This window comes from Canis lupus, chromosome 34 (genome assembly GCF_011100685.1).
Source record: "Canis lupus familiaris isolate Mischka breed German Shepherd chromosome 34, alternate assembly UU_Cfam_GSD_1.0, whole genome shotgun sequence".
Classification (NCBI taxonomy): domain Eukaryota; kingdom Metazoa; phylum Chordata; class Mammalia; order Carnivora; family Canidae; genus Canis; species Canis lupus.
In genome coordinates, this window is record NC_049255.1 from 37,238,080 (window position 1) to 37,526,437 (window position 288,358).

At 38.0% G+C, this 288,358-nt stretch overlaps 2 protein-coding genes across 10 annotated transcripts; both read right to left on the bottom strand.

The window, feature by feature from the left end:
* Positions 1 to 6,378: 6,378 nt before the first annotated feature.
* On the bottom strand, positions 6,379 to 242,590 carry SPATA16 (spermatogenesis associated 16). Of its 9 annotated transcripts, none has more exons than XM_038583920.1 (12): positions 242,406 to 242,590; positions 217,768 to 218,404; positions 166,764 to 166,909; positions 136,174 to 136,263; positions 104,594 to 104,678; positions 82,330 to 82,477; positions 64,987 to 65,133; positions 63,839 to 63,951; positions 57,862 to 58,026; positions 54,794 to 54,877; positions 11,816 to 11,853; positions 6,379 to 6,724 (listed from the first exon to the last, which is right to left on the bottom strand). In XM_038583920.1, exons 1-12 carry the CDS (start codon positions 242,426 to 242,428, stop codon positions 6,499 to 6,501), a joined length of 1,902 nt encoding a protein of 633 aa, XP_038439848.1. In that variant the 5' UTR covers positions 242,429 to 242,590; the 3' UTR covers positions 6,379 to 6,498. The 9 variants fall into 9 exon arrangements, with proteins under 9 accessions (XP_038439848.1, XP_038439847.1, XP_038439849.1 ...); XM_038583919.1 differs by having other exon boundaries at positions 11,816 to 11,856; XM_038583923.1 differs by lacking the exon at positions 6,379 to 6,724 and adding an exon at positions 10,597 to 11,162 and having other exon boundaries at positions 242,406 to 242,589.
* Positions 37,309 to 39,100, bottom strand: LOC100856782 (T-complex protein 1 subunit eta). Its single transcript, XM_038583928.1, is given in 2 exon segments — positions 37,309 to 37,923; positions 37,925 to 39,100. Coding segments are annotated over 2 exon segments (1,632 nt in total). The 5' UTR covers positions 39,086 to 39,100; the 3' UTR covers positions 37,309 to 37,452.
* Positions 242,591 to 288,358: the final 45,768 nt, after the last annotated feature.

The window sequence follows — 288,358 nt, forward strand, 5'->3', positions numbered from 1 at the left end:
GGATTTTAAAATCTCCTGCAGACACAGGCTGTCGCTACAAAAGCACAGAGCTGGACCCAATTGCCTCACGACCATGGAATATTCTCGGAACTTCTGTGACGACCCTTGCTCTTCCAGTTGGGGTCTGCTGTTGGGTGGTCAAAGCAGAAAAAGCAGGCCTGTCGAAATCTTACTTCTAATTTCAGCTTCCAAATTTTTCTTACTTCATTGGTTGATTGTTCTATTGATTTAGTCATTTATTCACCAGGAGTGGCAAATAGTTTCGGGTGTAAAATATTTCACTAGGGTCTAGAAAGACCCTCAAATAAATCATGGTTTCCAGTCTAAAAGAGTTATATACTGATAATGGGGATGATGGCAGGCCAGTCAAAATAACAACAGCAGGTACTGAGGACGTCTCACGTGCCAGGCACTGAGCTAATTCCACTACGTGCCAAGATTCTGTGAAACAAGGTATTATGGTTTGTGTTTTGTGGATCCAGAAACTGGAGCAGAAAGAGGGGAGGTAACTTCCTCAACCCAGAGCTAGTGAGAAAAAGGATGAGACTGAAAAACTGTAGGAAAGTCAGGGGGGTGGGGGTGGGGACTCCCGAGGGAGGAAGGAGCTTGCTCTGGCCTGGAAGTTCACAACAAGAGACATGAGCTCAAGGCTTCAATGACGTGTGGCCTGGGCCTTGAGGGCGGGCAGAGACTGGTGGGCAGAAAATGGGCGCCCTAGTGGAGGATGACGGGGTGCAGGCTGTGTGTTGCTTGCGGCTGCCCGGCCTCCGTTATGTGTTCCTCTGGACTCACTCTTGGGAGACGGTCTTCTCCCACTGGATAAAGTTTGCAATATTGCCCATCGCGGTGGCCCGCTTCTCTCGAGCCAAAGCCAGTTCTACTGAGCACCCTCCCGGGCTGGGGTCAAAGCAAAAGCAGAGCCGCAAACAAAGCAGCTCAGGAGGCGGGAGTGCACCTCCGCACCTTGGCTGTGTGCTGCAGAGATTGTCCAGCAGGTCCTGCCTCCGGGCCGCCCTCTCCCCGAGGAGCTCCGGTTCCTGCACTTTCCGGGCCTTGCTCCTCCGGTTCTGTGAGCTTCCCTACATCTTCCCAGCACGTTTCTTTGCTCCTGCGGTAGCCCGCGCGGGCTCGGGTGGTTTGCAGCAAGGGATTCAACAGGGGTGACAGTAAAGGCCTGTGTGGGATGCAGCGCAGGTCGCCTGGAAGCCAGTGGAGAGACGCGTCTGCACGGGCGCCGGGAGCCAGGTTAAGGGGGAGGAACTTCACCGGGTGAAAAGTGGGCAGTTTCGGGAGCTTCTGGGCGGGGATGATGTGACTGTGTCTGCCCTTAGAGGCTCCTGGGCAGCGGCCCGTGGGCCACCCGATTGGGAGGACGGCACCCCCGAGCCGGTGTGCTCCGCTCGGAAACTACCTGGTCCGGGCCGGGTCACAGAGGCCTGGCCTCCCGGTGTGGACGTGCCAATGACAGGGGTGCACCGAGGAGTTGCAAAAGGGAAAACATTGAGCAATAAAAGGTGCATTTCTGGGTATTCATAAGAGGTGGGCTCGCGGCCAGTTCCCACAAAGGGGGCAGCTCGGACCCCGCACCCAACACCTGCGAGACCCTGCAGGCGCCCGGCCCCTGGGTGGGGGTGCTAGAGGCAGCCCCCCTCCCCCCGGGGCTAACCAGCTTGGTAGGGACTGAACTGGGGAGCCGAGCACCTGATTCTTAATTTGGGCTCAGGTCACGCTGTCAGGTGGGGAGTGGGCCCCGGGACGGCTCTGCACCCGGAGCAGAGCCCTCGGCCTTCTCCCTCTGCCCTCCCCTGGGCCTCCCTCCCTCTGTACCCGCCCCCCATGTGCTCTCGCTCTCTCTCCCCCCTCCCTCCCTTGAGCACCTCTGGGGACTTGATACGCCTGGTGAGGAGCGATTTGAAGGGGGTGGAGTGAATATGAGGGCCAGGGGCAGGTGTGGGGGGGGTGCTTATGTGACCCTGGGTGGTGGGGCCTTGGGGCCACGCGTCCCTCCTCCGTCTGTACAACGAGGCGCCCAGTGGTGCCGGAACCTGTTACAGCCACGGCTGAGCTTTGCCCCGAGCAGAGGATGGACCCCGACCACCAGCCCTCCTGGGCCCCTGCCCCCCTGGTTCCCTGACCACCAGGCCCCCCTGTCCCCTGCCCCCTGGGCCCCTACCCCCCTACCCCTGCTCCCCTGCACCCCTAACCCCTGGTCCCCTGCACCCCTACCCCCTGCCCCCTGGTCCCCTGGTCCCCTGCACCACTTCCCCCTGCTCCCCTACCCCCTGCCCCCTGGTCCCCTGGTCCCCTGCCCCCCGACTCCCTGCCCCCCTACCCCCTGGCCCTGGTCCCCTGCACCCCTTCCCCCTGCTCCCCTGCACTGCTTCCCCCTGCTCCCCTGCCCCCCTACCCCCTGGCCCTGGTCCCCTGGTCCCCTGCACCGCTTACCCCTGCTCCCCTATCCCCTGCCCCCTGGTCCACTGGTCCCCTGCACCCCTTCCCCCTGCTCCCCTGCACTGCTTCCCCCTGCTCCCCTGCCCCCTGGTCCCCTGGTCCCCTGTCCCCCTACCCCCTGCCCCCCCTATGCCCCAGTTCCCCCTGTGCCCCGGGCCCCCGGGGCCCTGCCCCCCTTTCCTCCTCCCCCTGCGCCCCCCCCTCGCCCGCCAGCACCCCTGGTGGGCCGCCTCCTGGAGGCCTGCTGTGGGGGTGGGAGAGCAGCGCGGCCTGGCCCGTGGGGTCACTGCCCCTGGCTCCCTAGGGCTCCTGAGGCTCCCGGCGGGGGGCGGCCTCCGGCGTCCGCCGCTGGGAGGTCCTCCAGGTGTGCAGGCCCAGGGCCGCCCAGGGCCACCGCGGTGTCAACAATAGGTGTGCTTGTGTCCCCGTAGCTCTTTTTTTAGAGAAACAGGCAGTGGCTGGGTTTAGGCGACCCGCTTGGACAGGCCCTGCCCCGGTGGGATGGCCCCAGGGCCTAGAAAGTGCTACTTTGAGCTCCAATCTGCCTCTTTCTGCCTTTTCTAAAAGATTTATTTATGGAGATTCCCAGGGGCTCAGGGGTTGAGGGTCTGCCTTGGGCTCAGGTCCTGACCCCAGGGTCCCGGGATCGAGTCCCCCATCGAGCTCCCCCCAGGGAGCCTGCTTCTCCCTCTGCCTGGGTCTCTGCCTCTGTGTGTGTGTCTCTCATGAATAAATACATAAAATCTTTTTTTTAAGTCTATTTATTTTAGGGACAGATTGTGTGTGTGAGTAGGGGGCCAAAAGTATTTGGCCCCAACTTTGCCTCTTGTCTGTCAATTATTCATGGCCCATCAGCCCCCCCCAAGGTGGTCAGTGACCGGCTCACTCATCTGTCCCCGTGGCCCCGCTTAGCCCCGGCGCAGCCGCTGAGGACAAGGAAATGAGAACAGAATCCCTGCCCTGCAGCCACTAAGGCCTCGTGGGAGAAGGTGACAAGTAGATGGATGGAGAGAGCCGGTGGAGACAGTCCCGAGGTCTGCAGGGCGCTGCCCCCCAGGCGGAGGGTGGGGGGAGGGAGGACCCCCAGGGGCTGCGCCTCAGGTGAGGTTTAAGGAGCTGGTCAGGTGCAATGAGCCGGCGTCCTGGGCCCGCAGGGGTGAAGGGGTGCAAGTGGGAGGTGCTGGGGAGCTGCGAGTGTGCCACGACTGGGGTGCCTGCACCCGTGTGTGTGTGTGAGTGTGAGGGGGCGAGGACAGAGGCCGGGCTGGGGCTGGGGGCTGGGGGGTAGAGGCTCACCTGCAGCCCGGCTCAGCCCAGGGAAGCCCCCCGCCCCCCCCCCCCCGCCCCCCACCACTGCTGAAAATGTTTGGCCAAGCGTTCTCTGAATTGGCACAAAACGTTCTATTTCACGAGCAGGACGTCCTGGCCCTCCGGCCCCAGCCTGGGTTTGAAACCCTGTAAGTCGAGGCACCTGCACAGGACCTGGCCTTCGCATCCAGCGCGGACATGTGCAGCGTCATGTGTCATGTGTCGGGTCATGTGTCGGGTTTTCAGTTTGCTTCTGGAGTGTTCGGAAGGGCCGCCTCCTGTCCGGGTCCGAGAACCAAGGGTAGGGGCCTTCCCGGAGATCCCCGGAGGGCCGAGGCCTGCAGCGCCCCTGGGGCCAAGCCCTGCCAACTGTGGCTGCGAACACGCGACCCAGACACACCAGTTTTCCTGACAGAGTCTGATATCCTCAGAATGGCCTCACTGGGGACTCTGACCGCCCCCCCCACCCCCACTGCTAAACCTTTTATTTGATCCATGGAAGTAGCATCGACACCCCGAGTCCCGTCAGTCTCAGGTGCAGGACCTCGTGATTGCACCTCCCTGTCCTGCAGGCTCCCTCGCAGGTGCAAGTGCAGCTGCCACCTGTCTCCCTCCCACCCGATTCCCACGCCACTGGCTACCTTGCCCGCAGGGTAGCTTTTATCCTTGGGACTCTGCCATTTCGTAAGTGGAAGCCTCCCTCTCCCCTTCCCCCATTTGTCCCCCTGCACCTTCCTCCCCTCTGGTGATCATCGCTTTGTTCTCCATGCATATGGCTCTGTTCCTGCTTTTTTGTTTGTTCATTCTTTGGTTTTGTTTTGCTTTTGTTTTTGTTTTTTAAGATTCCATGTATAAGTGAAATAAATCAGCTAGTATTTTCTTTTTCTGACTTATTTCACTTAGCATAAAACCCTCTAGGCCCATCCATGTCGTTATGAAAGGCAGGATCTCATTCTTTTTGATGGCCGAGTAATATTCCATTGTGTATATACCACATCTTCTTCATCCGTTCACCTGTCGGTGGACATTTATGTTGTTGCTTCCATATCTTGGCTATCCTAAATAACGCTTTACTTCTACTTTGATTATTTGGGGATTACTACCAGCGCAGAGTGGTACAGGGAAGGGAGGCTCACAGAGAGTCTCTTAGTATAGACCTACGGCGCTCAACACCAGAGCCCCCAGATACCCATGGCTACTCGGCACTGGCCGCAGGGCAAGTCCAGGCTGATACGTGCTGTCAGTGGAAAATACATACTGGATGTCGAAGACTTAGTCTTAAAAAAAAAAAAAAAGGTAAAATATCTTGCTATGACTTTAAAATCATATGTTTATCCTTTGGATAGATTAGATTAAATAAAATATTAGATTAGATAAAATATATTATTAAAACGAATTTCATTCTTTCTTAGCTTTTTAAATGTGACTATAGAATTGTTTTTTAATTGCATATGTGGCCCACATATGTGTGACTCCCATTATATTCTTAGTGGGCAGCACTGGTATGGAGAACAGGTCCTGCTCAGACAAAGAGTTGGGACACCCTTCCCTCTTGGGGGCTCTTCAGGATACTGTCCTGTTATGGGACCACGTGTTTTCGTTTTGTCTTTAGAAAACATGGTCCCCGACCCACACTTTCTTGCTGGGGCAGTAACCGGCTCCTGGAGGCACGGTCTGTCCTGCAGCCGGTTCCTTCACAGGGTGACCCTTGTGACCCTTGTGACTCCTGCAACTAAACCTCATCTCTGTTTGTAACCAGAGGAACGTCGCTGCAAACCCTCTGCCCTGGAAGGTGCCGTTGTCACGGACTTTAGGGAAGGGGGAGAGGACGCAAGGGAGGCAGATTTCCTGGACTTGGCTACAGGGTGCGCAGGCAGGGCCGCATTCTCTGGGGGCGCCTTCTCGGGCCTCAGCCGTGCCCCCCTGCGTCCTCCTCTGGGGTGACCTCCCATCCCTCAGTACAGCTCAGTCACCTCCGGCCAGCTCGAGGCTCCCCCAGCACCCAAGTTACAGGCGTGAGGAGCAAACAGGCCCTGTAGCTGGCCTGCGTGGGTTTCTGTCCCCCGAGGGCGGTGGGGGCCCGGGCCCGGCCCTGCCATGCTGCCAGCTGACTTGACTTGCTGTGTGACAAGGGCTCTGATGGGTTCCCAAAGTGAGCCACCCACGGGGGGGAGAGGGGGGCGTCCCAACCAAGCTCCGACAAATCTACATGCAGATCAGGAGCCAGGGGGTGCATTCATTTGCATTTATATGATGACCACGATTAGCATAACAACCAGGAGAGGCCTGTGAGTACCAGCCGGCCTTCCTGAGACTGCCCAACCCTTCCTGGGGCAGAGCCCAGGGTTTCAGCTCCTGGCCAGGCCAGGCCAGGTATTCACCCTAAGCCACCTGCGGGTAAGGCCACCCCGGGGGCAGTTGGAACCCAAGAGATGAGGCTAGGAGTGCACTTCCATAAACCCAGGTCAGCTGCGGGCCTGCTGCCAGTGTCTTATGCTCCATATGTTTCCTATGCTATAAAAGGCCCGGCCATCAAGCTGGGCCGAGAGTGAAAATAAATAAATAAATAAATAAATAAATAAATAAATAAAAAAAAAAAAAAAAAAAACACAGAGAAGAGAAAGTGAATGTTCCCTTTTAAATTTAGAAAGTACTGGATTTTCCCGTCATCCTTGCATTTACCCAGCTGTAGGATTTGAATAACACCTGAAAAATGTCACCTCACCCAAGGCTTCCTTTTTACATTTTTCTTGCGTTGGTGCAGCAGTAGTTTTCCAGATGGCCAGGTAGACAGGCACAGTAGCACAGGCAGGTGCTCACCGCGCTGGCTCCACTTCCCGCCGTGGCAGCTAGTAGCCGGGCTAGAGCCCCGAGCTCGGCACCACCCGGTTCTAGGGCTTTTGCATTTGTTTCTCTGCAGAGGAGCTTCGCTATCTTCACACTGCTTTTTGTGAATGGTGAATTTCTAGAATAACAGAAAATGCTGGTTGTTACACAGGTCCTTAGCAACTTTTTGCAAGTTCCATTAGTACAAAGAAAAACAGATCGAGCTGGAAAAAGTCCCCACTTAGGAATAAGGGGCATTCTGCGGCAGCAGGGCCCTGTAGGGCAGGGAGGCCTAGAAATTTCCCCAAGGTTTATTGACATATAAACTACATCGGCCCAGGAAAGCATTAGGAGAGGAATGCCATTTTAAAACAATTCGGGAAGAGCCTTGCTTTGTGCCATTTCTTATGAGTAGAGGCTGGGAACCTGGAACAAGGTATCAGAATTTAATAGTCGAGCTAGTTTATGAAAAGCACTAGGCAGCAGGCTTTTTGTGTTAACCTTTTTAATATTCTGGGAGTTAATTGTCCAGACCATCTCACCTTTCCGGGTTAATGAGGTAGCTAACGGGCCACAATGGGAAATGACTGTCCAATCAAATTATGACAATCAAAAAAAAGAAGAAGCAGAAGAAAAAGAAAAAAAAAACAAACAAACGGGAAAGTCTGAAGTTACATAGGCTTTTATTGTCTTTCAAAGAATGTACAGCAGCATTACCATTCCGATGTCTCCCTGTGATGGATTGCAAAAAGAATCAGAAAAGGCACAACATGAATCTGCTCTCAGGACAATGATTGTAATCAAAATAGGAAATGGTACAAATGCAAGCCATTCTCCTTGCAGTTTAAAGATTATAAATCCCTTATTCATCTGTTATGAGCCAGGGCCTACTTGTGATTTTTATAGTTCTTTACACGCTCAGAATTTTAAAACTGTAACGTAAAGGGGCTACAGCTGTTCTCCTTCCGATTTGGATGTTTAATCCCCGCTTGGAGCGTGGCCCCCTGGCCCCCCCCGCCCCCGCCCATCTGCGGTGGGAGCTGGCTGCCAAGGCCTCGGGGGAGAGAAGCAGCTCCTCGTGGTCTCTTCTCCCCCAGGTGATGAAAACACAGCACCTACTCTTCCAAGGGGCCCTGGGAAAGTGTCGGAGCACTTGCCAAGGGTTTTGCTCTTTTTTGGGGGGTGGGGTGGGGGCAGAATTGAAAGTTCTTAAGATCATTATGCAACTGAAAATGGAAGCTGAGATATGCAGTTGGTTGGGACCCAGAAGACCAGGGTCCTTTGTCTTCCATGTGCCTCTTTCTAGGAGGGTGACCTTGGTTCTCTTTGGTTTTCTCATCCGGGGAATAACTACTCTACCTACTGCAAGGGGCTGTGTTGAAGATCAAAAGAGCTGAAGTGTGTGAAATTGCTTTGGAAACTAGGACCAGCTTTTCACCCGTTAAAATGGTGTTTGGAGACCAGTTCCAGGGTGTGTGTGTGTGTGTGTGTGTGTGTGTGTGTCCTCACGCACGGGGATTCCTCACAACAAACAGTGCTCTCGAAAGGGGCTGGATGTCTTACAGGGGAAGTCAGTTCTGACACTACCTCCCCAGGGATAGGATCAGATCCTCCGGGTCGAGGGGCCAGTCCTACAACACTGCCCTCCTCCCCGCCCTCCAGACGTCGGCCCCCAGCTCAGGTTTGTTACCTGCACTTCTAACCAACTGACTGTAAATCATCGGGTCTCAAGACCCCCTCTCAGGGGTGATTAAGTTGCTAGAGAGGCTAGATCTCAGAGAAATATTTTAATTCTTGAGTTACTGGTTCATTATAAAGGGACAGGATTCGGGAACAGCCAGACAGAGGACACGTGTCTGGCAAGGCCTGGGCCAAAGGGCACAGAGCTGCCTGCCACGCCTTCTTTAGGAACACCACTCTCCCCACATCTCCAGGTGCTTCTCAGCCTGGAAGCTCTCTGAATCCCATCCTTTTGGATTTTCGGGAGACTTTATTACCTAGGCACGGCTGATTACACGATTGGCCGTTGGCCATTGATTCCACTTGTAGGCCTTCCCATCCCCCCCACCGGGCAGGGGGTGGGACTGTAAGTTCCAACCCTCAGATCCCAGACTTGCCTCCCTGGGCCACCAGCCTCCATCCTTAGGTGCTCTGCGAAAGTCACCTCCTTAACATAGCAAGTGACACCTTTATCTCCTTTGGAGCTTAGGAAATTCCCGGGCTTGTGGGAGCTGTGAGCCAGGAACCGTGTCCAGGCTGAGGTCGCCTCCTTCCCTGCAGCTGGGCCTTCCCCGCACAGCCCGCACACCCCCACCCCGTGTGCTTTTACAAGCCATGCAGAACCTCTTACTTCCCACGGTCACTGCTGAGCAAGAGCCCAATACCCTTCACCATGGCACCCTTAAGTTGGGTGTCCTGACACTCCCACATTCGGGGAACGCATTGATTTTGTGGCTATTCTTCTGGTTTTGCATTTTCTAATTTCAATCATTTTTGATTCCTGTCATTCCTGATTTCTGCGGAGGGAAAAGTAGTGGTAAGCCTGCCTTTTACCAGGTGGTCTTGTGATTTTAAAGAATCTCCACACATTAAAATTCCATTTTTATGTAATATCATTTTAATAGAAATGCTCATTTTATGGAAGGAAAATGACGGATAAAAATTTGAATGCTTCTTAGGAGCCTCTTATCCCCTTTTTATGGTATTTTGATGTGGCTTAATTCATTAATAAAGGGGGATGAGTTGGAACTGTGGCATGTTTTATCTCCTATCGTTATTCAACAAAAGAGAATATTTTTTTCCATAAAAATTTTAGAGCAAATTTCCAGTTTTCTGAAAAATACATTTTTTTAAAAACAAAATGACCTTGGACACAGTTCAAAAGTGGAATTTTACGGCCACTCTTGCAATTCATCTACTCCCATAACAGTGCCAGGGAGGTAAGATCTATTATTATTATTTCTACTTTGCAGATGGGGTGAGTGACATTCACAGAAACAATGTGGGTTGTCCTTGATCACAGCGCAGCAACTCCAGCTCTAGGAACTAGGCTGAGAACCAAGGGCCTTAAATTCTGAACTCAACTGCCAAACACCACCCCCCTTCTCTTTTCTGGCCCCTAATTTTCTTCTTTTCTAGAACTATTTTTGGAGGAATTCACTCCGTCCTGGACACTTTAAAGGACCACGGACTAGCTGCCCTGATTTTTGAAGATGGTACCTAGGGACCAAAAAAGGATGTCCTTTCCTCCAAGAGTAATGTAACGGAGAAAAATAACGTTGCATGCGATTCGGTCTCATAGGAGGTGATGTGGCCAGAGTTGAGCTCGGGCTGTGAAAGAGGCGCTCTGTAAATGCCAGGAAGTGTGCTAGAGTCTTCCCGGAGTCGAGGAGGGAGGGGTGAGTGGATGAAGGTTCTAAGGTGCGAGCAGCATTTGGGGCTGAGGCCTGGAAGGCCGAGTAGAGAGAAGGGAAGGGCCCGTGGCCCAGCGGGAGCAGGGCAAGGCGGGCAGAGATGGCCAGGGGCAGGTGCCCAGCGGGTCCCAGAGGTGGGCCAGCCCGGCAATCAGGACAGGTGCTGCGGTCCCAGGGCCTCCCAAGTGGCCGGGGCTCCCCTGGAGAAACGGGGAGCTGCTGTCGGCGGAGAGAGCAGCGCAGCCCCTGTGGGATCCATCCGGAGGGGTGCTCTGGCCACGACGTGGAAGAGGGACTGGAGTGAGGACAAGCCGGAGGGTGGGCCCGTCAGGAGTAATAACAGAAAGAGGGCAGAAAGGAGACGAGGGAGTGGGGGGGGGGACATTTGAGATTTTGAGATTAAAAACAACACCCCACACACTGAGTTGTAAAGTATAAGGGGGAAGGCGTGTATCCATTTCACAAAAATGTAGAATTCTGGTGAAACACAAACATAGTTCGTTTAAAATTGTGATTATTTGGGACACAACTCATTAAATTCCTCAAATAATTGGTTTTTCCATGCGGAACACTTACAGGCAAGGCAAATGACAAGAAATCAAATTGAAAGCAATTTTATTTTTAAGGAGGGAATTCTTACTTTTTTGTTCTGGGACCATTTTATATCAGTTCAATTTCTCACATCTTCTGAGTCCCATTGCCGCCCCTTCCCGTCCTGCATTCAGCCCCACGTGGGGCCGGCCGAGGCCCTCCTTCTAGAAACTCCTTCGGGGCAGGGACTGTTTCCCACTCCTCTAGCTCTCAGAGGAGGGTGCCGGATTTACAGTCTTCACTACATCACCCCCCGTCTTTGTAGTTAAGACCCATGACCGACTTAAGGCCCTCAGTACCCTTTTGAGGACCATTATCGCTGTGTCACAGATGAGGAGCCCGAGACCTGGGTCACAGAGTGAGAAAGCTGATGCTTTTTATGTTATTTCACATGTCGGTCTTAGTGTCTATTCTAGGTCCTGGCGTATCGTTGGATACTCTCGGTAGATGCTTCAGTAGCATTTAAGCGGAGGGAGACTTTCCCATCGATCAGCCCCTGTCCTGCCGGCCACTGGATGGACAGTCCCTGGACACTCCCTGGAGCCTGTGGATCGGACGTGCTTCAGCTTTATTCTGGCTGAAATGCAGCATCGGGTGTTAGTACAGGATTTTTGCTTTAATGCCACTTATGTTTTTATGGGATAATGTGACTCAGGAGACCGACACCGGTCACAAATGTAACCAGTATGCCCTTGGCTTCTCCTGTGTTCATTACACACGAGTCACATTTACAATGAGATCACAAGCGTCCTTTGAGTATCTATCTACCTTCCTAATAGGAGGAAGGTCAGTCTTTCCCCAGATCTTTCTCTCCAGGTATTCCCAGGAACCCCTGTTGTGCAAGGTAGGTCCCTTCGTGGTCACCACTCTATAGTCCTTTGGGTTACAAAGGCTTTATTAGGGGAACTTTAAGCAAGGTTCAGCAAGGTGTGCCTTCTGGGCTGAACCTTCCAGGAGCAGGACCTGCTTCCTCCCAGATCCCTCATCTTACAGGGCAAGTGCAGGGGAGGAAAACTTTCTTCCTCTTCCCTTCTGGGTTCTTTGACTAGTCCGATAATTCAACCGACATAAGATGGATTAAGCAGAGACAGATTTAATTTTATGCCTACGAGAGCACCAAAGAAATGACCAACATGGACAGCTTTTATACCCGTTAGACAGAAAAACAATAAATTTGTGAAGAATTGACAAAACAAAGTGGGGACTTGGGGTCCATGGTCACTTACAGCCAGAATTGGATGGCCAGGTTCCTGAGCAGTCCGTCCTGCTGGGAAGAGGGGAGAACGATCAGTTCCAGCTGACTTATTATCCAGGCTGGTGCTGATCAATAGAAACACGATGCAAACCATATATACAAGTATGAGTGTTTTACTAATAACAGTAAAAAAAAGGAAACCAAAATGTGTTTACTTTTTAAAAGAATTTTTTAAACTTTATTTAAATTCAATTTGCCAACATACAGTACTCATACATACAACACCCAGTGCTCATCTCATCGTGTGCCCTCCTTGATGCCCATCACCTGGTTACCCTACCCAACCCTCCCACCCCCCACCCGCTGACTTCCCCTTCTGGGAAACAAAAATGTGAAATGCATTTTAACAATATGTTTTTTCTTGTTTTTTTTTTTTTTTTTTAAGATTTTTATTTATTTATTCATGAGAGACAGAGATAGAGGCAGAGACACAGGCAGAGAGAGAAGCAGGCTTCATGCAGGGAGCCCAATGTGGGACTGGATCCTGGGACCCCAAGATCACACCCTGGGCCCAAGGTGGCGCTAAACCGCTGAGCCATCCGGGCTGCCCAATATATTTTCTTTAAATCACCATATCCAAAATATCATTAGTGAGATATTTAACATTTTTTTAATACTAAGTCTTTGAAGTCATCAGGTGTGTGTTTTACACTTATAGAATTTTTCAATTTGGACACTAAATTTTCTTTGGAAATGTTTGATCTGTATTTAGATTTCATAAAATTTACAGTTAAAAGGTAGATTTTCATCCCCAAATTGTTCCAAATAAATACTTTGAAGTATTTCAAATACTTCAATACTTTCAATACCCGGATGAAGTGCCAATTTTTAAATTTAACTTAAAAAATTTTTTTAAAAAAATAAAGTTTAAATTAGAATTAGTTCTTTGGTTGTGCTAGGTACATTTCAGGGGCTCAGTAGTCCTACTTGGCCAGTAGCTACTGTATTGGATACAGAGCAAGCTGCTCAGGTCAGCTTTGGGCAATCCCAGGTATGTATAATGTTAACATTACCTGGGACCCAGAAGGTCTTAACAGTAGTCTAATAATAAAACTCAAAGAAGCAATATATCAAGTTCCAACTCCAAGTTCGAACCCCAGTTTTGCTCCTTTGTGTCAATAAGGACATTACCTCACCTTCTGGACCTTGGATTTCTCATCTGTGGAAGAAGATAATATTTCTGGCCTCAGCTCTATAGTAAGGCCTAAATAGGACAATGACTTCACCTTCCTGAAATCTCATTAAGAATGGAAAGATTTATCATCTCCCTTTGTAAAAGATCTAGAATTTGAACACAGATCTTCCAAAATCTAAGCCTATTTTGTTTTCCTTGTTATGATTACCACCACCATCAGTTAGCTTGAATCGAGTGGTCGCTATGAGAGGTACTGTTCTTAGGGCTACGCCTTTGATAGCTGCACTACACCAATTCTCCCTTTCTGGTTTCGAGAAAGTAGGGCCTGGCATAGCTCTTCGTATCTATAAACCTATTGTACAAGGCTTAGAGAAAAGGCGGGCTTGTTATCACTATCAGGGATGCGGTCTGCCCATTTCTCATGAAATATTTGCCTATTTCCCTATACACTTACTTAAAAAGAAAGTCGAAGTCTTGATTACTCATGCATGTTTGTCCCACACATTGCCTCGGACTCATAGAAGATCACAACAACAGAACATAAGCAAGAGTTAATTTTCATGCTCCCGTGCCATTTATTAAATGATGTGTGTGGAGAGTGATTTTGAGTTCTAATTATTTCATGTAGTCTGTTTCTGGTTTCTTTTCACTAAGGTACAAGCAGGATATGCTTACATTTATAAATTTTGGGGATGCTCTTTGGGTCTGTTTTCTGATTTTTTTTTTTAAAGATTTTATTTATTTATTCATGAGAGACACAGAGAGAGAGACAGAGAGAGAGAGAGAGGCAAAGGGAGAAGCAGGCTCCACGGTCTCCAGGATCACACCCTGGACCGAAGGTGGCACTAAACCTCTGAGCCACCTGGGCTGCCCTGTTTTCTGATTTTTTTTTTTCTTCCTTTGATGACTTATCAAAAATAGGAATCTGCCCCTACGTGTCATTCTAGGCCATTCTGTCCTGACAATCTGCTGCTCATCAAGGCTGCACCAGAGTCCTTTGTATCCCTGTCCGGGAGCCTAGGGCACTGCTGAGTGGATCAGGCAACTTGTGAAATATCTGATTGAACTTGGACCCCATCACACCATCTCCATCAATCAGGCCACTATAAATTAAAGCTTTGCTCTCCTAGTGGTCTTTCAACTTTCAGTACATTTTGATTTAAGGGACTTTGGTCTCTGATCATCTCGTACTTTATGAGGTGGCATTCTGCACGTGCAGGGAAAGAATGACACAAAACACTCGGAGAAGACAAGTACGAGGAGGAACACAAGCAAGTAAATAGGGACAATCCCCACGTGGTATCATGTTCTTTATACAGGCAGGTGAGACAGAATTGGTGCTGTGTAGTAGTTACTTCAGTGACCTTCTGAACTGTACGTCTAAGGGATGTGTGGTAGGGGTAGTTATAAAAAATTTTATGCCACAAAGAATTCTGTAAAAAAAAAATGCTGTCATAGGCCTCTGTCTATGGAACAGCAATGACTGTGATGCAAATATCAGAATATATGATTATTTTCTTGTAAACAGGCAAATAAAAGCTGATAGGAGTTGGCCTTTCTCTGCAGAATAATATTGAATAATAAGTTTTTTGAGGATTTTTTTCTTATTATCAAGAAACATATACTTACTGTATAATATTAAGGAAAAGATAATAAAATCACCCATAACTACTTCCATTAAAGATAACCATTCTTAAAATATTTTGTATTTCTTTCTAGTCTTTTATATGTATGTATTTTATAGCCTAGCTATAATTGCGCTGTATGTAGTTTTATATCTTGCTTTTTTTTAACATTATAAAATTTTTATGTTATTAGGTGAAGCATTGGATAGAATGTCATAAATCATTTAGTCTATTACCTATGTTGAAAAATTTTGGTTGAGTTCATTTTATTTTTCTACTTAAAATAACCCTGTGATGAATATCGTTGAATTTCTATCTTTTAGTATGTATTTTATTATTCTTTCAGTATAGTTTCCTAAAAGTGGAATTATTGGGGTAAAGGTTATAAATATTTTTAGAGCTCATATCGACAGATTGCTTTCTAGATGGGTTTTTAATTTATCCAGTGTTCTATTCTATCAGAAGCCTATACTAGTGCCTGACAAGACAGGTTTTTTAAACAGGTGTATTAGCATGTCGATACCAAGGTGCAGGTGGTTCTCTTCAGAGGAGTCACCTTGGAAAGCTATACTTATTTAAATGTAGTTGCTTCTGTACATGCCATTACTTCAGAGAGGCCCATGATTTAGACGTAGAAGAGTGTCACCAATTTGGGTTCTGAGTAATTTTTGGCTGTTTTCAAAAACTGCATGATCTGTTCTCAAAGAATAAAGACTTGTGACTGTCAAAGACATACAAAAGTATGAATTACCAGCAAATGGCCTTTGCTACTTGCTTTTCCTTCTTCAAGGACCCTGCTCCTGCTGAAAGCCGCTGTGACCATCAGAGCAACGCCATAGAAAGTCTGGAGGTGAGGAGACGGACACTGTGGTGTGTGCTGTCCACAGCCTCTTCCCCTAGCAGTGTCTAAGTAACTGTGGTCACTTGGCTCCATTCGATTCAGAGAACAAATTAAGACCTGAATGTGGGGGATTAGCATAGTGTCTTCATGACAAGGTGATTTTACTGGAAGAAACAATTTGATTTTTCTACGGAATGTGGTTTTTAAAAAAATTTCATTTATCTATCTATCTATTTATTTATGAGAGGCAGAGAGAGAGAGAGAGAGAGAGGCAGAGACGTAGGCAGAGGGAGAAGCAGGCTCCATGTAGGGAGCCTGATGTGGGACTTGATCCTAGGACCCCAGGATCCTGCCCAGGGCCAAAGGCAGGCACTACCACTGGGCCACTCAGGGATCCCCTATGAATGTATTTTAATGGATTTTACTTGATGAGAGAGAGCAAGAAAGAGAGGAGAGTGGGGGCGGGGAGAGAGAGAGAGAGATACAAGGGCCAGAGAGGAAGCAAGTGAGTCAAAATTTTATTTTATTTTTTATTTTTATTTTTTTTTTTGAGTCAAAATTTTAATAACTGGGGAAATCTATGTGAAGAGCATATCAGCTATGTTTTACTATTCTTGCCACTTCTCTATAGGTTTGAAATTGAAAAGATGAGAAAACATCTGTAAGGGAAGAAAAATAATTTTCTTCTACCATTCTATGTTCCTGGCCAAGATCCCCCTGTATAAAAAGACACAGTAATGGGAGAAAAAAAAATTAATTATGTATGTATGCACGAATAGAGGCCCCTCAAAGATAGGAGACTCAAAGAACTGACCAGAGCGGGCAGCTTTTGTACTTCTTAGACTCGAGAAACAATAGGATTGTGTAGAATTGACAAGCCAGAGGGGTTTGGGCTTGGGGTAGCAAATGGTCAAGAATTAACGAGGTTTATCAATTCGGGGGAGCTAACTTCCCTATCTCTGGTGATAAGGACGTCTTCTATCCTCCTGGTACAGGGAGATTTGTTTCCTGATTTCAGGGGCACAGAGGAAGTTTAGAATATTCTTCTTGCACTGGCTGTTTCTTAAGTCTCTTTATTCAAATAATATGCCAATGTGGTATGTTTTAGGGTGACAAATTCTGAACCCCTACATATACAAACGACACCAAAATGCCCTCAAGAATGGTCCAGAAATGACTGAGAATGATTAAGGGCCTGGCATCGAGGCAGATGTGGATCAGAACATACACGATTTTCACATGATCATGGGTAGTCCCCTTTGGAATTCTTCCTTTGGGTGTGGGACTTGTGTACTTGACCTATTTCTTACCCCCATGGCAACCTCCAAATACACTGTATGGATGGAATTTATCATCTTAATATAGACAAGTTGGGAAGAATCTGTTTAGTCATTTTGAAAGACAAGTTGCCCCTTAGCACTAGAGACCAGCAGAGCTCTGCTCCTCATCCAGATGCTCCTCAAGTAGTGGGAGATAAAGGAAACTGAGATTATTGAAGCATTTAGGGGGTGGACTAGCTATACAATTAATAATATTTCAATTGATCTGATCATCAAATGTATATCACTTCTCCTTTTTGGATAGTATGTCTTTTTTTGTTGTTTCACTTCATGTCTTTGGAATGTTACAGAATAAAATCCAGTATCCCTTCAAGAAAATGTCAGAGATAGAACATACAATTTTTGGTTCTTTTGGTCCATAAACCTCTGCAAGGAATGATCATACTAGGAGATATTAATTTGAACCAAAACTTAAGAGTAGCCACATCAATAAATCCTTGTTTCAGGTTAACTTTGAGGTGACAAGAAAATATCTTCCAATAGGGTAAAGGAACAATTCTTGGATTTTAATGTGCATATAAAACATATAGAGACTTTTTTTTTTTTTTTTTGAGAGAAAATGTGCATGTGGGGGTAGGGGGAGGAACAGAGGGAGAGGGAGGGAGAGAATCTTAAGAGGCTCCCTGCTTGGCACAGAGCCCAACAAGGGCTTCATCTCACCACCCTGAGATCATGACCTGAGCCGAAATCAAGAGTCAGACACTTAACCAACTGAGCCACCCAAGGCACTCCTACCCAGGGATCTTCTTAAAAACACAGATTCAGATTCAGTTGATCTGGCGAGGAGCTTAAAATTCTGCATTTCTCACAAATTCCCAGGTGATGCTGAGACTGCTGGTCCATGAATCACATTTCAAATAGCAAGCTGAGGACAAAACAAGTCTTTGGAATCAAGCAAGACATGAACCTCTTTGGGCCTTGGTTTCCCCAGTTGTAAAATGGAGGAAATGCATATATGAAATTCTGGTGAGGCTGAAATGAAATAGAAGCATTTTGCAAGTGCTTTGTAAACTTTGCTTTCTCTTTATTATTATTATTGCTATTGTTTTTTACTAATACCATATTGCTTTACAAGTCCTTCCTCCGCAAAGAACTTAAAAAGAAAGAAGGGATGGGGCCTGAGTGGCTTAGTCAGTCAAGCATCTGACTCTTGGTTTCAACTCAGGTCATGATCTCAGGGTTGTGAGATCAAGAGCTACTTCGGCTCCACGGTGGGTGCGGAACCTGCTTAAGATTCTCTTTCTCCCTCTCCCTCTGCCTCATACTCCACCTCTTCAAAAACAAAAGAGAGAGAGAAAAAAAAAGAAGGGCTGGAGGCCAGGTGCAGTAAATTATGCTGCATTGTTGCTATTCAAGGCTCTTGATACTAACGTAGAAACTGGAGACCACCAGCAAAATTCATTCCTATGGACAATGCTGTGGAACCTGTTAAAATTCTAAAGGTTTGATACCTTGATACCTTATTGAAAACTATGAAGATTGATTCTCTTTTTCCAGAAGTTTCTTTTGAAAGCTTTGAATTTCCATTATATATCATCCTTCCTAAGACTGACTAGAACTTCTTTCCCGAACCAAGCGCCAGCCAAACCAAGCACCTAACCAAGCACCGGCCCAAATAACCAATGGACATTTAGCATTGGATGTGGGGAAAGTGATTAAGCAGTGAAGCTGTAATCTAGTAATCGCAGTTATATTATTTTCAAATATAATCTTCAGGTACTGTGGAATGAGAGAATTTTAATCTTCAAAAAACTAAGATAAAGCAATTGATCACTTATTGAATATTAATACATTTTCCAGAGAAAAACATCTGAGTAAACAAACAGACAGTGCTAAGATTCTATCTCCACTAAAAACAGTTACAGGACATAGAAATCTTTTTGGAAAATAAAATTTTAACACTAAAGTCAAAATGCAAAACTAACAAGCTTCGTTTCCTAGAAGCTTGTTATGAGAATTTTTTTAAAAGATTTATTCATGAGAGACAGAGAGAGAGAGAGAGAGGCAAAGACACAGGCAGAGGGAGAAGCAGGCTCCCTGAGGGGAGCCTGATGTGGGACTCGATCCCAGGACCCTGGGGTCATACCCTGAGCCGAAGGCAGATGCTCAGCCACTGAGCCACCCAGATGTCCCAAGATTTTTTTTTTTTTTAATGGGAAATTCTAACAATAGTGAGAAGTGATAAGAGCAGAGGAGGTCAGAGGGAGTCTGAGCCATTTACCTTAGACTCCCGCATTTGGCTAGACCCAAGGTGCTATAGAAAGAAATTGTTTTCTAGTACTTATGAGGATAGAACTGAGGTGCCACGCCAGTGTGAGTTTAAATCGAAAAGGAGTTTTCTTAAACTCCACGGTCTTTAAATGCCTACAATTACATTAGCAACTAGCTTGAGGTAAGGCGATAGCCGTGATGGAATTCTCTGGAGTGGGGTAGAAAAGAAGGGACTACTTTGATCAAGGTAAGATGGTCCCTGGGAAAACCAAAGTCCTATTTTATTTCAGAATTTAAAAATATTTATACCTTGTGTAATTATGAGCACAGAAATCTAATATATATTTAAGATTAAATTATTAATTGATGCCTTTACAACCTACAGTATAATGAAAACTTCAGCACTGAATATTTTATTCTCTTTTTTTCCTTTTCATGTTTTTATCAGTGTTCTCTGAGATCCTGGCCATTTTCCCCCAGATTTTATTTTTTTTTAAAAAAATCTGATTTCCTGTTTATTTTACTCTGTGTCTGAGTTCTTCCTTCTTACCCTATCTTCAAATCCCCTTGTTGGTGTCAGCAGAGGTATTGAGTGATGGCTTTTGACTCACGGCCTTGTCACATATGTGTGTTTGTGTTGAGTGGTACATTTAAGGAGAGGGGAATATAAAGGGTAGAGATTTTAGGGGAAAAAATAGAGATTTTAATGAGACAGCTCAACTATCATATCGGTTGTACCACATATGACTTATCTCCATAAGGGCTGAGAAAGTATATTATGAGTTGTATAATTTTTAAATTTGCATGTCTATTGTTTGTCCCTATCTATCCACGGCGTGTGAATAACTCTTGATGGTACGCATGAATATGCATGACTATTATAAGCAGACTTGGGGAAACCTGGTAAAGGTTAGTAGAGTTTGAAAGAACAAAGCAGGTGAAAGAGGCAGCGCTGGTTATTTTATGAGCTGTTGAGCTACGTTAAGTCAAATTTGAACAGGAGTCAAGTCAAACTTGTTGAGAACATTTATTGCTGCCAGTCAAGATGAGTGAAGTGTGCAAGCCCTTTGTAACACGGAGCCCAGGGCCGTGCGCCCTGGGCCTTGGGCCAGAGGCCTTTGCTCCTGGATTGTCACCTGAGGCTGCGGGTGGCCACTGCCCCTTCCTCTGGGACCTCGGGGTGGCAGCCCGGCCCCCAGGGACTAGCTTGGCTGCACTGTCTGAAGCCGCTTCAGTTTTGTTTTTTGCCTTCGAGCAGTTCTCAGTTTTTTAGTTTTTAAGAAACTGTCCTCTAATTGGTATAGGAAGTCCTCAATTCGTCCAACCTAGGAGAAATAAACAGATTGGACAAGGGTTGCTGCTGTTTTTCCAGGCTTTGTGGAATTGGGAAAATGGTGAGGTATTTAAAATTACAAGGCGTTGGACAGGTCCGTGTTGGGACGGAATTGGCAGAGATGGAAACGAGTGAACATAAAAGCCTCCCTCCTTTGGGGTTTCCGTTTCAGGGTCCCTTATTTTAGGAACTCGAGGCAGGCCTGCCGAGCCCGCTTCACCGCCGGGCCCGCTGTGCCGGGTAGTAAGTGCGGGAATAGCATCACCCGCCGACTTCAATGGTCAGTAAAACCAGGGGTTTCAAACAGAAGTAAATAGTGAAAAAGGATGCCTTTGGAAACAAACAAAGCCAGAGTTTCTGGCATTTGGGAGAAAAATGAACATTACACATTGTCTTAGCAAAGAACCATTTCTCCTTTAAATCAAGACAAAATTTTGGGGAAATACATTTTCTTAAAAAATGCCACACCCCAGGGAATGAGATAAAGTAATGACATGCACAACAATCATTCTTAAAAATAAACTATTAGTCTTTCTGCAAAGAAAACTTACAATTATTCAGTGACGGTTGGTTGAATGTGTTGTACTATTTGTCACTATTTTATTCTACTAAAGAACTAGAGCAGCTTGCGTACGTATATGCTGAGTTGGGCTCTCATGAAGAGTCTGTAGGCACAATAATTCTACTCAGCCCTGACTCCCAGCACCTGCATATTGTATTAGCCTAAAGTCACTGACTGAAGAGCCCATTGTCATAAAGTTAGCTCAAAGCTAGAGCACTTATTATTCAAGGTACACGAACATATCATCCACTTAAGATAAAAGCACTTAAACTCTAATTTTCCAATTTTGAGTTCTACTTTTAAATCACTTGATTTATCATTCGGGGTAATATCCAAAAGATAATTCAGATTGTCAAAAAGAGAATAATAAATGGTAGCACTCATCTATATGTTATGCTCGGGTCTTTTATCACACCAGGTGATGTAAATTGTCCATTGGTTTCCTTAAGAAAATAAGGTAATTTATTTGTGGGAAAACAATTCTTTTTGAAAACCTAAAATTACTTCAGGTAAATTTCTCCCCAAACACACTGTTGTTTATGATGTCTGATCATTGCAGCAATCATCAAAACAATCTGACAGGATATTTTTGAGGGGGGCTGTCATGAAACCAGTGGATTATTCTATGTACTCGGTACATCGGTACTATCCAACCTGCACCAAAATCATAAGTAAAAAATTAACACAGAGCACAATCAGAACAAACACAATGGATGGCACTTTACCGTTACTTCAGTAGCTGAGTTGATGACTCACTCATGTTTTTGCACTGGAAATGTATCATTTAAATCAAAGCTCTTTACAATTAGAATGTTTGCAATTAGTCCAAATACCATTCAAAATTACAATCTTAACGTTACCAAAAAAAAAGCTTCTTTCAATGTTAATTGGTTTAAAATATCCATTAGGTGGCTGCTGTCTTTGTTCCTCTTTAAATTGTATTTGTTAAGAGCCGAGTTGACTAACTGGGTTGCCTTTCATTAAAAAAGACAAAGAAGAGGGGCACCTGGGTGGCTCAGCAGTTGAGCATCTGCCTTCAGCTTAGGTCATGATCTAAATTATTATTATTATATTATTATTATTATAAATTTATTATTTTTTATAAATAAATACTTTTTTAAAAAGACAAAGAAGAAACATAGGATGCCTGGTTGGAACCGAGAGTACTTGCTAAATGGAGCTGGAGTACACTACCTGCTTGTCTTACCCCGGCCTAGGTGTTTACCGCCTCCCTGGTCGGTTCACATGCTGTCCTTTCAACCTGTTCTCCTAACGGTACTGGAATGATTGATTGATAGATAGATTTCATTTATTTATTTATTCATGAGAGACACAGAGAGAGGCAGAGACACAGGCAGAGGGAGAAGCAGGCTCCCTGTGGGGAGCCCAATATGGGACTCGATCCGGGGACCCCGGGATCACAACCTGAACCAAAGGCAGATGCTCAACCATTGAGCCACCCAGGTGCCCTGGAATGAACTTTTTAAAATGTAAATCTGGTCACATTTTTTTCCTCGCTGAAAATACCTAAATGGATTCCCAAGCCCTTCACATGGCCTGCACGGCTCTGAGTGGTCTGGTTTCTCTTGTATCTCTGATCCTGTCTCCTATCACTCATTTGCCTCAGTGTGTAGCACATCTGTCTTATCAGAGCACAGCAGGGCCGTGTTCTCTGTACCCTGGGTCTTCCTAATGACATGCCATGCGACGGAGTACTCCTTCAGGAACCCTTAGATTTCCCCTGAATTTCAGGTTCAACACCAGTGCCTCAGGGACATCTTCCTTGACAATCCAGACCACACTGGGTTTCTCAGTAACATATATGTTCCCATAGCAGCCCATTTATCTCTTTGCAAATTGTAAATTTTTTTTCTTACCTAATTGTTTATAATGATTTATTTAATATCTGTCTTTCCATCTGGGTTTTAAGGTCTATAAGGCAGGAACTAGGTCAATGTCATCCACCATTCCCCAGCATCTAGGATACCGTAGTCCCTCAGTAATCCTCCTCTCTGGTAATAGAGCTGAAGACCTCAGAAACCAACTTGTTTTTCCACATTCCCAGGGATGCCTGGTATGCAACGTATCAGGAAGGCTTTCTTTTCTCTTACAAATTAAATAATTACCACTTTCATTTGCCATCATCCTATTGTCATCATTCAGCTTTGAGAGTCTCCAGGCAAGGTACTTACAAGGTGTAACCTCTGTACTCCAAGTGGACTGAGGTAGAAAGGGCACTGGATAAAGAGAGTCAGGAGTGTTGAGTTCTGCTTGTGGCCCCAGATAACTTTGATCTGTGACCCCAAAAAAGTCACTTGGCCTTTCTGGGCTTAGCTTAATTGACCTTTGGTGAAGAAAGGGTTTGCCTGGATAATTTCCAAGGACACACCAAGCCAAAAAAATTCCATGACTTGTACTCACATTAGATCTAAGTTAGTCCAATCTTACATGAGTCCTCACATTTCTCAAATCAGAGGTTATTCCCTTAGATTATACCATTAGGTGAATGACACACTATGCAGTAAAGTAAGTCCATTTTAGCTTCTATACTTTCTGAAGTGTAGGAGAGCTGCAACATGTTTTTAGTAAAGCTGGTTCTTTATTTTCTTTTTTTAAGTCAAGGAAAGAAAAATGCTAGTTGAAGAGAAAAATAGATTCATATAACTAAGAAGAACAGATTGCGAACGATAGAAATTTCTATAAAGCCCTTAGGGAAATAAAACACAAAGAAATATGTAAGCATGTAAGGAAGGGAAATGAGCCAGTTTTTGGAGCAGAGGACTTATTAGAGTTTTTCTTTTCAGCACAGAATCTACTTGCTTAACTATATCAGATAGTCTAGCTGGTCATTCTGGGTCTAATTTTCCCATTTGCAAAATGGGCAGATGGCATTTTTTTATGCATCTATGTGCCAATGCTGACTTGGCTTTTCAGAACTATGGACATCAGAACAAATGAGCTTGCAGAGAATTTTGGGATGTGAGAGGACCAAGGGGACTGAAGGTCTCAGCGAGAGGCCAGATTCTCACCTATCGTATGGCTATCATTCATAGTCCACATCAAAGATTAAGGAAGTTATTATCAACTAGTTTCTCAGGACCTTTAAATCTTATACACAAAAATCTGTCAGTCGCGATTTAGTGTAGATTCAAGAAGTTCAGAATGAAGTTCAGAACTGTGGAACTCTAAAAGAGAAGGCAGCCTGAGAAGTAGTAATAGGAGATCTCAAAATTAAGACTTTAACAGTACGAAAACAAATAATGCCAACGAGTTAGAAATGTGGAGGTAACTAAACAGACCAGCTTATATGACAGGAAAATTTCTAATCAGCTTAGATTTCAAAGGGAGCACATTTGTTGTTTCATACAAAGATTTATTGACCATTTACTGTACTTGGCACCATGATAGGGTGATAAGCAAAAATATCAGATATTTGTTTATGAGGAACTGATATTCACGTAGGAGAGGTTTAATGAAAACATGGTTGCAGTAAAGCATAACTGTCTATATTAGAATAATATACAAAAAGTTCTATTGGCAAAAATGTCAGAACAGTGAATTCTATTTGAAGGAATGTGGACATGCATTGCTAGACATAGGAGGTGGCTCTTTGCCAGAACAGGAAGTGCATTCCAGAGGAAGGCCATCCATAAGAGCAGAGTTGTGAAAGAACGTGGGCTACTTGATAGGGGCAAGTTTCTTAGGGCATAGATGTGATCAAGGAACTGGGAGTAGAGATACATACAGCAGGAAATATTGATTGGGGTCAGCTTATAAAAAGTGGAAAAGTGTTTAACCACTTTTAAACTTTTAAAAGTGTGGTTAGTAAGTAAATCTGGTACCATTATGTGGAATGGAATGCAGCCAGGGAAACTAGAGGCAGGTGAATCAATCAGGGGACCAGTGTACTAGGATATGAAGGATGTTACGAGGGCCTGAATCAAGAACTTAAAAGATATTTAGGAAGTAGACTATAGACTTGATGAAAATTTCTGTGTTGGGACAAGAAGGCAGGCAAGATTAGGAATGACTGTAAGTTTCTAACTTGAGATAATGATGATTTTTAATGAGATAAGAAATACAATGAGATGAACAGTTTTAGGGAAAAGAAATGAGTTTGATTAGTGCCAAATATGAAAAAAATAGAAAAAAAGGTCACATAATCAGAAGTTAATTAAAACTGGATGTATAATAAAAGGCAGAATGAAACAAAACTCCAAATTAAAAAAAAACAAAAACAAAAACAAAAACAAAACAACAACCCACCATTTTGAAGCCTACCACATGAAAAGCATTTCGGCAGTGAAAAAGTGCTGAAGAAAAACAAAAATGATGCTTTCAGTTATTCAGAGTAAAAAAGTGATGATCACAGAGACATAGTACTGAAGTCAGATATATCTGGTTGGGAATTCCAGCACTTTCTTAGAAGTTGTGTGACTTTGTGCAATTTTATTTAACTTCTTAAAAACCTAAGTTTCTTTTTCTATCAATTGCTTCACAGGGTCCAGTAAGATTAAATTAAACAATTTATGTGAAGTATGCGTAAGTCTGAATCACTATTATTTAATAGTAGCAGTAATACTTGAATCTGGAAATGTATGCGCAGTAAACAGGAAAAGACAAACCATAACTAAATGAAAAAATACAAAAGTGAGGTAAAATAAAAAGATAAAACATCATTAATAGACACTACGTTTTTGGCCTCTACTCTGGGAGGGATGGTGCCTCAGTAACTCAGCTAATTGTAGTTGCCATATGTTAAAGGCTTGTGAGTAGGTAGGAATTTCAAAATTCCACTATATAAGAGACAGAATTAGGAGGGGGCAGAGAGAGGAGAGAAGAGTTTCTGACGGCACATATTAGTTGCGAGTTCAGTATGAATCAACAGTATTCTCTGGGTGCTGCCCTAGAAACTAAGCAGGATCACAGAGAACAATGTGTCTATCTCATGGAAGCAAGCGAGTGTTCACTGATGGATGAATGAAGAAAATGTCTTACACACACACATACACACAGAGGAATATTATTCAGCCAGAAAAAGAAATAAATCTTGTCATTTGCAACAGCAGGAATGGAACTTGAAGGCATTGTGTTAAGTGGAATAAGTCAGAGAAAGACAACCAAGCTCATAGATACGGAGAACAGGCGGGTGATTGTCAGACGTGCAGGGGTGTGGGGGAGGGGGACAAGGTAGGTGAAGGTGGTCAAAAGGTACAAACTTCCAGTGATGAAATAAGTCATGGGGATGTGCTGTACGGCATGGCATGGTGGCTACAGGACTAGAGTTGATGATATGGTACTGTATATTTGAAAATTGATAAGAGATTCCATCTTAGAAGTTCTCACAGGAAAAACTTGTAACTACGTGTGGCAATGGATGTTAACTGGACTTAGTGTGGTATATATGAATATAATATATAATATTATAATATATAATAATATATAATAATAATATATAATATACTTGGCAGTATATATGAATATAATTATGTTGTACACCTGAAACTAATATAATATGTCCATTATATCTCAATAAAAATATGAAAAAAAAGCCCTTTCAGTAAAATGTGTCTGTCTCAAAGGAGACAAAGAATTTTATCCCTTCTCTGCTCGTGTCATACCACATCTGGGCTATCATGTTTGGTTCTGGGTATGCCAAGGGTCTGACTCCAAACTGTATGAAGAAAGCTGAAGGATCTGGAGGTCTTTAATATGAAGAAGGGATCGTAAGAGGAGTCTGTGGTGTTGAAGTATATCAAGGTTGTTATGGGGGAAGGGGTGATGGGTTTCTTTTGTGTTGGCTAATCCAGGAAAAGCGTGCTATCCACAAGTAGGGAGTGAGTTTGTTTCTCAAGTCTTCCACTAGTCATGCAGACTTCACTACTGACCTTTAATTTTTCTCATCTCTAGTATAAATAACAAATTAATAGTGATGATCACAGCCTACTTGACAGGGTTTTTGTGAGGATTAAATGGTTTGATGTTTGTGAAATGCTCTTGATAAATGGTGTAGCCATCCATGAAGATTCAAATAGCAGTACATTGTGTAGTGCCTGGTGGCTTCATAGTTTCATAGTAAGTACTTAATAAATAGTTGTTGAGTCAATGAATAACAGAATGAGTCATCAAATGGGTGACAAAGTAGATATTGGGTATAACTGTTTTTTCACAAGTGTATAAAAATGAAAGGAAATTTAGGATGAGGTATGGCAACCCCCACCACAGAGATTGGAAATCAAACATTAGGTGACTCTTGGAGAGCATGAAATATTTGTGAGTCATGTGTGAGCTGGATGTTGGATTTGATAAAATTTTAAAATCCCTTCCAATTGATCTGGATTCATTCAACAGAAATGGGCTCCATGGAAGGAGGGCAGATTGCAATTTGGCCGTACCGCATGAAGGAGCATTATGGAAATGACAGGGATTCAACAACTTTTACTGTTGTAGTTTTTTATATACTGAGAGGTACTGAACTGGTTGATATAAACACTCATAGATACTGGGATTCTTGAGTCTCCCCTGTATCCCATTTATAAGATTATCATCTCTAAAAAGGCCTATATTTTCTTCTCTAGATGTATCAGAATTGTATCTTGCATGCACAGGGCCCCTTTTATGGATTAGCTTAACAGCAGAAGGTAGTTCACAGTGCGCTCATTTCCTTTTCATCTTATAACTGCACAAGATTATGCACTGGCACTAAGTTTTTTTTTAAGTTAATGATTTTATATATATGTTTTAGCATATCAAGACTTACGATTTTCTACTGGATTTCAGGATAAAATGCAACATTTTCATAGGTAAAAATAATATGTTTTCCCACACACAACTACTCATAATCACTTTAAATATAGGCCATGCTAAAAGGTACTTGAGTACTTACTCCAATAATCTTTTACTTTAAATTGGTTTGTATCTTCTGTATAGGTGGAAAGTATAGGGATGCCCTTGGGTCAGGTGATACTCTGTTCATTTAAGAGCTTTCATGTGAAGGAGGATTGCTATGAACTCTCCATCATTTTGTGCTGCTGACTGTGACTTCATTTGCACAGAAATCCAACCTATTCTCATGTGGTAATTGAAGGCATAGTGAAAGCAACATCACTGCCTTCCATTTATTGTGTGAGAGCTGGCCATGAGACCAAAGGCATTGCTGAGAAAGAAACGGAATTTTAGGGTAGTAGTTAGAAGGAAAGAAATGACAAGAAGTTCAATATCTGCAAAGCAAGTGAGAGATAATAACAATAAGGGACTATACAAAAGGAGTCGCCCAGTAGAGCTGTGAAAGGGGAGCTGTTCAGATGTGGTGGAGGGGAATGAGAAGTGCTGTGAAGATCTATCTGGGTGGCCCTTTTCCTTCCAAAGTCCATTAAAATCAAACACTACTGGGTTGAGTTGTGTTCTCTCAAAATTCATTTGTTGAAGACTTAACGTTCAATACGTCAGAATGTAACCTTATTTACAGAGGTAGCCAAGCTAAAATGAAGTCATTAGGGTGGGCTCTAGTCCAAATGATTGGTGTTCTAATAAAAAGGGGAAATTTGGGTAGGCACACAGGGAGTGCCATGTGTGGACAAAGGCAGAGATTTGGGTGATATTCCTATAAGCCAAAGAAGATAAAAATTGCCAACAAACCACTGGAAGCCAGAGAGGCATGTAACTGATGAGAACTCGTGGTTCTCAGAAGGAACCAACCCCGTGGACACTTTGATCTTGGAGCTTCCAGCCTCCAGAACTACAAGATGATCAGTTAGTGAATGGAAGCCATAAAGTGAATGGAAGCTCAATGAAGTTCGAATTTTCCCCTCAAATGTGGCTGATGCTTTCTAAAATCCACTTTTCGTGCTGGTTCATGTTAAGCCTGCCCAGTTTAGGTACTGTGGGAACCGAGGTGGCATCTTCCCAATGATGGCAGCAAAAAGAAGTTGACCTCAAACATGAAAGCGTGGATAAATTACCCTGGGAAGACTTGAACTGGGACTTCCTATTGGATTTCATGTAGCCTGGATCACGGAGACGGGATTAGGTATGTTTATAGTGGTTTGTTTGCATATGCTCATGCCTTAGAAATTTGGCTTCTCAAAGGATTTTTTAGTAAAGCTTTTAAAGATGACTAATAAGAAAAAATGTAGATGAAATAAGAATCACATTCTTCAGGAATAAATATCATGTTTATATGACTATGATGGTGGTTACAGAATGAGAATGTGTTTCTAGAGATTAGCAGTATGGACCCCAATCCTCTCGGCAATACAGACATTTCACTTCACCACGGTGGATTTGATAACAGTTTCTTTGCTCTGTTCCATTCAGTTTCCAGACCAAATGCTTTTAAATATTTATCATCCAAAATGGTTTGAATTTTAATTCTTATTAGAATGACAATTGTTTTCAAACAGGCTTGAAATTAATTTCTAAAATAAACTTAGTTTCTGAAACCAAGTTGTTTCTGTTATTCATAATATATCAGTTTCCTTTAGCTTTTGGCCTGCATTCAAGCAGACAAACGAGCCCCACATTTTTCCTTTCTCATTTAAGTGAATTCGGTATTTTATTCACTGTGTTAATCATAGGAGTCCAACATGAAAATATGAGGTGCCTACCCCTGAGAAGCTACAAAATGTGCAAAAACAACTTCCTGCTAAACTGTATTGCCAGCTCTTGATCGAAAACTCTCCTAACGATAATATTTTTTGTTACATTTAGCATAGAGTTAAAGAACAATTACAAAACCTTGCTATGACTTTGTCGGGGAAACCATTTATCATGTTTTTTTTTTAAAAGTTTTTTTTTCGACATCTAATGGCATAATTTATCTGAGGATTTAAATATGTATTTTTAAAACTTTTATTTTGGGATAAGTATGGATTCACATGCATCAGTGAGAAGCAATACAAGAAGGATCTATGTACTCTCCGTTTGCCAGAATGGTAACAGCCTGCACAACCGTAGACTACAGCCAGGATATTGACACTGATACGGTCAAGAAGGGAACAGCTCCATTACCCCAAAGACCTCACGTGTTGCTCTTTTCCAGCTGCACCCATCTTTCTTTAGTTTCCTCATCCCCGAAGCCCTGACAACCACAAATCTATTGTCCATTTGTACGATTTTGTCATTTTAAGAAGGTTGTGTACATGGAAACATGCAGTGGATAGTTTCTGGAGGGTTATTCAGGTTGTTGTATCAATAGCTTGTCCCTTTCCACGGCTCAGCAGTATTCCGTGTACCACAGTTTGTTTAATGATTCACCCCTTGAAGGGTGTGAATCTAGATTATTTCCAGATTATTTCTGATCTGGGGGCTTTCATGAATTAAATTGCCATAAACAGTTATGTACAGGTATTTGTGTGGCCATAAGACTTCGTTTCTCTGGAACAAATGACCAGGAGTATAAATTGTTAGGTCATGTGGTAGATGGCTATTTAGTTTTATAAAAAAACTGTCAGGGGCCCCTGAGTGGCTTGGTCAGTTGAGCATCCAGTTCTTGATTTCAGCTCAGGTCATGATCTCATGGGCGGTGAGACTGAGCTCTGCATCTGGCTCCATGCTGGGTGTGGACTCTGCTTAAGATTTTCTCTCTCCCTCTCCCTCTGCTCCTTCCCTCCCCCCATGCTCTTTCTCTCTGTAAAAACAAACAAACAAACAAACCCACCCCTCCTCAAAACAACTGTGGCTGAATCATTTTATATTCCCACTGGCAACACATGAGGGATTCTCACCAGCATTTATTGTTGCCGCTATTTTTTATTTTAGCTATTTGATGGGTGTGCAGTGATTTATCTCATTGTGGTTTTAATTTGTTTCCTTAGGGGCCAGTGATGTTCAATATCTTTTAATCTGTTTACTTGCCATTCTCTTTGGTGAAATGTCTGTTCATATCTTTTGTCCACCTTCAAATTGGTTTAACTGCATTTTTTACTGTTGATTTTTCAAAGTTTTCATATCATCTCAATATTAGTCCTTTGTGGGTTTGTTGTCTGCAAATATTTTTTTCTTGCCTTGTAACTTGTCTTTTCATCCTTTGCAACAGAATCTTTTACAAAGCAAAAGTTTTTAATTTTGAAGTCTAATTTGTCAATTTAGACTTTTATGGATCATGCTTTTGGTATCAAGTTTAAAAATTATTTGCAAAGACTAAAATCCCAGAGATTTTCATCTATCTTTTTCTAAAAGTTTTATACTTTTGTATTTTACAGTTTTAGCCAGCTTTTGAATAAAGAGTGATACTTAAGTCAGGATTTTGTGTGTGTGTGTGTGTGTGTGTATGTGTGTGTATGCCTACGTGTGTCCAAAGGCTCCAGCACCCTTTGTTGAAGAGGCTATCTTTCCTTCATTAAATTACTTTTGGCTTCTTTATAAAACATCATTTGAACATATTTATCTGGGTTTATTTCTGAGACCACAAAGTCTTGATTGTTGTAGGTAATAAAGTCTAATAAAGTCTTGAAGTTAAGTAGACTAATCCCTCCCCTTTCATTCTTTTTAAAAGGGTTTTAGCTATTCTGTATTCTTTGTCTTTCCATATACATTTTAGAATGGTCTTGTTTTCATGTATGAAAAATCTTCCTGGAATTTTAATAGCAATTGCATTAAGCCTGTATATCAATTTTGAGAGACTGGTATCCATAATACGCTGAATCTTCAAATTTATGAACACGGTATATCCCACCATTTATATAGATCTTTGATTTCTTTCCTTATTGTTTTGTAGTTTTTTTTTTTTTTTAATTTTTATTTATTTATGATAGTCACACAGAGAGAAAGAGAGAGAGGCAGAGACACAGGCAGAGGGAGAAGCAGGCTCCACGCACCAGGAGCCCGATGTGGGATTCGATCCCGGGTCTCCAGGATCGCGCCCTGGGCCAAAGGCAGGCGCCAAACCGCTGCGCCACCCAGGGATCCCTGTTTTGTAGTTTTTAGCATTCAAGTTCTGTACATGTGTTGTCAGATTCATTAACAAGGCATTTTATTTTTTTTTTTGGAACAATTATAAATGGTATCTGTATTTTAAATTTCAGTGTCCTTGATCACTGCTAGTATACAGTAATATAATTGAGTTTTGCACATTTATCTTGTGCCTTGCAACCTTGCTGAATTCAATACTACTACCACTTACTATTATTATTATTTCTATTATCATCATCATTTTGTAGATTCCTTGGGATTTTTTTTATGTAGACAATCATGCCATCTGCAAATAGGAGAAGTTCTGTTTCTTCTTTACTGATCTCTATGCCTTTAATTTTTCCCTTTTCTTGCCTCTTGGCAGTGGTTAGAATTTCCAATATAAGGTCAAATAAGAGTGGTAAAAGGTGACACCCTTGCCTTGTTTCTGATCTTGGGGAAAATGACTTCAGTCTTTGAGTATTAAGTATAATGTTAGCTGCTGTTTAACAAGCTGAGGAGGTTCTTCTCTATCCCTAATTTTCTTTTTTTTTTTTCTATCCCTAATTTTCTAAGAGTTTTTGTCGTGAATAGGTGTTAAATTTTGTTGACTGCTTTTTCTGCATCAATTGATAAGATCATGTGATTTTTCTTTTGTATCCTGTTAATTTGGAAGATTACATTGAATTTCAAATATGCAGGCTTGCATCTCTGGAATGAACTCTCTTGGTGATGGTTTATAATTCTTTTTACATATTGCTGAATTCTATTTGTTAAGATTTTAAGGATTTTTGCATCTATATTCATAAGGGACATTAATTTGCATTTTTCAGTACTGTTTTTGTCTTGTTTGTTATCAAGATAATACTAACTTTATAATATGAATTGGAGAGTGTTTCTTCCTCTTGTATTCTTTGAAAGAGATTGTATAGAATTTACAATCAAATCAGCTGGGCTTGGAGATTACTCTTTTGGGAGTTTTAAACTATGAATTAAATTTTCTTAATAGTTATAGGATGACTAAAATTATTTCATGTTGGGTGAGTTGTACTGGTTTGTGTCTTTTGAGGAATTAATACATTTCACCTAAGTGTCAAATTTATACGTGTAGAGTTGATCATAATATCCCCTTTTATCCTTTTGATATCTGCAGGATCTATAGTGATATCCCATTCCATTCCTGATATTGGTGATTTGTGTCTTCTCTGTTTTTCTTCATTAGTCTTATTGGAGCTTTGCAGATTTTATTTATCTGTTCAAAGAACCAGTGCTTTGTTTAATTGACTTTCTCTATTTTTTTTCTGTTTTTATTTTCATCAATTTTTAGTTTGCTTTTTATTATTTCCTTCTTTGCATTTGCTTTGGGTTTATGTTGCTTTTTTTTTTAATGTTCTTGAGATAAGACTTCAATAATTCACTTGATATTTTTTCTATTATACTATATACATTTAATGTTACACACTTAACTTTTAGTGCCACTTTGGCTGTGTCCACCAAATTTTGGTATGTTGTATTTTCATTTTCACTCAGTTCACTGTAGTTTTTAATTTTCCTTGAGATTTCTTTTTCATCCACGGATTATCCAAATATTTAGAGATGTTCTTGTTATCTTTCTGATGTTGGTTCCATTGAAGTTAGTTGAAGAAAACATTGCTTATGATTTCAGTTTTAAAAAAATTGTGGAGGCTTGTTTATGGCCCACGATATAGTTTATAATCCATGGGCACTTGAAAAGAATGTGTATTCTGCTGTTGTTGGATAGATGTTCTATAAATGTGGGTTAGGTACTCTTGGTTGATGGTATTATGGAGTTCTATATATATTTGCTGACTTTTTAAATTAGTTGCTCTTTCAATTATCAAGGGAGAGCAGTTAAAATCCCCAACTATAACTGCAGACTTGCCTATTTTTCCTTTAAGTCCTATAAATTTATGTTTCACATCTTTTGCAGCCCTGTTTGGTACATATACATTGGTATGTCTTCGTGGTGGATTGATTTTTTTTAAATCATTATATAATATTTCTCTCTGTCTCCAGTAATTTTCTCTCCTTTGCAGCCCCTCTGGCATTAATATAGCCACTACTGCCTTCTTTATATTAACGTCTGTGTGATTTCCATCCTTTGATTTTTAGCCTGCCTATGTCATTATATTTGATGAGTTTGTAAACAGCATATTGTTGAATCATGGTTCTAAATTCATTTTGCCAATCTCTGTCCTTCAATAAGTGTATCTAGACCATTTACATTTAATATAATTATTGCTATGTAAAGGCTTCATCATTTTATTTTTTTTCTTTTTGTTCTCTCTTTGTTTTTTTTGTTTTTTAACCTTCCCAGGGATACTGAGACATTTTTTAGAATTCCATTTTAATTTGTCTAGTGTTTTTGGCACATCATTTTATTTCATTTTATTTTTTTAAAGATTTTATCTATTCATGAAAGACAGGGGGGGGAGAGAGAGAGAAAGAGAGAGAGAGAGGCAAAGACACAGGCAGAGGGAGAAGCAGGCTCCATGCAGGGAGCCTGACATGGGACTTGATCCTGGGTCTCTGGGATCACACCCCGGGCCGAAGGTGGCATTAAACCACTGAGCCACCTGGGTTGCCCCATGGCACATTATTTTGTATAGAAATTTTAGTAGTTGCTCTAGGTATTAATATATATTTCAATATATAATATAAAATTATATAAATATCTGTATATATAGATACACTTCAATTGAGCATAAAATGCAGGCACCAGTAGACAAAATTTTCAGTTTGCTTTTTTCTTCACTTTATGTTCAATTGGAGATGCCTTACTTTCCTTAATATGTCTTTATCTTCCCCCATGTATAATTTGCTCTACATATATTCCTTCATTTAAATATTTGCTCTGCATATATTTAGGAAGTTATTAATTATTGATTTAATTCCCTTAATAGACAGGCCTATTCAGATTATCTATTTCTTCTTCAGTGAGTTTTGGCAGATTATGTCTTTCAAGGAATTGGAATTATTTCATCTAGGTTATCAAATTTGTGGGCATAGCATTTGTTCACAGTATTCTCTTTTAATTTCCATGGGATCTATTAGTGATGTTCCCTCTTTAATTTCTGATTATTAGTAATCTGTGTCTTCTGGTTTTGTTTTGTTTTTCCTTGGTTAGGTTGGCTAGAGGCTTATTGATTTTATTGATCTCAGAGAACCAGTTTTGGTTTAGTTGATTTTCCCAATGGATTTCCTGTTTTCACTTTTATTGATTTCAGCTCTAATTCTTAATATTTATATTATTATGCTTACTTTGGACTTAATTTGTTCTTTTTTCCTAGTTTCTTACAATGAAAGTAAGATGATTGATTTTAGATCTTTTCCAATGTTTACATTCAAATGCTACAAATCTCCCTCTCAGCACTACTTTCACTATGTCACATGAATTTGGTCAGTTGTGTTTTTATTTTCATTTGGTTTAAAATATTTTTAAATTTCTCTTGAGATTTCTTATTTGACCCATATATATTATATAGATGTATATTGTTTAACCTCTATGTATTTTGAGATTCTCTAGTTATTTTTTTGTTATTGATTCTAATCTAATTCCATCATGGCCTGAGAGCAGACACTGAATGATTTCTATTATTTTAAATTTTAAGGTGGGTTTTATGGCCTAGAATGTGTGTGTGTGTGTATACATATGTATATATACATATACATATATATATGCTTATATAAATATAAATAAAATGAATGAGAGCAATGATACAGATATGAAAAATAAGATTATTTTTTATAAGGTACTCACACTACTTGTGTAGTGTTGTAGTGGTATCCATTTGAAAGTGGACGTGGATTCGTTGTAACTATATTATATATATTCGTTGTAAATATATATTATACAATATATATATATTGTAAACTCTAGGACAACCAGTAAAAAAAAGTAAAAAAGAAAAAGAGAGAGAGAAATATAACTGATATACTAAGAAAGGAAAGAAAGTAGAATCATATAAAATACCCAATTAAAACCACAAAAGGCAGAAAAAGACTGGAAGATTGCTGCATGCAGTTTAACAAAAAAACACAAGAGAAACTGAAATAGAGAAGTATGCTGTTCATAAGTCCTGGAGGAAGTACATAGCATGCCTCAACGACCACATGGGGAAGTCGAGGCAGGGTACAGAGAGAGAGAGACAGAGAGATAAGAACCAGGGCACATATCTTTATTAGGGCCCACTGGTGTTTTTTAGAATGGGTAATTTCTATTTTCCTATCTTCATTTTACTGATTCTTTCCTCTGTCCCCTTCCTTCTGTCATTGAGACCCTCCACTAAGTTTTTAAGTTTTTATTTTACTTCCAGTATAGTTATGATTCAGTGCTACATTAGTTGCAGGTGTAGTGATTCGACACTTCCATATATCACCCAGTGCTCCACAATACAAGTGCACTCCTTAATCCCCATAACCTATTTCCCCCATCCCACCCCGCCACCTCCCCTTTGGTAGCCATTAGTTTGTTCTCTATAGTTAAGAGTCTGTTTCTTGGCCGTCTCTCTCTCTCCCCAGCCCCTACCTTTGCTTGTTTGTTTTGCTCCTTAAATTTCACATAGGCATGAAATCATAGGTATTAGTCTTTCTCTAACTTATTTCACTTAACAACATACTCTCTAGCTCCATGCATGTCATTGGAAATGGCAAAATTTCATTCTTTATTTTTTTTAAGATTTCATTCTTTTTATGGCTGAATAATATTCCACTGTGTGTGTGTGCGCACGCGTGTGCATGCTTGTGTGTACATACATATACATATCCTCTCCTTTGTCCAATTATCACTTGATGAACATTTGGGCTGCCTCCATAGTTTGGCTATTATAAATAATGCTGCAATGAATATCAGGGTACATGTATCCCTTTGAATTAGTGCTTTTGTGTTTTCTAGGTAACAGTAGTGCTATTCCTGGATTGTAGGATAGTTCTGTTTTTTAATTTTTGGAGGAAACTCCATACTATTTTTCACAGTGGCTGCACCAGTTTGGATTCCCACCAACAGTGCACAAGTGTTCTTTTTTCTCCACTTCCTTGCCAGCACTTGTTTCTTGTGTTTTTTATCTTAGCCATTCTGATAGGTATGAGGTGATAGCTCACTGGAGTTCTAATTTGCATTTCCCTGATGATGAGTGACATTAAGCATCTTTTCATGTGTCTGTTGGTCCGTTGGCCATGTAGATGCCTTCTTTGGAGAAATGTCTGTTTATGTCTTCTGCTCATTTTAAATTGGATTATTTGCTTTTTGGGTATTGAGTTGTATCAGTTCTTTATATATTTTGGATACTAACCCTTTATCAGATAAGTCCCTGGCAAATATCTTTTCCCATTTAGTAGGTTGCCTTTTAGTTTTGTTGATTGTTTCCTTTGCTGCACAGAGGATTTTATGTATGTAGTCCCAATAATTTATCTTTGATTTTATTTCCCTTCCCTCAGGAGACTTATTTTATTTTATTTTATTTTATTTTTATTTTATTTTATTTTATTTTATTTTATTTTATTTTATGTCTTTAAGTTTATTTAAATAACCTCCAGTGAGAGCTGAGCAGGCCAATTACTACCCCTTCCTCATAATACCCATTAACCAAGACAGAGTAAGCATACCCTGCAGCCAGCCTGCCAGCCACTCTTGTGAGGGACAAGGTGCCTCTCAGTGTGGGCGGCCCCGGCCCCGTCCCCGGCCCGCAGCTGGGGGAGCGTCTACTGTTGAGCAAGGGTTTTTGATGGTCTTATCCACTGACACGATAAGGCAGGCGGCCTCAGAGGCTGCAGTCAGGGCATTGATGTGCACCATGGCTGGCTCCCACACAAACGTCTCAAAGTTGTCAGCAATGTCCTCATTGTTGACGTCCACTCCATACCACATGCCCCCCTGGGCATGCCGAGCCCGCAGCTTGTTGAGGATGTTTGTGGCATCAAAGCCAGCATTGTCACACAGCTGACGTGGGATAATTTCCAAGGCCTTGGCATATGCCCCGATCAACAGCTGCTGTTTTCCTGGAATGGTCCTTGAGTAATCCCGCAGATACTTGGAAAGCTCCATCTCAATGGCCCCGCCACCAGCTACCACTGAATCATTCTTGATGGCCCTCCTGACGATCATGATGGCGTCATGCAGAGACCAGCTCTGTCTCCTCCATAAACTGCTCAGCACCACCACGAAGGATGATAGTGCAGGTCTTGGCCTTGGGGCAGCCAGTGAAGAAATTGTACCTCTCGCCTCCAATCTGCGTCTCTTCAAAGACCTGGCAGCGGCCTAGCACATCAGCTGACAGAGCATTCACACTGGTTTGGATGGAGCCTCCGCAGGCCATCATTGTCCTCTTCAGATCCTCCTCCGGCACCCGGCCAGCACAGAACATGTCCCTGTCGGCAAAGTACTGGGTGGCCACATCCCCAATGGGGAGTTTGGACAAGACGACTTTGGCTCCAGAATGATGGATCCTCTCTAACTTGTCATAGAGAATGTTCCACTCAGCATCAACAATTGCCTGATAATCCTCCACGGTGTGGACTCTGATTTCAGCATTATCTTTCTCAGCTTTCAGCTCAAGCTCAACATTTAAAAGGGCAATCATTGGATTGTTGTACTTTTTGGGTTGCATTTCAAACCCAGCATAAGAGAAAGTCTTCTTGAATGCAACGCCAGCTACCAGCTGGGACTCCTCTAGAGCACCACCTTGCACCTTCTTGATTCCAATCATTTTAAGCTGCAACAACTCATCGAGCATTATCACTGCATCCACCACCATCTTAGCGAAGAAGGCTTTCTGCTGGGAAATCAGCTTAGAGCTCAGGGCGGTCATGGCACACTTCTCCAGCAGCTTCCTCTGTTCCACTTTATCTTCCTTCTTCACGGTCACAGCGATCTCTTTGATCTTGTTAACTGCCAACTGGGTGGCAGTGCGGAAAGCTCGGATGATGATCTGTGGGTGCAAACCTTCTTCCACATAGGGTTTCACCTGCTTCAGAAACTCTGCAGCCAGCAGGGTCACTGAGGTGGTACCATCACCGACCTCAGCGTCTTGGGATTTAGCAATGTCCACTAGAGTCTTTGCTGCTGGATGGACAACATCAAGGAGTTTCAGAATTGTGGCCCCATCATTAGAAATTGTTGCTTTGCCTCGGCCATCTACAATCAGCTTGTCCATGCCACGAGGGCCTAGGGTGGTTCTTACAGCCTCTGCAATCACCTGGCAGGCACTGATGTTACTTACAAGCTGGGGGATGCCCTGGGAGCTATCGGTCCCCTCTTTTAACAGGATAACTGGTGTGGGCATCATTTTGGAAGCTTATTCGGTGGCCCGCTACTCCTCCAGTCTCCGCGTCCGGGCGGCCTGGCAACCCCACCAGGAGACATATTTTAGAAATATGTTGCTATGGCCAATGGTCAGAGAGATTCCTGCCTGTGCTCTCTTCTAGGATTTTTATGGTTTCGGGTTTCACATTTAGGTCTTTAATACATTTTGTTTATTTTTGCATATGGTGTAAGGAAAGTGGCCATTTTTCATTCTTTTTCATGTATCTGTCCAGTTTTCTCAATACCATTTGTTGAAGAGATGGTCTTATTCTCACTGGATAGTCTTTCCTGCTTTGCCAAAGTTTAATTGATTATATAAATATGTGTTTATTTTGGGTTTTCCATTCTGTTCTATTGAGTTATGTGTCTATTTTTCTGCCAGTACCATACTGTTTTGATCACTACAGCTTTGTAATATAACTTGAAGCCCAAAATTGTGATGTCTCCACCTTTGCTTTTCTTTTTCAAAATTGCTTTGGCTATTTGGCACCTTTTGTAGTTCCATTTAAATTTTAGGCTTGTTTGTTCTAAGCTCTGTGAAAAATGTTCTTGGCATTTTGATAGGGATTGCATTAAATGTGTAGTTTGGTTTGAATAGTATAGACTTATTAACAATATTTGTTCTTCCGATCCATGAGCATGGAATGTCTTTCCATTTCTTTGTATCCTCTTCAATTTCTTTCATCAATGTTTCATAGTTCTCAGAATACAGAATATAGTTCTCACTTCTTTGGTTAGGTTTATTCCTAGGTATCTTATTATTTTTGGTGCAATTGTAAATGGGGTTTTTTCTTAATTTCTCTTTCTGTTCTTTATTATTAGTGTATAGAAATGTAACAGATTTCTGTACATTTATTTTGTATCCTGTAACTTTACTGAATTCATTTGTCAGTTCTAATAGTTTTTTGGTAGAGGCTTTAGGGTTTTTCACATATAGCATCATGTCATCTGCAAATAGTGGCAGTTTTACTTCTTCCTTACCAGTTTGGATGCCTTTTATTTCTTTTAGTTGTCTTTTTGTTGCTGTGGCTCAGACTTCCAGTACTATGTTGAATAAAAGTGGTGAAGAGTGGACATCTTTGTCTTGTTCCTGATATTAGGGGGAAAGCTCTCAGTTTTTCCCCATTAAGGATGATGGTAGCTGTGAATTTTTCATATATGGCCTTTATTATGTTGAGGTGTGTTCCCTCTAAACCTACTTCTTTCTTTTTTGAGGGGGGGGGGGAAGAAAGAGAGAGCATAAGTCGGGAGGGGGAGGGGAAGGGTGGAGGGAGAGAGAATCTTAAGCAGGCTTCGTGGTCTGCACGGAGCTGGATGCATGATCTGATATCATGACCTGAACCAAAACTGAGAGTCAGATGCTAAACCCAGGTGCCCCTAAACTTACTTTGTTGAGAGCTGTTATCATTAGTGGATGTTATACTTTGTCAAATACTTTTGTACATCTATTGAAATGATCAAATAATTTTTATTCTTTTTCTTATTGATGTGATATATCAAGTTGATTTGTGAATATTGCACCACCCTTGTATTCCAAGAATAAATCCCACTTGATTGTAGTGAATGATTTTTTAAAAATGTATTGTTGTATTCAGTTTGCTAGTGTTTTGTTGAGGATTTTTGCTTCTATATTCATCAGAGATAATGGCTTGTATTTGTGTGTGTGTGTGTGTGTGTGTGTGTGTGTGAGGTGCCTTTATCTGATTTTGGTATCAGGGTGATACTGGCTTCATAGAATGAAGTTTGTTCTATTTTTTGAAATAGTTTGAGAAGAATAGGTAGTAGTTCTTCCTTAAATATTTGGTAGAGGGCAGCCCGGGTGGCCCAGAGGTTTGGCGCTGCCTTCGGCTCGGGGTGTAATCCTGGAGACCCAGGATAGGGTCCCGCATTGGGCTCCCTGCATGGAGCCTGCTTCTCTCCCTCTCCCTCTGCCTGTGTCTCTGCCTCTCTCTCTCTCTCTCTCTGTCTGTCATGAATAAATAAATAAAAGCTTTAAGAAAATAAAAAAAATATTCGGTAGAATTTCCCTTGAAGCGGTCTGGTCCTAGATTTTGTTGTGAGTTTTTGGACTACTGATTCAATCTCTTTGCTGGTAATTGTTCTGTTCAAATTTTCTATTTCTACCTGCTTCAGTTTGGTAGGATATATATTTCTAGGAATTTATCCATTTCTTCTAGTTTATCTAATTTGTTGGCATATCGTTTTTCATAATATTCTCTTAAAATAATTTGTATTTCTGTGGTGTTGGTTGTTATTTCTCTTCTTTCGTTTATGATTTTATTTATTTGAGTCGTTTATTTTTTTTTTCTTGATGAGTCTGGCTAGAGGTTTATTGATTTTGTTGATCTTTTCAAAGAACCAGCTCCTGGTTTCATTGTTCTCTTGTTTTTTTTTAGTTTCTCTACCATTTATTTCTGTTCTAATCTTTGTTATTTCCTTCCTTCTCCTGGTTTTGGGTTTTGTCATTCTTTTTCTAGCTCATTTAGGTGTAATGTTAGGTAGTTTGAGATTATTCTTATTTGTTGAGGTAGGCCAATATTACTATATGCTTCCCTCTTAGAACCACTTTTGCTATATCCCAAAGGTGTTGGATCATTGTGTTTTCATTTTCATTTGTTTCCATGTACTTTTTGATTTCTTTGATTGATCCATTCATTGTTTGGTAGCATTTATTAGTAGCATATTATTGAATCTCCATGTATTTGTGGTCTTTCCAGGTTTTTTTCTTGTGGTTGACTTCTAGTTTCATAGCATTATGGTCAGAAAAGGTGCAGAGTAGGACTTCATTTTTAATTTGTTGAAGTTTGTTTTGTGGCCTAATATTGATCTATTCTGGAGAATGTCCCATGTACACTTGAAAAGAATGTGTGTATTCTGCTGTTGTAGGATGGAATGTTCTGAATTTATCTGTTAAATCCATCTGGTCTAGTCTGTCATTCAAAGTCACTGTTTTCTTGTTGATTTTCTGTTTGGATGATCTGTCCATTGTTGTACGTGGAGTCTTTAAAGTCCCTTACTATTATTGTATTACTATCAAGTAGTTTCTTTATGTTTGTTATTAACTGTTTTATATATTTGGGTGCTCCCATTTTGGATGTATAAATATTTACAATTGTTATATCTTCTTGTTGGAATGTCTCCATTATTATTATACAGTCATAGTAATTTGTCTCTTTTCAAATATTAGTTTTAAAGTCTATTTTGTCTGATATAAGTATTGCTACTCTGGCTTTCCTTTGACATCCATTTGCATGATAAATGTTTCTCCATCCCCTCACTTTCAATCTGCAGGTGTCTTTAGGTCTGAAATGAATCTCATGTAGGCAGCATGCAGATGGGTCTTTTTTAAATCCACTCTGTCACCTTATGTCTTTTGATTGGAGTGATTATTCCATTTACATTCGAACTAATTATTGATAGATTCATATTTATTGCCATTCTGTTACTTGTTTTGTGGGTTGTTTTTGTTTTTCTGTGATTATTTCTTCTCTCTCTCTTTCATGGTTTGTTGGTTTTCTTTAGTGATGTACTTGGATTCTTATTTTTGCATATCTATTACTGTTTTTTGATTTGTGGTTACCATTCGATGTATATATAACATTGTCTGCATATAGCAGTCCATATTAAGCTAATTGTCACTTAATTTTAAACTCATTCTTTACTTCTCTCCCCTCCACATTTCAGATATTTGGTATCATATTTTACATCCACTGAGGTTTTTTTTTTTAATTCCAGTTTTTATTTCAGTATTTTTCAGTTCTAAAATTTTTATTTGGTTCTTTTTATATCTTCTATTATCTGCTGAACCTTTCTATGTCTTTGTGGAGACTCATTTTTTTTCATTTGTTTTAAAGTGTTTGTAATTGCTCATTAAAATTTCTTATGATGGCTGCTTTAAAATCTTTGTTAGAAAAAAAATAAAAAAATAAAAAAATAAAATCTTTGTTAGATAATTCTAATATCTCTATCATTTCTGTGTTAGAATTTTTTGATCATCTTTCTTCATTCAGTTTGAGACCTTTTTGGGTCCTGGTATGATGAGTGATTTTTATTTGAAATCTGGACATTTTGGGCATTATGACATGAGATTCTGGATCTTATTTAAACCTTTTTATTTAGCTAGATTTTCCTGACACTGCTCTGGCAGAGTATGGAAAGGGCACTGCCTTGTTACGGGTTGGTTTGGAAATTCAGGTTCCCCATTCAGCCTTTATTGACTCCTCATTATTTCTGGGTGAGGATGAGCATTCACGTTCCTCACAAGGTTTTCATTGATACCTCCCTAGCAGGAAGGGGCAGCGATACCTTATTAGTGCTTGTCATGTGGCCTCCACTGACATCATGTTGAAGAGGCAGGCTCATAATTGTTGGTACATGTCAAAAATCCTGACTCTCTGCCAGGCCTCCTCTGATACCACACCAACAGGGGGAAGGAAGGGAAGTGGTGCCTTACTACCCAGTGGAGATGAAATCCAGGTTCCATATCTGGTCTTTTCTGCCACTACTCTGTTAGAGTGGGAAGACTGGGACAACTTGCTATAGCCTAGTGAGGGCAGGAGTCTAACTACTTACCTGGCTGTTGCTGACATGTGTGAGTATTGGATCACCATGTTTTTTTCTGTGATGTTTGGCTGGAGTAGAATGATTATTGTGTAAGGATTTTCCATTTTACTAGGTTTCCTCTTTCCCTGTCCTTTGGCTTTTGTTGGGGCTGTTTTGTCGACACGTTAGTGTTTCTGGGTTACTAGCTTCTTTGCAAAGAGTGTAGGATGTATGAGAAAATAAAAATCTATCATGTCATTCCTCAAGTCTTCATGTCTCTTGGTGGTCAGTCCTTTTCATTCCACTTTCCAGAGTCTTGTATTTGTTTTACATATAATGTTCAGGATCTTTAGTTGTTCTTACTGGTAGGAATAGGGGAAAGCATATCTACCCCACATTCCTGAAGTGGAAGTCTTCTATCATGTGTTTTGTTTTTTTTTTTTTTTTTTTTTTAAATAAGCTTTGACCCCTGTACTTCAGGGAGATGTACTATAATTTCTTAAATCAGTTTTTCTGGTTGCTTTTAAGTATCTATGTTAATATGATTTTGTGAATCACTGTGAAGCTGGAGGGGTCTTCTCTGCATAGGAGGTCTTGTAAAGGTAAAAGAGTCTCAGATTCCTTTTAATTCAATAAGAAAAGGGCCTAACTTTATCTTGTTTTTTGGTTAGGATCTCAAACATAAGTCTATATTCATTCTTTCACCAGCCATCTCATGCTCCTCTCCAGAATCTTTCTCAAGCAGAAAATCATTTTTAGCAAAGTACACACAAGTTTCACACATACCCAGTTTTGATGATATTAAGAGATATGGGTGTGTTTATGCTTATGGCATTTGTATGTGTTTTAGATTCTAATAGTCTTGTCCCCTCCTCCACATGCACCATTTTAAGAAAGGCATAATCACAATGAGAAATGGCCCATACCTTCCTTTAGGGCTGCATATAAAGGCACTTTCATTTCTGCCCTCTCCAAAAGATGAAAGGTATAATGAGTACACTGTAAATGATTGAATGAGCTACAAGTCAATTGCTCTGAACTCTGTATTAATCCCACTTTCCATACAGAATGGAAGATGTCCTATGGTTCATTTAACTACCAAGTGGTATAAGCTGTTATTGTGTTATTCTCCAGAATTATAAAGGATTGCAAAACTTAATGTATAAAATACATGCAATAAAATGCTGGGCTGCCAAGCAAAGACGACACCTTTGGTAATTTAAGGAGAGTAACTTTAGAATGAACTGCAAACTCACTCTTCAGTTGAAAATAGAATTGAGATATACACTCCCCTCCCTTGCCCCAGATATTTCACTGAACTTCTGAAAGATATATTTTGAAAAGTTTTTATAGACATTAAAAAAACTATAAGCATTTCCAATTTCTGTCTTAGTTACCTTCCTATATATTAGCTCACTAGTGGGACAGGCAGGGAAGGATCCCAGAAGTGAAGGAGTAAAAACTATGCTGTCCAGTTCCAGGCGTAAGGCTTCTGGGCTCTGAGGATAAGGCTTGGAGGGGTCATGGCAATCTGTGTTTCTCAAATTGTGTCATTATTGACAGCCTGCCTTTCAGTTAACTCACCAGAAAGTGACCCTCAGGTTGACAAGAAGTACGCTATAGGAATGGCCAGACTTCCAAGCTGTTTCCTTGAAGTTCTAATGTTGCAGGAGGAGGGAAAATGGTGAGCTATCAAAGCCAACATAAATGCAATGTCTATATGATGAGGGAAGACAGTGAGAGCAGATGATCCAGGAGACAGTGGGTGTGCCAAGTTTTGGATTTGGTCAGGCAACTGCCATATAGCTGGCTAGATATGTCCTCGGCTGGGCCAGTCAGCTGTGATCTAGAGAAGGATGGAGAATGCCTGTGAGAGCCTCTGATGCTCCTACCCCTGTCACTGCTGAAAAGTAGGCTCAAGGGTTGTCTCACTGGCTGTCCTACAGGATCTGAACTTGGGTCAGGCAATATTCTTTGTGCCATGGACTTTTAGTAGCTGCAGTTGGTTCTAGCTAATGATTAGGAACAAAGCCTTTGATCCACCCAAACAAATCTGACTCAAAACTAAAAGCTGTCACTACTAACTTAGGCTTATTTCCTTGTTAATTCTACAAAGCTCTTTTTCTCATCTCTCAAAGGAGAAATAATGACATCAACCTCACAGGGTTGTTGCAATGATTAAATGTGATAACCCGATGATGAAGTGCTTGGCACATATTAAAAGATCAATAGTAATCACTGATAATATTTGCCATCACCACGGTATTAATTAACTTAATTGTTTATCTGAAATACATTTTTCTATAGCCTGCTTTAATTGGGATAGTTATTCAAAAGCAAACTTCAAAGAGATTAACATAGTCTGATCATTTGTTGAGTAACATAGTATTTTATTAGGTATGGGAGCACAATGGCAGTTAGCTTTGTCTGCCCCTTGATAAACTCCCGGTTAAATCTGGCAAATCTCCTGGATACATACTCCCTAGATGAGGGCCTTGCTAGGATTTGACTCCTGCACAGAAATGCTTCTGCTGCAGAAATTTCTTGCCAAATCATAAAAGTTTTAGAATATTTTCTAACTGACAAAGTCCATAAAAGAGGTATTCCCAGTTTTGGAGGGAAGGCCAAGCACAGGTGGGAAATAAATGATTAGGCAATACAGTTGTTGAAAATGTTTAACAAATTAACAACACACTTTTTTTCCTTTAAGTCAGAGGAGAAAGATGTTGTTTGGTTTAAATGGTAACTGCAGTTTGTCACTTAGATTTGAAGGATCACATGGTAGTTGGGGAAAATGACTAGGACCAGGGCTTTTGGCCTTCCCCCCTCTTTAAGCTGGACTTGGCTTTGTTGAGTGCAACATTAGAGGATGAAATGCTCCCTCCAGGTCCAAATGCCCCTGGGGCTCGGCTTCTGACCACAATCAGGAGGTTCAAGGCGGGGGTGGGGTGGGGGGGTGGGGGGGTTGGGGGGTAGGGAGGGGAAGGTGGGGGTGGGGGGCTACTCCACTACTGCTGCTGTCTGGACACCAACTGACACAGACTCATTTATTCTGGGAACTTCAAAGATTTATCCCAGGCACCTGGCCTCTTCTGCCCCTTGAACCTTGCCTGTCTCTCCTTGTCCCCAGAGTCTGTCCCCGTCCTTCCCCCCAGCGTGGTCAGCATCAAGAGCATTTAGGTTTCTCCCCACGATCTGCGTTATGCCACGGACAGAACTGCTTAGCAGTGCTTGGAGTACACACTGTAAAGGAATTTGGGGATATGCTAATGAGGAAGCCCATAAGCAGAAGCGGAGAAGATTCACAACCAAATTGCAATAAATCTGCAGAGACTCCTTAAAGAACAAGACACACAGGAAAAGCCTGATTGCTAGGAAAACTGCTTTGCAAATGAGTGGTACGGTTGCTGAATCTTTGAAAAGACAGCGGTACTTTCAGAGAGACACAACTGCATGCCCTAACCACGCATCAGTCAGCCCGCACGACTGGCCGACGAAGGATCGTGCCGCGTGTGCAATCTCTCTCAGCAGAGTTTCTGGAGGGGTTCAGGTCTGAATGCTGATGTGGAAAGTAAATAAAATGTTCCAATTTGCTCTTCTCTCTTCCTCCTCAACCAACTGCCCCTGGCCCATCTCCCAGATTTGTAGTCTCCCCTGCTTGCTCTGCCTACATCAACAGCCTTGAACGGAGCAGAGTTGCTAAGTGACATACAATCCTATCCCATTTTCATCTCAAAAGACCAGATTAGTATGTCAATGAATATCATGTCTGTATGATGACAGATAGGACTTATAAGTTGAGATTTTTGAGATAAAAAAGAACATAAAACGCGAAATAATGCGCAGGGTCCTATGGATGGATGGTTTACAGATATCGACCTATATACTGTGTTAGTTGAATTCACAGAAGGTTGTGATGTAGCACATTATAATATTTGATGAAATTTTAAAGTAGTATTTCTTTTCATGAAAATTCACAGGACCGGGATTACATGGTAGAGTATTTCCCTCATTACTTTTAAAATAACAAAATTTCATTTCTCCTCATTTAGTCTCAAGTCAGTGATCCAGAGGCATATCGGAATAAGACAATATGCTGTATCAGATTAAATTCTGATCTTCTCAATGTGAAATTTAGACTTTGTGAGGGAAGAACAAATAACTTTTCCTCTGAGTTGCAGACAGAGTGCTGCTTAACTGTTTCTCTTAACTGATTCTGTGGTGGGAAGAAATAGGAATGTTCCAACTTAACAGTTGGCACATTTTTTTTTAAAGACTCCTTTTTCTAAAGACTTCTTTTTCTATTTATCTTCAGGCCTAGTTCATAAAGCTTTGATGGGCTTCAGGATTCAACGCTAGGTAACGTGAAATCATAGACTCTGAAGGTGGTAAGGATATAAACACATTATGTTTTTTAGAAGGTTGTGACTTGCCCAAGGTCTCATGAGTGGGGGCTCAATTAATGGTCAAGGATTTGACAGATTTAGGTTCTGTACTCCTCCTGGTTTTATTTATTTATTTATTTTTCCCTTTTTTTTTTTTTTCCTCCTGGTTTTAGATGAAAGACTAAGGAACAGAGGATGAGGATCCTATACAGGTGGGTGATAGAGGTAGGCTAAACCAGAAGTTCCTTAGTGACTCCTTAGGCCCAGCTTGAAAGAAGTGTACTTTGAGAACTGAAGACAATCAAACTGTGCTAGTTTATGGTCGAATATCACTTTAGTTGGAAGTCACCGTAACTCCCCATTTGGCCTCACACCTGAATGCTCAGCTAGACATAAGACGGTGCTGGTCAGTCAGGCTCTTTCAGATAGCACAACGCTTAGGCTTCTATCAGGAAAGAGCTTAGGCTCCAGGGTCAGACCACATCCTGGCTCCATCACTTACTGGCTGCGTGACTTTATGTAAACTGTTGAACTTCTCTCTTTAAAAAAGTATACATTTTATCTAATTTGAGGATTAGTGAGTTGGTCTATATAAAGGGAATATAGGAGAGTGTTGGCACGTATTAAGGGCTTAGTTAATGTTGACTCTTATTCCTTCATTTTGATGGTCTGGCTTTCAAAAGATTCATTCAGAGCTGAGAGGGGACCTAGAATCTTCTAGTTCAGTATCTTTACAGATGAAAAACTGAGGCCCAGGGGAAAAAAAAAAAAAAAGTGGCTTCTGAGCTAATTTGTAACAGGCACAGGTCTCCAAATTGCTAGTTTAGGTTTTTTGTTTTTTGTTTTTTTTTTTTTGTTTGTTTTTTTTTGTTTTTTTTTTTTTTTTTAGTTTTAGCCTTTAGTACTCTTCTGGATAGAAGACTGAATCTGACCACTTCTCACCTCCACGGCCACCACCTGGGTTCAGGGTTGAAGCCATCCAACCTTGGGTTCAAGCCCTCACAATTACTCTCCTGTATCATTGCAGTAAACTACTAACTGGTCTCCCAGAGTCTACTGTCGCCCCCATCAATCTAGTCTCAATTCGGCAGGGCAGCTTCCAGTGGTTTTCTTCTTTATTTGTTTGACAAAGCATTGTGATTTCTGCTCACTCACTTCATCTTCTGTTACTCTTGTTCATTCTATTCCAGTCCCCTAGCCCTCCGTGTACATGCCAGGCACGCTCTACTCTTGGGGTTTTAACGTTTGCTGTTTCCTTAACTTGGAATGCTTTTCCCAAGGTATTTGCATGGTTTGCACTCCCTTCAGATTCTTGTTCAAATGTCACCTCAGTGAATCCCGGCCTGACTATTTATGCTAGTGCAGTTGCAATCATGGGCATCTTCCATGTTCTTCTCCTGCTTCCTCCAGCCATGGCATTCATTACTTATAATATATTCCATATTTCTTTTGGTAGTTTAGTGCCTACTTTGAAATACAAACATCATGAGGGCACTACTTTTTCATGGCTGTATCCGCAATGTCTAGAACAACGTCTGACCCACAGGAGAAGCCCGGTAACTGTCGGATGCATGTATGAATGAGCAGTGTGATAACAAGACCTCTGGGAGAGTCAAAGGGTTATGTTTTCTCAGGCTCTTGTTGTTGTTGTTACGGACTAAATCTTGTTAAAGAGTTCTGCTGGGGCATGGGATTTCCCAATATGAGAAAATGTACCTTTTTTTTTGTTTTTACACTTAATCTGCTTATTTTTGCATTTGTACAGCTAAACCAATGTATATATCTTTCTTGAGTTAATTACTGGAAAGGGAATATTCTACATAGCCAAACCAAAAACAAAAGCCACTTTCCTAAAACTCTGTAAAGAATATATTTTAGTTTCAGTAAATTAGCAAAAAAAAAAAACCCCACAATTTTTTCCTTTCTTTTTCTGGGTTCCTAGAGAAAACTCAAAAAAAAAAAAAAATGTAGACAGGAGGTCAGTGCTCATGAATCAGGTTTCATCCTGATAGGCTTTTTATAGACCTATAACAGAGTGGAGCCCTGGAAATTGTGTTAGGTAATGGGAATTCCGACAGACCCTTTAAGTACGTGGAACTAGGAGGTGCTGCTATAATTCTGCTGCTTCAGATGAAAATTTCAAGTGTTTTCATTAGGTACAACAGCTGTTTCTATTACAGATAACAGATCTCAGAGGTGGTGATGCTGATATCAACTTCTAGTGGGCTCAGAACACAGTGTAGCTTGTACAATTAGGGTTTTTGTAATTATTTTTTTCTGCACACGCAAATTAGCTCTGTAGCAGTAAAAGGAAATTACTTACTTGCTACCGGAATTGTCTGAAAGTGATATGATCATCCTTTGTAGAGTCACATTAACCAAATTAAAAGCCCTTGGGAAAAATTTGGCACCCTGTTCCTTCCCATTCACATCTTCCTAAAGACCTCTCAGGAGCTTCCATTTCGAAAGCGGGGATCATTACCGGGGCTTTTAATTTGAAAAGATTGGCTGCTCACCAGTAAGTCTTTATCTCCACACCTCGTGGTTGGGTAGAGTTGCTTTGCCATGTTCCAACCTCAGAGGCCTTGACTTTGCTATCCTCCTGACTCTTGCTCGCTTGCTGGTGTTTTCTGGCACGGGACAGAGATCCATGGCTCTATGGCTGGAGCTCGCCTCCAAGGTCGATGCTCTCATTGCATTCCTTTTCTGAATGCACATATCACTCTTCCTTGGAGAAATGGAATCTATTCCTCCCACCCTGTGAATCTGGACTGGTCTGCAGCCACTTTGAACAAGTAGCATAGGGCAGAAGTTCTGGGCCCAGCCTTTGAGAGGACTGATGGTTTCCACTTCCCTTCTCTTGAAATAGTTGCTTTCAGAACCCAGCTGTTTGAAGCCTGATTCGCACGGAGAGGCTCCATGGAGGCACTCCAGTCAGCTGCCTCAGTTGACTAATGTCAGTTGTCAGTCACAAGAGTGAGCCTCGTTGTAGCTGAGCACATTTTCGCCTTCAGGTGACTCCAGCCCCAGGCACAGAGGCCACCTGATTGAACTACATGAGAGACACTGAGACACTGAGCAAGAACCACCTAGTGAAGTCTGGTCAACTCACAGCATTGTGAGAGATAGTACTGGGTGACGGTTCTACAGTACTATATTTGGGGTGATTTCTAACATGGCGATAAGGAACTGCAACAGGGGCAAAGTGGGAAGCCACAGGGTAGGCACTCCTATGAATGCAAACAACAAAAACTTAGTGTGACATGGAGTTGGTGGTTGTCTATAAGATGTCAACAGGTACAGGCAAATATCAATTTCTCTTCCATCTTTTTGGCTGGTCCTTGGAATTTCATAATTGAACTGTTGCTCTGTTGTCACTTGGGTTTATAAATACAAATATGTAGTGTACAAATGTAAATATTTCTGGGATGGATAGATAACGCCATAAACCAGGGCACAGCAAACTTTTTCAATGTAGGGTCAGACAGTAAAGATTGTAGGCTTTATGAGCTACGTGGTCTCTGTAGCAATTAACCGACTTAGCCAAGGTGACGTAGGCGATAGGTAAATGAATGACACGGCTGTGTGCCATAAACTGTGTTTATAAAAATAGGTGATTGGATAGTTTTGACCTGTGGGCTGTAGCTTGCTGACCCTATGCTAAAAGACGATTTCTACAGCCAACAGAGGTATGTGGTTATAATTGCTTGAGTCTCACCAGAATTGCATTTGGTTTGCCTCGAGCTTCAATTCCTCTTGCCATTTCTTCTGAGTATCCTTTGTAAGGTTCTCTTCCTACATTTGAAATGTGCTCCCAAAGGCTCTCTTTGCATCTTATTCGATGCTCTTTCTCTGCTATCTCACCTTCTCAAATGATTTCAATTAATACCAGTTCGCCATCAACTAAGACATCTCTCTCTATTCAGTCTTTTATCTAGAACTGCAGCCGCCTGTGCTTCCCCTTGGATGTCTTGCCAGCACCCTAAGTTCAATGCCCTTTTGTGCCAGTTATTAGCCTATAGTCCCTTAACTCCAGACCCACCCTTCTAGGATCAGCTCTGAGATGCTGGGGCCTGGAACTCTGCAGATCCCACTTCTGTTTTGCTAGCTGTTGGTCTCTGTCAATAGGAGGTGTTAGAGGAGCATCGCAATGCCAAAGCAGAAAGGAGGGACTTGCTGCTTCCTGTCTGCTTGGGCTTCCCGTGAGCATCTCTTCAGCAAGGCTTCTTTGCTCCAGAAAGTCATGCTCTTTTCTGTAGCAGCGATTGAATCTCGTTTTTCCAAAAGTTGCAGTTACCTCCATTACAATTCCTTCCCCGCTCCTGCCTCCCTCCCTCCCTCCCTTCGGCTCCAGTGAGTAAGTACCCCCTCTTCAGAAGTCTGAATCTCACCCTTTAGGGTTCCTCCTCCAAGCTCGGAGATAATAGTGCTTCTTGGTGCAAGGCCTGAGTTTTGGTCCACAGAAGGGTCCCTGCTTCAGGTTTCTAGGTTTTAGTAATTCCAGTCTCTCTCCAGTCTCTCCTCTGATTTCCCAGCTCTAATGGGTGGTAGCTGCTGCCTTTAACTGCTCCTTCTGTGCTAAATTATCGTTCTCCTTTGCTTTTTCAGTTATCTACTTAACAGTGTCATAGCTTCGACCATTCTTTATATTAAATTCCCTTCCAAATATCTGGAGCGGTTTCTGTCTCCTGCCTGGACTCTGAGTTTATATTCTCAGTGCAAAGCTACACTTTTGAAGTGTGTTCTTCCTTAGAGAATGGCACCAGCCAACCTCTCCCCATCCCTGTGCAGTGACTCAAGCCCAGTGTCTGGGCGTCATTCTAACTTCTGTTCTCTAAATTCTCTTAAGCAATCAGTGAACAAGGCCTGTAGGTTTGGCTTCCTGCACATTCCTTCTATTTGTCTGCTTCTTTCCATCTGTACACCCACCACCATAATCAAGCCACCGCCTTATAACTGACCTCCCCACGTTTCCGTAGCTCCTCAATCTGTTCTCCCACTGTCGCCCTAGAGATGTATTGAGAATATTTTCCAGATAAATACTTTCTGAAACATTCCAAATCCTTAACATAATTTATAAGTCTCTGTGTGATTTGCCTTCTGCTTCTGCACTTTATTTTAAAATATGTTCCTTGCTCCTTTATTAGTTTTTTCCCCCCTTTATCAGTTTTTTAATTTGCTGTGCTTCCTTTGCACTCTTGGCACAAATGCTTCCCTCTTTGCAGAAATCTGTTTTTACCTGGATAACTACTACATATCCTTGAATTGTATTAATATCACTTTCTCAGAGATGGCTTTAACTTTTTTTATTTTAAGATTATTTATTTATTTGAGAGAGAGCGTGCACACAAGCGTGATTGGGGGGGGGGGCAAAGGCTACCCTGCTGAGTAGCCTACTACTGGGCTCAATCCCAGGATCCTGGGATGATGACCTGAGTCAAAGGTAGATGCTTAACCTACTGAGCCACCCAGGTACTCCTTAGAGATGGCTCTTCTGACCTCCCAGACCAGATTATATTCCATTTGTTTCTATAGATTATTGCATGTCTAGTTTCTCACCATAATATTCAGTAAACTTGTAGCTGTATCCTTGTCTTCTTTCCTTGATGGTAAGGCCTGTACAGGCAGGGGCTGTGTTTGTATTGTCCAGCACAATGTCCTGAACACCCAGTGTTCTTTTCAGCACAGTAGATATTCAACAAATATTTGCTGAGTTCAGTTAATTTCTGTTCTATTCATCTACCGTAGAGCCTCTGAACTGATTATAGAAGACAGCCATTTCCTCAGATGCACTAGAATCCATCATGGCTGATTTTTACCTCTTTTTTTTTTTTTGATATATTTTTAATTGGAGTTCAATTTACCCAACATATAGCATAACACCCAGTGCTCATCCTGTCAAGTGCCCCCCTCCATGCCTGTCACCCAGTCACCCCATCCCCCCGCTCACCTCCCTTTCTACCACCCGTTGTTCATTTCCCAGAGTTAGGAGTCTCTCATGTTCTGTCTCCCTCTCTGATAGTTCCCACTCATTTTCTCTCTGATTGTTACCTCTTAAACTGATGACTTCTTTGGTTTGCTCTTCTCATATTGGACAGCAGTCCTCCCTTTATGGGTTCTTAACAGTGACTGGAGGACACTGAATGGGGAGTAGATTGACTAGAATTTATTAACTTTACTGGCCTGGAGACTCAACATGTTTCCCTCCTACGTTGTCAGAGCTCTGTAGCATCACATGAGTCTTCTGAGTACCCAGTGCGAGGTGCATCTCCTTTGCTTGTTTTATTTAACTCAGGTAGCCAACCAAGGGATGTTCTCCTACTTCTAACAACTGGTATGTTACTTCTTCACCCAAAACATCCATGTGCTAGTTTCTTTGTAGTTCCCTGAAATATAGCCATTATTCCTCAAGTGGGGCAAGTGCTTGGGAGGGGGGCCCTAAAATACAAATAAAGGAGCTTTACAAGAATCTATAACCAATAATGAAGAAGCAGATAATGAAAATAGAATATGAAAATGAACATAAGAAGACTGATGAGAGCATATGACTATAATCTTTTGGAGAAGGAGACCAGAGGAAACATTATATAAATCCATTTTGATTTTGGTTACACTTCTAGGGAGATAGCTGCATTTATTTAAAAAAGAAAACAAACAGTAAAACAACCTGGAGAGCTTTCTTTTCATCTTCCAAACAGATTTGACCCAAGATGGACATTTTCTTTGAGAATAATATATCTTTTTCTTTTAGCTGAAAGTTTTACCTTTTGGATTGTATTCCACACACGTTCTTTATCGTTTCTTCTTCCTTCAAGGGTGTCCATGGCATCTGCCATTAGTGACTGCAGCTGTGGCACCAAGATAAAAATTATCAGTGTGGAATTCACACAGAAATAACTTCTCTAAATACACAGATTAAAACCTAATTAAAAAATCATTTGTACGCTGATGATTTTATTACTCATCTTTCCGACAATGAACACTGCCACCTCGTCTTTGCTTCAGTCATTACCAAGTATTATTGCAGATATAAAATATTGTAACAAAGAAGAGTCTTCTTGAAAATTTGTAGGAAACATATAGATTTTAATGTAGTAAGTGTTGATGTTTTGTAAAAAAAAAAAAAAAAACAGATTTGGATTGTAAAGAATGAAGGCAGTAGTTAATTCTCTCAGGAAATGGCATGTAGTACATGAGCACATTTTAGTATTTTCTCCTGAGGCTAATGTATCATAATTCTAAGGCATCGTGCAAAAGCTCACCCGAGGACAATACTAAAATTGCACTGTTTCATTGCCGTTTAAAGGATGTAGCTCATTTAAGTTCTTTTACTATTCTTTTGTTTTCTAAAATTTCAAAATAACCAAGTTGCCTTTTTCAAAGACAAGTTTAGAAGATTCCACCCTTTGCCCAAAACTGCCATATTCCAATTTAAAACAGACCTATACACATGCTGCATGTGTGGCTGCGAAGTAATGAAGCTGCATCAAGCCATGTGACATTCAAAGCTAAAAAAGAAAGTTCTTTAAAAAAGAACAAATGCCAGTTCAGTTCACTGTGGCATCAGAGTATGAACTCTTAGATAATCTCGCTCTACTTGAGATATTTCAGAGCTTAAGCAGGAGGGAAGAGAGTTGAGTCACTCAAAACTCTTCTGTTGAGCAGTCCCTGTTTATGTAGCACCATAAAAGATATTACTAGGATTTATTTTCTAGGTTAACCTATGCTTGGAAGTTGCAAAGTAAAATCTGTTACCTAAGGTGATGAGATCTTGCAAGATACATGATTTTTAAATATTTGGCCTATACATATATATCCATATACATCATTTTTTTAGTAGGCATGTAAATTATGAAAATATCCCATGAAATCCTGTTTTCCAAGGTTTCAGAGAGGGGGATATTGCACTAACATGTGAGTAAGAGATGTCAGTGATGCTAGTTTGATGCTCTTTGTCTATATTTAGAAATATAAGTATTTACAGAAAAAAAAGGAAAAAGCTACAGATATGTGGTTAAGAAAACCTAAGTGCAGGAAACTCCCCTGTATTTTTCATTTAAATCTTCAATGTGCTTTTCAGGAAGACAGGATCAACACTGTGCCAGCTTCTTAAATTAACATTTTCTTTGCTTCCTCTTATCTCAGAGGAGCATTAATCATCTAAAATTGGCTATAATATGCACTTTGGAAACTCCATACTTACCGCACTCCTGAGTGTCTTATGAGTGGTAGGATAAACACTTAGCCTTTTAGAAGGTGTTCCGCTGCACACAACCATAACGGTTTAGAAAGTATTATTGCCAGTTTTGACTTAGTAATTCCTTGATTAATAGACTTTGTTTCACTCCACAGTTTTTTTTTAGTACGTATAGTTTTATTAGGGGGCTACTCAGACCATTTTATATACTTACTTTGAATATCAGTATTTATTTAATACCCTTTTACAGGGTCAGATGAACATTATAAATGTTGGCAGTTCGTGTCTTGATGGATTAATTTGTTACAACTTTAAGAGCTCAAAGAGGGAGGGTTGCTTTAGTTATCTGAAAATTACAGGTGATCAGTTTGGGCTGTTCTCATCCTTGCTACGGGAATTCAATTCAGGTCTATAATTAGTTTTCACTACCTTCAATTAAAACCTCAAAGTAAAGAGCCCGTCCCTACAACACATTAGCATCTCCATACACAGTAAATTTTACCTTTCCTCAAATGGCCCCCACCCTGGTTAGCAAGAGTTTTACAAATGAGGAGCCATCATTTCTAATATTAATTATGCTTATGATATACACATCTGTTTGAAGATTGTTTCTGAGATATTCCTTCAACTAATTTTTTATTATTTTATTTTAATTATTTTATTTATTTACTCATGAGAGTCGAGAGGGAGAGAGAGAGAGAGAGAGAGAGAGAGAGGAGAGGCGGGGGCGGGGGGGCAGAGGGAGAAGCAGGCTCCATGCGGGGAGCCCGGGATCAAGCCCTGACCCAAAGGCAGATGCTCAACCACTGAGCCACCCAGGCATCCCACCATCAACTAATTTTTTGACTAGCTCTGTGTTTTCTGAGTTAATTGGTTAATTTAGTTTAAAAAAGTCATATTTGACTATGTTTTCCCCTCCTGTGAAACAACTGTTTTATCTAAATGTATCAGTGTGGGGCGCTCGGTGGCTCAGCCGGTAAAGCATCTGACTCTTGATTTTGGCTCAGGTCAAGATCTCAGGATCCTGCAATAGAGCACCCCGTCAGGCTCTATGCTCCGAGGGGAGGCTGCTTGAGGATTCTCTCTCTCCCTCTCCTTCTGCCCCTAGTCCTGCTTGTGCTCTCTCTCTCTCTCAAATAAATAAACCTTTAAAAAGAAAAAAAGTACCAGTATATGCGTGTGTGTTGGCACTGCCAACATACACATGACACTAGAAGTGAATAAGAAAACTATAAAGACTATTTTGTAGGGTTGGTTTTTATATAGCAATTATTCTTGTCCTCTTACTTTCCCTTACAAGAAAATTACATATTAACATATCTCGGAGTTTAAGAAATAATTTATTATAATTACACTTTATTTAAAACAAAAAGCCTGATCCACGATATGAATAATCAGCCCTTCTCCATGTTTTTACACATCACAAAGTTCTTGCTATAAAAACGGAAGCTAGTCGATGAGAGCCAATAAAAGAAACCTCTTTCTACATTTTCCAGTTTCTTTATTAAAATGCCTCAGGAGGGTTGGGCAGTTTGCCCTCAGACTACATTGATTCTCGCAATTTTTTTCTTTTCAGAACATATCACTCTTCTGTTAGCCCAGGGCCTGTGAAAGCCCTAAACAAAGAACACTTACCAATTCTGCCTCCTGTTGACTGACGTCCTGTAGATACGGAATGGTTGCTAGCTCTGCCATTGCTTGATTGATCACCTGGGACTGCTCCTTTACTCTCTGCAGCTGGCTGAGGAGGCTGGCATATTGCAACTTCTCCATCACACCTGAGCACCCGTGGAAACTCCCCTAGTCTCCCAGTAAAAGGAAGTGTTTTAGAACAAAAATTACAGAAATAGACCTCTCCCTGGGGACGGAAGGCAGGGAGTATTGTAATACATTTACATCCTTTGAAGCAATGGGTACCTAGAACAAATAAATATTTCTTTCCATTATTTTAGAAAATCGTCTGTACCCTCCCTTCAAACAGGTGAATGAATACAAAAGAGAAGGCTTTGCAAGACTGTTCAGAAGGATTTGCAGGTGACCCCAGATAAGGAGCCTAGGCTGAGGGGAAAAGAGGGGGCTGACATTGAACATGCCTTCCATTCTTCCACAGGGGACACCACAAAACTGTGCTCGTTTAGAGAGGGGGACTTTATGTCACCAAAGCATCGTAGGAGCTAAGAGTTGCCTACTATCTTGTTTCTATAAAAGAATATTTGTTATGCAAGTTGAACCTTGAAAAATGTTGTGCAAGTTGAATCCTGTCTACCTCAATGGCTTTCGTTAAATCTCCAGCTCTGCTTTTATCTTCAGTTCTCACTGGATGGCCTTGGGCTCTGGTTCCCCTCCTTGTGGTGTCATTGCACTTTATTCTGGCTCCCCGGACCATCTCAACAACTGATACAATCCATCTTGAAATAGGCTATTGTGCACATTTATAGGGACCACCACCTGCCATGGTATTTGGGGCTTTCTTAAAATGGGGCATATTTTTAATAAGGTGGCCCACCTATGTGTTTGCTACTGCCAGCCATAAAAGGGGAGACGTTACCTTCCCTAAAAATTTTAATACAAATGGTAGTGCCTGATAGGAGAAATAAAGTTTATCATAAAATTCTCACTTATATTAAGAAAAGGGGGCATAAAGGATATCTAAGGGTTATTAGAAAAGCTTTGGGTTTCTGCTGTGTTTGTAGGGTGATAAGAAGTGGGAAGTCACAGGAGGATTTAATTGGGCAATTGCATTCTGCATCCTGGTGCTCAGAAGAGAAAGTCTGGATGACCAGTGTTCCTTTATGACAGGGTTGCTCCTGGACCACCTCCATCAAAATCATGAGGTTTCCTGGGTCTTACTTGGAAACTCATGTATCTCTTGATATGTGGCCCTAGAAACATGAATTTTAGCTAGGTGCCCCCTGCCATTTTTCAAATATCTCCAATGGGAGTTGAACAAAGCACCATCTTAAAGCCTAGTATCTGAACAAGGACTATTTTAGTTTGTGTATGCTTCTAAAACAGATTTTTCTTCCCAGACATTAGAGAAGGCAGATGTGATTTTTTTCTCCTTCAAACAGAACCTCTTCTAAAGAGAAAAATTATTAGAAACTAGTATTATTAAAGAACATCTGAATTTCAACTTGAATTTGCAAACCAGTTCCTTCTGAAATGTCATACTCGTATTTTGATAGACACTGACCTCTAGAAGTCGGCATTTCTCTAGAATTTTGGCAGTACAGGAAGGTTGAGCACCATTCCATTGTACCTGCTGTATGTCTTCCTAACACCTATCTATGCCACTTGACTAATGTCCCTCTATCCCTACTAATTTGTTCTTTCTGATTAATCATTTATCTGAAAACCTATAAACCTATAGGAGCCATGATTGCAAATTGTGGATTTGAGATCCCGTCTCTGACTTGACAAAATAGCTAGCTTAGCCATTTAGTTTAAACATGCAGCTAAACAATGGGACACTGTCAAATAAAGGAAAGCAAGTTGCAGGAGAAACCGTTTTCTTTCTGAAGAAAAATTGCTTTCCTTGTTCTTCTTTAAAATAAACAATGGGGCTCGTTGTAGGAAAGTGGTGTAGTGACTCAACTCCAAAGAGCAGAAACAACAGCAGTCTGCTCGGGAACATAATCTATCAGTGTAATTTTCCAAAACATCAGGAAAATAAAAATAGTGGAAGGCAGTGGTGCTTTGTTAGCTTGATTGTTGGATGTATAACAAAACAGGAAGTGCTCCATACAAATCAGATTCTAGGGACAGAACATAGATGACTGCTAATAGTAAGCTCCCCTCCTCCTCTCCCCAAAGCCAATGCAGTTTTGGTTCTCAGGAAACTATAGATTAATATTTTACCTATACAAGATGGGGGCTTTCGAGGGACAAAGGAAAAAGAAACTACAAACTGATATCTAATGCCAAGAGAACTGTTTTAATGCTGTTGCTTTAAGAAGATAATGAAACATGAAGGAATTAGCTTAACCTTCTAATGTTACCGAGGGCTAAATCTAAAGGAGAAGTAGTGCTCCCTCTGAGACTTCAGGAGTGATCAAGGGGGTCCTTAGCTGCTGGAGAGAGTGTAATATAATGGCCAGGATTGAAGCTAAAACCTCACACAGGTACAATGAAGGTTAGGTAAATAGCAAGCTCAAATGAAAGCTTCAGTCAGAGAATTGCCCAGATTTAATAGCAGGTATGGTTCAATGTTTGGCAAATGAGTGGCACTATGTACCACCACCAGAAAGCAGAGCCCCAATATTTGGAATATATTTCCATTTGACATATATATAGAAACATTAATTGCCAAAAAAGGGATAGAAAAACGCCTATTACCGTTCATTTCAAATGTGTATATGTAAACATTTTTTATGCTTCACTTAGAGGAAATTAAAAGTAAAATTAATGAGGTATTAAAAACATGGTTAGGTCATTTTTTGGCAAGTCAGCCCGTGAAGAAGGCTTCATGCATGGCAAGAGATTTTATTATTTTAACTCTTTAACATTTAGCCCAGGAAGCACAGTACATAAGGTTTGAAACTGACAGCAGCCAATAAAGTTAATGAATGGAAAAGCACAGCGGCATCCGGTAGCACATGAAATAATTAGAACAAGGATCCAGAGAAGAAAAAATACCATTAGAGCAGAGCTACTGGTTGAATGGGATTGATGTTCAGTGGGATTAGAAGCCACCAGGTAGGAAGGTTGATAGAATATTTTAGGTGGTAGCTCTTACTGTGTCAGAATCATTCTTGTTATTGTTGTATGCCTAGGAAAGGGGTCTATCAAGATAAAGAACCTGGGATCAAAGTGGAAGGACAATCACTGCCTGACACACAGAAACCTCCCTCATACCATGGATGCCCTTGTCTCCTTCTACCATCTCATGGCAAGAGGTGAAAATTCATGTTCCCTGGGAAGGCCTACTGTGCTTAGTAGACCTACCCTATGGCTGGAGAGGACACCTCTAATCCTGCCTTAGTGAGAAGATCTGAGCACATTAGTGATCTAAGGAAAAAAAATTAGAAATCCATAGAATACTTGTATAATCTTCATTTTAGAAGAATATATAATTTCAGAGTACACACTTGTATCAAGAAAAAAATGTCTATAAAACCGTCTTTTTGTCAAAGCAATCTAAAACCAATATAAAGAAATAAAACTTCTGAATTTGTAAATGCTTGACAAAGTGCTTCAACATGGATCATGTTCTTTGGACCTCACGACAACTCTGTGAAGTGGGCCTGGCAGTTATCAGCTTATTTAATAAATGAGAAAAAACATAGTTCGGAGGTTAAATGACTTGCCTTAGAGTTACACAGAGCACAACCATGGACAAAAGTCTTCGTCTGTAGGGGTCACAAGTGAGGTAACCAGTAATAAGAACAATGCAATACCTAAACATTCAAGTGGACCACGTTTGCTATGTGACAAGAAAAAACACACTTCAGGGAATCTTAAAAACACTGTTGAGCGCTTCTTGGGTCACAGTTAATGGTACCATATAGGAATAATTTCTACTCACCAACTCATTACTTGCTTCATTAAGCTAGGTTACCTTTGCAGCCAATTTTATTCAGTCCTGCTTTATGAAGCTGTGGTTGGGCATATAATAAAAAACCTAGAGGCCAGTATTTGGATACACTTGTGGTCCCTGGGGACCTCCTGGCTCACTTGCTTCAGTTCCATTAAGCTCTTTGAGATAATCTTCCCAAATCTTCTATTTCCCATAGAAGCTAACATAGAAATGTTGATAAAATTCCTTGCACTTAGCAAAGTGGTACTGACTCATTTTGAAGAAGACTGAGTTATTAATTAGATGCCAAGAATCTTAGTTATGGTTTTTAAATCTCCTTTACAGACACATAAAGATACACGTACATACCAATTTCTAAGTGACTAGAATGCCCTTTGAAAGATGAAAAGAAAATGAATTAAGAACATTTCAAATGTACATGACACCTGGGTAGGCTCAACCTGCATACCCAACACACTGAGATATAAGGTGGCAAGAGGTAATGTGGTCAGTGCCCTGGCAAGTAACAAGGCATGGCAGGTATGGCCCCAAAGAGCCAGGGCACAGACAAACCACTTCCACAACTTCCAGTTCCCTGGCTCTGCTAGGCTAACCAGGAACCAGAGGTAAAATAATGCTCTATGGTGATGGTTCGTGTTATCAAAGATTCTACTACTTGCAAGGGTCTGATGACGACAAGGATGATACATGTGGATCTCTAGTCAACATGGGGAGGTTGGAGATGGAGGTTATGATAGAGGGTAAATTGGAGAATGGGACCTAAAGATTGTAGTAGAGCCAATGAGGTTGCTGTAAACTGAATGTTCGTGTCCACCCCAAATTCATAGATTGAAGCGCTAACCCTCAGTGGGATGGTATGGTGATGGGGTCTTTGGGATTAGACAAGGTCAGGAGGGTGGAGGCCTCATGATGGGATTGATGCCCTGATATGAAGAGACATCAGAGAGCTTGCCCTCTGCTATGTGAGAGAAAGTGACTGATGGCACATCAGGAAGAATGCCTTCAGAACCTGACCGTGCTGGCACCATGATCTTGGACCTCAAGCCTCTAGAACTGTGAGAAAATGGAGGTGGATTTCTTCATAACAGGAATATAGGGGAGATCATTGAGTGGAACACAGTTATGGAGGGGGAGCTATGTGGTAGGAAAATCGGTAAAAATGTGCTTTTGTATTTGTAGCACATAGAATTACAAATCATGCAAGTAGATTAGGGGTTTTATAGCTTTTCTAAAATGCTGAATAATGTTATTGAGCAGATAAACTGCTGAACAGATGCTAAGTAGCTGTTTGTGACAACCCCCTTGGTTCCCCTTGTAAGGTAAGAACATCAAATCAATGATGTAATACGAAAGCCACAAAAAGAAAATTCTTCAAAATTTTCAGCTTACATATCTTTTTTGAAAAATATTTTAAAAAGGGGAAATCTGCAGCCTTTATAGCTTGTTAATGAGAAGTTCCCCTTATGTACTTTCAGTATAATGGCTTAAATTTTGTAAAACAGCACAGCACAATTCAGGTCTTATTTTGGACTTTTCAACACTGAAAAGTAGAAAGGGTGTATTTTCCCTTGGATCTGAAAAAGGGATTAGATAACTTACCCTAAGGATATACAAAGATCAATTGCCAATGCTTAGAGGAGCATCTAATTTATCAGTGTGGTGTAGAGGCACTAGCTTGAAAACTCCAAATTCTTGTGTAGGTAACAATACAGTTATGTATAATAGCCCACTATATGAAATAGGGAAACACTGTGTTTACTAAAATTTTGTTATCGATTTGAAATAAGAAATGCCCTGGAAACTTAAATTAGATATCAGGAAGGCACAAAGAAAAGGCCCTTTAAAGAGCTACTAGCCTACTAAATGCTGGAAATTGCAAAGTGTAGCATTGCAATATGTTTTAAAGTATGAAAAAGAAATCATTAGCTAAACTTCGCCTGGTTTTGCAAATGAGATTCACCACGAATGCTTCTAAAATCCTCCAGTACTTGCAATTTCTCTACCATAAACTTTCCATACTTCTGGAATTGTCTAATATTTGTGCATTGGACAGATATAAAAGACTCATATACCTACATTCAATTGGGTGCTTCTAATAAAATCCAATATTGGCAAGATTCGCTTCCCCATTGTCTCCATGTGTCTCACTGTGTCTTCTTTGGTCAGCAGACTGAAGGGAGTTTTATGTTCTAAAAATTGTAACAATAAACTTTTATACTACTTTTTCCAGACTTCCATTTCAAAATGCTTTCTTTAGCAAGCTATAAACAGGTATCTCAATGTTAACAGATATGAAATCTTTAGTGTAGAAACCAGCACCATCCCTAGACCACATGCATAACAATGAAAGATCTATGAGGAGAAAGGCAGAGGAGACATTGCCCTTTAGAGACTATCATTTATTCATTTTGTTGTGTTTCCTGATTGAGAGATCTAAGAGACAGCCTATAACAATTCATCTCTCTCTGCAGAGTATGTTTTTCCTGACTTGTGAAAAAATGTTGTCATAAATGTGTCTGATTGTTGTCTTGTTCCTCCCAGGTATTATTCAAGTGTGCAGATCCCATTGACTTTGAATGTAGCTTGAAGTTGAGATAAGCCTCAGAGGATAAAGTGCCAGACAAAACACAAATCCTTAATTATGTGGGTAGAGCTGAAGGAATAAATTCAACCCGGTCGTGAATTTTGCCCACAAATCTGAGACTTCGGCTCCATGTGAATATTTTCTTGATTTTGGGAAGTTTCAACAGAATAATTGAATGCCATTTAACTGTAATAACTCTTAAGGAGACCGAAGCTCTTGGTTAATTACATAAGCAAAGAGTGGAACAAATATCAATATAACAGCAGATGATCCAAGTGATTTAGTGCTGTCATTGGCTATATTTTTGATTTCACATAAGTATTTTGGATAATTTTCTTCTAATTTGTTAACTGATGATGGCAAAAACTTGTATTCTTTAAGTGCCCTTTGCTTAGGTATTGGAGATCGCCAGGTTGGGGTGAGAGGGTTGGAGTGAGGGAGGTGGACACTAGAACTGCGTTGGTCTTGGGGGAACCCGAGTCCAAGATATTGCTAACTAACCCACGAAGAAGATTGGAAGGAGTTAATTACAACCTGAAAAGCAATTTTGGGGGGCCTAGCCCTACTATATGCTAGGTCTTGTGATGAATTCCTGCCTTATAACAGCATTGAAGGATAATAATAAGTCCAGGTGATTTACCTGTAAATGTAGGGATCTTCCTACTTGATAGTTTTTCCAAAAATTTCCCATCTTCTTTGTTTTTGAACCCAAGAGTCAAGAGATATTGTTGAGGAGGAAAAGATGACCAGTCAACTGTCTGAGGCAATATGTGGAGTCCTTGAAGATCTGAAATACACAGGAAATGAACTAAAGACTTTGGTAACAAAGGGTATTTTTTACTCCTAAATTTCAGGAATTGCAGTTGGAAGACATGATAAATATAAATGTTAAAGGTACAAAGTAGAAGTATATGCATCAAAATGTCAAATAGATGATCTATCGAAATCACACTTCATTATTTCTACTTTTCTTAAAATATACACATACACAGAGCATAGCAGTAAAATATGGTTGGATTACACACATCTCTTTCCCCATATTCAAAATAATAGAAAATTAGGAATTGGCTTGCAGGCTTAATAGTTTTGTGTGCTCTTTTTTTTTTTTTTTTTTTTAGGATTTATGTATTTATTTGTTTATTTGACAGAGAGAGACGGGAGAGATGGAGCACAAGCAGAGGGAGTGGGAGAGGGTGAAGCAGGCTCTACCCATAGAGCAGGGAGCCTGATGCAGGGCTTAATCCAGGACCCCGGGATCATGACCTGAGCCAAAGGAAGAGGTTTAACTGACTGAGCCACCCAGGTACCCTCTGTGTGCTCTTTTCAAGAGAATTTGATTTTTCTGTTCATAGTTTAAGATTTAAAGAAATAATGTTATATGAAAGGAAAGAGAACAATTACCATGTGAGAATTAAAATATTAAGGCTAATTTAGTTACCATCCCTCCTATAGTTGAAGAAAATCCGAAGTGACAAATGTACTGACTTTTGCAATTAGACTTGGAAATAATTCAAATGTCGTGAAAATGGTTGTAAAACAAACTCATATACTTAAAGACCATGAGAGCTAATATTTACTGAGTTCTTATTTTCTACCTTCCCTTGTTCTAAGTAGGTTGTGTAGATTCTCTCTCTCTCTTTTAAAAGATTTTATTCATTTGTTTATTTTAGAGATAGCAGGAGGGAGAGAGAGAGAATGAATGAGCAGGGGGAGGGACAGAGGGAGAGGTACAAGTAGATTTGGCTCTCAGCTCAGAGCTGTAGGTGGGGTTTGATCCCATGACCCTGAGATCATGACCTGGGCCAAAATCATGAGTCAAAGGCTTAAGTGACTGAGCCACCCAGGCGCCCTGTGCAAGATCTTTTTAAATTCTCATGATAGCTTTACAAAATTGCTGCTGTTGTCTCCATTTTGTGAATAGGAAGTTGAGGTAACACAGATGGGAGGCGACTTACACAACAACACAGCCTGTAAGTGGACAAAGCAGGATTCACACCAGGCAATCTGACTCCAGAGACCACGGACCTAACCACTGTACTCTGCTTCAGGCCTGCTTGGCTCTTGACTACTTCTGGGATAGGGATAAACATCAGCCATGGGGTCTGGGTGGCCAGATTCACTTAATTCATTTCCATTCTGAGTAATAGCACTTTGGTTAATTGTGATAGACTTCACAAATGAAGGATGATGAACAGAGGGTTTAATGAGCTCTCCCTACTTAACACTGCCAGAAAGGGAAAAAGATGAAATTCCAAATATTCTTGAATTATGATTTAGTTAAAGGTCAATTTTTAATGTAGAATCAGAACTTAAATGGTAATGATTCAGATATAGCCCTCATTATTTATCTGTAATGTGTCTTTAAAAGATAATAGACACAGGGGCGCCTGGGTGGCACAGTCAGTTAAGTGGTGGACTCCTGATTTCAGTCCAGGTCATGATCTCAGGGTGTTGGGATTGAGCCCCTTGTTGGGCTTTAAACTCAGCTCAGAGTCTGCTTGGGATTCTTTCTCCCACTCCCTATGCCTCCCACTCCTCCCCCACTTGCATGCTCTTGCTCTATCTCAAATAAATAAATCAATCTTAAAAAAATGTAGTAAACCATGAGTGTTTTTATCCACCCTCTCTGGCATCCTCTATTCCTGTTTTTAGCTGCAGAACCCTTTGTTCAAACCAAATTTTACTAAGAAGCCCAATATTTAAAGTTGATACAAGTAGAGCTGTTTGTTTGGAGCCTGGAGCACAGACCACCCACTCCCATGATGGTACCTCATCACCTCACATGCAGTAGCCACCTTAAACCCTTCCCAGAACAACAATTTTTCAAAGTTCTTTGGCACATTTTGGTTAAGTAAATAGGGTGTGCTTGTCAAGCAGAGAGTTAACGTATGCTTACTATTGAAAAATTAAAATAGCACAAAATATCTTTTAAATACACAGAACACAATGTATCAGGCACGCTTTAGTTTTTCTTTGGTGACTCAAGATCAGGCAATCCCTTGATATTATTGAGGGCTAGCATTTATCTGCAGCACTTCTGTGCCGTACACTTTTTTGGAGTTACCTTTTTCACTCAACAACCATGCAGGACAGAGCATATTATTATGCCCACCTTACAGATGGCACAACAGAAGCTCCAGGAAGAGGTTGCAAACTTGCCTAAGATCACACATGGAAAACATGGCTGGAGAGGTCAGAATCGAAAGTCAGGCAGCTAGACATCAAAAGTTAACTCCCAAAGCCATCCCCATGGCAATTTAGCCATGATAGTAATCATCACTCTGAAAATTAATGGGAAACGTGTTCCAGAAGCATGGCTAAGCCAGTAAAGAGATGGTTTTAACAGACACGATTCTAGATAGAGCATTTCCTGGCATGTCTAAAAAAAGCACAATAAGGACATAAGAATCTCGGAACTAATAGATGACTTTGGTGTGCCTTATGCACAGATTCAACATACCTCTGTAGATGGTGTTTGAATTATGAACTGCTTCTTTGTTAAAGGATGTCTCATTTCTATAAACAGGGTAAAAATGTGATTTCTGCATTTCAATGCCGCAGGTTCTTTGCTTTTGAAATCTGTAGCGGATGAACACGGATGCATCCTCTGTTTCCAACCTAATACTGTCTTGCTCTACACAGTAAGGGAAGAGCTCGCCAGTTTTGCTGAAGTTGCCAATAACCAGATCATGTGAAAAGGCAACTAAGTAGAAATCAAAAGGACGCAGCTCACCCTCCTGACATACGGTCATCACATTTCTTTTGATCATGGTCATTAGCACTCTGTAAGATGCCAGCATTTATAAAGTGTCAGAATTTTCAGGAATTAGCATACTCTGGAGATGGAGGACAGGAAGTATGTGATCCCTGACTATGGTTTGCTCTTCAATCTGGTTTTGCTTCCTGACTTAGAGGCCAGAGGGCCTGCGGGCCATGCTGGGGATGATGTTGGGGGCTGTGCTATGGGAATGTTCTTGGCTTCTTGGGTACTCCTGGATGGCCAGAGGCCCCCCAAACAGGTGTGCGTAGGTTTTATGGCTGCTCTGACCTCCGCACAAACCCAGAGGGTATTTAGACATAGAAGCTTCTGGATCCTGGGCTGAAACTTGTTTGCATAGAGAGGGCTCCTGGCAGGACACCTTTAAAACTTTAAAGCCTACACCGAAGTGACAGGAGGCCCCAGAGTGCTGATGTTCAGAAGCGACTGGACTATGCTGTCCGTGGGCTGGTGTTTATAGCGGGTGTGCAGGGGACATCTTTAGATTTGTCATCTTCTGTGCAGCTCTATTGCTAGAAGCAGCCGGATGTTTGAGAGCTCGATTTTATAAATAACATGAGGACTTTGAGGGGTTGACATCTTCTTGTTCTTAAATATTTGATGGATCAAGAAGAGACTGGTATTAATAGTGGCAGTGGTTAGACTGACTAGTGAAACTAATGCTAGCACTACAGCTAATGGATTATAAACGTGCTTGTGAGAATACAAGTATCTTCTGTTCCTTTCAATCCTATATGTTTCATCTTCTATGTTCGATCAGTTTATCAACTTCTAGTCGAAGTTTTAGAACGTGAGAGGCTCCTACATTCATACTGTTAAGTTTAGAAAAAAATATTTTTTAAAGTATTCTTATTCCATTTGTATGCAGAGTAAATTGCAGCTGTATGAACATTTACCCTGGCAGGTGGTCTATGACCCAAAATGACGACACACTTACCAGATGTTGAGTCTCATGTAACATTAATTTGAGTGCTAATTGTTCTCAATTTTATGCTCATAAACCTCTACCTACGTCCGAAAAGCCCTGTGCCCCTGATGGATATGAAAGTTAACCAGATTGTATTGTTCTTTGGTAGGAAAGTTGAATTGATTAAAAATGTCTTCTTTGGTTCTGTCATGCCAGAAGAACTGAGAAGAAATAAATACCTTCATGTGCTCTTTTACAACTTTCCAGAGTTAGCGATGAAATTCAGATGACCGTGACCAAATTTATTATTTACAAAAATCAGTTTGCAGGTATGACATAGTTCCAAATTCTTAACATTGGGGCAGCGGATGCTTTAAAAAATGAGTATCAAAGATAGATGATGCAGACTGAGTTTCTTGCAGGGGCATAATCTTTCAGTTCTTTCTAAAAGATGTCTAACCTCAGCAAAGGAGGATAAAGTTTGCCCTTTATCAAGAACCTTTTACTGCCCCACAGAAGGCTGGGCCTGACCAGTCTTCAGGTCTTCCAGTCATTCATGCCGTTTGACCTTCTGCTCTTGTTCTCCTCCTCTTCCTCCTCCTCCAAGTTACTCCCTGGAGTTCAGTGACAGTCTTTTCTTTCTTCCTCTCTATCTCTATCTGTCTCTGTTTCCCCCTCTCTCCTACACATACACAGACACCTCCTGCTTCCTCTTTCTCCCTTGCTCCTCCGCCTTCTCATTCAGTGGTCTTCCAAGCTGTCCCTGGCTCACCGATTGGTTCTTCATACATATACTCTTGGTTGGGGAGGGGGAGTTCTCTATTTTTGTGGCTTTAGCTATTACTCCTAACCAAAAGATTAAAGATCAAATATAGCCTGATCTGAAAATCTTCACCAAATTCAAAGTTAGCATTTCTGAATGCCTCCTGGGACATTGCTATTGGCTCCTCGTTACAGCAATTACCACAATGCATCAAATGTATTCATTATTCATCAGAAGTGATTTTTATAGTCTCCACACAACTTCCCGCTTCCCTCCTTTTCACCAATGTGTTATAAGGATAGCCACTATTCACCCAATTATTTGGGCTTAAAATCTGGAAGCCATTGTTGACTTTTCTTTCCTCTCATTCCCTGAAATTTGAGTCTCAAAAACGACTAAATATACCCATTGTAATACATCTCATATGTACTCCTTTCTTTTTTTTAAATTTTTTTTTTTAATTTATGATAGTCACACAGAGAGAGAGAGAGAGAGGCAGAGACACAGGCAGAGAGAGAAGCAGGCTCCATGCCGGGAGCCCTACGTGGGACTCGATCCCGGGAATCCAGGATCGCGCCCTGGGCCAAAGGCAGGCGCCAAACCGTTGCGCCACCCAGGGATCCCCATATGAACTCCTTTCTTAGCGTAACCATTCCTACCACCCTGGTCAAATTTCTGATCACTTAACATCTGAGTTACAGAAAGAGTTTCCCAACTAGCCTCACTACCACCAGTGTCATTTCATGCCATAATATTATCATTTTATGCCACATCAGCACCCAATGAACATTTTTGGAATATCGCCTTTGTGGTTGTCACATCCCTTCCTCAGGAACTTCAGTGACTTCTTTCCTGGTATTCAGGGCTCTCAGTTTTGTGCATCTGTCTCACAATCTGTACCTATTTCCTATGTTTTTCTCACTATAAACCTTTATCATCAACTCTGCTGATTTCACTAACGTATACCAGCCCAGGTTTATCCTGCTTCTGAAATTTTCTTTGTTCACAAAGTTCTTTCCACTGAGAAACACCTATATATTCTCCTTTTCCCCTTTATTCAGTCAATGACTATCCTTCCAGATGTATGTAATTTAAGTCCCATCTTGTCCATGAAAGGTTTCCTGAATATTTCAATATTCCCCCTTTAAACTCTTGAAGAAGTCTATACCATTCACTCCAGGGTGAATTTCCCAAGATTTCATGGGGTTATGTCTTATCTTCCCAACGAGTTTTAGTACTCTTGAGGATGACATCTTCAAGTTATGTTCATTCCCCAAGCATGTAGTAGGTGCTCTTCAACATTTGAATCTAAAAACAAACTCTTCCAAGTCCTGAATTTGTAATGCTCAGGAAAAAAAAAAAAAAAAAAAACTTCAAAAATCTTTTTCAGAAAAAGAACTTCAAAAAGAACGAATAAAATGTTCAGAGTCTCTGAGATATGATTTATTTCTTTGTCCCTAAGCTTAGAAAAAATATCACACAGACTTTGTTCTTTACTTTACCTAAACCTTAAGTGGTTCTGTTCAACTTATGAAGAGTAAGGGAAATAAAATAATCAGTATTAAATAATTCAGTGGAGTAAATGCTCAAATGAATAGAGCAGCTTTGCCTGGATGGAAAAAATTAGTTTCATATTTGGGTTGTACATTTGCTGCAGCTTGTTCTCAGAGAAATACAAACTCATAGTCACAAAAGAAGATTGGGTTAATAGAGGGAGGAGTCCGACTTAGTGATAACTGTTGGCAAAACAAGAAAAGCATCTGCTCAAACATGAACTATTGATTGTAGATCAGCAGACTCATCTCTGTAGATGAGGGATAGCTTTAAGTGTTAGGAAGTTAAATGTCCGTAAAATAAAATTTAAACTCTCTGGAAGTTAAGTACAAAGATTAGAGGTCATCAGGATCAGCGTTTTCTGTTAGATGCCTCATCATAAGCACAGCCAACAGGTTATGAATGAACTCTTCAAAGCAAAATTTTTTAAAAAGAAAAAGCACAAGAAATTTAAAAACTCTTTTAGAAGTATGCAGATCTGTTAGTGTCCTATTATCACCTTTCTCAAAGTTTCATTTCCTTTTCTCTTTTCTGGTGTCTGTGTCATTTCTCTGCCCTTTGTCCATAACAGAATGTTCTGACATTTTGGGTTAGAGCAAAATCTCATTTCTAAAGGTCCCAATTGCTCAGTATGAGATGGGACCATGTCAGTTTTATATGACTTCTTTTTACTGATCAGTCTCAGAGTTTAGCTTCTGCAATACCTTCGTAATGCCAACACTTTGTCATTAGTTCTTTCCCAACCATTTTCTGAGTTTTATCTTGTACTCCTTTTAATGCCAATACTTCTATCTTGGAAGTTATCCACAAATTCACATCAGCAAGAAAATAGCAAAAGGCAGCAACTTTGCAGGAAGTTATCATTATTGCCCCCCATAAATAATAAAACAGTTTCTACTTTAAAAACATAGCATATTTTTATTTTTGCATTTGATGTGTGAGAAAGCTCTATGTATAATGAATCTTTGTATAATGAGCCATATTTTTCTCTTTGACCTTCATTATAATTTCAGAGTTCTAGATGCAAGTGGAAAAAATTGGTTTCCATTCCTAAGATTCTTAATTTTCACTTCAGGCTGCTGGTCTACTTCTCTAAAAACAATCTTTGAATTCTAAAGTGTCTTCTCACAACCCATATGTAAACTTTGAAAAACAAATAATTCTGCAGGACTTTTATGCATAGTCCATTTCCACTTCATTTGGAAATCATGTTAAATCCAAAGTTTTACGTTTAATGTGATGTGTTGTATTTATTCTGGGACAGTTCCTCAATTCCATCCCCACCAAAGTAGACCTGAGACAATACATACATTAAAGATACTGATATTCCCTTCAATATGTATTAGACTTACAATCAAAGAAATAATACAATATTGTTATAATTCCTGTAAATTGCTATATTTCTAAAGATTTATTTCTTTATTTGAGAGAGAGAGCAAACAGGGGAGGGGCAAAGGGGGAGAGGGAAAGAGAGAGAGAGAGAGAGAGAATCAAGAGAATCCCAAGAAGACTCCCTACTGAGCACAGAGCCTGACATGGGGTGGATCTCAGGATCCTGAAATCATGACCTGAGCTGAAATCGAGAGTCAGACACACTCAACTGAGTGGCCCAGATGCCCTAGCTATATTTTTGCATTATATGAAGATTAGAATGGACATTGGTTGGTTAGCTACCTATATATTTCCTTCTCACCTCTTTTTTTCCCCTCAGAGAATTTCTCAATCTCTACTTGCTCTAAAAGTAAGACCTAACTGACATAGACCAATCAATCCATGGCATTACCTTGACCTCAGTTTCGGTTCAATCATAAGCATAAGGGCAATTTAGGCCAATAAGAAAGAGTGAGTCCCAGGGACTGTGTGGAAGAGGCACTCACTGTTCTTCAGGACAGTGTGATTTGAAATCTGTAATGATCTTTGAGCATTTTGCTATTACCCAAGATCCTAGCACTTGAAGGGATGGTATGTGTAGTGGAACACCAGGCAGAACTGGAGAATGAAGCTGACTGCAGAGAACAGAGTAGTGAGTGAGCTGTTGGAGTAAGCTGCATTTAAAGGCAGTGCCGCCTGTGGATCTTTCAACAATATAAGTCAATGTATTCCATGTCTCCCCCTACCCTTTTAAAACTTAAATCTACTAAAGTCAGTTTGAGCTGTGACTCCTACCACTTGAAACCAAAGATTTCTGTTACAGGGATTTAACCAAAGATTTCTGTTATAGGGATTTAGCTAGTAGTTCAGTATATGTACAAATTCTATGGAATCCTAAAATATTATAGTTGAGAGGCAAGGCAGTTATAAATTCTTCAAGTTGACTATCTGGGAAAGAATATCTTATCAAGACATCCCAACAGTTTGAGGATTAGGAATTAATTTTCACAGCTAGTACAAAGATAGAAAAATTGAATACATCTTGGTGATGCCATTTTTATGATAACATTATTATGGAGTTATTACCAATAATTAAACTTGAATGTATATTAGCACAAGTTTTCTTGATCTTTATCATAATTATTACTTTTCAGTTTTGGTTAGATTCTACATCATATAGAAAGTATCTCTTGGATAGTTAACCAAGAATGCATAACAAAAGCCTTACATAATCTGAAAACCTTAATTTTTCTGAAAATCTGAATTGGTAATCTACTTGTTTATATCCCACTAGGAAGTGTAATGACTTGCCTTACATAAATACATATGACATAAGAAAAAGTGTAAAAGAATGTTTGAAGAAAATAGAGCAAGAGGAAAAGAGATGGGTGATAAAGCCATAAATGAGATTAATGCACAAAGTGTGTTTTTAAAATTTTATATAGTTGTTAAACAGGATCAGCTATCTCATTCACAGTAGTCCTATAGTTAACGCTGGAAAGGACCTAATCTATTTATGAGAGCATAAATTTAGGGAGAATATTTGGAGGGCTTAGATTGGGAAAGGGCACTTGGAGAGAGGTTGTCATATTCGTGTGCACGTGTATGTGTGTGTGTGTGTGTGTGTGTATCACAAGGTTTGGCTGAGCATTATGGATAAAGAACCTATAATACCTACTTCCTGCCATGTATCCCATTGTAAAGCTCCATCTTGCCCCAACCCGTTGTTTTTTCTTGAGAGGCTGCAGTAAAAATTTACATTACTGCCACTTATTTTGGGTTTTATTAAATGATATTTCTTTAAATGCCACTCCATCTGTCTTCAGTCAGATCCCATAAGAAAACACACTAAGCAGGATGCATTAAAGTTCCAGAGAGGTCCAGGAGAAATGCAATCACGGGAGGTAAGAGTAGATGATGGAGACCAGAGGCAAATAGACCTGTAACCTGCTACTGCAAAGGGCAAATAAACTGCTTGTTGAGAAGATAGAGGACAGTGCCAGAAAACCACACTTCCCATTGGAGAGACCAACGTTTTCACATTTTAAGAAGAGAGACTTCAGCTCTATGTATGAGGGAGTTCTGTACTTTGGGAATGATTCTCTGTTTCTAACAAGAATTCTGTGGTACAAATAGAAGATGATTTATCGCCTTTATAACCAACCTGGCCATAACACTTTCATAATAATATTGGGGATACAGTCTCTTTAATTCTATAACCTTTTCCATTTGAGAAAGTGAGTTACAAAGAGGAAAATAGTCTGATCTTGAAAACTCATGATCATGATAAAATTACATTTTAAAGAAGAAAGAATAAAATGAGGAATTTTTAACTTCATGTTTTAGAAAGCATAAGGATGTATTATCCTTACTGGTAAATGATGACTGAACAAGAACAGGGTTATAAATTTCAGTAAAAAGCAATTCTTAAAGTCCCATTTTAAAACAGTATATTATTCCTCTGAACATACATATTTACTCCTGGGAGTTAAATTGCATTGGAAAGACAAAATATGACTCTATCCACCTAAGTGTTAAAGTAATTGATATCTGATCCAGAAAACTTTTCTATTAAACATTACTAAGCATAGATCCATTACTGAATATTTATTTATTTAGCAAATAAATCTTGATATTTTCATCAAGAGGAGACAGGATATGCTTATTGTATTACTTTATTATTATTAAAATACAACCATGCAAGAATAAGAACTATACAAAATTGCATTATTTTGCTGGAATATATGAATAAAAATCTCAAGCAAAATCTTTATAAATGAAAACATAATCATTCTGGGGCTGATGAATTATTATTTGTTTTATATACCCTGACTACTCTGCATGAATCAAACCAAATTTTTCCTTAAATAAGAAAAATGGATAGCTACATGGCTAAAAATTCAGTAATTTTTTTCTCTGTGAAACATAGTGCAATACAGCTCTATTATAGTATGGCTTTAAGATTTTGGTGGGTCTTACCGTATTCCCCAAATAACAAAGGATGCATGGTAAGTTCCTGAGGATGTATAAGCCTGATTGTCCCAAAAGGCAGATTTGAATTTTAACCTTCTCTCATCAGACTTGTAGACGTTATAAGGGCAATATGGTTCTAGTGCCTGCCACTGAGGGTAAAGTGGGTTTTTCTCATAATAAATCACTAATTTAGTTGGCCTATTCAGTAAAAAGATTAAATATATTTATACCCACATGCATTTCAAAATTGATTTATTTTTATAACTTTCCCTTTTCCATCTGTTTTTTGTGTGGAAATACCTGACACGGGTGACTGTTGAATTGGGGGTGAGCTAGAGAAAAATACAGTGCCTGGGAAATCTGTATTGTGAAAACTCTTGCTCATTACCACCACCTCTGCCAGCTATTGCTGGGCTCACTGCACTGTCACATGACCAAGGAGTAATGAACTCAATACTGTCTAGGCTTGACGAAGGTGACCTGGAGTTGGGCAGACTTTCTGAGTGGGAGGTTTGTCTGCCAGCCCCTGCTGGGGGAATTAAGTGTGTCAGTCTCCAAGTTTTAATGACAATACCTACTTATCCAGCACAACATAGAGGGGTAACTCCTCATCCAAGACCTTCAAGATATGGATTTTATGACCTTCATCTGCTGACTGTTTATTTAGATGACCTCTATAATTTAGAAATTCTTACTTATGGCCTCAATTTCTCTTGCTGCAATGAAAACTTCACAATTATGTCTCTATCTCTGTGTGTCTGTCAGTGGGTCTCCTGAAATGTTATCTTTCTGTGGGTGGATACCAACATGTGTGTATGAAAGCATTCACCTGTAGTTGTCCGGAGAAGGATGAAGGAGTGTGAAGTAGAAAAGAATGTGTATAAACTCTGAGTGTTTCTGAGGGTGGAGCTGATTGCACATGAAGGAGTGTTTGTTTAGTCATCGAGTTCACATGAATTGATTGTGTGCATTGCAGATGGAGTGAGAAGCTGCCTACTTGTGTATGATGTAGGGCAGTGCATGAGAGCAAAGTTACCTGGTTTAACAACAACAAAAGCACCCAAAACAAAAGACCTCCAAATCCAAATCTCAGTGATTTTCAAGCACGAGAATTTTGGTTTTTGCTCATGTGGGTATTTGGTGGGGCCTTCCATATGGTCATTCAGGGAATGCAAGCTTCTTTTGTCTCTGGCTCTTTCAGTTCTACGATCCTATCTGCAGTGGCCATAGAAAGAGAGTTCTGCATGTAAGGTTTTATGGGCCAGGTCTGGAAGTGGCATGGATTATTTCTGCTCACCTTCTATTGGCCATTACTGAGTCACAAGAGAGGATGGAAATGTATTTTAGTTGCATACATGAGAGGAAAAAATAGCTTGGTAAACAACTAGCTAGTCTCTGCCACCTTCAGTGGCAAGGATTTCTGTTTCCAAACTGCTCCTTTGTCTGTTTTCTCCTCCATCATTCTTTTAATTAGTCAGCTTTCCATTCCACCACTTGAGCTTAGGTTTTAATAGAAAATATTCTCCAGAAGAATGAAAAAAACATAGTCCAATATTCACCCTGAAATATGAATTACTAAAGTCAGATCCTTTCTTAGGAACAAGTATGTTCTAGCACTCCCTAGAATAGTGTCTGGAATAGAGGTACCCAATAAATGTTCGATGAATAAATGAATAGGTGAACAAACCATCCATCTCCACTGTTGATCTTCTTCTGTCCTGAGGTTCTTGGGATTCTGGAGCATAAAGAAGAGACATGGCAGCCTAATATAGAAAGCTGGAGAGGGGGCTATGACTACTTCCAGTCTTCATGGAGTAAAGGAGGGTTCTAGATTAAGACCTAAAAGGTGACTGGGTTCACGCCAGCATCCTGGCAGGGAAAGGGAATCTGAGAGAATGGCTCTAGGTTCCAGGACCAACTTATGTGGTGGAGATGGTTGGTGTACACATTAGGAAGCATCTACACCAAAATATAGCATGGAGAATTCATATAGGTGTCCTTGGGTCACCTAATGTGTCACATAAATGAGCCCATTTGGTCCTGCTCACCAACAGAGTCAAGTGGCATTAGCCATGTAATCAGCAGCTGTACCAGCCTGCACCAGACTTTGAAAAAAAGAATCTTTCCTCACATGCCCACTGACCTCTTTAGACACTGGGTATGCTTGAGCTCCATGAAATTTGAAACCAGACCAGAGGGAGAAAAAAATCCCATGGAAAGGGGAGGGGAGCTGGTGAATTTGATTACATAGTTACTGAAGAAAGACCTAAGTTTTAGAAATCACTAAATGAGACTGAGTCCCTTGGAATGGGATAGAATATATTATTGGCTCTGAACAGACCAAAGATGAATATGTATAGGTAAAAAAAGAAAAGCCTGTTTGCACACATCTGCTCTGGCCAGTCATATCTGCTGCATGTCTACTTGTTGAAATAAATAACTAAATACATTTTTGTCAGGATAGAAGCTTCTTAAATTCTATCTACAAGGCAGATAAAAGGAAAATCTTGGTTTTGGGGAAGTGCCAACAAAACAAAAATATCTATTCTCTTTGTGTGACTTACTTTCTAGCTCCTGCCTTTGGCTACCAATGCCTGCCCTAATCACTTGGTATCACCTGTAAGAGAGATCCAGATGATAAAGGTAACATTTGACCTTTCCTATTTTTATGTTTTGTGTCTTCACTCTCCTTAGAATTGCATGGGGGGAAAGAAGCCAGACCACTAAGACTGTACACAGACAGTTAATAACAGTGATTTCACTATCATTCCAGCAATGACTTTGGGGAAGATCCTTCACTGATTTGTAACGGTCAAGTAATGTCATCAGTGCAATAGCCTTGTTCACCCAAAGTACAGGTTCTACAGGGCAAGAACCTAAGCAATCTCAATGAAATTTAAAACTCAAGACTGCTTTCTTTACCTCTGCTTTTCCCTCCAGAAGCTGTGTCTTCCCTCTCTATTTTCTTATATAGCACTGTCATACTGCAGCAATTAGTAATTATAAAATAATAGAAACAATCATTAGTAACTTATAATTATCTTCTTTTCCAATGTATAAGATCCTTTAGCATGAATCATCTTGCCAATAGATCACAATTCATCTTGCTAACAGGTTTGATGGAGTTACATGAGACATAAATCTGGCTCATTAATATTATTATTGTTTTTAAACTCTCACTGGCAACAGCGTTTTCAAAATATTAATTAATCTTCATGACTTCTCTTGTGAAGTAGGTTAAATATAACTAAACTCATTCTACCAGTAGAGAAATTGTCAAACAGGTGATCTCCTCAATGACTTTCTCTTCATTACCAATGGATCCAAGAATAGAAATGGAAATAGCTGAATCTAATTCATTTTCCATGACACTAGATAGAAGTGACTTTGTTTGCTATTAAGGCCATGCCCCCCTCTTAAGATATCCATAATAAAATAGTTATTGTTTTATAACACTTAGCAAGAAATGTGCATTCTAAAACATTTTTATCCACTTCCTTACAAAAATGCTCAAAGTAAATCGGCATCAGTGGTCATTATAGCATGCACTGTGCTTTCTTCTCTTCCCTTTCCATGCCCTCAAGTTCTCATTTTTCTTTAGAGATTCATTATTCAATCATCATTAGTTAGACTTATGTAATATGTTTCCTCAAAAGAGCTTGAAGCATTGTGGAATAAAATAAGGACTACTTAGGACCTTTAATGCTTCTATCACATCTCGGCTCCTATCAGAAGGAAATGGCATAGCTCAATGGCAAAGACATGGGTTCAAATCTGAAGGCTGCCAACACTGATTTGTTGTGCATCTTTGGAAAAGGTATTTGTTTTCTCTGGTTGCTATTTTCTTGTTTCTAAATGAGAATCATCTTATCCATAATGCCTGCCACTTTAAAAGTGATCAATAACAGAGTACATTATTGATCATATAAACGAGTGATTTGGCCCCAAAACCACTATGAAAAGGAATGAAGAGCTCTTAATAAGAGAATGTGATACTAGGAATGTGCATTTACCATGGTAGTCACTAGTGGCTCTTAATTTTGCACAAGAAAATCTTTTCCTTTATTCAGAATAATGATGGGCACATAGTAGATATTAAAAAGTATTTCTGAATGAATGAACAAAAGCAAGTGGCTTCCAAAGACAAGAGAAAAAGGGATAATACCAGTACTGTGTCTTCTATGTACACTTAACCATCCAGATCTCATTTGTATATCAATGATCCAAGAACATAAGGAAACAAGGGAAGTTTGAAGTGTGAAATAGTTGGAAGAAGGAAAATAGAAATAGAAAGTACTGGAAAAAAATTCATCTTCAGGAAAATACTGTAATCCTCCAGTTTACTGATGAAGAATGTGGGGAAGGGTGGCATTTTATCATAGGTCATTCCTTCATTTTAAAAAATTTTAGAGTTTATGGGTGTCTGGGTGGTTCAGCCAGTTAAGCATCCAACTCTTGATTTCATCTCAGGTCGTGATCTGAGGGTTGTGAGATGTAGCCCAGCATCAGCATCAGGTTCCTGGGCTCAGCAGAGAGTCTGCTTCTCTCCCTGTCCTTCTGCCCCTCCCCCTGCACTCTCTCTCTCTCTCGCGCTCTCTCGCTCTCTAAAATAAATAAATAAATAAATAATCTTTTAAAAATGAGTTTCTAGATTTTATCTCTTTTATTTATTTATTTTAGCATTTATTTATCTTAGAGACCGAGGGGAGGGGAAGGGGCAGAGGGAGTGGGAGAGAGAATCTCAAGCATACTGCACACTGAGTGTAGAACCTGATGTAGGGCTCCATCCCGGGATCCTGAGATCATGACCTGAGCTGAAATCATCAAGAGCTGATGCTCAACTGATTGAGTCACCCATACCTCTTCTTTTAAAGTATAGAAACATCATGGCACAAAGAATATTGTGATAGACTAATAGGACTAGTTCTACTTAAAACTTAAAATCACTTCTCATTTCAACACATCAGATTAAAATAATGTACCTCTAAACCATTCTAAAATTTGTATGGAACCATAAAAGAACTCAAATAGCCAAAACAATCTTGAAAAAGAAAAACAAAACTGGTGGTATCACAAATCCAGATTTCAAGTTCGAATGCAAAGTGGCATTAATTAAAACAGTATGGTACTTTAATAAAAGTAGCCACATAGATCACTGGAATAGGACAGAAAATCCAAAAATGAATCCATAGTTATATGGTCAATTAATCTTCGATAAAGGAGGAAAGAATATTCAAATGGGAAAAAGACAGTCTCTTCAAAAAAGGTGTTAGGAAAACTGGACAGCAACATGCAAAAAAAAAAAAAAAAAGAGAGAGAGAGAGAGAAAAAGAAAAAAGAAAAAAGAAAAAGAAAGGAGAAAGAAAGAAAAAGAAACCGAACCACTTTCTTACACCATACACAAAAATGAACTCAAAAGGGAATAAAGACCTAAATGTGAGACCTGAAACCACAAAAATCCTTCAAGAGAGTACAGACAGTAATCTCTCTGACATTGGCTTATAGCAACTTTTCCTAGATAGGTCTCCTGAGGCAAGGGAAACAAAAGCAAAAATAAACTATTGGGACTCCACCAAGATAAAAAGCTTCTGTGCAGTGAAGGAAACAATCAACAAAACTAAAAGACAGCCTCTGGAAGGGGAGAAAATATTTGCAAATGACATATCTGGTAAAGGAGTTAGTATCCAAAATCTATAAAGAACTGATACCACTCAACATCCATAAAACAAATAATCCAATTAAAAAGTGGGCAGAAGACATGAATAGACATTTCTCCAAAGAAGACTTACAGATGGCCAGCAGACACATGAAAAGATGCTCACCATCACTTATCATCAGGGAAATGCAAATCAAAACTACCACGAGATATCACCTCACACCTGTCAGAATGGCTAAAATCAACAATACAAGAAACAATAGGTGTTGGTGAAGATGTGGAGAAAGCGGAGTTCTCTTGGACTGTTGGTGGGAATGCAAACTGGTGCAACCACTGTGGAAAGCAGTATGGAGGTTCATCAAAAAATAATGAATAGAACTACCTTATGATCCAGCAATCACACAACTAGGTATTTATGCAAGTAATACAAAAATACTAATTCAAAGGGACACATGCACCTCACTGTTTATAGCAAGCAGCATTATTTACAATACCCAGATTATGGAAACAGCCCTAATGTCCATCGACTGATTAATGGATAAAGAAGAAGTGATATATATGTACAATGGAATATTATTCATCCATAAAAAATAATGAAATCTTGCCATTTGCAACAGCATGGATAGAGCTAGAGAGTTTAAAACTAAGCAAAATAAGAAAGACAAATACCATTTGATTTTATTTCTTTATGGAATTTAAGAAACAAAACAAATGAGAAAAATAAAAAGGAGAGGTAAACAACGAAATCGACTCTTGACTGTAGAGAACAAAATGATGGTTACCAGAGGGAAGGTGGGGATGGAGATGGGAGAAATAGGTAATGGAGATTAAAAAGTGAACTTACAATGACAAAAAAAGTACAATAAAATGAAGGAAAGATCCCAACAATGTATTCCTACAACTGAAACGATAAATAAACCAGAAATAGCCCTGTATTTGCTTTAATGGAAATAAACTATCAGCTAATAACTTGAATATTACCTGTGTAGATATATTCCACATACGCAGGATGAGTTTTTGTGAAAACCTCTCTTACTTTTTCTATTTTATCAGCTCTGATTTTTGTTGCAAATGGTGTATACATAACTGAGAAAGATTCCGCTCTGGTGATGGCTTCTTCAATCATGGCCTGAGAGGAAGCAAACAACCCATTTGGCATCAATAACAATATATGACTTTTTAAGAATGTAAAAAAATATAATTACCTTTATGGATGATTTAAAAATCTATATACTGTACTGCAAAGATAACATATTTTGGTCTTGAATATTCATTAGAATAAAATTTTAATTAGTTCTGGAAATACTATTTCATATTAAGAAAACCAATTAAATGAAGAAAGTTTGTAAACAGGCGCCTCTAAACTGAGCTTGCTTTAAGATTAAAATAAAAATTCTATTTTCCAAGGTGTGATTTTTTTTACTCAATTTGAAAAATCAAACTCTTAAGTCTAACATAATTATCCTACTCTTGAACAGACATTGATGAGCAATTTGTACTTTGAAAAAATTAACTGAAAAATCTAGATTTAAGTATTTTCTATAAATAACACAACAAACTAGACAAAGTACATTTTTTTCTTCTTCTAATACGTGGGAAAGCCTTTTGGAATAAGAAAAACCTTTCTCAACTTCCTCCCACTAAAGCTTCCCTTCCCTCCAGATCACAAGAGCCACTTGAGATCGATTTTGCTATTTAAGAATTTCTTTAAATGTTCTTTGCTCATGTACCATTCTTGATAAAGCCTGCCATCACCCTGAACTTCCTGTTTTAACTAGGTCCATTTACTATTTGAAACAGACCAAAAAAGAAAGTTATGTGAAGTTTTAAAAGGAATTTATTCCTGTTCTACAACTTTTCCTTCTAATGAGGCTTAAACATTGAATAAAAAGTGGAAACGTCCATAGTTATCTCATTTTTCTGAAAATAGCATACAAGCATATTATAAGAATTTATATGTATTTATAGGAATAAATTTTTTCAGTAACAACTAAGAGTGCCAACAACCCTAAGGAAAAATAATAGATTTGAACTGTCCAACGAAGAAAAACCATTTAACAAACAGCAATTTCTCTTATTACTGGCATAGCATTTTGTAAACAAGTTTCTGATTGATATTAAGAGCAATAAGGGGTTGATTTTAAACTGAGCGACCTAATTTAACTTGTTCACTGCCTATTCCATTTCTTAGTGATTTCAAATGGCCTCTCTGACTGTCTGTATTGTGGGCAAAAGAGCAGCTTTGTAAGCATTTTCTTGATGCAAAGGGTCCTCCTTTCTCCAAGACTCTCATTAGAAAATTCTGGAAGCTTTCTAATTTACATTTTAAATTTGTAAAATTTGGGGCAAATTTCTGAATGGCTGAATGAAAGAACTTACACTGCCTGCAACATTGCCCTTTCCAGGTTTGAGGAACTTGCAGGGGAACCAAGAATAGTACTGTGTTTCCAAACCCAGAGCCAGCACACAGCCGGGGAGCAATGGATTATGCACGTGCAGCAGGACCCGGGTGCTGAGGCCTGGGTATCAGCTGTGGAAAGCTAACAAGGGTAATGCAGGCAGCAGGTCTAGGAATTCAGAGATATGGATTTAAGAACTCAAACGTGGTGTTTAGGTACCAGGTTCCGGTCCTTCAGCAAAAATAAAGATCCTTTATACTAAGTAGGAGAATAATTTCTCTAATTTGGGGCTTACATATGTTCACTGCTGGAACCCATCAGGGGATGGCCTGGCAAGATAAAAATGTAAGTAGTCCTACCTGGATATGCGCAAGAGGGGAGCGGTTTTAGATCTCAGTTCTAAGGTTACAATCTGACTTTTCTACCTTTGGTAAACTATTCCTGTGTCAGCTTGCAGAGTTGCTATAACAAAGTATCATAGGCTGGGTGCCTTAAATGATGGAAATTCATTTTCTCTAGTTCCAGACGCTAGAAGTCTGAGACAAGGTGTCTGCAAAGTCGATTTCTCCTTAGGCCTCTCTCCTTGGTTTGTACATGGCTGTGTAGCTTCTCCATATGTCTTTACATTGTTCTCCCCCCCGCCCCCCGCCGTGTATGTCTGTCTCCTAATCTCCTTTTTTTTATAAGGACATCAGTTATATTGGATTAAAACCCACCTAAAGACCTCATTTGAACTTAATTACCTCTTTAAATACCCTATTTGCAATGCAGTGGCCATCTGCAGCACCTTGTTAGGACTTTAGCATATGAATTTTGGGGGGTAAACAATTCTGTTCATAATAGTTCCTAACTCCCAAATAGCTTTTCTGATGGTCTCTCTAAATACCTTGATGAAGGGTATTTTGCTTTAAATTCTGGATCAAAAAATATTAATGAATTTATTTAATCCTTTAGTTTGCTTCCAGAGAGACATTAACTATCCCAGGAAGGCCAGGGTAGAAGAAAACACTCCCTCCATCCCATTTCTTTTCCAACTGCTGGCAGCTTAAGTGACTGTTGGCAGGGTAATGTTGTTAAGCCATCTCACAGCAGGGCAGTAAGACTCATGCCCAAGAGCCTACACCAGCTTTTCTGCAAGTGGCAGAAATGTGGTCTTTTGTGTGGCAGCTTGATCTGTTCATTTAAGGCACTGTACTCTTGGCTTGATTCTCAACAAATTGCATTTAGGCTTTCGCAGGGCTCTCCACTCACAAGGGTATGTGCTGGAGCATGGCTTCCCTTTCTCCCTAATCAGAACCATTAGAAATGGGATTGTTTCTTGTGGCTTCTGCCCTCCATCTTGAAGATGAGTAAGGTGGTGGTTGAGTGAGCATAAGTGTGTATGTAAGAATAATAATTGAATTCTCCATAGAAATATTTTCTCAAAGGACATTATTATAACTCCAAGAAGAACTACTGTAATACAGAGTAGAATGAGAATACACATTACTCTTTCACCAGATCTTGACATATCTTTGTTGCGTTTTAATGTATTAATGTTTTTTGTCCTTCTAGAGATAGACACTCTTGAGGCTTTGAACCTGTCTCACAAGGCCTTGTAAAGGAATCGGGTATATGTTATATACTCTATTATATGTATATGTATATGTATGTCTATATACATAACATTTATATATATAACATTTCTGGTGCATTACTGAGTGACTCATTACCTAGATTATGTGAAATGATCTAGAAGAAAATTAGCTTTGCTAAAATAGAAGGAATTTTTGACTGAGTTAGACACCAAGATATCAGGTTTTCATTTTGAGATGGTAATAATTTAGTAATGTAGGGTTGGGCTTGTCTTTCATGAAGAGTCTAATATCTGTAAATTGAAAAATTATACTTCAGGAATTTTAAATGCTAGAATATTTTGTAATAATCATAGTTATTAAAATATGGATTATAATCTATTTTTTATCATCAGTGTAAGATTCTCCTAGATTTTGAAAATAAATAGAGGAAGATACCAGATAAGGAACTGCAGCTTGTAAAAAGTAAGCTGTACTAAGGAATTTGTTCCATTTCTATACATCAATAATGAAGCAATAGAAAGAGAAATTAAGAAATCAAGCCCATTTATAATTGCACCAAAAATAATAATATACCAAGGAGTAAACCTAACCAAAGAGGTCAAAGACCTGTACTCTGAAAACTATAAGACACTGATGAAAGAAATTGAAGATGACACAAAGAAATGGAAAGATATTCCATGTTTGTGTATTGGAAGAACAAATATTGTTAAAATGTCTACACTATGCAAAGCAATCTACTACCAAAATACCAATGGCATTCTTCACAGAACTAGAAAAAAAAATCCTAAAATTCATACAGCACCACCAAAGACCCCAAATAGCCAAAGTAATTTTGAAAAAGAAAAACAAAACTGGACGTATGGACAAGTCCAGATGTCGTGTTATATTATAAAACTGTAGTGATCAAAACAGTATAAAGCTAAACATTTAGATCAATGAAACAGAACAGAAAAACCAGAAATAAAGCCACAGTTACATGGTCAATTAATCTTCAACAAAGGAGGAAAAAATATATACAATGGCAAAAAAAGACTGTTCCTCAAAATGGTGTTGGGAAAACTGGACAGCCATATGCAAAAAATGAAACTAAACCACTTTCTCACACCATACGCAAAAATAAACTCAAAAGGGATTAAAGACCTAAAAATCCTTCAAGAGAGTACAGGCAGTAATCTCTCTGACATTGGCTTATAGCAACTTTTCCTAGATAGGTCTCCTGAGGCAAGGGAAACAAAAGCAAAAATAAACTATCGGGACTTCACCAAGATAAAAAGCTTCTGTGCAGTGAAGGAAGCAATCAACAAAACTAAAAGACAACCTATGGAATGGGAGAAAATATTTGCAAATGACATATCTGGTAAAGGAGTTAGTATCCAAAATCTATAAAGAACTGATACAACTCAACACCCATAAAACAAATAATCCAATTAAAAAAATGGGCAGAAGACATGAACAGACATTTCTCCAAAGAAGACTTACAGATGGCCAGCAGACACATGAAAAGATGCTCACCATCACTCATCATCAGGGAAATGCGAATCAAAACTACCACGAGATATTACCTCACACCTGTCAGAATGGAAGTCAACAACACAAACAATAGGTGTTGGCAAGGGTGTAGAAAAAGGGGAGCCCTCTTGAAATGTTGGTGGGAATGCAAACTGGTGCAGCCACTGCAGAAAGTAGTAATGGAGGTTCATCAAAAATAATAAATAGAACTATCCTATGATCCAGCAATCACACAACTAGGTATTTATGCAAAGAATACAAAAATACTGATTTGAAGGGATACGTGCACCCCAGTGTTTATAGCAGCATTATCTACAATACCCAAATTATGGAAACAGCCCAAATGTCCATTGAATGATGAATGGATAAAAAAGACGTGGTATAACATATACAATGGAATATTACTCCATAAAAAAAGGATGAAAGGGGGAAAAAAAACCATAAAAAAGAATGAAATCTTACCATTTTCAATGACATGGATGGAGCCAGGAAGTGTTATACTAAGTGAGATAAGTCAGTCTGAGAAAGACATTTCTCTCATATGTGGAATTTAAGAAACCAAACAAATGAGCAAAGGGAAAAAAGAGAGAGAAAAAGAAACCAAAAAACAGACTCTTAACTATGGAGAACAAACTGATGGTTACCAGAAGGGAGGTGGGTGGGAAGAAAGGGCTAAATAGGTGATGGGGATTGAGGAGTGCACTTGGGGTGATGGAACTGTTAGATCATTATAATGTACTTGATACTTGAAACTAATATTAGACTGTATGTCAACTAACTGGAATGTAAATAAAAACTTTAAAAAAAAAAGTAAGCTGTGCTAAAAGGAAAGGTAGATTTCAAGTGATACTTTTTAATTTGACAAACATTTTCTGCAACTGAGTTATTCTTTCCCAATGTGTGAGTTTCTCTGGTGTCAATAGATGCCACATGTGAACAAGGAAGGGGAAAACAGTCAGTCTACATGTCCTGTTGGTTAAGTGTACATTGCTGTTAATTATGCTTTCTCTGGTGCTACACACAAAAAAGCTTTGAAATTATGTGTTTACATTTGGGTTATTTCTAATAACTCTCTCTATTGTTATCCTCACATTTATCAAGTTTTAAAGCTTATAGGTACATAAACCAAGAATGTATGTGGGCAGCTCATTTTCTCTACAAACAGTAACTTATAATAATTTCTCCTTGTTCTTTAGCTGAGCAAAAAGAACCATTTGCTACCTCGGAAATCAATTTGCCCAGGATAATTTTATAACGAGGGAGATGATGGGGGAGACAGGGAAAGAGAGATACTTCATCAAGAGTAAAGGAAAGGCCATCAAAATAGAGGGAAAAGATGACTAGCAAAAAAGAAACAAATAAAATTCATTCCTTCTTCTAACTCCAAGAAGGTTGCTTCTTCCTGGTAAATTTTTTAAGAGCTCTCAAGGTGCCTAGGATAAATCTGGCAAACCACAAACCACAAATGTTTTCAGGATGGTGCGATTATGAAATTTTTCCCCCTACATTTTTGCTGGAAGATTTGGACAAACTGCAACCTTTTTAACTATGTGTCCAGTGATGGTCGTTCAGTAGCAGAAATATTGTCAGTTCTAATTAGAAAATGTGATCAAATTATTATAGATTATTATCAAATTATTCCTTTAATGCTTCCAACATCAGGGTTGACCATCATTGCAGTAAATTGCTTTACTTATAAGATTATATCTGGAAGGACCTTGGGAATTTTCCAGCTCAATTCACTGAATTGGAGATGAATTGAGGGACTTGAAGAGGCTTAAGTGACTTTTCTCAGGATGAGCAGCTTTTTAATGCCATAGAATTTAGAATTAGGGTCTCAAATATTATATTTCAGTTTGTCTTTAAAAAATTGTGTCTTTCCCTCCTGGGTTTTACTTTCCTGTTTGAAAGCAGTCATAATAAACATCAGCTTAAATTATAAATTCTTTAATTTACTTAAGTTTTGCAGTGTATGTGAGTTAGAGAATTTTAGAACATATATATGTATATGTGTCCTGGGCACATGGTTGGCATTTCTCAGTCCCTCTTGCAGTTAAGTGTAGCCTGTGGCTCTGTGTGGATCAGTGCAATGTAAGCAGGAATGATACTGTTTCTAGGTCTGGCCCATAAAATGCTGCCTCGTATGGATCCTCTATTTTCTTTTTCTATCATCTTCCTGAAGCGGGAGGACGCCCAGGACGTGGAGGATGATGGAGCTACATGGTGGAAGAACTATGGGTTGTTCTCATTATTGCTGATTTGAGGAGAACCAATCAGGGACACCCACACTGAATGAACTACAGCATGAGTGTGAAATAGACTATTATTGTCTTAAATTACCAAAATGTTGGAGTTGATTGTTATAGCAGTTAGTCTATCCTAATTCACAAACAATAATAAAAGAAAATTTGTATGTCCTTCATAATCTATTTTTTTCTACTAAGCTTTATGTATTATTTAAAATGTAGACAAAAAAAACATGGTATTTTAGGAGATAAAATAACTTTTTATTCAGTAGTGTGAGAAATGCTTTTTTATATCCTATTTCCTTTAATCCTCATAAAGTCCATCTAAGTAGGTATTACTAGTGGATGAATATTATGATTGTATTATTTTCAGAGTTAGCATTAGACACAGGAAGCAGGGCTCTACTTGCAGACTATAAATGATTGATGAGATGGGAATCTTTAGTTTTTAGTGGCTAAATATGGTTCTTTGCAATTACATTGGTAACGATGTAATTTTGAATGATGACTAGAATTTTCTAGAAAATGGAAAAAGAAAATTTTTGTGACCGATAATTTTCAAATTCAACCCTCTGCATGTATATGGGTTCAATTTGAAAGATTACAATTTTCCTGAAATTTAGAATTAACTTAAAGAGCCAATTTAGCTAAAGAGCAAAATACCTTACTTTGAGACTTCCCTATAAACCTATTCACTGTATCGCTTGTGCAATAGTCCAGATTGACATTTTTACAATGATTTTATTAATATAATGGTATGTCAGAATAAAATATGTAATAATTGATTGTTTGCCCCTGCCTTGATGAGCAACATTTTTTAATGCTGAAATATTACCTTGGATTTATGGGAGTTCTTTTATTAAACAACCCTCACTGTGAGTTCTGTATTTTTCTAATATAAGGGAATATTTGGCAGCTTTGCCATTACATTTATCAGTCTAGTGATGTGAAAGTTATGTCTAGATGCAGTTTAAATCAAGATATTTAAATTTTTATTTGCAGTGTTTGGAAATGACCAGATTGTATGAATGAGTTACCTATACCAAGGTGAACAAATTTTTATACAGCTGTTATGAATTTCTACTTTGCAATCCATCTTGTTTAAAAATAGCCACAATAAATATCATTTTAAGTTCTAAAGCATTTTAATTTACTTTAGTACTTTAGTAGTGTATGTGAGGGTTATAAAATTTTAACATATATATGTATAGGCATTTAATGGCATGTATAATGTATAGGCATTATAGGCTCCCTCTCTCTCTCTCTATATATATATATGCATTTAATGCCTAAAATTTACTCTGTATTAATTTTTAATTATTAATCACATTCGGTAGTAAAATTTTGTATCTATGTCCCTTTAGCATAGAACTAAAGAGATGAAAGGAATCCAAGATATTATTTTAAAATCACTCAACTTTATAACCAGGGAAACTGAGGTTTGCTGAGTTCTCATGACTTAACCCAGGTCACAAAATGAGGGAAGGAAGCAGGAGAGGAGTGCATGTCTCCTAAACTAATGCTTTCTCTCCCACTCAGTGACTTTTCATCCTTCTAGTTAGAATGCAAATTCCTAGAAGTATAAGATCAAGTTTTCCTTTCTTTTTTCTTTTTCCATGACTATCTCATTCCTATCTTCAAAGACAACAAGAACTTGACTCTAACTCTAACAGAGAACCAAATAGACCACACCAAACCTAAACCAGGTCAAGATCCTCTTTACAACAATAACTAACACAAAACAGAATATTCATCCTCCATACCTACTGACCACAATAAGACTGTTTTGCCCACCAGCTCTTCATTAGATTTAAGGAATGCTATCAATTAGCAGGCCTGTCTCAAAGAGAAACATTTACAAAAATTAAATGAAAGGCTTCTTGATAAGGGAACTTAAATAATAATGTGCTTGGGTTGGTCTAGCTTATTTAATGGCAGAGCGCATATAATTCATAAATAGAATTTTTAAAGTACATTCTTGTTCTAAAGACCCTGAATAATTTTCTGCTTGCACACTAGAGAAATACCAGCTGATAGAAACTCAGAGTTACAAGTGTGGGTTTCAGCAGCCTTCAGACTCTTTAGGATGCCACAGAGCTTTTATTCTTGATGACTTAAAATGAGTCACCAAAAGGTATCACAGGAATAAATAGCTACATTACCTGTAATTATTTCATAAGCACAAATGGGTATTACTAATGGGCTTTAGCCTCTGTGTTTGGTGGCAAATGTCAGCACAGTTTGGACCCTTTTTTGTCATTGTGCATTTCTTCTCTATATTTAGTTTAATTATATGAAGGTAGATATTACTTTCCCTAAATGTATATTGTTTTCTGATTGTATTTCTTGATTGGTAGTTTTAGATTGGGCTTGCTGGTGCACAATGCTGACTAATGGCAGAGCTGGGACAAGAACTCGGTGACCTGGTTTCTAGATTTGTACTTTTTTTTTACCCCCAACAAGCATTTGTTTTATCTCCTAGGCTACTATGTGAGATGCCTTTGAGAAGAAAAGTCTAGGATGCCCTTGAAAAACTGTACTTTGGAAAAGTTGAAAGAATCCAAGGATGTTCATTTTGGAGACAAGAAATATGTTGCAGGGACTAACTTTCTGTCATCAGAGTGCAACCTACTGTTGTACTCTGACTGGGCAGCCTTCAATTAATTCACTGAGAAATCTGTAAAACTCATTTAACAATTAAGGGAGTCTTTCTGGACATCGGCTGGGTGCTGTAGATACATTACTTTCTTTACTTGTTAAGGCAACACTGGAAAATAGGCATTATCCCATTTGAAAGATTAGGAAAACTCCATATGCAGTAGTTCACAGGGTTACGTTGTGACAGAGCTGGGATTCAAGCCAGTTCTATCCCAGTCAGAGCCCCTTGCTCTGAGCCATGTGTGGTGTGCAGACTCACAAATGAGGGTCATGGCTTCCATCAAGTTTTGGAGGGCAGAATTGGAATCTTCAGCATTAGGAAAAATGTTCAACAGAGCCTTCCCATGGGGGAACCATTCATCTTGGAAGCTAGTAGCCCCATGGCCCTGGTGGTCCACAGACCAAGGAGGGAGATGGTCTGTCTGGGAACTCAGGAAAGGGGACTGTGGGCTGTGTCAAAAAAATGTCTTTATAGTGCTTTCATCTATTACTCAAAGTTTGTCTTAGGTATACTCTTATATCCCCATAATTTCTTTTCTCTATCAAGTTTCAGCTTTGCCCCAGCAACTAGACACATCTTCTTTCTTATTTCTCTCATTTGTCTGTAATTAATCCCTTTCAGGCTGTGGCTCCTTCTGGAGGCCTTTATATTTTAGGAGGTAAGAGATTGCAGGAGGCTGCTATTATAGGGCAGGTATCCTTCTATATGCAACTTTTCATCATCAACAGGTCTCAGATGTGGCATATTTTCATCTGTGAGAAATGTGATGAACCGGTCAAATATTTATATACACATACACAAATATTTATTGTACGCACACAAACACACTCTATGGCAACAACAAACTACAACTTCAAGTGATATTAGATGAAATGAAATGGGGTGCTATTTTTAAGAGACCTGCCACTACACTTCCAAGTTATGGATGTATCCAGTCTCCAGTTTTATCTCTGATTTGTGTCTTATACATGATTGTTAAGGCTGGACAAACCCCACCTGATGGAGAGTAAATACAGTGAAGATTTGCCATACTAATTATGGTGCTTTCTATCTCTTTAGGTTTGGGCTTGAAATAGTCCTCCCGAGGTTTCTTGAAGGATGTCACTCTCTTGGATAAAAACAGGTCTGTTTATTTTTATTTATTTTACTTTTTATTGCTTTTTAAAAAATATTTAAATTCAATTAATTAACATAAAATATATTATTGGTTTCAGAGGTAGAGGTCAGTGATTCATCAGTTGTATATAACACCAGTGCTCATTACATCACATGCCCTCCTTAATGTTCATCACCCAGTTACCCCATCCCCCTACGACCCCTCTCCGGTGACCTTCAGTTTGTTTCCTATGATTAAGGGTCTCTAATGATTTGTCTCCCTCTCTGATTTTGTCTTGTTTTGTTTTTTCCTCTCTTCCCCTTTGATCCTCTGTTTTGTTTCTTAAATTCCACATGAGTGAGATCATTTAATTGTATTTCTCTGATTGACTTATTTCACTTAGCATAATATACTCTAGTTCCATCCATGTCATTGCAAATGGCAAGATTTCATTTTATTTTTTAATGTTTTATTTGTTCATGAGACACACACAGAGAGAGGCAGAGGGACTCCATCCCAGGACCCCAGGATCATGACCTAAGCCAAAGGCATCCCATGATTTCATTTATCCAATGGCTTAGTAGTAATCCATTATCTATCTATCTATCTATCTATCTATCTATCTATCTATCTATCATCTATCCCACATCTTCTTTATCCATTCATCTGTTGATGGACATCTGTGCTCTTTCCATAGTTTGGCCACTATGGATATTGCTGCTATAAATATTGGGATGCAGGTGCCCCTTGGGATCAGTACATTTTTGTATCTTTGGGGTAAATACCCAGTAGTGCAACTGCTGGGTTGCAGAGTAGCAGCTCTATTTTCAACTTTTTGAGGAACCTCCATACTGTTTTCCAGAGTGGCTGCACCAGCTGGCAGTCCCACTGATAGTGTTCTAAGAAGGTCCCCCCCAAAATAGGTCAGTTTAACAGTTATTTTAGGATCCTAAAAAAGAAGTAAATCATGCCATTTGTTGAAGACAAACATTTAAAATGCTGGGGCCTCATTATCTAGAGGAGGAGAGATTAGAAAATATGAAAAAGAAATTAAAAAGAAAATGATTCAACCAGAAACTACAGTTCAGGTAGTGTACACAAACTTCAAAAATTAGTGAGGAAAATACAATCATGTGAATTCAAGAAAAGAGGAGAATTCATTTTTAATAGGTGTGCAATGCCATCAAAAAGATGGCTGAATATAAATAAAAACATTAAGAGCTTTGAGCTTTACAGATTATCTTATACTTGGGCGCACACAGTTTAAAAAATTTCATGATTTCATGGAATAGTTATTCCGCATCTCCAACTGCTAAAAAAAAGTGACCTCAATTTCTCTGCAAGCTTGTAAATCAATAACCCATAAAAATCTATGGGAAATATAAAAGATAACTATAAAAATCTCTAACTTTGATCATAACAATTTTTGATTTTTAGATGCAAACAAAACAAAGGAGGAATCAACATGTTCACCAGCTTAAACTGGAAGGCAGTCTCTAAGTAAACAAAATAGCCTCATGACAACCTAGGAAAATAGCACAGGACTCCTGGGACACCAAATAGCTACCCCTAAATTTGTTCAAGTAAAAGAAGGCCCAAACTGCCTTAAATCTATGAAATCCGTATCATTCTCAAATGAGAGAAAATGAAATTTGGAGGTTACTTCTTTCTCAGCTAAGAACTGTCAGAAACCCAAAAAGCTTTTTAGAAGGGAAAAATAGAGAAGGAAAAGCTGACTCTATTTAAATAAGTGTGAGTTCCCTCCACTGATATTCCTACAAAACCAGATACCATTAAAAAATTACATATATATATATATATATATATATATATATATACACACACACACACACACACCACGTACATATAATTATATTTCTGAAGATGAATACTAAGTAAATATTTCTTGGAGTGGCTGAGGATTACTTTTCTTGTTTGATGTGATGCCACTATTTTCTAATGAGCTTGAATTATCAACTTGCAGATAGAGGGTTGATATACAAAGTGAAAATATGCCGTCCGCCTGCAGGGCCCCTTCTGAGGCACTGCCCGCGAATTCTTGTATGATCTGGAAGCCTGGCACTGTTGGAGCTGGGGACGGAGCTGCGTGTTTCTCAGGGGCCATTAGGACTTCAAAAGCAGACAGCCTCTGAAAGGGTGGCACTCTGATGCAAATTCACACTAAGGTGAGGTAACTGTGGCTCTTGGTAGGTATAGGGGGAGTGAGGAGGGGGGACGGCGTGGGGAGAAGAGAGGGACTGGCACGTAAAAAGCCACCTCACCTACTTGGCAGTTTGGCCAAATCAATGTCACTAAGTATATACAACAGTACTGAGATGTACACATAAATTCAATATGCATATGGTTCAGATTCTTCCCTCTACCCCTCCCTTCCTCCCTCCCTCCCTCCCTCCCTTCCTTCCTAATGCCTGGGACACTCACAGAACATCAGTGGAAGAACTACACTAAACTATACAACCAGAAAATAATGTCACGGTCACTATCTTCTTCACAGGAACACTCAACCTTAGATCAAATACATGCCTCAATTACATCTTTCATTTAAAAGTGAACCTCTCCTACTGGCATACTACCTCAAATAGCATCAAAGCAAAGTGAAACACAGGCAGCATTTAACAACGCTGGTAACCATGGAAACATATCATTAAAGAATATATAAACAGGAATGAATAATTAGATGAGAAATTCATTTCTACATTTATCTTTTTCCAAGACCCAGGAAAGGAAGCTCTCTTTTACCTCTCATCTCAATTTGGACACTTCCTCCTTAGCCTGTCTTCTAACAGAAAAATATGAGAATTCATAAAATGAGAATCTTAATATTGCCTCACTTAATAGATAAAGCTCTTTGTAGGCAAGTGACTAAAACCGATTGCAATGCCTATTGTTTGTTGTCTAGATGTAAAACTGAAGGTAGGAAGGAATCCTGAGGCAGCCGAAGAGTTTGCTTTGGGGATGGGAGTTAGGCAGGAAAATCTGACTTGCATCATGGTGACAAGGCGAGAGCAGTTAACCTTTAAAAACAGGAAGTACAAGCTGCCTCACTTAATAGAGGCATCTACGTGGTGGGACTGAGGGGAGAGTCTGGGCTCATGGATTCTTTCAGTGCTAGTACTCGGACACTCTACCTTCATACCTAGCAAAGTCCTAGATAAATTCTATGGCAGGCTAAGTTGGACATAAACTTAAAAAATTTCAAATAGCTTTAGAGACCATCTTGCTCAGGTTGTGCATCGGAATCACCTAGCTGGGAGGTAGGAGACCAGACAGTTTTTAGAACCTCACCCAACTCTGGGAATCCAATACTGTAAATATTTTCCCAAGTGATTTTGATGCAGTTGGTCACTAGGCCAGTGTTTGAGGACCACTGACCAAGGCTGACTTTTCATCATAGAGCAGTAGAAACTAAAGCCCAGAGCAGTTGTGGTAAACCAGCAGTTTGAGTTGCTGGTCTTAATTTTTCCCCTCCCTGTTAACGATATCACAGCCATGCCTTTGTCATGGCTTTGCAGTGAACAGAAGAATCATACCCCTTGCCCTTTGGCCTTGACCATATATGGCTGGCTTTGGCAAATGGGATGTTAACAAGCATGGTATGAACAGAGGCTTGGAATGTGCTTATATGATTTTGCTTTCTCTCTTGGAATTCTGCATTTTGCCATAGGATGAACAGAAATCAGGTAACCATTGGTCAAAGGAGGATGAGACACATGTGGATCATTGTGCCTCTCTGTAGCTTAGACCTAAGCCTAGCCAACTCCATCCAAGATGGGCCTAAATCAGCCAAATCATGACTGGTAAGCCAACCTGCTTATTACTATGATAAGCCACTGAATTTAAGAATGATTTGTCACGCGGTAGTATTATAGCAGTAGCGCACTAACAAAAAAATGAAGTGACTTATCCAAAACTGAATTCTAGCATTGGAACTAGAAGTTATAGCTTGTGAATCTTAGGCCTGACTTCTTTCTCCTGCTCTGTAATGTCTGTTTTCCTTTGCTTTCATTCCTTCACAGAGCTAAGCACATATATCTATATCCATTGCCTTTCTAAGGTCCTTCTGCTCAGCCTACAATCTGTATATTCCAGAACACTCTGTCACCTTCCCTTATCAGAGCTTACCTTTCCTTCCATCTTGTTCCTTCAGATTCTGCTTTCATGTTTCCAAAGGGACTAAGAAGTCTCAAAATAATTCTCCCGATTGTGTTAAGGAGTCACCCATTAATGAGTTAAACACTTACAGATAAAATTTCTTCTGCATATGATGTGGGGCTCACGAGAGACTTAGTGCCAAATAGTGGGAATTTAAGCATGACACATAGCAGTTGGTAGGAAAAATATTTTTAGGTGGGTGAGTTTGGTGCTTCTTAAATTACATCTAAACTAAATTCTATAAAGTTCGAGTTACTTTCAGACACTCTTTGTCAAAATATTTTATAAACTATATGCCTGATGGGGCCAAATAAATAAGTAAATAGACTATAAGCAAAGGTCATTGGGAGAAATACTCATATGGCATTCTTATTTTGTTCCTTTTTGTGGAAACATTTTTCACATGGAAGCAAATCTTTAGAGAGAACACATTTTTCTTTTCTAAAATATGTAGGTGTTTTGTTAAAGTAATAAAAAAAATTTCTGGTTCTTTGACCTTACTTTGCCTGTAGTTTCATGTTGAAGATTTTATTTTTACTTTAAGGTTGAGATATCATAAATCTGTATCACGTAAATGACTAATATTGGGATAATTTTGCAATATCAAGAAGAATAACAACAAAGAACGGAGTGAAAGGGTTAGTCTTCATTATTGGTAGAAGGGATCAAGTAACTTTCAGTGTTAAGTTAACCTGTGTCATTCTCTGGTTAGTGCAGAGAAGTCCATTAGTTTGCTTCTGTCTTAATTGCTATGTTTGAAAGGAGAAGCAAATAGATTAAGACCTTAGGATTTGCACAGAGACATCCATGAGCACATAAACCAATGAGCCAAAAGAATATTAGAAATCAGCAAACTTCTCCAAATATTCTGATATATCCCAAATCAACTAGAGCCCAAAGTTGTACACATTTGTAAACTTAAAACACACACAGACACACAGAAATACTTGTTGAATTCATATAAGCACAGAACTTTTTATATAGCAAATAAAAAACTATTCCAAAATATTCTTAATATTATTGGTTTGAGTTTCATGTAAAATAATATTTAATTTGGTTAACTGAATTTAACAAATATGTGTTAAATCATTACTCACAACGCACTTTGATAGTACTGTGGAAGAAAAACAGATTAGGAAGTAGTTTCTAATTTAAGTACCAGGTTTTTTTTCCTGTTAATAAATATTTTGTGCTAGAATACATTCTTCTTGAAGACAGGACAATGTCTATTTTGTTCACTGCTGTACTTCTAACACATATCACAGTGCCTGACACACAGCCACTAATAAGTGCTCAATAAATACGAATGAGTATGAATGACAGAAACGATTTGAAAGTAAAGAAGAAAAGTACCCACTAATTTAAGAGTAGTCTGCACACACTGGAATGGAAAGATTTTAAGCTTGAATGACTATAATGCAGTTTAAGGAGGAACTAGATGATGCTAGCATCCTGGGTGCTATTTTTGTCTTTGAGTTTTGGAAGCAGCAAATGTCTCATGCTAGGCCCAATATCAAGAAGAAAAAGGACTGTTGCAAAGAGAAGGAGTACACAGGGGCTTAACCTGTGGTCTGTTGAACTCTGGAAAGCAATGGAAGGGCTTTAGGGCCCACAGACTGTGCTCTATCTTCCTCAAGCATATGGCTAGGGAAAATCTCTTTCATCTCAGTGCAGCCAGTTCCTGATTTTGTCCTTTGAGAGTAGACTAATTTCACCAAAGAAAAATTTCTTGTGGTGAGCCCTCTTTGGAAACCACTTAGGCCATTGATATCTTTAAGATGGTGAACATTCAATGCCAAGTACAAGTTGAATTGGATGGGAAGTCTTGGTATTCTCTGCACAGATGGAGGATCTGTGAAAGTTGGCACTGCCTCAGCCTTTGCTGCTTCACTAAGGAAAGATGCTCCACATGTCAGGCTTTCTACGGGGGCCTGTATTGGTGTCAACAGCCCCTCCAACAATCCCAAAAGAGGTCTTTCAGTTGCTGTGAAAGTCTTCAACTTCCTCAGAGCCAAGAGCTCGAATCAGTGCCTTTTCAGTAGATCTTTGTCAAGATACAAGAACACACCATGAGGCTCTTTCTTAATAGAGAAGTTTGTTGGCAATTCAGAGAAGAAATTTAGAAGTGATTTAGTTTGATTAATTCTTGAAAATTTTTTAAGAGAAAAGAAAACTCCTTCTTAGAACAGATTGATAGTGAGAAGTTCATTTCAGGACTAGCTTTATAATGGCTGAAATCTTAGTCACATAAATGAAGCAAATCTTTTGATTAAAATGCTGAATTTACTATTAGAAATGCTGCTGAAAAACTATCAGTTTTGTTTGTTTGTTTGTTTGTTTGTTTGTTTGTTTTGGTCAAGCTGCTACTCAAATGAGGTGGTTGGAGTCAAATAACAATATAAATTTTCTAATACTGGAGATGAGACTGACAAAGTCTTGAGAATTTCTAGGGACAAAAATCAACAGACACTTGGCTCTATCTCTTATGAAGGTCACTTTTTGTTCAGATGGCTTTAAAATTGAAACAAATTGCTGACATAGATAACTTTGATTATATAGACTTAACGAAGATAATCTCATTGACCTGAGGACAAAGGAAATGATGCAATGTGAATTTTGGTTATTCTTGATGCCTGCCTATCCATATGAGATCTTGTGAGCTACAGGAGCTCTGATTCCATTTGCTATAAGAGATTTGTGAATCAGGGTTGTTCCTCTTATTGCTATTAAAATGAAGCATTGACATTGGCATGATGTCAAATATATTTCAATTTATTACTCCAGAAAAATTGCATTACTTTTTAATAATAATGATAAAATTATAATTTGCCATATTTTATGTGTAGGAGTTCCAACGCAATGAGGTAAATAGTAAGCACAATTTTTTGTGTATATGTTTACGAATACTGTTTCTAGGTGGATGCTTGTAAATTGAATCAGATTCTCAGAGGGGTTTGTGACTCAAAAAAGAAAGAAAGAAATTTTAAAAGAACAATTAAGGTGAAAAATAAGCTGATCAAGCAGCTTGCCCCTGTTTATGGGGGCTCTTCTGTACTTGTTTTGTGGGACTTCTGCCACAAAATTAGCTGTTGTCATCTTTTCTTACTCCATTTTTGCTGAGTGGTGCAGATTGGAGTTGGCTCTGTTACCCACACTGCAGGACATAAAAATCTGGCTCTGGATCTAAGGGGCAGGGGCTTAGGAGGTGGACTACAGTTCACTGTAAAAATCTTCTTGGAATAATATTACTTTAGGAGCAGTAAATACATAGTGGTCACTGCCTCAAAATAGCTAATTTCCAGCCTGATTAGGGACTTTTCAGTCTGTTAATTAGTTCAGAATTGTGATGAAGTTTCAAGGTGTTTGAAAAAAGAAGAGTGGCTGATAATAGGAGACTGGGTATCAGGCTGTGGAAGCCTACATGCAAGTACAGTTGTGACAAGTTATTTCCAACCCTCTCTAGCTCTGAAGAGGTGATGCTATTATAGAATAACATGTGCAAACACTTTTATTCAGAGTGATATATTCCAGTGTGAGCTGTCATGTAGTGTAGAGTTTTATGCCTTTTTTTCTTGCTGGGTTGATGATATGAAAACCCTTCCTAATACAATTGAAAAGTGTTCTTGAGCTCACCAAAGCAAAGGTCTGTTCTTTTGTATCCAAGAGTTTGTAAGCCAACAATTTGTGAGAGTAGGTGTAGACCGGCTCTTAAATTTTTACACACCCAAATTTTCCATTTCCTGTTTAAAAACTCTGAGAAGTGGGATCCCTGGGTGGCGCAGCGGTTTGGCGCCTGCCTTTGGCCCAGGGCGTGATCCTGGAGACCCAGGATCGAATCCCACATCAGGCTCCCGGTGCATGGAGCCTGCTTCTCCCTCTGCCTATGTCTCTGCCTCTCTCTCTCTCTCTCTCTGTGACTATCATAAATAAATAAAAATTAAAAAAAAATTAAAAAAAAAAAAAACTCTGAGAAGAATAATTGACCAGAGTGGTGGATATTTTATGTGGTTGAAAGGTAACTTCATCACTTACAATGGTAGTGAAAATAGTCTCTGCCTAAGCCTTAACGAATGTCTAAGAATGTATATGCAGATACAGTTTCTAGTCTGTGATGTTTGGGGGGCATTTGTAAATTCAGCATTATAAACTCAATTGCCATGGTGGATTGGGGGGTGAAGTACCCTTGTATTTAAAAAGATGACATGGGGGAAGCCCTGGTGGCGCAGCTGTTTAGCGCCGCCTGCAGCCCAGGGCGTGATCCTGGAGACCCTGGATCGAGTCCCACGTCAGGCTCCCTGCATGGAGCCTGCTTCTCCCTCTGCCTGGGTCTCTGCCTCTCTCTCTCTCTCTGTCCCCATGAATAAATAAATAAAATTCTTAAAAAAAATTCTCTATCTTTAAACAAAATAAAATAAAAATAAAAAAATAAAGATGACATGGACTGGGCACTCTCTGGCAATATCCAAAAGCCTCTTTTGATTTAGGACAGAACAAGGTTTAGAGAGGAAGATATATACATTTAAATTAAGATTGGGGAGAGGCAGGCTTGCATAAGGAAGTATGTAACTGGTGAGAATGGTGTGGTGTGCTAATGTTGAGGCTGGTTAGAGAGATTCAGTTTACGGAGTTTATCTGCATGATGAAATTTCTAATTATGTTGCTTCTTTTTATCTTAATATGTGTGACATTTTTGGATGTGCTTAAAATATTATATTTCAGTGCTAAAATGAGCTATAAGAATCGACCTTCTCAAGCACTTTCTGCTAGTCATCTCTTATATTCTAGTTAGAGTTCCTCTAGAGTCTAATTGCCTTGGGTTAGATAACTATTTGGTGTTAGAACTTGGACTGAATCAGACCTGACTTCCAAACAAGGGCCCTTTTCCAATATTCCAAGTTGCTGCAAATTAAAAGAGAAAAAGAATACCTCAACAACCAAAAAATGAATAATTCAATTAAAAGTAGCCAGAAGACGTGAATAGACATTTCTCCAAAGAAGACATACAGATGGCCAATAGACACATGAAAAGATGCTCACCATCACTTATCATGAGGGAAATGCAAATCAAAACTATCATGAGATATCACCTCACACCTGTCAGAATGGCTAAAATCAACAACACAAGAAGCAAAAGGTGTTGGTGAGAATGTAGAGAAAGGGGAACGTTTTTGCACTGTTGGTGGGAATGGAAACTGGTGTAGCCATTGTGGAAAATACTATGGAGGTTCCTCAAAAAGCTAAAAATAGAACTATACTAAGATCCAGCAATCACACTACTAGGTATTTACTACCCAAAGAGTACAAAAATACTGATTCAAAGGGATATGTGCACCCCAATGTTTATAGCAGCATTATCTACAATAGCCAAATTATGGAAACAGCTCAAGTGTCCATTGATTGATTAATGGGTAAAGACGAAGTGGTACATACATACAATGGAATATTATTCAGCTAAAAAGAATAAAATCTTGCCATTTGAAATGACATGGATGGAGCTAGAGAGTATAATGTTAAGTGAAATAAGTCAGAGAAAGACAAATACCATATGATTTCATTCATATGTGGAATTCAAGAAACAAAACAAATGAGCAAAGGGGGAAAAACAAAGAAAGAAAGAAAGAGGCAAACCAAGAACCAAACTCTAAACTACAGAGAATAAACAGACAGTTACCAGAAGAGAGGCTGGGTAGGGGTATGGGTTTACTAGGTAATGAGGATTTAAAAAATTATTTAAAAAAATAAAAAGAGACTACAAAGAGAAATATATTTTCTTATCTTTTATAAATACAGAATAGTTAACGGAATTTGTTTTCTTACTTTTTGTGTAGCAAACATGCATGTATTGGTAAGTGGAGATTATTTTCCTACTTTGAGGTAAATTAGCGTTCTTTAGGGATACTAGTGTTTTTTGAAAGCTAAAGGAAACAAATAAAATATTCACAGTAAATCTTAACCAGTTGCACCAACACTGTATCTATTTTTTCCTAGTTCAATGTAGAAAACACAGTAAGTACTGAATTTTTGTTTAGTGAATAAGTTAAATCAAACATTCATTTGGGACTCGTTAAATGCCAAGCTTGCTGAATGTTATCTAATCCTTGAGATTCAACTCCTTTCCACTTCTCTCCAGAAGTTTCTCAATCCTTTAACAAAAAGTCTTCCTTTATTATATTTATAGCTCATATTATTTGCTTATATTTTTATATCTAGCAATTCTTTACAACTATTTAATTATATGGCTCTAAATAACTGCTACTGTTTTGCATGTTCCAGATTCCCTGAGGAAAGTTTCAAACTTATCAGGAAGTTAATAAATTTTTTTGAGATTAATATTTTGTTCACTAGGTCATTTTTTTCCCAAATAATCACAGGTCTCAAGTATAGTAGGACTAATGTAAACCTTTAGTTTTTATAAATAGGTAAATTGTGCTCCAAATATTTAGATGGAACTATCTAAATTATTGAGCACTTTAGATGATAAATCTAATACTTTACTGTCTGATAAAGATAACACATGATAGGGAGACAGAAAACTGAGGGCCAGGACACAGTAGTTGAAAATATGGGAAAAGTGAGGAAGCATCAGGAGACTATTAATAATTATTTCTCCCTTTCATATTTGTGTTTTAGCAGATCTTATTCTAGTTGGTTTGAAAATTAAATTAAATCATCTTGATGCATAAGGAATAAAAGACACCACACACTCTAGAGAGGAGAAGATACAGAGGAGGGATTTGGCTTTTGTAGCTGACTTTCAAATATTTGAAACAATTTCATTTGGAAATAAATGGGTTTCCTCGGTCCACGTTTCCCTACCGGGAACCATTGGATTGAAGTTCTAAAGGGGTAGAAATTCATTTTACATGAGGTAAACAGTTTAGTAATTAGCAAATCAGATGTTGTTTCTTGGAATAAATGAGCTCTTCATTTTGGATCTATTTCAGTAGAAAGTTGTTGACAATTTGCTGAGAGCAGACAGGAAGCGAATAGATTTATGTATTGTGAAGGAGATTGAACCAGTGAATTTTAAATTCTCTTTATAATTCTAAGAGATTGCCACTCTCTTCTTGGGATCTAATTGACCTTTGATATGACTTCTTGATGCCATTTTGAATAATAAGAAAGAAAAAAGATCTGCAATTTATTAATAAGTGTTCCAAACACTAAATATTACCCAACAAGTACAACTGATCTTCGCATTTTCTTTCGTTACGTAATTGGTATTACTTCTAGGGTCTGCTTCTACAGATCATAGATCAAAAATAATCTATGAAAATACAATGTTCATATTTTAAAGGATCGTGTCATTAGGGCAGCATGCTTGGGAAAATAGTTTCTGGGATGTCTAAAATTTATATTGGGTTGTAAAACTGAAGTATGGGCCAAGGGCTAACAACCTTGAATTTTGCCCTTAAAATTAGTCACAGACAATCTGCTTCTTTACAAATACATTACTACTGAGTAGTGTCCTTCTGATTGATATGGCCAGAGCTACCTTTTTCAGCAGTCTTTTAAGCACCAATCCTTCATTCTGGTTCTAAAAATGAGATGGGCTCCTCCTCCCTAGTTGGGACATCAATTTTTACCTGCCAATACAGTTTGATGAGCTTGCTTATACACTGCTCACTTCCTCCACAGAGCCAGAACATGTAGTCAGCAATCATGGCACTCCTAAGAACAAGGACAATTAAAAAAAATAAATTTATAAGACAGAAGGAAAACCATAACAAGTAGTATATGTATAAATACTGAGGAAGAAGATTTTGTAATGTATCAATTTGACTAGATGAATATTAAGCAAAGCCGCGGCACATTTTAGACTGCAGAAAGTAGGGTGGTTTTTGTTTTCTGTTGTTTCTTTTAATCTAAAGTAAAACTATAAGAGAAACAACCAGCCATTTGTCTTCTAGATGTTTTTTTCTGCTTGTACGGTGTAAGAATACTTAAAGACTATGAAGGAATGCATTGTTTTGGTTGCCCCTTATTAAGCTTCAAAGCATTTATAGAGCAGCACATATTTTATGGACTCTAAAATGCCTTCAAACCTAGCTTAGCATGTACAGGTAACTATTGTAGTGCTATTTAAGCATATCTCAGATTTTACCTGAATTAAAGATCATTCACCTGTGATTACATTGGCCTCCTTAAAAGTAAAAATAAAAAATTTTCCAATTCAACAAACACTCCCCTCCCCCCAACTTTTGTGTTTAATTGAATTGGTTTTAGTATCTAGTGTGTACAACCACTGAATTAGTCTTATTAAGCTGAGAGGATATTAAAAACTATTGCGCAATTGATATTAATTCATTGCTTAGCACCCTTTGGAAAAACAGTTTACTTTTATGACTGTTTCTGCTAGGCCTCTCTATTTCTTTTCTCCAGAGATTCCAAATCCAATTAAATGTGACTAGAAGTAATTCCAAATTGTCACGTTAGCCAATTAAACATATAATAATCCTGTGTACCAAATCACTAGTACCAAAAGTTTATTTATTTAAGTAGAGCTATCATGGTGTACCCCTGAATGTTTTTCTTATCTTTGCCTGCAGATATGTGTTGTTTCTTGACATCATTGTAAATTGAATTAGAAATTTTCCTTCCCTAAATATAGGTTGTCTGAAGCACAGCAGCTATAAACTTACTATGGTACTCTGTTAGAAGAATTAAAATGTTTAGATTCTGGCTCAGGACAGACAAAAATTAGGACTTTAAAAAAAAAAACAATGGGAAAAAATACCACCATTTGGAGGGTTATGCAGCTCAATATATTTTTTTACATGTGTGGTATTGGAAAGGAGCTGTCCACTGACATTTCAAAATAAATGACAATAATTTAGGAATATAATCTTTTAAGAGCCCTTTTTATAGTTTCCAAAGCCCTAATTTACTGATAAGATAAACTGAGCTAGGAGGTTTTGATGTTGTGTGAATATGTAAGAAGTAGGAAAAAAAGTTGTGAAAATTATAGATGAGAGGGGGCAAAAGTGAATTTCAAAATTTGCATTTGATAGAAACACTTGGAAAAATTTTCCTCTCATGACTACCTAAAAAGGAAGTCTACTTAGGTACCTGTCACCTAATAGAAATCCATTTAACAAATTCTGAATTTAGGAAATCAATGAAAAATTTTAAAAATCTCACTCTCAAAGACAGCACGCACGTATTTATAGAAGTTGGGTACTCTTAGGTGACGACTTGATTCTGCACTCTGATTTCTCCTCTCATTACCATTTGGATGTGTAGATATGGCTCAGCAAACATTGTTTAATGAGGACACCAGCCATTAGTTAAACCAGGGGTGAGTAGAATTTTCCTGTAAAGGGTCAGATAGTAAATAGTTTAGGCTCTGTGGGCCATGGGGTAACTGCCTTGTGGAAGGACCTATGGACCATAAGTAAACAAATGAGTGGGGTTGTGTTCCATAAGACTTCACTTCCATAAACGCTGGATTTGGTATAGTTTGCCTAATTGTAAGATAAGTTAGGAGGTTGAGCAACATCAGGCGAGCATTGATATAACTGCCAATCAACAGTTAGGCACCAGCTTCTATAGGTTCTGGCCACAGGCCCCCTTAAATATTTCAGTCTACTGTTTTCTCTTTAGGGACAGTATATGCATTGTGCTCAGATTACTGTGCAGAGTTTAAGAAAGAAACTTTACAATTTTGAAACATGCGAAAAATGTAAAAGATAAATCCTGGATCCTAGGTACAGAGGCTTGAGTTAAGTAAACGGTAAATGGGCAGTTTCCATCACGTTCATGATCGCCATTCTTAGATTGGAACAGCTGTGAGGGAAAAAGATCACAACAGTGGGTTTCTAGAGCTTTCCTGGATTTTTAATGCTTTTGGTGATTTGGTTTTGAGTTCACCATTGTAAAATCAGAAGTTTTAGTATAAAAAAAAATAAAAAAATAAAAATAAAAAAAAGAAGTTTTAGTATTTTTACTAATGTTTTCCAAACACCTGGGGGCTCAAGTCTTCTTCCAAACGAACACATCTCCAAAATTGTATTGAAACAAGTGAAGAATTAAGATTCATTGAAATTTATTACCTGACCTCAGTGAAGCACAATTATTCTAATAGTAAAAAAGATACTAGTATTAAACAACAAAGTATGGTTTCACAAAGCTACGTGTTTGCTAATATATAAATAAGTATAACTTATTTCTCTTAATGTTGGGAACACAATTTATATAATAGTTGCTTCAAACCCATTTTCTTTCTAGTGGAAGTGGCAGTTATGTTTTCACCACCCACCTTCCTTTGTCTGGTTCCCTATCATAGCTCTGTCCTCCAGGCGAGCCTTTACAAATCAGTATAAAATTCAGTGGAAGAACATGAAAAGAGCATGGAAATAACATTATACCATGCAGCATCTGTGAGGCAAGAGACAGGGGTCTTTAATCACGTTGAATTTATAAAGGGCAAAGATAATTAATTCATCAACTCAGCGTCTACGGGGAGTCAAGTACCTTGTGGGATCCCGGTTCTGGCACACTCACCTCATGAATCAAATGTAAACAGTAACCGTCATTCTTCCTACTTCCCTTCAGGTATCTCTGTTTACCTTTAGACCAACATCCTGGAGGCTAGTCAATGTGACCCAACGTTGCTTCTAAATGTCTTTGTTTCATTGTCGTTATTCTACTCAACTTACTTTCATTAATCTACTGAATATTGTGGCTGCACCGAAACTGGAGGATCACGTTAGCCAACTCCCTTTCAGTGACAGTGGGTGGTTTCCTATCTGTCCCTCTTGAGCTTTTGCTAGTGCTTGGCACCAGGTTAAGCATTTTACACAGTAGAGCGTGAACCTGGTCCACTCGCCCATACTTCTGCATCAGATCTCATCCTACCCATGGAACTGCTCTAGTAAAACACACACACTCTCTCTCTCTCTCTCATTATCGCTCTCACTCTCGCTCTCATTCCTTTTCTTTCCTCTTTTTCATTTTCTTTTGTCCTGGAGCTCTTCTACCAGCACACAGAAGTGCTGTTGTCTCTGCCGTCTTAAAATAAAACATCCCCAAAGCCTCTTGTGATCCACTTCCCTCCCAGTTCTCATCTTAATTCTTTCCTTCTACACACACACACACACACACACACAAAAAAAAAAACAACAACAACAATAAAACAACAACAAACAAATAACAACAAGCCCACAGAAACTCTTTGGGAAAGCCATGTATACTCCTTATCTCTAATTTCTCTTTTCCTGCTCGCTCCTGAACTCACTCCAGCAAGTCTCTTATTCCTACCATTTCACTGAAAACTGCTCTTGTCAAGGCTACTAATGGTTTCCATGCTGCTAAAACAGTGATTTAATTCTCAGTCTTCATTTTGCACATCCTCTCAGGTGCAAGTGATACAACAGCTTGTTCCCTCTTTCTTTTTTTTTCTTTTTTTTTTTTTCCCTCTTTCAATATACACTTTCCCACTTGGGTTCCACATCTCCGCTCTTTCCTGTTTCCTTCTATCTTACTAGTTGCTCTTTTCAGTGTCCTTTTCTAGTATCTTCTCATCTCTCTGAAAGCCTACCTTTGGCATGCCCAAGGCTGCAATGTTTAGACCCCTTCTCTTTCTATATGTGACCCCTTGGTGATCTCACCAGTTTCATGGTTCTAGATACAGCCTATGGGTTGACAACCCCTACACGTATATCCTGAACTTAAACTTCTTTTTGGGTCTCAAGACTTGTAGAAATTGTCTTCTTCACTTTTCTACTTGGATACTCAGTAGCTATTTCAAGCTTAATATTTCTATACCTGAGACTCTAACCTTCCCTTACTTTCCTGCTCCAATCTCTAATAGTCTTCTACAACCATCCAGTTTCTCAGGCAAAAAAAATTAAAATTAGTGCTCCAGAGCAGATCACTACTGTGCTTAAAACTGCAAAGGCTTCTTATCTCAGAGTAAAAGCCAGTTTTTAAAATGGCATTGAGCCCCCTGTCATATGGTCTCTGATCTCATTTCTGATTTACTCTGCTCCAGACCAGCTGCCTACTCTGCTGTTGCTCAAAAAGAATGGGTACACTGTTGCCTCTGGGATTTTGCATTGGACAATCCCTGTTCTGGGATGTTCCTTCTCTAGAACATACTCACTCCTTTCTTTAGGACTTTATCAGATGTTATTTTCTCAGTGAGGACTCCCCTGACCACATTCCAATACTATCCATACCAAAGCCAAAAATATTTGCTATCTGGGTCTTTCCTGGAATGCAAGCTTCCTGAGGGCCGGGAGTTTGGTCTGTTTTATCCACGGCTCTATCCCCAGTGCCTAGAACGGTGTTGGTGTGGTAGTCACACCATAAATATTTGTTGAATTAATGACCACACATTACCTAATATTTTAAAGTCAAAAAATTAAATTATTGTTACAAAAATCTGAGGGCTATAGAGTTACGTATCTTGGTAGGATCCTACCAGAAGGAGTCTGGCCCTGGATTATCTCACTGCTCGCATTAACAATGCCTTTGTTCTAGAGGGGGCGTGGGAATGGAGTGACAGGGGGGTGGGCTTGCCCGATGTAGAACCCAACATTTAGCTCACATTGGAGTTTAATAAATGCTCATGGATGCTGATGTATTTTTAACATAAATTGAAGAGGAAACGTACCAGAAGCACATTAGCCTATTGTGCTGTATCTGAACTTATTTTCTAACATGATGCCTTCACTCATGTCAGCTTCCCTGCGAGCCTACTGTACTCTTCTTCTGATACGATATTTGATTACATTTTAGAAAAGTGTCTCTGAAGTCACATTTGATTTACTTAATACATCTGTTAAATGTAAAAGGGCCAAAATCTGGCTTTTAAATATATATGTATCTAAAATAAAAGATTTTTCTGCCCTAACTCAGCTTATCGTGAATCAAATCCCATTCCCACAGAACAGCAAATACACGATGCAAGAATTTGACATGTTATTATTAATAAGATAGGTACCCGCCGTTTTGCTTTCCAAATTAATACCATACATGGATCACGATGTTTAAGCATTTTCATGCGAGGTGATTTTACAGATGGGATGTTTCCAAACGGTCTGTGCAGTTCTAAGGTTATGAGAGTATACTCTTGACAATTCTCAGGGCCTACATTCATATTCAAAATCCGTAACATTTCTACTCAGTGTGGCCACTTGGTGGTGTAAAACAATAAGATATGGGTAAACAAAAGAAAATCACAGCACACAATCAGCTGTGTGTTCTCACAGGGCTGACTGGCTGGGACCTTGAAAAGTCATTCGTTCATCACCTTGCCTTTAGGCAGGATCACACTTAAACCTTTCAAATGAGACTGATGAGAATCTATTCTGTTTTAAAGACCTCCACAGAAGGACATTGCTCTGCCTTCCTCACTGATCCCTTAGTTTCACAGCCATAAATAGCATCTTCTGCAGTTTTAGTCTGCTGGTTTCAGTTTTTTCTCCAGGGTTAAAGCAACCTACACCTGGACCTTATCCTCTGGATAGCGGTTCTACATATCCTCACCAAAATTTATTAATCTCTCTTCCCTAGGTTAATTAATTAACCTCAGGAGCTTTAATCTTTCTCGATGGGTCCCCTTTGCTTGACATTAGTGAGTTTCATGATTGTCTTTTTCAACTTGTTTAAGTTCCTCCTTTTCTTTCTCCTACACTCGGAAACTGACCTCTCCCAAGAGTCTAAGGATAATCCTACGGGGTTTGTAGGCAGCTACTGCATTTACGTAACTGGTATACACACTTCTAGGAAGCGGGTCTACTGGATAGTTCTAACCACAGAATCCTATTGTCATCATACTTAGGAGGTTGTTTCCTTTCTCCTAAGGAAGAACACATGTATAGGCATGTTGTTCATTTAGGTTGATTAAGACTGATTACGGTGTATATTCCTTTTGAAGACAAACATACACTAATATTGAAGAGATTGTATTCTGATCAGGAGGGAAACCAAACCATCAAATCCACTCAAGTAAACACACACATACACCTGTACACAGCTGCTTTTTGCAGGCTCACATATTTTCCACACAGCCCTCAGCCACAGTGATCTTTAAAATCTATGTAAATATAAAAGACCTCAAAATAGAGTCCACGCTCCCTCTGTGGTCTATTACTACTGTCGTGATAGGCTGCCCTTGTTTTCCTCTTCAATAGATGGCCCATCAATGTGGCTTATTCGTCACTCAGAGCAAATATGGATTTTCCTGTCTTGGAGCATTTGCATGTTAGTTCTTCCTACCTGGAATCTATTCCTTCTTTTTTTTTTTTTCTACCTGCCTGCTGCTTCTCAAGATCTGGGCCTTTCAGCTTTAGCTTAAACATTGGTGACCTCTTCAGTGAGGCCTTCCCTGACCACTCTGTGTAAGTAAATTCCATCTTACCCTCCCTCAACCCAAACCTTCTGTTTCCTGCTTGAGTCTCCCATTTTGGAATCACCTGTTACCTTCTTTTCCTAGACTTGTACTGCCCAGTATGAGAGCCACCAGCCGTATGTGACTCTTTGTTTTTAAAAGAATTAAAATTAAATTTTAAAACCCAATTCTCGGATACAGGAGGCACATCTCAGGTGCTCAATAGCCATGCACAGCTAGTGGCTACTACGTTGACTGACACAGAGCATCCCCATCAACACTGGGAGTTTGAGTGGCAACGCTGCTGTGGGCTCTAAGCCACAGTGCCTGCCATTACAGTGCCTCACACAATACCTGGCAAATAGTAGGTGCTTGCGATGGTTGATTTTGTGTGTCAGCTTTGACTGAACCACAGGGTGCCCAGATGTTTGATTAAACACGTGTCTGGGAGAGTGTTTCTGGGTGAGATTAACATCTGAATCTGTACACCGAGTAAAGCAGATTGTCCTCCCTGACGTGGGTGTGGCTCACCTAATCCACTGAAGGCCAGAATAGAACAAAAATGCTGAGTAGAGGAGAACTCGCTCTCTGGTTGTTGTTGACCTGGGGCATCAGCCTTCTCCTGCCTTTGGACTTGAACGTGGATGGGAATTTATACCATCGGCTCCCCAGGTTCTCAGGCCTTTGGCTTCAGACTGGAACCAAACCTCTGGCTCTCCTGAATCTCTACCTTGCCAAACTACAGATTGTAGGACTTCTCAGGCTCCATAATTGCATGAGCCAATTCCATATACTTCTACCTCCTGTTTCTCTGGAGAACCTTGACTAATTTCGTGCTCAATAATTTATATTTGCTTTTGTTTGCACTTTGCTCTGGTTATGCTTCCCCCCCCACTCCACTACTCCTGGTCATTTGGTTTTCATCACGGGCCTCAGCCCATACAGTGTTCTGAGTTCACGTATTTCAGTGGCTGGTGAGCATTGAAGAAAGGTATACTTTGGTCTCTCTACCTTTGTAACAAGTCTGCCTCTGTGCCTAATTGCCTAACTCTAATAGCTGAGAGTTGTCAGACACCAAGTCTCTACCTTTTGCAGACCAAATCTAGTTAATGTGTTTCTGCCTTGACTGTAACTCCAGATTTTGATTATCCTGGGGTTCTAGCCATGCTTGCTCCTGCAAGATTGCCTGGCAATGGATAGTGGGGTGTTTTGTTTGTTTGTTTGTTGTCTGCTTCTAATCTGGAATTTAAAATATTGCCTGTCTCTTGATTCTCAGTTGATAATAAAAAACAATAATAATAGTATCACTATTACTATTTGTAACAGCAACCAATATTTAGAGAGGGCTTCCCACACATATAGTAAGTGCTTTAACATCTCATTTAATCCTTGAAACCAAGCTATGAAATGAGGAAAGTCTGCTTCCTTAAATTGAGGAGGCTAATTTCCAAAAAGTTAACAGCAGGGTCAGAATTCAACCAGATATGTCATCAAATGTTGGCCTCTTAAGCATGGTTCTGTACTACTTGCATGTTGTCATTCTTTTTCTGTGCATATTTTACAAGACTCCATTATCTTTGGTTGGACTTCCCTGATGCTAATTTCTTGCTAAACTATTGACCAGTGGTACATTCTCTAAAAATCATATTCCTGTGGTTAAGTGTGTTGTGTGGCACGTGGTTATTTTTGCCTATTGATACCTGGTCCTCCTCCTCTACTGCCATTCCACACTTGTCTCACTAGTAGTCATGTCTTCTTGTTAGTTCTGGCTTATTAATCTGACACAGTTACCTTTTCTTTCCTGGCCATGTCAAGAGATATATGGTTCTTCTACAGAAATAAATGTGTGTTTGGTTGAAGAAGTCTAGATGAATGGAGCTCATCTTAGATTACATATGAAGGTTAGATATTGACATTGATTTTTTTTCTGTGTGGAACACCCAAATATGGTTATCATCATTATCAGCAAATGTTTATTATGTTTATTACAATAGGCAAGACTGGGTGTCATGGTAACATGGAAATGTATAAAAGACATGATACTGACCTTTATGAGATGCCAAATTAACTATTGATATGACAATATTTGAAAAGAGTAATCAAAATACAAGGCAGTTTTGTACCCACAAGCAGCTATGCAAATGTTAAGTATATAATGTTAACTAAGAAGTATAGAGCAGTAAAGGGGGAAATGATTACTCTTGGCTGGAATGGACTGATTCACCCTGAGACCTCAAGGATGGCTAGCATTATTTTAAAGTGATGCTGAAGAAAAAGGAAGCTTTGCTTTTGTTTTTTGTTTGTTTTTTGTTTTCCAGAGACGTATCACATGCGAGGCTTTGAAGTATAATATAGGATCTGGGAAGAAGCAGAGGGTCTGTGTAAAAGAAGAAAGGGAAGAAAGTCCAGAAAATTATGTTTCGGACGGGTTATGGTAGGCTTTGGATTCCAGACAGATGGATTTGAATTTTTTGCCTTATAGACAATGGAGAACAATTGAAGGATTTTTGGCAGGGAGAGTAACATGAAAACTTCTAGTTTCAAAAATGTCAGTCACTGCTGGTTTCGGATTCTATGATGGGGAAGACATCTTATCCCAGTCAAGACTTCTCAGACTTGTGTTTAGCAGGGACAATGATAGCCTGTGGCCATATTGGGAGCCTTCCTGGGGTGTCTCCTTTTATATGAGTTTATAAGTAGTATCCCTTGACATCTGGACCCACTTACTCTCCGGGATGAAGAAAAGACCTGTAGAACCAGATTGGCCATATAGATATAGAAAGGGGCCTGAGAAAGGTTTTTATTAGATCCATAGCTGCATACTTCATGAATTATTTCATTCCACAAAGAAGGACATTCTAAGATGAATATGCTATTTTCTATCATTAGGGTCTAGTGGAGATGCAAAGATACACAGATAATTATGTTACAATGAGTAAAATGGAAAAATTGATATATACACTAATGCAGATGAGAGGGTTGGTGTGTTGGAGAGGGGGACCTAGAACATATGAAAGTCTGGATCAGCCTAAAATGCTGAGCAGGAGTTAGCCAAACATAGGAGAGCGAGACTGAGAAGGGCACCTTAGGCATAGGATAAAACTTGAACACAGGTTTGGAAGTTAGAAGAAGGAGGGTGAGTGGGAATGCCCAGCAGGATCAATTTTCTGAGTTTAGAGCAGGCAAAGAAGGCACAAAGAAGGCACAAAGGAAGATGGATTTCATTATGTGGATTTTATTTAATTAATTAATTTATTTAAAGATTTTATTTATTTGAGAGAGAGAGAGAGAGAGAGAGGCAGAGACACAGTCAGAGAGAGAAGCAGGCTCCATGCAGGGAGCCTGATGTGGGACTCGATCCCGGGTCTCCAGGATCAGGCCCTGGGCTGAAGGCGGGGCTAAACTGCTGAGCCACCCAGGCTGCCCATCATGTGGGTTTTAAATACAGAACAACACGGAAAGTTCTATGGTTTAGAGAGAGAATCTTGGCAACTTTGTAGAGGATGCATTTGAGAGTGAGAAAGCTGGAAGTGGGAGGATATTGCTGGAGTTCTGAGAGACATCGGATGAGCCTTAACAAGGGAGTGACTGCGGACAAATGGGAAATTGAAACATTGGCACCGTTTCTTAGGGCAAAGTCGAATGAAAAAGGTAAGTGAGAAGGAATTTGAGTCCTTAAATATGGCAAACATTCCAGGCCCTGTGGTGACCTGGTGTCATGCACTAGGAGCTGTTTCCGTCGAGGCATATCCTATTTTCCTATTAATCTTGTGAGAAAGAAAAACCTAAAGATGAGTTCTCTCCTTTTCCAGATGAATGAAAGTATCTGATTCTCCAGAAAATCATCAATAATAATGAGACAATAATGGGCTTGACCTGAAGCCAACAGTATATAGTTCTTGGGTAGAAAGTAACTGATACCACAAACCAGCATCAACTTAAGTAATGTGCTGCCCTGACTCCCTGAAAAGCGTCGATGGAGCTTGATAAACCTAAGTGTTGTTGGTGCTCATTCTTGAAGGCTTCCTTCTGGAGCATTCCTCTAGGCATTCCTCTCCTGTCTCATCGTGTCACACCGGTCACCCTCCCAGGACCAATCCTTGGGAGATCAGGAAATGTGCCCATCCCTGGAACATCTCATCACCAGCAGAGGGCGCCCTCACCTTTTGGTGTTTGGGAAAATTCAGAACCTGTGTTTCTCGAATCATGAGTAGGATTATCAAGTTTTATTCGACATTTTGCGGGATCAAAGGAGGGAGCAAAATCTGGGGAAAACAAAACAAAACAAAAAAAAAACAAGGTATGTCATCTTAGGTCATCTGAAAAAGGGGCAAAAGCTAGAGGAGAGTCTGGCTATACAAAACCAGGCAATCCTGAGTCTAATTTTGCTTTCAGTAGTTCACACCAGCAGTTTCTGAAGCCAATATAAAATGCAAAACAGTTGGAAAGAAGAGTACACGGAGCAGAAAATAAACCCATTCACAGCAGAGGAACAGCTTTCAGTGAAAGTAGCCAGAACTAACTCTTGTTAGGCCCTAGAAGTAAGGGAAAAAGTACCGTCTTCCCGCTTGCCATTCTATCTCTTGATTTCTGCTTGGGTAGGAAAGAGTCGCAGAATATACGGAGATTGTACAGTCCGGTAAACCATCCTGATGATGAGCATATTGCGCAACTGGCCTGCGATCATAAACTCAGCTGCCTAGTTCTTGACGGCCAGAGGCCTACAGGTAAAGACGGAGAGCGAGGAAAAGAGGGATTCGTGGGCAGAGGCAGATTTCGGTAATGGTAAAGGTGGTGTTTTGGACCTGGTAATTAATGTTCCAATTGGATCAAAGTAGACGTGCGTACACTCTGGTGAGATTTTCAAGGTGGCCTGCAGGCACCCATTTAAATCCGTTTACTGAAATGATATATAGCTAACAGTTATGCAATGGTTTACTGATAAAATAAGACCAAATGAAAAGAGAAAAGGGACTTACTGAATGCATCTGAATTTTTAATGGAATAGGAGTCGGTCTCATTGTCAGTGTTTCTCGATCGTGGCCGCTCGTGGCAATCTTAGGTAGTTGCATTTAGTGTTGTGTGGGACTGTCCTGTGCACTGCAGGGGGGGTCGGCTTCTCCCAGCACCCCATTCTTTATGCCAGGGGTGCTTGCCAATTACTTTGACCAATGAGATGGAAAAGGTCTGAAAACCACTCAGATTTGTTTATTGAGATTCTGAAGGGGAATCATAGGTACTTCAAAGGTTGATGGGACAGATTTTAAAGGTTTTTTTTTTTTTTTTAGATTAACTTTTATTTATTTATTTTTCTTAGCTGAAGACCATATTATCCAGAGCATTTTCCTTATCAGTCTTGAGCAGCATAATTTTTTGGCTCCCGAATGGAACAAAAGAGACAAGCCAAAAGAAAACTGCTGGAAGTTTCTATTCAGTTAAAAATTCAGATGTATTAAGTCACTTTATGCTTTTAATTGCTTTTATTTCATTAGTAAAACATTACATGATTATTAAATGTACATCATTTTAGTCAGCTGTGCTTTATTTTTCATTTTCTTTTTAATGATTTTTTTAAAATTTATTTGACAGAGAGCACAAGCAGGGGGAGTGGCAGACAGAAGGAGATGGAGAAGCAGGCTCCCCGTGGAGCGGTGAGCCCATGCAGGGCTTGATCTCAGGACTCTGGGGTCATGACCTAAGCCAAAGGCAGATGCTTAACTGACTGAGCCACCCAGGCGCCCTGAACTGTGGTTTAAATGGGTGTCTGTAGGCCGCCTTGAAAATCTTACAATTGAAAAATGGATTCCAATGTTGGAAGAGGATGTGTAGCTTAGAAAAGTTCCCTGAGGTATAATAATTTAAGCACCAAGTAGGAAGAAAGAAAAGGAAGGGGGAAGTGTTGTTTTCGTGATCCTATGTGAGGGCTGAACCCAGGCCATGGAGCCTCTTACTCTTTCATAACTTGCTTGACCTTACACAAGTCCCTTAATCCTAACAATCTATGGTCTGTCTCTAGAACGCAGATTATTTTAATAATACCTGTATTCTGCAGTTGCGTGTGTTTGTGTGCATAACAATATGTGTAAAACAGTTTGAAATATATGAAATAATCTACAGATTTCAGGCTGAGGCCCTTATTATTAACATGATCGTTGCCAACCTGAGGGTGAATGTGGGGGATGATGGTGAGGGTCAGAAGCTGAGTCAGATGTTCCCAACTCAGGGAAGCTTGATTCCCATACTGAAAGGACAGGAGTGGTGTGAAACAAGGTCAGAATAAGTTGGCTGGAAGCAGGAAGAGAGGCATGTTATACCTGGGGAATGTCCTCACATTATTAATATGGTCAAAATTGTTACGTGGGATTCCTGACACTTAAATGAATTTTTAAAACAATTTTATAGGTAGCATTCTCAATTTAATCCAACTCAGAAAACCGCCACAACAAAACACCATCACCACCACTAACGACAAAACCTTTTGTGAAAACCCCGTGAAGATATAATAGAGAGAGTCTGTTCTCCAAATAGTAACAGCTCACTGGTGGAGGGGGGCTGGCTCTCTCTTCCAGGGGGCTATAAAAATAACATATAGGCATTTGCTGATTTTAGGAGTGATATGTATTCAGGGTGGACATGTGGCAAAATTATGATGTGTTTAGTTTGCTTTTCACACTTTTCTAGACCCCTTTAAATAGTCCACGCCTCTGTTGTGGCATCTCTTTGCTTATTTTCCAGTGTGCTTTGTGTTATAGCCACTGAAGACCCTCCACAGTAAAACCCACCTTCTCCTGGCCTCAACTCAGCATTACAGGATTCAGTGTCTCCCTTTCTCAGTATCTTCAAGCATATCCATTCAGCTTCTCATATAAACAGGCAACTTAGAAGGCATCAAAAAGTCCTCTGCTCCAAAAGTGCTCCTCTCAATGACTTGAAGTGCCACAAAATGACACCTTAGTCTCTTCTCTAGGTCCAAGTATTAAACAGCATTGCACGTTTGTGTTTTCTCTGAAGTTGAAGGCATTATCATTCGTTAATAGCTTGTAATAAGTTATTTTCATCAGATTAATAGGAAGGCAATACAGCACAGGGATTAAGAATGCAGACACGGGAGCTGGATTGCCTTGATTTGAATCCCAGTGCTGTCATTTGCGATCTCTAGGACTTCGGACAGGTTACTCAACCTCTCTGTGCCTCGGTTTCCTTATATTACCATGCAGATAATAATAGTCGCCACCTTCACAGGATTGGCAGAAGGATGAAATGTTCTGTTCTATGTAATGCACACAGAAGAATAGAGCGCATGATTACTTGGGAAGCACTCAGTAAGTGTTAGCTTGCAAATTATTATTCTACCCAAGCGTTAACACTGATGTTTAGGAAAATGAAATACACATTGCTTTATTGAAAAGCTTATGCCCAAACAGGGTTGGTGTAGACTGCTTCCAAAATGTATTGATTTTCTAGGTTGTTATTAAAAAGTTTTTTTCTTGAACTTAAAAGACTTATAGAAGCTTATAGAAATAATTAACATAGGTAGTGTAGTTTTGTGAGCCTACAGTGAGAATGCTATTTTCTTGGTGTGACCTTCCTGAACCCTTATTATACTTAAATATTCTTGTATTCCACCCTTGTATTCTTGTATTCCATTTTGTTTGTGGGTCTTCCCTTAGAGCCCTGTAACTGTCCCTTGTAGATGAGCTATTGGTATTCTTTAGAAGCATCTCTGATATAGTATGATTTTGTGGAGGTGGGGATCATGCCTCATTCATCATTATGAATTCGCCAGAGACTTGCACAGTGTAGGCACTTGTTACGTGATTATCAAATGAATGAATGATTGAGGGATCGGTAAGGACAGAGATTTTTGAAGGTTTCCTCATCGTTGTATCCCCAAACATCTAAAACAGTGACTGGCACAGAGTAGGTCATCAATAAATATTTGCTGATGATTTTGTTAAGTGAAGGAAGACACAGATGTGCTATTGAAGTTAAAATGGGATTCGGCATATAAAACCAAATTGTCCACTGAATTAGATCTATTCCTCTGGAAAAAAATGTACATTGGAGAGGCAAACAATGGTACATGGAGTAGGACATTTGTTTCTTCCTTTGGAGATATTTTTCTGCAGGTAGGGGAGGGCAGTAATAGTTGTTATCCATTAGCTCTATTCTTCTGTCTTTAGCCGTAGCTACTACCTCATTTGTTTACTCACTCATTCAACCAAAAGCTATTGGCCATTTGGCTGATGAAGGACACTGTGGCTGATAATGGGTAGCATGAGGCAGAAAGGATACACAAATTTGTTGGGCATGGCATTTAGTTTGAGTAGCTGTAATAAAGTATAGTGCTCCTGACCTCATGAATAAAGTGTGACAGTCTCACACAGTCCACTTCTAAGGGAAACTGTCTTGCCTATGACCCCTGATGGAGGAGCAGGTTCAGGTGATCCTGGTCCTCTTTCCTCTTTCAATCAGGACGCGCAGTCCATTTTACCAACTGATGCTATCACCCAGACCAAATGTCTTGGCTGAAACATGCATGACTAGCAATCACAGATATATAGGAAGTAGGACATTCAAAAACAAAACAAACAAAACAGAAAAAAACACTGGGTAGCAAGAGGCACTTTAAGCAGTTTCTGAGACCCCTTGATAAACACCTTTCGTGTACATCGGCTATGACTGTTCTGCTTCAGGGAAGACCTCAGGTGAGAATGGTCAGCACCCTGATGCCACATGCTTGGCTCCACACTTATGGTGACCATACATGTAGGTTTTCTCAGGACAGTCCTAGGCTATTCCTGTTGTCCGAAGGGCCCCTTTCACTACCAAAATTGTCACTGTTTAGAAGATAAATGGTGTGGTCAGCTATTGTTTTCTCACTGAAGATGTTTAAAGCATGCATGCATGTTGCACAGTCACCCTCCTTGGTTCAATATACATGGTTAATACTCTGTAAGGAGAATTGTTTATCTTATCTCTAGTAGGATTATAAGCTTTTGAAGAGCAGGAATCTTATTTTTTGCTTCTCCTATTTCGTCTTTCTGGCAAAAGCTGATTATATAGTAGGTTGTAATACATTTCTATTAAATTCTATTCAACTTTTTCTCAGACTTAAGATTCTGTGGAAAAAATGCTTATATATGTGCACTTTTTCTCCAATAAGGTATGTTTTTTCTTAGAGATAAATGTATTTATCTTTAGTTTGCTAGATGACTTTCTTATAGAATTTATCGGGAGATGTAATCCATAGGAACTCTAATTTTTATGCTAAAACTCATTTCCAAATGCTTATTTTGTAGTTTTAAATTTATAGGTTGGAATCAGAAAACTTGGCTATTAGATAATAAAGACATATTTTCACTACTCCACAGGTTAGCCAATACACACAAACGATTAACCAAAGTAAAATTTCTATACATTATTTCTTAGATGAAAAGAGAATACAGGCTGGGCTGAAGAAGAAAAAAAGAGGGATTCCAGGTATGAACAGTGTAAGGAAAGCTACAAGATTAGAAATGAAAATGGTATACAGATTAGAGGCAATCAACCATTTATTAATTTATTGAGCACTGACTATGTGCCAATTACAAGTAATATTTATATTATTGAGCTATTGGGACAGACTACATGGAGATGTCAGAAACCAGATGCTAGATTCAAGGACTACAATTGTTGAGTTTACAAGGTAATAACAGTTTTGCTCTTAGGAGAAGTTTTGTATTCTTGAACTGGTTCATGGTATTGATTTTAGGAAACTTTTACATTTCTTTTGAGACACAGTGCAATATCTGTTTATTTAGATGTTTGCTTGAAGGGGGTTTAATGTAGGCAGAGATGATGCTCTTTCCCCCCCCCCCCCATAAACCACAGTTTGCATGGTGTTTGTCTTCTTTTTTTAATTGTGTTTTTAATTTTGAAAATGTGCCCAGAGGAGTTAAGTAATGGCAGCATATTTATAAATTAAAATATAAATAAATAATTTTGGAAAGCAATAACAGCTGGCAAGTATTTTTTCAAGAGAGTTGTTTGTAAGGGAAGAAACAGTTCTGTGAGCAAACTAGTTTGCAGAGGGATAGATTGCACAGAAAGAGTCTCTATAAACAAAATTCTATTTTTAAAAATAAATTTAAGGGAATAAGTGTATACTCTGAAGGAAGGTGTGGGGCTTTAGGGTATGTCTAGGGCTGGTGGTGGGAGTGAGGTCTGGGGCGCTAGATAAATTATAAGGGTAAATATTCATGGTGAATGTAAGGGAGACCCTGTTTCTTATTAAATTTATATACTCCACTAGATTCTGGGTATAAAGAGTTATAGAGTTAAAGAGTTAATAGTAACCCTGTTAATGTACTTCTGAGCTGCTACTATAGCCCTGGGGCTGATCAAATGTGAGACTCGGGAAGTCCCAAGGCCTATATTAATGGGATCCATTTCAGATTTTCTTGAATCAGGAGAGTGCTGGGGTTTGTATCCCTGAAGAGACAACGTAGTCATTTGTGCCTCAGAGAGAGGCAGGATTTAAAAAAAATCTACTGCCATGGCCATAATTTTACAGAATTCACCTGAGGAAAGGAAAATCTTTTACAGAAATCGATTGGTAGATACTCCATAATTCAACGATAGTCTTTTGAAAAATTAACATTTGGTACACAACAAACCTAAAAGAAGAATCTTATGGGATCCCTAAGAGAATTATGTAGACTATACTAGCAGAGAGGTAATTCCCTTTGCCTTTGGGGTTGGGCTTGTTCCCAGTTTCTTGATGAGGAACCCCAAAAATGAAGACTAGTATAAAACCCAGTAACAGCAAAGTCACATCAGACATGCATTTAACCTAATTGGATTCCATAATATTGGTGAAAAAAACAAAAGGAAAGATGAAAATTTACATAGAACCCAGTGCCAGCTTGCCATTTTATTAAAAAAACTGAAGCCCACAGGCAATGAATGGAATCCGTCAAATCAGCAATAAAATCATTGCTAGTTTTAAACCTATTTTTTAAATGTGAGAAAGATGTTACGGATTTCCCTGATCAGTGGCAAAAAAACCAAACATCTGCCAGGCAAGTGGGTGGTCCAAGTCTTATAGGAAGAGCTTTGATAATTAACGGAGGGCTAAGGAAGAGTTAGACGAACTGGCAAAGTCATATATGGAAGATGGAATGATGACAATGAACAGGAAGGGCCAATAGAAGAGAATCTTCATTAATTTGCCAAAATATTCCAAGCAGAGAAATTGAGTGACAGTTTCTGAATGTAATATCTCTATGGATATTACAATAAGCATTAAATATTTTTTGTGAGCATATTTATACATAGATTATATATACAAAACCCCATATATGCTTTACATGCTAACTTTAAAAACTAACCTCTTCATATCATGCAACGCCATTCTTTCCTTTTCCAGAGTGCATCTGAGTCAGATCCCAGAAATCCCAAGTTAGTTGGGGGAGAAGTAAAATCTTGTATTATGCACGTGGGGATATAAGCCAGTATATGGAGGTTTTCTTCCATTATTATAATTTGATTTGTGTTCACAGGTTGGTAAGGCTTAGAAAAATTCAAATCATACGAGATGTAGAGTAAAAATTACAAAGTTTTCATTAAAGAGTCTGGATCATATTATTTCCAATAAATCCTTTTGTTGACTTTTATAAAGTTCTGGAATAAGAAGCTCCCCTTTTTATTCTGTATTTCTTTTAATAGATGTCTGGTTTAAGGGGATTTTACCTACTTTACCATTAGATTCAAGATTTTGACACTCAGATTACATTAATCTAGGTAAGGAGTCCCCTTTTGAAGAATTTATTCCTTTTAATTCTGACTTAAAATATCATTGTGTTATAGTATGTATTTAAATAGCAATAAATACTATCTTTCAGTTCAGAGTACTCTAACTATGGTATGTTATGTGCTAACTGTGGTATGTCATATGAATTCTAATTATGTTCCACAAATATTTTATACTGTGATTAATGTGATTGAGTCCTGAAGATAGGTAGTGAAGGAGAAAAAGGTGAATCAGTCAGTTCCTCATCTTCAAGAAACCCCTGGTATTTTAAGATAAATTTACATTTAAGGAAATTATTATGACAGGGCATATGGGCTAATAGCTATTAAAGACAAGGCACAGAAATAATACAGAAAAAATAATAATTAATCTTATCAGAAGGAGTCAGGGAAACCTTCCTGGAGGAGGTGAACCACAAGAAGGGCTTCACAGATAACCAAAGAGGGAAAAGGTATTCTGAGAAGAGGATATGCAAATGTATATAAGTATGAAACAGCATGCTGTGTTTGGGTAGTATTTCAGTATTAAAGTGTGAGTGTGGGATGCCTGGGTGGCTCAGTGATTGACCATCTGCCTTCGGCTCAAGTCCGGGTCCTGGGGTCCGGGATCGAGTCCCACATCCAGCTCCTTGTGGGGAGCCTGCCTCTTGCTCTGCCTGTGTCTCTGCCGCTCACTCTATGTGTCTCTCATGAATAAATAAATCTTAAAAAACAAAACAAAACTGTGTGTGTGTGTGTGTGTGTGTGTGTGAGTGTGTGTGTGTGTGTAAAGGAGGCCAGAGAGACAAACAGGGTCTTAATTACAAGAGACCTTTTAATTTTTTTGCCAGGATTTATTTTGTAGATTATGGAAAGTCATTTAAAGTAATTAGTCTGGAGAGAGATGTGTTCAAATTTGCTCTGTAAATAGAGCATACTACACACCTTGCTTTTTAACCTGCTTTTTAAAATAAAAAATATGGTGAGGATAGCTTGCACATTAGTAAATTTGCATCTGTAGCAGTAATTAAAATGGTAGCATTGTATTCCATGGGTAATTCCAGTATTTAATTAATCAATCCATTATGTTAGATAATTAAGATACTGGAGAGTTAAGTTTTTGAAAGCAATAGGGTTCAGTCTAGAACATATGTTTTGATTGAGATGCTTATAATACAGTCAAGTGGGAATATCCAGAAGTTGCTTGAATATATAAATGTGGAGGTTGGGAGGAAGATCTGAGAAAGTAGGCATAAATTTGGGAGTCATAAGTAGATTGATTAGTTAAAACTAGCATTTAATGGCCAAGGAAAAGTAGACGCACAATTAAAAAAAGAGTAAAGGAGATAGGCCCTTTGGAAACAGTAATTGTTAAGCAGTAGGTTGAACAATAAGGGATTAAGAAGGAAAAGTTAGAGAAGTAGGGGAAAAAATCCAGAGAGTATGATGTCAGGGAATCCAGGGGAAGGAAGAGAGTTGATTCTCATAACTTTTGGAGACATCAGACTGGGTTCTACCATTATTCTCATTCCACAGAGGTTTAAAGCTCTTGCCAAGGCCAACACAATTGTAACAATAGAACTGAACTGCTGATCTTGATTGGCTAGCCCAAATCTTAATGGAGTCAGCACCAGATTTTATGACTCAGGTAATTAAAGAAGAGCATAAAAGTATATCAAAATAAGCTCCAGAAGCTAAAATTAAGATGGAATCTGTAGGAGATATAATATGTAGAAAAAGAACATGTTCTTAAATTATAGCAGGCAAAGGATATCCCAAAATAGGCTGGGAGAGAAAGATGATAAAAATGTCTTTAAAATGTTAAGTCTCAAATTTAAGAATATGGTGGATGAGATGATCAGAGAAACACTACCTAGTATAGCTGATACTTTTACACAAGATGGACTGAAAACAAACATAAAAAATAAGTTTCTAAGGAAATTTGTTTTGAAATAATTTGAAATTTATGGAAAATTTGCAAAAATAGTACAGAGAGTTATGTATATTGTTCTAGCTAGCCTCCTCTAATCTTGACAACTTACAAAACCATAGAGTAGTGAATGAACCAGGAAATTAATATTGGTACAGTACTACTAAATAAACTACAGATTTTTCTAAATTTCACCATTTTTTCCCTTATTGCCACATTTCTACTCCAAGATCCAATTAAGGATCCCACAATACATTTAGTTGTTGTGTATCATCAGTGTCTTCCAGTCTTTAACATTTCTTCATTCTTTTCTTTCCTTTCATGGCCTGGATACTCTTAATGAGAATTAATTGGTTATTCTGTAGACTGTTTATCTCAAATTTAATTTGTATGATATTTTTTCATGATTTATCTGAAACTATGCATTTTAGGTAAGAATGCTAGAGAAGGGATGGATGTCCTGATTGCATACTAATGGGGGATGTATGTAATGTACATGTTTTATTACTGGTGGTATTAACCATGATCACTTGATTATGGTGATATTTGTTCATTTATTTCACCATAAAGTGACTAGGATTCCCTCTTCATCTGATAAATACTTGAAGGAGATAATTGTTTCTTATTGAATTATAATTGACATACAATTTTATATTAGTTTCAAGTGTACAACATAATGATTTGATATTTTTATACATTATAAAAGAATCACCATGATAGGTCTAGTTACCATCTGTCACCATTCAAAGCTATTACGATATTATGGACTGTATTCCCTATACTGTAGATCATATTCCTGTGACTTATTTATTTTATAACTGGAGGTTTATACCTCTAAATTCCCTTTACTTATTTCACCCATTCCTCCACCCCCTGTGCCTACACCAGTTTGTTCTCTGTTTCTATGGTTTGTTTTGTTTGTTTCATTTTTTGGATTTCACATATAAGTGAAATCATGTGGTAATTGTCTTTGTCTAACTTACTCACTTAGCACAATACCCTTTAGGTCCATCCATGTTAAGGCTTGATTTTACTCTTTTTTTAATGGCCAGTAATATTTCATTGTGTGTATGTGTGTGTGCATACAGACAAATGCACAAATGCACACCATATCTTCTTTATCCATTCATCTATTGTTTTTAAGATTTTATTTATTTACTCATGATAGACACAGAGAGGGAGAGAGGCAGAGCCACAGGCAGAAGGAGAAGCAGGCTCCATGCAGGGAGCCTGACATGGGGCTCGATCCCGGGTCTCCAGCATCACGCTCTGGGGCGAAGGCAGGCGCTAAACTGCTGAGCCACCCAGGGATCCCCTCCATTCATCTATTGATGGGCACTTAGATTGCTTCCATATATCAGCTATTATAAATAACACTGTAATGAACATGGGAGTACAGGCATCTTTTCAAATTAATGTTTTTGTTGTCTTCAGATAAGTACCGGAAGTGGAATTGCTGAAATTAAAGTCCATTAGTAGATCTTGCTTGGAACGATTATTACTGTGGTGTTTGCTAACACTGATTTTCTCTCATTTATTCTACATTTATTAATTGGTATTCCTCCGTAAGGAAGAGTTTTATTTTATCCCCCATATATTTATTCAATTATTTTTATATTAGTATAAATTCAGATATGAATATTCATTTAATCCAATGGATTATAAAAAAATTCAATGGGTTATAATTTGATGCCATCAATATTTACTTTGTTATTCAAATTGTATTTTTTTTAAAGATTTACTTATGAGAGAGAGAACACGCATGAGCTGGGGGAGGGGCAGAGGGAGAGGGAGACAGATTCCCTGCAGAGCAGGAGCCCTACACAGGGTTCATTCCCAGGGTCATGACCCCAGCTGAAATCAAGAGTTGGGTGCTTAACCCACTGAACCACCCAGGTGCCCCAGTTATTCACATTGTTTTAGCTTTGGCCATTGAGTGTGCCATTTGCTTGGCTTTTTGTGTCAGTCATTTAAAAACTATGTAGATAGTGTTACATAAGTAAAGGGGCTCTTTTTTTTCTGAGGATGTATGTTAGTATTTACTGATCTAGTCACTTGCTTTTGATAGGACATGTATATGGGGAAAAGTAGACAAATCTTGAGGTTTTCAGCAGAGTGAAGACTGAATAGACAACCTGCTTAAAGTTTCTCTTACAAATAACATGTTAAATGAAAGAACCAGGAGAAACTCTTAATAGAGCAAAATAGTGGAACAGCATATCAGCCTTGGCCTTGGATCCCGGTGAAGCACAAAAAAGAAAGTAAGAAAGTCTTCCTTGGGAATTCCTAACTAGAACCTACACTATCCTGGTTTGGAAGTCAAATCCACACTTTCTACAGTTTATGTGGAAGAGCAAAAGGCTTAGACTAGACAAGACATCCCCAAAAAAGAATCAGTTGGTAAAGTTTCCTTTGCAGGATATCAGGATATATTATAAACCATCCTACGTAGGATAGTGTGGTTTTGGCAATGCAACAGACAAATAGATATATGAATAGAATAGAGACCACAAACTGACATATTCATACATGGAGAACTGATATAAACAGAGCTAACATGGAAGATCAATAGCAAAAGGATTTAATAAGATAGCAAGATAATTGGCTCAGTGTCATTAAGGGAAAAATATAATGAGAGAGTCCTACCTCCCACCATGTATAAAAAGCAATTATCATAGGGTCAAAACTTTAAAGGTAAAGGACAAGCTTTAAAACTTTTGAATACAAAATAAATAAAGAAAGAAATAAATAAAATTTTTGAAGACAATATAAAAGCTATATGATGAGCTTGGGATAGGAGAGAATTTTTTAAAAACCTGAAAACAGTGCAAATCATAAAAGAATTTGACTATACTTGACTATGCTAAAAATAAGTCTTTGGATTTATTTTTTATCAAAAGATACCAAGAAGAGTATGATTATATAAACCATAAATTGGAAGGAATTACCTGCAACATGTATTGCTAAAACGTATTAGTACCCAGAGTATATAAAGAATCTGATCCACTGATAAAAAGACAATCCAATAAGGAATGAACAAAAGATAAATACACAAATGGAGAATTTCACAGAAGAGGAAACATGATTGCCCAATAAATATATTAAAAATGCACAAGCACACTAATAATAGAAAAGTGAAAATGTAAACCAGAGTGAGGCAATACCATTTCAAACTCACCCAAGTGGCAGATACAAAGTCTGACGATACCAAGTGCATCCTTTGTGCAGGAGTTGGTGTCTTGGTGATAAGACTAAGCTCAAATTTCAGGTTTGCTACTTATCCACGGTATTTGGTAAGTCGTGCAAATTCTACCTTAAGTTCTTTCACCTAAAACATGCAGAATATAATTTCTTTGCAGAGTTCTGAGGAACAAAGCTAATGCACCACCAGCATCTGACATAGAATTTGGCAAAGAGAAGGGATCATGGATGATGGCTGCCAAAATTGAGATAAATTGGGGTGGTAGCCTGGGAGTATAGTGTTTATACCAAAGTTGCACTTGACATAATTATTTTGGAGTGAGTGTTTTAGGGTTTTAAATATCACTGTCAAAGCTTATAACAACAACAACAACAGCAGCAGCAACAATGACGACGACAACAATAATAATTTCAGGGCTATTCATTGAGGGCTTACTATGTGCCAGGCACTGAGTTTAATGTTTTCTATTCATTGGTCCATGCAATACTTTACAAAGTAAGTATTATTATCTCCATTTTATGGTTGAGGAAATTGAAACTGAAAGACGTTACTTAATTAACTTGCCCAAGGTCACACATAGCTAGTCATCGGTAGTCCTGGTCCTAGGAGTGGAACAAGCCAGGGTCTCTGGCTTGACTATATTTCTCTAATGCAGACAATTCCTCTTCAGCAGACAGATACACAGAAACAGAGCTTTTGACTTATAAGCAATTTTCACAATTAGTGGCATCAAGATTAATTTATGTGCAAAATAGTGTGATGAACCCATGCCAGTATTTAAAAAGAAAGGGGAGGGGGACCGGTGAAGAATTTCAGAGTTTCTGGCAGTGTGCTGTTAGGATTTCCAGCCTAATCTTTTGTTAGGGTATTGCTATTTTTGACAGAAATGAGGAAAGGAAAAAGGGAGAATTTGGAGTCAAAGCCAGGTGACCTGAACAGTTCTCTTTATGTCATTGGAACTTCCACCTGCCCACTCTGGGGAGCTCTACATTCTAACTCGCTTCAAGAATAATTAGAATATCTCTCAGAATGAAATAGGATGCTAACATTCATGATATATTCATATGCAAAACTTTTTAAAAAGTCAATTTCACCCCTTTTAACTCCTTAAACCAACCAAAATCATGCCTTTCAAACCCCCACGTTAGTTAATACTGGGTTTCCTCCAAACACAGACATGACTCTCAGAGTGAGACAGGGTCTAGTAGTATTTGTGGTGCAATCTGTTTCTTGTTGTGCAAGACCTCAGGTGATGATTGCAAAACATGTTCTGGCGTCAAAGTTGAGAAATTTATTGTCTCTTTAGGAATCTTCATCTATCTTCAGAGAGCTCTCATTATTAACAACAACAAAAGCAATGATATTTTTTATTCAGAGTTTATGATGTGCCAAGTACTGTGCTAAGTGTACTACATAGATTATCTCATCATTCATCCTCATAATAACCTCTGGGACATAGATGCTATTACTATCTGCAATTTATAGAATAAGACATGGAAGTTTTGATCCATTTGTCATAATTTCAGCATCTTCAGAGTAAACTCTAATTTACTTGGCAACACTTAGACATTAGAAAATAGCACAGAACACTTGGAATTAAATTTGAGCTCCTTTGGGTTAAACTTTTTTTTATGTTTAATTGGTTTTCTACATTTCACTATTGTAGAAAATGTGGAATAGGATGGGCATCTGATTGAAGAAAAAAAGGATAAGAAGAGAACATCTTTATTTCTTCACACACAAAATGTGACACCCTAGGGCCTTTCTGCATTCCCTCTTATGTAGACTTTATTGTTCCACCATTTTTTTTTAAAGATGCAAGGTTGGATTTATAGGACAGAAAAAAACTCTTTCTCTGTATCCTTCCACAAGTTTTCTAGGTCATTATTTGCAGAAAGTACACAAAGTCTAAGGATGGTGCATTTCTAAATTATATTAGACATGTCTATAGGTAACGCAAATACATAGCACATATCATTCAAAACAGAAAAGGGACAAAAGTAATTATCATGATATACATCAGCAAAATGGAGGAATTCACAAAGTCAATCAATGTTTGTTTTCTCTAATGAAGTTTTGGACGTCCGTTGCAACAACCGGTGTTAAATTTCTTTTCTATACGCATGTAAAATTATTTATTCTTCCAATGATTTACTTATAATTTGGATCATGTCCAAAAGATTCAACTTTTCTTAAGGGAAACAGTTACTTTTAAGCCATCAGTTATCATCGCAACCTTAAGATTAGTACTTTTGTTGTAAGATTAGACATTTATGAGTGTGTAATTTTAAATCCTTAAGATGTAAAAGATGGTTAGAAGCTTGAAGCTTTAGAGTATTTTAACCTTCATTTTTTTCCTTGAAGTCACAAACACTATAGACCTTACATATGTACAGGCTGCGTGCGTTGTAGTCTTTTAGTCAGATATTTAACCTAAGTTATATGAAATGACTACGTTTGTCTTTATTAGTGTCTGTTATAGAAATCATATGTGAAGAAGCAACACTTTATAGTGCTCAGGGTTCATACAGCTTTGTCATGCCGAGGGAAAGGAAAAATCACTTGATGGTGGTATGATTGTGTCTATCTTCCAACATACAACTAACTATATGTCACATAGGACTGATTAATGCTAGCCCACACTAAAGCTGTTCTGGTAAAGGCAAACTGTCTCCAATAAAGAAAGAGAAAGCCCTTCAGGCAGATGGCCAGTTTAAGAATAAAAATTAGCCTACAGTCTTCATTTATACTATTTGAAGGCATAAGTGAGAACTTATTTTAACCAAAAAAACTGTGATGTATTTTTAGTATCTTGCATGGTGTTTGAATGGATTTTACACTTTCAATTAAATCAGAACTAAGTTAAAATAAACTCCTAACACTACTATCATCTCTTCAGAATCACTTGTCTTGAGTCTACCTGTCAGTATATTCTCCTCCCTTGCAAGATACACAATAATCTCTTAAAATCATAGAGTTCTATGAGGCTGTAACAGCTGACGTGGTTTCTTGCTGCTTGTGGTTGTAGCACTATTCCTGAGTGATTGCTTTTATCAATGGTAATATCACTGGGGCACCTGGGTGGCTCAGTGGTTGAGCATCTGCCTTCGGCCCAGGGTGTGATCCCGGGGTCCTAAGACTGAGTCCTGTATTGGGCTCTCCATGGGGAGCCTGCTTCTCCCTCTGCCTGTGTCTCTTCCTCTCTTCCTCTGTGTCTCTCATGAATGGGTAAATAAAATCTTAAAAAAAAATAGTAATATCACTGTTTTATGTTACTAGATTTCTGAACAAACACTTAAATTTATTTTGGGGTCACTCTTTTTTTTTGGAAAGTTGTGATTTATGTATGCATTATTTTCAATTTCCAGTGGGATCAGCTTTTATAACAAAATACCAGCAATAACACAACCAAAGTCCCAAATCCTTTGCTGGATCCTCAGCATCCCACCTACTTCCATTTCTACTAACCTCTACTATCTATCTGGCTTCTCAATGAGTGTAGTCATGAATTAAGTCATCTTAAAATATTGTGTTTTGATTTGGCTGAACAGAAACCTACTGCCTGTGTATTACCTTAAGAAGGGAAAAGATAAGAGTATATTAGACTATAGGGATACCAAGATGCCTGGGTGGCTCAGTGGTTGAGCCACTGCCTTTGGCTTGGGGCATGATCCCAGGGTCCTGCGATCGAGTCCCACATCGGGCTCCCTGCAGGGAGCCTGCTTCTCCCTCTGCCTGTGTCTCTGCCTCTCTCTGTATCCCTCATGAATAAATAAATGTTTTTTAAAACAAGAAAGAAAATTTTAGACCACATAGTTTATTATTATCTAATCTATTTCTCACAGTATTATATATAATATAGCGTTATACAATACTATGACAAATAAAAGGTAGAAGAGACAAGATCTAATGCAACAAATCAGTGAATTACATTTTCATGAATGGGATTACTTCAGCTTTTCTAAGATGACACTGTGTTTGACAAACTTGAAATAATTGACATTTAAAAGTTAAGAAATTTATTCTTGCCAAGTTCTGAAAGATATTATTTCTTGAAGACTCAAAAATCTGCAACACTGAGCTTGTATATAGCAACACAAACTGGACTTGAATATGGCCACTCCCTTCAGAAAGGCTGTGGTTATGGTGACCAGATGGCCAGTGTGGTCATAGCAGCCCTAATTTATTCATATTTTCCTGGTATTTCTTAATAGTGCCCATTTTCACTAAGTTTTAAAGATAAATTATATGGTCATTGTAGTTAGTGGTCTTGAGTTCTCTGTAACTCATACAACTCTTTTTTCTTACAATTGGCCTTCTTCACACACCATCAGCCTGAGATTTGTGAGCATTTAAATGTATTATTACTGTCCTAGTATCCCTCATCTAGTTCATACATGTAGAAATACACAACAAACTCCGCCTTCATGATGGATAGAAGCTTTTGTTGTACTTTCCCCATTAGTATTACCTTCTGTTTGCTTCCTCTTACACAGCATGGTCCTAACTAAAGATTCTGTGTAATACCATCTAGTTTTTGCCATATAGGTATTTACTATAGGAGGCATGATACTACCACCATAACTACTATGTGCACACTCATATTTATCTTTCAACCAGGGTTGACTAATTTCATGTAATATCTTCTTACTGCTGCAGCTAAATGGTTCTTAACCACAAACTCAAAACTGGCTAATTTAATTTGCAAGCCCTGACCTGGTGCTTGGTATGTGCCAAAGTCTGTGGAAGTCATTGAACAAACAGAAGTAAAAGACATGCCATTCATATTATCAAGAGTTAGAATTTCTCTTCACAAAATAAAAATAGTCTGTACTTTTGTTTGTTTCACATCTCTGCATATTTTTTCTTGTCTACCATCTTTGTTATGAAGGTAGAGTCAAATGATGTGTGTATGTATGTGTGTGCCAGTGTGAGTGCTGGGAAAGAAAAGACAGATTCAAGTAAAGACATTCTACTTCAACACATATACTTTTATGTGGATAGAAACAAAGAGATGTTAAAGAGCTAGGCTACTTGCTATTTCAGGTAAGACCTCACAGGTTGGCTGTTTCTTGGGGAGTTACAGCAACTTCAATTTAGATTTATGGCCTGAAAATGTGCTTTCATCAATTTTACCAGTGTCAGTTGTCTGCTCAAGGATGACCAGCATCCCTGCAGAGCCTAAACCAAAATAAAATATCCTTATTTTTATTCAATTTTCTACCATCTATATATTCTTGCTCTCTCCTCTGGTAGGTAGGATGTAACTAAAAGAATATTGACCCATAAAATAAAAGGACCTGCTCATTGTTGTAAAGCTGACTGATCCCTTCCATTCCACTACAGGTCATAGCATTTTTCTCTAGCCTTTCTGGTTGAGAATCTCAGTTTTTATGAGGCTATCCTGGGAATCTCTTCTGGAGTATTTACTAGATATCCCTTCCTGGGTAGAGCTGGTTAGGCTCAGAAAACCTTAGATGGCCTAATTTCTAGGGACTGGTTATAAATACTCTAATGTGAATCAGAAAGAGATGATTCACTTCACTGCAAATCATGATTTGAAGACTTCCTAAGTCACATAGTAATGGCATTCTCTTGTATTTACTAAGTGTCTTTCAACTTCAGAAACATGACTACTTGGCATTCTAGAGGAAATAACTTTGAGGTGTTGGCTTTTCCAGTTTTAATGTAATGTCCTCGTAAGAGGCCTGAACCAAACTACCCAAATCTCCAAGAAGTTAATTGATAAACATGAATCTTATATATATGGATTTGCAACTTATTGTTTTACATTGCAAATCTAATAGCTAAGGGACACTATGTTATTTATGTTCATTCTTTCCCTTGGAGAAACCATAATGACTAATACTGTATATTGAGGACTATACTTGCCAAGGAAGCCAAGGTGAAACTCTTGTATCACAAATTAATTGTATCTGCTTCTCTGTTGGAAAGTCCATGCCAGTATAACCAACAATTATTAGGAACTCCCTCAAGGAATATTGTCAGGTGGGTCATTGTATATTAAATAGATACACTTAATTTCACTGCAGGGATATACATTTCAAGGACAATGGTTATTCGGTTCCAATTTTACATGACAAATACTAACAAACTCTTAATTTTCAAGTTCTTATTGTTTGTTTGTTTAGGATCCATAAAGAATTTTTGTCACAACTTTAACTCAGCCATGCTTGATATAGTTAAGTTACAGTCAGTGATATGCTGATGACTTGACTCTCCCCGGACCCAAAAAGCCTAAATTTGTAGCATTTGCTAACTTCCAGAGTGTAAATTCTCCCAGCTTTGCTAATTTCTGCTCTATTTTAACAATTGGCTCTCCTCAAATTCCAGAAAATCAATATTTGGCTTTCTGAAATTTATAAAGGCCGACCTCAGCACACCACTAGCAGTTTTTTTACTAGTTGTAATCTAGTTCTGAAGTTGCATTTATCCTTCCATTGATCTTCTGATTAGATTCAGAAGACACGTTAATAGACCATTTCTTAGAAAATACTATTTTACAAATAGTGGTATCTGTTTACTTTGGACCTATTAGCTTCATTTGTAGCTAGGGACTTAAAAAGTATGGTACTGAAGGAAGCTTACCTCTTAAATGTTCTCTCATTCACACAGTCAGGAAAAGTATGTGGGTGGAATGAAAGTCACAGAGACAACTCAGTGGAGAAAATAAAATGTAGGAAGAAGTCATAAATGAGTACAAAAGATGGAACACAGTAGAGAAAGCATAAGGAAAAACAGAATGTAAAAAATGAGATTGATAAATGGACTATTTTAATTTTTAAAAATGCACATTAACACACAGGTGGCATTTTGGTTATTTGACTGCAAAGTGATTGTAATTGGGATTAATTCTGTCTTCTACCTTCGTCATTTAATTCAGTTTGGAAACTCTTAGGACCATCTTATAAAAATGGAATTAATGTCGACTTCATGGTATTAATTTTATGGAACCATTTTATTATCCATTTAAATTCCTTAAGCTTCACTTTCCAAGTGTTATTTGCAAAGTTTCTAAGGACAATAACCACCTGCAACATAGGCTTCTCATCCCTATTACTGCAGATCTTGGAGAGTTGTGCTTGGAGATAAGCGTAAAAACCACTCACATTCTCTTGCTAAATTCCTGAGATAATAAAGTGGACAAGTAAGAAATGGCAGCTATTCATTGGAGATGGGGAAAATTCACTGAGAGATTCATCAAAGGGAAGGGAAATCCAATATGATGAGCTTGACTCAGGTAGAAAAAAAGCCTTGGCTGTCATAGGTGAGAAGGAACTCTGAGTGTAGCACTGAAGATGTTGCACAATTCTTGTAATATATATATATATATATATATATATATATATATATTTTTTTTTTTTTTTGCTGTAAGTCTAGGTTCTGGGGATGAGAATATTAAAGACTGCTTCACAAGGTTTTTTATAAAATACATTGGGGTCCAGGAGGCAATATGTTAGAACAGCTCTAACAACCCTTGATGTTATAACTGATGCCATCTCCTCTAGAAAGAGCTCCTAAGGTCTTTTTCATGTGGTTGGATTTCATTTTTCCAGAACTCAAGAAAGAGAGAGTCACAGAATTGTGTCATTACAACCAGGACCAGGAAGCTACTTGAGAGCAAGAGGTCAAGTTCATTTCTAATCTTCCCTGGAAGTTTTCCCATCATTATCAGTGACCTCATGGCTGGAAAGTTTGAATTTTACTAAGAGCTATGAACATGAAATGGCTTTAATTAAAGAAAAAGATAGTCAATAATTGTTGGTTTGACGTTTATAAGACAATAATTCTGGTAAAATCATACTCCATGAGAGAAATGGAAAGTTCTATTATGCTATTACCAGAAGCTGAGAATAAAATTAATTTAACTTGAAATAAATCTTCACAAAAGTTATAACAAACATACCGGGCAGCTTCTGAATATCTCTCCAGACATCTAAACACTGTTGCCTGGCGAAGATGATTTCGGAAATAAGCTGGGTTTAAAACAATGCTCCTGTAAAAAGATAAAAGAAATGCAAATATTATTAGGTTTTTAAAAATCAATTACCAGAAGTGTGTAGGAATGAAATAACATGTATTCAGTTTTATGTACTGTGTATTTTAAAAGGTACTAATGAATGAAGCCCCTGTCTTCCTGTAATTGTCAGTTAAGACAAATAAACAAGTATTATGGAAAAACTAATTAAGTTTGCATGATAAAAGAATTTTATTTATAGTACTGAATGTCTTTTGTAGATATGACAGTGAATCCAACTTATATTACATATAAGACCTGATGTTATTTTATTTGCTTATGTTAATAAACCAGGCAAAAATCAGAAGTTATTTATGGTATGTGTACTTATAATGAAGGATGGGTTTGTTAGCTGTTGAATTTCAGTTAAAAGAAAGGACCTGGAATTTGGATGATGTGTTCATTTGCACTCAATAATTAGGTGCTTAGTGGAATGAAAGGAACCTGTACCATTGGAAAAGGACTCTAGTCTTGACCTTGCCACTTCTGGGGAGGCCTTCCTCACTTTGGGCTTCATTTCTTTTTTACTGAAATTATAAGGCTTGGCTTGAGGATAAGATGATCTATCTATCCTTATTTGTTGATTTTTCTATCCCCTAAGTTCTGGAATCTTGATTCATGCCCAGATGAAAAGATGATCATTCCCTAGCTGTCTTCTTGCCTAAAGATAAACTGGTAGGCATTTGCCTTCTTTGATTCATCAGAAGCTAGGCACTGTTCAAGGCATTTGATATAATGAGGTGAACTAGACATAGTCCAGGGCCTATCACCACATGGGGAGACAGCTATTAATGAAAGTTTTAAATGTAGCTTCTACTACTAGAGTGTATCTTGTTACTGATGTGGGACACAGAATGTTATAAAACCAACACAGTATTATTAAGCAAACTTCTTCTGAGCCTGTTTTCACAAGTTAATGTGAATCACTTGGAATTAGTTCATTATTGAATTTGGTTTTTATCCCTTTTGAGAATCAAATGTAAACTATATACCCCTGCTCAGAAAAATGCACCCAAACATAATTGCCCAAGTTTAGGGAATTCATGTGATCCCTGAAGCCTAGTCACGTCCAGATGAAAAAAACATGCCAACAAAAATAATTTCATTCCAAGAGCCACTGCTTAGAGAAAGGATAACGTAGAAAAGGAACATCTATCTGGTCCATGTAGAATCATGGAATTATATGATGCTGAGATGGATTGATTGAATGATTCAGCTCACTTTAAACACAACAGAAACCAGAGGGGTTATGGGACTTTTCTAAAATCATACACAAGTTAGTTAAAGAAAGGTTTCAAGTTTATTGTGTTTCCTATCTCTAGCCACAGTCCTTCATACTACACCCATGACTTTTCCTATGATAATTTCGGAATTAAAGGGGCCTAGGTTAGTGAAGTTTTACATCACCCTATTTTGTACAAATGAATACATTAAATCCCAAGAATGTACATTATTTCCCTTGATGATTTCTTATTAAAATGTTGGAAATCTAAAAGCTATTACATGAGTTCATTCCATATCAATACTGAACTGCTAATATTTTACATTAATTCAGGAACAGACTATGTTTATATGTTTTATCCTTGTAAAAGTCATTTTATAAAAGTATTATGAGAGGGAGTAAGAGCAGAGCTCTGTCAGGGGCCTAGGACTTCTGACGAACTAAAATTTTTCTTTCACATTATAGCTAATTCTTCCTTCTATCATTATAATCATTCATTCACTTGTGCATTTTTACTAAGTGCCTAAAAATGTAAGGGGACAAAATCCCCTCACATGGGAATGGATGTTTCTAGCCTTTGACACTTCTTTGACCATGATATGTAGTATTCTGGTATTGCTGAGCTATTCTCTAAGAATCTTGCTTTGTCAAGCAAGTTTTGTTTTGTTTTGTTTTTTTCCAGACAAGTTCTATTGACAAAATATAAAGGCTGGAGAGGAGGTTGGAGTGTGGTGGACACGAGTAGTAGTGAGGGAAAGGTTTCATTAAAGGAGGAGGAAGAAAAGGAGGAGTCATCAAAATTGTCCGGGATGTAGGAGAAAGAGAAGATTTTCAAGGGTAGTGAAGATTGATGACGTAAACAACATGGGAACTATTTCAGTGTGACTTTTAAAAAGGATAGTTTTTAATTTTTTGTTTTCTTTAAATTGTTTGTAAATACAAGTCCTCTTTTTTGGTGTTGAAGAAATACAAATAGAGGACAGGAGTTTAGAAATCACTAGAGCAAACTGGAATAGATTCCTTTAGCCATAATTTAACCCTAAAGGGTACCATGCGAGTCATAGCTTTATCTGAGGGACCCAAAGAAGACCTGGAACCAATCTACCTGGGAGGTGAAGAATGTTTAGAAACTTGAGATATATTTGACAATTTATTATTTCTGGCTCTCATACTGCAGCATTCACTGTGCTTATGATATGCTTTATTAGATATTTGGCAAAGAAATGCTAGTGGTGATTATTGAAGCCTAGGTTTTACACTTTTAATAATGTATTTGATACGTTCTAAAATAACATATCCTTTTTAAAGATGTATTTTATGTGCATACAACTTGTAAAGGAGCTGTTGATTTAGCCTTTACAAGTTCTTAATCAAAAAATAAAAAATAATAAAATAATAAAAGTTCTTAATCATTTATCTTTTGATGTCATTTGGGGAGCAGTAGGAGGCAGTCTAGGACCAAAATGGACAATCTGGGGCTATAGCGAAAAAAGAGACAAACAAAAGCCCCTGCAACCCTACAATTATAATCAGAGAGAGAAGAACTCTGTGCTGATGGGTCTGATTTTATCACAGAGGAAATAACTCTAATTTAGCTATGTTGATAGGGCTTTTGGTAAAAAAACAAGATCATGTTAAAGAGAATAGCTAAATTATAGAACTCATTGAATTTTTTTGTCAGAAGAATGGCGATAGTGGTAGGGACAGGCCATGATTGCTCATTCACGTGACAGCACTATTCTAACAGAATGAGATAATATAAAATAATCGATATTATAATAGATAAAAGTTTTCAAATAATTTCTTCTCTCAGAGATTGATATGCCACCTCTGTTGTATATAAGTTTATATGCACAGTTGGATCCATGGCTGGACTTTGTATCCCACACTTTTAATCTGTTTCCATGCAGAACAAATTGTTTTAATTATTGTCACTTTAAAAGACACCTTAATTCCTGGAAGAGAAGAACTGCCTAATGCCTTCTTTGTGGAAAAAAAACCTTTTTCATCTTTAAAAGTCACGAAAAATAGCACTTGGTAGTTTTCATTGTGTTAAGATAAAAGCACTAGATTAATTTTAGTTAGAATAGACATTCTTGTACTGTTGTCCTCCCATCCAGGGATGTGACATTTATTTTCTTCATTCAAATGTTTTTGTTTGTTTGTTTGTTTTTTTGTCTCCCAGTAACTTTTTAACTTACTTCCTTTTGCTTTTTATTTTTTAAAAAAGAGAAGTTTCACTAATTTCTTAAGTGTTAAATTTTAAAATTATACACGAGAATATACATATACACATATATATTCCTTACTACTTGAAGCCTGATCAGCAGCAACTGAGAACTCATTAGAAATGTAAAATCTTGATTTCCACCTCAAACCTGCTGGGGATCCCTGGGTGGCTCAGAGGTTGAGCACCTGCCTTCAGCCCAGGGCGTGATCCTGGAGACCTGGGATGGAGTCCCATGTCCGGCTCCCTGTGTGGAGCCTGCTTCTCCCTCTGCCTGTGTCTCTGTGTCTCTCATGAATAAATAAAATCTTTAAAACAAAACAAAAACCTGCTGAATCTGCTTTTTTTTTTTTAAAGATTTTTTTATTTATTCATGAGACACAGAGAGGCAGAGACACAGGCAGAGGGAGAAGCAGGCTCCCCGTGGGGAACCGGATGCAGGACTCAATCACAGATCCCCAGATCACACCCTGAGCCAAAGGCAGACACTCAACTCCTGGGCCACCCAGGTGTCCCTGAATTTCATTTTAACAAAACTGTCAGGTGATTTGTATGCATCTTAAAGTTTGAGAAACATTGCCTATATTCATAGTAAGAATGGGATTTTTTCCATTATTTCCTAATTTCTTATTGCTAGTATTTACATATACATTTTAAAAATATTATTTTTGTATCCTTTTGATTTAATATTGCAAAAATGTGGTTTTATTCACATCTGTAAATAATGATGGTTGGTGCTGCTTTTCAACATTTACATCTGTTTTCTTCTCTTACTGCATAGGCTACAATATTTTTTTTTTAAGATTTTATTTATTCATGAGAGACACATAGAGAGAGAGAGAGAGAGAGAGAGGCAGAGGCTTGGGCAGAGGGAGAAGCGGACTCCCTGTGGGACTTGATCCCAGGACCCCAGTATCAAGACCTGAGCCAAGGCAGACCCTCAACCGCTGAGCCACCCAGGTGTCTCAGGTACAATATTTTTTAAAGGAATTCAAGTAAGTGAAGTAATCTAGGGATGATTTCATATTTCATTGATAATTATGATTATGGATTGATATGATAAAGAATTATTTTTTCCAAGAATTATTATCAGAAAGAAATGTTTATTTTTTTCAAATATCCTTTGGATCTATCAGCATGATCTTGTGGACTTTGTCCTTTGACTTTTTGAAGGAGTGATTTGTATTAATTATTTATTCAAAAGCACATTGAAATTAAGAAACAATATTAAAGTCAAGGATTAAGCAAGTAAGTAATAGAATGACTATATCCAGGACAAAGAGTAAACAAGCATAAAAATAAAGTGGTTTTATTGGCATTGTTATTATTATAATACTGTGATTTTTATAAAATATCATGCTGGTATTGCCAGAAGTCTTGAATATTTTGTCTTTGAACCAAACTAATCTTAGTTTTAGCCATTCTTTCTACTATTCTGTCTTTAGTTCATTCATTTCTACTTTATATTTACTAATTCATTTTTGTCCTCTCTGGATTTTATTATTTCCCTTCTTATTCTTCACTTAATATTCAATTTATTTATGTTTTCTTTCTAAATAAAGAAAGCACTTATAGCTATAATTATTTTTACTGATTTTTACTATATCTTTAAGAATGATAGAGTATGTTTTATGCTTATAACTTTTTTCCTAGTCTCTAATTGTAAATTTGTATTCTTCCTTGATTAAAAAATTATATAGGATAGCATTGTTCAATTTCCAAAGGGTAGTTTTTCTTATTATAATTCTTACTGTAAATTTCTCATTTTATTACAGTTTGAACAGAGAATATATTGTACTTTTCTGCTTTTCATACACATTATGAGTACTAGATGATGGAGTTAGCAAACATTTTAAAGGCATGAAGAAGAAATAATACATTCCTCATTTGTAATATATTATTAGTTAGAAAATGCTATATGAGAACTTATAAGATTTTTAATGATCTAGATAAAATTGCTAAATAGGTACCTGTTTCATTCAGTTTCCTTAGGAGATCTTTTTAGACCTAAATTTTAATGGTAATGATTAACATTTCAAAATTCAGTTTGTTTTTAAAGGCAATATTGATTTCATGATCTTTATTCTCCTCTTTATTCTCTAAATTTAGAAAATTAACTTACTTTAATATACTTTTATTTAAGTCAGTTTTATGTCTATAGTTTGTTGCATTTTGACAAATTTATAACCACACCACAATAAAGATATAGTATATTTCCAACTGCACCAAAAAATCACAATGGAAGTAGGAGTTTCCTATGTATTTCCCCAGAGACAGATATGTTTTTGCTTCTATGTCTCCACCAGAAGCCATAGATTTTTGTCTGGACTTTGTGAATGAGACTGTTAGCTATCACTCCTTCAGGGACTTAAGGTTTTGGCTTTATATGAGATTAGGGATCAGAAAAGCAATTCTTTGTCTAGGCAAAAAACTTTAAATCCAGTTCCCTTTATCTCATCTGGCCAGTAGCAAGGTAAATTAGCATTGATTCATCCTCCTGAATGACATTCCTCTCACTTTTCTAGTAAAGTGTTGAATATTCTTTTAGAAATAGTCGGTAGATCTAGAGAATTTCAAAAATGTGGATCATTTTTATTTCACCAAAGCAAGATATTCTTGTGGATAAGATGGTGACATTTATGCTAGATAATGGCATCATTCAGTGGATTATAACTAGCTAGACAACCGATCAATAATATTGAAGTATAGTCTGTGTTACTATGAAAAAGAAGGAATTTAATGGCTTGTCCTTAGCCTTTTTTTTTGTGGACAATATTTTCATTAGTGACTAAGATTAAATGATTGTAAGGATGTCTATAAAACTTTCAGATGGCATAAATTTTACCTAACAAGGAGCTAACATCTTTGGTGACAGAAGCAAAGTTAAAAATGATCTGGACTGGTTAAAAATAAAAATCTGATGTTACAGTTTTACAAAATCAGTTTACAAATATGGTCATAGTTTAAGAGTGACCACGTGGAAAAAGTCTGAATATTTTTACCATCACAAGCTAAATCAGATACACTATGACTGAACTATAAAAACTGTACATAAAACTCATGTTAAATCAATCAAATGCATTCTGTCCAAATAATAATATTTTCACTAAATTTTGCCTTAGCCATATAAGTCTATTAAATTCATCTCTAGTTCTGAGCATCTGTGAGAATATCACCATACTGTAGTGTGTCTCGGAGTGTCTAGTGGGTCTGGAGAACATAGTGTGTGAAGATACGGAATGAAAATGATATGTCTAGAGAATTAAATAAGATTAGTGGAGACTAAGTAAGTACTTTCAAATACAAAGACCTGCCATGTGGAAAATAGAATAATTATTCTATGCAATACCAGATGAGTCCAGGCAAAACCCAGTATTATGGAGTTATTAATAGTTCAGTTCACATAAGGAGGGACCAATGATGCAATAGGTTTTGAGAAGAGTTTTCCTTTTACTGGAATCATTTAAGTGATATTTAGAATGCCATCTGTCAAGATGTGTAGAAGAAAGTCTTGACTGAGTAGGAGATTAGGCTAAATGACTTTCAAGTATATTCACAAAAATCCTTATAATATGTTGCCAAGCACCATGAAGGGTCTGAGTTTTTCCGTACTTGCAAGCTAACAAGCTGGCCTGATGCAGTTTCATGGATGCTCATAGAATACATGAACCTCCAAGGCTGGAAACAAAGGACGGTTTCTTATACCAATAGCAATAGGTAGTCTGTAAATCTTGTCGTACTGATTCCTTGAGCCACAATTCCCAGATGGCAATGCAAAGAGAGCCTGATGATACTTCAGATGCAGTAGTTTGCATTACAAGAGAGGAATCCTGAGTTTAGGGAATGTAAATCTTTTACAATGGGCTATAAGCATGCCTGTCTTTAATTCTAGAGGGAGACACTCTCTCCATCCTCTCTAAGGATGTGAGCCGACTTGCCTTTTCTTTGAAGGCTGTTTACTATGCAATCATCTTTGAAAAGAGAGTCCAGAGCAAAGCCCAGCCAGTGCCTTGTTCACAAGATATGAAAAAATGTGGGAGGCCCATGGAAAATTGTGTTTCTACATAGATAACTTTTGTTCAGATATTAAGGCACTATTTGTTTATATTCATGCCATTAACAAATAAAAAAGGGCTCATAACAAGGTACAAATAATTAAAATGTCATAGGAAAATGACAGGATAGCTAATATTGAAGAGTGACTACATTCTCACCTATGTATATTCTGTTCTAGGAGGAGTTTAAGAGGTAGCTTGTAGAATACTTATGAGGTTAAATCAAAGTAAAAATAACTCACAGGAAACAAAAAGGAAAAATGGATAAATTGGGCTATATCAAAATCAAAAACTTATGTGCATCAAAGGACATGATCAACAGAGTGAAAAGGCAACAGATGGAATGGGAGAAAATATTCGCAAATCATATATCTTATAAGGGGGTTAATTTCCAGAATACATAAGGAACTCCTACAACTCAACAATGAAAAACAAAGAATCCAATTTAAATATGGGCAAAATACTGGAATAGACATTTCTCCAAAAAAGATACACATGGCCAATAAGCGTATGAAAAGATGCTCAATATCACTAATCATTAGGGAAATGCAAATCAAAACCACAATGAGATACCACCTCACACTCCTTAGAAGAGATACTGTCAAAAAACCAGAAAATAGTGTTGACAGGGATGTGGAAAAATCGGAACCCTTGTAAATGGTTTGTGGGAATATGAAATGGTGCAGCTGCTATGGAAAACAGTACGGCAGTTCCTCAAAAAATTAAAAATAGAATTACCATACGATCCAGCAATTCCACTTTTATGTATATACCCAAAAGAATTGAAAGCAGTGTTTCAAAGATGTACCCCCACATTCATAGCAGTATTATTTACAATGGCCAAAATGTGGAAGCAACCCATGCCCTTCGACAGATGAGTGGATATACACAATGTAGTATATACATACAATTAAATATTACTCAGCCTCAAAAGGAAAGGGAATCCTTACACGTGCTACAACGTGGATGAACCTTCAGGATATTATGCTAAGTTAAATAAGCCCATCATAAAAAGGCAAATATTTATGTGAGGTAAGTAGATAAATTCATAGAGACAGAAAGTAGAATGATGATTGCCAGGGGCTGAGGTGAAAGGGAAATGCAAAGTTGTTAATAGAACAGAGTTTTAGTTTTGCAAGATGAAAACAGTTCTAGAGATAGACTGTATAGCAATGTGAATGTATTCACTGTACACTTAAAGAATGGTTAAGATGGCAAATTTTGTCTTACATGTGCTTTAGCATAACTAAATGCGAAATGAAAGCAAAACTGAATGGAGAAAGCAATATTAAAAGTAGGGATGTTAAGATGAAGCATGGATGAGGTCAGTACACAAAATATAAGATCTTACAAATTTGGTTGGGATGAACTGTATCTTGTTTCTTTTTCTTGGTTTGCTGGTAACTAATGGAAAGAGCGATGTATAAGTTTTAAACAAGCCAGTTGCTCAATTCAAATATTTCTTATAATCAGAAAGTTCACTTTATTCAAAGATGCTCTATAATGCAACAATCTGTGTCCTCAGTAACAGATTTACAGACAAATCAGTAAGGGATCTATATGGTTGCCTCTTAGAGCTTCTGTCAACATGGCTGTTGTCTTAAAATCAAATTTCAATCTAATGACTTAAATTCCAGAGTAGGTGGAAAAAATGGGAATATAAAGAGAATTTATGCAATTGTGTTGTCACTACATAAGGATTCAGTGAAGTCTTAGGGATGTGAGTTCATGTATTCATTTTAAATATTTCACCTTGACAAGCAAGTTGGGACAACAGAATGACCTAGTTTAATTTATGTGGGAGAAATGAACTATTTTATTAAGATTAGAGCATAAAATCAGAATTAAAGGCATTGGTTTTTGAAATAAGAAAATTATTGTAGATTCTTGTCAAACAAAGCATTATAGCTCTGCCAAAACAGTAGCAAAGTATGTTTCTGCAAAAGCATGAAAGTAAAATCTAATTGTTTAGGAAAACAGAAATATGTAAGAAAGAATTCTTACATATTTCTTGAAATCCCAGGATACGCATGAACAACAGAAAACAAGTTTAGGGAAGACAAATTCAAACGTCACCCCTGATGTTTTGCCACTCAAATTACCGTTAATTATATGAGGAAAATATTAAATTACTCAAGTGAGTAACACTTTATTTCTTGACATAACCAATGTCAATGGGATAAAGACTTGAAAATTTTGCTATATTGTCACCGATTTGAAAAATGTATAGTCAGAAGGGAGATATTATATTATCTGTCTTCTTTCTAGAATTAATAATAAACATACATTAAAGAGTGATTAGAATCTATGTTTAAGTATAGTTTCCTTTAGAATTTCAGTATGAGATTCCCTTGTTTAGAAAAATGGAATGAAGATTAAGGGATGCAAATAATAAATTTAATGAGTCATGAATACCCGGGAAACAGGAACCTTTAAAAGGAGGCCTCTTAAGGCATTCAGCCTTCCATATTCTTCACCAACATAAAGATCATTGATGAACATGCATTAAATAATCATCAAAAATAAGAAGGACATCCTAGTAGATCTTTACAAGTGTGCAGTTATATGCCTTTTTGAACAATGTAGAATATTTATTTTTGTCTACATTTCTTTTATATTTTTACTCAGTTAACTATTCTGTATCCAGTGGAGACCTCCCTGTAATGGGAAGTAATGCTCACCAATACTATTTATCTTTATATGTACACACCTAGAAAATTCCTGACACATAATGGACCCTCAATGAATGTTTATGGATTAAAGTACTACTGAGTGACTAAAACTTTTCCTCAAGAGCCACAAGAGAACCTAATCTTATCTAAGATTCACCAATGAGATCTACATCTATTATGAACTGAGTATACCAAGGGCCCCTTCTATTGATTTTTGCATTTATATTTCAGTTGAACATCAGATTTACACAATTTCATAATCCCTACCTGTATACACATGTGATCAGTAATGAAAGGCAGTTTACTTAATCAAAGGATATAAAGATAAAGGTAGATAAATAGGCCCTTGAAAAAATTTTCCATGACAAAATTTTTTTTCATAATTTTGAAACCTGAAAAAAAATCTCCACGTTTTTGTAGACTCTAATTGTGTCTTCCTATTTTTTTTCTCCATCTGTCAAATGCCTGGATAGAGTAAACATGAAATGGATTCCCATTTATTTTTCATCTACATTGTAATCCAAAGAATGTCCAGTAAAAGCTGTTAGTAAATCACTTGGTCAGCTCTCCCAACACAACCATCTTTGAGTAATACAGTATATCAACCTATCTTTTGACATTTTCATTTTTTGTTCTTGACATTTTCTTTAAAAAAATAATACAGTGTTGGCCCTATTATCTTTTCTTTAAGGTCTGTGAACCAAATACTGGCTATCAACTCTCTTGTAGAAAAGCTATCAAGACTCAGAGACAAAGATGTAGATATAAGGCTCTATTCATCTGTCTGTGTAATATTGAGGGAGAGGTGGGTGGAGAAGTGGTGCTTATGGTTCAAGAACAGTGTGACAAATATCATATTTATTTTTCTATTCTCTGTGTTGCTTGGGTGGGATGCATTTTAGAATGATTACTTTGAAAAGTACAATTAATAAATTTCCCTCTGTTCTAACCTACCAGAAATTACTTATGATTCATTCAGCAACAATTATTGAATGTAAACCATGTTCCAGACATTGCACAGGTTCTAAGGAAAAGAGCCAGAAGGGTAAATACACACTTAAACAAGATTTTGAGTAGCCCTATTGTATGGAAATAAATGTCTGCCTGAATTTTATTATTTTTTTCATGCCGCCTTCAATTGGCAATTATGTAAGAATCTTTAAAATGAACTTAAATTATAGTGGCTTCTATATATAAGTTCAGTGGTTAATGAAATGGGATGCTTATTTTTTTTTTTTAGAATCTGAGAATAAAGAGAGATTTTTTGATAGCAGAGTCAAAGCCATTTGTATTTTATCAAGTATTAATATCACTCATTAACATCATGATTTTTTGGCTTGGAGACTAAGAAATGACATGCAGATAACAATACTTTACCAACTATAGAGCCCCCTGTAGCTCCCACAGCAAAGGAGAAATATTAATATAACACTTATGCTTTATGAAATAATAGGACTTCTGATAATTATCCATGATCTCCCTTTCTTGAATTAAGAAAATTAGTGGGATCATACCACACAGTAGGCATTGTATTTATGTATAGAGTGTCCATCCTGCCTAAATCCCTAGATTAAAGCCAAAATTTGAATTGGATATGGACTTTGATTATGGGAAGAGCTCTAATGTTGGATTCAGTTTTTATTTAAAAAAAATTTTTTTAAGGTTTCATTTATTCATGAGAGAAAACAGAGAGAGAGAGAGAGAGAGAGAGTCAGAGACACAGGCAGAGGGAGAAGCAGGCTCCATGTAGGGAGCCCAATGTGGGACTCGATCCCAGGACTCCAGGACCACGCCCCAGGCTGATGGCAGGCACTAAACTGCTGAGCCACCCAGCTCAATTTTTAGTTATAGACCAAATTACCATTACTGAAAGTGACTCCAATTATGAAAGTCTACTAATTACTAAGACTATAAATAAGAATGTCAATGATTTCTCTTTGAAATAAAAAGGGCTTTTCTAATTTGTTTATTGATTCTTTATTGACAAATACCCTATTTATACATCACATCCTCTTTGGCTCAAAATATTTAGGCGTGACCTGTTCTGACTTGTACCAAATAAAGTGTCATAGCACAATACTTTGGAAAGAATACACTTTCCAGATATCTTCAAAAGTGCTGCCTTTTCTGTGAATATAACAACAGCATGTATCATATTCCTTTTGTTTAAAAAGTTATGTTAGATACTAAGCAACTAGCTCCCAAATGAAAGTTTTAGCCCACTTGTGAACAATTATATAGATACTTATATAACCAACAATAAATGAACTGAAATTTGAAGTAGTTAATTGGGAAAGGTATACAAAAAAGATGGAAAAACAAAAGGCTTAAACAAAGGTTTTGCAATGACAGGAAAATGTAAAACTTGGAAAGAAGTGAGCTGCGTGTTAAAATGGTCACATTTAGGGGGAAAAAAGGTAGAAAATCCAAATTGGAAGAGTGGCCCCCCAAATGACTTGGTGATAGAAAATATTAAAAATTGCCATGTAAATTTGCTTGACTAAAGTAATAAATTGACCATAGAGAAAGGCAGGAGCCTATTAAGGATCTGTCCATTAGTTAAAAGGATTTTTAATTTTGTGGAAGAAATTAACAATGCTTCATGGATTACTAAGCAAGCACTTGATGGAAACATGTTTTAAGAAGACAATCACTGTAACTATTCTGAAGAAAGATAAGAGATACAGAAGCTGGAAGGATACTAAGGATGCTATTAACTAGTACAGTGATTCTTAAAGTGTAGCCTGCAGATTCCCAAGGATTCTTCAGCCCTTTTGGGGCCCTCATATTATCATCATTATTATTATTATATTATTATTTTAATAATATTTAGATATTATTTTCCTTTATCACTATGTTGACATTTGTACTAATGTTGCAAAAGCCATGGTGGGTAAAACTGCAGGAATCAAATGATTGATATTAAACTGTTGTAGGACTCATTGAGTGCATTCTTCACCATTGTATGCTCTCGTTCATCCGCCAAAAATGATCAGTCTCAACCCTTGAGTATATGTCTTCTTAATATTTGGCATGATAAGATGGGATATGTGCTGTGCATAAAGCACTTTCCTGCATGACATAGTATGCTTGTCAAGGAAAAGTACTTGTGCCATGGTATGCATTTGCGAGCTGACTTAGCTACTGTTACCATGGAACACTGTATCTTACATCGAAGAACCACTAACAAACTGATTATCAGACTTTGAGTTTGGCACATTTTTGGAAAATGAAATAAGTGTGTCTGTCACTTAAAGGAACACAACTGACAGTATTTATTGCCAGTGATAGAAGTTTGAGCTTTCAAGCAAAAATTAGGACTTTGGAAAACTTATATCTGTCACTATGAGTTTGACAGCTACCCCATACTTAAAGACCTTCCAACAAGATTGATGATACTAACATGTGCAATTTAAAAAATTTACTATTCCGTAATAGAAATTTGCATAATAGAAATCTGCAAATAATGCATTATTTTCCAAATAACCAATGTATGATATTAATAACTCACAACAATCCATTCAGAGTGTAAGCAAAACCAATGACTTCCAATATAACAGAGTGCAAGTTGCCTGATAATGGTTACAGAACCCACATTGTAATTGATCTTTAAGAAACTATCACCTGTCAGGTCTTGGTCAGTATCAAAGAAGAATATTCAGGATTATCTGAAAAGTCTATTAACATTCTCTTTCCTTTTCTAATTATACATCTGTGTCAGGTTGGATTTTCTTCACACAGTGCAAACATATAGCAACAGATTGAATGTGGAATCAGGTCTGAGAATTCAGTTTCCTTTTATGATGCTATACATTAAATAGATTTGCTATGTGTAAAACAATGCTATTCCTCTATGCATTTTTAAAAATATAGCTATTTTAATAAAATATGTATTTCATGTTAACATGTACTTGGTTTATTATTTTTAAATGAATAAATATTTTTAAAATTCCACATTTTAATTTCTAATATAGTAAATATTTATAAATATAACCTATATAAATCAAAAGCTCTTTGGGATCCTCAATAATATTTAAAAACAGAATGGTTCATAAGGCCAGTTATAAAGTACTACTGTATAGCAAATAGTCAAAATTTTAATGAAGGCTCTACCTTCATACATAAAGAATGAAGATGGAGAGGCAAATTATTGTTTAATAATTTGCACTATATCACACCATCCTTTCACCCTCTTTTCTAAAACCAAAACAATTCTGTCTCCTTTTCTGGGGTACATACATCTGACTTCTCATTGTTATTCTCACATTATTTTCTTTCCACAAAACCCAAAACTTTCTCAGAAACTGTATCTGTTGAATAGGTTCTACAAGAAAATCTTACAGGAACTAAAAGTGTAAAAAACCAAAATGATTAGAATTAATTATGTAGTCAAGTTATATATTAGATTTCTTTCATCTGCTAATCTTTGGTGAAATACCACAAAAATAGCAAATGCTACTGTGAAATCGACTGTCTTGTATAAAAGTTGTATTGCTAACAAAAGTTTAATAAATGATAATACCGTAAGAACAGTTATATCCAAAAAAAAGAGAACATTTATATCCAATTTGAAAATTATTTTGCCTCAGGTAACCTAGGAAAGGCACATGGTCTGCATTTCCTCTAGTGAGGAAGATTCTTAAGAATTGTGACAGCTATAACCTGTGAGCAAAGTTATAGGCAGCGCCATCAAGGAGACATTTCTTCTCAAACTAAAAGTGTTATAACTTAACATATGGTTGCTCTTCAGACTTCTATGAAAAATGAGGAAAGTTCACAGGGCTGAGAGAGGATAAACAGAAGGAATATTTGCCATAGCAACAGAAGAGGAAATGAGAGAGGGTTTAGGTAAATACAGCAGTAATAGTATAACCTCAGGATTTGCAAAATGCTATTTGAGGCTAACACAATGTTGTCAATGATATAAAATGTCCACATCCATGAAATACATGTTCATAAATTATGAAAAGTAAAATGGATACTAGACTCGTACCTATATTTAGAAGGTAGTCAGCTCTTCTAAGGTAACCTAATAGAGTCAGAGAAAGTCAGGAAGACTCAACAAGAGATTTCTATCTTGAAAAGAAGCAAAGAGAAAATTTAAAATATCCAACACAGGCTGGCAAGAGCTATCAGATGAATAGGGGTTGGCATCTAGGCCATGTTTTTTAACCTGATCCAATAATAACTGGTCTGCCCAAGTTTGTCTCTTGCTACTTTTGGCCTTATATGTAATAGCCAATATTTCTCCATGCCAAATATCCCAGAAAAGGTTCTTAGGACTGAAAGGGTGGGACAACATCAAGATTAGTTGCTTCAAGAATAAGACACAAATATCAGTTTTACAGTTTAGGCTGGGTGAGGCAGATTCATAGGAATAAATTTAATTACTTAAGATGGTGTTCATTAAACATCAGTTCCTTGTATTTTCTTAGATTTCCTCAATTTTAGTTTTGGTCTTGACTTACTTCATTTTTTCTTTTCTTTTCTTTCTTTTTTTTTTTTTTTTAAAGACTTGTTTATTTATTTTAGAGAGGGGGGTGAGTCAAAGGGAGAGGGAGAGAAAATCCTCAAGCAGACTCCCTGTGTGGGAGCCTGACCTGGGGCTTTATCCCAGGACCTTGACATCATGACCTGAGCTGAAGTCAAAAGTCAGGTGCTTAACTGACTGAGCTACCCAGGTGCCCCTTGACTTACTTCAATTTCTAACTACTTGTCTGGAAATATTTTGTGTGTAGAGCGACAAACTAGGAGGGTAAAAGCAATTATGTCCCAATGAGAACCATCAAAATGACTTTTACTTTGTGGATGAGCATTAGATGGACTGAAGACTCACTGTGTTGAACAGAGCAAAGATGCTCATGAAAAGAAGTTTGTGAGTTCTATGCTTGTAAAATTTCAGGTTAATCACCTGATATGGTTGAAATAAAACACAATGGTGACTTTAAGGCTAAGATTTGCACAAAAATTTTCCATTTGTAAAACACACCCCCATAATGTCATTTGACCCCCTTCACAAGGTTGAAGAAGATACGGTCATTACACCTCGTTCAGAGATGCTGAAGAATGCAGAGAAACTGGGACAAAGAGAAAGTAAGTGCTTTGTGAGTCAAGGCTAGTCAGGGATGTTGCAATGATTTAAATCCAGGCCATTGATTGTTGAAACTTCTTTCAGTACAAGAAAACTTAGAGCTCTTCTATTTTATTTATAATTACAGAATTAATCCGTGATAATCTAGAATTCTTTTAAAAAAAATCAGTTGACCTTGCAGAAACAAACATATCACTTCTGTTTTCAGTATTTATAGTCACCCCCATCCACACCAATTACATGTTTTAGAACATTTCAAAATTTTAAGTACAAGACTGCTTTTAATATCCCAGTGAGAATTTACAGAAGACGTTGCAGAAAGGCTAAATGACTTGTTCATTCCTTCAGAAAGGATTTTAGAGCTGGTGTATTAGAAAGTGGGAAATAAATATAAAAGAAGCATCTTAAAATGACATAAGAATACACCCAACCAGAGGAGTGCCCATGCAGCTGTTTTGCCAGCTTCAAGGACCAAAAGGAACATTTCCTGAAGGCAGTGGGAATTGTTCCCATTCTTAGCATGGGAATCATGCCTTAGCACCCCTGGTCTGTGTTCTGAGAATCACACGGAAATCAAAAGTAGGGTAACAAACCAACAATAACTGAGAGATTCACATTCCAAAGAGAGGTCCTGACAGGCAGATGCAGTGTTGCATAAGAATACTGCTCCATTACATTAATATCCTGCTTCTGCATTTATGGGCCATTTCTGTATCAATGAGTAAAATGTAAAGGAAAGATAAAAGCCAAATGGATACTGACTTCAGAGTTAAGACGAGGTTAAATTATTAGAAGAGAAGGAGTGGAAGCTAGGACAAGACATAAAACACTAAGCAAGATGATTATAAACCAAAATGCAGTCAACCTGAATATAAGGGCAGACGATGACCCATCTGGGTGAAGAGTCGTGGGAGGAAAGGTCAAGTGTAATGGAGGTGATACAGGAATGCTGAAGGCAGGCGTGACCATAATTAATTGATTGCAAGCTCTGTTATAATAAAAATAATAAGCACAAAAGTTTGTGAATGTATTTAATGTAAATAGAATAAAATCCTTCTATTATATCTTTTGAAACTTGGACAAGCAACTCAAGAAATCTGATCCGGCTTCAGAATCCATTATTGAAAACTCAAGAGAAAGTCAGTCAATCTGATTTGTTCTGTCTTCTCTAGGTCTTAACTTTTCCTCTCTGATCAGACATAGTCCTTGCCGTCTCCTTTTCCCTCCTCTCATTACTGCCTCCTCTTTCTCCCTTTCCTTTCTTTTCTTTCCTTTGCCTCCTCTCCTCTTCCTCTTCATCTCCTTCCCACTTCCCTTTCTTTCCTCCTCTTCTACTTGTCCTCCATCTCCTCCATCTCCTCCTTCTCCTCCCTCTTCTTCATCCTTCTTTTCTCCTCTACAACCTTCTCTTCTTTTCCTTTTCCTCCTCCTCTCTTTTTCCTTCTCCTTCCTTTCTTCCTCTTCTCCTGCTTCTCTTATTTTTTCTGCTTCTCCTTCAGAAAAGAAACTTCAAATACGATGTCTGAACCATCAGCGTATGTCTCTTGTGTTCTCGTTAAGTATATAATGAGTCTTAGACACACATCTCTACTCCTTGGATAAAACATATGACCATATTTAATTATTTTCTGGAATTTATTGCTTTAAACTTATCTTTTATTCTCACTTAATTTTTTTCAGCACAAATAAGTTTATGTGTTTATCTTTCAAGACAATTTTACTAATCCATATGATAATCACAATGAAGAGGCAGGGCTTCAGGTAAAAATGAAGAGAGTGATTATGTTAGAGTCGAGTCTTGTGATTTAAAAGCTGTGTTGCATCAATATTACACAGTAGACTTGCTAGATCTTATTATCCACAAGTCATACACGTGGAAAGCAAGGCTTTTTCAAACCAATCAGATAAGTAGTAGGTGAACCTATATTTTATGATTTCAGGGACAATGACCACTACACATTCCACTGCTACCTCAATCTGTATGGAAAACACACCCCCAATACCCCCAATTTTAAAGATACTATGATTTTAATTATTTTCAAGCTGAAGTGAGATGACATGCAGAATTTTTAGAACAAAGAAAAATCACTATATTGTCTTAAGTTTGCTGGGATGTAGTTCCTTCATCCGGGAAAATGGTAGAAGGAAAACTTAGGAAGTTATTGGAAGAATTAACTGAGAGAGCATATGAAGTGCCTAATCACACCTGCCACATGATAAATGTTCAATAAATACTTGTTCTCATTCCTGCTTGAGAACTATTTCTTACATGGTCAATTTTGCATTGCAGAAAGCTATTGTGGTTGTTCCCTGCAGTATGGTACAGTGAATACTTTGCCCTTCCAGAGAAATTGGAATGTTTTATATTCTTTTAGAGTTATGTTTCATATAATCTTGAGTGGAAGTATCTTTTTTACAGGTAAATATATTTTTGTGGGGATAAAAAGCAAGAGACATAAAGGTAGTAATGATCCATCCAGTGTTTTTAACATGCCTAACTTCTTGAAGAGCCAAAGTGCCGCACTTGCAAAATGTCCAACAAGGTATCCTTAAGTCATGATTTCCCTTTGTTTTCTTCACGCAGATAAACTCTAAACTCATATAAACATAGATGCAGGGACACCTGGGTGGCTCAGTGGCTGAGCATCTGCCTTTGACTTAGGGCGTGATCCCAGAGTCCGGGATCGAGTCCCGCATTGGGCTCCCTGCATGTAACCTGCTTCTCCTTCTGCCTGTGTCTCTGCCTCTGTGTGTGTGTCTCTCATTAATAAATAAATAAAATCTTTAAAAAAACCCATACATACACACATGGTCACACAGACACATACAAATTGTGCTAATTTCATTCAGTTGGAAGGAATAACAGCAATCAAGGGATTATCAAAAGGACAGAACTAGGAAGAAACATTTTCTAGCTCAAGCCTAAGATGTGAGAAAAATGAGTATGAATGCAGTAATGTTTTTCTGAAGTGAATGGCAATGTATTCAAAAACAGTTAACCATACGTTTTCTCAAAGCAAGAAACTGTGAGATACCCAGGGTTATATATATATATATATATATATATATATATATATATATATATATATATACAGGTAAGATCAAACTTTTTTCTTTGTGTCCTGGTTAATACCCCCCTATAAGTAGTAGTATCAACACTTATACTTGGTAGCCTACAGACTTTTTCATATCAAGAAACTGGCACCAGCAATGCTCCCACTGTTTTACTATTAGTATTGTGGTTTTAAGTTCACCTACGATTGTGAGAATTACTTTGTCCTCACCTAAAGCTATTGAACTGTTGAATTTAATGGCCAAACTTTATTTATTTACTTTTTACTTACCAATTTTTATTTTAATTTTCCCCTAGTTTTATTAAGGAATACTTGAGGGATCCCTGGGTGGCGCAGCAGTTTGGCGCCTGCCTTTGGCCCAGGGCGCGATCCTGGAGACCCGGGATCGAGTCCCACATCGGGCTCCCGGTGCATGGAGCCTGCTTCTCCCTCTGCCTGTGTCTCTGCCTCTCTCTCTCTCTGTGACTATCATAAATAAATAAATAAATTTTTTTTAAAAAAGGAATACTTAACAAAAATTGTATATATTTAAGATGTAAAATGTGATGGTTTGTTACATATGCACATTGAGAAGTTACCACAACCAAGTTAACTAATGCAATATTACCTCACGTGGTTACTTTTTTGGGGGGGCGAGTGAGAACACTTATGATTTACTTTCATAGGGAAATCCAAGTATACAATAAAGTGTTCTTGATTATAGTTAGCATGCTCTATGTTAGATTCCCAGAGCTTATTCACCTTGTAACTGAAAGTTTGTACCCTTTGATCAACATCTCTTCATTTCCTCTACCTCCCAGGCCCTGGCAGTCATCATTCTACTCTGGTTGTATGGTCTTAGACTTCTTCAGATTTCACATATGTGTGAGATCATATACTATTTATCTTTCTGGGTGTGACTTATTTCTCCAGGTTCCTTCATGTTGTCACAAATAGCAGGGTTTCCTACATTTATTGGCTGAATTATATTCCATTGTGTGTGTGAGTGTGTGTGTGTGTACACATATCACACTTTCTTTACCCATTCATCAATAGACATTGGGATTGTTTCCATATATTGACTATCATGAAAAATGATGCAATGAACACAGAAATGCAGATATCCTTTCAAGATACTGACTTCATTTCTTTGGATATATATTCAGTAGTGGGGTTGTTGGGTCATATGGTAGTTCTATTTTTAATTTTTGAGAACTCTCTATACCATTTTCTAAAATGGCTATACCAATTTACCTTCCCATCAACAGTGCACAAGGGTCCCCTTTTGTTTTGGCAACCCTTGTTATCTCTTGTCTTTTTGATAATAGCCATCCTAAGAGGTATGAAGTGATACCTTCATATCTCAAAATGAAGTTTCATACTTCATACTTCAAAATGAAGTTTCATTTTGATATATATGTCCCTGATGATTAGTAATGTTGAGGCTTGTTCATGTATCTCTTGGCCATTGGTATCTTTTCTTTGGAAAAACAACTACCTGGCTCTTTTGCCAATATTTTAATTTGGTTTTTTGTTTGTCTGTTTTTGCTCTTGAATTACAAAGTCCCTTATATATTTTGGATATTCATCCCTTATCAAATGTGTCATTTGAAAATGCTTTCTCCCATTCTGTAGGTTGCCTTTTCTTTTTGTTCATTGTTTTCTTTGCTAGGCAGAGCTTTTTAAGTTGACATAGTTCCACCTGTTTATTTTTGCTTTTGTTGCTGGTGCTTTTGGTGTCAATACCTCCCCCCCCCCCCCACAAAAAAAAAAAAAGAGAAATCAATGACAAGACCAATGTCAAGTAGCATTTTCCCTACATTTTCTTCTAGGACTTTTATGCTTTCAGATATTACGTTTAAGTCTTTAATCCATTTTGAGTTGATTTTCGTATATGGTACAAGGGTCTAATTTCATTCTTTCACATGTGGAGATCCAGTTTTTTCAGCATTATTTACTGAACTATCCTTTCTCCATTGTCTACTCTTGGCATCCTTGTCAGAGCCTCATTTTTCATAGACATGTGGGTTCATTTCTGGGCTGTCTGTCTGTTTTCTTCTATTGATCTATGTGTCTGTTTATACGCCAATACCATTCTGGTTTGATTTCTTTGTTAGCTTCGTAATGCAGTTTGAAACCAAAAGCACAATGCCCCAGCTTTGTTCTTTCTCAAAATTTCTCTGGCTACTTAGGGTTTTCTGAGGTTAAATATGAATTTTTGGATTGCCTTTCCTACTTCTGTGAAAAATGCCACTGGAATTTTCTCAGTGATTGCATTAAACCTATAGGTTACTTTCAGTAGTAAGAATATTTTAACAATATTAATTCTTCTAATTCATGAATACAGGATGTGTTTTCACTTGTGTCTTTTATCTTTCATTAATATCCTACAGCTTTTAGCGTACAGGTCATTTATCTTCTTGGTTAAATTTATTTCTAAGTAGTATTTTATTATATTGGAGACTATTATAAATAGAATTGTTTTCTTAATGTCTTTTACAGATAATTCATTGTTAGCATATAAAGATGCAAATGATTTTTGTATGTTGATTTTGTTTCCTCTAATGTTACCTAATTTATTTATTAGTTCTAACAGTTTCTTCATGGAGTCTTTAGGGTTTCTCTATATAAGATCACATTATCTGCAAATAAAGACAATTTAACTTCTTTTCCCATGTGAATGCCTTTATATTTCTTGCGTAACTGCTCTGGGTAGGACTTCCAGTACCATGTTGAATGTGAGTGGTGAGAGTGAGCATCCTTGTCTTGTTCCTAATCTTAGAGGAAAGGCTTCCAGCTTTTCACCATTGACTATGATGTTGGCTGTAGGCTTGTTATATATGGCCTTGATTATTTTGAGTTCACATTTGTTCTTTACCTAATTTGTTGAGAGATTATTTATTTATTTTTTTTGTCATCAGGCTTTTGAATTTTGTCATTCTTGTCAGGATCCCCTGATCACAAGACTTTTACCTTATTTTGTTAAGATGATATATTAAGATTTTTCACTTGCATATGTTGAATCACTCATCTCCCCACTGGATCATGGTACATGATTTTTTTAATATGCTGCAGAATTCAGCTTGCTAGTATTCTGCTGAGGGTTTTTGTGTCTATGTTCATCAAGGATATTAGAATATAATTTCATTTCTTGTAGTGTTCTTATTTAGCTTTGGTATCAGGGTAAGGCTGGCCTTGTAAAATTAGTTTGGAAATATTGTATTTTCTTCTATTTTTTGGAAGAATTCGAGAAACACTGGAATTAATTCTTCTAATGTTTGGCATAATCCACCAGTGAAGCCATCTGGTCCTGGCCTTTTCTTTGATAGGAGACTTTTGACTACTGCTTCCAACTTCCAAACTTATTGGTCTATTCAGATCTTATATATTTCTTCATGATTCTGTCTTGGTAGGTTGTATGTTTCTATGAATTTGTCCAGCAGCTCTTCTGGGTTATCGAATTTTTGGTGTACAAATTGTTCATGGTATTCTCTTATAATCCTTTGTATTTCTGTGGTATAAGCTGTAATGTCTTCTCTTTCATTTATAATTTTATTTGAGTCCTCTCTTCTTTTCTTGGTTAATCTGTCTAAAGTTTGCCAATATTATTTATCTTTTCAAAACATCAAATCCTAATTTTGTTGATTTTTTTCTTGTTCTTTTCTAGTATACATTTCATTTATTTTTGCTCTAATCTTTATTCTTTCCTTTTTTTTTCAACTAACTTTAGGTTTAGTTTGTTTTTCTTTTTCAAGTTCCTTGAGGTATAGAGTTAGGTTATTTAACATATTCCTTTTTTTTTAAATATAGGTATCTATCTCTATAATCTTCCCTCTTAGAACTGCTTTTGCTGGATCCCATAAGTTTTGGTTTGTTGTGTTTTCAATTTTATTTGTCTCAAGATGCTTTTTGATTTTTTTCTTTGGCCCATTGAATTTTCAGGAGTATGTTGTTTAATTTGCATGTATTTGTAAACTTTCTGATATTCCTCCTTTATTATTTCTAGTATATGTTTAAAGCAAATACTAATCAAACTGAAGGAAAGAATAGACAGAAATACAATAATGGCAGGTGACTTCAGTACCCTTCTCTCAATAAATGGGTAAATCATCCAGATGGAAAATCAATAAGGAAAAGCAAACTTCAATAATACTACAGACCAATGGACCTAACAACTATATACAGAGGCCCTTTATCTATAACCCCAGCTAAAAAGGCAAAGCAGTAGTAATTAAATAAAAATGTATATGTATATATAGAGAAGATTCCATCCAACAGTACCAGAATGCACATCCTTTCCAAGCCCACATGGAACATTCTCCAAGGCCATAAATAGAGCCACAAAGTAAGTCTTAACAAATTTAAAAAGACTGAAAATCATGTCAGATATCTTTTCTGACCACAATGGTATGGAACTAGAAATAATAAAGTCTTCTTTTGTTGTCCTTTAGTGTAAGGTTAGGTTGTTTATTTGAGAATTTTCTTGCTTCTTAAGGTAGGCCTATACTGCTATATACTTCCCCCTTAGGACCACTTTTGCTGCATCTCAAAGTTTTGGACTGTTGAGTTTTCATTTTCATTTGTTTTCAAGTGTTTCTTTTTTTCTTCTTCTTTTATTTTCTGGTCGACCCATTCATTGTTTAGTAGCATATTATTTAACCTCCATGTATTTGTGGTCTTTCAAATTTTTTTCTTGTAGTTGATATCTAGTTTCATAGTGTTGCAGTCAGAAAAGGTGCATGGTATGATTTAAATCTTCTTGTAATTGTTGAAACCTTATTAGTGACCTAATATATGATCTGTTCTGGAGAATACTCCATGTACACTTGAAAAGAATGTATATTCTTCTGTTTTCAGATGGAATGTTCTGAATATATCTGTTATGTCCATCTGGTCCAGTGTGTCATTCAAAGCCACTGTTTCCTTGTTTATTTTCTGTTTAGATGATCTGTCCATTGATATAAGTGGGGTGTTAAAGTTCCTTGCTATTGTACTATTATCATCAATCAGTTCCTTTATGTTTACTATTAACTGTTTTATATATTTGGGTGCTTCTACATTGGATGCATAAATAAATATTTACAATTGTTGTATCTTCCTGTTGGATTATCTCCTTTATTATAATATAGTGCTCTTGTCTGTCTCCCTTATGAAGAAGAGGTTATGTAGTGCCCATGAGTAATTTAAATATGTATTGTTTAATTCTCAAGTATTTGGAGAGATTTTCTAGATATCTTACTATTAATGATTTCTGATATAATTCCATTAACCATATTCCACTGTGGTTAGGGAACAAACTCTGTCAGATTTCACATTTTCAAAAATTTTTTGAGTCTTAATTTTTATCTTTGGTAATACTCCTTTTCTTATGTTCTGCTTTGTCTAATATTAACGTATCTGAGCCTGACAGAAAAACAAGTTTTTATGTTTAATGTATAGTGCATTTTTCTCCCTTTTACTCCCTTTTCTATAGGTTTTTATAGGTAGCATATAGTTGAATCTTGTGATTTAATCCAAATTGGCAATATCTGCCCTTTAATTGGAATGTGTAGTCAATGTACATTTAAGTAATCATTAATCTAGTTTGGTTCCACTCTAACATCTTGCTTTATTTTCCACTGTCCCATCCATTACTTGTTCCTTTTTTTCACCTTTCTGACTTGTTCTTAGTTACACAAATCTTTAGTATATAATTTTAAGTTCACTATTGACTTTCTAGTTGTATTTTTTCTATCTTTTAATGTTTACTCTAGGGATTATAACATGCATCCTTTATTTAACATAGATGTTTTAGAGTTAATATTGTACTATCTCACATAAAAATCACGTAGTAAAATTCCATTTGTGCTCCCTCTCACGGGCCTTTGTGGTATTGTAGTCAAATATTTCATATCAGAGTATGTAATCTTATTATTTATAATTTATCTTTCATCTGTTTAAAGTTATTCTATTGTATTTTGGCCTCCATTCTTTCTTTTTTTTTTAAAGATTTTATTTATTAATTTGAGAGAGAGAGAGAGAGCATGTGTGCACAAGACAGGGGAGGGGCAGAGGGAAAAAGAGAAGCAGGCTCCCTGCTGAGCAGGTAGCCCAACTCAGTGCTGAATCCCAGGACTCTGTGATCATGGCCCGAGCTAAAGATAGACATTTAACCAACTGAGCTACCCAGGCACCCTGGCCTCCATTATTTCTGATTAAAAGTCACTTGTTACTTACATCATTGTTGCCTTATATGTAATGTATTGTTTCCCTTTGGCTACCTTTAATATTTCTCTCCATCTTGGATTTTTAAGAATATGATTATGAAGTTCCTAGATGTAGTTCTTTTTGTTTTTTTTTTTTTTTTTTTTTTTTTTAGTTCTTTTTGTTTTTATCCTGGTTGGGGCTAATGGGATATACCTGTTTTTTTAATCAAATTTGAAAATTTTTCAGTAATTATTTTAATATCTTAGTCTCTCTTTCCTTTCCCTTTGACACTTCAATTACATGTATGCTAGATTTCCTGCTATTGTCCCTAAAGACAGGTCACTGAATTTTTAAAAATTGGTTAATTTTTAAAAATCTTTCTTCTCTCCATTCTTCATAATGGATAATTTCTATAAATTTATCTTCAATCTTTACCAGTCTCTAAACTAATGTCAAGGTCAATCAGTACATTTAAAAATTTCAGAGATTAATCTATGCTAAAATCTCCTTTTGGTTCTTAGTTTCTATTTTTCTGTTGAGATTCTCATCTCTTTAATTGTTATTACAATTTTTATCTCAAGGTCCTTGGACCTATTTTTCATAGCTTCTTGAAAATTTCTACCAATTCCAACATATGGGTCACCTTGGGGTCTGTTTCTATGGCTTGTTTATTTCTATGACTTGAGTTTTATTTACCTACTTTTCTGCATGTGTATTAATTTTTAATTTTATGCCAGACATTTTGGTTGAACCTTTATAAGGAATTAGGATTATGACATCATCTATACAAACTTATTTGTTATTAGACAAACTTATTGTTTGTCTCTACAAACTTATTTTGTTTTCCCTATCAAGCAATTTTGTGGTATATATTCTTGTTCTTGTTATAATCCTGAAGTGTGGCCCTTTCTAGAGGTCATGGTTCTTACTCGTAAAGCATGGCCTTTCTAGAGTCTCAACTGAATGCCTGAGATACTCAGGGAGGTCTTTTCACACTGACACTCCAACATATCCCATCACTGCAGGTCCTCTCTTATTTCCATTCAGCAATTAGTCCTGCCCCAAGAAATCTCTGCTTACATTGGCCAAGAACCTGAATAAATCCTCATGCAAACTTCTGCTCCCATGCCCTCACATAGCTACCTCTCCTTTGGTCACTTATCCTATAAATTACAGCTTCTTTTTCAGCCTAGTATTCTAATCTCTGCTTCCTCAGCTCAGTGAGATTGCAGTTTAACATGATATCGACCTCCCTGAATTAGGGCAAGAAAACCACCCCAGCAAAAAACTTGAAAATCGTGGGGCTCACTACATGTATTTCCCTTCTCTCAAGGATCACAGTTGTGCTGTGCCCAATGCCTGAAAAGAGTTGCCTCATATATTTTTCCAGTTTTAGTTCTTTACAGCAGAAAGGCAGGTCCAATACCAGTAACTCTATCATAGATGGAATGAAAAATTCATGGGTTTATATTTAATTTCCACAAAACTTCGTGAAATAATATTTGTGAAGTAGATACTATAATTATAACCCAATTTTATAGAGAATTAAAATCAGACTAATGAGTGGGGGAGTCAGAATTTAAGCCTAGACAGTCAGATTCCAGACTCTGCTCTGATTCAATATACTATACTGCCTCTGGAACATGAAATCATGTTTATTTCTTTCATAGCATTTATCACATCCTTTTTTCTCGTGTATTTATTAATATTTATTTGTTTTTACAATTTGACAATTCTAATGTATATAAATACCTTTCCTGTTTACAACTGCTTCCCCACTGCATAGCATAGGGGGTTTTGGTAGGCATTCAATAAATATTTGTTGAATGAATGTAGATGCCATCATTATAAAACAATTGTGTAAATAGGATCTCTCCATATATTTGATATTTTAGATTTCATCTTGCCCTCTACCTGTGGTATCAAAATTCTGGAACAAAAACAAATAAGAATCTACAGGTGAGAAACATGTAAAACAGTGATATGCATCATTAAAATCTTTACAATTATATACATCAAAATATAATTATATGATTGAAAAAGTTATAGCAGAATTTTTATTCTTGATAAGACTGTAGTAATTAGAAATCAATCTTAGGAATATTCAAAACACTTCCTGATAAACAATGGCACCAGTCTGATGAGGTAAGCAGAGTTGATGTGGTCAACTGACGAAACTAGGCATAGCTTTTGGTTGAAGTAAAAACAAAAACAAAAAACCCCACAAAACATGATACACATATCTGCCACTTTGGACATGTTATTAGGAAAAACAATTGTTAATAGTTGTTTCTAGAGCCTTTATATCACTTATTATCATATTTTAAATAACAATACACAGATGATTGATTTCAAAATGTATCTTGGTTGAACTTAAGACCATAAAGTTATGGTTTTTGTAGTCTTCGACATGACAAAACAATGTGTACTTATTTTTATCAGAAGCAAAACTACATGATGATTTTTAAGCTAATTTTTGTGCTAACAAATCTCCTAAAGATATGCAGCAGACCTCACATTTACATAAAATTAAAGAAAGAATGCTTAGCAAATGCAAATAAATGCAAAAAAGGAATATTTTAATTTTGATTCATGATTAGTAGCAACCATCACAAAGTGGTAATAATACAAAAGCAAAATTCTGCATTCATTGTATAACTAATGGTTGTAAGCTATTTATAGATTGAGAATTCTGATTAATTTATTTTGAGAAATATAGTTATTGATTATATATCAGACTCTGTTTTAAAATCTGAGATCTTTAAAAACACTTTAATAGTAGAATTATATACACTGACTTCTGCAGTTCTGCAGTATGACAAGCCCCAAAAAATGATTTATTTCACTTGGTACATTATTAATTGTATGAATTGACTGTTTAACCTCTATTGATTTGTATTTCTTACTTAATGTTCAACTTAGAAACAGAAGCAAAAGTTATTTTACGATAGAAAAAAAAGTTAAAAGTTTTCCAAGTGTAATAGGTAAGATTATTTTACTATCCATCATTACATATCCTTCTCTCAACAATTTTCAAGTATTGAAAGAGCACTCTTAGTTTTAAAACAAAAGTTGCTAAATCTTACTGCAAACCTATTGAAGTTTATTTTTGCATTCTTAGGCCCTGTAGCATTTTATTGTTTCTTATATTTAGATTAAAGTGGAATTTTTTACTTATGCTCATTACTTATTTTTATAACATTGAATTTTGACATGACTATGCCATTTGAAGTTCTTTTATTATTAAAAATGATTTGAGGGATCCCTGGGTGGCGCAGCGGTTTGGCGCCTGCCTTTGGCCCAGGGCGCGATTCTGGAGACCCAGGATCGAATCCCACATCGCGCTCCCAGTGCATGGAGCCTGCTTCTCCCTCTGCCTGTGCCTCTGCCTCTCTCTCTCTCTCTGTGACTATCATAAATAAATAAATAAAAAATTAAAAAAAAAATGATTTGAAAATCCATCAAACCACTCAGATATCCAGGAGATATTTTCCTTAAAATGTAGGCCATGTTGCTGACTCTTTTTATGTGTGGTGAAAATCATGGAGAAGGTGATAAATAATTACTTTCAGTGCTTCTCAGTTTATTATTGTTTACATATGCCTATAGATTTTCTGGGTCAGTTCCAATTTCAAATATTTTTACCCTTGTGATCATGGGTCATCCAAATAGCCCAGAAACTCCAATATTTTGACATCCTGAAATATATGTTACATTTCCAATATTGGGCCTCTCAAGTGGAAATGGAATAAAATTATTTGATAGACTGTATGTCCTGATATTGGGTTTGGAAACAATGGCCTCATAAAATGTTTCCAGAAAGTATAGGATTGAATTTCTTTTTGATGTCAAAGAGACTCTGCCTTTAGGTTCTATAGTTTACGTAAGCAGGAAAATTTCTTTCAAGCAGGTTATCTTGTGAATTTTAAAATTATTTTTGTTGTCTGCAGGTCCTTCATGGCAAGGTTAAACCCACAAATTCGATGTCTCCTGAGGAATGTGAGGAATCTTGGGTAGATCTTTTATATACTTGTGGATGTGGAGTTCTAAATGATGTTTACCATGTTGGCAGATCTCCTAGTTACAAAATGGGTCTTAGTATAACTGATAGCTATGTTTCCTAGTGGTCATTAACAAGGCAGGCATTATGTTTTCATGTTATTTTTGTTATTTGTATCCAAAATAAGTACAGAATGTCTGAGATCAGAGAATGGATAAGACAAAAATTCTAGGTAAATGTTCAAAGTTAAGTGGGGAGGGGAGGAGACACCATAATACTAAGGAAAAAGTTACCTGGAAGGCATAATGTAATCACTCTATCTTTGCTGTAGATTAAATTGCATATTACCCATGGTAAGAACAAGGCCTTTAGGAAACAGGGTATATGAGAGGTATATGTTTATAGAAGAAAAGGAGGCCTGGGAAACCTTGGGGACAAGATCATGTAATGATACAGACTTTTGAAGATGGATAGAAATACGAAAAAGAACTCTTTAATGACATGATAAAAAGTGTTTTTGCACCTTTGGACAGCTCTCACACCTACCCTTGCACAGGATCCTCTGAATCAGCTATCCTATCACCAGATAAGCCAGGAACTGTCAAGTCTTTGCTTAGAATTTACAGTCTGAATTTCCTTCTGCCATTCTCCATATCTTATGCATTTTTGGAAATCCTTATTTCATCCCTTACCTTATTCACTCTCTCCTCTCTTGCGGTAGTAATTCGCCACTCAAGTTATCTGCTTTATTTTTTAACCCTGCATTATGAGTAGTTGTTCATGTGTCTATTTCCTCCATTAGGTTTTGAGATGCCCTTTGTGCTCTCTATGATTGTCTAGCTTAACATTAGCCAGGTAGTAATGTTTTTTGTTTTGCCTTTGAAATTAAATGGAATTTGATCATACAAGCTCATGTAGTGCCCTCTGTTTGCATGAACAGTATTTACTTGCAGTTATTAATACTTCATTTTACCTGTGTGCATGATTCAGGGCAAGGTCGGGTTTCCTCATGCGTAGATAGCATGTAACAAGCTTTGTCTCAATGAAACTTGCCACACTTGCTATATCTTCAGCAGATGCTTCGAATGGTTTTCCCAGAGCTGCCCCTTTGCTGCAAAGCTTGAAAAAAAAATTAATACTTTAAATCTCCTAACAATATTGGCATATAATATGTATACATACTTTTCACTAACTCTAAGTTAAATATTAATATTTTGATTGTAAGTTAAATAAATTGTTCTTGTTCACTATTATGTGACTATCGTATAAAATAAGTAACACATTTTACAGTAAAATGCTTCCTGTAAAATATTTTAAAAGTATGATAGTGTGATATATTTTAAGGAGGTGCCATTTGCTAAAAATGTCTGTTTTAAAAATAAAGCATACAATAAGCAAAGTATTAACAGAAAACCAGGTATAAATCATATTAAATACTAGTGCTTTTATGAAAACCCAGCTGAGCAATGATCTAGCACACTATCAAGTTTGATTTAATATAATAAGGGGTATCGGAAGTAAACTCCTAGGAACCATTAACATGATCGGTGATTAATTTGAGTCTGAATCATATTCTCTAAGATGTTATTGAAAGAATAGAAGTGAAAATTTATTAGAATTTATTGGCAGAGGCCACAGTATCTGAAAAACATGGCAAGAATATGGAATTCTTAATAAAAATTCCAGGAAGTCAATGGTTTCTGGGCACCATAGATAAACTGTAGATGAAGAAAATAATTAATTTTTTAGGAGAATCTCAAACATTAAGAAGTGTCAATTATATGACAAGGATAGATTGGTACTTTTCCCCCTCAGAGTTTTCTACTATTCCTTGGAAATAAGGCTGATGGGGAAGATGAAACCCCACTTTTTGTTAGTTACCTAATTCAGAATATCTACTTTTTTGCTCTTTTCTATCTCCATCTGACTATATACTGGAGAAAATGTTCTCACTGGGCAAAGTAATTTTTGGAATTAATACCTATTTATATATACCTTAATATAAAATTTCTTGTAGTCTAAATCCTGTTTAAATGATATAGTTTATTTTTATTTTTTTTAAGATTTTATTTATTCATGACAGACACACAGAGAGAGAGGCAGAGGCACAGGCAGAGGAAGAAGCAGGCTCCATGCAGGGAACCTGACGTGGGACTTGATCCCGGGTCTCCAGGATCACACCCTGGGCTAAAGGCAGCGCCAAACTGCTGGGCCACTGGGGCTGCCCTAAATGATATAGTTTAAAATAATTTTTCTTTTATAGATTGAGATTGGCTTGCCATTTACATTTGCATTATTGTCAATTATTTTTTAAAGTGAAATTTGCCTGAGAATGACTGTATTCTGTTCTAAAATGTATTTCTCTTCTTAATTTTATCCGAAAGCTGTAAGATAAAATAAAATCTAGAGTCTAGATGTTTTAATATCATAGTTTGAATTGGTAGTTACCTGACACTATTATCTTTTGCTTGGATATCCTGTTAATTTTAAGAATTCATATCATTTAAAAGTCTTTTCCAATGTGATGGGTGAAAAATGTTGCTTCATTTATTTGGCTAATAAATATTTATTGAATCTAATACTAATTGCCAGACAAAAATTACTGACTTTACACTTTAATTTGCATTAGTTAGGTCTTTTTAAAATGAATTTTGGCTAGTTTTAGCTCTGTATAAGTTCCTGTTTTTTATTCCTTGCCTATTTCGATTGACATGCTAATCTCTTATTAATTATAAGAGGTCTTTAGATGTATAAGCTATTTTCCTTTTTCCTATAACAACTATATATACATAATCAAACATAAGGGTCTTTCCTCTCAAATTATCTTTTAGAAAATAGTCAAATTATATTATTGTGCTTAAGAGGATTCATATGTATATATGAATATATTCTATATATATATATTTAGAGAGAGAGAGAGAGAGAGAGGATATATTATAAAAGTCTTCACTCAATTATTTTTGGGGAAAAAAAGGAGACACTATTTGTGGATGACCTCAGTCAATGCTAGTTGGATGTTTTATAAAGATGACCTAATTAATTGGTAATAAAAGAGACAAAACATTTAACACTGATTTAGTAACTTTTCCTGAGTCTGACCCTCACAAATGTCAAGGTGGTTGTAAAAAAAAATCTTGAAATATAATTTAAAAAAACAGTCGTTTGAACATAGCAGCTTAGTACACAGAATCTCCCCTTCTCTACCAATCTGATCCTACAGGACCCAGAAATACCTAAATAGACAACTTTTCAGAAAAAAAAAATCTGTGAATGGCATAGCTCTTTATGAAGTCCAAATCAGTAAAAAATAAAATGAGTAACAATTGTGTAGTTTTATTTGTTAGTATATCAAATCACTAAAATTCTAGACCTTCTTGATTAACTTTATCTTCAAAATGAAATCAATGCTTTTTCAAGTCTCAAAATACTTGAACCTCCTGAAGTCACAGAAAATCTTACACAAATAAAATAGAAGCAAACAAGCCACACATTGTGTGCATACAGTGCTCCTTCCTGTTGTGTTCCTCTCTGATGTGATGGGTCAGATATACGCCTCCATCCTCAGGCAGACGTTTTGTGGGATGAATCGGTGGGCCATTGAGAAAGGAGTTAAGGGATAACCTCCATGAGGACACTCAGATTCTACATGGCAAGAGAAAGCAGACCTTTAGACTTTAATAATATTAAAGGCTTTTTCCACAAACACTGAAAGAAAGTAAAAAATAAATGTGTGGTTTTCTAACAACTGCAATAATCTCTACTTCTATAAGGTTGAAGGCCAGGAAAAGAATGAAAATGAAAATGATCATCTTTAGATGTCTTTGAAATAAGCTTCACGATAAGGCAAATTGTTATCAAATATGCTGAAATTAAAGGTAGAATTATGGGTAAATGTAGACAAAACACTGGTATCCGTATTGTTTAAAAATTCCAGATATTTTACTGAATTTTTAAAATTTCCATGGAGACATTTGTACAGAAGTTAATTCTCTAGGAGACAAAGGACTTTAATGTGGTGTGAGTTTAAATGTAGGACGAGTGATTTGTTCAACTTATACACACAAGTCTTTGGTGAAATAAGTCATGAGCATATGGAATAAACTTTTAAACCACCTGATAATGTATCAGTGAGGATACTTTGAACTGGGAAAAATTAATATTAGGTGTTAAGTTTTTATTTCCAAATGAAGACTATAATATTTTTGAATGAAGTATGGAGAAAACTAAAAGCATATTATTTAAGGGAAAATACAACTTTTATGGGTTTTGTTGTTTTGATGAAGAGCTAAATATTAAAATTTCAGGAGGAAATTGGAATCATAGGCTCAAATTTTAATTTATATATTTGATAATTTTCTGAAAAGAAGATAATACTACAGTGTATCTTGTTTCTTTTGAGAAATAAATATTAAAATTATTTTCAGAAATTATGTCATAAAAGAAGTCACAAGGTTTAGAAACACAGATAAAAAACATAAAATCTACTCATAGCCAAAATAACCAATATTAAATATTATTTTGGGGTCCCATTCTTAAAAACACAACCATGTATTTGTTTAAATTAAATTATCATTAACAAGGCTAATATTGCTAATAGGTTCTCCCTCCCTAGGATATTGTACGATGAGTGCTTGCCCACTGTATTTCTGAAACATAATTTTGAGTGATTCCTGAAGATATAGGGAGAAACAATAAATGTGGCATTATTTTAGTTATCAAGTATCTACAAATAAGAGTGTATGCCATCCATCCAATAAGTAATTTTTAAGATTTTTATATTGATTTTGGAATCACAAAAAAATCTAAAGACAGAGAATAATTTACCCATAATCTTATCGTAATGTATAATTGCCACTAATTTTTGGTGTATTTCTAATATTCCTGATAATCACAGGTGTAAATATCCTCAAAAAATGTTAGTAAACCAAATTCAGTAATATATTAAAAGGATCATACACTACGTATTTTTTTTAATCAGGTGAGATTTTTTTTCAGGGATCCAAGAATGGTTCAAAATATGCAATCATTGTGATACACCACATTGATAAAATGAAGGATTAAAAATCATATAATCATCTTAATAGATGCAGAAAAGGCATTTGACAAAATTCCAACATCCATGTATGATAAAAACTCAATGAAAATGAGTGTGGAGAAAATGTACCTCAACATAATAAAGGCTATATAGGAAAAGCCTGCAGCTAACGTCATACTCCATGAAAAGTTGAAGGCTTTAAAATGAAAGCCATAAAAAGAATGAAATCTTGCCATTTGTGACAACATGGATAAACCCTGAGAGCATTATGCTAGTTGAAATAAATCAGGCAAAGACAAAAAACTGTATGACCTCACTTACATGTGGAATCTCAAAATCACAATATCACAAAAAACAAACAACAAAAACAACCAAAACCAAAGTCATAGATACAGAGGACAGACTGGTTGTTGCCAGAGTTAGGAGGTAGACGGTGGGGGGAGGGGTAAAAAGAATTAAAAGGTACAACCTTCCAGTTTTAAAATAAGTAAGTCATGGAGGTGTATGTAACGTATGTACACTACAGTGACAACAGTTAGTAATACTACTGCGTATATGAAAGTTGTGAAGACATTAAATCTTAAAAGTTATCAGAAGAAAAAAAATTCTGTAACTATATCTGGAGAAGGACATTAACTTGATTTACTGTGGTGATCATTTTACAACATATAAAAATATCAAATCATTACATCATCTGAAAGCATCACATCACCTGAAACTAATATAATACTGTATGTTAACTATACCTCAATAATAAAAAAAAACACACACAGTAAAGTGAAAAATTTGTTATGGCATATTTCTTTCTATAATTTTCATGTTTTTATATCATAAGTTGTATATTATTTTTGTATCTTTTTTTTATATGCTTTGCTTCTTTTTCTATGCTATCAATTAAAAAACTAAAATGTATTAAAATATACTCCTGTAACAATTATAGTTGGGTATTTCAATATCCCCCTCTAAGCAAATAGTAAAATACTAGAAAGAAAATCACCAAAGACACAGAAGATCTAAACAGCACAATCAACAAACAAGATGTAATTGACACATATATATAAAATACTCCACCTAACAACAGCAGAATACATATTTTTCCCAAGCACCCATGTATAAATCACACATACAGACTTCATTATGAAGCATAAAACAAACTTCGACAAATTGAAAATACTGACATCATTCAAAAAATATATTTTCTGAACATAATGGAATTGAAACTCATCATTAGAAAAGAAAAAAATAATCCAATTTGAAAGTGGGCAAAAGACATGAACAGATATTTCACCAAAAAGGACATACAGACACAAATAAACATGTAAAAGATGTTCGACAGCTTTTTGTTTACCATCATTAGTCAGAGAAATGCAAATTAAAACTGTAAATTATAACTACACAGTGGCTGAAATAAAAAATAGTAATGATACCAAAAACTGAGAAAGCTGATAAATGAGATCAGTCATGCGTTGATGATAGAAATGTAAAATGGTACAGCCACTGGAGGAAAACAATAGGGCATTTTCTTAATACACTAAACATTCAACTACTATACAGCTCAACAATTACACTCCTGGGCACTTACCCTGGAAAAATGAATGTTCACACAGAAATCCATTCATGAATTCTTTTAGGACTCAATTCATAACAGCTCCACACTGGAAGCAGTCTAGATGTCTTGCAATGGGTGAATGAGTAGACAAACTGGGGTACATCCATTACTATGAGATACTGCAAGGACGGATGAATGGATACTACTTGGCAATAGGAAGGAAAAGAAGGGTGATACATACAAAAACCTGATGAATCTCTAGAGAATTACACTGAATGAAAAAAAAGCCAACCCAAAGGCTACGTACTGCATTATTTTATGACAAAATTATAAGAAAAGAGAACAGACTAGTGATTGTGAAAGATTAGTGGTTAGTGATGGGATGGGTGTTACAGTTATAAAAGGCCAAGAGGAAGGAATCCTTGTACAGATAGAACTGCACTCTATCTTGGGTGAATATGTGCATCTACAAGTCTTAAAACTGCACAGAACTAAATACACACACAACACACATATGAGTACAAGCAAAGCTGGAGAAATCCTAAGATTGATAGATTGTATCAATTCTAATATTCCTGTGGTGATACTGTACTATACTTTGCAAGGTCTTCCTCTTGGGACAAACCGCATAAAGAATACATGAGAGTTCTTCATTATTTCTCACAACTGCATATAAATATAGAATTATCTCAAAGTAAAGTTTAATTTAAAAATTACCATGTTAGTATTTAGGTGTCTTTCATTTTTCCCTTCCCTGCCTTCTTTTTAGAACGTGACCATGTTTAACTGGGGTTTTGGATGAGAAGATAAATCATATCTGAGGTACTGTTTCATAGGGTTTTTCTATGTCAAATTATTGACTGATTCCTATACTGAGGAATAATAACTAATAATGAGGTTTGCTCTGAAGTTTTATTCAGAAGCCACTGTGAAAGGATGACGACATTCTTGTCATTGTGGTCTCTCGTTTGAGGATATTTGCCATGAGAGGAGGGCTGTGTTTAGTGATACAGGGAATCACAGAGGGAAGTTGGCAAGTTCTTTTGTAGAATGATCTCATTATTTTTTTTCTTAATCATCTTTCAGTTTGTTAGCACCCACTTCCAAGCAATTTTTTCGAGAGGGGTTATATGAATGGTAACTTTTCTGAGCTAGTGCACAGCTGAGAATGTATTTTTGTTAACATTACACATGCAAATTAACATGACTGAATATACATTTCTTGACACATAACCATTTCTCTGCAAATACATAGTTCTCTATCTATATTCTTATATTTAGCAGGTAGAGAAGAAAAAACAGCACTTTTTTTAGATGAAACCAGACATAATTTTTTAAAACTTGCTGTATTGAAATTTCTTCCTTTTCCTAAAGCCTGTAGTATTTTTTCCTATCTACTTATAATTCAAAATTATTGCTTTCATGAGTTCAGATGTGTTCTATTCTCATCTATTTTACCTGGAAAGAGGTACGTTCTTTGTGTTTCCAATTTCAGTTTTTTTTTTAACTTGTAAAACTTTTCTTCAGTTACATCTTTGATTATTGGTCTTATTCCAACTGCTTTGTTTTCTTTCTGAAGAAAGTAATTCTTAAATTGCATCTTATATCTCTGTTCTTCAGGTTTTCTGACTTTTTTCACCTCGACATTCTAGGATAGTCTCAAGATTGACTACTATATTGTTGGCTTTATTTTGCCCAGTATTCAATTCTACTTTTTTTTTTTTTTTATAAAAGCAATACTAGCAGTAACAAATGCAGGGATTTAAATGGTGCTTAAACAGTTACAAGTAATGTTCTAAGTGTTCTCCATCTATTATCCCATTTAATAGTAATAAAAAAGCACTATTTTCATGCCCATTGTCTTAGTTTAGGATGCTATAACAAAATTCCATAGACCGAGTGCTTAAAAATGAAACCGTTAGCTCTCCCAGTTCTTAGAGGACTGGGAAGTTCAAGATCAGTGTGCCAGTATGGTCAAGTTATGGTGAGGCCCTCTTTCAGACTGTAGACTGCTGACTTGTCATCGTAACCTCACATGATAGAAAAGACCAGACTGACAGAAATCACTGGCGTCTCTTTTATAGGGACACTAATCCCATTCACGAGGGCTGTATCCACATGACTAATCCCCCCATGAAGGTTCACCTTCTAATACCCTCACACTGGGGATTGGGTTCAACATATGACTTTGCAGTACATAGAACTTAGTTCACAGATGAGGAAACCGAAGTTCAGGAAGTTTAATCTGCTCGGCCAGATTCCTTTGTAGATTACTCCATAGATTGCTGCTCTGTAGAGTTAGCAACTGTGGTTTTTACCTAGATGTCTAGCCATGGAGTCTGTGCCTTTAATCACCACACTAGCACTACACAATGTCATTCCAAGAACTACAGATTTATGATGAAGTAGGAAAGAAAGAGATTAAATATTCAGAAACCTTTATAGCAGTTCAGCAGAGAAATGTTGTATCTGTTGAATTTATAATAAAAGGTTAGGTTTTGTACTTTTATCTTATTTTTATTTTTTTCCTAGTAATTCATTTTTACAGTATTTTATAAAGTATCAATCCACAACTGGGAGAAAAACAAAATGAAACAGAACTGATTGTCCACCATGGATAGGGAAAAGAACTCTACTAAACTGTTAGAAATTTAGAAAATTAAGAAGTTATAAAGAGGGACACTTGGGTGGCTCAGTGGTTGAGCATCTGCCTTTGGCTCAGGGTGTGATCCCGGGGTCCTGGGATCGAGTCCTGCATTGGGCTTCCTGCAGGGAGCCTGCTTCTCCCTCTGTCTGTGTCTCTGCCTTACTCTCTCTGTGTCTCTCATGAATAAATATAAAGAGAAAAAATCATTCACAGTTATATTACTTAAAAAATGATCATTGTTAGATATTGGTGTGGATATATCTATTCATATTTGTATCTATCATGTCTTTATCCTTTAATTTAAATTATATTATTCATTATCCATACTACTATGTTACCTGCTTTTTTGTTTGTTTCTTTGAATATATATGGACATTAATAATTATAGATGCATACCATTTTTTCTAGTTGGTGTCATAATTTCACTAGATTCCCATTTAATGTTTTCTCCAGTGAGAAATTTCTCTAGTGACATATTTCTCAGTGTCATAAATAAATAATGTACTTTGAACAGCCTTGTATATACATCTTTGCCCACACATTTGATTATTTCCAAACTGTTTTATTCTATATGTTATAAGATTTTCTTACATACTGGAATTGCTGAGTCAGAAGTATACATCAGAATCCAAAAAACACATTTTAGGATATATATTATGAAAATGCTCCTACAGAAAAGTTTTACACTTTAACCAACAAAATATTTAAAGGTTTTTTTTTAATGATAGAGAGAGAGAGAGAGAGAGAGAAGCAGAGACATGGGCAGAGGGACAAGCAGGCTCCATGCCAGGAGCCCGACGTGAAACCCAATCCCGGGACTCCAGAATCACGCCCTGGGCCAAAGGCAGGCACTAAACCACTGAGCCACCCAGGGATCCCCCCAGCCCCAACAAAATATTTAAATTCTTGTTTTTCTTTACTCTCACCCACACTAGGTATTAGCGATGCTTTAATCTATTTATTTTTTGCTAATCAGATAGGCAAAAATGGCACCTTACCTTAATTTGATTACTAGCTCAACCTCCTATGTTGATTGGTGATGTGTATGTGGGTGTGTTTGTTCATAAATTTTATGCATTTTTAAATTGGGCTGCTCTAATGAGTTATATTTATCACATTTTGGTATCAGGCTTATGCTAGCTTTGTAAAACAAACTAGAAAGATTCCGATCTTTTTCAATACTGTGGAACATTTTTAAATAAATAGTTGAAAAACAAATTTGAACCCCGTTCCTTTCACTTCTCTTTTCTTATTTGATTATTGTTCGTTCAGGTTTTCATTGTTTTGCATTGATTCTGTTAATTTATATTTTCCTAGAAAATTTTTGGTTTCACTCAGATTTTAAAATCTGTCATTATAGTGAAGAACATCGTATTCTTAGAACATTTTAAATGCTTGTTATTTATTAATGTCATTCCCTTTCTCATTCTCAGTATTTTGTAGTTTTGTTTTATTTCTTTACTAGAATACCCAGAGGTTTGACTCCTGTTTTTTCCTGAAAACAAACTCTTAATTTATTAATTCTCCTGTTGTGCTAATTTATCGATTTTGGCTATTTATGTTGGCTACTTTTTCTCTCTTGCTTTCCTTAGGGTCCCACCCCCCTGCAAATTCTTTCAATAATTTTTTTAAATACATAACTCATTTATTTTAGTTTTTCTCTATATGCAAGTTTGTTGTATCCTTCTGTGCTTCACTCAGGAAAAAAAATTCATAGCTCTTTCCAACAGCTATTTAAAATGGCTTATTAGTATTCTTTGAAACTTTACTATTTACTTTAGTTACTTGTAAGACTAAACCTTTTTTGCATATTTGTTAGTCATTTATACTTCATTATTGATGGATTCTCTGCTCAGATCCTTCGTCATTTGTCTTCTAGGTTCTAACTATTTTTCTAGTTAATTTCTATGAGCTCAGTCATGGAAGCTTGGTGTTTTGGCATGTTCTGATTGCTTTTCCCATTCTACACATTTGAACAACTCCAGAGAACTGCTTTTACCCATGCAGTAGCGCTTTTCTTTTTTCTTAAGATTTATTTATTTATTTATTTATTCATTCATTCATTCATGAGAGACACAGGTAGAGACACAGGCAGAGGGATAAGCAGGCTCCATGCAGAGAGCCCAATGTGGGACTGGATCCCGGGTCTCCAGGGTCACTCCCCAGGCTAAAGGCGATGCTAAACCACTGAGCCACCGGGGCTGCCCACGCAGTAGCCCTTTTCAAGATAAAGATGTTTTAATTGTACGAGCTCAGTGTTAAGGGATCATTTTTTTGCTATATGGGACAAATAAATGTCTGTCTGAGAATGAGCCTAAGTGGAAAGAATGGAGCCAAAGATAGAGAAAGTAGAAAGCCCAACACTGAATCCTGAAGATATTTGGAGAGATATTTTGATATCTCTCAAAATATGAAAGATAATTTGAGAGGTAGTATTCTTTGGTTATTTTGAAAAAGTGAGATTAGAGGAAATAAAATTATAAAGAACTAAAAATAAAATTGCAAAATGAATTTTAAACCAGAAGCAATAAGTAAAGATTAATTTACAAAATCAAATCAGAAATGTGGACAATCTCTAAAAAAATGGAAGATATTAAAGATTCCATTGCTAATGAGTTCTGATAATTTCTAAAACATTTTCAAGCATGTAATTACATTTAGCTTCTTAGTATCTCCATGAAGTAGATAAAATAATTTGATCCATTTGATAAATATTAAAACCTATGCTAAAAGAGATCTAGTGATTTGCCCTAGTTAGTAGTAGAGGCTAGAATTGATTTTTTTTTTTTTTAATATACAGTTCTCTTTCCTCTATATCAGGTACATGGTCCTAAATTATTCTATTCACTTTTTTTTTTTCCTAAAATTTTAGTACTCGTACCTCTGTTAGACATTGGGTATACTGTCTCATTACAACTTGTAACGATTTTCTTTTGGAAAATATGTCTTCTGGATTCTACCTGAATTTAATGCTTCCCTTTCTTTCCTACCATATAGAATCTCTCCGAAGTCCTGTCTTTGTATAAGAGACTGGTCCAAATCAAACGTTTGCTTGAGATTGGTTGGTGGTTTCTTCTTAGCTGTCCTTGTTGTTTACTGTGGTGCTGTTAGAACCTACACAACTGTCTTTGCCAGGAGAATTGGAAGGGAAAACAAAACAAAATGAAATTTAACTTCCAGAGTTCACTGCTCTTTCACCACTTCTCATCAACTTCATATCTCAAGGTGAAATAAATCACTCCTTTTCAATTTTTATTTCCCAAATGTTAAAGGGGTGAACATTTATGCATATATAAAAAAAGGTACTAGAGGTGGAATTAAGTGATGAAATAGCACTGAGAATCCCCCCAAAAGTCCTTGAACAAAGTTGGGGACTGCTAGCATTCTAGTTACAAAAGGCCTTGTGTCTCTGATTGGGCATACAATAGTTAAAGATAATAATCTACTTTTTTTATCATCTGTTCTTCCTTTTGTTTGTTTTTAAATTCTATCTGGTGTCTAGCACATCTTCGCAGCTATTTTGCTTCTTAGAAATCTCTCCATCTGGGTTAAAGCATCTGGAGGGCTGAGATTTAGTCATAAGAGCTAACCACCATCTTAACCTGCAAATTTTTGAATGGGATCTTTAAAATTCCTTTTTAGATCCCAAACTAGATGTTCATTGCAAGGGTCTCATTATTAACGGTTTTAAATTTCAATAAATATCCTTTTATACTCCTTTAACAAAGTGGAAAGAAGCTCTACACTGTAGAATAACACCCATTGGTTTTAAATTTTCTATCATCTTGTTACATGAAAGAGGAATGAATCCAAGAGCTCATCACTTGTAACTTTCCACATGGTGCCACATAGATCTACTAAAGTGTCTCCCTGGGAGAGACAGAGTGTGTGGGGCTAAGAGATGCAGAGAATTATGTTCACACATCAGCAGACTTAAAAGTACCATCAGGGTTTCAGGAGCAATGTTTTTCAGCCAAGTAGGCCACTATGTGACCTCTATTTAATTTATGGGAATTGGAGAAATGAGGTTACTCCCTGGATGACAAGCTGTTGAATGACAGTAAAAAGTAATTAATCACTCCTACTCCTATTTGTTAAAATAGCTATGCTTCAGTAACCTCTCACCCCTAGGTAGCCTTAAAATAGAGGTGTGGCCATCCTAGGTTTATTCCACTGTGTTTCACCTTGATCTGACCAGCCAGCAATATGCTTATGCTCTGGAGCATGTAGATGATACACATTAACCTTCAGAGTTTTTTCAGAACTACCCCTAAACTCCAAGCTATCTGATGTTTAAGGCAGAGTGGAAACATGGTAGGAGTGAAATGAATTAATACAAGAAATCTTCCTTCCTTTTTGCCTCTGCTTTTCAGCTCATAAAGATAGTGATTTTTAAAATGAAGATAATGCTAATAACATGCTTGTTTTGAGGTTGTTATTTGTATTGTAAAATAAACATATTATTACATATAAACTCAGCTCTTGTACAATACTTATAATAGCTAGCATTTATTGAGTACTGGCTATGCAATTAGCATTGTCCTAAGCTCTTTCTATACAGTGGCCCATCAAATATTATCCTTTATACATGGCATTTTATTAAATATTATTCACTTCGAATTTTCAGATGAGAAAATTGGGTTTAAGGGAGGATACTAACTTATCAGAAAGTAAGTTCTAGAGCTACAATTCAAATCCAGACCTGCTGTCTCACCTAGATCCTATTTTCTTAGATAGTATGCCCCTCAGCTAGCCATTAACGTTAGTCACAGTCAAATCCTAGCAGGATCGCTGTGAATCTCAACAGCTTAACTTAATTAACACAGCTGTTTTATTCATGACCACTTCATTCATATTCATATATTCAGTGATATATATCTATATTTATGCCTATATCTCACTGGACTACCATTAAGTAAATAATAGGATAGGGAGGACAGGCAGGAAAATAAAGAGGGTTGGGTCAACATTTACTGAGCAATCAGGTTACAGACTTTCATAAACATGAATCACTTCATTCCTACCTATTTTATAGACAGAAAGTTGACTAATTCAAGAAGCAGAGGAAGCTAAAACATGTAGAAGTGGAGAGAAGGAGGACTAGATATGGTGCATACAAGTAAGACAAAGAGCAGATGGTAGAGGTGCCATACGGAGAAAAGGAGCACAGTTCTTGCTTGTCAGGATCACAGGGGTCTTTGTCTGGAGTCCAGTGATGAGGAGCCTAGGTAAGTAGCAGTGGGAGTCTGGTAGGCCAATGGTTGTCAAACCAGAATTACCAGTTCTCTAGGTAGGGGACTTTCTACTCTTTCACCTCCTTTGCTAAATAACAATCAAATTAAAATTAGTATTGTGAGAGCATTTGATAATAATTGGGACTTTTGTGGGACCCTTGCTCTTAATATATAAACTGCAGATTTATTTCTTTTCCAATTTATATTCATGTTAATTAAATGTTTTCCATTACTTCCTTTGGTTTAAGTGGGGAGAGGTGGGCAGTCTGAGAGGGTATGTTTTCCTTGGAAATTTTGGGATAACTATATAAAACAAGTAAGATATTTAAAAAAATGTATGCTTCTGACAGGACATAGTTTTCAAAAACTTAAGAATTAAAAAAAAAAAAAAAACATAAGAATTTAGGGAATAAAAAAAAGTCCAAATCCCCAAATTCAATGCCCTAAGATATATATCACTTGATTTCACTCCCATGTGCTCTTTCAGTTATCATTGGCTTATAGCAGTATTAATTATTTTGGAGCAAACACTAATGGAGGAGTGTATGAGTCAGCAACTGCCATGAAAACACTGCAAAACAAACCACCCACAATTCACTGGCATATGACAGTAGGCAATTATTTCTTGTCCACACATCTGCAGGTTCACTACAGATGGCCAAATCAGGGTATATGCAGAGAGCCTTGGCTTTAAGATGATAGTTAATTCCAGGTTAACTAGGACTTGTAGCAGCAACTATTTGAGACATGTTCTGTCACAGAAAAGGCAGTAATAGAAGTGGGTAAGAGAACTAGGTAAACACATTTAAAGCCTTGCTTATTTCAGGTCCACTAACATTCTATTGGTCAAAGCAAGTCACATGGCCAAGTCCAACATCAAAGGCTGATACCATAGCTGGGGTGAGGACTTATGTAGGTTTAATGCTATGAACTGGGTGGGGTTTGGAGGTGAAGAATTGGGACCAATAACTTAATTTACTACAAGCAGAAAAATAGATCTCTCTAGAAATTTATTTTTCAAATTTCTCATCTACACACTGTTATGTGAAAGTGTGCAATGTAGGTTATGATGTGAAAAAAAAATCTAGGTCTTTACTATTGTTCTTTTTTTCTTTTAGTACCACAGATTCCTTCAAGACAGAAATTGACAATTCTAAACTGTATGTTCCACAGAATGTTAAAGAGTTAATATATTAAATTTTTTTCTCTGATCAAATAAGCTCATGACATGCTTGACTACTGGACTACTAAGACTATTCAACATACTAATGCATGTTACAAATATCTCAGAGGAAGATATGGTATACAATATTTTACAAACTTATTTGACTATGGAATCTTCTTGCAACAAAGTCATTTTTAAAAAAGAACATCTTGGGGACTCCTGGGTGGCTCAGTTGGTTAAGTATCTGCCTTCAGCTCAGGACATGGTCCTGGAGCCCTGCTCAGCCAGGAGTCAACTTCTTCTTCTCCTTCTGCCCGTCCTACCCCTTCCACCCCTGCTCATTCATATACTCTATCTCCCTTTCTCTCAAATAAATACAAAAATCGTAAAAAAAAAAAAAAATTTAAAAGGACATCTTTGAGGGCCTACTTTTGTGGAATTCATTTTGGGAAATGCTGTCCTAAGGCAACTTCTATCTTCCTTACTTCTTATTTCACATGGGGCTGGCATCTGGTTAATACCCCAGTTTTGAGATACATTTTTCTTAGAAGTCTACTTATCATAATGAGCACTAAATAATGTATAGGATTGTTGAGTCATGACATTTTACACCTGAGACTGTAACACTGTATGTTAACTAACTGGAGTCAAAATAATTTAATAAAATTTTTTAAAAAAGAATTTGAGGAGAGGAAGCAGGTTGAACAAATATGATCACAAGGCTATATAATTATGTTATTGATATGAGCTTGTGTATTCTATTTCAATTTACCCAGGTTACCTATTTACTATTTTTTTTTAAAATTTTTATTTATTTATGATAGTCACAGACAGAGAGAGAGGCAGAGACATAGGCAGAGGAAGAAGCAGGCTCCATGCACCGGGAGCCCGATGTGGGATTCGATCCCGGGTCTCCAGGATCGCACCCTGGGCCAAAGGCAGGCGCCAAACCGCTGTGCCACCCAGGGATCCCAACCTATTTACTTTTAAGCTAGTCAAATCCAGGTATGTGTCACTGTCTTTTAAAATTTCCTTTTTAAACTTTTCATATGTTTATGTGCATATTTAAAGTATGCTAGCAGTTAATGTTTGTGGATACCAAGAAATTTCTAATTCTAGGCCCAGAAAGAATGGAGCTCTGGGGTCATTTAATCCATACTGTTACGTTAGGTGTAAAATTCTGGATAGTATAAAAAACTCAAAATAAAAAAATATCAGCAATACCAATGGATATTCTCCTTCTCAGAATGCAAGTTTAAATTAACACCTGGATGTCATACTATGAAGAATAATACTTAAAAAAAAAAAAAAATCCATGAGGCTGGGACAGTTTTAGCTCACTAGAAAATATTTTTTACACTGAAAATTTTTATGGAATGTTATAAATCTGAAAAAAATAATTTTAAACAGCTGAGATTTTATAGCCACTCAGGGATAATAAAAAGTTTGAAGAATATATTATATTATGTAGATGAGGGGAATATATTAGTCAATATTGTGACTTTTTAAGAGTTTTCTCTTAAAAGTAGGATAAAGAAAAATTACGCATTAATCCTTTAGGTAAAATGTCAGTATGCTTTTGCATAATCCCGCTAATATATCCTAATGATGAAAGAAAAATGACTTGGTATAAAGTGTGCTGGCAGTAGTGAACCCCAACCCCTCCATCACGGCAGGGCAACGCATGATCCCTGATTAAAGAAGACGGCAAACTCTTCACAACATTTAAAAAGAGTTTTTGAAGAGCAGCTGAATAACTAATCCCGTACTGTTAAAAATGCGTGAATGGGGATTTAGAATTTATATAATACTCCTGTACATTATCTCATTTTCTCTTCATTGAAGCTCTAAGAGGCAGATCCCATTTTGTGGATTATAAAACTGAGATTCAGAGAGACCCAGTGACCTGTTCAAGGTCACACAGTGCATAAATAGTTGAAAAAGAACTAAAAATAATTCTTCTGATTTCAAATTCAGTGTTTTCCTCATCTTTGTACATTTTTTTCTGAAATGTTTTGTTCACAAGGTTTTCTGATTCCAAGTATATATAGTTCATATTATAAATTAGACTTGTATCTTTCTCTCTTATGACTGCAGTCATGAGAAATGGTAGAAAGGGTGGGAGTTTAGAAAAAAGAAAGTACTGTTTTCAAATTTAAATATTTTAGGAGAAAAGAGGCATAAAAGCAATGATAAGAAAATGTGAATTCCTGAAAGGGACTTAAAGCAATATTTATGGTTCTATGCAGAGAAAACTAAGTTTTTATAGTTACAATGCAAGTCATTCCTCTGTACAAGGATAAAACTTTATTTAAAGCACGACCATTGAAGTTTCAGTGTAAAGGCAGGCATGCTGTTTCCCAGAGTTGGTGGTGAAACATAACAGTGAGGAGTACTTTTGCTAGAGAACTAATCAGGATTTGGGGGATGTGAGAACAGGTGATAACTTACTTTGATGGCTCTCAGTCCAAGTGTACAAGAAGGGAAAGATTACTTTCTCTCTCACAAACTAATACCCTCATATCACAGTCTCCTAAAGGCTCTGAGAAAATGTTTTCCATTTCTGAAAGGGAAAGATTGATTCATCCAAACGAATAGGAAGTGAGTTTCCGTATTGACCTTACTTAGGAAATACAGGTTTAACCTGAAGACATCACTTCCCATCTCTTATTTGCCTATATGCCTATGCTAATGGTGGCAGCCCCTAGGAGAGCATGTATGGAAGAAAAAAAATTATTTCTGCCTCAATATTTTGGCTGGTCATATGGGATGGGGAAAAAGCTCAGGAAGAAATGTGATAACACTTCTACAGTGAATTTACAGGGTAATGTAACTTAAAATTTGTTAACGTTACTTACATAAAAATAGCAATTATTTATTGAATATTTACACATGCCATGTATTGTGCTTTACATATGTTACCATATGAGATGAGTAATCAATATTATTTTCACCTATAGATACAGAACTTAAGCATAGGCATTTTAAGTCATGTCCTCAATGTGGCCAAGCAATGGTAAACAATTAAACTTGGATTCCAACTCACATAGCTTGGAGCCCAGAGGGGATTCACCTAACTGCTGAATTCTTAAATACTTTGGTATTTATTTTGGTAGTCAGTGCTACAGTAGTGGTCCTACACGACTGGTTCCTAGGCAGGATATGTATACACCTTTCTATTGGAACTTGCTCCTTATCAGTTATAGCCATTGGTTCACAAACTGGCCGCCATACATGGAAGGCAAGGGAAGGCTGAAGAAAAGGGCAGACCACTCCAGATTGGTAGGTGGTAGGTTTAACAAACAAGGGAACTTACATACAGATCTGGTATGTAGCCAATGTACCTGGCTGCTTGAATCCTAAAAGTTTACATAGAGACCTTTATGGGGTTCAGTCCTATATTCAGTCCAGGGGGTTCAGTCCTATATTCAGTCCAGGGGGTTTCCGCAACACATTATTCTTTCAACGATGCAACCTTGAGCTTCAGTTATGAGAACAGCAGGTAGAATGTGCATTCCAAGGACAAGGGTAGGGGCCCGGCTTGTGAGTCAGCCAGAGGTCACATCTCTTGATGACCTCCCTTCAATAGGACGAAGTTAAAGGGACAGATGTATTGAGGGGAAAAAAAGGAGTTAAAAACATTATATTTTTTAGGATGGGGAATTTCTTGAATAAAAACATGCCAGTTGGTTAAACATAGTTAAAGACTCTACCAACTAGAAACATACACTGAGGGACGGCTGGGTGGCTCAGCCGTTGAGCATCTGCCTTTGGCTCAGGGCCTGATCCCAGATCCTGGAATTGAGTCCCACATCGGGCTTCCCAGAGGGAGCCTGCTTCTCCCTCTGCCTGTGTCTCTGCCTCTCCCTCTCTCTCTCTCTGTATCTCTCATGAATAAATAAATAAAATCTTAAAAAAAAAATAAAGGAACATGCACTGATTCTGATTTTCATTGCTGCCACATCATACTAATTGTCGACCATACCTGAGTGATTCTGATCATGTAAAGTCATTTCAACACTGAAAATAATATTCAAAATAGCACCAATGCCCAATGGCCAGAAAAGAGAGATGATATCAAGTATCCATATTAACTTAGAGACTTCCCAGTTGTCAGATTTGCACATTATCTTAGTCGCCTTTTACTGCCAAGAAGTGATATCAGAACAAGCCACATGAATGAGAATTGCTTTTCCCTTAATTAGTATTGCAGATCTTCCGTCAGGCTCCTGGTGAGCCCTGATGCCATGTCACTGTCCAAACACACCCTGTCACCAGTTGCGTACTCCCTCCAATGCCCAACCTTTACGACTATCGTCCACACTAGTCTTTGGTGATGATGATTAGATGGAAACAGGCCTGCAGGTGACAAGGAAATCTTCATGGCATGATTTTCCATCTACTATAGTCATACTAATTACAAGAACTTAGAAAAGTTTGTGGTACAAACCCATTTTGCGATTCTTGTCTGCATGTGAAACCTAAAAATGTCTATCATTAACATGTCACTCTGAAAATGTTTTAGTTTGTCAAGGAATATCTCTAGGTGCCCAAATTTATAAAGTTACTGTCTGAAATATGATACTGTCAAAGAGTGACAGTGAGTTGATTTAGATAGGGTAGGAGTTCAGGTGCGATTCTCTGTATTTCTTGTGAGCTTGACAAGTCACAAATATCTTATGTGCAGTCCTCATTATCACTTGAAATCACTTCTAGGTTCTGGGAGTGCATTACTGACAATGTTATGGTGAACATAAATGAGAAAAACCATGTCCATGATAAGCTCCTCATTTAACATAACTCAAAAAATTAAAAATAATCTCCAATTCCCTTCTCCAAAATGAAACCCCATGATCATTGATAAAATAAACTTTTTTCCTTTGCAGAGGGTTACAGAAATTGCATTTCTCAATTTTTTTAAAACATTATGGAATAAAAATAACGATATCATTATATCTTTCCCACATGAATTTATCTCTTAAGGACTTCAGTCTGGCAAGTTGATCTTTTATTTTCTCTTAAATAAAAATCTCCTCCCTTCACTTAGTGCTCAGAGTCACCTGAAATAATTGATACATGCCAATCGACTAATTAGTGCATACTGAAGCTGTAACTTTCAATCAATAACATATAAAATGTAAACTAAAATCACTCTTGTTTTCTTCATTAACATACTGCTAATCAATAAAGGATAGAATTTTTCTACCCAGCGCATGAGTAGCAAAATCTAGTCAATTTCCTAAGCAAAATTATTACTGAAATGTTATTCTTCTGATTCTTGATTTCTAAAAATGTGAGATTATTGGTGAGGGTATATGCAATGGAACACAAGCCTGTTGGGATTAGAGCTATTAGAGGGTTGCTAGATTTAGCAAATAAAGATGCATGACACCTAGTTGAAACTGAATTTTATATAATGAATAATTGCTTAGTGTAATTATGTCCCACGTGTCACTTATACTATACTATACCTTACTATGCCACAGCACACCACAACAGACCATCTGTAACATACCCAGAAGTATCAGCAATGTTTATCCTTGTGGGTCATGGGAGATGACCCGCTCAGTGTGTGGGGTGTATTCAATGTGATTTTTGGAAGAGGACAGAACACAAGCCTTGCCTTTTGGGACTACCCTAAGGCAAGAGATTCCCTGGGCCCGGTCCTGGACTCCTTTTACCAGAACCTACTGCATACCCTTTTGGGAAAGAAGAGTCGGGGGGAAAAAAAAAAAAAAGTGGAGAAATTCCTCAGAGGATCAAATAGGGATTAGGCAAAAAGTGGAGTGAGTCAGAAGGCAGACAAGCAAATCGTAGAACTGAATGGAATGCTTTCCTTCAAGGAAGAAAAGCCAAGGAGGAGTTTTTCATGTTGAAACTCCAAGATGCTAGGTGATGCCATTGCAGTGCCCTTGGCTCATTTGATTGTTCTTTCTGAAACCTACAGTTGTGGGTGTAATGGGAATGGAGAGAAAGGAAGATCAAGAGTAATAAGAAGTGAGGCCCAGAGGAGACATACAGGGAACCACTGTGGAGAATTTCATTATTTTATGAAAACAGTATCTTAGAAATGCCTTTTGTTGTCAAAATTATACTTGATGAATAATGGAAGAATCAGTTTTAGGCAATTTCTGGTCTTGCCAAGGCTTTGAATTTAAGTGAATAGGGCACTGCTAGACAAATTCTGAGTGGATTCCCTGATTTATGAACTTCTAAAATGGTACTGCAGGGAGGATCAAAAGCACATGTCTAAAAGCCCTGCCTTCTAGATAATGTAGGAGAGTTCTGCATAAATATGTCTGATGTCCAAAAAAATGATCAGGGCCCTAAGTTGTTGAGGAGAAATGAATTATATCTCATACAGGCCTGGAATGAGATGCTCTCTGAAACCGTGCTGTGAGAAGAGACGGCATCCAGATACTCAAGCGTTTCTCTTGTAAAACTTGAGTTGAGAAGGAGCCAGAAAGCAACACCAGCCCTGCCGTGATAAGGTGCCATCTTTTCCTTCCATTAGGCATTGTTCAGTAACAACCCTCTGTCAAATAGTGAATATCAAAATATTAAAACCTGATCTGGAAAGGTCTAGTTTAGAAACACGAGAGAGGACGACGACGAAAACCAGGGAGCGAGAGAACGAATCCGCAAACACAGTAGCTAACAGATGCCTGGCAGTGGGCAGGCAAACAACTCTAAAATAGACTTGTATTCTTACTCAAATTAAAAATGCCATGTGACTTGTTTATATTCGATTAGCTGCTTGCTCCTCATAGCCAGCCAGGCCAGAACTTCCACCACCACTCTCTTCCTATGCCAAGTTCCTGATTATGTGTTAAGACCGGAGGGTGTAGGGAATGCTACTTGCCTCCAGCTGATGCAGATTAATAACTGAGACACAGGAACCATTTGGGAGAATAATGAGTCACTTCCTGGTCCAAACATCAGCTCCAGGCGATAGTTGACCAAACAAATACCAAATCATAAAGGGGAAAATGGAGGCTCCCACTGAATCTTGCAAGAGGAGTACTTGAGATAAATAAGAGTGTGTTTTAACAAACAGGGAGTAATTTTATGGACCTCGTGCCTTCAAGATTGGGTACAGACCAGCAACAGCAATGACAACAAACTAGAACGGGAGGTAAAGGAATTTTAAAACGTGGTGGAATAAATGGAACCAGTTCTTCTTACTTAAAACTCCATTAAACCCACAGAGAAAGGAAAAAGAGATTAACATCTGCCAAAATGTCACTGGCTAGAAATTTAAGATCAACGTTCACTAAATTAAGTGATAGCTATAATCTTGTCTTTGGTTAAATTTAAAGGCAACACTGCTAGTACTTACCATGTGAGTGCGATGTCACTGTTTAGTTCATATAGATGTCATTCACTAGGCTAGCTATGCTGTACCTGTGGAATATTAAGTGTCAAACACAACTGTTTCTTGAATTCCATCAAATGCATTTTTGGCATTTATTAAGATGAGCAAATGAGTTTCACCCTTAGCCTATAAAATAAATGTAGTAGCTTGCCTACGTAGAAGATTCTACGGACGGGCATACTCTGCTGGACCATGATTTATTCTGACAAGCCTCTACAACACCCTCCAATAAGTGGAGTTCTCCCTGTTAGGTGTCCCCGTTGCTCCCCGTACCAGGCCCGCCCGAACATCAGCAAGGCCGGAGGAAAGGATAATACAACAGAGGCCCACACAGCCCATACATCTGTAATTTAAAGCTATGACTCAGGGCGCCGGGGTGGCTCAGACAGTTAAGCATCTGCCTTCAGCTCGGGTCATGATCCCAGGGTCCTGGGATGGAGCCCCGCATCCGGCTCCCTGCTCAGTGGGGAGACTGCTTCTCCCCCACTCCCCCCACTCCCAGTTGAGCTCTTTCTATCTCAAATAAATAATTTTTTTTCCAAAAAAGCTATAAATCAATCTAAACAAACCATTAAATAAAATGCATTCAATTCTCCTATCTTGACAAATATATCCTCAAAACCACCTGGAAAACTAGGTTCAAATTAGAATTTTTAGAATCTTCAGGTTCTGTGCTAGATTATGCCTCTGAGGAGAATTGGCCCCAAGCCCTCATCCTCGGTGGCTGTGGCTACTCCTCCTTCCCTCTCCCCTCCTGCCCCTATCCAGAACTGCAAGGGGCTTCTATATGACCACACACTGAAACTCTGCTCACAGTCTCCCCTAAGTGTTGGTGGACACATAAGCAGGGTGGATTTAGAGAATCTGCTCTGGCCCTACAAATGGCTTTGATCTGTTTGAGCAAGGAATTCTGATAGTCCTCCTACACAGAGATGGGTCTAGTCAGGGTTGTGGGCTCCAAATGGGCACGTTCAGGATGCCCCACCGATGTTTATGGTCTCTTTGCAAACTGGAGGCCAAGGGCAATGGTTCTTTTTGCCTGGGTCGAAGGATAGTAGTGACGGGCTGTGTAATCGTTAACACTCATCACAGTTTATTTTCAGTTCTTTATTCCTTGCTAGACTTTAAACCACATAAGGGCAGGGATCTATCTACCTTGTCCTTCTGGGATCACCAATTCCTGTCATAGTGCCTGGCATTAATGAGGTATTTATTAAATATTTTTGGAATGAGAAAACAATGGTAGTCATTTTTAAATGGGACTATATCTTTTAAAGTATACTTTGTAACATTTTTAAAAAATTGTAATGTTTTAGGGCTTAATAAATAATTTTAATTAAAAGTCAGAATTTTAGTCTTGAACCTTTTACTACGTTGATATAAAACTGGAAATAAATAGCATTCATATAAATAACACACATAGAAACTGAAAAACCCTTTCAAATGATAATGGAGAGAAGGGTATATTTTTAAATATGGCAAGATATTTAGCATGAAAATCTATATTATATAATATTCTTAACAGCATTTTCAATAAGAAAGAAAACTGGAAACATTTTAAATCACTACTAATTGGGAAATGGTTATGGTATATCAAATTGATGAAGTGCTATTAAGCGAATGAAATTATAATAATAAAGATTAATGATAGCATGAAAAATAAGTACAATATAATTTAAGTGGAAAAAAGTGCAATGCAAAATGTATATCATATACTTACAATAACTTAAACAAGATGGGAGAAAAACAGAAAAATGGTAACAGTTGCAGCAGAGTGGTAGGATGATGGCTCATATTTTTTTTAATAGTTTAGTAACGTTATAACAAAGACTCTGTCCAAAAATTAGAAAAAATAATTTAATAACACTAAATGAGACCACTTAGCTGTGAGTAGATTTTGAGGGCCAAAGTATATTTTTTATAAGTTAACCAGACTGCTTTTATAATTAGTTTCTTTCCACTCTTGCTCTATACTTTGATGTAGCTTTATTTAGAAAAATAGATTAACTGAATTTTATACACACACGATTATATACAACTGTATATGTAAAATGAATATGTAATATATTCGTTGATGTTTACCTAGATGAATTTAGATACAGTGGAGAAAGATCAGAGGAAGGGAACTGTGCTGAACTTGACACTTTTCCTTGCGAGAACTAAGGACTTCTGGCCTGGAGATGACCCAAATTGTATTTCAGAAAAGCATTAGATACGAAGTGCTGTCCTGGAGAAGAGACTACAAGCATTCATTCATTTGTTCACTCGTTCATTCACTCAACAACTGTTTCTTAGGAGCTACTGTGTTTTAGGAGCCCAGGGTAAGTGCTGGAGAAGCAGTGAGTGACGAATGGTACTAGACAGGGGACTGCCCACAGAAGCTACTGTGACATCCTGGTGGGAGAGCATCACCAGAGGATGGAACATTCAGGAAGGCAGATCACAGTCAATTCAGGTTAAACATTTCTCCTGATCAGAGCTGAATCAAGGACGGACAGGCCACCTAGGATGAAGCAAATTCCTTGTCGGGTTGCAGGGACCCACCGGCAGTGACGATGTTTTAAAAAGTAGATGGGTCATTGGACTAGATGACTTTTCAACTTTGAGATCAGTTCTCGCTCACACCCAAATCAGAAACTGGTTCTCCTGAGGAGACCAAAGAGGAAAAATAAGACCCACACTACCTCAGCAGAGAATTGGTTGGACATAGGAAAGAACGTACTTTCACAGTAATAGTGCACTCCTGGCTGTGACTGGAAGTTAGCAAAAACTCTGGAAGTGGGTGTGAAAATACACCGCTGGTGTGGTGCGGTCTCTCCTCCAGAGGCAGGAGGCCACGTCAAGTGGCTCCTGCAAGTTTTTCTCAGCTTAGCTACTGAAATATTCTTATCTTTGGATGGCTGAGAAAACTGGTACCTAATAGGAAGCTTCAGGAAAGCAGCAGGAGGCCGAAGAGGTCATGGAGTTGCCAGCTGCGCTGGACAGCATGCTGGCCTGGATCGGGGAGAGCTGTCATCCTTGAAGACAAGGAGGAGGGCCCGTGTGCTTCTGCAGGAGGTGAGCCAGCAGAGGCTCTCAAGAAAAGAGTCTCTGTGATTTGAGGGGACCTGAAGAAACGGTGGTGGCAGTTTGTGTCAGGATGTGAAAGGCAAAGGTGAGGAGCTGTCACACACAGGGAAGGATTACTGTGTGTCGTTGACATGGGAAGTGAGAAGGGTACTAGTGGGAAAACGGTGAGCAGGAGGGAAGGCACTGGGACACCAGGCAGGAGGAAGTAGGAAGGTGCCAATAAAATGCCAAAGTGTGGTTCCTCCTGGATTCAGCAGCGTGGCTCTTCCCGCACAGCAGGGCCTAAGGTGCGACTGGCTTTGCTAGATCTGTGCCCTGACCAGGTCACAAACTGTAGATCATAGTTAACAATCCCTCCTCCCCCCCTTTTTTTTCCCAACTGTACTGTTTCCTAAAAAGCCTGCTGATGACAGGTGCTGAAGAACTCCCTCAAAGACATTCTAAATCAAAAATCAAAGTGGATAAAATCCAGGTTTAAAAAAACAAAAAACAAAAACCTTACACTTATGGTTAAGAGGCTTCCCCAAACACTGCATCGTAACATCTTGAACTCAGAGACAGGACCACACGTGTTCATCCTTTCTTTGCACATGAGGAAACTGAGGGCTGGAGCTCACAGAGATCAGACAGAGAAAAGCCAGATTCAAAACCCAGGTTTTCATATTGCGATTTCTAAGTGCCTGTCCCTGTGTGGCTGCAGCGTTACACCTGTCACGGAAAGCGGCTGCGGTTTGTCATGCTCCTTGGCAATTGGTGAGTGCTTCTTTTGTCAGGATATTCAAATTGATGAATTTAACGTAGGAGCAACGATCTATTACAGCGTAAGGATATGGTAAAAGTAAGGCGGGCACTTTACCTTGGTTTTTCAGAACAGTTAATGCGATAGAAAATTATGAGTGGCAAGACTGTAATCACTACATATGTGGAGTATAAATACAAGCTACGTGACTTCCGAGCCACCTTTCCTTTGGTCTGACATCATAATGCTGGTTTCAGGATTATTAGATGGGAGGACGTTGACAGCTCACCTTATGTATTATCACTTCTGGGGAAAAAGTTGCTCAAAGAATATATCTTATTGATATATATCTACTACCATCACTTCTGCACATAGAGGATACAATATATTTCTTTTTATTATTTTCTTTTGACCTATCTCATTTTTAACTTTAGATAATTTAATATTTTCCTTGTAGCCTTCTTTGCCCTTAAAACTAGAAAAAAAGAAAACTAGAAGCATAGGTAATTAGTAGCTATTTTTTTACTAGTCATTTGGTTATTCCATTAGCTAAAAAGTCAACCTGTTTTCATAGAGAATTATCTGATGATAAGTCAGTAAGAGGGAACAAGGTAGGTACTAGAAAGATGTTTTAGGAGGATCCCTGGGTGGCTTGGTGGTTTACCACCTGCCTTCGGCCCATCCTGGAGACCCGGGATTGGGTCCTACATCGGGCTTCCTGCATGGAGCCTGCTTCTCCCTCTGCCTGTGTCTCTGCCTCTCTCTGTGTCTCTAATGAATAAATAAAAATCTTTAAAAAAAAAAGATGTTTTAAGTCCAATGTATAAATAAATAGAGGTTGAGTTAAACAAGAAGATGAAAAAAATAGTATTTGAAAAGCGAAAACCAAATCTTTTAATTTAAAACTGACTGCTTTCAAGATGATTTTCAAAGAACTAGTCCCTACATTTGAGAAACTATAGACCAGGTTATTAAATTGTATATGCAGCCTATGGATAGTGGGGAGCAATTTTCCAAGAGTCTCTACTGTTTTTGTACATCTTGCAAAAGAGGTGGTAACTGGTCTTTGTTCTAGATTATCTTTTCAGAATATTGGCATATCAAACAGCCTTGGAAGAGTGAGTCACGTTTCCTTCTGGGGAAAAAAAAAGGGAAGGTAGGCTTATTGCTCATTATAAATTATTTAGCTTCCACAGGCTTGAAGTGCCTCTCCAGTAGCACAGCCCAGGGTGGGTGTAGGCATCCATCAGGTCTCATTTGTATCACCCCCATGGGACTTGGAGGTGAGGGGAGCTGATGCAAATGTGACAATGCTCATGGTGCTTGCTTGCCATGGTTTCAGAAAGCTCCTCTGTGACCAGGAGTCGCATGTCTTCTCCTGCCATCCATGAACTCTGTCCTGTTAGCTTGCAAGTTAAATAATATCTCGTACCCTTCACAGTTCTTGACAAGTCGGTAGTTTAGAAGAAAGCACTGAGCATGTACAATGTTCTCCGTTACTCAGAGGGCATAGTAGACAGAATGAAGATGTCTACATTTATACCCTGGAACCTTCTAATATATCTGTAACATGGCAAAGAGGAATTAAGGTTGCAGATGCAATGAAGGTTGTTAATAATTAAACTTCTTTTAAAATAAGGAGATTATCCTGGATGATTTGAGTTAGCTCAATGCAATCACAAAAGTTCTTTGATTGTAGGATAGGGCGGCAGACAAGGCAATGTCAAAGTCAGGAGAGATTTGAAGAAGCTACATGGTGGATCTGAAGAGGGAGGAAGGGGCCATGAACTAAGGAATGCAGGCAACCCATAAAAATTGGAGAAGACAAGGAAACAGATTTTCCCCTAGAGTTTCCGAAAAGACTGCAGCCCTGTGGATGCCTTGACTCCAGACCAGTGAGCCTCATCTAGTCAGTGAGACAAAAAAATTGTGTTAAGCCACTAAAATTGCAGTCATTTTTTACAGCAATCATAGAATGCTAGTGTAGAGGGGCAAGTGTTAAACATTTCTGACATGGAAAATTTGGGGGCCTCATTCTTTAGGCCTCAATTTAAAGGTTCTGTCTTTTCTAAGAAGACTTTCCCTGTTCTGTCTTTATGATGTAGCCCTTTCCTGTTATTTTCTATCCTGTGTTTTTGCGGCACTTTCCATAAATTGCAATTAAAGTTTTGTTATAATTTTTCTGTAGCTAAAACATTATATATATCTTAAGATTGATAAGTGTCTTTGTCTATTGTCTTTTTTGGTGACAGTCTGTCCCTCACTCTAAAACTATATTCTTCATATATATTTATTTTAAGTGGGCTCCACATGCAGTGTGAAGCCCAACTTGGGGCCTGAACTCATGTCCCTGAGACCAAGACCCCAGCTGAGATCAAGAGTCAGAGTTCATGGATAGTCACCCAGGTGCCCCTATTCTTCCTAAATTTTTAATTTAAAATGTCCTTTAAATAAAATATTATTGTTAAGAAGCACTAGTTTTTTCTTTTTTCTTTTCTTTTCAAAATGTCTTTTCTTGGCTGAACATGAAATAAAAAATCAGGCACCAACCTCTATGCCATGTATTGTTTTTGTTTGTTTTTTTAAAGATTTTATTTATTTATTCATGAGACAGAGAGAGAGAGAGAGAGAGAGAGAGGCAGAGACACAGGCAGAGGGAGAAGCAGGCTCCATGCAGGGAGCCTGACGTGGGACTCGATCCCGGGTCTCCAGGATCACACCCTGGGCCAAAGGCGACACTAAACCGCTGACCCACCCAGGCTGCCCTGTGTTGTCATAACATCTCATTCCTCCTTCACTGGAATGCATACTGCATTTTTTTCATTGCTTTTTCATTTATGAGCTAGACTCCTTATGAAGGAAAAGAACATGACTGCTTTGGTTATATCCTTAGGCACAGAACAGGCACACAACAAAAATGTATTGAACGACACTGCATTAGGGAATAAAAATTTCTACAAGATTAACATGTATATGATGATATTTAAGTATTACAATCCTATCCCCCATGCAAACACCTCAACATAAAAAACATACAAAAGTTTTACACCTTGAGACAAAAACAGAGCCATTGCTTTTGCATATAGCATGTTCCTAAAATTATATTTCTATTCCCAAATCAACGACCTCAAAGATACTGATAGTCCTCATACAGATTCTTACATAACAAACTTCTTTAAAAGTTCAGTATTAATAAAAGGATTATCTCTTATCATGATCGGTATTATTTGAAATTAGTAAATGTGAGCTAGTTAAATAAACATTTCTCTTTTCACCTTGGCTCCTAGAAAGGACAAGCTACCACTTTGTATATGTGCGGGCCAGGAGCACCAACCATAATTTACTCTATTTCTTCTTTCCTATCCTACTCCCCTGGCCAGTTCCCTGTCTGATTCTCTTTTTGACTTAGGTTCTTTGTTCTTATTTTAACTGTATTCCTTTGTATAGTAAACCAACACAAGTACTTTCTGGGGAAAAAAAAAAAAAAAGTTAAAGTACTAACTGGCTCAATCACTGAGGTATGCAGGGCCCAGTGTAGGAGTTTTCACGATTCCTAGGCCTCTCCTACACTCTTCTCCTCTAGGCCTTGTCTGATTTTCTCACAGTAAGAATAACATCCAAGGTCATCTTCTCACTGTGTAGTTTACCTGGCAACTATTTAAATAAATGAAACATGAATGTTTAAAGCCAAATCCCCTCTAGGACATGTACTCCCTACGCAATGTTTCAAAAAGAGAAGTAATTTTGAGTTAAAGGGCAATTTTAAGTATATAGTCGTGAACATTCAGTAAATGACCATAAAGGACAGACATATATTTCCCAGCAGGTGCATGCTAAAATGTATAAGGATAGTTTTCCATATGAAACGATACTAGAAATATTAGAATTAAGTCTAGTCAAAAGATATTTTAAAGGAATTTGAATGAGTCTACATCTTTATCTCCAGTTACTCATAAAGCATATATATAAGAGGAATGTGAGCTCTTCTATTAGATCATAGATTAATACTAACAGTATGAGGTTTTAGGAGTGTTTTTCTCTTTTGATATCAAGCCCCAGTTTCTGTAAGGTGGGGGGTTGGAAAGAGAAATAAGAAAGGAATGAACTTCTTCCAAGAGTGTGTGGTGGACAGTCTACAGGAATAAGTCAAAGGCCCTCCACAGTAGCCCCAGAACAGTTCCATGTTATCACCCTAAATAAACTGACCTGGTGTGAAGACACAGGTTGTAGGTATGTGTTCAAATTAGCATGCACCTTTTTTATGATTGTTCAGTGATTTGGCTATGTTGATTATTAAATATTTTGAATATCACTCATGGTTTGATATAATTTTATCTGAAAAAAAGACTCCATTGCTAAGCAGGCAGTATTGTGTAGTGGTTATAGTTACTATGTGTTTGGAATCACATAGACCTAAGTTCAAGCTGTAACTCTGCTGCTAACTGGACGGATGATCTTAAGCAAGTTATTTGACTTCCCATAGACCTGGTTTCCTTACCTGCAAGTTGGGGCTAATGATTGTTCTACTTCTTTGGGGAAATGTAAGAATTGACGGAGGTCTAATAAGTCATCTGCTGGCACATGCTAACCGCTTGATAAATGCTGACTTAAACACACAAACAACAAAACAAGTCAGAGTTAAAACCATACTTCTAAGTATTTAAATCGAAGCAATTTGCAATTTGAGGACAATAAAGAAATTGTCCTTTTTTTTTCTGGGTACGAAAGTGAAGATGTATTTCTTTTCTTTTTTTTTTTTTTTACATCTTAGAGTTGAAGAATGAATAAAAGAATTTAAAAATGTACTATATATCTATAATCTATAAATTTCAGATTTTTTAAAAAACAGCATTACAGGAGGCAGTTGGTACTCAGTTCAGCATTGGTTTTCTCATGTCATGGAGGGAAAATAGCCTTTTCTATCAAATCACTGCCACCAGTCAGAGAATTCCAAGTTGGGTATCATGGTTGACTTGGCCATTATTGGCAGTCTTTCTATTTCTTGTTCTAGAGAAAATTTGTAGTAGGAGGAATCAAATTATTTTCCTATTTGAAATCAATGGTTTGTACCAGACACTAATTAAAATATAACAGTTTCAACAAAATTTAACAAGAAGAAAGTCACCCAGAATTAATATACTGTGCTACTATTTATTACCTGTAAAACACATTATTAGATAAATATTCCCGATGAGTTCTACCTTTAGCTAGCTATTAACCTCTTCCATATTTATTTTTCCTCTAAGGATTTTCTAGGAGAGGTGACTACATTGACTTGGTTCATTAGAAACATCAAAATCTAAAATGTTACAATTTTGAGTAACAATTCCTCAATTGCCAAAGATTTTACAATCTCCAAATATAAGAGAAATAATGCCTTTATACAAGAACCTTACTACTAATAAAGAGCTTTCTGCTTTTAATAGACTAGGAATATTTTTTCCTAGATGTTATTGCTTAACTACTATCTCATTTCTGGAAAATATGAGCATGCACTTTGTTTTAGAGACATTTACCTCACACTGTAAGCAATGGCCACTCAGGTCAGCATTGGCATTACTAAAGGATGGTAATTGGCTCCTAATGCAAGTTTATAACCCAACACAAATTAAAGGGAAATCATTTTCTTCTACTCTGCAAAGAATTATCAGAATTATATAAGGGAAAACTTATTTGCATAAAGGAACTTTTCAAATTTGTCTTGAATTTAAAACACTGCACTTTTAAGACAAATACCAACAACCCGGGTACATAAACACAGAAGTGGAAATACACAGAAAGCAAATGCAAATGACTCTTAAACATAGGAAAAGATTCTCGACTCTCATCACATGAGAAATGCAAATTTGTCTTACACTCTGATTTTTTTTAATCTATGATTTTGGAAAAGATAAAATCTGGTAACACACCAGTTTGGTCAAAAAAAAAAAAAAGAAAATAGGTCTCATACACAGCTGATAGGTGTCTGATTTGGCAATATTTACTAAAGTTTCAAATGTGCAAATTCTTGGATTCTAATTCAAGGAATATATCCCACAGATATGCCTGCATTAATGTAAAATGACATGTGTTAACTACAGCACTGTTTCTAAGAGCAAAACACTCTATTTAATTGTAACACTATTTCTAAGAAGAAAGCACTGGAAACAACCCATATGTTCATCAATGGTGAATATATGTCTTCAATCTATGCCATGATAAAGAGGAGGAAACCTGTATACACTGATAAAGAACAGGTCTCTAAGGGTTAGTAAAAGTCAAGTCCAGAAAGAATATTATGGGCTACCACATTTCTTATATTTATTAACTTAAATGATAAATAATGGTTGCCCATGTAGGTGGCAATTAGGGGAGGGAGGATAAGAGTGGAAAGGAGACTTTTCACTGCATACTATTTTCTAACTCTTTAATTTTCATCTGTATAAATATATTACCTACCTACCCCCCAAAACAGTGAGAAACTTAAAATACATAAAACAAATGCACCCAGTGGTCCCGCACACCTCTCACTTGTGATAGTCATGCTGTGTGTGGGCGAGCTGATGCCTGACCTGAGGATTCCACCCACCGTGCATGTTTCTGTCGCCAGGATGCACTTCAGTGGAGGTCAAAAGCTTGTCCTAACCACCTACACTTCTCTCTAGCATCAGCTAAGCCTTTTGGCATTTGTTTTCATTTTTCCATATTCTTCCTTTGACAGTCTAAATTAACAAGTGGCAGCGGCAGACCTGTGGGATGCCTTAGATGGGCATTCCCACGTGTAAGCTCATGTTCTCTGGATGGCCCCTCTGAGAACTCTGCCTGAATCCATCACTTAGCAATCGGGACCTGCGTTAGAATGCACCCTTCGTGTTCGTGCCACTAAAGTGGAGAGAAGTATATAATAACTCAATTCTAAAGTATCTGTGAGGACAACTCTCTGCTGGAGCCAGAAATGCTGAGCACGGCCCTTAGTGCCCGTGATGGCTTCCTGTACTCGAAGATGACATATGTCCCTGGCGTTAGAGAGCATAATATTTTACTTACTTCTTTTGCTTAAGTGGATACTTGATTGCTGCTCCCATAACCCACACAAATGATAGGACATTCTGTTCATTCCTGATTTGAGAGTAGTATCCGGGCTGAGCCACCCTTTAAACTATGTTGGGTATCTTTTTCCAGTCCCTTGCTGAGTGAAGTTTTAAAGTTATAAAAAGATTAAAATAAAAACAAAAGAACCAACTGGTGTGAAGTTACCAGCTTTCAACATTCACACCCTGTGAAGGCATTGGAAAGTGTGAATATTGATTGTTGCATTAATTTTTATTTTTCACCACTCTGCTTAGTATCTAAAGATATTTATTTGTTGTGCTTAAAACTTTACATGCCAACAAATAATGCTCACCCTATCTCATACCGGTGCTCTAGGAAACATCCCAAATAGAGGATAATAAAAGCACAGAGCACGCGCACACACATACACACACGGTATGTTAATAAAGTCACTGAGAATTCTTGTTTATCAATGTTTTAAATTAATTTTTTAAACACTCAAGGTAAATTAGGGTGACTCTTTCATTAAAAAGACGTGCTCACCACTATATGTATTAATATGCTTCCTTCTAAGTAGTCGTACATGATTATTCAGTAATACTTCAAATATCAAAAACAAGAGAAAAATCCAATAAATATAAATGAGCACGCCAAAATATACAAATAACCCTGCTGACTAACTTTAAAGGTGTATTATAAAAGCAATTTATCATTGCAGCAGTTTACATAATTCTAATAACTGTTACCGCTTTTTGATTAGTGCTGTATTATATCCATAAGAAAAAAGGACGCAGGAGATGTATGAGTAACAAAAAGAAGAAAATTTTCTTACACTTTCCTTCTCCTTCAGACTTAGGCTTGCTGAGCTTTCCAAGACTGAGCACAAATGGATTATGCACTGACCTTTGCCTGGGTTAGATCACTGACCAGGAGAACGGAAGGGAGGGATAATTAATACTTGCTGCCCTAAGTGTGGTTCAACCTTTTTTGAATGAGGCACTCCCAAAGGCTCCTACTGCGACCCCCATTCTCTGGCTCTCCCCCTTCCACCCCCCCACTGTGAAATCATCCTCCCCTTGCTGCTCATTCTCATGTACAGGGTCCCTCCTGCTATAAACAGATCACATGGTACCCTTAATCAAGAGGTTGAATATTCTTGCAAATTCTTCCATTTAAGCCAGGCTCCCTGAGGAGCCCAGCCACCCTCCCCCCCCACCCCAGCCTCTGTCACATAGACAGTTTTTGTCCTTCCTGTCCCCTTAGCTCAGTATCCCAGGATACCATGTCATCTAGCTATTTCTAGCCCTCTCCAATTCTGTTAGCCACCAACTCCGGATTATTTCCCCACATTTACTAAGGTAGTCACCTGGATCATGATTCCTTTTTGCTCGTTGTCCTGATGTCACCCTAAGTGACATCCAGCTGTAGACAACATCTAATATGCTGGTCTTTCACTTATTTTTTAACTCCTCAACTCCTCAGTTCTTCTAATTTAGCAGCACAATCCCATAGAATTTAACTTCTCAAATCTTATACTCCAGTCCTACTCCTTGACCAAACCTCCTAGCCTCTCAGCTAGTTCACTGTCGGAGCCTCATGTCTGAGTCAAAACTTTTGGACTCCCAGAAGCACATTACAGAAAACCATAGAACCTTGCTGTTCATTATCATCATAGATTCATGATCCCTCTTCCCTGGAGAGGCCCCAAATCCTCTTCCTTAATCCTATATAGCCCTTTTCTAATTTGTCTCTGCTGTCTATCCAATCTTTGGTTTCAAGTCTCATATCCCTCAACTGCTTTCAACTCAATTAAAAAATCTGAGTTAAAAAAAAAAAATCTGAGTTAAGAATTATTTCAACCTACCCTCCACCCATTACATATCTTCCTTCCTTAGTGAAATAGGTTTGCTCAAGTTCCACCTGTCTCCACTCCCCTATCCGTTCATAGGTTCTTGGGAATCTCACACCTTCAATCATCTTTTATTACCATTATTCTCTCTCTCTCTTTCTATGGGCTTTTCCAATATAATCATATCCAGTGTTCATTTTCTTTCTTTTCTTTCTTTCTTTTCTTTCGGTGGGGAGCAGCAGAGGGAAAGAGAATCTTAAGCAGACTGTGCTCAGTGAGAGCCTGATTCAAGGCTCCATTTCATGATCCTGAGATTATGACCTGAGCAAAACCAAGAGTTGAAGCTTGAGCCACCCAGGCACCACTTCCAGTGTTCATATTCTTAAAGTGAAAATCAGCCCATCAGTCTATATTCCCTTTGAACTATTGTCCCATTTCTCCTCTTCCTTCCAAGGTGAAGGTTTTGGTATTTTGGACACTGTGTTCATTTCCCCTTTCAATCTTACTTCTGTTTTGTTGAGAAATAAGCCAAGCTTCTTTTTTAAGCACAGCTTTCAATTGATTATATAATGGAATCAGGTGTCAGTTTGAGATAATGGTTTATTCTTTTAACAGAGGTAATTGTGATTATAACATATACTCCATCATATAATGAGCCCAAAGACTAATTTTTCCAGTGTGTGAAATTTTAAGTTACAAATTATGCATGCTAAATTTTAGTCCGCATTCTAAATAGGAGATATATAAATATAGTTAATCTAACTTTTGGGGTCCAAACTATTTCCCCAGGCTTGCTAAACTGAGTGTGCGTAGTCCCATTCCAAGTAACCAAGGTTTCCATGTTGAGTTACAGTGATAACCATTGAAAGTGTTCTCTCCATAGACCCTGACAGCCAAACAGATTATTTTTCTTTCACTCTTAATGCTACCTCTAGAAACTTTGTAACTATTTTCTCAAAGCCTCCAGTCCATGAGGAGTTATTCTTAGAATTCCCTCTTAATTAATTTTGTCTCATCATTTCTTAATTTGATATTGCTGCTCACATTCTCCAGGATTTTCTTATCCCTCTGTTTCTGAACATACAACCCTGAGATCAAGAGTCCTGTGGTCTACTGACTGAGCCAGCCAGGTGCCCCCATTGCTCTTTCCTGTTACACATCAGGTATGGATGAGTCCACACTCTATCTACTTTTGGCTTCCTACATGCCTCTATCCAACAAATGTGCTGTTCCGCCAATTGCCTTCACACAAAATACGTCTAAAATTTTATTCAACCATTTATGTGTGCTCATATTTCTGAGCTGGTGGCACTTGGATCCTTAGAAAATGCTTCTTTGTTTCTCACTTGCCACTAATGTGTAAAAATTTTCTTTCCTTCCTTTCTCCCTTTATGTTGGTCTCTCTCTCTCTTCTTTTTTTTTAAGATTTTATTTATTCATCAGAGACACAGGCAGAGGGAGAAGTAGGCTTCATGAAGGGACTCCGATGTGGGACTCGATCCTGGGACCCCAGGATCACAACCTGGATCAAAGGTGGCGCTAAACCGCTGAGCCACCCAGGCTGCCCACTCTCTCCTCTTTGTACTAGCTATTGCTCATCTGATTCTGCTCTTTACTTTTCTCACTTAGGTAATCACAGGTTTAGCCTCCAAATAGCCTCTATTTCCCCCCCCCCTCTCAAATCTGCCTCTAAATCAGTGACTTTCAATTATTTTTGACCAAGTTCCATGGTAAGGAGTGTATGCTACATCACAACCAGGACATCTTCCCCACCCCCAACACACACAGCAGAGAGCCCAGACAATTGATTTATTTCTCACTCTTCTTCCTGTGTTTTTATTTATAGGTATAGATAGATCTAGATATAGAACAGAAACCGAAATTTCACAATGTAAGACTTCCCTTCCAATATTCTGTGAACTCTAATATATCCAATTGTACTGTATTTCTATTCTATCCTATCCTATTCTATTATTTCTATTTCTATTAAGCATAAATGCTGGTCACAACTCATTAAATTGATTTCGCAATCCAGTAATAGATTATAACCCAGAGACTGAATACTAGTTTTGCCCTCCGTATTCATTAGATTGATATAGCAAGAATAAAAATCTGACTCTATCATTCTCCATATTAATCCTTTTGGAAGGCCTCCTGTTGCCTCCTGGATAATGTGCAATACCTTGAAAAGCCATGCATGGCCCCCTGGCAAGCTGTCAGCTCTTCCTGTTTCGTATTTCCTCATTCTGCACTTTCTACCCTGGCAGCACTCAACTCCTTCTTACTTACCTTGGAGTTTTCTTTTTCTGGTCCTCTCATATCCTCATCCCCCTGCTGCTTTCCTCTAAAAGCAATACTTGAGTCACGGCAAGGAAAATGTCTACTGTAAGAAGTAGTGAGAAAGTGATCACCTAACAATTTGTGGTTGATTTCTTGCTATAAATTTCCCCCATAAAATCAATAATTACATATTCATAGATTGGTATCATCATCACATCATCATCATCATCATTGACTAAAACAAGTACTCCGGAAATTATTTATTTCCGTAAAGAAAAGACACTTTGGCGGTGGCATTCAGGTATGTGTGAATCCACTGTTCTAGGTATTCATAATGATTCATACAAAACAAGGAAACCACACTGAGACAGTACAATGAAAATCTATTTTCTTTTCATATTACCCCCTGCCTAACTATATCCTATTGTCTGATAGGAACAGGATCATCTCCCAGGTAGAAACAGAAGAAACAGAGCCTTCTCTATTTTCTTGAATGTCAAATGAGGCAACAGAAGAGTTAAATAACTAGATGTTGCAATAAAAAATTTCCCCTGCCATTCTTCTAGATAATCTGAATCAAAAGAGTAACCGTAACCACGAACTAACTCTGCGTTACATTTCTGTGAACAAATTCAAGTGGATCTCATCTACTCAGCAGTACCTGCAGAATCTGTCTGAACATCACATTGTAGAGTGTATGAAAGGCATGGAGAAAAAAGAGGATTGCTGTTTTTAACTTTATTTGGCTTTGGAAGTCTTGCAATAAATTTGGAAAGTCGGACAGTGGGGGAAATTTGGGCAACATTACCTAATATTTGGATAAGAATCATCTTTGTGTGTGTGTGTAAACCTCAACATGGAGTCATCCAATTGAAATACAATTTAGTTGTATAAAACTTTAATAATTGAGTTGGTCAGGTTTTAATTTACAACAAGGTAAACAAAGTGAACTACATTTATAAACTACACTAACATTTATTGCCATTGGGTGGAATCCGTAAGAAACACCTGTGAACTATGGAAATGATCCTGTTCATGGAAAGATCTCCCTCAGTTTTCCATGGATTAATAATTTGCTTCGGGGACGTCTGGGTGGCTCAGCAGTTGAGCATCTGCCTTCGGCTCAGGGCACAATTCCGGGATCCTGGGATTACTGGGCTCCCTGCGTGGAGCCTGCTTCTCTCTCTACCTGTGTCTCTGCCTCTCTCTCTCCGTGTCTCTCATGAATAAATAAAAAATCTTAAAAAATAATAATTTGCTTTGTATGAGGTCATCACTAGTGTAATAAATTTAATATTTCAGAGACACATACTAACCACTGACTGGAGTTTAGTATCATGTATTTCTTGGTGTTAATAGGAAAGTATTCAATAAGTGAATTTGCTCTTTAAGTAAATATGATTAAGGTTATGTAAGTGTGAATTTCCAAGGAATACATTTTCATGACAATGATCTTTAAATGTTTTTGATGCCTTTTAACAGCTTTAAATGTTTAGATACTACTTCTCTTAATTCCTTTTAAAAAAACATATATGGATTCATATCTATTGTAGGTGATTTTAAAGGGGAAAAGAGTGATGAGCATTTTCTACGTCTGCAGTTCTCAGCTGTTACCTGCTCAATTCCTGGGAATTTAAAAATACCAATGCCCCAGGCATGCTCATTGTCTGAACCCTACAACTGTATCAGACTCTTTGAGGGTGGGTTTAGGCATCTCTCTCTCTCTCTCTCTATATATATATATATATAAAATTTATATATGTATAAATATATATTTATATATATTTATCTATCATCTATCTCTATGTATAATTTAATAGCTTCCCTAGCTGGTTGTAATTATGTCAAGAATCTATGAGGTTCATAATATTTTTATATGGAATGTGATTCTTCTTTCCTTTGTAAAGTGATACAAATTATAGTATCTTCTTTATTGAAAATACTCCTATTCACCCCTCCCCCACACTCCACCACTAGGGAAAAACTCTGTTCTCCCTGAGATAGTAAATGTCTTGCAGCTCTCACTTGCCTCCTTTCCCACTGTTCTTTTGACTCTCCCCACATGCCTCCCCACAAGCTCTCCATGTTACAGGTGCTGTGTACAAATCAGACTTGATGCTCCTTCCCTTACTGTGTCAACGGCTGTGCTCTTATGCAGGAAAGGGAAGCGGGTTCAGGAGTCAGATGACTCAGGTGTGCAGGGGAGCCAGGGCCAACTGGACCAAAAGCCTCCATTGTAACAGGAGCCCATCAAATAGAGGAATGGCCTTGATATGTTTCCCATTTCCTCTATCTTTTTAATAATATTCAGCCTGAAAAATATTGTGTTCCTTTAAGCAATTATCAACTCTCCTTTGTGTAGCTTGAGTCTTTTAATCTTTTCGATTCCCTGGGATGGGAACGATGAACACTAAGTTAATTAAATTACACTGAAATTTGTAGGAAGTCCTTCTAAATGTCCACTTAAAAGACACATCTCAGGAAAACAAAATCTTTTAAATATAAACAATAACATACTAAATTAAAATTTAAAAAATGCATAACCTGAAAATGCAAATTAAGTCTTAGAAGGCAGGCCATGGGCCCTATTCTTTGTCTCTAATCTCTGGTTCCCTGAGAGCAGAAACTAACTTTTACTTATATTTGTATCCCTTGCACTTTAGGACTGTGACAGGCTGAAACAGCTAGTAAATGTTAGTGGTATTAACATACCTCTTTTTCTTATAATGGTAAATCCTGCTTTTCTAGAGGGTCATCTTATTTAACTAATGGTTAATTATAGAGATGTATCTAATTTTATTATTTTATTTTTGAGGTAAAGAAAGGCATTTGTTTTCCTGCTATGTAAATTCGCTAGCATATAAGAATACCTTTTATGATTAAATACTTGTTAGTTATGGTGTCCCTGAGTAGAACAAAGATGGCAACAATCAAGAACTGACATGTTTAATCCTGAACATGAAGTTCAACACTCAGTTTATACCCGACAACTAAGAAAAAAATGAGGGATGCCTGGGTGGCTCAGCGGTTGAACATCTGCTTTTGGCTCAGGGCGTGATCCCGGATTCCCAGGATTGAGTCCTGCATCGGGCTCCTTGCATGGAGCCTGCTTCTCCTCCCTCTCCCTGTGTCTCTGCCCCTCTTTTTGTGTCTCTCAAGAATAACTTAAGAGAAAAAAATCCTAAAAAAAAAAAAAAAAAGAAAGAGAAAATGAAGTATTTCTAGTGTAACAATTTGTGCATTTAAGTGAAAGCTTACTTTTTTTTTTTTTTTTTTTTTTTTTTGCAGGAAGCAGTTAATAGTTCAAAATAGTGTTTGAAAAAAAAAAAAACCCAACAAAATAGTGTTTGATTTAGATCACTGGTTCTGAAAGGGGGAACAGAGTAGAAAACATGCATTATCTTGGCCCCTTGCTTTGAGTGAATTTTAAGTATTGTTAAAAGAAGACTAGAAATTTTTAATGGTAAAGGGGAAAGAGGATATGGATTAAAACAATAATGAGACAGAATGTTTTGGGGGTACTAAGGCTTTTGGTTACATACACACAGTTCAAGGAAATGAGGTACTTGAGAAGTACAGTGGCAACGCAACTTTAGAGTTCATCACGTTTCCCAGCAAGCAATTCTATGGGAAAGCACATTGTGGTTGGGTGTTAGTTTTCATCATGCCTGCTTAACAGTGTTCTAAGGACTTGAAGGGTGTTTGTTGCTCAGAGTTACACAGCAGAAACAGCATCAAACACAGATAATCTGACTCCAGATTCAGTGTTGTGTCACAGCTCTGGACCCACACGGCCACCCAGGGGTATGTGAACTAGATATATGAATGGAGGACTCGCTGGAAGGACAGTTCCAGGCATTTGTGAACATGGTACAGCATAAACCCTTGCTACTGAAAGAGGTCCCAGGAGTTTGAGCTTATTTGAAATAAGGTATCTGGTGCCCGTCGCCAATGTAATGCACAGGGATCTGCATTTTTAGTAATATTCCTATACAATTTTTACCCACTCTAAGGTGCAAAGCAAGAGTGTAAAGAATTCCAGATATGAAATCAGGGTACCTGAATTCAGTCTCAGCCCTGCCACAAACTAGCTGTATGTAGCTCTGTATGTTTAAGAGTATCAGTTTCTTTATCTGCAAAATGGAGTTGATGATATCCATCTTCAAGGGTTATTGTGACGCTCATCTGAATAAGAGGGCCTGGATCCCAGCAAGAGTTTAAGAAATGCATACTGAATCCATATGCAAATCCACAGATGTTTAAAAAGACTGCACAGGCACTCAAAGAATTTGGTGAACTCTCAATTTCTTGATTATATTGCACTAAGAACTATCTGTGTTAGAATCGATTTAAATTAAGCTTTCTGGGATGTCCACATTTTCATGCCCTAGAGATTTGCTACAGAATTATTCTCAGCAGAGCAATTATAGGTGAGGCTGCCCTATAATGAGATATCCTTGCTACTTCATTAAATAAACCCCTTTGGATGGGCTCCAAAATGGACCTGCCTCATACCAAATTCCATTACATTGGAAGTAATCACATAAGAAGGCCCTGGTGCAGGTTCAATCAACTGGATACCTACCATTTACCATAAAGGGAATGTGTTCTAGAACAATGATTCCCAAAAGCATGTTCTCAGACCAACACTTTACTGATCCAAGGGGAAACAACAAAAAAATAAAGACAATTTAACTTTTCATAAAATTAACATATAACCTATTTAAAAAATATCCTTCATTCTGAGAGTGTGCCCTCTTTTTTTTTTAAGATCTTATTTATTTGAGAGACAGAGAGCGAGAGTGGGAGGGAGGGACAGAGGGAGAGGGAGAGAGAGACAAGCAGACTCCCTGTGGAGCGGGGGTGGGGGTAGGGGTTGGTCCCAGGACCTTGGCATCATAACATGAGCTGAAGTCAGATGCTCAACCAACCGAGCCACCCAGGTGCCCCCTGGGAGTGTGCCCTTTCTATTTTCTATCCCTTTGGCATTGAACTGCTCCATATTTTTATAAAATAATGATGATGATAATAGATTATAATTTTTGTAATGTTCTTATACAATACAAATACAATGTAAATCCTCTCTTCCTCCACTAACTTTTTGTTTTAGTTTACAGGTCCTTGAAATTCAAAAATTTTAAATCATTGTTATAGGAAAAAAAAAAAAAACTGCTTAAAGGAAATTCTTTCTTTTGAAATTAGTGAAGGTGTAGAGCATTTTAAGTTAAGAACCAGACCGTGAAGTTTAACTGAAGGGCAAATCGGTTAATTTTGACATATCAGAGTACAACACTCCTTAAACTACAGTGTACACAAAGATCACCTGGCATCTTGATTCTATAGGTCTGGCACAACCCAAAATTGGGTATTTCCAACAAACTCATACTTAGAGTAGCAAAGGCGTAGTGGTTAACTGGGGAACTAGACCATCCTTGGCTCAGCTTCTGGTTCTATCATTTCTAACTGTCGTCCCTTGAGAAGTTACTCAACCCATTGGTCACTTAGTTTTTTCACTAGTAACAAAAGAATAATAGTCCCATCCGTTAAAGAGATAGCAGGCCCCAAATAGAATCAGTTGTGCTAAGCCCCATGTCAGCAGATCCACTTAATACCTACCCTAATTGCAGTTTCAACCTTCTAGGAATGTAACCTTTGACCAGTCAACATGAATTTAGCTGGGCAGCACGATTTAGATAATCCACCTGAAGAACCCTTTCTATTCTCTAGGGGCGACCTTGCCAAAAACAATGCATTCTTTATTAACATTTTCCTTTTCCTGCCCCTTTTCTGCCTTTTGCCCTTCCGAGCTCCTTTCTATTGCTAGATAGGATGCTGCCAGTTTTGTGAACTGTTGAATAAAGCCAATTAGATCTTGAAATTTATTCAGTTGAATTTTTGTTTTTTAACAGATTTGATGGCAGCAGTGAGATTCAAGTCTTCGACATCTTCAGGGACAATGAGAAACACAGGCAGGATACCCGTGAACACTCTAGGTCCAATGTCTTTCTTGCCATTTCTGAGGGCTGTGGGTTAGTTGTTAGTTCTGAGCTCTGCTCACTTTGTGTGGAGCTCCAGACCTAGCTGGCTTTTCAGTCTGCAATTCCCAGGTCTTTGAGTAAAAAAAAAAACCCAGACTTTAGTTCAGTCTCCAGATTCCATGTTGGAAACTGCTGATGGTAGTTCCCTGTTTGTTTGGAATCCTTGCCCAGATTCCACACTTGGAACTGCTGGAGGCAGCTGCAGTCCTCCATTTGTTTGGAATCAGTCTGCAGCCCTCAGTCTTTGGGTTCTGTTGGCTCAATCCTCTCCCTGGTCCCAGGTTCAAAGGTGGGAACTGCTGGTGGTACGTGCACAACCTTCTCTTGGTCAGTCTGCAGGAATATCTACACCCCAGCCCCTGATTCTATCTCAAGATCCACGAGGGAACTGTTAGTCGCAGTTTGCAGTTCCCCATTCAGGTGGAATCCCTAGTCCATAGTCCCCATTTGTTGAAGTTTGCTGGTTTAATCCTTTCCCCAGTCCCCAGTTTGTTGGTTACTGCCAGTATGTTAATGTATGACATGAGGTAAAAGCTAATTGCTAATGGGAATCTTAGAAAACAAAAAAGCCACAAAAATTGGTGGGTAAGAGTCAAACACTGATAGGCTGTTAGAGTGCTCATCATGTAACCCAAAGACTCCCATGTAAGGATAAGCTGGTTATCCAGAATGGGTGAGATTGACACTAGGATCATCTGCCAACTTCAATGAGGTACACTGTAAAACATCATCACGCAGTTCTTAACCCAGCAGCACATCCCTTTCAGGTACTAATCTGGCCCTGAGAGACCCAAAGGCTAAACTATGAATGAATGAATGAATGAATGATAAAAACGGGATCCTTAAAAACCAAAGAGTTAAGCATGCCACCTTTTGGCATGCAGCTCATTTTACATCTAAGAACTATGGACACAGAAGCGACAGATATCTACAAAAATGGCAAAATCTTACTAACAACAACCTGGAATTACAATGGCCATTATGGTCTTATTTAGATAAGATTGTTTATTTAAGAAATACACTTAAAAGCTAGGCCTCCCAAATCAAACAGAATAGGATACCTATCTTAGTTGGTATATAGAAGCTTCCAAAAGGCTTCAAAACTCTAAAATAACTTTAAAGTTTTGTTGCAAAAGACTGATGAAAAATTAAAGACACGAAGGATATCTAAAATAACATTTATGCCTCTCCCATTATACCCTCCTAAAGATCCATCATTAAAACACTGGTTCAGAAACTGTTGTCTCAGGTGTAATCATCTGGGACACTGGAAAACAGATTGTCCTCAAAGGCGCTATGCAAATTCTTTAATACCAGCTCAAATGCTCCCATATCTATACCTTCAAAGGAAGGCCCCCATATGGGCCCCTCCTCAAATTGATGGGACTCACTCATCTTCTGGTAAACTGCTACATTATTGCCTTACACAGCTAAAGGAAACTAAAATTAAATTTAATGGAAAACCTTGCCAAATTCTAGTAAATATCAGAGCTACACTCTCCATTTTAAACCCCAGTCAGAATCTGCAGATGGGATCCTGAAAAAACTGGCAGAAGCCAGCTAAGGGTGAGAATTCTTACTAGATTCAGCTTTCCCAGCTCTCTGTAGTACTGGGTAGAAAGAGGAAATTAAAATATCTTTTGCACCCTCTTTGGGGACACCTCTTAAATCTAAGGGGTTGTTTGGTACTGTCAGAAATATTTACTATTTGTCTTGGCTAACAACTACAAAGTAGCTCTGTGGTCAAAAATTGGCCCAATTGCAAAGCCTGATAAGAATTTATTTTTAGGCTTCCTCCCTTACGCCAAAATGAAACTCTATACCCAGAGAGAAAGAGAAAAAAAAAAAAAAAAAAACTTCTGAGGCCTTTGAAAAAAGAATTTACTAAAAAAGATAATGTAGTTAAATTGGTGGATCAACCCTTGGTGTCCCTGGAGGCTGTAGGCCGATTCTTTGAGGAATTGAGAACAGCTGTCCTTATCTTACGTATCTTTGCAACATTAAAAATGCAGCTGTAGGGGCAGCTCAAGGTTCACCTACTCTTTTCAACCAATCCTAAAATGTCCTCCCCCCCCCCCCATTTATCTCAAAAGACATGTAAATATTGGCCTTAGGAAACCAAAGTCCTTCTTAGAGGAACTTATATTCCTTCCCTGTGCCTTTGAGATGGAAACTTTTATCTAGGCCATCTCTTTAAAGTAAAAACTTCAGGGAGGTAATAATTCTTACTGAAGGAAAAAGATTGTGGGGGACAGAGGGAAAGTTCATTCCTTCCTTCCTCCTGCCTCCCCCCCCCCCCTTTTTTTAAATACAAACTGCTCTATAGCTTCCAGTTTACTGGTCAAGGTCAAGTGCAAATCTTAAGTGTCTTTCCAAATATTAGTAGAAAAAGCTTTAGCAATCTGAGTAAACTTTTTTTTTTTAAGATTTTATTTTTTTTAATTTAATTTTTTTTTAAATTTTTATTTATTTATGATAGTCACAGAGAGAGAGAGAGAGAGAGAGGTAGAGACACAGGCAGATGGAGAAGCAGGCTCCATGCACCGGGAGCCCGACGTGGGATTCGATCCAGGGTCTCCAGGATCGCGCCCTGGGCCAAAGACAGGCGCCAAACCGCTGCGCCACCCAGGGATCCCCAATCTGAGTAAACTTAATTTATTCCAACTGTTCTTTTATAACTAATGAATTTTACATTACTTGTGCCTGTTTTATGGTTAAAACTTTTGAATGAAACTATAAGGTCTCTGTGTCTGTGTGTTTATGGGTATTGTAGGTGTGATATTTTTCTACTGCTTGATAGATATTGCCAAAATTAATTTATAAAAGAGCTCAATTTAGCTGGTTTAAAGGCAAGTGCTTGTAAGGGCCGGGTATTCTAAAACTCTCAGAAATATAGAAATTAATCCAAATGATTTTTAAGTTCACATGATCTAGGATTAATCTTTAGTAAATAAAAGCTAATTTAAGGCAAATTAAAGTTATTAGAGTTATAATCTCTAGTGCATAAAAGCTAGTTTAAGGCATTTCCTTATTGTTATCAGCATTAAACATAAAATTTTTATTCTACCTGGGTTTACTAATTAAGTTCTTACTATCTCTACTAAAATTTGTTGGCCTGAAAATACTCTGGATGACTGACTTTGTTTAATGTTTTATGAAATTTTTGTGGGTAATCTAAACATAATTGTCAAGAACAAGTAAATTAAAATACATGTAGGTAGTGATGTGGGAAACAAAGGCTGAAGAAAAAGTATTAAATTCTCTTACTACCTACAGCCTGTTGACAAGTCTGTGAAACAGGCTGAGTGACCTTCCTCTAGGGACTCAACCGCCTTGATGTTGATACTTTGCTAAGGGCAAAAGGCAGTCTTAGCTCAACCCAGAGGACCCTGTAAGTCTACTTTGACATATAAAAATTCCTTTGGAAACTTCCTTTATCTCTATCACCCACCCCCAAGATATATGTTGGCAATCATCCGCCAAGTAGATGACCCACCAATATACATCTGAAGGGTCTCATGACTGAGTTTTTACTAAACAATAATAAATGACCTCTCGTAACAATAGCTAGCCCCCTCAGGATCCTGGAAACCTTGTTTCCAAAATACCTGGGAGGCTTACACTATTCCTAACCCCCTCCAATTTGAAAGTATATAATGAGCCAGTACAGCTCTTTCTGCCTGTGGGTCCTGTCCCTGTGCTTTAATAAAACCATCTTTTTTGCACCAAAGACGTCTCAAGAATTCTTTCTTGGCCGTCAGCTTCAAACCCTAATGTCTTTCCTGTATCAGGAAGGGTAAAAAGTTGTTAGGTGAACTTTTCAAATAGTTGTTATAGTAACCTGAAACCTGAAAATTTGGCTTAGTTCAATGAAGAGTTAAGTTAAATTCATTAAATATCCAGCTCATTTCCAAATAAGGTAGAAACATGAATTAATTACTGAACATAGGTTTATCCTCTTTTGGTTTCCTTTTTACAAAGGAACTAAAGATATTTGGATCTATCGGTAAACATATTTTATGCCACATTGGAGAAATTGTACTCTAAGGAAGCATATGTCTCTAGGAGTCATAAAATGTAAATTTGCCAATCTAAAGAATGCTGGTGCAACAGTTCACAATTGCTTACTTAGTTTTTACTAAAATTAAGGTTTTAAAATTCTAATATATAAATAAAACTACTAGAAGTAATAAAGGAAATATCTCTGTATGCAGGGAAAGTAGGATGTGTGTTTTCAGTAAAAGAAGGTATGAGGAATGGAGATGAATTTTTTTTAAAGAAAAAGTAATTTTATTCTAGAGAGAGGTAGAAAAGAGGAAAAAATAGGAAAAAAATCTGAATCTAAAGAAGTTTTAGAAAGATTTTGCAAAAGGAACCTTGAGAAAGGAATTTTATGTATGATCAAGCTGGATAAAATTAAATAAATTTATTTTAAGTTTTTTTAAAATAAGCTTTCAGATGATTGATGTACTTATGCTTAAGAAAAACTAGAACTTCATATTTTTTCATCTGCCAGAATGACAAAATTTTCTTGGACTATTGGTCTGCTCCTGATGTTGTGAAAGGTTCTCTTCCTTTACCTTTTAAGTAATCTGCCTATAAAGCAAAGATTTATGTTCTATCAAAATGATTTCCTGTGTTCTTTATCATCAGGTCTTTGATTATAGAAAAAAATAATAATTGTCCTTTAAAGATTAAGACTCTAGGCATACAAATGTGATTTAATATAAATGTGTTTTTATCTTCAGCTTGTATCTTTTGCCCTATTGGTATATCTTCTGATGTGAATACAAACTCAAGAGCAAATAATGACTGATTTTAATAAAATTTAATAAATTTTAACAAAGTTTAACACAGATGGATAAGTAGGTCACGGGACTAAGCACTAATCTCACCTACAGAACTGGTTTAACTTTATGTAGTAAAAGTAAAGCATAAAAAATAAATTATTTCATCAAGTCCATCTAATTAAATGCCTCCTATGTTCGAAATCCTAAAATATTAAAATTGACTGCTTTGGGGAGCTAATCTGTTTTCTTCCGAATCACTGCTTATCATTTTATCTCAATCATTCTAAAATATTACCATAAATTTATCTATGTAGTAACCATGTTATGAAAACAAAAGGAGCTAATAATTTGTCAAGAGTACAAGGAAACTACCATATAAATAGAATATTCCTAGTGGGGTTATTAAAAACATTGAAAAGTATCATGTCAATTAATCTTCAGAGCCTCTCCTCAATTTTTATTGTTTCTTTTCAATCACAACCAGTGTTCTGTGTCCTCCTATAGCCAGCTTGCTACCGCCCATTTAGCAAGCATTCCATATGCCTTGCGCTGCCTCCCAAGTAATAAGCACTCTATGGGAAAGTTGTTAGTTATCCTTCAATATCCATTCTCTTCTTAGGAATACAACCTCTGGATGTTAGGGCTAGCCAAAATAAAGACCACAGTTTTCAGCCTCCCTTGTAGGTTTGTATGGTCACATGACTAAATTTGGGTCAATGGAAAAGAAATGGAAATAGTGTGTGCAACCTCTGTGAATTGTGCTCATGGGGACACAGCATGCCTCTCTCCTTCCTTTCCCAACTTCTGGCTGGCTAGAACGTAGATATGATGACACCAACTGGAGCTGACATTTTGGATCATGAGCTTGAGGAACAAAGTAGAATGTGGAGCTCATATCATACCAGCATTTGACTACCTACATTTATATGAAAGAAAAATAAACTCTCTTGCTTTAGACACTGTTATTTTGGGGTTTTCTGTCACTTGCAGCCAAACCTAATCCTAGCTTACATACACTCGAATATTTGTTGCTGCATCTGTCTTCCAGGTGTGATCCTTATCATTATGTCCTGGTCTCTGTTATCCATTCTACCCTGCTTGGAGCCATGTTAAAACATAAGGAAAAGGGAGAGATGCATTAAATAATACCCATAAACAGTCTGTATTGAAGAAGTTAAATTTAGGAGAAGAAAGGATTAAAGAGGTTAAAAATCTTTTCTATTCCCAGCAGCTCTAGTTTATTAAGAGACATTCTAGGTAAAATTTCAAAGTTAACTCCCAAGATAATTAGACAAAAGCTAGACCAGATGTCTAAGCTAAGTTTTGGTCTCAAAATAATTACCTTTGTTAATTACCAGTAATTAGTGTCAGCATCCAGCACTTTCCTAAAAACTCTTGTTGGGGGGTGAGGGGGGAGCGCAGAGAGGTGGGGAAAGACGGTGAGAAAGAAAGAGAGTGAGAGATAGAGAGAGAGCACATAAGAGAGAATCTGAACAAAAGCATTTTCTAGTACAGTTATATCTTGGGGTCATTAAAGCCTGATTCAAATTTTATCATTTTGAACACTGGGTTTTATGAAAAACCAGGTATTTTCTTCCAGTTAATGCAGATATTTTTTGCTTCTACCTAGACTTAATTTGAAGTTTATATCCTTTCTTATTTTATACTTTTCTTTTTTCATTTCCAAAATGATTCTTCTTCTTCATCTTTACCATTATATCTTTAAACCCTGGTCCCCCACCCTAAAAATATATTCGGTGGAAAATGGCCCTGAAAAGATCTCAGGGTTCTTCTTGAAGCCTTCCTTAGCATCCTTTCCTCAGCCAGAGGCTTCTGGTCTTAAGCTCAAAGGACAGCATAGGAATCTCAGTGGTTTGTGGATAACTTAATTTTCTGGCACTTTTTACATAGTTCACAAATTTACATAATGCATTACTCTTCCCTTCTTTGTGTAGACGACCCTTTGTGAGGACAGAAATATTTACAGATGCATCTATTTGTGCACTACCTCATCACTTCATACCTCTTTGGGCCTCCTTTTCTGTTTAGAGTTTCTTTTTAAATATTTAGGGACACCATTGTCTGCTATTATCCATTAATAATTCATTGTGGATGTAGTCATTTTAACCTGCAAGTAATAGTGGAAATAACACTTTACTCTTTAAATCTCCAGCACAAACATCTCACACTTGACTCCTGCTCATGCCTTCTATCTCATGTGGATTCACTGTCCCTTTACACTATTTCCACTTAACTGTTTACTGGTCTGCCTCCCTCACCAGACTCTTGGGGGGAAAAGGCCCATGTTTTAACTCATGTTTTTATATCTCCAGGGGCCACCAAGCACATACAGAATGCATTGAAAAAAAAATTTTTTGTAATTAATGAAAATATGCAGTCACCAATACAGACAGGTCAATATGACTTTTAGTAACCCACTCTGGTCTTTTTATAGGTTTCAGGAGTCATAAGAGGGAACAGTTTTTCCCACTACCTATTTTGTGTTTTAGTGGTGATTCCCAAATAAATTTTAGTCCGCAGGCTACTTCTTTATGCCATAAACAATACTGACGAATTTACCTGCTTGCAGAGAGAAAAGTAATTATTCATAAAGCTCACTAGAATGGGAAGGAAAGCAAAGTTTGATGATAAAGTAAAATGGTGCTACTTTGTTTTTAATAAATATCAGGCATAAATTATCAGCCTTTGCTAACAGTAAAGATGGGTGCATGTAATCATGAAGACTACATATCAAAGTGGGAAAATTCATTTACTCATTAACTGCCTATTTCTAGAGAGAGAATCTATATTCTAACCACCACCACTGTACTAAAACTTTATGGCTTTTATAGGTATACACCTAAATTACAAAACCAACTGCATTTTTATATGTTACCATTTACTGCAGGGTTGGTTAGCAGAGAAAAAGCAGGACGTATGTTTTTGGGGAGATTTCTCTATGTCAAATACACACAGGCATATAATTTGTAGACATATCTTATTTGCTTTATATCTTATTTGCTTTTATATTTACTGGGAATCGTATAATCCTGATATCATTCAATATTTTCACTCCATGATCAGTGTTTATTACAGTATGATCAGAGCTACTCAGTATCATCCTACTTGCCATTTCACTGCTTGTCACCAACCTGTACATTCTTTAATCCCATACCTCCAATGCTGTTCTGAACTGTCCTGCTGCCACAGCGTATTTCTTTTGTCTGTAGCAAGAGCTGGCATCCTTTAAGGCTACCTGAAGCCATTTGTCAATCTGAGGTGGGAAGTTGAAATTAGGTACATGCAAAGGGTCTACTATTTCAGCAGCACGTTGGTTTGATGTAGGTCGAATGCCAGTGGACATGAAGGACTCTACAAACTCATACCTCACATCCTCTTCATCAACGTAGACCAACTTCGCCTCTACATCCATGATGTTTTTTAAGGGGATGTGAGGCAAAGGCATACTGATCAACATGCTGTCAAGTTCAGTTATCTTTGCTTCTTTCTTTCCAGCTGGCTTTTCTTCATTTTCTGCCTTCCTTTTAAAGGCCACTTTCTCTGAATCATTGCTTTGTTTTTCTTTGATGCTCTTTGCCATTTTTATTCTTTCACTTGTGATTTCTACCTGTTTATCTCCACAACTTTTCTTAACCTCTTGTGACATTTCTAGGATGTTTGGTTGATTTGCTAAGGTAGACATTTTCTTGCTTGTATTTATCTTTGGAACAAGTTGATCAGGATAGATCCTATTCACTGTATTCTCCAAATTCTTATCACTTCCTGAATCCATTGATTCCCCCCTGAAACTCCTGTAAGGGTTAAGAGAATAAGGAAAATGATTAAAACAATATTTTGAAGTTCCAGTGGTTTAAGACTATAGTCAAATTCATTTATATTTGTTTTATTCATTATAAGTGTTTATTATCTTAAAGTAAAACTGTACGTACATTATCTGCTGACAGTTTTACTAGAGAAGTAGATGTTTCAATCTCAAAACTCACCAAGAATTTGTTGCAAACACATTTAGATGATGTCTTTAAAAATAATCATCTATAGCTGAACAACACTGAATGAACATTTTTATGGGTGCCTAAACTCACTGAATAGGAAAACCTTATACATAGGCACTGGGAACAAAAAAAAATCCATCTCAATATTAATTTCCTTGGAAAGGCAGGTGGTCTAGAACTCATTATAAAATATACTGCTAACCTGCATAATAGACTCGGGAGTCTAAAGAAACCACAGCTGCTTCCTCTGAAAAGCTTCCAGAAATGTTGTAAGCACAATGTTTCCTCAATTTATTTCTTCTATTAGTAATGAAAATCTCAAGTTTAAGCAGCTTTAAAGATAACTATTATTCAGAACTAATTTGATAGCAGAACATGACCTTCTACCTCACATTAATGTGGAGCCACATATTCATCTTAAGTCTACCATCTTAGTATTTTTGTAGCAGTGATATCAATGTTGTACTTATATAAAGATGAGACATTTTCCTAAATCATCATTGTTCAAAAAATTTAATAATTAATGGTCTTTTGTATACTGTCTCTGATGCTAGTTAATTTCAAAATATAAAATACCCTGAGATTTAATGATTATGTAGTATGGGAGGTTCCTATTTTTTTTAAAGATTCCTTTACCTCTCAGTCTCTGTCATGGAAACAACTATGTAGGGTATATAGGAATAAGAACCGCATTTTCCAAAGTAACTGAGAGAGAAAGAGGTTAAGTTACTTATCCAGGTCATGCTGTTGGTCATTAGTTTTTCTAATCTCTGTATAATACAACCTGGAATGCTATTACCTCCCTACTCACTACTCTACTCTCTTCCTCTATTAGGATGCTGTTCTTTAGGATAGCTAATGGAACACAGAGAAGAGAAAACACAAGAAGGGCTGAGGATAACAATAGGACAACAGTGACATAAAAGCTAACTTTCTTGCTTCTTCTCATCTACCACAAGGACAGTACCTGACTGAAGATAGTCTTGAGTAGCTTCTCAAAACATGATTTTATTAAAATCGCTGATTATTTGTTTGTTTGTAAGAAAGAGAAATTTGGGCAGCCCAGGTGGCTCAGCGGTTTAGCTCTGCCTTCGGCCCAGGGTGTGATGGAGACCCGGGATCGAGTCCCACATCAGGCTCCCTGTATGGAGCCTGCTTCTCCCTCTGCCTGTGTGTGTGTCTCTCTCTCTCTGTGTCTCTCATGAATACATAAATAAAATCTTAAAAAAAAAAAAAAAAAGAGAAAGCAATTTGCCTATAGAAAACATTTAAAACACTCTAAACGCTGACCTGGTAATTCTTATATAAAGTGAAGAAGAAGCAAAATTGTATATATGGCTGTAGCCTTCAGGCACTTTTCTCCCTCTACCATTGAACATTTGTGTTATCAGAAAGGGCTTCATTCAAACATGGATATATAAAAAACCCTACTGTGATGGTCCACATTATCTCATAGGAAAGATCACGTTCCAATAATTCCAGTAATAGTGGTCTTGGATGTTAATTTGCAAAAGTTTGGTTTTTTTTTTTTGTTTTTAAGATTATTTATTTTTTCATGAGAGAGAGAGAGAGGCAGAGACACAGGCAGAGGGAGAAGCAGGCTCCCCACAAAGAGTCTGATGCAGGACTTGATCCCAGCACCCCATGATCATGACCTGAGCTGAAGGCAGATGCTCAACCAGTGAGCCACTCAGGTGCCCCAATTTGCAAAAGTTTAATATTAGAATATTTCCCCAATGACTTATACTGAGTTATGTGTCTCTGCAGGAAGATATCTAATAAAATAAAATTTTTGCCAGTCTGTATTATGCTCAATATTGAAGAAGATTACCATGATTGGGCATCACAGGACCCATCAACATAGCATTACTTTTTGCAAGGCTGTTTTTTTTTTTTTCTTCTCTTAGAATTATGGCTGGCATCTAATACATTTCTTGGACCGCTAATGTGGCTAGTCAGAGTGGTGAGCGGAAAACTGTCTTGGCAATCACTCTATCTTACGTTTATTCTTATGCTACATAGGATTTGGGTTGAGTAAAAGCTTCAGTCCTTGACTTAGGATCTCTGGTGGATGGACACTAGGGATACACATTTATACCAGTATTTCTTTCAGTAGCAGAGATAAAGAAATGGAAGTAGCATAACTCCAATACCCCCCCATATGCATTAAATGGTTTTTTAAATATTGTATGAAATTTTGAGTAAAATTTATAAACCACGATGAGGCTAAATTCCAAATAAATATGGATTCTTACAAATACTATAGAAATTATACTTAGGTTCCCCTCTTGGTCTAATACTATCTCTGATGCAAAAGAGATGTGAGGCTGTTGAAACTCATTTAAAACTCAAAATATTCAATTTTAAGGATTCCTATTCATTCTTACAATAGACTGCAAAATATAAACAAGAATTGCTGGTGAGTGACCTACTCCAAAATTTTCATGGTATCTCCCAGGTATCTTACCTTATCGTCTTTTTTCTTTTTTTTGTTCTTTTCTTTTTTAAAATTTTTTATTTGAGAGAGAGCATGTGAATGGGGGGTGGGGCAGAAGTAGAGACAGAATCTCAAGATGACTCCCCTCTGAGCAGGGAACCTGGGATCATGATCTGAGCCAAAGGCAGAGGCTTAACAGACTGAGCCACCCAAGTGCCCCTCCCAGGTAGCTTTTCTAAATTCTCCACTTTCAAGAACCAATTATTAAAATATATCAGAATATCTGTAGTTGGTTATAACTAGTAATATTTTTAGCATCTACAGCAGCATTACCTATCTCTTCTGCATTTATTGAAACATATGCATGTATAAAGTTATCTTTATGACCATTTCTTCTAGATGATAATTGCTTTCCCTCCCTTCTTCTCCTCCTGACCCACTGCTCTCTCGTTCTCTCTCTCTCTTCTATTTTTCCTTCAAATTCCCCACTCAAATCTTCCTTCCCACACCCTTCTTCATTGCAAGAAGGAAGGTTTTATTATTTTTAAGAAACAGCTATTTTCTGCATCAGTCTTTAACCACTTATAGAAATCATAATTTTGGTCTTCAGTGCAGATATGTATAAGAAACAATAATACAGGAGGAAAAAGTGTACGTGGTACACAGAGCACTCAGGAGTAAATCTGAGGGCAGATGTTTTGTTTTCAAACATCTGGAAGATCAATTATTCCAAATTTAGAGAAGAAATAATAATCCAAGCCCCCTCAAAAACCCAGAATAAATATCCTAATGTCTAAAAGTGGCCTAAATGTGCAGGCTGAACAAGTATGACTAAACTCAATCAATCAATGTTGGTTACAAATCAGGTGACTTCAGCTTCAGATTTAGAGCCTGTTCTTTATAAAAACTGTTGCATATCTATAAAAGGGTTATGCAACTGTTTACTTACAACTTTTTAAAAAAAAATTATAAAACTCCATTTAAGTAATCTGGAATTCAAGGCCTTTCACCACCTAACCCAGTGCGTATTTCCAGACTTATTTAGCACTCCTATAAACTGCTCTGAAGTCAAGCTGAACTTCTTGTTACTTCCAAGAGATACTGGTTTCTAGTCTGTCTGCTAAGAATTCTCCATCTTACTGTTGCCACCTCATTCTACCTGTCCAAACGTAGCCAGAAGTTATCCATCTCTCCCCCCTCAGAATACCTACGGCATTTATACCACTTATTTTCTACATTGCAGTTATGGGTGAATGACTTATTTTTTCCAATAAGCTCCCTAAAAGCAGAAATATGCTTTACTTATCTTCACATCAGCTCAGTGCTTTGCATAGAATAGCCATTCAAGAGATGTTGATCAATATGAATGCAGGGAGTCCAAAGCTAATTTACACATTTTAGGAGAAACAAAATTGGATTTTTATAAAGATATGGCCTGTAACTGTGCAAAAGTTGTTTTTGAGGTGTTTTGCTAGTTTTTTAAAATTTTATTTCAAATTTGGTCCTGGATGAAGTACATTTTCTCCTTTCATAGTTCAAGTGAATCATGTACCAACTAGATTTAAACTATCAACCTCTTCATTTTTTTTTAGTAGTCAAGTTGATTAACATGACATTAGTCAGTGTTCCTGAGGCACTTTAATCATTACTTCAATAAAAATACTCTTAGAGAAAACTTTAGACCATCATTATGTATGTCAAAGAAGTATTCACTGATAACATTCTGTAAAAATGCCCATTCTTTAATTTAGAAGACAGCACTGTAAAATTGATTTCCTCATAGAGACATGCCTTAAAAAAAGATCTCTGGCAAATATTTATAAGAAGCATTAGAACAATCTCCAAGGTTTTATAATAAATGCAGGTACAAGAAATAAAGAGAGGTTAACGTTCAACCATTTCCAGGGAGTAACCATTTAAATATATACAGTGGATTTTTCAACACATTTATTTTTTGTTTCAAGCGTTTTTCAAGCATTCTGTTCTATGTGGGAGTTTCCACAGCTTCATCGATACAATCAGTGGTTTACATGGCTATTAGTACCACAAATTATTTATTAGAATTTCGATTGAAATAGGCACCACAAACAGAGGCAATTCAGAAAAAGAAAACCCTTAAAAATGTGCTCTCTGAAACATTCAACATCACAGTTGCTATGGTTTTCTTTCTTAAAAAAAAGAAAAGGATCTAATTTTAACTTACTGTTAAATGTAACCAGAGAAACATTATGAGAAGAAAAAAAAAACATCTTGCTTGTCAGTCCACTAGTACACCTTGATATTTTAAAAAACAGACTAAAAATACTTCTTTAATAATTATTTATTGAACACCTACTATGAGCAACAAATTGTAGTAAGTAATGTAAAGGAAACTAAAGACGACCAAGGCAGGGTCTTGGCACTCTAGAGCTCATAGCTGGGAGAGAGGTGGAGCATGGGGAGGAGGGATGTACAGATAAATTTATACAGAGGAGACACTCTCATACTACGCCCTGAACTACTGGAGAAGTGGAAATGTGTCCCAATCCCTTTACTCTCCTGATGTCTAGTTCCTTCAGAGCCTGGAATATAAAAGGCCCTCAATGTACATTTGTTATTCAAATGAGTGCGTGGCTGAAGCGCGTACTGTGGTGGCAATACTGGACGGGCTCCTGTGGGAAAATGTGACTGAGGCGATTTCAAGAGATTTGCTTTTTAGAATAGGAGAATGAGAGGTGTCCCTCTGCAGGCAATTTTCTTCTCTTTTATCTAAGGATCCATAAATGAACAACAGTTCATCATTATCAGATGGGAGAGTGAATTTGGCTCGCAAAGCTTAAGAAATACAAATTAAAACACTCCGTGTAGTGCCATATAAATAATAATAGCAACCAACAGGTACTTCCAGTTTATAAAGTTATCTCACTGGATTACCCTATTTGTTTCTCACAGCTCTTTTGCATAGTATTACTACTCCCATTTTACTAATGAGGAAACCAAACGATTAAACAACCTGAAAGAGATCACCAAGAGAGCTTACCATATCTAAAACTTGAACCCAGGACATCCGATGTCAAATTCCATACCTTTTGGATGATAGGATAGTAAATTTCGCTGCACTGCACCACCATTTGATTGGGCTTTGGATGTTTTCCCTACCTTAGCTTTTTTTTTTCTTTTTTTTTTTTTTTGAAATTTAATAATCAGGTATTTAACTTTACTGCCTTTTTATTGCATGGAACTCCATTTAAAATGGTAACAAAATAAATTGGCAATTTCTGGTTAGCAAGTACATGAACTAAATTTGTTGAGAAAAGCATTAGGTTTTAGATTTAGTTCATTAGCTAGCTAGTTAGTTGCAAGTCTAAGTGTGACCTTCCAGCAGTCATTCAATTCAGAAAACAATGATTTGGACATCAGACGTTAAACTTTCACATGAGCGGATTCCAGGAATTTCAAACTTGAAATTACTAAATAATTTGCTGATCACTAAGTCACCAAATGGGACTAACGGCATCGAAACAACTGTACTTCTTTGTATGTTCACTGTGAATATCTGCCATGTTGCACTGGAGAGAGCTTTGGAAAGACAGCTTCATCAAGGTATTATATGGTGGAAAAAGCATTCGGGCTAGAGCTGCAAGAAAGGTTTGAATTCTAGATTGAACTGAATGTTCTGGAAGAAATTTTCCAGTTTCTCTAAACTTTATTTTCCTCCTCTGGAAATGAGAATGATTGGATATGCAAGAATTATGTGAGAATCAAATGAGATCATTATGTGATGGCACATCAATTAAGAGAAGAGGTGAGGTAATTACACAAGCAGCCTCCTTGGACTTCCTTTTGCTTTTCCAAAGGCTACACCCTTTATACGGGATCCCATGTCTCCATCCTCTTAATGACTGTGCTCTTGCAACTGTCACCTTTCCATATCACCTCTTCCTCTCTGGCTTAATCCTGTTGACGTGTGCAATAATCTAGCAATAAAGAAAAAACAAATAAGTAAATCCCCTTGCCTCCACATCCTCCTGCCACTCATCCTCCTGCCACTCTCTCCTGTTGTTCCCCCATTCACTGCAAAACGACTGAAGATAATTGTTTATATTCTCTGTATCTGCTTTTTCATCACATATTCTCTTCCCAAGACACTCTCTTCAGGCTTCAGTCTCTACCGTTCCATTAAGATTGCTCTTGTACAATGAAATAACAGGGACTAGAGTCAGTGATATTGTAACAGCCCTGCAGGGTGACAGATGGTGGCCACACTGTAGTGAGCAGAGCATAACATATAGAGAAGTGGAGTCACTATGGTGTACACTTTAAACTAACTGATTAAGTAACATTGTGTGTCGACTACACAAATAAAAACATTTTTAAAGGAAATTAAAAAATGTAAAAGGCCGCTCTCCTCCTGGTCCTCAAGGCCAACCGTAGGCCCTCATCTGCCAGACCTCTCAGCAGCACTCCTCTCAGGGGACACTGGAGCAGCATTTTCGCATCTTCTTTGACACCATGCACTCCTTATTGTCTGTTTTCATTGGCCACTTATCCTCAGTCTTCTGGGTTGGCTCTTCCTCTTCTGTTCCACCTGAGAGCTGGAGCCACTTCTTTCATCCAACTACATTCTTTCCTTAGGTGAGTTGTCCCGTCCTCTAGCTTCACATTCCATCAAATGCTCTCAACTTCAAGTGTTACAACTCTAGCCCTTCACTACTCCCAGAATCTTAAAATTGTATACCCAACTGTCTATGGGACGTCTCTACTTGAATTGTCTAGTGTGCATCTTAAAATTAAGCTGAAAACAAATCTCTTCATTTTCGTTCCCTCAAATTGCCCCTCTTCCAGTCTTCCCACATCTATCTGGTTGGACAGAACTTTACAAATAATCTTGGACTCCTTTCTTTCACGTATCCCCCACCATCCTCCAATCCATCATCAGGTCCTGCAGCCTCTTTCTTTCAAAGTTCTGCCTCTTTGCATATCCATGACAATACCTTCCTCCAGGCCCCAAGATCTCCTGCCTAGATTATCACAATTGCTTCCTCACACACAGCAGTCCAAATCACTCTTTTAAATGAAAATCAGATCCCACCACTTTCCTGCTTAAAACCTTTCCAGGGCTACCCAAAACACCTAGAATAGAATACAAATCCCTTATGCTTCTGCTCCCTCTGAAAATTCATCGCAACTTTCCTCCCTTTTCTACTATGTTCCAGCCACCCTGCTTTCATTTTATTTTTACTTATTTTATTCTGCTAATTTAGCAGTACATTCCCATCCAGGAGCCTTTGTGCTAGTTGTGCTGGAATATTTTCTTTACTGTGTTTCATGCCATTCAGATCAAAGCTTAAATGTCTGTTCCCAAAAAACCTTCTCTGATGAATTAAAGTAACCACCCCCAGTCACATATCTATTTCTAATCTACCCATATCCATTATCACAGTGCTTTTTTCTTACAGTGTGTTTCATTAGTATCTATCTTCCTCCACCATGCTCTGTGAGAGAATGCATTTTGTATCCTTAATTCACTGCTATATATTCAGAACGTGTTTGATGTACAGTAGGTACACAATAATTTGTTGATTGGACAAATGGAAGATTGTATCTTATTGCACGTTAAATGAAGAATTGAAAATTATCTTTTTCCCCCTTGCTGCACTACATTACAAAAGCTGAGGTGGTTTAGTTGGAAAGTCGCCTAAATAGAAGGTAGCTTTTTACAAATTGACTTAATCATTGAAAGCTTTTCCAGGCACTGTGGCATCCTGACTCTTTTTCTTTTGTTTTCCTTTTTCTCTTTCTTTTCTTTTTCTAAAACTTTTATTGCTGCTACTTTAAGTCAACAATATTTATGACATACTTACCCTGGTCTCTTCCAGTTAAATCATTATTAGGGAATAAATAATTTTTCCCCTCATTCTTTGTTGAAATAAAGTATGGCTCATAAAGAACCAAAAGAATTAGAAAAAATAAGACCTTTTTGGGAAAGTGATAATGATAAAACTTGCTATCTTTACAAGTGCAGTCCGTGAGGACATGTCTCTGCTTCCTTAAAATCTTTAATCTAATTTGATTATGAAAATAGTAATTCATTTGCTGTGGCAGGAACTTGAAGGTCAGTGTGCCTCACAGAACTTCGGCAACATTTTTTTAAACGTTTGTTTTTTAAATAATCTCTACACCCAATGTGGGACTCAAACTCATAATCCCAGATCAAGCGTTGAATGCTCTTCTTATTGAGCCAGCCAGGGACCCTGGCTACATTTTTGAGACATAAATGCAATCAGCCTGCCAAATTCAGGGACATCCTGAGAAAAAGTTTGGATTTGTTCTGTTTCTTTGCAAACATTGCTCTGTTCTTTTATAAAAGTGATTCAAGTTTCTATTTACTTATGAAGCTGAGACTGCATGAATGTGTAAAGAAATTCTTTTCCCTTTAACTTTTGTTACCTCTTTAATTCTGTTGGTACGGTTCTTAAATTTTAGATTTTCAGATTTTATTTCTTAAACTATAAGTCAGAATTGTAGGAGGAAAACCTTTCAACATACTCAAATCTAATCTCATTTTGTTGATGAAAAAATGGAGTCTCAGGCAGGTGAAATGACCTGTTCATGGTCACACAGCAAATCAGTGTGCAAGATATATATCATATCTTGCAGCTCTCAGAATTCTTTTTACCTTACTCCACTGCCTCCTACCACAATATACGAAGTGAATTGTGGTCACAGTTGCCATTTCCAAATGAAAAAACGTATATTGGATAGTTCAGTGTTTTGATTGCAGAGTCACAAAATTAATGAACAGTAACCATGAACATTTCATATCTTTTGATCTACACTTTAAATTACTTAATTGTTCTCAAACGTATTTTAAAGTTAAATCACCCAGAAGTAGGGAATATATCTTTAAAAAGCAAAAAAATGAATGAATGAATGAATGAATGAATGAAAAAAAAGAAAGAAAGAAAGAAGAAAGAAGAGAGAGAGAAAAAATCTGAACTTTGTATTGGAACTTGCAAATTTATGGGAAAGTTGTAAGAATAATATTGAGAACTCTCAATTGCCCTTTATCCATCTTTGTTAACAATTTTAAACATTTTTGGCCAACATTTGTAATTCTCTCCCTAATGTATGTGTTCAGTGTAGACTGATACACATAGTATAGAGAGATACACACACACATATATATATATATATACACTTAATAGTTATTCGTTTGGAATCACTTGTAAGTAGATTGTATACATCACACCTCATCACCCCTTATTACTTCAGGGCACATTTCTTTTTTTTAAGATTTTATTTATTTATTTATTTGACAGAAAGCACCATCAAGGGGAGTGGCAGAGGGAGAAGCAGGCTCCCTGCTGAGCAGAGACCTCATCATGGGGTCCCTGGAATCATGACCTGAGCCGAAGGCCGATGCTTAACTGACTGAGCCACCCGGGCTCCCCTCGGTGCACATTTCTTAATTTCAGTAATACCTTATATGTAACACAATATATTTATCCAATTCATTGACTTTAACACTGATGTAATACTAATGTCTAATCTACAGTTCTGATTCCAATTTTGTCAGTTGTCTTGATAATGTGCTTTTAGAATTTCTTCTCTAGTATAATAACAGTCAGGCTAAGATAACGTATTGCATACAGTTACCATGTCTCTTTAGTTTCTTTTGCTCTGGAACAGTTCCCCAGCCTTTCTTTGTCTTCCGTGGCATCAGTATTTTTGAACAGCTATTTTATAGAAGCTACCCCAGTTGGGGTTGACTGATACTTCTACATGATTAGATTCAGGTTAAACATACCCAGACACTACAGAATGATGTGTCTTTCTCTAGATATCACATTCGGGGACACACAATGTCCTCTTGCTTTGATGATGTCAGTTTTAATCACCTGGTCAAGATGTTAGATTTCCCTGGGGCAACTTAAAAGCAGCCTCTAGGGAGTGTCTAGGGAGACACTTTGAGAGTAATTATTCTGGTCCTCATCAAACTTCTGGATCCCAATTTAGCACCTACTGATGATTTTTGCCTCACCAAAAATTTGCAAAACAGTGATTTTTCTCTTCCCAATTTACGATATTACTAGAATGCTTAGATAGAGTGCTGAAGACCACTAAAGTATTTGATAAAAACACATTTAGCCTTTTTCTGAAATACTATATTGTTTCTTGACTTTATGTATCCTCATTTTGTACAAAAGTAAAACCTGTGTTTTCAGGAAATACAAATTAAGTGTACAAAGACATTTAAATAGTAGGCTCTGCTTTATTTTAAAACATTTTAGGGCAGCCCTGGTGCTTGGCGGTTTATCGCCACCTTCAGCCCAGGGTGTGATCCTGGGGACCTGGGATCGAGTCCCACATCGGGCTCCCCACATGGAGCCTGCTTCTCCCTCTGCCTGTGCCTCTGCCTCTCTCTCGGTATGTGTCATGAATAAATAAAATCTTAAAAAAAAAACCACACATAAAAACTCATAGCACCAAGTAAGCAAGATAAGGGTGGATTACACAGTGGTGACTTAAAAAAATCTGCCTTTTAAGAATTCATTAATTCATTCAATATTCATCTATGATTGACTAAGCAACTACTCATTGTCATGATCTGTGTCAGTACAGGATGCAATGTTGAACCAGAAATCACCTCTACTCTCAGAAAGTTTATGATTCAGTGGCGATCCTACGTTAGTACGGATCAGAATCCCCTGAGGCCTCTTAGGTTCCAGGCCTCACAGATTTTGATTCCCTAAGTCTGGGGCAGATACATATAGGTATCTGCATGTTTAATAGGCAGAGAAGAGCTCTAGCAGAAATACGAGAGGTCTAAAGCATTAATACGGTTACTGTCTATTCAACCTGTCCTGACTCCCACTCCATTCTCCTACCACTTGAAATTAAATGTATTAATAAAACAAATACATAAATAAATAAAAGCATTAGGAAAATCAATACCAAACTATATAAAATATTTTTTAAATGTTCAAGTTTCAGATATTATTCTGATAATTAACTTTTTGAAATATTGAATGCTAGACCAAATTTTTCCAGAAACTATTTTTGGGTAATGCTATTTTGCCAGTGCCCTAAGCATGCTTATGGTCACAGTCTATTCCAGAGGAGTCTGACCATGCCGGCCCGAGGGCCAATGCATTCATATGCTTTATTTTGCTGAGCTGAAGCTGGTCCCTGCGTTGGCACTGATGAAGCAGACTGCCGGGAAGATGAAGGCTGCAATAGCTGTTGATGCTACAGAAACACTCAAAGGTCTATACACTTACCTTCCCCAAAACTAGGTTTGTAAAGATGCATTATTGGTAGACATTCATTCATCCCTTTAGTAAACAAGCACTTATTGAGTTCCTAAGAGGTGAAAATACTGGGATAATTCCTAGGGGGATTAACAAAGATGAACGAAATGGATTGTGCTTCATAGAAGCTTGGGAACAAGAGATTAGAGCTGCTCTCTGTCTTTCCTGGGAGGGTGTTCTAAGTTTAAGAATCAAAGTAGGGACGCCTGGGTGGCTCAGCAGTTGGGTGTCTGCCTTAAGCTCAGGGCATGATCCTGGAGTCCTGGGATCGAGTTCTGCATTGGGTTCCTCATGGGGAGCCTACGTCTCCCTCTGCCTATGTCTCTGCCTCTCTCTATGTATGTCTCTCATGAATAAATAAAATCTTAAAAAAAAAAAAAAAGAATCAAAGTAGCTTAGAGGACAGGACATACCTTTCGGACTTGAAAAGATACTGGGTTCAAATCCTAACTCTGTTTCTTGCTAACAAAAACTACTTAACTTTGATGAATCTTTGTTTCTTCATCCTAAAACATGAAAATGAATTCATTCCTCACAGGGATGATTGAAGGATTAACAAAACAACATGTATTAGGGACTAATGCATCATCTGGCACATAGTAAGTGCTCTACAAAGGAGAGTTGATAAATATACTATATGTACCATATCATGAACAAATTCCAAACATAATGTTTATACATAAACATACCAGTAATGTTTAATTATCAGTGCTTTGCTTTATATTGCGAAACTGTTTATGTGCGCACACACAATTTTTCTCCCTGTATTTCATAAGTTGGCAATTAATATCTGCATAAGAAATGAATCTCGGGATCCCTGGGTGGCGCAGCGGTTTGGCGCCTGCCTTTGGCCCAGGGCGCGATCCTGGAGACCCGGGATCGAATCCCACATCAGGCTCCCGGTGCATGGAGCCTGCTTCTCCCTCGGCCTATGTCTCTGCCTCTCTCTCTCTCTCTCTGTGACTATCATAAATAAATAAAAATTTAAAAAAAAATTAAAAAAAAAAAGAAAAAAAGAAATGAATCTCAAGACATTCACCCCCCCTAAGGATTTTGTGTCCTGGAGAGCAGTCAGTAAAATAAGAGAATACCAATCAGAAACAGAGATAGCTCCTCTACTTTCCACTGTTATCATATATACCAACCCAAATACCACATGATTCACAAAATGGGGACACTACAGGTAATGAATGATTAATATTTGCCACTCCTATCACACAAGTAGAACCTGAGGCATGAAAATGAGACAGGTTCTAAATTATTTCCCCCTGAGGTTGAACTGGATGTTTATTTTCACCAAGATCATTATAAATCTCTATAAAGTACCTTTTGGAGTGAGGGTGGAGACAGGTAGAGAGTGAACATAGAAATCCTCTAATCTCCCAACATATTATATAATAAAACTATTATTGTTGTCATTATAATATTTTTAATATATTTACAATGCATTTCAATTAACAATCTCTGAATTGTCCTTCCCCTTAAAAGCTGAACAACAACAACAAAAAAGCTGAAGAACAAAGGGTCATTTTTAACACTTCAGAAACTGTTGGACAAGATTGTTGACATGATTTGCCTAAGGATGAATGGCATAATGTTGTATTGCACTTACCACAGAACTTGACAGGGGAGAGAAAGAAAGAGGAAAAGAGAAAAGATTTATCTACCTATCTATGCGTGCCAAGTCTTTTCACATAAACATTCGAGTCAAAAGTAGGGTTTACCCTAATTCTTTTCGAGATTTCCAGGTTGCTCTTTTGCTAAAGATGATATAATTATGAACTATGTTCAAACAGAGCTCTTTAGATCTTGTATATATTTAAGTTATTTTTGCCCAAATAACTTTTTTATATTTAATTGGACTTCATTGCCTCCCTTGTGGAAGCCAGCAGACTCAGTTTACAAGCCTCTAGGCTACTGTTGGCTGCTGCCTTCTTTTCCAGTAAAAGGAACAAGTTGATAAATACCATGCATCTTCCCTTCACCCCTCCAGTACCTCTCTGACTCTGGTTCAGGTTGCTCAAAGTACAGATCCCCTCTTACTCATTCCCAGGTTTGAAACACATAGCCTCATTTCAGAGTATAGCCAGCTTCCCTCTACTTTCCTCTGGAAGATATAAAGGGGCTGAAAGGGGCAAAGAGGGCTCTCTGGGGCTCCCCTACCATACACTCTAAACTGCCCCTTCCCCCCTCATCAAAAAATATTAAAGAAAAATAATCATTTAATTTCTTCCTAGTACAGTTCTTTTAGCATTATTATTTGAAGATTTCTTTGAATCTTTTTCTGGTATAAATAATGATACTTATTTTGCAGAAATGCATTCATCTGGGGGAGAAATTAATTTTAGAATTAAGATAGGGGAGATATCAAAATAGTTTATAAATACATTTCTCACTTTTTCCATCAGGTTCGAATTACACTTAATGAAGATTTACAGGTTTCTGGAATTGAGAAATGTTTGAAAACCGATTGTATATTAATTAGCCACTAATATTTTCCTAATTAATGTCTGAAAAAGGAGAACCATGAAGTCAAAGAACTTGGGAAAAAGTTCTGATGTGTATCAAACTTAAAACAAAGCCATACTTCTGAAATTACTAATTTTCACAATCTGAATCTGCCAAAATGTATCATTCACACTATTTGGTTACATGTTGCCTTCTGCTATGGGTGGAGGGAAGTAGTTTGCAGCAGATCCAAACTTTTGTTGAGAATAAACAGAAAAGCAGGATAAAATACCAAATCATCTGTTTGAGTGTATTAGGATGCTGGCGAGGCAATGAGAAATGGAGAGGGTGTAACTTCTTCACTGAAATGACTTTTACAGCCATTTTTATCCTGGGGGTATTGGCCAGTTGGGCATAGGGAGGAAACAGAATCTCAGAAGCATTGCAACTGAGGAAGGAGAACCTTGAGTGATAAGAAACCAGCACATGTTTGGGTAGATATTTGAGGGAGCCTCAAATACAGAGATATTTATCACCTTAATAAACACCAATTTCTGGGCATCATGGAGCAGAATGCTAAAGATCTAAGTGGAAAGATTCTGAAAAGCAATGCAAAATTTGGCAGTCTTATGAGACAGGACTGGCAGAAAGAAGGGGCCTCAGGGAAACATTGGACTTTCAGCTGCAAATTCTTAGGACCTGGGTAAACCAGAGGTAGAGGTAGGCTTTTTTCCCAGCTTCAACCCAGCCTCAACATGGAACAAGTCATGATTAAATTCTAATGAACTATCATGTTACCTGCCTAGTGAAGAGAGGAATGAACTCATTACAGAGAAAGATACAATATCTGAATCCTCTATAATATTCTATATACAATATTCAGTCTTTAATGAAAAATTATTAAGTATGCCCCTCAGACTCCCCAAAATAACATAAGAAACCAAAAGGAAAAGTAGTCAATAGAAACATATCTATAGATGAAGATGATATTGGAGTTAGCTAAGGAACTTAAAATAACTCTAATATAGTCAAAACAATAGAGAGCGACAAGACAAATAATTTTACCAGAGTATTAGAATCTGTAAAAAAGGATCAAATAAAAATTCTAGAATTGAGAAATATGCTTTCTGAGATTAACTCATTCAGATGGATTAAATTAACTGATTTTTAGATGCAATAGAAGACAGGATTAGTAAACTCAAGGAGCAGTAGAAAATATCTGAATTTAAGTAGAAAAGTAAACTAATGTAAAATATAGGAAATAACTTTGGAGAAATGTGGAATACAGTGAAAAAGTCTAACAGAAGTGTAGTTGGAACCTCAGAAGGAGCACAGAGTGAGAATGAAGAAGAAGCAAGGAAGAACTGTAGTAAGGAATGAAGAATAACTGTAAAAGTTATGAGAATATACACATAAAAATGAGTATTGTCAATTAACCATATGGAACAGTAAGAAAAATGTTTCTACCAAGTTCAATATGTATGTAGAATTAAAAGAATGGCAACAATGATCTAAGGGAAAAAGTAAATGGAATTTAAAAATTCTAATGTTCTCAAATTAATAAGACCTTAGTAAGAAAACCATTTGTATTAGAGATTGTAAGAAGTCAAGGATTCATATTCTAATTTTGGGAGTAAATGTTGAAGAATAGTAAAATAATATAGAAGTAGGAAAAACTAGGAAAAAAATTAAATACTTTTGATTAATTAAAAAAAAAAAGAGGCATGAAATGAAAGAAAAAGGATCAAATAAAAACCAGGTAACGAATATGCTAGATATCAACCAAGATCTATCAGCAATTATTTTAGATTTAAAAGTAGTAAATATTCTAATTAAGAGTCTACAATTATCACACTGGAAAAAATATAAACCCCAGCTATATTCTGCTTGTGATAGATATACGCTAATATAAGAACACAGGAAAGTTGAAAATACAACACAACTATCCAGAATGATCCAGCATGCCAGTATCAACCAGAATGGGATGGCTCTAATTCCTATCAGACAAAGTAGACTTTATGGCAGGGGACATTGCTAGATATAAAAAAGGCGTGCTAGTCATTAATTTCATTGTCTCTTAACTCCAAAAGTACCCCTCACTCTGTATTCACTGGAACTGAATTCTGCATACTACAGTTCTCTTTTTCCAGCTGGCCACCAATAGAGGGTACTAGAGAAACACTGCAGAGATGGAAAAGAAATTTAGAAAGGACTTTTCCTTCTAGAGTTTGTTTCAGCCAGTAGCCAGGGGATTCAGGAAGCATTTTGCAAGAATCCAGGCAGCATTTGCCTCTGCTGTTGTGGCCCTCGCAGTTAAGCAAAGGTGTCCTTTTGGCAAGTTTCTTCACCATATCCTCACTGTTCTCCCAGGTTCCAAGCAAGGGAATCTCATTTTAGTTACCATTTGTGGGCATTGAGTTCCAGGGGCAGCTACATCCTCTGCTCAGAGATCTGACAACGTTGCCACACCTCCTCCAAGGTTCCGCATTTTTGTTGTTGTTCACTTTCTCTTACAGGAGTAGCCTGCTTGCTGTGAGTCCTAACTCTATAATCCTTGGAGTTCTCTTTCTACTCTTTTTAGTAGTTAACCACTTTTTAATTTAGTTAACAATTTTTTGTAGTAACTCTGTTTAATGTAGTTTCTGTTTTCTGACTGTAGTTTCACTGATAGAAGGATATTTTATACAAAAAGGGGATTAGACTAGGAAAAGATAGTATAATTCTAAATCTGTATTCAGTCAATAACATGGCTTTAAAATACATAAAGCAAAAAATTCACAGAAACAGAGAAATTAAAAAATCTCCAATCATAGTAAAAAAAAAAATTTTTTAACACACCCTTCTCAATAGCTGATTGAATTTCAGACCCTTTCCTCCTAAAACATTGAAAGAAACAGAAAAAAAAAGTAAGCCTTTTAAGGGCATGAAAGTTCTGAGTAACACAACTAACAAATTGGACCTAATTGCTAATATGTAGAATCCTACGTCAAAGACCATCAGAAAGTGCCTTCTTTTCCAAATGTACCTGAAAACTTTACCAAAATCAAACATAGCTTAATTGTAAGCCAAGCCACAACAAACTTCACATTTTATATGGAAATACAAAGGGCCAGGAAGAGCTATGATAAACTTGAAAAACAAGGCCAGACAACTTAAACACCCAAATATTGAGAATTGTTATAAAGCTATAATAATTAAAGTATTACGGTTTTGATGCAAGATTAAGCAATTAGACCACTTGAACAGAATAAAAAGATCAGAAATATACCCACACATAAATCATCAGTTAATTTATGAGAAGAGTGACCCTACCATGAAATGAAATGAAATGAGGGAAATTACGGTCTTTTAAATCAATGGTACTTGGCTAAGTCAAATGGAAAAAATAAATTTGACTTCCACCTTATATAATACACAAAAATCAATTCCAAATACATTGAAAACCTAAACATAAAAAAAAATCAAGTTTGTAGAAGAAAAAAAGACAAAATATTTTCATGACTTGGGGTAAGCAAAAATTTCTTAGGCAGGACTCAAAAAGTAACAAATTGGAGTATAAGGAACAACTCCTGTTCATCAAAATGTATCATGAAGAAAATGAAAAAAGGCAGTTCATGGAGTAAGAGAAAATATTTGTAATAAATATGTTTGATATGGACTCATATCCAGAATACATAAAGGACTTCTATAAATCAATATGAAAAAGGCAAGCAATCCAGTAGAGAAATGGACCAAACATTTCAGTAATGTTTAGATGTGGATTTCCAGATGGTCAATAAATTTATTAAAAAGTTGCCAACTTCATTAGTTATCAAGAGAATGCAAATTGAAATCCCAGGTTAGATGCAACCACGAATCTACCAGAATGACTAAAATAAAAAAGATAGATGATACCAAGTGTAGGAAAGTATATCATATAACTGGAACTATTACATATGGCTCATGTGAATACAAATTTGTACGACCACTTTGGAAAACTGGCAACACCTGCTCTGTCCTATCCTCTATGTCTGGGTAGTCTTTTTTCCTCCTCTCAGCCCAGCAGAAATGCATACATATGCTCAAAAATACACATGGACAAGAATGTTCTCAGTAGCACTATACAAAAAAACATTAAAAATATTTTAAATGCCAATCAATAGTAGAAAAGATACATAAATGGTGGTATATTTATACAATGAAAAAATATTATATATGGTGGACGAGTGAATGAACTACAACTACATGCAATCACATGAAAGAATCTTACCAGTAAAATACTGAGTGATACAAAAGAATATACACTGTATAATTCATTTTTAAAAGGGTCAAAGGTGGGATCCCTGGGTGGCGCAGTGGTTTGGCGCCTGCCTTTGGCCCAGGGCGCGATCCTGGAGACCCGGGATCGAATCCCACATCGGGCTCCCGGTGCATGGAGCCTGCTTCTCCCTCTGCCTATGTCTCTGCCTCTCTCTCTCTCTCTCTCTCTCTGTGTGTGACTATCATAAATAAATTTAAAAAATTAAAAAAAATAAGTAAAGTTTAAAAAAATAAAATAAAAGGGTCAAAGGTAGGCAAAACTAATTTGTGATGTTAGAAATCATAATAGTGGTTACCCTTGAGAGGGTGGGTAGTAACTGAAATGGGCCAAGAGGGAGTTCCTGGGTTTACTTATCTCACCATTTTTAAAAAATCTATCTATCCATCTAATCCAGCCATCTAACCCATCCATCTAATCATCTATTTTGAGTTGTATATTTATAATTTGTGTCCTTTATTAAATATATGTTATACACATCAATAAGACGTTTACATTAAGAAAATGGCAGGCCAAGATAGTTTAAAATTTCATAGATAAAAAAACTGAGTTTTCCTAAAGTAAAACTTTCCTAAACACATGTCCTCTACTACTCCACCTACAATCTCTGCATGTCAGTGATCATGTCGGGGAAGAATTTGATAGGAGGTGTTTTTCTACAAAATGCACAACCACACAAAACAAATGAAATGCAGTTCATGCAAGTGGATTGGAAACTGTTAGACTGTGTATATATGGTGGATTGAGAGGAAGAGATTATGTGTTTCTGAAGGCCCTAAAGAGCCTAAACAAACTGCACTGGACATGAGGAAGTTGCTATCATTATCATACCTTTTTAAAGTTTAGTTATGGTTAAAGAAAAAGAAAACCCTTCTGTACTTGCTCACTCATGATCCATTCTCTCTACAACTGTTTGTTATATTAATTGATAAGTATGATGATCTGATAACCAGATCAATGACTTTAGGACCAACCTTATTTCAGTCAACACTCAATCCTAAGGAAAAGGTTTGAAGAAGGATGTGTCAATAGTGAGGACAGGAGGGAATTTTTTTCAATTTACAGCTTTCTCCTCCCCCTACCTCCAAGTCCATCCCATTATTCTTGGGATGCATTATCCTTATTGTAGAGAAGAAAGATCTGAAAGAATAAATATATATATATATATATATATTAAGGATTAGGAAGATGGAAAGATAAGTGGAAAACAGAGGTGGTCATCTGCCATTGGAAGATAAGAACAAAGCCAGATGACCAGTTTAGTGTGGGTAATAGTTGAACAAATTCTCTAATAACAAAGTAACATGAAGGCCCATGGAAATAGAATCTCTGCAAGGAAAAGGAGGACAATGGCAACTGCATGAGAAGATAAATCTTCTACGAACTGCAGATTATCTCTACTTTTCTACATTTATGGAATTTGTCAGGGAATGTATGGGCAAAAGCTGAAGGGATTCTGTATAGGCTGAAAGGTATAAATCCATAAACTGTGTCATTTCTAATGTATATCAAGTGTTGTCCCTTTGGGTGGTAATGACCCTCATGTTTAACGTGATGTTCCCTTCACTGTTAACTACGTTAGCGAACGTAAAAGATGGGGACATTAACTGAGACATGAACTTCTGAGAATGTTTTAATTAAGCCTTGCCCCTAGTACTTAGGGAGATTTAGTCAACTCTGTGTTCCTTCCTCTATTACCCTCCTTCTCTGAGTAGGGTTCCATGGACTGTCAACACAGACACACACAGACACACGCGTTTCTAAAGTAGAGACTCGGTATGTTCAGCCTAGGAATATATACAAGAGCTGACTGTGGAGGCCATGGGTTACTGTAATCGTTTTGTTTTTGTTTTTGTTTTTGTTTTTTTTTAACCGCTAAAGCTTAGGTTTCCAAATGTCTGCTCAATAGGGACATGAAGTGGTTATTATGTCACAGTTTTATTCCTTACACCTCCACATTAATAAAATTGAGCTGATTTCTAACAAGTTAAATGCACGCTTTTTTGGGAAGGGGGGGATGACAATACGATGCCCTCCCAAGCTATAACTTAGCTGATCTTTAAAGACAGCATTGAATTCTTCTGCTTGAGTTATGCTGGCTAATAGGAATTTAAGTGATAACTAGTGGGAGAGCACTGAAGCATTCATGCATGTGAAATCAGATGAACACCCACAATGTGGCATTTCCTAAGGAAAGTTATTCTAGAGAGAAATACGGGCCAGGTTGAATGCCAGGAACTTCTAAACTAACATGTGGAGTTATCATCTTAATAAGTAACAACTAAAGGTGCCTAAAGTAAAGCAAGACCAACATTTTCAAGTCTATATTTTCAAACACACTTAAAAACCACGAGCTCAAACAGAGTTACATACGATTCCCTTCCTCTGCTGAAGGAAATTTAATCTTACTTTCTAAATTTTGGTTCCATATATCAATGCTTACTTTTGAAAGGGCACGTGTACAACTTATTTAAGTAAATCTTATTTACTTTAATAAATCATATTTATTGATCAACAAGATTTATTATTAATTCATGAGAGACAGAGGGGCAGAGACACCGGCAGAGGGAGAAGCAGGCTCCATGCAGGGAGCCCGACGTACGACTTCCTGAGCCGAAGGCAGATGCTCAACCACTGAGCCACCCAGGGATCCCTAAGATTTATTATTTAATAATCAATATTTTATTATTTATTAAGATTTACTAGCTGTTACTTACTTAATAGCCACATAGAACTAATTCATCTGTGCAAAGAAATTGGAACTCAAGAGCTTTGATTCATATTACTGATCTTTATTTCTATTCAGTAATTATAATGCTAGTCTTTCTGAAACATTTTATTTTAAAAGATCTTTTTAAAACTATTTACTTAACACTATTCTACACAAATCAATTTCTTACTTGTCATGCAATTCTAGATTGCGATGTGACTTCAGCTTTTAAAAACTCGTCAAGGTTAAAAGTACATGCTCTATTATACATCCTGTGTCGAATCAGCTCAATTACCTTTCAAAGTTGCCTAAAATTTGTGAAATATTAGTGATTCAAATACATGAATCCTGAATATTTCATACTAGTTGTATATCACATCATACAGTATGCGAATAATTTTACCCCAAAGGCTTTCTACAACATAGAGATAAAGCTGAATCTGCTATCATGCTTATTTTACAAGTTTTTCCCATCATATAATTTAGAATGACATTGATAATGATCATGATCATCGGATCCTCAGTTTCCTCATTACAAAATGGTGTTGACGATAATATCTGCTTCATGTGGTTGTTGAGAAGAGTAACTGAAGGTTACCTGATAATAGTAGGTGTTCAGTAATTGTTAAGTATCATAATATTGTTATTGTCATTTTTACTATTGCTGTTATTGCTCAGCAAGTTAAAAAAATTGGACAATTAGGAAAATGTTCTTTCTAATGGACACATGGATCAGGCTCCTTTATTGTGTATGTTTTATTATTTTTTTATCGTATACATTTTTATTATATGTGCTGCCAAAGCGAGCACTATCGTGTACATTTTTAAATTTAGCCAGAGGTGTGATAAATTATAGTCATCCCTTAGTAATCTTTAAGCTAGAATGCTGTAGTATTGTATCGATGTCACTGAAAAAATTCAACAAGGCTCTTCATGGGTACAGAATATTCTAACTCAAATGGTATCTTCCAGAAAAATGACTCAATGTATTTTACACTAGTTAAGAGATAATATTCTGGGTTCCCTGATATCAAAGGGTTTAAAAACCCTTGAGCATATGGTTTGTATGGCTTTTGTTAGCCTACCTTTATTAGGGCACTTACTTATCTATTTTCAACTGACGTTGTATCAAAGAAAAGAAAGGCAGAAATTAGAGTCAAATTCTAGAGAGGATGTAGTTTCAGTACAGAGGTGTGGTTTCAGTCATTGCGTCTTAACTGAAAATATTCTGCTACTGTAAGGAATAAACTATGGGTTTACGACTGGAGATCAGTCTAAGGTTCTGCATCTCCTGATTAGGATTCATGTTCATTTGTTGTTTTAAGTTGTAATCAACGTCCGATGCGCTAGTTTCACTGCTCAGAAGATGGACAGCTTTATGAATTTAGGGTTAGTTTCTGTTATAAGCAGTTATTTTCCATTCTGAACAGTGGCCAAAAAAAAAAAAAAAAAAAAAAAAAAAAGTCTTTTTTTCCTGAATGGCTTTTAAAATGACTTCGCTTTCGAAATATCTTTGAAAATGACCAGATTGGAAGCTTTAGCCATTTGGTTATAATAACACTGATGAGTAACAGATGGAACAGGGTTGAACAGGTACTTAAAAGAAAAGTCCACTTTGGGAACAACAACAAAAAAAAAAACCCCTGAGTTCCACCTTGATTACGTACTTGTGTTGCACACCAGGACGGCTACCACCTTGGGCTGCTTCTATGCACTTGGAAGAGAGATTTAAAACTTACTTTAAGCCTCTCTGACACACCAGGCAACATAATCTCGCCTGCAGTTGTAACCTTTTCTCTCCTATCAGAATAATATTCCATTACTTACTCAAATCAAGACAATGAAGACGACTATGGAAGGTGCTGAGTTAGGCAGTTTGAAGGATTCTTGCTTCCAGCACATTCTTTTTCTCTTCTCCCTTTATTTACCTTTCACTTTACAAAACTATTTGAGCTCCTACCACACATTAAAAAAAAAAACAAAAAAACAAAAAAAACCCCCCACATAACCCTGTAAAATATTATTTTTGTGCCCTCATCAGATTAATTTTTCCGTTTGGGTGAAAATAGCGCCCCCAGCGTGCAAGCACATGGGGGAGCACGTGGCCGGCAGCCGGGGCCCAAAGCCTCGGCCTTCAGGTGCACGAGGACCTCACCAGCGCCCTGAGCTCAGTCCTAAGCGGTCACACAAGTTCATCTCTACAAATGGATTTCATGCGTTTCTCTCCACCTAGTGGCTCGCTGAAAATGGCAAACGCTCAGCTAGTGTTTCAGAAACGGAGACCCTGACGGTACCTCCCGGTCCTTTATGGACCAGGCACGGGAAACTTCAGACGGTCTCGAGGACCCTTCCCAGGCCGAGCCACTGTGCAGGGCGGGCTGGTCCGGGCGGGGTCCCCCGGGGTGGACTGGTTGGGGCGGGGTCCCCGGGGCGCCTCCCCAGGCTCCCTGTGTCCGCGCCGCACAGTCCGCAGCTCACCTGGGGGCAGGTGCGCGGCCCGGGTGCGGGGAGGCCCCGGTCAGGGGAGCTCGGCACCCAGGCGGCCGCAGTACCGGGGGCTAAGGGAACAGCTCGGACCGCAAATGATCGGGGGGAAAAAAAGAAAAAACCAAAACCTGGTCCGTGATCTCGTCGTCATCCTTCACGCGGTCAGAGGTAACCGGCCTCGCACCGTGCACCGTACGGGGAGCACCGCGGGGACGAAGCTGAGCGGCAAATGCATGTGCTACTCCGCAGCCAGGTGGGCGTCGGCTCCCCTCCTCCGGCGGGGCGGGCGGGGCGTCGGGCGCTCGGGACTCCCCGCCTCCAACTGCCCGGGGCCCAGGGCTCCCCGACCTCCTGGCGCCCCGCCCCCGCCGAGCCGGGAGAGGCTAAAGGCTGTACCCGGCACAGGTGGCCTCCTCCTACCTACGCAGCCTCGGCTCCGGCGCAGCCGGGGGCGAAGCATCTGCACACCCCGGAGTCCAGGCGGCCCCACCTGTGCCCGACGGTCGCCGTCCGCGAGGCCCCGCCCCCGCAAGCCCCGCCCCGGCTGTCACGTGGCCCGCCCGCCTCTCCGCGAGGCCCCGCCCACCGGCTGCCACGTGAGTCCACGCCTCCGCGAGGCCCCGCCCACCGGCCGTCCTGTGGCCCCACAGCTCTGCAAAGGCCCAGCGAATGTCACGTGGCCCCACCCCGTCCCCCTCTGTAAGGCGTCCCACCGGCCTGCTGTCACGTGGCCCGCCCGCCCCTCCGCGAGGCCCCGCCCACCGGCTGTCACGCGGGCCCCACCCCATCCCCCTCTGTAAGGCGTCCCACCCGTCTGCTGTCACGTGGCCCACCCACACTCCTCCACAAGGCCCTGCCCACCGGCGATCACGTGCCCCCAACCCCCCCCCCGCAAAGGCCGCGCCCACTGGCTGTCACGTGATCCCGCCCCTCTACGCAGGCCACACCCACCTGCCGTCACACGGCCCCGCCCCACCCCCTCCGCAAAGGCCCCGCCCGCTAGTGGTCACGTGACCCGCCCCTCCGCACGGGCCCCGCCCACCGGCTGCACCTGCCGCCGGCCTCTCCAGGACTCCTCGGTGCGGGCCACGGGTTTTTGTTTGATCTTGAAAAAAAAAAAAAGTTTGTATTTTTGTTTTCAGGTTCCAAGAGTCATATGATGTTTAGGGATGATTTGGAAAATTCGAAAATGACGTACGTAAAATGAAAACGACCTGTGTGCTAAAGGGAAAAACGAAGAGCGTGGGTTGCATCTCTGTGGGCTGCGTATGCAGGTGTGAGGCCGACTCCGTAAGGGCTCGCGCAGCTTTCATTTTTCAAAGAAAGAGATTTTCCCTCTAAGATCCTCGTGTGTGGGACTTCAGGACCCTGCTCGAGGGTGTCCAGGGAGCGGCCGCGTGTCCCGCACATTTTAGGGAGAACGTTCAGACATTTGGAGAAGCCCAGGGCGCCCTGGGGATCGCATCCTTCCTCTCATCACTGTTAGGAATTGTGTGACGGACACTTGCTTTCCCTCATGGTTGAACAAAGCATCTTGGTGTCCTTTTTTACTGGAATGTGGTGCCCCTGCAGAAGAATGAATTACACTGCAAATGTGCCCGATGAATCATCACAAAGTGGACACGGAAGGGCAAGCAAACCACCCAGATGAAAGAAATTGGACGCCCCTAGCACACCAGAAACCCCTCCTAATTGTTACCTTTTCTTTTTCTTTTTTTTTTTTTTTTTACTTCCCAAAGGTGATGCCTGTCATGGCTTTGAACACAATGGTTTAGTTTTGCCTCTTTTTGAGCTTTATGAAAATAGCCCAGGCGTGGCTGTACAGCCCCATGCTGCCCTCGACTGTAGGTACCTTCCACAAAGTACACTCGAAATGATGAATTTTATTTTATTTTATTTTTTTTTTTTTTTTAAGATTTTATTTATTTATTCATGATAGTCACACAGAGGGAGACAGAGAGGCAGAGACACAGGCAGAGGGAGAAGCAGGCTCCATGCATCGGGAGCCCGACGTGGGATTCGATCCCGGGTCTCCAGGATCATGCCCCGGGCCAAAGGCAGGCGCCAAACCGCTGCGCCACCCAGGGATCCCGAAATGATGAATTTTAAATTGGAAGTCTACTCCGTCTTCCTCCCTTAACACTGGATAGCATGCGTTTTCCATGCCGTTTAGCGTCCTGCTAAAAAGTCATTTAGTTTCTGCATGTTCTACTGGATGGATATATCATGATTTTATTTCATTGAAAGTATAAGTAGGGTTTCATTAAAAGTATAAGTAGGATATATCATGATTTTATTTCATTAAAAGTATAAGTAGGGTTTTGTTTTGTTTTGGAGGGGGGATTTTTGGGGGACAATTTTTCCCAAGCCAATATGCATCCTCATGGACATCTTTACGTGTGCATTTTGGGGTTATTTCATTAGGATTATTCTCTTGAGCGGGATTTCTAAGTCAAAGAGCGTTAACTTTTTAATGTTCCAGTGTCCTGCTGTTATTTATTTATTTATTTTTATTTTACTAAAAAATGATGCTAATTTATAGTCGTGCTAGTGCTGGGTGATGGTATATCATTTCAACTTCCCCAGCATCAATTTTTTTCATCTTTGTTAATTTGATAGGTGAGAAAGATTTTCCCATTGATTTTTATATTTGCATCTACGGCCATACCACCCTGAACGCGCCGGATCTCGTCTGATTTTTATATTTGCACTTCCTTGATTACCAGTCAAGTTGATCATACACGTCTATTTATTATTAATTTATATTTATCTTATTACGATTTGGTTATACATGCCTCCTCCCTCCCCCATCTTTCCAAGTTTTGACTTAGTTTCTCCGTAAGTTGGCAGCTGCTCTGCTTGAATCCCTTAGGTTAACATCAATGAATGATGGTCTTTAAGTCAAGGATTGGGCTAAATCTCAAGGCTGTCATAGAAATTACTTCAAGGTTCTTTGTTTTTTTTTGTTTGTTTGTTTTTTAAAAAATATCTGCTGAATCCCTCACTCCATCCCATAGATGGCAGGAAAGTGTTGGGTGGTTTCAATTTCATTACCTCACCGCAGGAACTAAGTTAGGTTCTTCTACCTTCATATACACCTGGAGAAAATCTCTTGTTCCATAAATGGCTTGTGCAGATTGCAGAATGGGGATTTGAACCTGTACCTTCCTATTTAGATCTCTACTTTTAATAATCTTTTGGGCTAAAAGTCTTGCCTCCGTCATCATCACAGATCAAAGTTCAGATTCTGTTCGGCATGCAGTCTATGTATTCAAGACCTGGAACGAGTTCGCAAAACAAAGGAAAAGAGGAAGTAATTGCTGAAGAATGCAAACAAAGCATGTGAGATTGATTGACTCTTCAGCTCTTTAAATAATTCTAGGAAAGTGAGCACCCATAGAGATGATGCCACCATCCATGGCCATGCAAGCCGTACATGGCACAAGTCCAGAGAGGGCATCGTCCACATCCATTACGAATGGTATGCTTGGCACCCTTTGGCATCGTGCAGTGCCACCCCTGCATAATCCTCTGTAGCAACTTCTCGATATTCATTTAACTGTTATAATCACAGGTGATTTTCAAATGCAACTGTCAGTGTAAACTAAAAATAGAATAAGTGATGTTGGATTAGAAACCTCTTCTTGAACTTTGCTTTTAGTTGTCAAAACAATTGATAAAAAAGAATTTTGATGCACCAAGAGTCATTATTCCAGAAAACATCAAATAATATTAAAGACAAAAAAAATTGAGGCAATGTTGTCCCTGTAGAAATATGGTTAGAATACTCTGTTGGTGTGTATAAAGACCTCTCATGTGCCGAAAGAAAGTAGGACATTTTCTTACAAATACCAGGCAAATGCAATACAGATTTTTTAACATCAGTTACCTGGTGGGCCAGTGAAAAGGAAAGTACCCATGTGGATAAGAAAGAGACCATGCAATTAGCGATGAGTGTTTTGTAGTAGAAGCCATTTTAGAGACCATCTTGTCTTGCAGTTACCAACTGTGGTTACTTGTCCAGTCACTCAGCGGGAAGTTGGGAGGAATAATTACTAGAGATTAAGGATGGCCCTAAGTGAAACTACTGCCCGAGGCTCCGACGACTTGCTGAAGTTAGGAACCACGATAATCCAGGCATCTTAGTGTTTTGTTTCTAGTTCACCTGCTTTTCCCTCAATCCACCTGAATTGTTAAATATATCACACACTTTAATATTTTGTACACCTCAGTCAATAAGTATTAGGTCATTTTGTTTTCAGGGAGCATATGCCATGGTCATGGAAAGAACACTAGATTCAGAACTAAAAGATGGGACTTAAGCTCTTGCATCAGCAAACTGGCCGAGTTTCTTTATCATTTAGACTTTGAATTAATTGATTACTTCGATAATTTTTCTCCTCTAAAACTGTGTGTGTGTGTGTGTGTGTGTATATATATACACTTAAAATATATAGAAGTGTGTATTTTAAAAAGGAAACATCAAAAAATACTTTCAGGGGCACCTGGGTGGCTCAGTCTGCTAAGTGTCTTCCTTCAGCTCAGGTCATGATCTTTGGTCCTGGGATCGAGCCCTGAGTTGGGCTCCCTATTCGGCAGGGAGTCTGCTTCTCCTTCTGGCCCTCCTCCTGCTTGTGCTCTCTCTCTCCCTCTCTTTCATAAATAAATAAATAAATAAGTAAAATGTTTTATTTTTTTTAAGATTTTATTTATTTATTCATGAGAGACGCAGTGAGAGAGAGAGAGGCAGAGACATAGAGGGAGAAGCAGGCCCCATGCAGGGAGCCTGATGTGGGACTTTATCCCAGGTCCCCAGGATCAGGCCCTGGGCTAAAGGCAGCGCTAAACCGCTGAGCCACGAGGGCTGCCCAAGTAAAATCTTTTAAAAAAAGGTTTTCATATGAGCAAACTCAAAGTAGAAAAATCAACACAAAATACCATATATTTCTTTTTTTTTAAAGTTTTTATTTAAATTCCAATTAGTCAACATACAGTGTAATATTAGTTTCAGGTGTACAATATAGTGATACAACACTTCTATACATCACTTGGTGCTCATCACAAGTGTGCTCCTTAACCCTCATCACCTATTTCCCCCATCCCCCTGCCCCCCTACCCCCTGGTAACCACTAGCTTGTTCTCTATAGTTGAGTCTGTTTCTTGGTTTGCCTCTCTCTCTTTTCCCCTTTGCTCATTTGTTTCTTAAATTCCACAGGAGTGAAATTATATGGTATTTGTCTTTCTTTGACTTATTTTGCTTTGCATAATAGTCTCTATCTCCATCCATGTCATTGCAAAGGGCAAGATTTTATTTTTTGATCACTAATATTGCATTGTATATATATACATATACATTTATATGTGTATTTATACACACACCACTGCTTTATCCATTCATCAGTAGATGGACACTTGGACTGTTTCCATAATTTGGCTACTGTAGGTAACGCTGCTATAAACATCTGGGTGCACGTATCCCTTTGAATTAGTATTTTTGTATTCCTTGGGCTAATACCTCATAGTGCAATTGCTGGATTGCAGCATAGTTCTATTTTTAACTTTTTGAGGAACCTCCACACTGTGTTCCACAGTGGCTGCACCAGTTTGCATTCCCACCAACAGTCCAATAGGGCTCCCCTCTCTCCACGTCCTCGCCAACGCCTGTTGTTTCTTGTGTTGATAATTTTAGCCATTCTGACAGGTGTGAGGTGATATCTCATGGTACTTTTGATTTGCATTTCCCTGATGATAAGCGACGTGGAGCATCTTTTTATCTGTCTTTTGGCCATTTAGATGTCTTTGGAGAAATGTCTGTTCATGTCTTCTGCTCATTTTTTAAGTTGAATTATTCATTTTTGGGACTGTTGAATATGTTCTTTTTTTAAAAAAATTTTTTATTTATTTATTCATGAGAGACAGAGAGGTAGAAGGAGGAGAAGCAAGCTCCATGCAAGGAGCCTGATGTGGGACTTGATCCTGGGACTTCAGGATCACACCCTGAGAGAAAGGCAGATGCTCAACCACTGAGCCACCCAGGGGTCCCTATAAGTTCTTTATTTTGGATTCTAGCCCTTTATCAGCTGTGTCTTCTCCCATTCTGTAGGTTTCCTTTTAGTTTTGTTGATTGTTTCCCTCGTTGTGCAAAGCTTTTTAATTTGATGTATTCTCAATAGTTTATTTTTGCTTTTGTTTCCCTTGCCTCAGAAGATTTATCTAGGAAAAAAACTTTTTCCCCCTTTTTTTATTTTTTAAGATTTTATTTATTTGAGAGAGAGAGCACAGAAGTAGGAGTAGACACCCCCACCCCCACTCCCTCCTCACTGAGCAGAGAGCCCTGGGGCTCAATCCCAGGACCCTGAGATCAGGACCTAAGCTGAAGTCAAACCAACTAAGTCACCCAGGCGCCTTTAGAAAGAAGTTTCTATGGCTGATGTCAAAGAAGTTACTGTCTGTGTTCCCTTTTAGGATTTTTTAAGGTTTCCGGTCTCACATATAAGTCTTTAATCCACTCTGAATTTATTTTTGTATATGGTGTAAGAAAGTAGTCCAGTTTCGTTCTTTTGCATGTTACTGTACATTTTCCCAGAACCATTTGTTGAAGACACAGTCTTTTTGCTATTGGGTATTCTTTCCTGCTTTGTCCACAATTTATAATTGTGGATTCATTTCTAAGTTTTCCATTATATTTTACTGATCTATGTATCTATTTTCCTGCCAGGACCACACTGTTTTGATCACTGTAGCTTTGTGACATAATTTGAAGTCCAGAATTCTGATGCCTCTAGCTTTGCTTTTCTCTTTCAAGATTGCTTTGGCTATTCAGTGTCTTCTGTGGTTCCATACATAGTTTAGGATTGTTTGTTCTACTTCCGTGAGCAATGCTGTTGGTATTTTGATAGGGATTGCATTACATGTGTAGACTGCTTTGGGCAGTATAAACACTTTAAACAATATTCTTCCAATCCATGAGTAAGAAATGTCTTTCCTTTTCTTTGTGTCATCTTCAGTTTCTTTCATCAGTGTTGTATAGTGATTACCTCTTGGGTTTATCTCTAGCTATCTTATGGTTTTTAATGGCGATTATAAATGGGATTGATTCCGCAATTTCTCTTTCTTCTTTTTCATTATTGGTGTATAGGAACACAATTAATTTCTGTATGCTGATTTTGTGTCCTATTCCAGAAGGTTTTTGGTGGAGTCTTTTAGGTTTTCTGTATATATAGTATCATGTGATCTGCAAATAACCAACGTTTTACTTCTTCCTTCCTGATTTGGATGGCTTTTATTTATTTTTGTTCTTGTCTGATTACTGTGGCTAGGACTTCCAGTACTATGTTAAATGAGTAGTGAGAGTGAACATCCCTGTCTGGTTCCTGACCTTAGAGGAAGAGCTCTTTTTTTCCCCCATTATGGGTAATATAAGCTGTGGGTTTTTCATATATGGCCTTTATTATTTTGAGTTATGTTCCCTCTAAACCTACTTTGTTGAGGATTTTTATCATGAATAGGCATTGTATATTTATTTCTGATACTATCTCTAGTCATTCTTTTACATATATTTTGTAAAATGCTTATTTTATATGTGATAGTAAATATAATAACTTATCAGAGCCAAATAGATTAATGCTCTTTTTTGCACATACAGGGTAATTTCATAATCAGACTTGTCTTTAAGATTCTTTATATTTTTTGTTTTTTGTTTTGTTTTGTTTTTAAGATTCTTTATTTTGATTGGCAAAAATTTTGATACAGAAAATACAAGAAATGTGTTTCCTATTCTTTGGAACGGGCTTAGCAATCACCTCCTGCTAAAGTGCAAAAGCAATTATCTGCTTTCCCTTACAAACACAAATTGTTTAAGATCTGTCCTTGTCTTGAAGTTACAGGAAAAGCAAATTAATGAGCAGGCTTGATATTGTTGAGCAAATTCAGGGAGTATCCCTGAGGATGCAGGCTGAAGTCTCGTTATTGCATTTGGGACCTTCACCGGCGTGTGGGCGCCCTGTGGAACCTCTGGAGGCAGTTTTGCAAATTCCAGGTATAGCTGCGCTTGGTCAAACAGCTATTAGTTTCTGTTTGGCAATGGGAAGTTTAACTTTCCATCCTTCTTGTGTGTTTTGGCGTCTCTTTTTTTGCTCCCTGCCTCAGCTGCAGTTACTTCATTTGGGGCTATTAAGGCTAAAGCTTAGAAACAATAGTCTTTAGAACAGCAAACTCAGGATTTGAATTTTTCAAAAGAGAATTCAGGAAGCAAATATAATAAAAATAAAAATGTTCACGTCAGGACGCCTGGGTGGCTCAGGGTTGAGCATCTGCCTTTGGCTCAGGTCATGATCCCGGGGTCCTGGGCTCGAGTCCCGCATCGGGCTCCCTGCTGGGAGCCTGCTTCTCCCCCTGCCTGTGTCTCTCTGAGCCTCTCTCTCTCTGTGTCTCTCATAAATAAATAATACAATCTTTAAAAGAAATGTTCGTGTCTATAGAGCATTGGTTTTTATATATAACTGAAAGTTCACATGCTCTTTTCTCTGCCTCAACATAATTTGAGATAAACTTAGATTTCTAGCCTGAATTCAATTTGGATAGGTAAAGCTTCTAGGTCTGGAAAAATTATACCAGACTCTTCTTTCCAATTCTACTTCTGGCTGTGCCTCCTCTGCCCCAGTGAAGCCATCCTCTGGCCCCAGGCCATCTTCTTGGAAGGCATCCCAGGCCTGTTGGTTTTATAGTGCCCTTACATGCTTCCTCTGCTGGGTTTTAGGTAGTGGGCAGAGCTGGGCTTATGAACTGGCTCTCAGGAAAACAAACACACACACACTGATTAGTAGTGTGTCAATTCCATGTATGAATATTCCTACCATGGCCCCTTTTAAGCTACTACCATGAGGTCACTGACATGGCATTGGGAAGAGACGCGTACAACTTCCTCCCAGGAGCCAGTAAGAGCTGACTCCAGAGCACCATGACTGTTTTTACAGACACCTTCTGAGTTTTAGTCCTAGATATCTCTAGGTGTTTTTTTTTTTTTTTTTCCTGCGATCCATTTCTTTCTTTTTTATTTATTTCATTTTTTAAATTTAAATTCGATTTGCCAACCTAGAGTATAACACCCAGTGCTCATTCCATCAAGTGCCCTCCTCAGGGCCGTCACTCAGTCACCCCATCGCCCCACCTGCCTCCCCTTCTGCAACCCTTTGTGTGTTTCCCAGAGTTAGGAGTCTCTCATGGTTTGTCTCCCTCTCTAATTTTTCCCACTCAGTTCCTCTCCGTTCCCTTATGGTCCCTTTCACTATTTCTTATATTCCACATATGAATAAAACCATATGATGATTGTCCTTCTTCGATTGACTTATTTCACTCAGCATGACACCCTCCAGGTTTTTCTTCTTTAATTTTTATGAATTACACTACTAGGAAACAGATACAGGATTTTTTTTTTTTTTTTTTTTTTTTGTTAGCTGGTTGGTCCCAAGCCAGGTTTTTTGCATGGTTGTCATTGTCGCTGGATCCCTCTAAATATGCCCTTGCCTATTCCTTCCCTCATGCTTGTCTACATCACAACACTCCAATCACCAGCACAGGGTGACTCTGTTATTCCTTCTTGTTCCAAAGCATATGGCTGCTTGCTAAATGCCCTCTTTCTGCTTAAGGAAAGCTGCCTATTTTTAGCTCACTTGCAGGACAGACAGCAGACAGGTTCTGAGTTTCATGCATGATAAAGCCTTTCTCTGCTCAGCGTGTTATTTCCATTGATTTCGTTTGATGACTGCATCCTTCAGGAGCCTGGGGCAAGGGAGTGTGATCTTGAAAATCATATGCCTGAGACTTTACAATATTAAGATTCTATTACACCTTAGGAAAATATAACAGGTTTCGTATAGATGATGTTTTATCTGTGGGGGAGTAGAGTGAGAGTTCACGAGAAGAACGGGCCCAGACCTGGAGCCCACAAAAGCAGCTGTCTTGGTGCATAAATAGGGTGAAATGTGTTCAGATGTACACATATCGTTTTATGTTGATTATTTTCTAATGTGCCTTTATATTGATAAGTATTTGCGGTGCCACACATAGTCCGTCACTGGGATATAAAGGCTCCTGTACAGTCCTGAGGAGAAATCATCAGGGTGTCCAGGGGCTTCTGTTTCCATGGACATGTCAACACCTCTAGCGCTAACTCTCCTTTCTATGTCCTCTGCACCTCCATGCCCATATCCTTATTCCTGATTTAACCATTGGTTTGCTTAGCATTATATTGCATGCATTTCAATTAAATGGATATTTGTACGACCTTTATACTTTCTGAAAGAGCATCAATAAGCATCTCCCATACAACCAAGCTTAGCTGTATTTTGTTGGTGGTATCCTGATGATGCCTTTTTAAGAAACAAACAAACAAACCCTATCTAAGACCTTTAGAATACAAGGTTTGTAGCTAACAACAACAGCAACAACAAGAATAACAGAATCCTCACAGTTCTGCTATCCCATTACTGTGTGTTTCCTGTTCAAGCCACTGAACTCTGATTCTCTGTTTCTTCAATGGAAAATGAGGAGACTGAGCTTGGGCTTGGACCTGGGTCACTAAGTCCTTTCCTGCTGCATCCCTGAGTTGGTGACTTTCATGGTGGGGCTTAGGGGTAAAAGGATGAAGTGGTGTTGGGGGCTGATGGGAGGTCCCTGGTGAGGAAATAGAGGTGGTTTTTGAGATGGCTTCTTTCTGACAACATCCTTCACAGCTAAGCTGCTAGATTTAGCAAATAAAATTAGAGGATGCTCAGTTACATTTGGATTTCAGATAATCAATGAATAATTTTTAGTATCTGGATATTACAAATGTTTCATCGGACATACTTACACCAAAATTAGTCGTTGTTTACCTGAAACTCAAATTTAACCTGGTTATACTGTATTTTGTCTGGCAACTCTACACAATGACAGATAACAAGATTTTCTGTCTCGACAAGTTGGGCTGGACAAGTAGGGCATTTTAGCAAAAGGCAGAGCATCAGTTTGTAAAGACAGAGGTGGGTAGTCAGATTTCCATGCAGCATGGGATAAGGAAGGTGTTGCTTTTTCTTTTTTTGCCCAGGTTGTAATACCACTTCTGTGATTAAAAAAAAAAACAAAAAAAAAAACTGCCTGACATTTTCGTACTGACATAAGAAGTCACCAGGCTAAGCCCTGAATAGACCTAAGAACTCTGCATGGAGTTATAGATAGGAGAGATCAGTTACCATAAGAAGAAAACATGAAAGAAATGCTATTAGATTTTTACTCAGAGCAGAAAATACTAATGTTACATGTGGCTCGGGAATCAAGTTGAGGGACTTTGTAGTTTGTATATTAAAATGAAGAAAGAAAACTAATAGTAGAAGAATTTAAAAGTTTTAGGAAGAGTTCTATCACTGTCACATTTAATCAGGGCGCTCCCCCAGTATTTTCTTCAGCTTCAGCTGCTTGCAAAAAACCAACAGTCATACATTTGGGCAGAAGATTATTGCATGGCTCTCTTTTATTAATCTACTGGGTATTTAGTAGGTAGAGCCTACGAACTAGGTAACAGGAGCCACACATTAGATTGTGGCTGCTGACATTTCTGCTGTCTACCCACTGGTTGGTGGGCCTGATTACTGATGGCAAGCAAGACATGCCCCAGCTCCTGACCTGTCCGAGGACAACCTTCAACCACATCCAGGTCCCACACGTACTCTGCCTTTCATGCTGAGAGACTCTCACGTACTTCAATGCTCTGTTTTAAAATGGATGTATACATTCCTCCAAGGAGGACACAAATTTTGCCTTCTATTCCATTTTTCTTTGGAAATTAATCATATATAAGGTATAAATACTTGTACAACAAATACCCAGCTGTGGAGTGACTTCATTTTTCATTCATTCGAAATGGTTAATGTAGAACTTGCTCTGGCCTTGCCACTAATGTGAGTGGGAGAAAAAAATAAGTTCACAGAAGATCACAACATGGTATATGTGCTGATAAAGGGCTAAAGCACAAGATACTGAGGCATCGGCGTGGGGAGAACTAACCTATTGCACCAAGTGCATCATTAGAAAGGATTTCTGCAGGTGATCACTTCCAGACTAAGGCTGAAGAGATAGGAGGAGGGATTATAAGGAGGAAGAGGGCAGGCTGGGTAGGTAGACAGACACACGTGCTCCAGACAAAGGTATCACATGTTCTAAGACTTGAGAGGAAAGAGAACATGACACTTTTGGGGTATTTCAAGGGATTCGGGGTTGACTAGGAGAGTGGATGAAGGAACTCAACAAGAGATGAGATTTAGGGCTGAGCAGGGCCCAGACTGCGATCATCTGGATGTCATGCTCAGTAGCTTAGAATTTCCTAAGGACTGTGGGAAGGCTTTGGAGTATTTAAAAAGGAGATGTGTGTTTCAATATAATCCCTGGCTCTGGCTCCATGCATGTAAGAAGCATCACACAGGAGGCAGGGAGACAAGCTAGAAGCTGTAACAGTAATGTAAAGAGGGGTTCCCCGGACACCCACTCTCCCAGTCTCCCATTGGCAATTTCAAACATTCTCCCTCTCTTCATACCTTTGCCCCCATCCTCTGCTCTGTCACTCCCAACACAAGACCTGTCCTCCTCCTCAACAGGAGCCTTGAGAGCCTCCTTACAGCTGAGCTCTCCCTCCCCCCAGGCATGGCTGCCCCCAACTGCGTCCTGGACCCCAGATCTCTGGCCTTCTCAGAAAACCTGCTCCCCCCACCAGGCCCTCCCCTCCTGCTTCTTCAACACCCCTCTTCTGCGTACAGGTCCCTCCCGCCAGCTCAGACCCTGGCATGATGCTGCTGTGAATTAGGCAAGTGGCAAGGGGCATGGAGAGAAACTGACAGATTCAGGGTTTGTGGAGAAAGAATTGTACGAATTTTGTGTTTAATGAGAAATGTTAGAAAAATTTTATGTGCCACTCTTAATGTGTACATACATGTATATGTTTCTGGCTCAGGAAAACAGGAACGTTGGGATGCTGTTTACAAAGCCAGGAAAAGTTCCAGAGAACCAAGGGAGGGTAATGGGCTTGCAACAGGCCAGATGTGAGTACCAGATGAGTTATGCTCTGACCATGTGAATTTTAGGCCTCCGTTACATGTCCTAGTGGAAATATCTAGTAAGCGGTTGTTTACATGGCTCTGAGTTTCAGCAGAGGAAACTTGGCTGTTATTCTGGAAGTTTTTAACATGTTGATGATAAATGAGTCTATGACAATGGATTAAATCATCCAGGGAAAATATTTAACATAAGAAGAGAAGCAGGCCGAGGGTGGAGCCTCAATACCTTCCTTAAAGGGATAAGCTGAGCACCTTGAATGAAGACCAAAAAAGAATACTGAACATTGGAAGAGGAAGTCAGGACAATGTTGTGTCATAAAAGATGCAGAAAGGGAGAACTCTGGAGAAAAAGGATCAATAAAAGGTGTCATGTGGGGCCAAAAGCTCATGTGAGTATAAGAATCAGAAACGTTTATGGGAGGACACCTGGGAGCCTCCGTTTTCTGCTCAGGTCATGGTCTCCAGTCATGGGATCGAAGCCCGCTTCAGCACTCAGTCTGTTTCAGACTCTCTCTGTCTGTCCCTCTCCCTCCTCAAATAAATAAATAAAATCTTTAAGGAAAGAAAGAAAAAGCATTTATTAAATCAATAAAAAGAGATCATCAGCAAGGGAAGTTTTAGTAGTTTGTTGGGTGGGGTGGGATGCAAGAAATTGAGAAATGCGTGGGAAGACAGTAAGCGGAAGTAACTAGTTTAGAAGAGAGGTCAAGAAAGTTTATTTTAACATGGGTGAGACTTAGGAGGGTCCGAGCTGGCGGGGATGGGGACGCTGTATGCAGAAGAGGGGTGTTGAAGAAGCAGGAGGGGAGGGCCTGGTGGAGGGAGCAGGTTTTCTGAGAAGGCCAGACATCTGGGGTCCAGGATGCAGTGGGAGCAGCCAGGCCTGGCGGGGAGGGAGAGCTCAGCTGCAAGGAGGCTCTCAAGGCTCCTGTTGAGGAGGAGGACAGGTCTTGTGTTGGGAGTGACAGAGCAGAGGACGGGGGCAGAGGTATGAAGAGAGGGAGAATGTTTGAAATTGCCAATGGGAGACTGGGAGAGCGGGTGCCCGGGAAGCGCAGGTTTACCGGGGCGGGTGTGAGTGCCCTGTGGATGAGCAAGCCGTACACTGGAACTGGGATCCATGTGAACAGTTGTGTGCTTCCCTCCATCAGAGCTCAGGAGCTGTGATGTAAAGGCAGAGAAAGCAGGCAGTGGAATTTATCTAAGGCCAGAGCGTGCCAGGCAGTGTGATGAATGGCAAAAGGCTCCTGGCCAGGGATGAAGAATTGAGGACCATGGAGATGGGGAACCTGACATCTTCAAGTGAAGAATTGAGGAGGGAGGATTGAGAGACATGGAGAAGAACTTTATATCTTCAAATAAAATGCCCACGTGAGAACTTTGGTTTGCAAAGAGGTGCTTGCCAAGACTTTCTTATGAAATTCGTGAAACGAGAAATAAATTTGTTGCAAATTGTAACAATTAGCCATGTTCGAAATAGTACGTGACTATAGAAAAATGGTGTATACTATATGAAAGTGAAAATTGCCATAATGTTAATGGGGATTTATAGTACAGAAGCATATTTGAGCAGAAAGAAGATATGGCACTTTCCCAAGGGAGGAGCATGTATTACAGACAATAGGAAATGGATTTTAAAAATTGCTACAAGATTACTGTTGAAAACTAGCCAAGAAATTATAATGGTCCATATGTAATTTTTAATGTCCTTTATCATTTAAAGACTTTAGTTATGAGCATAAATGTTTACTAGGATATATGGAGTTGGACAAAATAGGGTTACATATGGCACATAAAAATAAATATTTACGATCATTAAAATATACGATATTAATAGCAATCCACTTCTGAAACAGTTTCACTAATGTCAGGATTATGCATATTCCATTTTATAAGCAAGTGGTTTTATAAGCAAATAGGGAAAAATCACTGGATCCTCTATATAAATACTACTATTACATTTCTTGGTATAAGAACAATATAGAAATCTTCATTGGAATGTGTAATTAATTTATAAATGCACTTTAAATGGTAATAAGAAAAATACTAGTGACTCTACAATTACTTAAATCTTGTAGCATCACTAGGACAAGTCACTCAGACTATTTTTTTATAGACTATAAAAAAACTGCTTTTTACTGTTTCACTTAATTTTTCTGCATAATGCAGAAAAAGTTGTTTGTCATGTATCTAGAATGTGTCCAGGACAAAAAGGAGAAAATATACCTTGGCAGTCATTCAACCTATGAATGTAAATCTGGCTGAACTGTATTTTAATTCAAATTGTTATTCAATATCACTTGTAGTTTCATGTTTAAAAATGGATATTGTTCATCTTGGGCAACTTTGGTTCAGAAATACCTTACTGGTTCTAGTGTTGAACACTACTAAGATCAATTATTGCCCTACAAATAAAGCCATGTGCCCAGAAATGACCTTTAAGCAGTTTAGAAAAGTGAAATAGAAAGTAGATGTAGGGGGATCCCTGGGTGGCTCAGTGGTTTGGCGCCTGCCTTCAGCCCAGGGCATGGTCCTGAAGTCCTGGGATAGAGTCCGACATCGGGCTCCCTACATGGAGCCTGCTTTTCCCTCTGCATGTGTCTCTTCCTCTCTCTCTCTGTCTGTCTCTCATGAATAAATAAATAAAATCTTAAAAAAAAAAAAAAGAAAATAGATTGTAGGGCATATGCCAGTGGTCGGTGTCTTATTTTGTGAGTAGTGCTGCAAAAACTTTTATTTTCCCTAAAAACACATGTTTTTCTGTAATGGGTCTTCTTCTTTTTTTTTTTTTTTTAATTTATTTATGATAGTCACAGACAGAGAGAGAGAGAGAGAGGCAGAGACACAGGCAGAGGGAGAAGCAGGCTCCATGCACCGGAAGCCCGACGTGGGATTCGATCCCAGGTCTCCAGGATCGCGCCCCGGGCCAAAGGCAGGTGCTAAACCGCTGCGCCACCCAGGGATCCCCCATAATGGGTCTTCTGTTCACATCGTCCATAGTCTACATCACAGTGGCAAATTTTCTGGAATATAGGAAGGGGACATTGTATATTATTTTATTTTATTTATTTTATTTTACTTCATTTCATTTCATTTTATTATTTTTAAGATTTTATTTGTTTACTCATGAGAGACCCAGAGAGAGGCAGAGACACAGGCAGAGGGAGAGGCAGGCTCCATGCAGTATCCCAGGACCCCAGGATCAAGACCTGAGCCAGAGGAAGCTGCTCAACCACTCAGTCACCCACTCTACTCTACTCTTGTAGAGTCCACAATAAACTGCTACCAGGAGAGAGGCAGAACTTATTTTTTTCTTCCAAAAGCCCTTGTCCTTACACGCTTATACTGTGTGCATGCAGATATGGACACCTTCTTCTCACCTTGGTTGAGTGCAGAGAAGAGAGGAAGCGATAGAAAAGAGGGCATTTGTACTTCCAAGGTAGCAGCAGACATGGGTGAGAAATAATAAAGAGGGGGAGACATGGAAAGTGGAGGAGTGATGAAATCTAATTAGTCTATTTTACAGTTTTGTCTAGAGCTAGCTGCTATCCTTTGGTGCATTAGAGAAAAGAATTCAGAATCTTGGAGGCCAAATGTAACGTAGTATTTATAGAATCTTTAGACTTTGCAAAGGATTTTTCCACAAAATATTTCTATTGGGCGGCATCGTAAACTAAATTACAGATAAAGACCTTCAGGCCTGGACTAAATGACTCACCCAGGTCTTATGGGGCAAAATAAGCATCTGAACTTAGATTTTCTGATCTTAGAATTTATGTTCTTTGCACTGCCTAAGAATGTCCTCTAAAATAGATGCCAATTAGAGTAGTCCAGCTATTGCGAATGTATATATACAAGCTTACTTAATTTCATTTTCCCTCCCCACTTTCATTTCTCCTTTCAGCTCTCTATATGTTAAGGCTTCTATATCTTGAGATTAATGCTATCTTGTTAGCATAATATTTTTGCAAGTGTTTATCTTAAATCTAGAGAAAGAAAGAGAGAGAGACAGAGAAAAGGAACTTTTGGTGAAACTCTTAGAAATTTGTAGGAACTTTTTTTTCAATTACACATAGGTTTAAAATTTTTATTTTAAATAAAAGTTTTCTAGGGTGCCAAACTCATGTTTTATTCTTAGCCTTGCCATGAGTCATTCTTTGCCCTTAGACACCTCGGTTAACACATTGCAACCTAGTAAACTTTTCCTTTTTTCAAAACCAGATTGTGTTTGGAGAGAGAAAACTTTAGTTTTCCTTGTTGTGCTGTGCCTCTGTTTTCCTAAGTACTTGAGATTCTTGGTGTCCTGCTGTGACTAGTTCAAGCATAATTTGTAACAGAAATAAGATTGAAATGTTTCTAGGCTTTGTGTGAGGATCTTTTCAAGAGGCATCTTTAAAGTTGAAGTATGGCTAACCTATTATTTCTTTTCTATTGCTTTGCATTGGGTCATCCTACAACAAGGTAACCTGCGGAACCATCCACTCCCCATGTCCCTGTGAGGCTGTAACACCAGCTTGCTATGAACAATGGGAACTTAACCACCAACATTTTAATCTAACCTTTGCTTCATGAGTGGGAATATGATTAAATTTTGATTTTCATTTTTAAGGCTTTTTAATAATTTAAAATCCTCTATGGCTATTTTCCTACTCATGTTCCATGTCCTTTATCACTGGTACCTTAGCTTTTCCTTCTATATCTTTAGATATGTCTGCACCTAGAAATTTAGGCACTTGTAAGTTGTGAAAACTAAGATCAAAAGGGTTGATCATTAAATTTGGTTTTCCTAAAGCTTCTTTTAAATTCCATGTGAACTTTGCAACATAGTCATCATTGATTTTTATTCATTATTAATTTTAATTGGTGTTTTGGTTTTGAAACACATTTGTCATACATTTGAGTATCCAATAAAAAATTTCACTTTGTTGAAATGCAAGGAAGAGTCATCAGTATATTTGCTTAGACCTCAGTTGGTTGTAGGTTAAAGGTAGACTTAAAAGTGTAAGTTTTGGTTTATTTTTGTATAAGTCCTTTCACATGGTTTTCTGAAGGGTATCTATATGCCAGGCACACTTTGAAGGATGTAGGTATTCTAGAAAATCAATTCCTGGTTTCGATGTACTAATAACCTAGCCGAAGAAATATTACATTTACATTAAATATTGGTGGGAGTTGAAAGCAATATTCACATAAGGGTTGTCACAAAATAGTATGTGATTAACTGTCAAGTAAGTGATATAGGTAATAAAACATCACTCTATGAGCTGGGAAGCAGAGAAGGCCTAGGTGGAAGAGATGGGACAAACTGAATCTTGAAGGATTATGAGAATATTTGTTAGGAAGGTGGATAAAGGGGAAGCCAAGCAGGCATGCAAAATAACCTGAATAAAGGCAGGGAAGTGGTAAGGAAAAGGACAGTTTAAGGAAAAAAATACTTCTGAGGGAAAAGAAGAGATAAGATTGGTTAGTAGGATAGACCAAGGAAATGGGGAGCGGGGGAGAGGTTGCAAATAAAGAGACAAAGAAAGATTTATTGAAGAGAAATTAGATGAGGAAGATATTATTAATGGAAGAAAGATTATTTCAAGGCACGCAGAATAAAATAGAAGAGGTTCATGGGAGGCAATTCAGTTGAGTAACATAGCAGTAAGGACTCAAAGAAAGATATGCCTATGTGAATGACGAATGATTTATATAAATACCAAATTCACTTTCTTAAAAATTATGTATTTTTGTCATTGTGATAGGCAGCTCATAAAATGGCCCCCAGGGACTTCTGTCTCTTAATCCTTGGGTTATTCCCTCCCTTTGAGTGTGGGCTGAACTTAACGATTCTTCTGATGAGTAGAGTATGGCCAAAGTAATGGTGCCACTTGCGAGATTAGGCCACAGAGAGATCATGGCTTCCTCTCATCCCCAATTGCTCTCTCTGGTTTGTTCCCTCTAAAAAGTCACATTGTAGAAAATTCCATGTAGCGAGGAACTGATGATCTTGACCAACAGCCCCTAGAGACCTCAGTGAGTGAGTGAGTTTGGAAGCTTATCCTCCTTCAGTCCAGCCCTTGAAATGACTAAAGCTCCAAAACCCCTTGAATGCAGGCTTGTGAGAGACCTGCTGGAGGCACCCAGCTAAGCCAGGCTGGGATTCTTGACTCATCGAAACTACAAGCTAATACGTGTTTATTGCTTTATTGTTTTAGGATAAGTTACCCAGTAATAACTAGTAAATCATTATAGAATTTCATATTCTTCTCTCTCTTCCTGTATAGCTGACCGTATCCTATCAAGGACCCTCCCACTAAATACAGCAATAATTCAAGCTAAAATATGTGAAATCAGAACTAGGTAAATGGTTACTGCAAAAAGGAAAGTAAATTTGAACCTTTTAAAAGAAGATGCTGTGCTCCAACTTCACAAAGTCTATGCTGTTCGAAAAGAAACAAAACTAACAGGAATGAGTGCAGTTGGGAAGAAGGGTGGTGGGAAGGTGCACGTAGTACAATATAATTACTGTATTTTATTTATTTGATGATAAACTCTTTGTTCTTAACATTTGAACACTTCTGAGTTTGGGATGCATCTTATAGCTCTTGTTGGCCAGGCAGGGGTGTTGATCTAGCAGCTGTTGCTTGCTCATGTGAAAACTTGACCACAGTGACTTATAATATCATCATTTTAATTGAATGATTCACATTGTTGGTACTACATGCTTTGAATTTAATTGCCATTTAAAATATCATCAAGAAGAGTACACTATAATTCAATAATAATACAAAGAGTCATATGCATAAAGAGGAAACAGCAGCGTGTATTTGCTAAAATGTATATATATATAAATACATCTAGACAAGTTAATGCAATGAGGATAAAATGAAAATTCTGAATAACAAGGAAGATTGTGCTATCGTTTAATAAGAACTTTCTTCTTCATGCTTATGATACTAGTCCATCTAATAATTATTGAACTGATAGCTCTTTAAAGTCCATCAAATATGACTTCAAATGTGTGTATTATAATAGGCCTTTACTTCTCAGGAAAATCTTTCAGCCTCCTTATTTTAATATCTGTTATAGTGAATCACTCTCTTGATTTTTCTGCAAAATCCTCTAAAAGCCTGATTGCATGTGCTTTGCAGGCCTCTATGACAGGAGCAGCGTATGGTGTAGACCTCTTTGGTCCCTGTATATATTAGCCCTTTCCAGAGTAACAGAAGTTTTGGCGGGACACAGTTTCAATTTCCCTTGCAGCAATGATAGTGGGACTGCGTTCTGCTCGTGTGATGCAAATGGAAGTGATATATGCAATTTCTGACTTGTGTATAGAGAATAAAAGGAACTTTTCCTCCACCTCTCCCCTTACTTTCCCTCTTCACTGAGGCTGGAAGGTAGATATGGCGGGAGCCCTCTTTGATAAATAAGAATAAAAAAATAAAAAAAAAACAGGAATTGCAAAATAAGATTAAAAAAAAAAGTTCTAACACCACTGAGTCATCCTACTAGCATTGGATCATTTGTGCTTACTGATCTATGAAAGAAAATAATTTTTTAAAATATTATTTATTCATTCATTCATGAGAGACACACAGAGAGAGGCAGAGACACAGGCAGAGGGAGAAGCAGGCTCTTTGCAGGAGCCTGATGCCGAACTCCATCCCGGACCTGGGATCACACCCTGGGCCGAAGACAGATGCTCAACTGCTGAGCCACCCAGGCATTCCAAAAGTTTTTTTATTTTGTTTAAGTCAATGTATTTTAAGAGGCAATAAGATTGCTATGTTAGCACAAGGTAGGATCACAGTAGTTTGAAGGATTAACCTTAAAAAAACAGACAAAACATGCCAAAGTCCAACTCCGTCTTTTAAATGATTTTTTTTTTTCCTAGAGATAGTTATTGAGAATGGATTAAAAAAATCTCAATCTGTTAAATGTTTTTGAACTCTAATTTTGGATATTAGGAAAAAATTGTACAAAAATAATTATCCCACATGTGAGTGTAGAAATCCCAAATTATATGGTCTGAGAAAAGCAGGAAGGCACCTGCATTCGTTAAGGTCAGTGCTGGCTACTGTATTAGATGGGCCCTGAAAACTCAGAAACTTTATAAATGTTTAATTTCTTGCTAATGTCGAAATATATGTTGTGCCAGGGGATAAGGACTCTTCTCTTGCACGTTCTTGCAGCCCTTTCTATTCAGCAGGAGAAGAGGAAAAGGAGTGAGGATCCTACACGGGAAGTTCTAATCAAGATGACATTCATCTCTGGGCGCCTCGGTAGGTAGCTCAGTCGGTTAAGCATCTGCCTTTGGCTCAGGTCATGATCCCAGGGTCCTGGGATAGAGCCCTGCATCCGGCTCCCTGCTCAGTGGGGAGTCTGCTTCTCCCTCTCCCTCTGCCCCTTCCCCCTGTCTCTCTCTCTCTCCCTCTTTCTCTCTCTCAAATTAAAAAAAAAAATCTTTAAAAAAGGCATTTATCTCTTCTGCTCATATTATCTTGATCAAAACTTAGAAATATTGTGTAATCAGTCAGAAATCTACCAGATAGAAACCTCTTTAAGGATCCAAAATAAGGAATTGGTTTCAAGAAATCTAATACAGGAAATTACACAAGTAATAGAAGAGCTGAGAATTCTAACAAGGGACAGCAGGCACCTGGGGAGGAGGAAGCTGTCACCTCCTGCAGCTGCAGCAGGTTGTGTTGCCAGATTCTAGGTCATGTTACACGCCGGAAGCACAATCAGCGGTGGGGCTGTCTGCTGGGCTGTCTACACAGTCTAGAACTCCGCAGGGGATGTAGCCACTGGTGTGAACGCCATCCTGGTCTTCCCCTTCTCTCGCCCCTTCTCTCCCTCTAGTGTTTCTCACTGGTGACATCCAGCTGGAAGCCACTACCATAAGCCTGGGAAAGACAGGCTGGCTGCAGGGGCGGAGTCCTGCTCTGCAGAGCCGGTCCAGGGAAGGGGAAGGACCCCTGAGCCAACAGTTCACAGACAGACAGACAGACACCTTGGCCCACCTTCCCACAAGGATGCCAGAGGCTATGGTCTGTGTGCCCAGACAATACTGCTGTTCACGAGCCAGGGATGCCCAAGGGAGAGCTTGAGGACTTCTGAGGTCAGTTGGCAAATCCTTTTTAAAAGATACCAAGTCCACTGTTGAAAGTTTCTGAATATATGCTTTGGTCTGCCCAAGTCTGCGGAGTTTAACATCTCCTGCATTTTAAATAAACTTGGCAGATATTTTTAATAAGCTTCGCAATTTTTGCAGGGAATACTGGGCTATCAAAAATGCAAAGCATTTCCACAGGAGTTAAATTAATTGTGTTGAGATTCAGTTTGTAGTGAATGGAGCAAAAAAGTCTAGAAATATCATTTTCTCTGATATTTCACTGAGTCCATCTGAGTGTCTTACATTTTATGTTCTAGAGCTGCAATCCCATTGGTTGTTTACTTTCAGCCAACAAAAAGGCTTCTGTTAATATTTGTTAGAGAAGCTAAGAAGGAAAATTCCTTCCAATCTCTTGCCTGGATGTTCATTGCAATAATTTTTTAAAGTATAAAAATGTCAGGCTTACTCTTCTTTCCTCTGACTATTGCTTTCTCTGACACTATACCACTCTTGTTTCATTTATCCACTTTACTCAGATGACCACCGCATTTTTATTTAATAGTTATTGGCATTAGTAAATTGATCTGCAACAAGGGATCGTTCCTAGCTGAGAAGACCAGAGGGCTATTATAATCTAGGATAGAAGTCACCTTAGAGATGAAAGAATTTAGGTTTTAAAATGGCAAGGAATTAGACTAGAGATGATTGATCAGCCAGACATAAAACAACAATTATTCAAAAAATTGACTTTTCTATATTAGCAGTACATACTAACACTGTGAATTTGGGGTGGGCGTGATTAAGGTCTATCTCCAAGGAGGCAATAATGCTTAAGCAATAATTATTAAAAAACAGAATTCTTTGATATCATAAATGAGTAGGTTTGTTTTCATTTAATTCCAGATACTTGAAAGAATCTCAGAAATGTGTATCATTTTAGAAAACTTGTAATTTTTTTTCCCAATTTGCCGGAGGTGGGCAAATAAGAACACTTTGAAAATAATAATGCATCGTTGTTCATGTTCAGCTTATTTCACCAAATGCACTCAAAAAGCCTAGCAAATAGTAATTCATTTTCACTCACATGGTCTCTGTGTCATTTGAAGCTAGAAGATGCTATGATGGTTTTAGTACCGCACTCCTGACTCCTTGATTTAAAGCATAAATATCCCACTCTTCATGTCATAGCTCTGGAATCGGGATCAAGCAAGGTCACACTAAATGGAAATTCAGAACAAGAATGGCAAAGAGTTTCATCTCACCATGATGGTAGTGGTGGCCGTCTCTGGTGCTGTGGTGAGAAAGATTCTGAGGCCATATCGGGTCTGCAGGATTGAGTACGATGATTAATACTGATGTCTTCTATGAGCATGGAAAGGGAAGGGGTTGCCATTCTTGTTTCAATACTTGAAATATCTGCATTTCTGTTCTAAATGGAAAATAAGAGTCAGTTGGTGCAGGTCAGTGGGTAATACTCTACAGGTAGTTTTCAAATTAGTCAAGAAGTGTTTATTGAATGTAAAGACAACCTAACTCTTTCCACTCTTCCAGCTGTGTATAATGGCTTTTCTTCTTCTCCTCATTTATATACAAATGCCTCTTCTAAAGATTAACGGAAGGTGAGAAAGGATAATTTTCCAGCTATGAGGGAGTGCTTTTCAGTCGCTAGTATGCAGATGTCTGAATGCCTGTTGATAGGACCAATAAAAAGTATATTGGATTTTTACTTTGTGTGTTCTCTGATTTTGTTTCATTAATTATGAGATGGAGAAATCAACAGATATTGATACTCAAGTAAGAATTATATTTGTATGTTTTGCAAAGAGTCATTAAAATATATGATAAAAAAGGAAATGGACATAATGGGAAACATGGAAGTTAATACTTATTGCTGGCAAAATGTGGTTTTAGAAACTTCTGAGGAATTATTTTTAACTCCTGGTATTTTAGTGTAGCCTATACTTCCTTATTTCAGTTTAAATGCCCTTAATAAACTTTTATTGAATAAATAATGTGTGTCAGCCACTAGGAATGAACATTCATAAATTTGGGGTGTCTGCTGAGCCTATTTTAAATTTCATTGTAGTGCTGAAGATATGAATATGAAGGTGGTTGAGGATTAAGCAAACAGCAAAGACAATTTTAGAATATTCTGATTGAAAGCCTTTTATTCATTCGTCAATTTACTTTTTCTTTCTTCTGCAGGAGTTACAGTTTCCCACTGATAATAATAATGTTCCTGAGGAAACTTCTTTTTATTTATTTATCTTTTTCCTATTGCGGCATAATTATTATACAATCAAATGCACGTATCTTAATTGTTTAGCTCGATTACTTTGACAGTTGGGTTCACCATTGTAATCTCCTTTGAAAACGAGGTTATGGAACATTTCCGTCACTCACGGAAAGTTTCCACGGGCCTTTTCTCAATCAATTCTACCTCCCATCCTCCTTTCTTGGACAAGTCACTGTCTGATTTCATTACCTGTCGTTAGTTTTGCCTTCTGGCCTTCCTTATAAATGCAGGTACTCAACGTGTACCATTTTTGTGTCCAGATTCTTTTGCTCAATGTAATGATTTTAAGATTCAGTGATGTTTTTACATGTATCAGTAATATGTTATCATCATCATCATCATAATTTTTTGCTGAGTAGTATTCCATTCTATGAATATACCAGTGTTTGTTCATTCTGTTGATTTATTTCCAGTTTTTGGCTCTTATAAACAAGGTGGCTATAACAATTCTTATGGAAATAAATTGGTGGTCAGATATTTTCATTTCTTCTAAATAATATTTAGGAGTAAAATATGTGGATTATAGGGTGTATAAATTATAAAAAGTCTAAAAATGTTCCCCCATTAACGGTATCATTTTACATACCAATATTACAACACTCATGATCTCTTCTAGTAGTTTGTCCCATTCTTTCTTTCATCTTTTTTTGGCAGCCCAATTTATGTGTTATACTGTTTGATAGTATTCCTCATATGTCAGATACTCTGTTCTTTTTAATTCCTGTTTGTACTTATTTTTCCCTCTTTGTGTTTGTTAGGAAACATTTTTTGCCCTCTTCTTTGTCCAGTCTGATGTTCAATTCACCTTTTTTTTAATTGCTGCACAGTTGACACACAATGTCACATTAATTTCCAATGTACAACACAATGATTCCACAGCTCTTTAGATTACGCTATGCTCGCCGCAAGTGTAGCTGTAATCTTTTCCATACAACACTACTGCAATATTGTTGACTACATTCCCTATGCTGTATGCTTAATCCCTGAGGGTTTTTCATTACATAACCAGAACCCTATAAATCCATCTTGTATCATACTTCTCACATGTGACATTTTATTTCAATCTTTTCTATAACTATAATTTTCTAATTCATGTCTTTGCTGACATTTGCCATTTCTTTATGCCTGCTACCTACCATTTTCACTACATTGTTTAACTTTTAAAAAATAGTGGTTATTTAAAATTCTCAATAATCCCAATGTTTGAGCTATTTCTGGTCTACTTCTATCGACTATTTCCTCTCTTGACCATTGTTCATGCATTTTGCCTTTTGTTTGTCTTGTAATCTTTCATTGTTTGACAGATATTCTGTATAATAGAGTAGAAGAAACTGATGTATGTTATATTGGCTCCTGGAAAGGGCACACTTTTTAATCAGCTATTAGAGCAGGGACTGAGTCAATATGATCTAGTTAAGCTGGGTTTGTTCTTTCTTTCAACATTAATTTAATTTTGTTTCTCATTGTCTTCAAAAATCTGGAAGACAGAATCAGGATTTTCCTTTCTGCTGAACCTGGGGCCAGAGCACTGCCCAGACTCCAGAGATCTACCTATGCTTCAAAGTGGGAGGCATCAGCTTTTGAAACTATGGGATATCACCATAGTGTATAACCAGGTTGCCAGACTGTTAGATTCCTAGAGATTTATCTTTTCTTTCCAGTCTGGCCCAGTGATTTCTGAATCGATGCGTGATCTCTTTAGAGATCTGTTAGCCCTCTTACCTCTCTTTAGAGATCTGTTAGCCCTCTTACCCCTCTCCCAGCCTTTGGAGCGTTGTGGCCCTATACTCCATGGAGAAGCAGAATGCCTTGAAAAGTTGCTCTATAGCTTTGATAATTGAAAGTTGTACTGTAAGTGTGTGTGTGTGTGTGTGTGTGTGTGTGTTTCTCTTAGCTCTCTGACATCTCCAACCTTTTTTAAGATAGTACATTTGTCTCTGCTTCCTACCCCAATTAGCCTCCTTTGAGGGAGATAAGCCATTTAAAGGGGCCCTTCAATGGAGCTCTCTCTTAGCTCGCATTCTTGGACACCACTCTTCCAGCTATTAGGGTATTATTCCTTACACTTGGTGAATAATTGCAAGCAAGGATTGGAAGGTGGATGCAGATTTGGTCTGTGGCTGGGGTTCCTCCAAATTCTAAGTGCCATGCCAGCCTATGCGTTACTGTTAATAATTCTTTAAATTTGTATCTACATCCTATGTATCCCCCCCCACCCTCCATCTCACTTTCATGGTATTTTCTTTCTCAGCATCTATGAGTCTCTTCTCTTCTGTGAAGGACTTGGCACTTTCTGGATATTATTTTGTTTAAGTTGTGTCCCCAGCTCTTCAATGAATTTTAGGAACTATGATTTTTGTAGCTTATTTGGCTTTTTGTTGGAATTGATTGGGTGGGACTAACAGTCTCACAACTTTCTTATCTGATTGAAAAGAAACTCCATTTATTAAATTACTATTGCTTTTATTATTTTAAGATTTCATTTATTTATTTGTGAGACAGCATGAGTGAAGAGGAGGGGCAGAGGGAGAGGGAGAAGCAGGCTCCCTGCTGAGCAGGGAGCCCAATACTGAGCTCTATCTGAGGAGCCAAGGATCATGACCTGAGTTAAAAGGTAAATGCTTAACTGGCTGAGCCACCCTGGAGCCTCTATTACTATTTTTTAAATTTGAAATGCCCTCAGTATGCATGGGAGTCTCTGGTATAGGTGCAAATGATGCATAATACAAAGGAATCAAACAATTACAATTCCCTGTTCCCACTAAAAAAAATGCTTATGGAAAATAAGATGTTTTTAATCTCCTCTGAGTTTAGCAAACTGGATTTTGTAGTAGTTAAAACATGAGGGAATTCTGGAGCAGGGTATCTCAATGACTCATGCTTTCCTTCTGGTTTCTTGAAATTCAAATTTGGAAACATTTAGCAGAAATATTTTGGTGCTCTGAACTGGTGATGGTGTATATAGGTCCCTAATTGTCAGTGACTCATTTCACAAAAGATTTTTCTCCTGCATTCTATTTCCTACTTCTCGAACTTCCAAGAAATATTTTTGATAATTAGGGAAGACCTGTAATTTCATATACTGTTCTTATTTTACTTTGCAAATTAAGACATCTTTCACAGTCATGGCTGCATTTTTTTCAGATATTACATAATGTAATTATGCCATTACTCTTTTTATTTCCAAACTTCATATATTTACTTATTTTAGTCTTTTCTTATAAATCATTGCCCTTAGCTGCTTAATTACTTAGCTGTTTCTTGAATACAACTCAGATTGTTTATATAAGATTTCTGGTGGCCTTATCCAAGCATACCCAAACATATGCATCATGTATGTATGTATGTGTGTGTATTATGTGCATGTACTATATGTATGTCTACATCATATATAGACTAATACACATGCTCACATTTTAATAGAGCTACTATATCAACATAAAGCTTTTCATATTCCATAGATATATATTACTATGATCTAGATTCTGAAATTCTGTAACTTGTTTCTTTCATCCAATATACATATATTCTTATGTATATATTGATAGCTCATTTCTCTTTCTGTTATGGGAATTGTCATATTTATAACTTCGGTAGATCATCGCAACAGTTTTGTCAGGCACCTTGCCCTAATTGAGTTTTGCCTGGACAAGGATTAAGTAACAATTTGATACACATTTATTTCCCCTTGGTGAATATAAATCTTCCATTCTTGGAACAGAGAATAGGTGTCTTTTTTAAATTTACTTTGTAGTGCTTATTTGCAAAATCTTTAGAGTAGTTCTTTTTCTTAAAATCTCTTTTATTGGTTTTGTATTTTTGAGTTTTCTTGGTATAATGGAAAACAAAATTGCATAGAAACAGTGATGAACAGCTTTCTTTTCTTTTTTTATACTTTAAGTGTATTTTAGTCTGATTGTCCAGTGTTAGATGGGACCCAAGGGACACTTTCCACAGCTCATTTACTCTTCTGGGTTAGCTAAGTACAGATAAGGCTTGAAATATTATATACCATTGCCAAACAAATTGGACAAAAGTAAATCATGTATAGAAGCCCTGATTTAATTAAACTTGAAACAACATGGAGGGACTTTTTCAAGCTTTTGGAATTGGCTGCATCTTCAACAGATGCTTCTCTGATGTTGACAATAACCCCTGAATCCTAAACCCTTGACCTGGACAAAAGGTCCCCTTCCCTGGGCTGGCAAGTTTAGATATTTCTGCATATTATGAGCATACGAAAAAAAAAAAAAACCACAAAACACAGACAAAAACAAAATGAAACAAAACAAAAATGCCTCTGTCATCTGAGATCTGGCACTGAACACTGTACAACATGGCCTAACATCCTAAACATCTTCTATTCTTGTGGCCAATTCTATTCAGTCGCCAGGGAAAAGCTTCTCCATGTCTTGAGTTTCATGTCCTAGATATCATAACAGACAGCCTCCAAATGTGGTGAAGATTTAAGGATTACGCCTTTGAACATCAGAAAATGACACTGCTTTAGAGTACAGGAAGGATTTGAGAGGCAGAAGTGCTTTATTGGCAGAAAAGACACATTAATTAACTTGTCAAATGTTTTCTTCCAGATAGCTTGACTGCAAAAGATTTTGCAGTATAATGAAGTATTATTTCTCAGTAGTGATGAGAGTTCCTTATTTTTACTTATTTTCCTGTTTTAATTCATGGTTTTGGATGTGCTAATGAAACAGTGTGAAATTTGCAATAGTTGCACATGACTGAGGAATTTTTACAATAAGAAACCATTGGTGTTTACTCTGAAACTTGCAAATACATAGACGTAGAGGTAATTGAGGTGAATTATGACACCAAGAAGTCATTGAATGCAAGAATTGATAACACTTTTGATTTTAGGAAAAAGTAATGATTTAACTGAATTTTCAAAACATTAAATATCAGACAAGTAATCGACATTTTAACATTTTAATATTCATTAATTTTAATATATTTTTATAGCTGTGATAGTTCACAGAATATTTTATAAGAAAAAGCTGTTTTAGAAGACAATTTAATTTTTTAAAATTTATTTATGATAGTCACACAGAGAGAGAGAGAGGCAGAGACACAGGCAGAGGGAGAAGCAGGCTCCATGCACCGGGAGCCCGACGTGGGATTCGATCCCGGGTCTCCAGGATCGTGCCCTGGGCCAAAGGCAGGCGCCAAACCGCTGCACCACCCAGGGATCCCATGTTTTAGAAGACATAGAAGGAAATTTTGAATTAAAAATTGGCAGCATTTAGGGCACCTGGGTGGCTCAGGGTGACCTACTCTTGATTTTGGCTCAGGTAATGATCTCAGAGTTATGCAATCGAGCCCTGCTTGGGGCTCCACACTCAGTTGAATGTCTGCTTGGGATTTTCTCTCTCTCTCTCTCTCTCTCTCTCTCTCTCTCTCTCCCCTCTTCCTCTCCTCTTCCTCATCTAATGCACATTCTCTCTCTCTAAAATAAATACATTTAAAAAATATTTTTTTTATTTATTCATGAGAGACACACACAGAGAGAGAGGCAGAGACATAGGCAAAGGGAAAAGCAGGCTCCATGAAGGGAGCCTGATGTGAGACTCGATCCCAGGACCCCAGGATCATGCCCTGGGCCGAAGGCAGGCGCTAAACTGCTGAGCCACCCAGGCTGCCCTAAAATAAATAAATTAATTAAAAATATATGTAGCATTTGATGAAGTATATATAAATTTTATATACTTTTTGAAAACGACATTACTTTTATTTAAATTATTTCCATAGGTAGAATAAAATTATGTTGAAATCATGATCAGAATGATGAAAACAGTGTATCTGCTGGTGAAATGGAGAAAGATAAAATTTATGTAATAAATATTTATGTACTATATATCTATATTTTATTACATATACAAACATTACTAGCTAACCAAGGAACACCAGGAGTATATAGTGATAGTTAAACTTAGGCATTTGATATTTTTTAAAGTTTCAACCATATAAAAACTATAACTGTGCACATATTTTTCAGGTTTTGTTATTATAAAAAGGTATACTTGTCAAGGTAGTAGGGTAAATATAATATATCTAAAAATTTATCAGTTTGGTATATAGTTTAAAAATTATTAGTGATTAAATATTTAGTATAAAATTTTAAATATTTAAATGTGGTATGTGAGTCTATTTGTTCTCTGGTCCTACTAATGTTAAGTGTAGAACTGCCCTGATTCCAAAGTAACTAAACATAGACCAGCCATTATATGTTAAAAGTTTTTATTTTCTTGGGTATGATAATAGTATCCAATTAAATGCTTATGTTTTGCAGATAAACTTACAGAATTATTTAATGGTTGAAATAACATAATGTTGGAAATTTGCTCTAAAATATGACCAAACAAACCACTATAAAATTCCTTATTTTTATTACCTTCGGTGAACCCTGTTTGAAAAGAAAAGGAGTAGGTATATGCTTCATTTGTAAATTAGAGTTGGGGGAAAAAAGTCTATTATCTTATTTGATCAAGAATTTTATTTTCATCTTTACCTCAGAATATATTTTGGAAGTCTTTAAAAAGTCCTGCTGTCACTAGGATACAGGGGTTAAAATCATGTGTTTTAAAATGATTTTGACTTGGGTTTTAATTCTACATTTTTACTAACTTTTTGACTGTGGGTAAGTTGTTTATCCATTCTAAATGTCTATTTTCTCATTTTAGAAACGACAGTAATACTACTGACACTGATCTCATAGCATCATACCAAGGATTAAACAAAATAATGTATTTTGCTTAACACAATGCTTGACACAGAACATGCATTCAATAAGATGCTAGCAACTTAATAGCATCAGCAGGCATTAGTTTTGGATTATAAGACTATTTAGATATGAAAGTGGTTGTTTCTCTTAGTTTATGGAAATAGATTATTGGGAGTGTTTATAAAGCATTTTTTTCCCACTCAGTTAATTGTAGCTTTATTAGAAGTGTGACCTTTCTTTCTTTTCTTTCTTTCTTTCTTTCTTTCTTTCTTTCTTTCTTTCTTTCTTTCTTTCTTTCTTTTTCTTTCTTTTCTTCTTTCTTCTTTCTTTCTTTTACTTTTCTTTCTTTCTAACGGAAGTTCATGAAAGGAAAGTAAGCATCTCTGGTTTGGAGATGGTAAAGTCAAAAAAATGCTAGGATTCTCAAATTGGATGCTTGTGGCTGAAGTGACATCCATGTTGTTGAGCTGTGATACTTGGTAAAGGAAGAAGAGGGATGAGGTTGGATGGGAGAAAAAAGAAAAGAGGAAGAGAGAATAAGAGAAGGAGCTTAAGAACTGAAGGAAGAAATACTGGTGCTTGGCATTTAAACATGGCAGATAATAGGAGAAATGTTCAGATTTTTTAAATAATTGAAGTCATCAAACTACATAAGTTGTTTTTCATATTAGAGGTAGGAACATATATGTATATTCCTATGTGTATATATGTATATGTGTATACACATGTATATATTCCTATTTAACAGGCCAATTAATCAACATGCTGATTGATAAGTCAGTAGCTTTTGTGATTTTTCTGTAGTGTGACATAATATTAGTTGAAAAAGAAAAAAAAAAGCTCCAAATACTCAGAAAAATTACGCTGGGTAAGCTGCTCATTTTGGTTGTCCACCGAGGGAGACTCCTGGACTTCCTGCGTGAAACACTGCACTTCTCAGCTAGTATTAGAGGCTCCAGAGCTCTGGGATGACCCGAATAATTCAGAATAGTCTAAAACTTTAATATTATGTGAGCTGTATCCTCTTACTCTTTCTGAGTTAAACCCTGGAGTTCCTTTCAGTACCATTCTCTAAACCTCGCATCCCAGCACACAGAAGACACTTGCATCACACCCCTTTCTCCTTTGTGATTACTCAAGGCAACTGTAAGCTATTTATCTCACGCTGACACCTTTTCCAGTCTTAGGTTCCATACATCATCGAAGAAGAAGGAAATGCTACCCAGGCAAGAAAGGAAGGCAGCGTGTGCCGCTGTGCAGACCAAGGGCCTGGTTGAGAGGGTGAAATCTGTTGCAAGTTTCTGTTGGCTATTCTGTGTGCGCGAGGGCACTAGACATAGGGCTAAAATCTTGTTTAAAGCTAACCCACAGCAGGTTTGCAAGTTAACAAGTAGAAGAGGATGGGTCTTAAGTAAGTAATAAGTAGCTTTTCCCTCTGGGAACAGGTGCTGCAAGGGGGCAATTCCCACACAATTTATAGGGAGAAATACATCCGGGGAGCTAAAGGATTACTCCTGAGACCCATTACGTTGGGGCATGATGACACCTGTTCCAGTGATCTCTAGCTGGTGTGCTGTGCATGGGGTTTTTTGGCTTTGGATGATCATTGGCTGCGTGTGCCGCAAATGCAAGTTCATGTCCAAGCTGGAGGAGAAGGTGAAAGGAAACCTTTGGCAAATGTTCTTTTATTAAAAGGGTGAATTGTTTTCACATAGGTTGGAAGAAATAAGTCAGATAGGCCTAGGACAGGGGAAATCGGTGATAGGTTTGTGAATGGAAGCTTGTAACTCGGAGTAAAAAATGGGAAAGAGAACAGTGACGGCAATAAAATGCACAAGCAGAAAACCTGGCCACCACGGGAATTTTATCCCAGGTAAGAGGATTTTCTTATTTCAGTGTGTGGGACGGCGGAAGAAACCGTGGCCATTAATTAATTAATTTATTAATGAGAGCACTCACCAATACACAGGAAGAATCATAGGCTCCACCAACCGGGATGACTCTTGCTAATAAGCTGGGAGGAAGAGACCTCATAGGACAGCCCTCGTGTGATGGCGAAGAGGCCATGCAGGTGGGCTGGAGAGGTCTGGGAAGGAGGGTTTTCAGTTGTGGCTCACACGGGGAAGCCAGCCGAAGGGGGAGCCAGTTACTCCCTCTTGGCATCTGTTCTTGTAACTGTCCCCAGCAGGCACATGAGAAGTCTGGTCAGATGCCACCTGACTTCCCTCAAGTTCTCCAGTTTTGCCTTTTTTCATGAACTTTCAGTGTTCTCATTCCTCCAGATTGTGCTGCATCAATGCTGGATTCAGCAGTTCCTCACATAGACTAAGATCTTGGATTCGGCCCTTGGACTTTGTTCTCTTTGGATCCGGTCCCCCTGTTTCAGACAGTGGACCATGTGCCCACGTAAAGGATTGCTTCTAGTAACTGCTTCTTGGTTCTCCAGCTGTCACTGTGGGCAGGAGGGCCTGAAATTCTGGGCGGAGCCCTTTTCCCTGGGACACAGCTGGCTGGATCCAAAATCCCACTCAGCTTGCTGGCATCTGACGTCGAGGTGATAGAAGTTAAGAACAGAAAGTTGTCAAAAAGTGAGCGCTTTATAGAAGTACAGACTAAGTGCCCTGGGAGCCCAGTGGGTGGAGCAGACAACTAGGTGTATTTTTATTAGGGTCTCTGAAAAACATTTTAGTCCCCTCCAGTTTCAAGATGGGGAAAAATGCAGGTGAAAAAAGTGACGTGCTTTTTTTTATTTTTTTTTAAACTGAGTTAGACAGCTCTCCCCAAAGTAACTAATAATGTTGATTAATGAAGTGAATGATGGAATGAAATCCTGAATCATGGCGCTTAATAACAAGCAGAGTGGAGCAAACAAGTGGTGACGTTGACAAGGACTAATATTTAGGAAACCAGCAAGGGTGGCAGCTACCACTCATCAAGAGTTGAGGTGTAGTGGAGCTTTACATATATTATATCAGTTAATTCTCTCAAGGATCTGTGAGGCAGGCTGCTATTCCTATTTTATAGATTCAGGAAGGGGAGGAAACTGGCCCAGCTTTGCACAGCTAGTCCAAAAGAGCCAGGCTTTGGACCCCGATTCGTCTATGGTCTATGTGGAGGATACTTAACCCCTTTACTTGCGTTACCTCATTTTCTTCTCACAACAACACAGTGAGTTAGATAGAATCTGTCATTATCTCCTTTTTTACAAAGAAGAAAATCGAGGCAACTCTATCTCCAAAGTTTGGCTCCCATTAGAAAGTACTGTTGGTCTAATAATAATAGATAAACATTTGGTCCAATCTAATAGTAAAAGGCTGGTTAGAATAGGAATTAAGGCTGGAAAAAAAACACACGTGATTTATTATTTTGTAGATCAGAAAAGAGAAGACCTGGGTGGCCGTTCTATTTTACCATTTATTAGCTATATGCCCTAGGGCAAGTGCATTAAACTCTCTGTACCTCACTTTCATTATCTATAAAGTGTGGAAAATAATTCCAGCCTCCATACCTCATAAGGCTTTGAAAGGAAAAAAATGAGACAAGGGATGTGAAATTGATTTGAAACAGAGTGTTATGTAAATCTGTGCTTTTGTTTTTGTTGTTATTTTGAAAAGGCAACCTGTAGAAAAATACTCAATCTGAAAATCATATAATAAAAAAGGGCTCTTTTATGCTAATATGAGTTAAAATAATGCAGACACATGATTTTAAAGATCCAAGGAAATAGAAGCTTGCCTTTGCAATGAAAATGAAAATTAAACACACTTAAAAGCTAAACCTAATAAGATAACATACGGGCCTGAAGTATAGCTGTGCCCTGAAAATTCGTAAGGCTTTTTACTCCTTCAATTAAAAAAAAAAGCAAGAAAATGAAGCTTGTGAACAAGACTACCTGTGGGTAGCCAAGGCACAAAGGAACTCCTCACTAGACAAGTAAACAGGGTATTTTAGAGTATATTCTGATTCTCTGAAGTGAGTCAGAATTTACAGAATTGCAAACCCACTTACTAATGCTTTTATCCAGCCACAGTGTTCCTAAAAGAAATATCAATATGATCAATGGAAGTTTTGACTTCCTCACAATCAAGGAAAATACAGGTAAGAGGGAAGCTCATTGAATGCTAATTGTATAGATGTTAAAAAATTTATAATTTGGAATAAGACTTGAATGGTACGGTTTCTTTTCCTTTTAAAATATGGGGTCTTTCATTTATGTTCAATGATTACATCCCCAAGTTACTGGGAAGAAAAACATTAACTTTTCTTTTTGTTTGCTGTATTCTTTATGCCTACCGCAGAGAATGTGGCTTAACTCTTAGAATTTACCTGAGACAATCTTCTGGATGTTTTTGTCTTTGGAACTTTTTAAAATTAGGCCCTTCACTCCTGTAGAGTAAAGGAATTTCCAATATTGGATAGCAAAGGGAAGTTCTGTTGTATCCATAGCTATGACCAAGGAATGAGAAATCAGTGTACAATTGTCTACGTGTGTCATCCTTTGAAGTTGTGACCCGTATGAGTCAATCTCAGCGTAATCTCTCTTCCAGAGACGGATAGTCTAAACAAGAATTTCATTGTTTCTTCGTTTCTATAGAAGAATATAAAGAAGGAGTCATGATTCACAGAAAAGCTTATGAAAATTCCAGGTTGTCTCCTATTCTCCAAAACTCTATACCTGAGTACGGTGCTTACCTCCTACTATTCCTATTATGAGGAATGAATGAGATTTGTTGAAAGAGTTTATCATAGGCACCTAATAAATGTTAGCTATTTCCAATATTAGCTTAGAGGACTCTTGTGCTCTTCGTGACTTTCTTTTCCCTTCCATGTCTTTCCTTCTCTGCTCCTAAATACACATTTCCTCTCCAATTGATTCCCCAGAGCCCATTTGTCCTCATTGCCCTCCTTTAGCACCACAGCCCACTGCAGAGCATGGCCGCTCTTCTACTCCCCCTGCATTTCTCTCTCTCTACAGTCAACCAGCACAGTTATAACTTTTCTATGTTTTGACCTTTTCTGCCAATGCCGCAATGTTAAAATCCAAAAAACGAATGTGGCAACAGCAGAAACTTCCCTTAGAGGGTTGGAAGAGGTCCAGAACTGAGCAGGTGAAGCCACGACCCTCCAGCAAACAGAGAGAGAAAAGATTGAGAACATACCCACTTCAACATACACAGGAGCAGGAAGTTGAAATTAAGTTTTTCCTAGCCAGGAGGGATAAGGCAGGGAGCTGACATGTGAGGAATGCATTCTGAATGGAGGCCATTTAATCCTCCCACAGCTCTGGGAGGCTGGTATTATTGCTATCACTCTTAGGTTTTAGATAAGGGATTCACATGGCAGTAAGTCATGAATCTGGGTTGTAGCTAGAAACCTTGGTTTAAAGACCCTACTATTACCCATTAACTGTGCTGATTTCCTCCAGCTAAGGATGAAGATTATCTGCAAAGCCTTGGTAAAGGAAGTTTGAGTTCAATTTGTGAGCTTTCTTTCTACCAACATGCATTCAAAATGTTTTTATTGAGTGGCAACTGTGTATCAAATATTACTCTAGGTACTGGACTACTTTATAAGACCAGAGCAAGTTTATATCTGAATAGGAAGGAGAGAGGGAAGAAAGGAAGGGAGGAAGGCAGGAAGGAAGAGTGGGAGGAAGGGCTAAGATCCATGATAGATTCAGATGTACTATTATAGATTGGATGGTTAGAAAATCACCTTGATAAGGAGAAGTTTAGATTTTATGCCAAATGTGATGGAACTTTCTTTCTTTTCCAAAAACACTTAGGTTCTCAACATAACCAGGTGACCATATCTCCTTCAACATTGGCAGCAGACTGGAGATTTATGCTCGAGATGGGTTAGAAAAAGAGGGAGCCTTGATTTTTGACATTAGGCCAGATGAGTATCTTGGTACTGTACTGAAAATTAAAGAATTCAATAAAAATCTACTTAGTAAAAAATGCAACTGTCCAACTGCCATTGCCCCACGGCCGTCCATGCTTATATGCTCATTCCATTCCCTACTCTCCCCATCCACAAAATATTAGGAAATTTTCTTTGGATAAGCAAAATAGGAAAGTGACAATACTATAGATGCTGATTATAATGATTCCCCATTAGATGTCTGAGTTTACAGCATTACCTTAGAGTGAAGCCTGCCACTCCCCAAGCCTGCCCATAACCACAAAGACTCCTCATCTATCCCAACAGTTAATAGATGATACTTAAAGCAAACAAACAAGAAGAAATAAGAGTTTAATTAAAAAGGAGGTAAACACTGGAGGAAATAGTCACAATGAATTGAAAATGATCGTCTCTGGGAGATAGAAATCAAGGACGAAAAGAGTTGGGGTAGGGGGCTGTCATTAATTTAAAATATTTACAGAAATATTTGACTTTTATAATTATGCATGTGTCTCACTTCAAAACACATAAAAAATTGAATTTAAAGAATGAACCATTATTGAAATGTGCCCAGATGCAATAGGAGGAGAGACTATTGATAGAACAACTCTTAAAATCTAAATAAAAATTCACTGAAAGAAGGACTGATGAGAAGTCTGTCAGGACAAACATGACTCTCTAGGTTGATAAAGGTGAGTGCATGTAGTTCTAGTGAGTGTCAAGTTTACATAGTCTAATACATGTTTCTCTGTATGTAGAAAAATGGCTTTGGACATAGTCAGAAGACTATTTCAAACTTATATGCACACACGAAATATCCCATAACATTATTTTGCTCTTTCACCAGAGAAGCAGCAGTGCATAATGGTTAAGAGCCCAGGTGAGCCAAATGCCTAGGTGTGAAGTCTACCTTTGCCATGGATTAGCTGTGCCTAACTTCTCATCTGTAAAGTGGGTATGATAATAATACCTAGTTCATGGCACTGTTTTAAGGATTAAATGGGTTAATAATTGTAAAGTTAGGCTAGTGTCTGCCCTATAGTAACACTACAGAAGATTTTCTTAATTAAATAAAATCAATCCTATTTTGTTGGTTACAAACTTTATTCATGGTAGAGGCCCATTCCAAGTTTAAGTTTTAAGCCTAAATATTCTAAATATTGGAAAATCTTTTAAAATATTTCTTATATTAAAGCTTACTTTAGAATTGTTAGCTTGTTAGAATTACCTAGTTTTCTATTTTACCCATGCATATAAAATTAATTATACATGTATATATAGCACACATATATCTGCATGTACATTTGAATAATAGCTCTTTTGGAATAAAGTTATGGACAATTAGGTAAAGTAGATAAGCCAGTGGACACATTAAATATATTTAAGATAAGAAGCTTTATGCCAAAAAGCTGCGTTAAAAACTTTTTAGTGTCGATTTAATTATGGGTTTGTTTTAACCTGTTCTCTAATGGTTAAAGTTAAAAAGCATAATGGGGACAACGTAACTGAGAATGGACACCGGAAGAGGAAATTACTAAAGGATTAAAATTTAATGAAAAGTAGACTTGAATTGGAACCTTAATGGCAGCTTTTAAAAGCATTGTTAATCTGTCAGCATGTGGGTAGTTTCTACAATTTTTTGCATGCACCTTCACAGTGTCCCAGCTCTATTTTTTCCATTAAGAAAAAAAAAAAAAAAACAATTCTTCCATTAGACAAACAAGAGAAAATGCTATAGCTTCAATCAACAAATGTAATTGAACACATGCAAAACCTGTAAGGCATAAAGGGAAAATTGCGCTTTGTCTCTGGCCTTGTTAGGGAAGTAAGGCATAAACATGAGTTCACCTGAAGTCATAAAACCACAGAAATCTTAAGTGTAAATAAAGACTGATGTAAAAAATTAAAAAGTAGCTGAAAGTAAAGGGAAGAGAGATGACTGGTGTGGCTGGAGGGGTGTGGAATGCAGCAGGTTCTTGGGAGGTGGATACAATTTGTGGGTTCACGGAAGAAAGGAGAATGTATTCTGTTTGTGGAGGGTAAAATGGGGTAAGATCTGTTCAAGAACCTAATTCGGTTAGTAGAATGGAGAAGGAGAAAAGACTAGAAATAGGGCTTCTGGATCTCTTTTTTCAGGAAAAAAAAGGGGGGGAGTCCAGGTATACCTGCTTGAGCTGAGATTTCTCAAGGTTGAGCCCTGAAGGAGGTACAGTGATGATCTATGACTTTGAAGTATGAAATCAAGAGGTGTCTAAGAAAAACAACACCAAGGACAAAAACAAATGAAAACCAAAGTGGTCAGCTCACACTATGTCTGAAGTAAAGTGATAATGTTTTAAAGTGTTTTGGAGTGCAGGATGAAAGAAAGGAACAAGGTGGCACACAACAGACCAATGTGTGTGAGTTCTCCAGAGTGCTCCTATGTAGGGTAGGGATGCACTCACGGAGACTTGTGACCTCATCTGTGGGTGGTGATGGAGATGTGAAGAACACCATGTAGGTTCCAACGTAAAATTGGAATGCTAGTTCGGAAACAAATTATCAGAAATCCCAAATATTAGGGCAGGCATAAATTTTACTCTGGAAGCAATGGTGATCTCATGAAGATTTGGGTAGAACTAGAACGAGCTACTGTGAGAAAATAACACATTTAGGAAGATCACTTAGGTCATCACGTATCCCAAGATAAGTGGTGATAGGATGTAAACCAGAAAACTAGAAACAAGAATGAAAAGGATGATAAATACAGAGGAGGTACTGAGAGGGAAGCGTTGTTAGGTTTCAGTCATGATATGGCCTCCAAGAATGAGATTAAGAAAAAGAAATAAATCAAGCATAATTCTAAGGACTTGAAGATAGGTGACCAGGAGGATCTTCTGGGAGAGCTAATGGAGGAGAGGGAAGGTGAAGATTAACAGGTGTTGAAAACAGATTGTCAAGATAAAGTTATTTACTGAATTTAATCAATGAAGAATTCACAGCCAACTAAATTTCTTAGGCTTTGCTATTTTAAAAAGTTCTAAAAATCTATATCTATTAACAACTGTTGATTCCTATTTTTCATTAACCTTGCGGTCTCGTGTTATTTCTCTTGCAAACTGAGAGACGATATCTGGTATTTGAGTCAGAATGAATTTAACTTGACTCTAGTGGTCGTGATCTGGCTTCCTGGGGGACAGATGCTATTTCACTTTCTGCAGTGTTCTTGGAGCTGGCTCCGACGATGGAGCGGATCCGAATGAAGCCCAGGTTCACTCCACCGCTGACATTTCTTCAGGCTATGGGCCACCTGTGGTCCATCACAACTTGGAAAGTTTTATAGAGTTGGAAGAGGAAGAGACACTGGACAAAGAAACAGCAGGGTAGTGGCCAACGAGGTAGGTTGATGGAAGAAGAGCCAACATAAGATTCGAGAACAGTGTTTCTGAAACTTAAATGCACCAACAAATCACTTGAGGGATTTTTGTTAAAATGCAGACTTTGAGTCAGTAGATTTGCAGGTGTGTCGAGGAGCTCAGTACTCTGCATTTCCAACACGCTCCCGGGACGTGCTGAAGTTGCTGACCCCTAGGCCACATTTTGAGCAAGCACTAGAGGTCAAAAGAGAGGATCTTCAAGCTGAAGAAGCTTTCTGTACTGCACACTTTCAGTTTGCCTTTTCAGATCCATTCTCCACCCTTCCTTGCCTGGCACTGTGCCTCTGGAGGCTGACATTTTCAGAGTACATCATTCGTGAGCTTTTTTTTTTTTTTTTTTTTTGCTCTGATTTCCTGTTGGTTTCGGTTAGTAAGAGGAGTTGATTGAAACTGGAAGGAGGGAAGTGAGTGAGATCTGAGTATTTACCATCATTTTGCTATAACAGAGCAGTCAAAGTCCTGAAAATCATCATGCTGCGCAAAATCATGCAATTAAAACTACAAGGCTTTGGAGAAAATGGGATCAGGGGCAGAGCACTCGAAGAGCACTCAAAATCCTTGTCAGTATATATATATATGGAGAAAGAGAGAGAGAGAGGAAGAGGAACCTAATAAAAACTGTAGCACAGGTTTATGCATGTTAAATGACTAAAACACATACACACACACATACACATATTGCAATAAATATAGCATTTTACCTTGAAAAGGACATGAAGTTTGCTTGTAGAAGGGCCGTTGAACAAGTTGCTGACTGTGAGTTATCATAAAGTGGTGGAAGGGGGATTATCTGAAATTGGGAGGAAAGCTGTCACAGCAGATGTGGATGGATGAGCCTCACCACACACGGTGGACTGGAGCGGCTAGTGGCTGTGTGAGGTGTGTGTCTGCGAACGTTCTGTGTTTTCCTGCTCAGCACAGTTCAGCTATGCAGTTTTCTCTGTTCACTCGGTATTTCTCATGGATGAAATTGTGCCTAAGTAAACATCAAATTCAGTAAATGCTCAAATTGTTCCCTAATATATTAATCACATTGGAACAAACGTGCCTCCTCAAGACGAGAGTTTCGCTGCAGGGTGCTGCGGGTCGTCTGCGTTCCTGCTTAGCCATGCGGCTCTCCTGGGCATCCTCTCATAGAGCTACAGGAATCACTTCGGGTTCTGGTAACCACCATTCACCTTTCCCCTTCTGAGCTAGGGGGGGCAACAGCTTCCTGCTATTCTTTTTTTCTTTCAAAGACTTGTTTATTTCTGAGAGAGAGAGAGAGAGAGAGAGAGAAGGAAAGCAGGGGGTAGGGGCAGAGGGAGAGGGAGAGAGAGTCCCAAGCTGACTCCATGCTGAGTGCGGAGTCTGACTTGGGGCTCAATCTCAGTGGTGAGAGAGATCCTTTAAAAAATAAGTCATATAAAGCCATCCCCCTTTTCAAAACCTTACAGTGGCTCCCCCGTACTCCGAGAATAAAAACAATGTTCCTTTGCAATAGCTTACAAGCCTGATTCCCGGCTGCATCTCTGACTTTGTTACTCTCCAGTGTCAACTTGAGCTGTTTTGAATTTGACCCCTTTGTTCCAGAGACACTGATCAACTTGTGGTCCTGGGACACACTAGGTGGGCTTTTCAATAATGTACAAAGGTGTTTGTGGAGGCATCTTAGCTGAAGACGTTTGAGGGCTGTTTTCTGAATTTAACATACAAATTTTAACAGGGAATAAAATTTCTTAGTAGGAAGGCAGGTCACTCTTCTAACTGGGTCAGACCATTCATCTGCTGAAAAACTAAGTAATATTGTTCAAATTAACATGTTTTCAAACTATGCAAATACAAAAGGGAGAGCTACCAAACTACCACAGGCTCTTGGAAATCATCCAAGAAATCCAATGTCTGACCGGGCAGGGATCATCATCCCTGAAGCTGGTCCTCCAGTCACAGCCTGGGAATGTCAGGTCCTGTCTTACATCTTATTAGGATTCAATTATAAATCATTCTTTGAGTGGAAAAAAAAAAATGTGTGCGTCTTCCTGCCCAATAGTTCCAGCCAGGCCTTAGGACAATTAGATACTATATCTTGTTTCATTAGAATCAAGACTTGTGTGTTTAAGGTTCATTTCTGAGAAGTTCTGAAACTCAGCAATTCTTCCTCACAAAGCCACATCCAGCTTCACCTTTAGCCCGAACACACCCAGAATCTTGTCCACTCTTCAAGATTTATTTATATTTAGCTGGAAGATGCTCTGTTTTTCATTCTTATAACCATCACCAGCATCATGAGCTCTTAAATGATTTAAGGCAGACAAATGAAGGAATTTTTATTAATGATACAAATAAATAATATTTCATTGTTTGAAAGTTTAAAGGATGTGCTTTTATTTTTCTCCCAACATTCTCAGCTTCAGCTAGGATAAATGAATTCTCCAGAGTTGCAGTTTCTATATGTTTATACAGAGGAAAATCAAGGGATCTATTTCCTTATATTTCTATCTGAGAATAATTGTTATTGAACTTTCAGGACTAGCTTAAGACTAGTTTTATTAAATTGAAGTCACTGAATTGGCTAGAGGGCAAGGCTAACTTTTGATTATGATGCATCTGATTATATGGAATATTTAAATTAGGGAGTTATTTTGCTGTTCTTGATTGAATACTTCAAAACAAAGATGAAAGCAAAACTAGTATATTTAAAACAGTTTTTGTGAATAGCAGTTGTCTAAATTCTTATGGAGGATTAATAGAATAAAGGTATCTGAGTCATAACAATATTCATTCAATTTTTTGTTTCTTCAATTTTTATAGAGCTTTGATTATGTGGAAATATTGTACTAAAATGGCAGAGAAGAATAGCATTTTACATTATGTTTCATGGTTTATACTGAAGAACAAAGTAGCCTTACAACTGGTAGATGATGGACCCTTTGGGCAACTAAATCATAGTTTTTGCTTCTTTGTAATGAAAATTTTTCTTATGTAGAGGATATTCAAAGATAAATGCTATTCTCCAGTTATTTACAGTATATTCATTTACTCAGAGATTAGGAGCCAGGCACCTGAAGAGCAGGAATCTTACAGTTTTTCTGGGTTCCTCAAGTGCCTAACAGACGTGCAAAGCAGGGAGTGGAAGCTGAATAAATATGTGTGGAATGATGTAAAATAATTCATGTAATCAAGTGGATGTTTAGTGACTTGAACTGATGAAACATCTGCAAAACTGAATCTGTGTTTATGTAGATGTTTCATTACTATTTGTTTTTACTCTTAAATTGAAACAAGCTTTTATTATAATCATCTAAATTCTAAGTATAGTGAATTATAAATCCCATTATCAAGTTTTTGCAAAAGTTTGATGTGGGGAAATCTTAGATTTCTCTTCAGATACTGTGTTTTCTCTCTCAGAAAAGTCAGATGACCAGGAGAGACACTAGAGGAAAATGCTACAGAATATAGAGGACGAAAAAAAAAAAAAGTTGGAAAAGTCAATAAAAATATTTTTAGACAGTTACACTGAAAAAGAAACAGAACAGCCATTGGTACAGTTCGGCCAGATAGCGGATGGGTATAAAAGTGACACAGAATGAAATAATTCAGTATCTTCGTGACATCAGGCGCACAGTGAGGCTGATGAGCAAGAAGGTGCACTCTGCGGAAGGCATTTGATGGTACTGGGATTAAGTGAAGATCAACAGGGACTTGCTTTCTTAGCCAACTTTCTATTCCTGTGTAGAAACAGAAAACATACAGTGATGGGTGCAACATCTGTTGAATTGTTTTTTAATGTGCCAAGCTAAAATGGGCTTTTCAGTTTGAGAAACAAGGTTTAAAAAAAGAAAGAAGGAGAAAAATATGGCACAAAATTAGAAAAGAAAATATTTATGTACAGAGATCTTCACAAGATATACTGTAAATTCCTGACTGAAAATAGGTTGACAGGCAGCTTGATGGCGTAGCGGAGGGAGACAGACAAGAGATTCTGGGTTTCATTTTTTCGTACAGTGACAATTAAATGCAACAGCAATTTGGTACAGTTGGGCTTTAGGGAACACATAATTTTTGTCACACATGTTCCTTCTGCCTGCTGATTTATGGGAAGACAATGGCATTGAAGAAAAGAAGGGTAATAGTTATCTGGCTAGGATGAAGAAGGTCCCATACATCATGGCAATTGTAGGAACGTACCAGGAAGTTGACAAAGGGTAATGACTTCTCATTCTCAGAAGTCAGGGAGGAGTTAACATCAAACACAAAGCCTCACTGTAAAGAAATAAGAGCACAGAACACGGATGATGTGATTATAAGAAGCTAGTGATGATGCCAACTGACATAATTTCTGAGCCAAGCTGAGTATAAATATATGTATAGCTATCTAGGAAATTAATCAAATCTATTTATGTTCAATATTGAATGTATATTATTACCTACAAATATTTCTTTGCCTTCCTGTCTAATTTCTATTGGGTTCAGATCTAGACAAAATTAATTGGCTATGTATTCCAGTTAAGTACTAATCAAGTGAGGTCCTTTTACATAGTCAAACACTATTGTTGACTGAAACTAATCCTGTTTCTGGGAGGGTCACTGAAGAGAATGAGGGTGAATATGAGGAATGAACAACTTACCAAAGGAATTGTCTGTATTTTTCTAGTGCATGAAGCTAGCAAAATAATATCTTCTTTATTTCTTGGACATTTTTTTTTCTTTTTACTTGGTAATTTATTAAGATACTTTTTGTAACTTCTATACCTTTCAAAGTTCAAGTTCTTTAAATTTATAATTGAGTTCCAATATTTTTTGTTTATATATATATATATTTCTCTATTGGAGTTCTATTTGCCAACATATAACACTCAGTGCTCATCCCGTCAAGTGCCCACCTCAGTGCCTGTCACCCAGTCACCCCATCCCCCCGCCCACCTCCTCTTCCACCACCCCTTGTTCCTTTCCCAGAGTTAGGAGTCTCTCATGATTTGTCACCCTCTCTGATATTTCCCACTCATTTTCTCTCCTTTCCCCTATAATCCCTTTCACTCGTATGAGTGAAATCATATAATGATTGTTCTTCTCCAATTGACTTACTTCACTCAGCATAATACCCTCCAGTTCCATCCACGTTAAAGCAAATGGTGGATATTCATCATGTCTAATGGCTGAGTAATATTCCATTGTATATATAGACCACCTCTTCTTTATCCATCATCTGTCAATGGACACTGAGGCTCCTTCCACAGTTTGGCTGTTGTGGACATTGCTGCTATAAACATTGGGATGTAGGTGTCCCAGCGTTTCACTGCATCTGTATCTTTGGGGTAAATCCACAGTAGTGCAGTTGCTGGGTTGTAGGGCAGATATTTTCAACTCTTTGAGGAACCTCCACACAGTTTTCCAGAGTGGCTGCACCAGTTCACATTCCCACCAACAGTGCAAGAGGGTTCCCCTTTCTCCACATCCTCTCCAACATCTGTTGTTTTCTGTCTTGTCAATTTTCAGCATTCTCACTGGTGTGAGGTGGTATCTCTCTCTCTCTCTCTTTTTTTTTAAGATTTTATTTAT

Coding starts and splice junctions, on each gene's coding strand:
- SPATA16 (XM_038583919.1), bottom strand. CDS start 242,428: ATGACGACGAGATCACGGACCAG. Junction 218,405..242,405: donor ACGACGAGATCACGGACCAG/GTTTTGGTTTTT, acceptor TAACCCTTACAG/GAGTTTCAGGGGGGAATCAA. Junction 104,679..136,173: donor AGATATTCAGAAGCTGCCCG/GTATGTTTGTTA, acceptor CCTTGTTCTTAG/GAGTGCCATGATTGCTGACT.